The 280939-nt window shown below is 58.8% G+C and overlaps 5 protein-coding genes across 38 annotated transcripts; 2 read left to right on the forward strand and 3 right to left on the reverse strand.

Annotated features, from left to right (window-relative positions):
- Positions 1 to 13025: 13025 nt before the first annotated feature.
- Positions 13026 to 16798, forward strand: CHRAC1 (chromatin accessibility complex subunit 1). The gene is made up of 3 exons (XM_055127017.1): positions 13026 to 13258; positions 14752 to 14878; positions 15110 to 16798. The coding sequence occupies exons 1-3, from the start codon at positions 13112 to 13114 to the stop codon at positions 15208 to 15210; spliced, it is 375 nt and encodes a 124-aa protein (XP_054982992.1). The 5' UTR covers positions 13026 to 13111; the 3' UTR covers positions 15211 to 16798.
- Positions 16799 to 18540: 1742 nt separating this feature from the next.
- On the reverse strand, positions 18541 to 63382 carry AGO2 (argonaute RISC catalytic component 2). The gene is made up of 19 exons (XM_055125823.1): positions 63220 to 63382; positions 44314 to 44506; positions 35079 to 35199; positions 33074 to 33255; positions 32324 to 32460; positions 31838 to 31972; positions 31413 to 31500; positions 30949 to 31096; positions 30662 to 30781; positions 30463 to 30585; positions 29584 to 29717; positions 29312 to 29496; positions 28450 to 28609; positions 27829 to 27919; positions 27269 to 27463; positions 26726 to 26860; positions 26535 to 26636; positions 25635 to 25834; positions 18541 to 25541 (listed from the first exon to the last, which is right to left on the reverse strand). The coding sequence occupies exons 1-19, from the start codon at positions 63239 to 63241 to the stop codon at positions 25433 to 25435; spliced, it is 2580 nt and encodes an 859-aa protein (XP_054981798.1). The 5' UTR covers positions 63242 to 63382; the 3' UTR covers positions 18541 to 25432.
- Positions 63383 to 70706: 7324 nt separating this feature from the next.
- Positions 70707 to 183677, reverse strand: PTK2 (protein tyrosine kinase 2). 26 transcript variants are annotated; one of them, XM_055128299.1, is made up of 35 exons: positions 183536 to 183660; positions 163361 to 163445; positions 149135 to 149361; positions 145604 to 145770; positions 139423 to 139510; positions 130073 to 130152; positions 129049 to 129111; positions 126719 to 126773; positions 124952 to 125092; positions 124498 to 124575; positions 121917 to 122024; positions 120779 to 120896; positions 118253 to 118283; positions 116561 to 116613; positions 113433 to 113516; positions 112420 to 112437; positions 108424 to 108480; positions 106889 to 106909; positions 105798 to 105895; positions 103481 to 103565; positions 99490 to 99647; positions 97833 to 97948; positions 96946 to 97046; positions 94697 to 94786; positions 91714 to 91918; positions 83375 to 83486; positions 79191 to 79277; positions 77747 to 77884; positions 77227 to 77358; positions 76561 to 76626; positions 75844 to 75883; positions 75329 to 75435; positions 73336 to 73491; positions 72574 to 72654; positions 70707 to 71713 (listed from the first exon to the last, which is right to left on the reverse strand). In XM_055128299.1, the coding sequence occupies exons 3-35, from the start codon at positions 149327 to 149329 to the stop codon at positions 71501 to 71503; spliced, it is 3342 nt and encodes a 1113-aa protein (XP_054984274.1). In that variant the 5' UTR covers positions 149330 to 149361; positions 163361 to 163445; positions 183536 to 183660; the 3' UTR covers positions 70707 to 71500. The 26 variants fall into 26 exon arrangements, with proteins under 26 accessions (XP_054984274.1, XP_054984273.1, XP_054984265.1 ...); XM_055128296.1 differs by lacking the exons at positions 163361 to 163445; positions 183536 to 183660 and adding exons at positions 74416 to 74424; positions 157084 to 157098 and having other exon boundaries at positions 70708 to 71713; positions 76561 to 76623; positions 99490 to 99590; XM_055128298.1 differs by lacking the exon at positions 163361 to 163445 and having other exon boundaries at positions 183536 to 183677.
- Positions 183678 to 216502: 32825 nt separating this feature from the next.
- Positions 216503 to 243617, forward strand: DENND3 (DENN domain containing 3). Of its 8 annotated transcripts, none has more exons than XM_055128432.1 (23): positions 216503 to 216662; positions 220973 to 221243; positions 222215 to 222330; positions 222581 to 222723; positions 223536 to 223647; positions 226152 to 226271; positions 226354 to 226572; positions 228520 to 228632; positions 228828 to 228983; positions 230861 to 230957; positions 231637 to 231740; positions 232027 to 232223; positions 232812 to 233333; positions 235405 to 235664; positions 236377 to 236547; positions 237013 to 237142; positions 238259 to 238366; positions 239270 to 239409; positions 240078 to 240238; positions 240650 to 240783; positions 242531 to 242649; positions 242724 to 242861; positions 242933 to 243617. In XM_055128432.1, exons 1-23 carry the CDS (start codon positions 216561 to 216563, stop codon positions 243131 to 243133), a joined length of 3834 nt encoding a protein of 1277 aa, XP_054984407.1. In that variant the 5' UTR covers positions 216503 to 216560; the 3' UTR covers positions 243134 to 243617. The 8 variants fall into 8 exon arrangements, 6 of the variants coding, with proteins under 6 accessions (XP_054984407.1, XP_054984408.1, XP_054984409.1 ...); XM_055128433.1 differs by having other exon boundaries at positions 242727 to 242861; XR_008628629.1 differs by lacking the exons at positions 242724 to 242861; positions 242933 to 243617 and adding an exon at positions 241060 to 241236.
- Positions 243618 to 246814: 3197 nt separating this feature from the next.
- Positions 246815 to 276985, reverse strand: SLC45A4 (solute carrier family 45 member 4). Of its 2 annotated transcripts, XM_055128139.1 has the most exons (9): positions 276849 to 276985; positions 259495 to 259586; positions 257283 to 257817; positions 251837 to 252025; positions 250935 to 251114; positions 249837 to 250849; positions 249635 to 249734; positions 248972 to 249183; positions 246815 to 248212 (listed from the first exon to the last, which is right to left on the reverse strand). In XM_055128139.1, the coding sequence occupies exons 3-9, from the start codon at positions 257515 to 257517 to the stop codon at positions 247853 to 247855; spliced, it is 2289 nt and encodes a 762-aa protein (XP_054984114.1). In that variant the 5' UTR covers positions 257518 to 257817; positions 259495 to 259586; positions 276849 to 276985; the 3' UTR covers positions 246815 to 247852. The 2 variants fall into 2 exon arrangements, with proteins under 2 accessions (XP_054984114.1, XP_054984115.1); XM_055128140.1 differs by lacking the exon at positions 259495 to 259586 and having other exon boundaries at positions 276849 to 276936.
- Between the last annotated feature and the right edge of the window lie 3954 nt (positions 276986 to 280939).

Below are 280939 nucleotides of genomic sequence, written 5' to 3' on the forward strand. Positions count from 1 at the left end.
GCTCAGGGGTTACTCCTGGCTCTGTGCTCCGGAATCACTTCTGGCGGGCTCAGAGGACAGTGGTGCTGAGGACAGAACCTGGGTCATCCGTGTGCAAGGCAAATGCCCTACCTGGTAGACAATCTCGCCGGCCCTGTGCTCATTATTTCTGATCTCACGTTATATATTTACAATAACAGTATTTCATATGCAACGTAACATGCAACCTAGTGTCAAAGCTCCCATCAGTCTGGTGAATTAACCCCTTTGCCGCAGCGCGGTGTGGGTCTGTGACTGAGACCCGTCTAGGGGGTCGTCTGGGTCTGTTCAGGCACCCGCCCTCCCCGCGGCAGAGGCGTGCAGAGACCACACCTCTCAAACTCCAGGAGTGCAGAGCCCAGCCGAACCCCCAGCTCGGCACGCGCCAATGAATGGAGGAATGACGTGCCAGAGCCCGCCCCAGGACGCCGCGGAACTGACTGACTTTCCCACCGGCCAATCCGCAGCGCGCGCTCCCGGCCCCCGCCCCCACAGGCACGCCGGGTCGGTTGCGCGGAAAGCCCGGACTCGGAGCCGGCGGGGCCGCGGCGGCCGCGTGCGCATGCGCCAGGCGATATCGCCCGGGATCTCCTTTCCCCGCGGGAGCGCGGGCTCCCAGCCCCGCCCTCGGCTCCCGCACGCCCGGCAGGTCCGCCTGTCCCCATCCCGCCACCACAGCCCCGGACCGCAGCCCCGACGGGACTAGGTGGCAAGTGGGCGGGGTCAGCAGGCAGTAGCCGGAAGTGACGCGCAGAGCGCGCCGGAAGCACGGAGGCCGGCGCTCGTTGCCCTGGAGACCGAGTTGCGTCAGCGGCCCGGAAGTTCGCGCAGGTGCCGCGGACTGCGCCTGCGCGGAGTCTCCGCCGACCTCCTTGAGGCGGGCTGGGTTAGCGTGGCTCGGCGGCGGGGGCTGTCTCGGGGCTGGCTAGCGGGGTGGCCGCGTCAGTCTCTGGGAAGCTGCTGTTTGTCCATTGTGACTGATAACACGCTCGCTTTTTGTTTGGTTTGGGGGCCAAGCGATGCTGAGGCCTGCTCCCGGGTTCCCTCCAGACAGGCTGGGGCTTTCTCTGGGGTGCCGGGGGTCGAACCTGGCTCGGCCAGGTGCAGGGCAAGCGCCCTCCCTGCTGCACTACCGCTCGGGCCCCAACAAGTTAGTTTTTAAAAACAAAAAAATATATATTTAGATGATTCGTGTAAAAGGCCTGTTCTTGGGGCTGGAGCGATAGCACAGCAGGTAGGGCGTTTGCCTTGCACGCGGCTGACCCGGGTTCTAATCCCAGCATCCCATATGGTCCCCTGAGCACCGCCAGGGGTAATTCCTGAGTGAAGAGCCAGGAGTAACCCTTGTGCGTCGCCGGGTGTGACCCAAAAACAAACAAAAAAAAGAGAAATGTTGTGAGCTCACCTCGCAGACGGGCGCTGGGAAATGTCACGCTGGGTTCCCTTTCCTCAGGAGCTAAAGAGAGCTCCCTCTTCTGCTAACTTAACCCAAGACAACAAGATTAATTAGATGTCCAGGCACACCCAGAGATGCTCAGGGATCACTCCTAGCAGCGCTGGGGGACCCCGATGGGCTGCAGGGAATGGGACCCAGGTCTGATGCATGCAGAGCAAGTGCCCTACCCACAATACTACCCAGCCCCAGATTATGGGTATTTTTTTTTTCATATTAACTTCACTTGTATTACTTGTCATCCTGTTGATCTTCGATTTGCTCGAGCGGGCGCCAGTAACATCTCCATTTGTCCCTGTCGCGAGGTAGTGCAGCCCAATGATATCTGCTTGTTCCAGGAACAGGATGAGCCTCAAATCGTTCATTCAGGGATTTGACGAAGAAATCTGACCATCTAGTTGGTGGGCGGCCGTGAGGTCTTCTGATGTCCCTGGAATCCAGTCAGTAACAGCTCTAGTCCAGTGGTCATCTCTGAATCGCATTACATGTCCAGCCCATCCGATTTTTGATGCCTTGGCAAACGAGACAGCATCCCTGATTCTTGACCGTCGACGGAGGTCAGAACTCCGGATTCCTGGGGACTGGAGCGATAGCACAGAAGGGAGGGCGTTTGCCTTGCATGCAACCGACCCGGGTTCTATTACCAGCATCCCATATGGTCCCCTGAGCACTACCAGGGGTAATTCCTGAGTGCAGAGCCAGGAGTAACCCCTGTGCATCGCCGGGTGTGACCCAAAAGCCAAAAAACAAAAAAAAACAAAAAACAGAACTCCGGATTCCTTCTCTCACTTGAGTGAGACATGATACTCCAAGTACAACTCTTTCAATTCCTGTTTGGGATACCCTAATAGCATTCTCATCCTGTTTTTGTAGGGCCCAGGTCTCTGAGGCATATGTTAGTGCAGGAAGAACGGTGGAATCTAAAAGATGTGCCCAGAGCCAGAGGTTCTTCATTCTCTTAACCACTTCTTCGACGCTCTTGAAGGTGTTCCATGCTGCTCTCTTCCTCCTGCGCAGTTCTGGCACCAAGTCGTTCCTCATGTTAATTTCTCGACCCAGGTACACATAGCTGCTGCATTCGAAGATGTTCGTTCCATTGAGAGCAAATGGAGCTTCAGGGACCAGTTCATTTTTCATGAGCATTGGCTTGTTGAGATTCAGCTGCAATCTGACCTTTCCACACTCTAGTCGAAGTTGCGCAGCATTTGTGCCGCTTTGCTAATGTTTGGTGTTATGAGAGCGATGTCATCAGTGAAGCAGAGGTGCTGTAGTGCTGACCGTCTATCTTCATTCCCATTCCTTCCCATTCCAGTCATCGAATGATGTTCTCGAGGGTGGCACTGAAGAGTTTCGGTGAAATGGTATCACCCTGCCGCACCCCTCTCTTTACATCAATGATCAGTTCCCTGTAGAATGGTGAGATCCTGGTGGTGAATCCATAATACAGCTCGCGAAGGATTTTGATATACTGAGTTTGAACGCCCTGTTTCGCCAGGGCTTCGATGACCGCCTTAGTCTCAACAGAATCAAAGGCCTTCTTTAAGTCGATGAACGTTAGACAGAGTGGCATCTTGAGCTCTCTCGAGACTTCAATGAGCTTGGGTCACTGTGTGGATATGGTCGATTGTGCTGAATCCTTTTCGGGACCCTGCTTGCTCACATGGTTGTCCTTCGTCTAGTGTTCTGCCTATTCTATTCAGGATGACACGAGTGAACAACTTGTAGACAACAGACAGCAGTCAGATTCGGCAATAGTTGCCGATGTCGTGGATGTCTCCCTTGTACAACAGAACGGTCCTACTGGTTTTCCACTGAGACGGAACCTTGCATTCAGACAGCGTGTGAAAAGTTGAGCCAGTGTATTGATGAGTACTGGCGGCAGATTCTTCAGGTGTTCGGGTCTGACCTTGTCCGGACCAGGTACTGTTCACGTCTTTATCAACGAAATGGCGTGTCAGATTTCAGAAGGGAGAACGTTGGGAACGACATATCTATCCTTCGGAATTTGGTATGTGGGCAGGTGGACATATTAACATCTATCTAATATCTTGGCGGTAAAGTCTGAAATTACTGAAAGAATCACACACCCAAGGGCCCAGAGAGATTGTACAATGGGTAAGGTACTTACCTTGCAAGCAGCTGACCCGGGTTCCATCCCCAGCACCCCATAGGGTTTGTTTGCCCCATAGCACTGCCAGGAGTGATTTCTGAGCAGAGCCAGGAGTAACCCCTGAGCACCACCAGAAGCTTGGGGTCACCCTAAGCACCACCAGGGATGATCCCTGAGTGCACAACCCGAAGTAACAGATATGACCCAAAAACTTAGGAAAGAAAGTGTTTGCATTTCAAAGGCATCTTTAAATAAGGAAAAAAGTTTAAAAGGGAAAAGGCCTTCAGGGGCAGCTGCAGTTCCAAGTGTGACCACCAGATGTCAGAATGAGCCAAGGAGCTACACTCGGGAGACAACCCTCTCTGGGCCCCTACCCCGCACAACTTGGGGGAGAGGGGGTTCTCTGGTGAGGAGTGGGCCGTCTGTTCTGGGAAAGGCAGGGTAGAACGAAGCTCGGGGAAATTTCACAGGGAAGTTTAGTTGGCAGTAGCTTCATTCATAAAGGGGGTGGTCTGACAATTCAAATGATCTAGATTACATTTTATGTTAACACTGTATCACTGTCATCCCGTTGCTCATCAATTTGCTCCAGCGGGCACCAGTAATGTCTCCATTGTGAGACTTGTTACTATTTTTGGCATTTTGAATATGCCATGGGTAGCTTGCCAGGCTCTGCTGTGCAGGCTAGGTACTCTCGGTAGCTTGCTTGCCAGGCTCTCTGAGGTGGGTGGAGGAATCGAACCCGGGTCGGCTGCATGCAAGGCAAACACCCTATTCCCTGTGCTATCGCTCCAGCCCACATTTTATGTTACATATAAAATAATTTTATTGTAAGTATATATACATATAAAAGTGATATTAAAAATTATGAGTATGGGGCCAGCATGATAGTATAGCAGGTAAAATAGGATAGTACACACGGCTGACCCCAGTTCAGTCTTCCAAGCCACCAGGAAGGATCCCTGAGAACCACCAGGTGTGCCCCCCAAAAAAACACAAAATAATAATGAGCTATACGATTCATGGTATGAGTTCTGTATTTGTGATATACAAGGTTTTTTAAATTATTATTCTTTATGCCCTTTGTGTGTCTTAAGTATCAAGGAATTACGGATAATTTTTGTTTCCCTTTTGTGTGTGTCAGGAGCCAAGTCCTTTCCCGACAGTCTCGAGCTTGAGGATGTCACTGCTGCAGCCCCTTGTTTGGCGGGGGGGGGGGGGGGCATGGTTTTTATTTAATGTTTTGAATTTGGAGGAGTGGCTGCTGCCCAAGTGTGCCAGTGAGTCAAGTGCCCTCTGGCTAATCAGCTGGGCCGGGACTGCACAGGCAAAGTCAGAGCCCTGACCCGGGCCAGGCTCCAGCTCGGTGGGTAGGGCGTTGCCTTTCCAGAAACACCTGTCAGAATTCTCAGCCATACTATACCTCCTCAGATCCCAAGCATCAGCAAAGGTTTAATGAATATAAACCTTCAATTCAAATGCAAGGTATTGTGCAACTGAAAAGCAGTATTTCACCTAATAGCAAAGCCGCCAGTGTGGTTCCAGATGAAAGAAAATATTTAGGCATCCTGGAGAGGTACACATCGAGATGCCTGTATATATGCAACAATTTTTCAGTTTTTGGCTCCCAGTCCAGCAGTACTGGGCTTACTCCTGATTCTGTGCTCAGTGATCACTCCTGGTGGGGTTGGGGAAACCACATGTGGTGCCAGGGATCGAACCCAGGCTGGCCATATGCAAGGCCAGCAGTCTTGCCACTGTTCTATGTTCTATAAACATGTTCTATAAAATCATAATTTTTATTATGATCACTTGTATCACTTGTCATCCCATTGATCTTCGATTTGCTCAAGTGGACACCAGTAACGTCTCCATTTGTCCCTGTCACATGCTAGTATCGCCCAATGATATCTGTTCACTCCAGGAACAGGAAGAGCCTCAAATCGTTCATTCATGAAGCCTCAATCGTTCATGAAGAAGTCTGACCATCTCGTAGGTGGGCGACCACACAGTCTTTTGACGTCCCATGGAATCCAGTCGGTAACAGCTCTAGTCCAGCGGTCGTCTCTGAATCGCATTACGTGTCTGGCCCATCTGATTTTCGATGCCTTGGCAAATGAGACAGCGTCCCTGATTATTTACTTATTTTTTTATTTTTGGCTTTTTGGGTCACACCCGGCAATGCACAAGGGTTACTCCTGGTTCTGCACTCAGGAATCACCCCTGGCGGTGCTCAGGGGACCATATGGGATGCTGGGATTTGAACCCGGGTCGGCCGCGTGCAAGGCAAACGCCCTACCCGCTGTGCTATCGCTCCAGCCCCTGAGTCCCTGATTCTTGATCATCGATGGAGGTAGGAACTCCGGATTCCTTCTCTCACTTGAGTGAAACATGATACTCCTAGCATAGCTCTTTCGATTCCTCTTTGGGATACCCTAATAGTGTTCTCATTCTCATCCTGTTTGCATAGGGCCCAGGTCTCTGAGGCATATGTTAGTGCAGGAAGAACGGTGGAGTTGAAAAGATGTGCCCGGAGCCCACCACCGAGATGTGATCCTGGGGGCCGCACGCATGTGCGGCCTCTCCGCAGCTGCACAAGCGTGAATCCAGACCCAGCAAAACCTCTTTCGGCGTGGGCAACTCCTCGCAGAATGTCTCCAGCCTGAGAACTAAGCCTCGGCCCCGTGCCCGCCCAGGAGGGGAAAGGTATTTCTCTCTCTCGCCTCTTTCTCTCCGGGGATGAAGGGCGTGGTGGCTGCCATATTAAGACGACCACAGATTGGGTTTTCAAGCCTGCAATTATCTAATATCTGGAAGAAATCTCCCTGGACTTCTTGTTAAAGTACAGAAATTCAAAACCTTATTTGTCTTCACAGTAGGTCTGAATCTAGTGGGGTACTCCTAACAACAATAGTGAGGTTTGTGTTGAAATATTGAATGTAACCAAAGTAAACAGAATGTAAAATGAAACTTATCAGTTACAAGGTAGGGGGTGGGGGGGCGGGATGGGAGGTGTACTGTGTGGGTTTTTTTTTTTTTTTGGTGGTGGTATATGGGCACTGGTGAAGGGATGGTTGTTTCAGCATTGTATAACTGAGACCTAAGCCCGAAAGCATTGTAATCTTCCACACGGTGATTTAATAAAATAAAATTAAAAAAAAAAAAAGATGTGCCCAGAGCCGGATGTTCTTCGTCTTCTTAACCACGTCTTCAACGGTCTTGAAGGCACTCCACGCTGCTCTCTTCCTCCTGTACAGTTCTGGTGCAAAGTCATTCTTCATGTTTAGTTCTCGACCCAGGTACACATAGCTGCTGCACTCAGAGATGTTCGTTCCATTGAGAGCAAATGGAGCGGCAGGGACTAGTTCATTTTTCATAAATATCATTTTTATTATGATCAAAAACTACAAATTGTTTTAAAAAAGTACAGCAGAGGGCTCTGAGGACAGTCAGGTGTGGCCTGGACAAGCCCGAACAGTGACCTCGGGCGGAGAAAGAGTCGCACAATCATGCAGCAGACAAGAGCTGATAACTGAGGTCATTAAACAACTCAAGAAGCTCACAATCTGGGGATCAGGGCTGGGAATATTCAGGGGTATCAGCCACGCCTGGCATGGTGCGGTTTCATGCTCAGCCCCAACCCACAGGCCCTGATGGCCCCAAGTACCGTCTGTCCACACGCATGGCCACCTACAGCCTACACGTTGAGTTCCCTAGGGTAGCCAGCGTGGCCCTTATGTTAGGAAACCGGATTCTGTGTGAACCAGCGGTAATGCCTGAGCGCTAATTCCCAAAGCGCAAAGGGCAGGAGGAAACACTCCACATGAGACCCCCAAGACATGCACTGACCAGGAGTAGCCCTGGAGAACTAGCAGGTGTGACACAGAAACAAAACCAATGAGAGAGGGGCTGGAGCGATAGCACAGCAGGTAGGGTGTTTGCCTTGCATGCGGCTGACCCGGATTCGATTCCCAGCATCCCATATGGTTCCCTGAGCACTGCCGGGAGTAATTCCTGAGTGCAGAGCCAGGAGTGACCCCTGTGCATCACTGGGTGTGACCCAAAAAGCCAAAAAAATAAATTAAAAATAAAAAATGAGAGACCTGGACATGGTGTTCACTGCAGCTGGGTCCGACAGTCCAGATGTGGGAACACACCAGAACCCCAGGACAGAAAGGTGGTCACACACAGGAGGGAGAAGACAGGATGGTCGCCTATACATATGTGAAGATAAAGAAAGGGGCTGACAGAGAGAGGGGAGAGGGAGAGAGGGAGGGAGGGAGAGGGAGAGAGAGGGAGGGAAAGAGAGAGGAGGGAAGGAGGGAGGGAGGGAGGAAGAGAGCTGGAGCTCGTGCCTGGCTTGTGTCCGAGCCCCAGTACTGCACAGTCCCCAGACCCCAGGGGCCGGGTGATGGCTGCAGGCAGAGCAAGTGACTTAGCCCTTGTGCTGTGGCCCTGGCCCTTCCAAGCTGCCAAGAGACACAGGGAGACACAGTGATAAGGAGGGTCACGGTATGACAGGGCCGGGCGGGTTGCAGTACTGTGGCGCACAGATGGCCAGGCCTGTGCCGTGGGGACTACATGCAGTGTCTGCCCCGCAGGTTCCAGGTTGGAGCTAAGGGCTCAGGTCAACACCCGTGTGGGTGCACCAAGCTTGGCACCAGCCCTGGCCAGCACCTTGCCGGGACCTCTGGCTGTTCCCAAGCCCCTTGTCCCTTAGAATGTTCTTAGTATGCAGCAATAGCTAAGTAATGCTTACAGGGTCTGATGAGGGAAAGGAGCAAATCACGGAAAACCTTCACATACACACACCTGACACAGGACACCACAGTGGGACAGAGACATAGACTGGCCTCCACGAAGGAGGCAGGGCACCTGCAGAACACACGCGCATGCACACACGCACGTGCATCCACACATGTGCACACACATGCACATTCGCACTCATGTGCACATACACATGTGCAAGCACACACATGCATACACCTGCGCACACATGTGCTCGTGCATACACACACATCACTGTCTTTGCAGCCTGGCCATCAGGGGCAGTGGAGGCAGCGGGCGGTCAAGCGACTGCGTGCGCATGAGCCCAGGTCAGACCCACAGCCACGCGCATGAGTCTCCATCTTCAGGCCGGCCGGAAGATGGCGGAGGGTCAGCCCCATCATTGGTGTGGCCTGGCGGGCTCCCACTGTGGGGACGCCCCCGAAACAGTGAAAACTCCCCAGCCCTGCAGTCATGAGACAACAGCCGCTGAGTCCCTGGCGCCCCCACTCACCCCGTCCTTAACCACCATGTCCTCGTCCTCGTGTCCAACCAAGCTGGGCTCCTCTCAGAGGCCACCCCTGGCTCTGGGTCAGTGCCTTAACCCCAGTCGCGTCCCTGGCCCCCAAACTGAATGAAAGGGTGAGGGATGTCCCGGGCCTGTGCATGTGGTGCTTGCACTAAAACCAGTGACTTGTAAAGTGAGTGAACGTTTTGGAGTATAAACATGTCACTGGGTATTTGAACTTGTTATTTTGAGAGGTGCACAGTGGTGCTCAGGACTCACTCCTGGATCTGTACTTTGGGGTCACTCTTGGAGGGACTTTGGGGACAATATGTGGTCAGAGACCAAAGCAGGGTTGCCCACGTGAAATACTTCCAAAGGCTTCTTTGGAGTAGCACCCCGTCTGCAGTGGTAGGGGTCTGTCCCTGTGCAGGGTTGGGGGGCTGGTCCTGGCACTGCTCTGGCCTCTCAGCCTCTCCCAAGTCTCAGAGTTCATGGGGGGAGGGGTGCGGGTGTCCCGCTATACCAGGTGATGCTCAGAGCTGACTCGTGGCTCTGTGCTCAGGGCTGACTTACGGCTCGGTGCTCAGTGCTGACTCCGGGCGGGGCTCAGGTCCACAGGGAGTCGGGCGACGCAGGCACGGCAGGGCCCTCTCTGCATTATCTCTCCAGCCCCAGCTGACTGCATACGGTCTATAACAAGCCCCGTTACAAACCCTGGATGTCAGGAAGTCAGCAGACATCCCATCCTGGGCTGACTAAGGGACTGCCTTTTCCTTCCTTTCGTTTTGTTTCTGCCACTGTTCCATCGTGGGGCTGCCCCAGCAGCGTCTCGCCACCTCCTGGCCCTAATGTGCTTCCTTCGTGCTGGCCCTGCAGGCACAAAGCTCATGCTGAAGAGGCCCTGAAGGCCATCTCCCCGTGGAGGGGCTCCTGACAAGCCCGTCAGCGCCCGTAACCACAGCTGCAGGGCTGGGGCGCATGTAGACAGCAGGCAGACCCTCAACGGGTCTCAGCGGCCGACTCAGCCCCCCGGGCCTCCCAGTGCTCTTCAGGGAGAAGGGGAGGAACTAGGAGCTCGTGTCCTTGGAGCATTGGAGCTGGGGGACATGCAGCCATGAACCCCAAGTCACGGCAGGGGAGACACCGGCTCCTGGGAGGCCTCCGGGGAGAGGCTCCTGCAGAGCTGGCTGCTGGCTGGTGGCATCTCTCCCGCCCGGGGTGCCCAGCCCAGCGCGCAGCCCCCAGCCCAGGCCAACTGCGCTCGGCTCTCAGCTGCTCTCAGCTCCCAGGTGATGCCAGCCTGGGAACGGGGCAGACTGGAAATTCATTTCCTTCCAGAGGGCCGTGGCCGAGCCAGAGCTCACCGAGAGAGCGGGCAGCTCCACTCCCCCTTCACGAGCACACACGGGCTCAGAGGCTGCTTGGTCGGCCAGCCGGGCCCCGGGCCGCAGGCTTCCACATCTGCGGAGATGGGAGGGGCTCAGGCTCTCCAGCACATGGAGTGTGCCTGTCTGATGGAGGGGGCACACCTATCAGATGAGGGTGTGCGCCTGTGCGCCTGTCCAATGGAGGAGTGCGCCACTCTGATGGGGGATGAACCTATGTGACAGGAGAGTGTGCCTGCTTGCCCACACTGCCAGGTTCCTGACAAGCGGGATGTAGCCCCTCTCAGAGGTGCTGAGCCCCCCTTACCTGGGGGGACCATCAGGGCCAGGCCCGTAGCCTCCTCCCCTTCACCTCCAAAGCCGGCTGAGAGGGGAACCTCCGGCCACAATCCCTGAGAGTGCCCCACCTGTGCCCAGACAGACACAGGCCAGCAGTGGCCTCACCACACCACGGAAAAGCCGAGGGGACAGGGCAGAGGGCCCAGCCCAGGTACAGGTGACAGGGACGTGCAGACTGGGCAGCGCCCTGTGCAGGGACCACATGCGGGGGCGGAGTGCACAGGAGGCGGGAATGTGGAACAGGTCTGGGGGCCAGGGCAGGCACGAGGCCTGCACGGCGTGAGGCGCCCAGACCCACCGACCTTCAACGCACCCACAGGGAACCCGAGCAGCACCGGCCGAGGCCAGAGAACCAAACAGCACACAACCAACCTCTGAAGCACGAGTTTTGGTTGTGGGTCTCTCATATGCTCTTCAAAGACCCAGGCAGCCAGGAAAAAGCCCCTTGGTGGGGTAACACAAGGCTTCAGTCCCGTGGGCAGCGGCCTCCCTTCCTGTGCCCGGCCCGGGATGCTGGGGGCTGAGCGGGCTCGGGGCTCACGGCCGGTCTCTGGGCCGGACTCTGCCCACGCTGGCCCACAGGACGCCCACTTCCTGATACTTGTTTTTGGCTTTGGGGCCACACCCAGCAGTGCTCAGGGCTTACTCCTGACTCTATGCCCAGATATCCCTCCCGGTGAGGCTCAGGGGACCCTCTGGGTGCCGGGGATCAAACCTGGGTCAGCCACAAGCAGCCTCCCCACTGTCGCTCACTCCAGCCTGTTTCTGAGGTTTAAATGGTGTGTCCCAGGGCTGGAGAGATAGCACAGTGGGTAGGGCGTTTGCCCTGCACGAGGCTGACAGCATCCCATAGGGTCCCCTGAGCACCGCCAGGAGTAATTCCTGAGTGCAGAGTCAGGAGTAACCCCTGTGCACCGCCGGGTGTGACCCAAAAAGCAAAAATAATAGTAATAATAAAAATAAATGGTGTGTCCCCTCCTTGCTTCCATGAGATGAACTCAGTCTCCCCTGCCGCCTACTGAGCCATGAGACAAAAGCAGACCCCTCCCCCTCCCTTCCCGATGTCCTGGCTGGGCTGTGGGGACTCAAAACCCTGCCGGGGCCCATCCCAGGGGGTTCCTCCCTCTTGGCTTCGCACCCGGGAGCCGACTCACTGTACAGGTCAGCCCTGTGGCTGGACAGGCCCTCTGCCTCTGTGCAGCCACCCTGAGCTGTCCCCGCCACCCTGCGCACAGCCTGAGCTGGCCTGCAGTTCCTGCCGGGGCTGCCCCAGGCGCCCCGTCCTGCCCGGACCAGAAGGTTTTGCTCATTTATTTCTCAGATTTGGGGCCACACTGGTGGTGAGTTGGGGGCTACTTGGCGCCAGGACGGGAGCCGCTGCTCCAGTCTGTCCACACACGTGCCCACTTGGGACTTTGCTCAGCAGGTGCCAGCCAGCTTCCCGCAAAGGAGCTGCAACTGGCCTGGCTGCAGAGCGAGAGGTCCAGCAAGGCTGAGCCCACCTGAGCCCACCCGCGGGGAAGCACAGCCTAACGCAATTGGCTGGTCACAAACTGTCACCCAGCCAGTACAGCGGGGAGGGCATTTGCCTTGCACGTGGCCGGCTCAGGCTCGATCCTGGGTACCCCACATGGTCCCGAGCCCCGCCGGGAATGATGCCTGAGTGCAGTCAGGGGTGAGCCCTGAGTACTGCTGGGAGTGGACCCAAAACAAACAAGAGAAAACTAAGACTCAGCTTCTCCACAGAGGTCCAAAGGCTCCAGTTTCGGGGTCTCTAACTCATTCATTCCCCAGCCCTCGCCCAGTCCTGTCCGCAGGTGGAGGCAGGGCCCCGTGGGGGCAGGGGGCGCCCTCCCTCCACGGGCACATCAGCCACTGGCTCCTGCAGGGACCCCACAACCGCCCTACAAGGAAGCACACCCACCAGCAGTGCTCAGGAGTCACTGAGGGGGGCATGTAGGGGGCAGGGCTGGAACCCAGCACCCTGCTGCCGGTCTCGCTCTGCCCCCAGTGCTTCCTTCATAGTCTTAAAATGAACTGGCAGCAGGTAAAATGCTCCTCACTAACTGTTGCTGCTGGTGTTTCATTGCTTTGTCTTTGGGTCACACCCGGCTGTGCTCAGGGGCGACTCAAGGCTGGGTGTTTGGGAGGCCATTGAGGTGGGGGACCCTTGTAGGGTCCGCCCCCTACAAGGCCAGTACTCTGCCCACCGAGCACCCCCAGCCTGGAGCTTCACTGTCGGGGCAGGAAGCGGCGAGACGCCCCGAAACTCGCGGACAGGCCCTCCGGACACGGTGCACAGGAGCCCCCAGTCCCGGCCTCGCCGCCCGCCGCCTTCCGCCCACTTCCCTTTCCCTGCGGGCAGAGTCCACAGGTGTCTGCGCAGCCGCGGGGCTGCGCGGGGCATCACGGGACTTGTAGTCCGGCGTCCGGCGCGGCACTACAACTCCCACGGGGCAGCGGGGCGCCGCCCCGCACCGGCCCGAGCACCTCGAGGCGGGTCCCGCGCCGCCCGCGGGAGGGGCGTGAAGATGGCGGACACGGCCGTCGGCAAAGACAAGTGTGGGGACCAGCGGCTCGTGTCCCTACCCCTGTCCCGCATCCGCGTCATCATGAAGAGCTCCCCCGAGGTGTCCAGTATCAACCAGGAGGCGCTGGTGCTCACGGCCAAGGCCACGGTGAGGCGGGCCGCGAGCCGGGAGGAGTGCGGGGGGACGGGCGGGGGCGGGCGCCTCCTGGAACCGTCGCGGCCCGCCCCGCCCGCCGGACTCCGCCGCTTGGCCCGGTCCTCCAGGCCCGCGTTTCCCGGGCTCGCGCGCGCGCCCCCGCCGCCTGCCTCGGTGCCGCCGCCGCGCGCGCCGAAGCGCGCGCGCTCCCGCTCCTGGCCCCGCCCCCGCGATTCCGCTGCGCCACTCTCCTTGGCCCCGCCCCTCATCGGCTGGCCCCGCCCTAACCCAGCCTTGCCCCGCCCTGCCTGGTTCCAGCCCAACCCCGCTTCGCTCCGCCCACTCCCCACCCGCCCCGTCCCCTCCTCGCCTGGCCCCGCCTCTCTCCCGCCCTTCCCCGCGCGCGCCCTTCGCTTGGACCCGCCCCTCCCCGCGCGCGCCCGCGCCCGTGCCCGCGCCCGGCCCCTCTGCCTTTGGTTCCAGTATACTTTTCCTGGCGCGGGCCTTCTCTGCTCGGCCCTTCCCTTTCGATTTGTTTCGTGACTCGGGACCTGCACTCATTAGTGGACCTCTTGGCGCCCTGGAAAACGCGGGGCTTGCGGGGTTCCCGAGGGAGGTGCGGCCGCAACCCCCCCCCCTCCGCCCCAGTCTCTCCCCGCATTCAGCTGGGACTTGGACTTGGTGGTTCTCCTTGTTCTGATCGGAGGGGGGGGGTCCGGGAACCCCCCCCCGAGGTGTGCAAAGTTGGCACTTTAGAGCGAACTTGTGTTTGTGCCATAGCCGAGCCATCTCTGGCCTGCCGGACCGTCTGAGCCACCCGAACTGGCTTCCTCTGCTCGGTTGAGTGCAGAGGACTGGGGTACTCAGGAGCCAAAGTCAGGGACCAAAGTCAGACGGGAAGGGTCCAAGGTCAGCTGGGCAGGAGTACAGGCTTGGCGGGCACCACATCCCAAGCAAAGCAGGTGCCTTTCACTTTAAGGAAAGGTGAGGGGAGATGCCCGAGGGTCCCTTTGGCCAGACTTGCACGGGTGGGGCCCTGTCCCCAGTACCCCCAGCACTGCGGTCTGCCACACCCAGAAGGGAATTTGGTCCTGTTTGTCACAGCCGGGCAGTGTGTTGAGCATTGCAGCTGTCGCCCCGTACTTCCATTCTAAGTCCATTTTCCAGAGATTGGGCCTCATGAGTTACTGGGAATAACTTTCATAGACTTTCCCAAGTTCAAAATGCACTTTGTAAGGGAGTGCCTGCTTCCCACAGCTTTCTCACCTCATTTTCTCCCCTTTCTCAGGGATTCCCTAGGAAACTGGAGGCACCAAGATAGCCTGCAGTCATCTAAGCACTCTAATTGGAGAATTTAGTTCTGGTGCAGGGGGAGCGCATCTGCCTTCCATTCCCAACCCCCCGCAGGTCCCCTGAACCCCACTCAGGAGCTAAATCCCAAGTCCCCATCCCCGAGTTCTCTCCGAGTGCCCAGGACGCCTGTTGTCCTTGTACATTGCTTGCAGGAGTTGTTCGTGCAGTACCTGGCCACCTGCTCCTACAGGCACGGTGGGGGCAAGGAGAAGAAGGCGCTCACCTACAGCGACCTGTCCAGCACCGCTGAGGACTCCGACACCTTCCAGTTTCTGGCAGGTGACTGAGAGCCCTGATGGGATCTTGTGTGGAAGCCAGCTTGGCCTGTGGCTGGGACGTCACGGCGCACACCAGGATGCATGGCTGGCAGAGGGCAGGCTGACAGAGCTGTGTGGCAGCTGGAGGAGGCGGGCAGTGTGTCCTTTTGGGCTGGGAGGGGACTCTGGTGGGCTGGAAAGCCTCGGCGACATGGAGCACCATGCTGATGCCCCGTCGCCTCCTGTCTTTTAGATATATTACCGAAGAAGATTTTAGCGAGTAAGTATCTGAAAATGCTCAAGGAGAAGAGGGGCTCGGACGAGGAAGAGAATGCCGACGCCTCGGAATCCTAATCCCAAAGTCAGCTCCAGCCGCCATCCTGGGGGACCCGCCTTCCGCCCCACTGGCCGAGTGCCCGGAGCAGGGACCTGCACTGCCCCCGCAGACCCAGGAAATCGCCCCCTGGACCTGGCCCCCCTCTTCAGCTGCCCCAGCTTGTGTTCAGGGCACAGCGGTTTGCGGCGGCATTCTCCCTTACAGCTGTTGGTGCCAAGTGCCAGCTGTGTATGTTTATATGTGAATGTAGATTTTGAAATCAGTTCTAGTGAAAAACTAAACACATAGTAAATAGTTCTTGGAAACTAGTTTTAAAATGACAGTTTTTGGGCATAGTATATTACATTTGAATTTTGTATTTAAAAAAAAATTTGTACTCCAATAAATCACCCATTTTTATTTAAAAACTACATATTTTTTATAGTAAAATAAATGTGGAACTTGTTCTAGAGTCACATCCCTCTGAGATCTTTGTGCAATTAAAGAATAAGCATTTCTAACCCCCCAGAGGAAAATAAGCATTTGAATCCCCAAAAAAATAATACTCTTGGGGCTTGCAGCAATAGCACAGCGGGAAGGGCATTTGCCTTGCACACAGGCCGAGGTCAGTCCTGGCAACCCATCTGGTCCCCCGAGCACCGCCAGGAGTAATTCCTGAGTCAGAGCCAGGAGTAACCCCTGAAAATCACTGGATATGATCCGAAAAGAAAAAAAAATTACTCTTCATACTTTAATTAAAGACGACTTTAAAGCATAACAATAGCTCCCCGTATGTCGTACCTCTGGTTGACCGTAGGGGTTGGAGTCCAGGTGTGGATGCCGAGTGGCTGACTGCTGGGTGTGCACCCCTGAAAACCAGGAACAGTTGTTTCCACAGCATTCTCCCCAGCTCCCTACCCCAACACATGACATTTCTGGCACTTGTCTTTCTGATGTTGTAGAAACGGTTATGATTTGAATCTAGTAACATAAGAGTGTGTGTGTGGACAGTTCTGTCACCCCCACTTATGCTTACAGCCCCCTTCACTTAGCTGTTCACAGCATTAAGGTTTTCTGTTCTGGTATATTTTCAAGTTGATTTAAAAATACTTTTTGTTGTGTGTTTGGGCCACACCTGGCAACACTCGGGTTACTCCTGGCTCTGTGCTTAGGAATTATACCTGGTGGTGCTCAGAGGTTTCTATGGAGAGTTGGGGATCACACCCAGGTCAGCCGCATGCAAGGCAAGTGCTGTACCCACTGTACTATCACTCCGGCCCCTAAAATAAAAATGGTTTTTGGTCCACACCTGGCAGTGTTTAGGGGTTACTCTTGGCTCTGTCTCAGTAACTACTCCTGGTGGTGCTCAAAACATACGGGGTGCTCAATGCAAGGCAAATGCTCTACCCATTACATTATCACTCTGGTCCCTAAAATAAAATTTTTTCATTTTTGCTTTTCCGGTCACACCTTGCAATGCACAGGAATTACTCCTGGCTCATGCACTCAGGAATTACTCCTGGCGGTGCTGGGGGGGGGGGGGAAAACCATATGGGATGCTGGGAATCAAACTCAGGTTGGCCGCCTGCAAGGCAAACGCCCTACCCGCTGTGCTATCTCTCCAGCCCCCTAAAATAAAGTATTTTAAAACCAACTCGGCCCTACAGTTTTTCTTTTTTTTTGGGGGGGGAGGGGCAGTCACACTCAGCAATGCTCAGAGGTTACTCCTGGCTCTGCACTCAGGAATTACACCTGGCGGTGCTTGGGGGACCATAGAGGATGCTGGGGATTGAACCCAGGTCGGCCACATGCAAAGCAAATGGCTTATCTGCTATACTGTCGCTCCGGCCCCAGCCCTATAGTTCTGAGTCCTGCTGAATGTAGGACCGCGGGCCAGCCCAACATACAATCTGGCCCCTCATTACTCCAGCTGATACTATAAAAATCATCTATCGTATAATGCCTCATCTTTTCGTGGTCAGTGTTAGAAGTGCTTGCTTTGCATGTGGCTGAACTAGGTTCGATCCCCAGTATCTCATAATCTCCCGAGCTCTACCAGGAATGAGCCAGGAGTAAGCTCAAAACACTTCTGGGTGTGACCCCAAAACCAAAAATGAAAACAAAAATAGCTATTTGTGTGGCCCTGGATTCAATCTTCAGCACCTAAGAGGAAAAGAAAAAAGGAACTGGTAACAGAACAGTCATGAAGACGAGGCCGCTTGTATGAGTGGGTGTCCGAGTGGTTCACCTTGGAGCCTGCAGGCCCGCCACCTTGTCAGAGGGAATGAATGCTGACAGGCTGGGAAGGACCAGTCAGGCCCAGGAACAGCCAGGAAGAGGTGGGACTTGCCACAGGGCCACGCGCCAGGCCCCATGGTCTGTGGGCCGCGAGCTTGGCCGTGACCCTACCGCTTTCCACACCAACCTTCCATCCCACACGTGGAACACCTGATGCTCTATCCCCAGAATCCTGCCCCAAGTCAGAAGACCGGGCACCAAGTGCTTCTTTTCTGATGAGGTCTCGGCTGTGCTCGCCCTGCGGGGGCGGTGGGGGAGTGGGGGGGGGGCACAGGGCAGAGGTATGAAGGTGCATTGTGGTTCTGGAGCCAAGTACATGGCCCTGGAAACATTAAGGGGGAAACACATCTGGACTTCTTTCTTCCTGTGTGGAGAGGAGGGAAGCCTGCGACTCCAGGGCTCTCGCCTGGCAGCGCTGAACCCTGGTCTGCTGTGTACAAGGCAGGTGCTGTAACCCCTTCCTGCTTGCCTGCCCCACCTTGATATCGTTTCCGGCTGGAAAGCAGGCTGGGGAGAGGGCTCGGAGGCAGTGCCCACGGCCGCCACCACGCAGCACAGAAGCCACTCCTGAGCAGAGCTGGCTCTCCTCCTCCCTCAGGGCTCACTGTGTGTGGCTGCTCCAGGAGCCCGTTTCTCCATTTGGCCTGAGCTACGGGCCGGCCGAGGGGACCCGGTCTCCATGGAAGCTGCCGGTGCTCCACAGCAGATCTGCTGCGGGAACCACTTTTGGGCACCTCCATGCCTGTGCCTGGTGGCTTTCCTCACGCTGTTTCCTTCAGAGGTTCCAACATCTGGTGATGGTGTTACGAGCCCTCTGGGATGTCCTGGGGAGTTCGGTTTTCGGCTCTCGTCTCCATTGCCAGCAGAGAGAGATGTCAGCAGGTGGAGTGCAGGGCAGCCCCACACGGTCAGGTCACCCTGCCTCTGCCTTTCTCACAGCTGCTGGCGCAGACCAGCCGCCCCTGCCCCATCCTGAATTCTCTGGGCCTGTGGCACCTTCCCTGGGGCCTGCCCAAGCCCTGTGAGTTCACGCCCAGCTGCGCAAGAATGACTAGCTGGGGAGAGGCAGCTGTAAATACGAGAGGTTTTATTTTATTTTTTGCTGACATACTATGAGGCAAAACAAAACTGACACCATACAAAATAACTTTATAAAATATCATTCACATCATATTTGATCAGATTTACAGCATTCTGTGCATGTTAAGGTTTATGTAAGGAGGTGAAAAAACACTATGCCAAACTTTCAGTATTAGTTTATATACACACAGTAAGAAACAAAACAAGTAACTGTTAAGATTTCCATGAATTTATTGCAAAAATAGTGCAAACTACTTAACCTAGTAAGCTGTAAAACAAACTCGAAAGGACCCAGCTAAGCCTAAACACGACAATCGATGCTCGGGGTCCTGCCTTTAGCTTTTCACCAGTTCACTCAGTCTGAGACCAGCCCGGCCTGCCTGGCCGAGGGAGTGCTGGCCCAAGACAGGCGTGCCTGGCTGCCTGATGCCCACAGTACCGTTAGGGCCGTGCTACTCGGCGGCGGCAGCTCGGTGAGGTCTGTGTTGAAGCATTTAGATGCCGTGATGCTTAACGTCTAACCTTGTCAAGTCAGTTCTCCAACCTCGCGATGACATGGAGAAAGGTTCCCGGAAGCAGCACAGACAGAAGGGGCTGGGAGACACAGCGCCCTCCTGTGCAGGCGCACTAGGGAAGAGGGTCACTCTACTGGTGGGCAACCTTTGAATCAGATATTGTGGTCAGGGGAAAAAAAAAAGGTACTGTCTAGCTACAAGAGTAATTTCAACATTTCTTTCAACAGTCTAGTGGGGTCCAAAAGCATATGTCTAAACAAAGTAATAAGAGCAAAAACAAAATGCTACATATAAAAGCTAAAGAAACAAAATGCAGCATATTCAGGTTCTTTTTCTTGAGGTACCTATATAAATTTAATCACCTGCCCCAAAGTACTCTTGTCAGGTAAAAAACAAAATGTTTCCTGGTCAGCCAATCACAGGGCATATTATTATGGAGAAAGTGCAACAAGGCGGATCTTTGCAGCATACTAAAGGATGACTCCGTCCTGACAGAGCAGAGCTAAGGAGCGACTGGGAACAGTTCGCTAGACCATCCCACTGCTTCTGAGATCCTGCAGCAAAAGCCTCCCGTATCATCTTTCAAAGTTCTGCTACTAAGGAATGTTGGTTCCCTTGTAAAATTCAGAGATCTTTTGAAAATAGTAAAACTATAGACTACAGGAAAGATCCCTAATTTTTATTTATCGGTACAAAATCAAATTGTTAAGACTCCAAAATATTGTTTACTTCCAAAGAATTAAGTTAAAAAAGATCGCCATAGTAGGAAAAGTCTAGAATTGTAAACTGCCAAATAGAAAAGCATGGAAAGTCATCAAGCGCCTCATCTTTCCCGCCTGCCAGAGAGCCGGGGTGCTGGGAGTACACCCTTCACTGCACCCCTGCTGTCCGCTGACACCAGTGCCCCCAGGCCATGGCGTGATGGAACCGACAACAGTCCATGTGCTGCTGAGAGCTTGGCTGAGAGTTGGTGCCAGGGCTGGCCGTGATGGGAGGGCTGGGGGCTGCCTGTCACCCCTTCAGTGGCACAGAAAACGAAGGGAGAGAAAAAGAGGCGAGCACAGAAGGTTGGGGGTTTCTTGTTGGTAACATGAAATTTGCTCTGGGACATTTTTTCTTTTCACGAGAGGGCAGTTGGGGTTCCAAAGCACGTTAGTAGTTGGCTGAGGGGGATCTATTAAGTTTCACGGCCAATATAAAATAGTTCATTTTAAATGGGTTTCTCAATGCATTAGGATTCAACACAAAAGGCACAAAATAAATAAAAATATTAAATAAACGGAAAGATGGTTTCAAGCTTCGTGTGGAGTTATAGCTCACTGTTTGGTTACTTTTTCCAATTTAATTTGACAGACTAAGTAAATAGCACCCAACTGTTTAACTGAGGTAGATCCACATTGTAAAGAAAGCTGGGTCCCCTCCATTTTGTGTCTAGATTTAAGATGCTTTTGCAGAAACACAAACCCGTGGGATCAACATGGAGGCCGGGCCAGGAGTTGGCGCGTGGGGAGAAAGTGCGGAGCGCGGAGCGGCCAGGCCTGCAGCTGGTGGGTCATCTCAGAGCAGCGAGCCCCCCACTCAGCCGCACGGCCCTTTCCCTCCAGCAGAGGGGCAGGGCGGGCAGAGAGGGAGAGAGACGGGAAATTCTGTACCCAAGTTTCCCTTTATAACTCCAGAGATATGACTTGTTGGCTCTGACATAGCATCTTGATCTGAGCAGTTTCAACTCACTCTGCCGAATATTTTTGCATACTCTGAAACTCACAATTTAACATCTGATTAAGGCTTCATTTGAAGTGGCGTCACCAACTAGCATCATGCAAGCATGGGACATCCTCAAAAACACAGCATGGGGCTTGGCCGAGACGGAACAGCGAGTCTGGGAACTGGGTTCAGCAGGTTCTCAGATGCCATCATCGGCCTGACACTGCATGGAACAAACGCAAACTCCGACCGGCGAGGCCAGCACAGACATGCCAGCGACACGGGACTGCCGAGGCACACGCAGCACGAAACATGGCTGTACAGCACAGCCCACCCCGGAGGAAGGGGGCACAGACACACGGGGAGCAGCCCCCGGCACGGCCCTGCAGCTGCTCGGCTTCTTAGAAAAGTCAACTTTCAAAGGGCAGGTACAGTTCGATGCAAAATGTCTCCTAAAATGGTTCACAGAGGGGTGCACGCATGTGTGTGTGTGTGTGTGTGTGTGTGTGTGTGTGTGTGTGTGTGTGTGGGAGGGGCAGGGACTAAGAAGCGGCAAGACCAACCTATGGAACTTTTGAATTTGTTTTTGGTTGTTTTTCAATTATTTTATAAAAATAAAATGAAACTAGAAAAGCTGATAAAACACAGGGTTAAAACCCTCAATACATATTAGGTAAGTAATCTGAAGTGTACCAGAGGTAAGAAAAAACTGGATTCAGACACTACATTCTTCCTTGCACTTAGGGGCAGTGAGCCACTCTGCGTGAGGCTTACAATCATTCTCTGAAAATTCTCGACAAAGTAAAGACTCACTTGCCTCTACAAGATATAAAATACGAATTCACATCTTCAGCAACTACATAAATTCCACTATCAAATTCTGAAGTCCGCTCTGAACACATCGCTAGAGCAGAGGGCTGTGGACGCTGACCCGTGGGTGTCCGCCGCTCACCACGCAGACCATGTCCCGTTCGTCCCACTGAACCAGCGCGAGAGGGGGCTGGGGTCTTAGACCACCAGCCAAGAAAGCGTGCGTTCCAAAGCTCTGCCGACCTTTTTGGGGAGCTGGGCAGGGCCCCTCACCTAGGCAAGGGTCCCTGACACTCTGAGCTGCCCCAGGAGGTGTGAGGTGGCCACGTGCCTCACCTGAACGCCAGGCCTGACCCCGTGCTAGGCTGGTCACCTAGACCAGGCAACAGAGTGGCTTGATCCTGCGACCAGATGGATACAGCCCGGACTAGAAGGGCAGCAACAAGTGCCAAGAGCAGGGCCTGCCCATAGGCGCCCCCCCCCCGCCCCCCGCCGCTGTCTGGGTGTTCCCAGCTCTGAAAGCGCGTGTGGCCAGCTGGGGCGAGCGAGCATTTGGTGTAGCCCAAACTCGACCTAGTCCAAGAAGGTTGTAAATGAGAGAACATGCTTCCTACAGGCCCCCCAAAGTGGGCTGTGTGTGGGCAGGTGAGGACAAGAACGCTTCGGCCACCCACGCCTGACACATGACTCTCATCACCCAGAAGGGCAAGACCGTGCTCCCAGGCCTTGGTGTCAATTCTTCTACCTCACACGACCTGGATGGAGGGCAGTGGCAAGGGATACCCACCAGAGGGGCCAGCCAAGTAAGGCTCCGCCTGCCGCCAGCATCCTGGCAGGGCATAGCACAGAGCCCTCTGGTGAGAACCGGCTATGGGTGCTGGCATGACTGAGAGGGCGGAGGTAGCCTGGTCTGTGTCCGTTCCCGCACATGGAGAGCTGTGACGAGCAACCACGCGCAGGGAGGCCAGAAAGACCGAACAGAGCAGCAGGATGTGCTGAGGACACGCTGGGCCCGTCCAACAGTGACCTCACGGCCCCACAGAGCCACGAGCCACCTCCTCGCAGTGCTGGAGGTGGGCAGGACTGCGCACATCTAACACTGATCGGGTGGGCGACCTTCAGGACCCCGGTGTGCTCTGCCACCCTGCGTCCAGCTGGAGTAGGTGCTGGGGGCTCTGAAAGGGGGACGCGGATGTGGAGGTCCTTGTGAGTGGGGGCACAGCAGATGGAGGTCACTGAGAATGGCTATGGCTTGCAGGCCATGGGACTGTCCATTGGGTGCACCCATGGTTGTCGCTCCACTTAGGTGGGAACTGCTGCAGGGCCAGGAGAGGCCCAGGAAGCCCCGACTGAAGCCTGCACTGCCCCCGTCCCCATGCTGCCCCCACCGGGCGCTCTACCCTGAACCTATTATATCAAATATAGAATCTGACTGAAAATCTGCCTTGTAAAAATAAGACCCCATCACCCCACTGACCAATGCCAAAGTACATTGGCGCCTCTGTAAGAAAAACAATTCACCCCGAGAAACTATTGTGGCTTTCAAAAATAAATCATGCAGCAAACTCGAAGGTATGGACCGGGTGGTCTACAACAACTGGGAGCCAGTGCCTGTCACCTCCATCAGGCACCTCACACCTCAGATAAGCCACGCAGCCAAGCAAAGCGGGCAGGAAGGGAAATAAATAGCAACATTTGTATTTAATAACAATAAAAACACAGAACATAACTTCAGAGACAACCCCCGCCCTACTGAACGCCTCTAAGTGCCGTTTGGAAGGGGTTCCCCTCCCCCAAAAAAACATGCCAGAGAGCAGGGTAGTAGCCCCTTTGTAGAGGGGGCATACCCGAGCCCCCTGGCCACAACACCACATCACCTGGGTGAGCTGCCCCACAGCACAATGGCACGGCTCTGAGCCGAGAAGGACCACCCGGAGCCTCTGAGAGGCACCCACAGACTGGGGGATGGGGGTTGGGTGGGCACATAGGGGGACATGGAGACGCCTTCATCTTCCTATAGTGAATGCTCTGGGCACAGCCAGAGCGCCGAATTCTACACCCCAAGTTCACATTCAGTTTGCTTCAAGCAAGGCACACCTGACTTGACAGTGTGGGGAAAGGGGGGCCGAGCTGCGAGGGGGACAGCGGGGGATGGGCCGAGTCAGGGAGCCCCCTCGGGCTGGGCATCATGGTAGGGCAAGCAAGTGTGAAAGCAGGTGGACAGGGCGAGGCCCAAGCCTGCTGCACTGAGGTGTGACGCGTCTCAGGGTCGAGCCTAGTGACGGGACTGGTAGAAATTTGGGAAACAAGTATTTACCTGAGAAACTGTAACTACAGCCATTTGGATTCTGAACCACCAGACAGGTACGAAGGTGGGCAGCAAGCAGGCTCAGTCTGCATGTCCTGCCTCCTCCCCTTCTGAAGAAAACCTTTCCTACAAGACTTCGAGCTCAGCACCGGGCCAATCGGATGGAGCAGAGGGGGGAGGGGCCTCCTCAGCGAGCGCCTGGGGGCCGCAGGAGACGAGAAAAGGGGACAGCAAGACAGACCCGTGGGACCAACAGCCACTCTGCTGCCCACCTTCCCAGAGTGAGACAGCCTGGGTGGCGGGCAGGACGGGGGAGGGAGCTGCAAGTACGAAGCAGCACAGGAGGAGCCCCCGGGCCTGACGGTGTGCACAGAGCCGATGAACCAGCCACTCTCTTGGTGCAACTGCTTCCACAGAGGGCAGCCCCACGTCTGTCTCAGTGCATCGACCCTTCCACCGGGGAGGGGCGCCCCAAACGGAACCCCGGCCCAGGACGGGAGGGTCAGCACACCCATTTGTGCTTCGTCGGCTGGGGGTCCTATGGGGCGGGGTGAGGGTGGCGCCCTGGGAGGGAGGTACGGGCTGCAGCACCCCTGGAGACACACAGGCTCCCGCTCGCCAGCACCGGGGGCCACGGGACGGCACCATCCCCCGCCCCACTAATACTCTGATATGCTAAACAGGTAACAGGAAGAAGCACCCCGTAGTCCCAAAATGAAAAAGTTTCTACCTATCCCAGTAATACTGCAAACCAGGTACCTACTTTCTTTACGTCACAGACACACAGTGAGAGAGGATTATACTGTGTCCATCCCACAGACCCGTATTCTTCAGAAACTTTGGGAATAAACATCACAGTCCTAGAGGCGAGCCCATGATCAGACCGCCGGCATTCTGTCTTTGCTCTTTTTTTTTTTTAAGTTTTGTTTTACATAAATTTCTACTAAAATGGCACTTGCCTGCCAATCTCTCTGGGCCCACGAGTGTAAACGCATACCGCCCACCTCTGCTTGCTCCTGGCTCCTCGCCCAGAGCGGGCGGGGGGCGGCCGAAGGGCTGGGGCCAGCCCAGGAAGGAGCACGCTCGGTCACTTGGAACTGGAAGGCTCAAGGCTTTAAAACCACCCATGTGGCGAGTGGCTCCCTCTCAGAGTGCTCACGGCTAGTTCGAGCCCATCCCTTTCATAGAGAATCGTGTGTTAGAAACAAGTACATCGAATGACCAAATAAATTAAAAATGTTTTAAAGCCCTGAGTTCATAGACTGGTTCTGGGAGATGTTTGGGAACACGGGACTCTGTTTTAACAAGCAGCTTAGAGATTTTGGCAAACCATACTTCCTACGGCAGTGGGTCTCACACAGGCTGCAGTTCCAAATCCAAGTCTGAAATCGGGGACGGAAGGCAATCTGGAAATGGCGAATCTAGCGAAGCCGACGACGTCTCATGTTCCCCGCGGGCTGCACGGAAGGGGTGGGCCTCTGTTGGTCTGAGTGTAGCTGGTCTCATGTGAATCCAACTGGTACACAATCGTAAACATGTCAACAGTCAAGCGAAGTACATGGTGCGCAGCGTGTCCTGGTGGACCTGCACGGCCTTGGCCAGGGCCTGATGGTCTCGGCCGTTGCTCTGCCCAGAGGTATGGCTTCCTTCAGCACTGCAGGAACAAGCAGAGATGGCCCTGGAGTGAATGCAGTGCCCTTGGCCAGCAGTGAGGTCGGCCTGGGGCTTGGAGGAGCAGGTCACTCACCTATCGTGTTCTTTGTCCACCAGGTGGTACCTGGCCCGGAAGGCCACCAGGTGAGCGTAGTAGGCAGGTGCTGGGATGGACACCGAGCGCGTGCAGCGCACGTAGGTGTGACACAGCTGGTAGGTGAGGATCTGCAGCTCATCCGAAGAGAAGCGATTGTCGTCCCAGAGCACGTGGTAGTGGGAAGGCCTGCTGGTTCCCTGCGGGCAGGCAGAGCAGAGCAGAGCGGTTCAGCACGGCCTGCATGGCATGGGAGAGAGGGGGCAGCCGCCGCCGAGGGGACTGGACGGTCAGAGATGGTCATGCGGCGCTGCACGGACCAGCACAGAATCGACACAGGATGAGGGGAAGGCACTGGCTTGCCCTGCACGCAGCAGACCTGGGTTCCACCATGGGTACTGCAGATGGTCCCCGGGTCCACCAGGAGAGGCCCCCAGAGCAAAAACAAAGACCAAAAAAAAAGCCCACAAAACCCAGACTCAGAGTGCCTGAGGGCTCTGCTCCACACAGCAGGGAGGGGATGGTCTCAGCAGGGTCTCCTGACACAGCAGCAGGACAGCCACTGAGCATGGCAGTGTGGTCAAGAAGGCAAACACAGAAGCAGGCCTCATCTGAAAGCTGCCTCTGGCCATCCGCCAGAGGCACTGTTTCCTATGGAACTTTACAACTAGTGAGAGGTGAGAAATGGTCTCCAGCAGGATGGAACAGTTTTTTCTGTGGACTCACCAGGGGCCCTGACATGTAGTCTTTGCAGCTGCAGTGCAGCCCTGGGCCCCCGGGCCCTAGGAGGCTCACCACTCTCCCAGCACCTCCAGATCCCTTGTGTTCAGTGTCCCCATGTCCCCTGCATGCCCCACCCGCCATTCCCTGTGCCCGAGCGCCTGGGGAGGGCCCACTCACCTGGATGCCAGCGTGGCTGCACAGGTAGAAGTCAAACTCAGTGGGGTGGGTGATCTTCGTGTCCACAGTGGTGCCTGCTGGGATGTTCCCGCTTTTCCCCACCTGCAGCGACCAGACCAGGAATAGTCAGTGCCCACCGCCACCTCTGCTCCTGGTGGGGGCTGAGACTGAGAGCCCACTGTGTCACTCACCCGCTCATTCTTGTCGGTGCAGAAGAGCCGCGTGTGGTGCCTCTTCTGCACCACGATGAAGGTGATGCCCGGCTGGTAGTCTTTCTCCAGCTTGATGCATGCCTCTCGGATGGCCAGCAACTCATGGTGCAGCACCTGTGTGTGGGATGCCGGGCTCAGAGCCGCCTGCACCCCTCCAACCACCATGCTGACCACCAGACACGCCACAGACTCTGCAAAGAGCCTGTCAGTCCTGTGTGCTTTAAAGGGGACCCTTCCTTCCATGTAAGCCAGGGTGCTAGCAAAGCCCAGAGTCCACAGGCAGATGGCGGACACAAGCAGAGTCTGGAATGTTCTCCGTGGACACTGAGATCACACAGCCTCAACTGGGGCCTCAGGAGCTATCTGAGAGCATGCAGCAGGGAGTGCAGCCCAGGCTCCAACCTGCAATCACTCCTGGGGTCTGCCGGGTGCCTTATTCTACCCACTGGGACCCTCTGTGGTCCTATCTGCTGTCGGTCAGTCACGGGACCTGGCCACCCAGACTCGCACGGAGCAGCTGACCTGCTGGAACTGGCCCTCGGACACGCCATCGCGGTAGAAGATGATGCGAGTGGGCTTGAAGCGTGTGGACTTGTAGAACTGGATGAGCAGCTCCCGCACCATGGCCGCCAGGTCCTGAATGATTTCTTGCCGGTGCTGCTGCACCCGCACAGTGGCACAGTAGCGGTTGGGGTGGGCATCCATGCTGCCCACGACCTGCGGAACAGGCCCAGACATTCAGCAGGGGGTGACGGGCTCACAGAATCAGTTGTGCCCATAGTCACCCCTATGGTCAGAATCCCAAAATGCAGAGAGACACGAGTCTCAGGTCAGTGGCCCAAGGTCCAAGCTACCAGGTGGCCAGTGGACTGCCAGGGTTGGAGGGGGCAAGTGAGGCAGAGCCAGCAGCTGAGGCCACAGCCCTGAGCTGTCCCCGCCAGACTACATTTGGCTGCCCTGAGTGGTAATGTCCATGTACCGGTCACCCCAGTCTCCATGTGTGCAGCCATGAGGGACTGTCTGGCCACTGCCACCTGCAGAGTGGCCCTGGACCCGCCCCAGCCTGGAGGTGTGACACTCACAGCTGCGATGGAGGGCTTCTTGCCATCACCGGCAGGGGGGTGTGTGACGTCAGCCCCCAGGAAGATGACGGGCTGCTGGAAAACTGGAGGCCTGCAGGGACGAGGGGAGTGCCGTCAGCAGGGGCGCAGCCGGCTCAGAGATGCAGACATGTGTGCTGCACCCAGGGCACACGCCAGAGCCTGGAGCCCCACGGGAGGCCCGGGCTTGGCAAAGGCAGGGTGTTTGTGTGTGGGGAAGCCCAGGTCAGAGCCGCAGGGGATCACCCTCAAAGCCAAGGGTCCACGAATGACCTGTGCAGGGAGGCACAGCAAGAGCCCTGGTCCAGACCACCCTTCCACCACTGCACTCCTGAGGCAGATGCAGCTTCCGGCCCCCAATCAACAGTGGAGGTGGGGAAAGAGACGCTGAGATGACCCAGACCACCCCCATACAGACCAGCACAGACCTGGCTCAGAGCACCCATAACCCCAAGGGGCTGCTCTGCCCCGGCCCTCCTGCCACACTCCATCTCAGCACCCTCATGCTGGGCCCTCCTCCCTCAGACCCGTCCTTCGTCCTTCAGAGCAGAAGGCGTGGAGCGGCAGTCTCAGGAATTCACACCTCTGCCCCAACCCACACACCTGCCCTGGGGAAGCAGGATGTTGTTGACGCCGCCCAGCTTGACATTGATCTTCAGGCAGAGATTGGACAGCGTCTGGGGTGTGGTCCTCTGCACATTCTTCATCTGCACACACTGTGTGGCCATGCCCAGCACCGTGTCCCCCACACGTTTGACCTCAGCTGCAGGCACAGGGTGTGGCTGTCCTCACTGCTCGAACATGGCGGCTCTGGCCCGTCCACCCAGACCCACCACAGGGCCCACGGCAAGCAAGGAAGGGACAGGCAGGGATAGTCAAAAGGCGGGCTCGGGAGCACAGGGGTCAAAATACAGGAGACGCGAGTTGACAGAGTATCAAGAAACACGAGGTTCAGGGAGCATAGGAGACCAGGGAACACGGGGATCAGGGAGCAGGGGAGACCCGGGAACACGGGGATCAGGCAGCAGGGGAGACCGGGGAACATGGGGATCAAGGAGCAGGGGAGACCCGGGAACACGGGGATCAGGCAGCAGGGGAGACTGGGGAACATGGGGATCAGGGAGCAGGGGAGACCAAGGCACAGGGGTCAGGGTGTGGACAGGGTCAGTCAGCAGCACACAGGGGCTGGAGCGCAGGGAGGGACTTGGGGCCCTGCTGGGTAAGCACAGCAGTGCGGCTGCTGGCCAGAAATGGGATTTTAAGAACACACACTGGCACCCTCAATTGTGTGCAGGTGTGAGTCTAACCCGTGGCCCCCAAAAAGGAGCCCAGTACTGGAGGGGAAGGCCTGACCGCCCCCAGGGATGCTGTGCCATCACAACACACAGGGAACTGAGCCACTGTCCCAGATGGAGGCTGTCCGCCCATCTGCATCTCTTCTCTCTCTGCCGGGGCCGGGGCCTACCGTAGACGGGGGTCTTGCCCGGCAGGATGACCACCACCAGCTGCAGGCCGGCATAGGTGTTCTTCAGGTGCCGGAACATGGGCTCCACGCTGTCAGCGCCCTGGGCATACTTGCAGAAGCAAGGCTGCCCCTGGATGGGCATCCCCGCGTCCCTGGAGATCTTCCGGAGCTGCTCGGTGAAGGACCTGGGAGCAGAGGTACAGTGAGGGCGGGCGCCCCACAGCAGGCCCTGCCCCTCACCTCAGCTCGCTCTCCTTTAGCTGCTCCCTTACTTGAGGTGCACCTCCGTGCACTGGCGTTGGGGTGCAAAGCAGGCGATGGCCCACACCTTGATCTCGATGCCCGTGTGGAACTGTTTGTTGCGCATGTCCCAGACGCCCTGCACAGGTGTGGCGATCGCTTTGTTCTGCAGACGGATGAGAAGTGTAGCTCCAGACCATGTCCCTCTGACTCGGTTTCCCTCTTGGCAGGGACAGACCCAGATCAGAAGGGGCTGCTGACACTCTGCCAGCCCGGAGTGGCCAGACACCCAGGGAAGCAGGCAACAAGGTGGACAGCCAGAGGTGGGAGAGAGGCGGCAGCGATAGGTGCAGGGAGAGGAAGATGGAGGAGGAGGAAGGAAGGAAAAAGGGGTGTGGGTAGAGTGGGAGGAACTGACAGACGAAAGAGAGATCCCAGGGCCCCATAGCCCAGGGTAGCTGGGCTTTTAAGAACCCCAGGAAGAGAAGGTCCTTTGAAGTGACGGGAAAGCGTCTGCTGTAAAAAGCTCATCTACCTGCAATTTCACCCCTATTCCCCGTGAGGTATGTGTGTATATGTGCGTGCGTGCGCGCGCGCGCGTGTGTGTGTGCGCGCGCGCGCGCGCGTTGAGTTCAGGGGCAGGGCAGGTGGGGGCCACTGTCCTCCGCTCAGCCCGTCCCACTGCTGCCCGAGGCCCTATAGTCAGACCAGCCGAGGAGTGGCTGGGCAGGAGAGGACGCTAATGAGCTTCCGCTGGGCCCACGGCCAGGACCCAGGGACCTCTGAAAGAGGTGAAAGGGAAAAAGCAAACAGTGACCACTGCTGGGCCTGTCAGCCAATCTCTACAGAGCAGAGAGGAAAGCCGAGCTGTGTCTGGAAACGGCCCCTTGTCCCTGGGCCCTAGCACCTACCCGGCCCCCGTAGAGGATGGAAGGAGGCTGCAGGACGCGGCCAGTCACGTCGGTCATCTCATCCTTGACCATGATTCCAAACTCACGCACGTATGGGTCTGTGTTGAAGCTGGCGCTGCGCATCTAGGGCAGAGGAGGTGGTAGGGTCAGAGAAGCGATAAGGGTGCTGTTCGTGGGGACCCCGGGCCCTGGCACTCACCAGCTTGCTGATTTCCTCCTGGCGGTCGGGGGCAGAGCGAGCGGTTGCCCTGATCATGGTTGAGGTCTGATTGTCCGTCAGCTTCTTAATGCAGCGCTGCCCGGCCACAATGTTGCACACCTGTGGGCACAGGCCTCATCAGTTCCGAAGACTGAGTACGCACCCCCACTCACCTCTCCTGACCCCAGGCAAAGGCCAGGGGGTGGACCAGCCCCGGAGACCCTAAGGCTAAGTGCTGACAGGTCTGAGGGCCCTAGAGCAGGGCGGTGGGTGGTGCCGTGACTCGCCTCTAGGGGGAGGTAGGTGTGCTTCTGCTCCTGGCCGACCTGCAGACACGGGAGATGGGGGTAGCGCAGGACCAGCTTGTGTCTGTCCTTGAAGTACTGGGCCACGGTGCACTCCACGGTCTGCCCGCTCTCCTGCTGCAGCGGGAACCTGGGGACGGACATGGCTCAGCCTGGCCTAGGCCAGAACAGTAGGCGGGGCTGGGACCAGGGCAGGTGCACCCGCAAAGCCTGCAGTGGCTAAGACACAGGTATGCAGAGGCCACTTCTGGGCTCCAGGGCTCCTGAGCCCACCCATGTGGGCCCGCCCCCCCCCCCCGCAGCCCTGCTGCATGCTGGGGCAATTAATGTGCACTGGGGAAAGGAGCCGGGGTAAAAGTCACACCCCACCCAACAGCGGGGTCCCTGACTCCCCTTCTTAAGGTGTAGCCCGGGAGATGCCCCAGGAGCGATGTGGGGGGCCTTACGTCTGGTGGCTGGCGGGCCGCCGGGTCACGTTGCAAACGCGGTACTTCCTCTTCATCTGCCCACAGTGTGTGATCTCCACCTTCAGGCCTGAGACATGGCAGTCAGCCAGCCTGGCCTTCCCAGGGCCCCCCTTCTCCTCACCAGGGAGGCCTCCTGCAGTGCTGACAGCTGAGCCCACATGGCAGCTCAGAGGTAGGAGGCCACACTGAATGAGTACAGCCTCTCCAGGTATTCGGACACAGGCACCCAGTTCTAGAAAGTTCTGGGCATCGATACTGCCTAGGCTCTATCTTGGGTCCAATGGCCACAGCCTGCAGGTTGCTATCAACTCTCTCCCCAAGGGGATCACGAGAAGTGGGCTCAATTCTGCCAGGAATACTCCCACCCATTCCAGACCCCTAAGTGGGGGACGGAGACCCCGAACCTTTGATTTCTTTGGTAAACTTCACCCTTTGGGAATCTGTCAGAGGTTTCTGTTGCTCTTCGATACTTTTAAAATCCAAGACTTCACACACGAACTCGATTACTGGCTGGGCCTTGTAGAATGCGGTGGCAGAGACTGCAAGCGAGAAGAGACAAACGATGATATGTGACATGGGACAGCATGACAGAGATAACATGTGGAATGGGACAGTGATGAGGTGATGGGGTGGGGGGACAGTGTGACAGGAGGTGACATGTGGCATGGAGACTATGACAGGGAGGTGGCACATGATGCGGGAAGTGTGACAGGGAGGTGCCACGCAGTGTGGGGACAGCATGGTTGGTCCTGCTGGCCTGAGACTGAGCAGGTGCCGTGGGCCTTCACAGCCAGAGGCTTGAGAAAGAGCAAATGCCCTGGGCAGAGCAGAAGCGGCCAGTGCTGACCTGGTCCATCCGTCTGTCCATGCCCGCCCTCTCCCAGACTCACCGTCGATATTGAGCATCATCTTCCACAGGGACGGCCGCACCGACTGGTGGAAGCCGAACCAGACTTCTCGGCCCCCACCCAGCGGGTTGGAGCAGCCTTCGGAGGCGGTGAAGAAGGAGCGGCCCACGGGCGTGTACCTGCAAGGAGCCAGCGCTGCCTGGGCCTGGGAGCACACGCCTCGTGCCACCCCTGGGCTGCCACCACCTCCCCTTGCTCCACACCTGCGGGACCAACACCACTTTCTACTTCCCTCCCCAAGCGCGGGGAACCTGGGAAGGGCCAGCAGTTGCCACTGCAGGAAGGCAACTGGAGGGCTGGCGTGCATGCGGGAACCTGGGTCCCCTCAGACACTGCTGAGTCAGTCCAAAACAAAACCAGAGACCCCGACCTCCCAGCAGCCCTTTCTAGAAGGTCTGTATGCAGCGTCGCCCTCTATCAACAGCTCGGGCCAGGCCCAGGCCAGGGAGGGGAAATGGGCTGCAGGCCACCCACCCCCACCCAGCAGCCCTGGACTGGGACCAAGGCTGGGGTCTGTCCTGCTCCTTGAAGATCATGGTCCCACCGTGTGCCATCAGGGGAGAATCCCCTGGGTCCTCCCTTCCAGGGTTTGTGGATCCCAGCGAGTCCAGAAAGGAGCCCAAAGTCAGCCCTGGCTGCAGCCCGCACTGTGCCCGGGACGGGTGGGGAGGCCCTGTCCCCCAGGCCTTCTGGTCCTGAGGCAGTGGCCCCAACGCCCGGTGCGGGCCTCACCTCATGGATGGCAAATGCCTCATGACCACGTCCAGGGCCTGGATGGTCTCGAAGGGGACGCTGGGCAGCCGCCCCGAAAGTGCGTCGTGCAGCGCCTGCAGGCTCACGCAGGACACCCACTTGATGGACACCTTGAAGATGCGGTCCTTGCCCTCCCCCGGCAGCGTCACCTCCAGCTCCACCTGCGGGTCAGGCGCTCGGTCAGCTACCAGAACCCAGGCAGCAGCTACCTGCCCGCCCGCCCCCCTCCAACTCCTGCATAGCTCACTGCAGACAGCACAACGAAGCTGAGCTGCAGCCACGGCCCAACGCCCAGGAGAAACGAAGCTTCCAGAGAGAAGGGCACTGCACCTGCTGGGAGGCCGTGGGGCAAGGGTCGTTCTGCCCCTTCCTCTTGTCCGTGGTGCCCTGCTGTGACAGGGACTGCGGCCCAGAGGAACACGAGCCAAGCAGGTGGTCATGGGGTTGGCAGCGGGCACACTGTGCCTCTGCTCTGGCTCGCGATCATCAGCTGGCACTGGGCGCACTTCCAATGCCTGCATGCTGGCCATGGCCTCCTGTGCGGCGACTGTCCCCATTTCGAAAGCACACTTGGGACTAATTCACGCCCCCCCATTGGCAGCCTCTGTGTGGCGCTCAGCTCTCCCTACGCTCCCACCATCACATGGCTGCTGACTTCTGTGCCATGACCAACCCCCACACTGGTGCTTCAGAGCCTGCAGATCCCCGTGAGGGGACCTGTGGGGTGAGACCCAGGCTGCTCCACACTCCTCTTCCTGCTCCTGCACGGCCTCCCCTGTGCCCAGCGCCGCGCTGCAGTCAGCCCCCAGCTGCTCCATGCCGTCAGCAGGGGATGTGCCAGCCTCTCCGGGTGGCCACCTGCATGCTTGTGGCCAGGGTGACAGTGATCCTGGGGGGCAGTCACCACCCCATCCCTGTCCGGTTATGGCCCAACTGACCGCTGCCCTCGGGGGAGGACATGCAGAGCAACGCCCCCGCTACCAGCCCCGCAGACTCCTTCAAGTCACTTGACACAAAAGCAGCCTGTCGGGACAGGGAGAAGGACGTGGTCGGGGGACACAGGGCTAAGGGGACCCTGAAGGGCTGTCTCTTCCTGAACTCCAGGGCAGGTTCCTGGGTCAATAGGACGAGGCTCTGACCTCACCAGGTACCCCAGCAAGCAGGCAGAGGGCGATAGAGCCAGGCCACAAAACTGAGTGGGAGTGGCCATGTGTTGGTGGGATGAAGGACTCGAACCCTGGCCATACAGGTGTTGGTGACGGGCAGCGGGGATACCTGGCAGGCTGCTTCTGAGCACAGCCCCAGGGCCGGCGAAGGGAGGACCCTGAAGTGGAAAAACTGTTTCTGGGGTGAGCTCTCATTGTGTGGGCCCTAAGAGGAGGTTCTCACTGCCACTGTGCAGAGGGGAGTGAGGACACAGTGTGGCCCAAGCGTGAAGGACAATGGCGCCTGGCTCTCTAAAGAGCACACACTGCCCTAAACACACGCATGCAAGATCAACAGACGCTCCAGCTGGCCCAACTCGCACCCTAGTCACTCCCTGGACATTGCCTGTTGTGCCCACCCTTATCTCAAGTCCCTGAGAGTGGTGGGAGGGGCCCTTATCACACCCCAGCTCTAAGACCCATGCTATCAGCTGGGCACCCGGAGCCCCAATGCCTGGCAGTGGGCGCAGAGCGGCGGGAAACGAGCATTAGGTGGGTGGCTTCTGGCTCTCTGGAAAGCGCGGGCCGAGGCCTCTGTGGTATGAGCCCGTTATCAGCCGAGTGGCTGCTTGGGGCAAGAGTGTGCTACAAGTGACAAGTCTGGGCACAAAGAGGCACAATGGGAAACACCAGGAGCAATGGGCACTGCAGTCGCACCTCTCAGCCACTCACACTTGCGGGGTCCCACGTCCTCCCCTAAGGGAGGGAGGGGCGTGTGGGTGTGTCACGGGAAATACCAGCAGTGCCCCATGGGTCTGGGAGGTGCATGTGACCCTCACCTTATCTCTGCCGATGGGCAGCGGCATGGCCGTGTAGAGGTTCTTCCTTCCATCAAACACTGGCTTCCGATCCCCGAAGATCTGAGTTTTAAAGTGCTGGACCATATGCTCCACAATTTCCCTGAAATGAAGACAGGAATGGAGCAGAATATCAGCGAAGCCAGGCTCCTCACTGTGCCCTGCATGCCTAGCACCCTAAGACTGCTGTTCCTTTCGGCCACATCCCACCTTTCTCTCTTTCTCTCTAAGGAGCCAAACGGTCAGAAGAGTGTGGAGAACTTGGCGGGGCGGGGGGAGAGGGAGAGCTTCAGTCTGTCAGGGGAGCAGGAAAACACCCCACAATCCCACTACATGAGACTCAGTCTATCAGGAGAGCTGGACAATAATCCACACTACCATTACAAGGGATTCAGTCAGTCAGGAGAGTGTGGGGAAGGCACAGAGGCCCGAGATGGGGTCAGTCAGTCAGGAGAGTGTGGGGAAGGTACACATGCTCGCTATGTGGCTGAACCCTGGGTCCTTGCATGCAGAATCTGCGTTCGGCCTGTTGAGCTCGTTCCAACCCCAGGGATGGGACTTCATCTGTCCTTTCCTGCAATGAGGAAAGCTGGGGCCCCTCTCATGTGCCCTGCCTGACGACCCCCATGAATTGGTAGCTTGATGGCCCAGGATCTCTGGAGAGAAGCAGAAGACAGGAGTCCCTGGACAGACAGGCTATGCTGAGCTTTGAGACTAGTATTCCTCCCCGCCACACACACACAGCTAGAAGGACTCTGTCCTCAGATGGTTCCTCTGCTCTGGGTTCTGCATGTACCCACAGAACAATCACCCCCCCCTCCAAAGCAAGCTTAAGGGGGGCAGAGAGGGGTGCCCCAATTGACCACGTGAGTCTAGTGAAGCTCATCTCAAACCCCAGTATGTGAGGATGGCCAAGAAGCTGCAGATCATGGTGCCAGACAGGCCAGGGCATGAATGAGGCAGGACACAAGTGACGGACAGGAAACAGGCTTTGGGCTTTCTGAGACCTAAAGTCACAGTGATAACCTGAGCGAAGACAGAGAAACATTTTTTTGGAACACACAGTGGCTGCTATCTTATTCCTGGATACTGGAGCTGGCTGGCGGAGGGTTTACGGAAGTAGGAAGAAAAAAGGGAGGCTGAAAGTCAAAGAGAGGGGAACCTTTTGAGAAAAACTGTTTAAAACTTGAAGACTTAAATATCTGGAAAGCAGGGGTGCCTGGTTCACCACCAGAGCAGGCTGAGTTTCTGTCGCAACCCTGGGCGCAGCAGCTATCTTACCCGAGTAAAGATTTGCCTTCCTGCGGAAAAAAACAGAACAGGGAAGGGATGGCAAAAACCAACCAGCTGGAGTCCAGGCAAACTGAACTTTGATCTCTCAACTGTGCTATGCCACCTGTGAGTTTGTTGTTTGATTCTGGTGTCAGGGATGGAAGCCAGAGCTGCAGGGAGAAGGGCGTCCAGCTGAGCAGGGAAGAAAACGGTCCTTGCAGAGAACAGAGTATGGGGCACAGGGCAAGTATGCAAGCTAGGGGCCACACTCTAAGTGACACACACAGGCCCTTGACTTGGGCATTGAGGTGCCAAAAGAAGCGCCACATTGTCGAGGAGCAGACACTCAATTCTCTGCAGGTGAATCCTGCCCAAAGACTCAAGAGGACTTTGCTGCCTTGGACAGAATTAAGATATACCCCAACCAGCACCTCGCCGTACAGAGGCAGGCCGTTGAGCCCCATGAGGTGCAGTGAGCGAGAACAGAGCTCTCAGTCTCTGCAGAGGGGGGCCAAGGGCGCCAGGTGGGGCAATGCTGAGCCAGAGCCCCCAGGACTGCCAGAAGGGTCCAAAAGCAAAGAAAGATGAGTCTTCCATTAGCACACGGATTCCAAGTCCCAGCAAACCCTAACTGGGACTTGGAATCCCAATCCAACTTTTAACACTGTCTAAATTGCGACAAAATACAGACGACACAAGGCCACTCACCACTCTCAGTGCCCACTGTCATCTCCACAATGCTCTGGCCAGGGGCTGGATGGCACCTGGGGTTCCTGGGCCCAGTCTAGCCTCAGGAAGGGAAAGCAGCAAAGGCTGGGAGGCGAATTCCTAGTGAGCCCCTGGCTGCGCACGCACCGATGGCTTCACCTGACATGGTCCCCACCGTCACCTGGCATGGGCAGACCTACACCTGGCAAGGCAGCCGCTGACCTGACACAGGCAGACCCTCACCTGGCATCCAGTGTTCTCTGGTCTATCTGTAGCCCTGGCAGCACCTGGGAAGAGGGAAGGCACAGGGCACTGATGGCACCCAGAGTGCAGGGCGCTGGCCCCCCGTGTGGCACAGGTGAACCCACCCCCCACCCCCGTGTCTTTGCTATGCTGGTCTCTGGGTCATTCCCAGCCCACGCACTCCTGCCCGCTGACCATCTCTCCTGTCTGGTCCCAATCCCAGGATTCGCGATGTCACCATCTGTGGCCATCCACGCGCCTCTGCCCTTGCAGGGCTCCCCAGCGCTTTCTTACACAGGTGCGTGGGAAACTTGGGGACTGTGGGGTGTCGAGGTTTCCCCCGAGGGAGTTCAGTTCCTACCCAGCTGGGCTCAGAGTCTGCTCAGAGTGGGCTGTCTCTAGAGGACATGGGGTGTGTCTCTGGGGTGTCACATCAGCCTAGACTGCAGGCCAGGGATGGCATGAGTGGGCGTGAGCCTGTGAGGTGGGCACTGCCTTTCAGGCTTCTGCTCTGCGTTATCCCTTTTCGCCACAGGCAGGGCCCTCCCCAGGTGCTCTGGCCCCTGGAGGCACTCAGGAATGGGCTTGCTTGATGCGCAGGGATTTTGTGCTGGGCTCTGTGTGGCAGTGCGTGCGGCCCTTACGCTGGTCCTCCTTCACACACAGACTGGCTGCCGCCGCTGCCCCCACTCTACCAGGACCCTCAGAACTCCCAGCATCAGGCCACTGTCACATGCAGAGACTTGGGTCCTGACTCCTGCACGGCATCTCCCTGTGGAGGGCCCAGAACCCAGTCCCTGGGGCATTTGCCCTCAGGAAGCCAGGATGGGTCATAGTACCTGCCACACGGCATCCCCAGAAGTGAGCACACGTGCAGCCGGACAGATGGTCAGAGGGCAGGGTGCGCTGTCTTACGGGAAAAAATTAACTGATGGTTACACCGAGAGGGGTGCTCGGCAGGAAGCCTGCTGCAAGGAGGCAGCCACGAGCCCAGAGCTCAGTCATGGCCACCTGTTGGCCCCGTGCCACATGTGACGCCAGCCACACCGCAGCCACAATGCTGCTGAAGGGGTGCAGACCCAGCAAGCTCTGTAACCAAAAGCAGGGCAAGTGGGGTGGGGGGGGCCTTGGGGTTCCACTGTGACCAGTGTGTGAAAGCACTGTGGAATGGAGAGAGGTAGTCTGTGCCTGCATGTACGAGCACCATGGCTGAGGCAGCCCTCACTGCCCGGTCAGGAAAGAGGCTTCGTGGGAGAGGACACTGAGTGATCCGGGAGCTCAGGTGACACGTGCGACACCAGGCAGGTGGAAGGCAGCACCCAGGTGCTCGGGACCGGGCCTCGTCTCGATGCTACAACTAGTTAAAGGGCTTCTGACAGATGAGGGCTGAGTGCTGACCAGCAGAGGGCCTCAGGCCTTCTGAGCACTGTGTGGGAGACCATCACAAAGAAACAGCAAAAAGGAAAGAAGAGTGAGAAGGGAAGAAGCAGACTTTCCAAATGCTAACACAGGGCAGCAGCCAGGCGCTTCCCTTGCACACACCCAACCCAGGTTCCGAGATGATGCCCAGCACCCAGCTGGCTCCCCATGCACGCCAGGAGTCATTTCTGAGCATAAAGCCAGGAATCATTCCTGAGCCCTGCTGGGTATAGCCCCCAGCAAGGAACGTTGACAGACCCCATCACTGCTGGCGCAGACACAGTCGAGAGGCTGCAGCTGGCGCTGCTCAATGATTCAACACCCAGCACCGCTATGGGAAGAAGAAGGGAGCCGACAAGGGTGCGGTTGACAGAGCATCCCTCCACTTTTTCGAAAGGCAATGTCATGCCACAGGCTCACCGCACACGCACAGAAAGCAGGACTGAGTGACATGGGACTCGTGCAGGACGGGATCCCTCCCCTCATCTGAAGGCAAGCAGCAATGCCAGCCAGACTGTGCTAAACTAGAGGCACAGTTGGAAGTGTGGAGCAACCATCGAAAATCAGAGCTAGGATGACCCGGGGATACCATTCCCTAAAGAACATCGGATGGCCCAGGGGGGAAGGGACAGAAACCAGAACCGAAAACAAACACATCCATGGACAAGAAACAGCCAGCACCCAGAGAGGCGGCTCAGTGGGCAGACCCCAGGCTCTGCATGCAGGCAGCCCAAGGCTGGTCCCTGCAGGGCACTGCACGGTTCTCTAGCAGTACCAGGAACCACTTTTAAGCACAGAGCCGGGGGAAGACCCCCCCAATACCACTGGTTGTGGCCCCAAGTCAGAGAAAAATTCAACCACAGATTTTATTGCTTGGGGTTTGGGGCCATAGCTGGCAGTGTCTGGGGCCATCTAAGTTTGACTCGGGATCAAACCCAGGTCAGCCACGGGCAAGCTGGTGCCTTCTCCACGTTCCCTACCTCTCCAGCCCCACGGGTAATATTCTAAAGAAACCAACACTCCGGATAAAAAAAAAACTGGAGGTGGGGCCGGAGCAATAGCACAGCAGGTAGGGCGTTTGCTTTGCATGCGGCCGACCTGGGTTCGATCCCCAGCATCCCATATGGTCCCCCAAGCACCGCCAAGAGTACTTTCTGAGTGCAGAGCCAGGAGTAACCCCTGAACATCGCTGGGTGTGACCCAAAAAGAAAAAAAAAAACCATCGGAGGTGGGGGTTCAGTGAAGAGAACATGTCCTGTGTATGAAACCCTGCTTTCCATCCCCGACACTGAAAACAAAGACAAACTGTCAGGCTTGGTAAAATGCCAGTTTTATGATTCACCAGAGACACACATGAACTACTTACATGTAAGCATGGAAAACAAACGGGAAGAATGAAGCTATTTATCAGGCTTATTAATGATCTAAAAGCTCTGCACAGGGAGAACTACCAGATGGAGGTCACCTCCCAAGGATAACAGGTCCCACTTTTGGTGAAGACACAGCAAGTATAGACAGTGACACCTCGACAGAGCTCTGAGACCAGAGTCGAGAGGAAAGGCCAGCAGCAGGGAAATCCACATCACATCCGGGTCACAAAGGACTGAAGACAGGGTCACCCGATGCCCTGACTCTGAGATGCACGAATGAGAAATGGCCCATCGCCAGGTGCTGCTATGTCTCACACCTCAGAGCCACCTGGATGAGCGGCTACCTGCTAAGGGGGGAGGCCCCAAGTTGGACAGAGCACACGCTGGGCACACGCGGGGCTCCACCCCACACCACAGGAGCACCCCGGGAGAGGCCTGAAGCCCACAGCCCTGGTGGATCTGGGCTTTTCAAACAACCCTCAAAGACACAGGCGGCCGCTTCTTAGACAATGCACCTAAAACAGAATGAGGAAATATTTTAAGCTGCAAGGGACTTCAAATGTATCAGAATCTGTGAGACTGGTAAAGCCAGGCACAGAGGAAAAGTCACAGCCTTAAGAAAACAGGATCAAAAAACAAAGGTTTAAAATAAATGATCTAGGGGCTGGAGCGATAGCACAGCGGGTAGGGCGTTTGCCTTGCATGTGGCCGACCCGGGTTCTAATCCCAGCATCCCATATGGTCCCCTGAGCACTGCCAGGGGTAATTCCTGAGTGAAGAGCCAGGAATAACCCCTGTGCATCGTCGGGTGTGACCCAAAAACCAAAAACAAAACAAACAAACAAAAAAAAACCCAAAAATAAATGATCTAGGGTTGGAGAGAGAAACAGGGACGAAGGTGCATCCCACCCAGCCCGGTTCAAACTCCTAGCACAGCTGTATGGTCCTGAGCACCACCAGGGTCACTCCTGAGCACTCAGAAACAACCTGCGTACTGCCGGCCGTGACCCAAGCCCAGCAAAAATGAAAACTAAAGTAGATGATTTTGACTCAAAGTGGAAGAAGGAAAAAACAATTAAAAAAATTGAGGCAAAAATGAGGGGAGGGAGATCGACAAGGGAAACATCTCTATGGAAAGAGGAAGTAACTGGACGGCCCGAGGAGGAGAGCGAACACAGGGGTGTCTACTCCAAGGCTGCAGGCTGCTGGGGAGGGCAGGCACTCGGGCAGGTGTGGTGGGTGCAGGGTGACCGCAGCACTGACAACGGTCACAATGGCAAGGAAGGATGAACAGCACACACGTTCCCCGGTAAGCAGGAGGAGACAAACAGGGCTTTCCCTGTACAGAGGCAAACCGACGTTACAGAATAGCCTGAGGCTCCGTCGGAGACTGTACCCCACCATGCCCATTCGGACACGTGCAAGGGAGATGACGACACGAGCTCAACCTCCAGCAGGACCTTGGCAGACAGAGGAAGTGTCCTTGAGGTCACATCACACGCACACTGTTCGGACCCCACCCAGTGGCACTGACCATGGGGTGTGACTGAAGGACACGTCAGTCAGACTCAGTCTGAACTAACATCCAAAATAAAATTCAATGTGATACACCACAGGCTGGAGCGATAGCACAGCAGGGAGGGCGTTCACCTTGCACGTGGCCGACCTGGGTTCGACTCCTCTGTCCCTCTTGGAGAGCCCGGTAAGCTATTGAGAGTATCTTGCCCGCACGGCAGAACCTGGCAAGCTACCTGTGGCATATTCAATATGCCAAAAAACAGTAACAACAAATCTCACAATGGAGACATTACTGGTGCGCACTCAAGCAAATCGATGAGCAACGGGATGACAGTGACACAGCACAGGAATGGTGGGTAGATGCGGGGAGAGCAACTTTACCGCACCTCAATGAATGCAGAAAAGACATTTGCCAGAACTCAACACCCAACAGCAAGAATTCTCAGCACAAGGAGGGGAAAACGCCCTTGGCCTGCCACTGTCTGACAGTAGAGAGACGACCAATGAACACCAAGCGTGTCCGGCAACCAGGGACGAGGCGGCCAGGGTGCTCCTCCACCAAACGGTATTTACACCTCGCAAGCCAAGTGAAAACACGAAGTGGCACTAAGCACTGCATGCCAACACTGAGAAGCACATCCAGCTCAGACACAGCGCCCAGCTCAATGGTCCTGCCACAGAGCTTCAACATACCCTGACGGACAAAGAGCTCCTCCTCCTTGGCAGCCTGCGCCCCCTCCAGGAGGACACGAACAGAAACACTGCGCAGAGACCTGGACACAGAGGAGGAGCAGGCTCGGGGCTGCCGGTCTTGCCCAAACCCACACCAAAGCCAGCAGAGTTTCCTGCAAGAAAGTGCCAGTGACGGATGTGGGGAGAAAGGGACTCTCCTTCACTGCTGGTGGGAATACCGACTGGTTCAGCCCTTTTGGAAAACAGTATGGACACTTCTTAAAAAATTAGAAATTGAGTTCCCATTTGACCCAGCAATTTGACCAACTTCTGGGAATATATCCCAGAGATGTAAAAAATGTCGAAAAAATAGTCGAAATGACATCTGTACTTGTATGTTCGTTGCAGCACTATTTACAATAGCCAGAATCTGGAAACAACCCAAGTGCCCAAGAACAGATGACTGGTTAAAGAAACTCTGGTACATCTACACAATGGGATACTATGCAGCTCTTAGAAAGGATGAAGTTGGGGCTGGAGCGATAGCACAGTGGGTAGGGCGTTCACCTTGCACGCGGCCGACCTGGGTTTGATTCCCAGCATCCCATTGGGTCCCCTGAGCACCACCAGGGGTGATTCCTGAGTGCAGAGCCAGGAGTGACCCCTGTGCATCGCGAGGTGTGACCCAAAAAGCCAAAAAAAGAAAAAAAGAAAGGATGAAGTCATGAGATTTGCATATAGGTGGATCAACGTGGAAAGTATCATGTTAAGTGAAATGAGTCAGAAAGAGAGAGACAGACATAGAAAGACTACACTGATTTGTGGAATAAGTAACAGAATGGGAGACTTTCACCCAAGAGATCAGTACCAGGAGGATTGCTCCACGGCTTGGAAGCCAGCCTCACATGCTGGGGGAAAAGGCAGCTCAGATAGAGAAGGGACCACCAAGTAAAGGGTGCTTGGAGGGCCCGCTCAGGATGGGAGATGCGGGCTGAAAGTAGACTATAGACCGAACATGATGGTCACTAATACCTCTATTACAAACCACAACACCCAAAAGAGAGAGAGCAAAAGGGAATTCCCTGACACAGAGTCGGGGTGGGGTGGCGGGGACGGCATGGGGGCAGTGGGAGGGATACTGGGACCACTGGTGGTGGAAAATGGGCACTGGTGGAGGGATGGGTACTCGACTATTGTATGATCGAAATGCAAACACTAAAGTTTGTAAGTCGGTGATTCACTAATAAAAAAAAAAAGCGCCAGTGAAGCGCCAGAGGGGCCGAGAGCCGCAGGCAAAGAGACAAGGCCGGGGGCAGCTGGCCAGCCTGGGCTGTCTGAGGACAGGAGGCGAGCGTGGACGTGTGCGTGTATGCATGCCCGCGTATCCCGCAGGCAGAGGTTTCTGACGGTGCTCTGTGTGATGTTCTCAATTTCAGAGGTGGGATTTGAACAGGGGGTTTCTGTTTGGTTGGTTTGGGGCCACAGCTGGAACCCAGGTGGCCATATGCAATCTCTCTTACCTCTGTAATCTCTCCTGGGTCTGATTTCCACAACAGACCCCATTAAGGTAAGCCTTCAACATGGAGTGGGGAGTGCAGCCCAAGGAAAGAGAGGAAGACCCGCCAGCACACTGAAGCATCCGGGTCTGGACCCCACACCGGAAGGAAGGAGAGCCTCCGTTTGGTGGATGTGGCCCAGCGGGGACTTGCTGCAGACGTCTTAAGGACATATCAAGCTGGAGGCATCAGTCTAGGCCAGCAGAAACCAAAGCACGGAACCACACAGTTTCCGCAACCTTGTTCAGAATGGCAGAGCTGAGACAGCTCAGGGCCGACACATACAAATGGTGAAACACTCAGCTCAACAAATACGTTCCTGCCAGGAAGAGCAGCCCTGACACACACAAGGCCGCGGTCAGCGGGTAGACAGAGACAAGCCCGACAACTCGTGTCCTCTGGTCCCGGCAGAAAGACTCCTTAGCAGGAACCAGCATGGACAGGCCCCAGGCCACATACCTGTTCACTCTCCTTGGGCACTTCTCGGGCTTGATATCCAGTTCATAATGGTAGATGTCAATTTTGGGAATGTCCATTTCAAAGAAGTTGGCCTGCAGTTTGATTGTTCTCCCGGAGGTCCCGAAATCGGGTCTGGGCGGCGGCTTGAAGGCATATCCTTGGACGGGGGGCGGCGGCGCTGGAGGCGTGAGCACTGCAACAGCAGAGAGAGGCTGTCAGAGGGCCTGGATGTGGCCCCCAGAAAATAGAACCCACGCTGTTCTGACCTGCTCAGCCCACATGTGGGGGCAGGGGTCCATGTAGCCTCTCCTGCCCACCAGGACCCTGGAGCTCCTCATGGCCAGCCAAGTGCCTATCGCCCCTCAGAGCACCTGCCCCCCGCTCCGTGAAGCACTGCATTGCTCCTGAACACACAAACACGCGCATGCTACTCTCGCTCTTCCCCCGATAGGTGGGTCCCCAGCATCCATATACCTTAGAAGCCACCTTTGGACCCTGCCATTTCCGATGTACACCTGCCTACTGGTCCCCATGTAGCCGAATCAGGGTCCTTGTCCCTGATGTTCTCTTCCATAGGGAGATACATGAAAGTTTTGTTTGAGACCACCTAGTGCTCACTTCTGTGGCTCTTGGAAGCCACACCTAATGGTCCAGAAGGGGTTGTTAAGGCCCCCTGCCCTGCTCCAGACCCAATCTCCAACAAGGGCAGGGTGGTGGGGGACTGGAAGGGCCCCAATTATCCCCACAGCTGCCTCAGTGGAGCTGTCGCTTTCCCAGAGGCCGTGGAGCATGCATGCCAGCTTCCCTCACAGCAATCCCAACTGGTATCTGGAAACTCCTAACTGCTCCAGAAGATACCACGAAACGTTTTTCCCTAAGACTTCAATTTCGTACAAATGCTTTGGTTTCCCCTAAATCCTCCCCAATTTTGAAGTTCTGGGGGCTGGAGAGATAGTACAGAGGATAGAACGTTTGCTTTGCGCGCTACCACCCTGGGTTCGATCTTCACACTTTATGGGGTCGCCTAAGCAGCACGAACCCCGAGCACAGAGCAAAGAATGACCCCAGAGTATCCCTGGGTGTGGCCCCCCAAGCAAAGCAAGAACAGGAGGCGCCCTCTCACAACGCACAGTCCTGTTCTCAGGGACGCCCCTCCGATCCAGCAAGAGCAACCTCCTGGCTCTGGGGTCACGATAACCCAGGAAAAGGTGTCGGGGTCCCAGGAAATGCCCACTCCTGCCCCACGTAGGAGCAAGACCCTGAGGTGGCTCGCAGCCCTCTTGGGGGTCTCCAGGCAGCCTCTGGGGCTGGAGTACTGGGCCACTGCGAGCAAAAGTGCAGACCCCACAGCCCGCTTTCTCCAGTGACTGCCTGCTTCCCCCTACCCAGGAGCCTGGGCCGTTTCTCAGACTGTGTCTACTGCCGGTCAATTGCACACACCTGTTGGGAAGCTAGAGGTGCGCCCAGTCCCATCTCGAGTACAGGAGGGAAAGCCACGGAAACAAGCAAGGCCGAACTCAGGCACAACCACCTCTGCCGTGGAGAATGGCTTGGCCCAGATCACTTCTGGGATGTGGGACTGAAAACCACAGGCGCCTATGGGGCCAGGCAGGGCCCACACCGCGCGCATGCTCACGCGCAGGCTGAGTGTGTTCATGAATGAGTGTACACCTTTGTATGTACCTACGGGTGTGTGTGTATATGTACACACGTGTGTGCTAGTCTGTGTGCACGTGTGCTGGACTATGTGCACACCCTCAGGCTTGTGTATGTGTGTGTATGCTGGTCTGTATGTGCACCTGCAGGCTGTGTATGTATGTGTGCGCACACAGGTACAGGAGGCACAAGGGGGCGGAGCATCAGCCCATTAGAAGACAGGAGAGGCCAGCAGGGTCAGGCCCCCAATCCCTCCTGCTGCCCCGCCCCCTGCAGCTCTCCCCACTTCAAGGAAAAGTCCAGGTACTGCAATGCCTGGTGAGACACCTGCCCCACCTGGCCACTCTCCCATGCCTTCCACAGGGGGCAGAACAACCGCCATTCCAGTGCGGTCAGCCCTGTGGGGTTCGGCCCAGCACTCTGCTCAGGCAAGAACGGCAGCCACAATAGCTGTGGGGTTTCTCAGGCTGTGGAGGAAGGGCAGCCCCCCCTAAGGAAACCCAGTGTCAGCGGTGGGGGGGGTGGAGATGGAGGGTCAGTCCCAGGGGAAGGCTGTGTGATTCCTGCCCCCGACCCCAGCATGCAGACCAGGGTCCCCAAGCGGGTATGGTGGCAGTTGGTAGAGAAGGACAGACAGAAACACTGCAGACACAGCTTCCAGACGTGGGACACATAGGCCGAGGCTGCCTGAGCTCCATGGTGGTGGTGGTGAGCAGGAGGGCTGAGAGGGGTCCCCTCCCTCTCAGGAAGCAGCAGCAGACCATCCAGGGGGGCCCACAAGGCTCCTACTGGGTTCCTGAACAATTCAGACTGGGGCCCCTCAAAGATGCCCACCCCCTCCCCCCAGGAGCTGCACTGCTCAGAACACATGCGCATTTCATCTCCTCCCCCAACTCGCTCCTTCTTCCCTTCTCTCCCTCTTTCCCCTCTCCCCTCTTCCTGCCTCCCTCTCCCACTTGGGTTTCTCCTACTCAAGGCACAGAGCAGCAAAGATCCCCAGAGATGTCCCTGGCCCTGACTCCTGCACCCACGGGGCAGCAGCCGGTGTCCCCTGGAGGCCCCCACAGCCGCAGCTTGTGAGCACAGGGATAGTACAGAGACAGTAGGACAGATGAGAGGGATCCCAGCACCCCAGGAGCGACTCTCTCCTCTAGGCACCAACCCAGGCAGAGCCCCTAAGCACTACTAGGTGCCCCCTCCAAAAGGAAAAAATTGAAACAAAACTAGGACCAAGGTAAGGGCACTGCACAGGGTCCCTGGGCCCTGCCAGGAGCAGGGCCAGAGCACCGCCCAGGTGGCCCGAACCCCCTTTCTGTGGCCAGAGAGATCATGGGGTGGGCAGCCCTGGAGCTCGGCAGTAGGTTCCATGTTTCCTGGACATTGCTGAGGAATGAAGCTTGAGCCTCTGGAATTCCACAAAATGGCAAGCCAGTGATTAAAAAACATTTGAAATATGTCTTCTCGGGGAAATAAGTCTGTAGGAGGTGGAGGAGGTGCTCAGCGGGAAGGACAATCAACCCAGGGGGATCCCTTAGCCCAGAGCCAGGAGTGGGCCCCAAGTACAGCTGGGTGTGGCCCAAAATAGAAAGGAAGGGGGAGCCATCAGCAGAAGCCCAGGGACATAGGAGGCAGGAATGGGGTACCCAGTGGAGCCCACGCCCCAGATGGGCCAAGTTTTCCACTCCCGTCTGAAGCCCAGAGAGGCTAAGCTCTCACAGGCCCAGAGACGCCTGGATGTGTGTGGCTGGGCTGCTGTGGGCCCTATGTGGCAGCCGTGTTCCCCTCCCTCCCGCCCTCTGATCTGTCCTGAAACCCACTACTCCAGAAAGGGAGCCACCAGAGCCACAAAGGGGTCTGAAGCCCAGAGGGGGACCAGGGACAGAGAAGCTGTCCAGCTCTCCCACCTGCCCTGTACGCCCAGGCCCCAAGGGCGATCTCCAATGCTGCCCTTCGCCGCGGTCACGTGAGTGCACCATTTACCCGTTGCCATGACAACCGGTGCTCCAGGCTCGCAGGTCTCAGAGGCAGTCTAGCGAGCAGCCACCCGCAAGTTGGGGATCAGGAATCAGGCGCCCTGACAGCACTGGCAGCATTACCTCCACTCCAGGAGGCGAGTGAAGCGCGCCTGGGCCACAAAGCCCAGAGAGGCACCAGCAGCTCTACCTGGAGGCTCAGCTCAAGAGCAGCTTCCGCCCAGCCGGAGCCCCGGGTACAAGGAATTTCCTGCTACGTAACACTGGGCCTGCCCACCCTGGGCCCCCACCCACAGGGGGTGCACCGGGGCGTGTCCACGCAACAGGCGTCAGCTCACACCGTCAGCCCCACCACCCGCAGGAGATCGGTCGGAAATCACAGACTGGCAGCCACAAGTTGCCTTGGAAACGGAGGGGCCGAGGAACTGTGAGTCATCGCAGACGGAGCCAGCGGCAGCAGTGGGGGCTGGGGACACAGCCACCGCCACCGTAGTGTGGGGCTCCCTCTTGGGGAGCGTTGGGGGAGGATGGAAATAGCAGACTTCCCAGAAGGGAGGCTCTTCCGGCCAACCCCCCAGCCTGTCTGCGTGAGATGAGCGCCGGACCTTCCCACACTGGCACATGGTGGCGGAGCCGCAGGGCAGCAGGAAGGGCCCAGAAAGAGGCTCCCTGGCCTACTGGCTCCTGGTAGCGTGTGGACACGGGCGCTGGACCCTCTTGGGACCCAGACCAAGATGTGGAGGACACACACATACCCCTTCCAGAACCCAAGCACATCAACCCTCGGAGAAGCCATGTAGCCGAGTCCTGCTCCTGGAGCCAGAGGACAGAGGCCACGCCCAGGCTGCTCCTCTTGGATCCCATGCACAGGATGGGGAGCAGGGGACCCTCAATACACCCAGCTTGGGCTCAGAGCTGGGCTGCAGACATGACCCCCTCACGGCCCCTCCATTCCGCCTAACTGCTAGCAGATGCCTGGGAGCACCCCAAATTTCTAAGGATGGTGAGGAAGGAAAACTGAGCAGAGAGGGAACAGGAGCCCCTGAGGCCCCAGAGAAGCCGGGGACAGGAGAAAGGACAGACAGTCCAGCCTTGCCTCCCTGCCAGCAAAGCAGGGTCCCAGCAGTGCGAAACAGAGGGGCCCTGTTCAGGAGGTGACCCTGTTCTCCCAGAGTCAGATGGTAGAGGACACAGGCAAGCTAGTCCTAGGACATCCACTTCTTCCTTGTGGGCTCCTGGGGAGCAGGTCGGGACCCCGGGAAAGCGGGTTGCCCTGGGGATGGCTGCCACCACCTCATCCGCTTTGTGGCTGAGTGAGTCAGAGCCCCAAAATAGTGCAACTGATTTCAGGAGTTGAGCTGGGGCTCCCGTGAGGGCGGCAGCCCACACGCAGGTCTGCCTGGGTCTGCTGAGGCCAGGCACAGGCTCCCGGGCTGTGGCAAGCCCACGTGGGCCACAGCACCCAGCAACTGTGGGGACAGCGGGTTTCCCAGGGGCCAGAAGAGTTCCTTTAGAAGAGTGCTCCCTCACGCCGCACTCCACTTCCAGTCAGCACCAGCACGCACAGAGGTACATACCTGAGGACCACGTAAGACAGCCAAGATGCTTGCAGTCTGTCCAGCTGACAGCCGCTCCCTGTACACGCACGCCCCATACCTACCTGCCCGGCCCCGAAACCTGCCCCTCCCCCACCACACCTGGAACCCCGAACACACCTGCCCTCTCCTGCACTCCCTCCAGCACTGGCTGGCACCTGATTCACTACAGGAGTCCGGCCAAGCTGTGTCTGGGTTTGGGAGCATGCAGGGGTCAAAGAAGGCGGCGAGTGAGCAGGGGGCAGGTGCCCACAGACTCGAGGAACTCCCATGTGGGTGAGGCACAGTCGAGACCCATGGCACCTGCATGCAGCCTCCTGGCCCACGCGGGAGAGCACCTGGAATATGCTGCCGCTGTGGGGAAGGGATGCCCCTCCCCTCCAGCACCCTCGTTCCTGTGACCTTCCGCACTCGGGCTGGGAGAGCAGTTTGGGACATTGAGGCCAGGCCCTCTGGAGCCTACAGACTATAGCCTGACCCTGGAACCCTGACCCCCAGACCTCGGGAGAGGGAGGCCGAACTGGGAGCACGTGGGGTTTGGTGGCACAAAGGCTCAGCAGGATGGGGGGAGGCCCCAAGATGCCCAAGAGCAGGCTGCAGAGGGTCCTGTTGCCTTTCCTGGCACCAAGGCGAGGAGCAGAGCCATCCCATAGCACACCCGAGGGACACGGGCCCGGCCCCAGCACCTCTCCCTCGGGCCCTTCACAAAGGGCCAGAAGCCAGCTCAGCAAGTCCCACACGCAGCTCCTGGCTCGGCAAGGGCAGAGCTTCGCCCGCCACCTGCCAACGGAGCTCACTGTCCTGCCTACACCCAGGGGCAGTGTTAGCACCTGGCCTCCTCCTGACCCTGGAAGCCTGGCAGAGCAGAGGGACGGTGGGGCCGTCACTTGGAGGCTCCAAACCTCCCTCCACAGTGCTCCTCTGCTGCTGGGGGCGGGTTCATCGCCAGGTTTCCCAGGACCTTGGCTAAAAAGCTGTCCATGGAGCCAAGGCAGTGGGAAGGGACGTGTGGCACAGCAGCCCCAGGGGCCTTGCCCGGCTCACAACCACACACCCAAGGAAGAGACAAGTGGACAAATAGCGCTGCTCAGTCCTGCACGGACCAGCCCACTCCCTGGAAGCATCCCTAGGCACACAATCCCACGCTGACATGATAGCACAGAGCAGGGAAGAGTCCCCACTTCACACCACCTGATGGCTGAAATGTCACTTCCAAGTGGGGGTTCCTGCTGAAGGGCAGTTCCTTTGCAAGTCAGAATAATCAATTCGAACCCAATCTGTTGGAGACCAGCTATGAACTCCAGGCCACCTGGCCTCCTTCCTGAAGGGAGACAAGCTCATTGCCAAGGTGAAACAGGATGGCGCTGAATTCCTGGCTCTGAGCCGAGCCATAATACAGAGGGTAGGTTCATCCCCGGCACCACCGGCGTCATTCTGAGTGCAGAGGCAGGAGTAGTAATCCCTGAGTATCACCAGGTGTTGCCCCAAAACAAAACAACAAAAAATAGAATTAAAAAAAAAAGTATCTGAGGGCTGGAGAGAGGTGCAGCAGGGAAGGTGGTCACCCAGGAGTAAGCCCTGATCAAGGCCAGCCACGGGCACACGTATGGACATCATCAGATCTCGGGAGCGGTTGGGCAATGGAAAACCCTGTTTTGTGGGGAAGGGTTTGGGACATACCTATTCTCTGGGCTCTCTGGGGTACCATGATGGAGGGGTTCTCCCCGCTGCCCTGGCAGGAGGTCTGAACCCTTCTGTGGGTAGCAGATACCCCATGAGCATGCCAGGCAGACAGAGTGGCCTCAGACTGGACAAGGACCAGGACACCACCTCCTGGGAGGTGTTGCGGTGGACATGCTGGGATCCAGCGACTTGTGCCATGGCTCCTCTAGGGCATGCGTGGGCAGCCACGCCCCAGCTGCTCCAGAGCCACCCAGGGCACAAGGACTTTCAATCCCCAAAGCACAGGGTGGCGGGGAGGCCAGGGCCTGCAGGAAGCTGCGGGGCTGGGAGGAGCCAGGACAGCGCAGGCAGGGGAGGGCATGCAGGACCGAGATGACCATGGCTTAGCAGTGGACACAAAACGGTCATGCTCAGGGGGCAAACGCCCAGCACTATTTGTGGGGCGGTTCTCTCGCTCTCTCCCTCACACACCAACAGTCACTGCCCATTCTGCAGGTGAGCTTGGAACCCTCCAGGAGGACCTGAGCCACCTGCCTCCATATGCTGACATCCTTGGGACACAGTGAGGAAAGAGGAGCGCAGGACGGGCCCCTGGGCCCAGAAGCCTAAGCTCTCCCTCTGTAAGGGCAGCGTCCCGGGGCAGGTGAGGCACTTGCTCTACACGTGGTCCTTTTAGTCTCGACCGTGGTTCCACTCACAGCACATATAAGGACCCCCCAGGGCCCAAGAATCTCCCCTACAGCAGGGTCTAGAGCAGCCAGGGCACCACAACCCCGACCCCCACATCACAAAGGAACAAGAAAAGCAGCCAGACTGTCAACAGGCCCTAGCGACAGCATCCACATCTGAACAGGACACGCCAGCACAGACAGGGGGACCACAGGGCAGCATCCAGAGAGGAGGGGGCGGCTGAGCCCCGAAGAGTGACGTGGGGTGCACGGGGAGGTGGGAGAGGTGCCCCAGGAGAATGAAGTGAGGTGGGTGCAGGGTGGGGGGAGACCATAGTACAGACGCAAAGAGCACAGGCCTGTGCCGCCCTCTTGGTCTGCAGTGGGATGTGATCTGCACACAAGGGGGCCCTAGGGAGGAACTTGACAAAGGCTCAGCCTCGGTGTCCTGCTGGACTCTGCTGTGCTTGCTGTGGGCAGCCCTGAGCGTGTCCACCATGGAGCCACTCAGAAGCAGTGCGGACCCAGGCCACCTGTCCTGGCCCCAGTCATCAGTGTCCAGAGCCCTCTCCCTGAGTGCCACAAGCCAGCCCCATGGGCCATGCCATGCTGGGCCGAGCGAGGGGACAGACACACACCTAGCCCCGCGTTCAGGACCACGAGGAGCAGGAAAGAGAACAGGCCAGGAGTAGCCTGCTGCCCCCTGACCACAGGGACCCCATTAGCCGGAAGGAGGCGCAGGGCGGGTGTGGCTTCTATGAATAGCAGCAGCAGCTCCCAGGGGGCTGCAGAGCAAAACCAGTCCCCTCTGGCTGTGAGGACAGGCGCGGGGGTGTAGACGCAGCTCTACCCCTGGCACACAGGCCAGCTTCTCTGCTCGTCACGGGAGTAGACAGCACAACAGCATGGAACCTCTGACTTTCAAGGTGACCCTGAGCTGGCTGAGCGCCCAACGAGAGCTCACCTGCATGGCAGACCACCTTCCAAGACACCACCAGCAGGAGGTGCAGATCCCACCTACAAGGGTGCTACAGTAGCCCCAGAATAAACTGCCCATGCCAGAGGAGGTGCCCAAGGTGCGACTGGTGGGACAAACAAGGCTACTCTGTGTTCTGGGCCTTCTCAATAATCCGTGACACCCGGAACAACTCCTGGGGACACTCAGACAGGCAGTGCTGGCCCAGCTGCACTCAGGGGCCACCAGGTCACACCCTGTGATGTCGGGGACCCAGCTCCACACTTCATATGACTGAGAGAAGAGGGGCCGAAAGAGTACAGGGCTGAGGGGCCTGCTCTGCATGTGCTCAACCTGGGTTCAAGCCCTGCCACCACATATGACCCCCCAAGATCCACTCGGGAGTGATCCGGGAGCCAGAACTGAGCCCTGAGCAATACCAGGTGTGGCCCCCCGAGAGGGCGCATTCAGAACACCGAGACTCTCAGCACACTGCAATAAAGCTCACCCACAGCCTCTGCAGACACCCCAAAGCACCGCCCCTCCCCGGAATGGTGCCCAAGTTCCTGTTCTTTTATACCAGCAGTTCCCAAACCTGCCCCCAAAACCTGCACCCGCACGACTGCTGCCTTCTGCAGCTAAGGGCATCCCTGGCATCCAGCAGAGCAGCACACAAGGAAAGTGGGTTTCTGCTCTAACAGCTCTACAGAGTTCCATGGACTCCCGGCCTTCCACCAGCCCTCACAGGCTTCCCTGATGAAGCGGGCTGTCAGGGAGCCTCAACCCAGCAGAGTGCCGTGAACCCCAGACCTCCACAGCTCCCAGGGGCCCGGACAGCACCGTGACCCCTCAGCCCCCACCCTGTATCCATGAGGCAGGCTGCATGCACATAAGCTGTGCACCTTCACCCCGATTTACCTCTCCTCAGGGGCCAACACTCCCTGGCCTATGCCCAGAGAGTGACAAATGCCCCTTCCCATCCCAGTCAGTCACAGGGGACAGGCGGGCCCTGGAGCAGCAGTCCCTGGGTAACAGGGAAATTCGCTTTCTGAGGTTTACATTTAGCCCTAACCAGGCACTGCCAAGCAATCAGCTTTCCATGCACCCCAGGACTCACCACGCCGATGCTGGGGTGCCGGACCTCCAAACATTTCCAGGCTCCCTTGCCCAATCCCTGATCCCGCAGAAAAGGGGCTAAGCTGATGGAGGAACTGATACACGCAACAAGAAGCCTCATCCTCTGCCCTATCTGGACCACTGTCCTCATAAACGTGTGTGAGAGCCCCAGACCTGAGCTGTCAGTGAGGCTGGAAATCCCCAAAGTGTGGGTCCCGTGAGTGTGGCCTTACCACGACGCAGTCCCGGTGGCTACTCAGCCCCTCCCCCGCCATACTAGAAATCTAAGGTCTCAAAACGGTCAAGTCAGCGGTTCCTACTCAACAGCTGGGCTCAGCAGAGGGGCAGAAACAGGGGCATGGAACACAGGATGCCCAGGCCAGCCTGCAGGACCCAGAGATTTCTGCCCTGGGCCCCAAACCTCAGTGTTTTCCTGTCCCAAATGGGCCCAGCCAGAACCCTGCATGAACATGAAACCAGCACTTTGTAAGCCACCCCATGTGGCTGCATGCAAGCACATCAACCATGACCACCTTCCTACGTGTCCCCTCAGCGCCACAAGCTGCAAGTGTCTCTCTCCCAGTGGCCTGCGTCTGATCTGGCTCAAAGCCCCTGTGCTGCGGGGCATGGCCAAATTCCAGCACAGGAAACAGACCGGGGCAGGGAAAGTGCAGCAGGTGAGGCCTTGCACACAGCTGACCCTGGAGTGATTTTCCCAGCACCACCCCCCAAGCCTTCCCAGGAGTTACCCTCTCGCCCCAGCACCACCAGGTGTGCCCTTAACATACACCCTCCATGAATAAAACAGAGGCCTGGAGGGAATGGGGGGCAGGCGGGCTCAGGAACTCAAAGTTTACTTTGATAATTCCACCCCAGTGCTGCCCACATACTCAGGGTGTGTTCTCTGCAGCTCTGCTGTTGCGACCCTAGACACAAGTCCTAGCACACAGCAGGTGTGGCAACCGCAACTCACTCAAATATGCTTGACGGCAAGCACCACAACCACTGAAGGGGCATGCTCACCTAGCTCCAGCCACTGAAGGGGGAAGCTCACCTACCCGCCCCCCTCCCCCACAACCGCTGAAGGGGCACGCTCACCTACCCCCAGCCACTGAAGGTGGGTGTGGACTTAATTCCAGTCACTGAAGGTGGGCACATACTGATCCCCAACCACGAAAGGTGGGCACGCACCTAATCACAGCCACTGAAGGTGGGCACGCACCGAACCCCAACCACTGACAGTGGGCACGCACCTTCCCCTAACTAGAACATATGTGAACTCCACAACCACAGAGCACATACAGCAGCCATGGAAGCAAAGGTGCAGAGACAGCACACAGGTTGGGCACCCTCCATGCCCACACTGCCCTGGTACCCTTAGCATCCCTGGCACCCCCCACCCCTAGGCTCTCACAGCACTGAAATGCATCCTGGTTGGCTGAGTCACAGGAAGTGACAGTTTGGAGGGACCCCAAAACCAAGGCCCCTGCCCCCCAATCACCTGAGGGCTCTTCAGCGAGTAACAAGTCCGAAGGACAAAGTGTGCAGCAGACACTGTCCACATGTGTGCCAGAGAAACCAGGAGCAGACGGGCCATCCCCCAGTGTCCAGCTGTGAGTCCCGGCACCGAAGGGTCTCGGTGCTCTGGCAGCAAGCGAGGGGAAACTTCCTTTGGGAGAGGTGCGGAACGGATTCCTGGAACGCAGACAATGTGTGAGCCAGCGTCACCCCACTGCACAGAAACAAGACACAAGACAGGCCCCTTTCGGGGAGAGAAACCAAATGGAGGGGCTGGCTGCAGGGCACCCGCCCGCCCAGGCTGCTGCAGCTGCTGTGTCCCCTCCCCAGTTCACTACAGCCGCTCACTATGTCCAGCCACCTGGGGCCCACCACAGCTACTTGCAAACCCCTCCCTGCCACCGCCCCAGCTGCCTCCACACAGACCAGCCGGCACGACCCTAAAGCCCAAGGGGCAGGGTAGGCTCATGACCACTTTGGGACCTCAGCAGCAGCAGTCACAGGACCTGTGTGTTCAGGGAAAAACATGGTTCATGGGAAAGCCTGACACGACCAAAATCACTCTAAGCATGGCAGTGAGGACCTTTTCTGCCAGCTGGACACGCCTCTAGCAAACTAAATGAGCGTAGTCTGTTTCCAGCCTGCACCACACCTTGTTCTGGAGGAGGCTCCCTCAGCCTGTTTTGAATTAAAATGCACGTCCAGCTACAGTGCTCATGTGTCTGCTTTGTTTCTCCTGGGACTTTGTTTAAAAAACAACTTTAAGGTCGTCCAAGCAAATAAGCGAGACCGAAGGCAGGAGCAGCCGGGAGCACTTCCGGGAAAGGCCGAGGCCAGCAGCCACACGGGGCTGTCTGGGGTGCTCTACTAGGGGACCCATAAAGGGTTTGCCTGGAGCTTTCCACACCCAAGCCCTGCAAGCCTCCTGAGAATCACAGAACCCTGATCCCTGACTAGGCCAGGCAGCAGACCCCCATAGCCGAGAGCCCAGACTGCACCCGCTCAGGGGCCTGAGCCATCACCTTCATGCGCTAATCGGATCAACAGTTCTCACTGCTGATGTGCCAGCAAGTTTCTCGACTAAAGCGGGCCCTGACCATCCCCGTTTCCAAGCCAGGTTCAGGCAGGGACGCAGGAAAATGTTACTGCCCCTTCTCCTGGATACAGGCCTCTGAAACCAAGTGGCCAGTGTGTGTCACAAGGGCCCCTTCACACTCACACCCATGATACACCCATACACTCATACACCACACTCACACCTACCACACACGCACCCTTACACTCACACACCACACACATCCCATACATTCATACATGCGCCCCACTCACATGCCACACTCCCCATACAACACACACAATCACACACCCACACACACTCCACACACACTCCCTATACTCATAGGCCACTCACACCCCCACGCACTCATACATACACTCACACCCCACACTCAATACACAATACTCACAAACCCCATAAACTCAATACACCACTCTCATCCCAAACTCTCCAGACCCCATACACCACACAAAACCCTCCACCCTCCACCCCCCCATATATTCATACACCATACTCACACTCCCCATATATACTCATACACCCCAAACACGCTCCATACCCCATACACTCATATACCACTCCCACATCCCATACACCCCCAGTCATACACCACACTCACACACCCCACAAACTCCCACATCCCATACACTTACACACCACACTCACAAACCCCATGCTCATCCCATACATTACATACCACACCCCTTTCACACCCCTTCCACAAACACCCCTTCCACAAACACCTTACTCACCTGCCATACACACCCCCTACACAGGCTTGTATACACCCCCCACATACATCTCACTCAAATGCACACATACATACACATACCAAACACAAACACCTCCTTCACAAACACATGTACACACCCACACCCCCTATAAACACACCACTCACTATAAAAACACCACCCACACACACACACACTCATGTTCCCGGGACATGATTCCACGGGAGGGCCGCTGTCTAACATGAGTGAGCCCCTGGGATTAATCCCTGGAACCCCCCAAAAGAGGGGGGGTAGGGTTTCCTCAAGTCCAAAAGTCCCAGCCTGAGAGAAGCGCAGGCCGAGCAGGAGTGCACCCCGGCTCTGAAGTGACTTGGAAGAAGACACACTGGGAGAACACGTTCCTAAAAAGGCAGCAAAGGCAGAGCTGGGGTGCAGCTGCCACAGCCCCCGCCTCCCGAGCTCAGTGGCCCATAGGCACGTCCACCCGCGAAGCTGAGCCGAGCCCGACAGCAACTGTCCCCCCAGCGCCCAGCTCTGCCCGCCCACCTGGCAGCTGTGAGGAGCCTGGGGTTGACAGAGGCTCCCCAGGCCAAGTGCTGCCAGCATCCAGCACCAAATGCCACCGGGAGCTCCATTTCCCCAGACCAGAGACCTGGCCTGGCATACCGGGTGCCACAAGCATGCCAGGCCTCACCTGACACCTCAAGTGGCTTCGCAGGGCACATCTGCCCAGAGAGTGCCAGAAGCTTGCACAGAGACCCACAGGCTTCCAGCACCTGGCAGTCACTGATAAACTCATTCACTGACTCGTTCATCTCCCTGGACCCTCGCCCACCATCAGGGGACAGGAGCCAGTCCTGAAGCTCAGGTCAAGGGGGGGCCCCATAAGGAAAGCGGTGACCCCAGTGCACATCTCATGTAGGAACGGGTGAGTAGAACCTGAGTACAGATATGGAGCTGGGGCAGGGCCCTAAGAGGAGAAGGTCTCGGTGTGTGTTTCCTATTGGGAATGAGTGTGGAAACGTGTACATGCAGGCCAGAAACACACATGTGAAGGCCGGAGCCTCCCTCCCTCCTAACACAGGCCACAGGGCGACGCAGGAAGGAGTACTGGGGCTGAAGTGGCAGAGGCTGGCAGACACGACGCCTCTCCAGACCCTGCCAGTCCTGATTCCCGAGGGGACCAGAAGTAGGGGCGACCCAGGCAGGCAGGTCCCCAGGAAAAGCTCATGGCACCTGCCATTTTCAGGGACCTGTGACCATGCAGGCAGTGCTCACAGGGGCGGGCAGGGCTGGCCGCCTGTCCCCAGGCTGGGCACGACACCGAGCACATAGCTGGCATTCCAGACCCACGCCAGTGCGCTTCTGTGACATTCAACATGCAGCCTGGCTGGGTGCTGGGCCTCGAGCACTTTCTTCTGCCCTGTTTGCGGGGCTGCTTTGCCGAGCGTATTTGGGGTCCGAATGTACTGAGCCGTGGCACGCAGACACATGGTCCTCGCAGCCGTGAGGCACTGGCTGAGCGAGTCGATACCTAACACCTTCCCATTTCTCTACCTGACTGAAAATGCCAGTGCATCTGGCTCTCGCAAGGCCCCGGGTTTGACCCCTGGCTGCACCCCATGAACCAAATAACAACACGGTAGCAAAAAAAACCAGAATAAGCCAAAGCTAAATCCCGAAACGGCTGCTCAGGGCGAAGACCTTCAGCCTGAGGGCGTGAGGACAGCATGGGCTCTGGACAGCTCCGCCCCTTGAAGGTCAGGGCGTCACTTGGCACTTCCGCCTGGGTGTGATTCCAGGAGCATCGCTGCTTCCCCAGACATCCACACTGGGACGGGTACAGGCAGGCCACTGGGCCACGCTAAGGAGCACGACCACCAGCAAAGCACAGCCCTGGGTGCACAGACACCAGAGTGGTTCAAGAGGGGACGGAGGCACAGAGGGATGTCCACCCCCGGCCCCACTGCTGTGGGCTCTCAGAAATGTCTCTTCCCCATCTCGAAACGCCAGGGGCTAAGCTCTCCAGACAGAGGGACACAGGTGCTGACCTGCTGACGGGGGCAGAACCCTCTTTTGGGTTTCGGAGGAGGACATGCAGACCGGCCACCAAGGCACCCACTGCCATCCCACAGCAGCCTGAGGCGAGCCCCTAATTCTGGGCTTTTCCGTGGGTAGGCGCAAAGGACCAAACACAAGGCAGGACAGCCCCCAGCCCAGCACCGGTTTTTTGGTCAAGGAGGAGAAAAAGTCTCAAACTGAAGTACAGTAACAAGAGGTCTGTCTGAAGAACTCATACAAGGGGAGCGAGGGGGGTGCTACAGCTAGCCACCTTTTTAGCAGGCCAGCAGAACCCTGGTGCCCAGGCCTTCCAGTACCTTCTCCCAGAGTCAAGCCCAGCCAGCAAACGCGCATAGCCTAGAGGTGGGTCTCAGCTGCACCCACAGCTGCAAACCAGAGACAAGGAGACAGGGCAGGACAGAAGGGATTGGCACCAGCCCCCACGGAGACCCCAAATCCCCGTGCCCACAGAAGAGCAGCCAGGCCACTGCAGTGAGCTGCACACACATGGTGGACCCGAAGCACTCGAGAGGTCCAATGATGCTGTCCACTGACCGAGAGCCACAGTAATCCCAGAAACCCCCACAATGAGCTCCCCCTCAGTTTCAGACCGCAGGAGACGGGGAGGTGGGGTAGAGGGCTCGGGGAGGGAAGTCTGAAGATCCCAAGGAGTGGACACACACAGATGTGACTGTGGTGGGGGCACACTTAGACTCTCTAAAGTAAATATGAACCACGCCTTCCTGCTCGCTGCAGACTGATCTGCCCTGAGCACAGGGGCCGACACAGCACGTGAGCCAGAGACACTGCACAGTGGCTAGGGAGAACAGGTTCCCGGAGCCCGCCAGGAGCCCTGAGCAATAGTGCAGGTCAGGCACTGGCCTTGCACAGGGCCAATCTGGATTCTGTCCCTTCTGTCCCTGGCACCACACAGGGTTCCCTGAGCCCCGCCAGAAATGATCCCTGAGTAGCCAGCCAGGAGTAAATCCTGAGCACTGGTGGGTGTGACCCCCAAACGAAACAAACCACCAAAGTCAAAATAAGAACAAGAGAGGGGGGACAGACGACATTCATCACGGCCCCTCCCTCTGCCCCACCTCCAGCCCTTGCTGGTGCTTGGGGTACAACCCGCTCCCTGGGGCAAGAGAGCCTCTCAAGTCCATCGCCCTCCAGCCTGACTCCCGATGTCCACAGCTCAAGGCTCTGCAGTGAGGACACCCCCCCCCCCGCCCGTCCTGAAGAGGAAACCCAGCACCCCTGGCACTGTCCCTGCCCAAGGCCACAATGCATCTGGTCAGTGCAGGTGCACTGGCCTCCCCAGCCCAGGAGTTCTGAGTGGGTTCTGAAATCCGTCTTCCTCACAGCCTGCAAGGGAGGCTGGAGAGCCGCCTGGGGCCGGGGCAGACTAGAAGGCAGGCAAGCGGGGTGACAGCTGAGGGGACCAGGCAGGTGGAGAGGGAGGACTAGAGGGTGGCTGGCATTTCCGGGCCCAACACCAGGGCCAATGTGCCGCCAGCATCTCCGCTAAGCCACAGGCAGGGGCCACGTCTGAGGGGACTGAGGCCAGAGTGGGCAGCAGCTGGTCAGGGTCCAAGGCCGGGGTCACAGGGACTTCTCATCTCCCCAGTCTGGTGCTGTGGCAGTGACAGACGTGCAGCCAGGGCTGTGACCCAGCACCACAGCCAAGGGTCAAGCTCCATATTCCCTGTCATGGCTTTGCCCCCACAAAACATGAGGGCTGAAGGGGCTCCACCTCCCTCACAGCACAGCTGAGGGGCAGGGGACATGCACACAGTGTCTGGGACTGGAAGCTTCCACTCCCCAGCACCCAGTGGCTTTCCTATATATGCTGGAGGGGCCCCACTGCCTCAGCCCCTGACCATGTGTCACAACCCCCCCCACGTCTGTCCTGCCGGGGAGAAAGCATGAGACCAGATGACTGCAAGGGTACCCGCCCCCTCAGAGGCCCTAACGGGACCCAGTGCAGAGGCCAATCCACAGTAAGCACGGCATCCAAAGAACAAGAGAGGCTGCGCCAAAGGGGTCACCTGGGGCCCAGGCAGTGCTGGCCAGCAGCCAGGGCGACACCCATCCCAGCTGTCAGCCCACCTCTCCCCAACAAAGCTGCCCCCCATCACATCGAGAGGCTCAAGGGCAGTTTGGGGCTCTAATACCTAGGGAACAGTGGAGAAAAAGGAGACCCCAGAGAACGGAGATCTCTGGGATGAGAGCAAGCAGGAACAGAAATCGCAGTGGCACGAAGTGAGGGCGACCCTAGCAGGCCAGGAGGCACCGGAAGGAGAGCGGCCTGAGCCCCCTGGGTCCTCCGTACACCCTCACCACCAGGGAGTGTCCACGCAGCCGCAACACTTGCAGGGCAAGAGCTGCACAGGAGAGGGTCTGCGTCCCAGCCAGCTCACATGGCAAACCCAGGGTCTCCCAATCCCTCCTGACACACACATGCGCCAAGACCTGCGTGCGCGGGTCAGGGGTCAATCCTGAGGGGCTTCACACAGACAAGCACAGAAAGGAGGAGAAAGATGGGGAAGGTTCCAGACGTGCAGCCCAGCACCTCCGGGACGCAAGAGAAAGGTCCCTGTGAACCGGCTCCACCCGGGGCACTATGCACACATGTGGCGTGAAAACAGAAACAGCATTGGGGGCGCAGCCTGACTGACTTTATAAATAAAGGCAAATACCAACATTAAAGAACCAAATGCCATGCCCTAGAGGCTCAGGGCGTCCCCCAAATCACACTGCCAGACTGGCCGACGAGCTCTGACCCCAGGGTCTCCCCCTTCCCTTCCCGGCTGGCAGCAGAGCCCCCAATCGCTACGCTTCCAGCGGCCGGGGAGAAGTCAGTCACCTTCCCCGGGAGGGTCTTTGAAACGGAAGTTCACCTCCTGCCCACGACCTGGGTTCGATCCCCGGGCTCTCCAGGGTCTCCCGAATAACCACGGGTGTGGCCCCAAACAAAGCGAGTCTCCGAAGTCTGGGGCCGCGGAGACTCCCCCAATTCCGACCCAGCGCTAGGATGGGCAGACAGAGAACTCGGCTGGGAGAGGCGGCCGGACAGGCGGGGCCGGGAGGGGCCACACACGAGCGCCCGGTGACCCCCGGCCCGGGCGGGGACGTTGGCCCTGGACCCCGCGCCTGAGCAGAGCCCATCTGCCCACTACCCAGACCTTCCCACGCTTCCAAATAAGGCGCCACGCCACGAAGAAGCGTCTATTCCAGAAATTTCTCGCAGGCGGGAACAGCCTCCGAGCGGCGCGGGGCCCCCCGGGGGCGGGAGGGTGGGGGCGCCGGGCGTCCGGCGGGCGGCGGGCGGGGGGGGGGGGTCTCCGCTCGGGGCCGCCGGGGGACATTGGAGGCCGGGCCCCTCCCCTCGCCCTGGCCCCGGCCCCGGCCCGGAGCGCGGGCGACGGACCCGCGGAGCCGGCGGACAAAGGCGACGGGCGGCGCGAGCCCCGGTGACAGGCCCGCGGCCACGTGTCCGGCGGGCGGCAGGCGGCCGGTTCCCCGCGAGTCCGCCCGCGCCCGGCCCGGCCCGGGGGGCGCCGCCGAGTCCGGCAACTTTCCCGGGGCGGCGCGGCGCGGCGGGGGCGCCTCCGCCCGGCCGCCCGGCCGCCCCGCGCCCGCCCCGCGCCGGCCCTTCCAGACTTTTCCCTCAGGAGGCGGCGGCGCGCGGGCCTCGGGCCTAGCCTGGAACGCCGCACGCGCGGCCCGGCCCCGGGCAGGCCAGGCCGCGCGGGCACCGCCGCCGCCGGGGCCGCGCGGAGCGGGGCGGCCGCGACCCCCGGCCCGCCCCGAGGCCCGGCCCTCCCGCCGCCGCCGAGGCCCTGCCCGCCCGCCCGCCAACCCCCGCCGGAGGAGCGAGCGCGCGGACTCACCGGGGCCGGCTCCCGAGTACATGGTGGCGCCGCCGAGGGGCTCCGGGGCCGAGGGGCGGCAGTGCGCGCGCCAGGGGCCCCGACGCCGCGAGCCGCGAGGGAGCCGCGGGCCGCGCGATCCGCCCCGGCGCGGCCGCCTCGCCAAACAGGTTTACCCGACGCGGCCCGGGCGGCGGGCGGAGGCGGCGGGCGGGGGAGGGGAGGGGCGGGGCGGGGCGGGGCCGGGGCGGGGCCGAGGGCGGGGCGAGCGCTGGGGGGCGGGCGCGGCGGCAGGAGGCGGGGCCGCGCGGGGTGGGCGGGGCCGCGCGGGCGCGGGCGGCAGGCGCGGCTTGGCACCTGGAGCCCCGCCTCCTCTGCGCGGGCCGCACGGGGTGTGGACGGGGCGGGGGCGCTCCCGCGGGCCTCGAGCGCCGCAGCCGGGAAGCAAAGGAAGCGCAGCCCCGCGTTTGGCGGCCGCTGGGCGCGAAAATCGCCCTTCCTGGCCGCCCCCCGGCCCGCGCGACCGCAGCGCCCCCTCCCGGCGCGGCGGGGCTCGGGACCCTCCCGGTCTCTGTGGGCTCGGCGGCTTCTCTCCTCCCGCGACGGGAGGTTCCGGTCACCTGGGTCTCACTGTCGCGCACGCAGGACTCGGGACTCGCGGCCGGGAGCCGCGCGCTCTGCCTTCGGCGAGAAGAATCCTTGTTTGGTTTCTGGGTTCCTGGCTGCAGTGCTCAGGGCTTTCTCCTGCTCTGCACTCGAGGGTCACTCCTGGAGGACTTGGGGAACATCAGGGTGAGCCAGGGAATTGAACCCAGGTGTGCGTCGTGCCAGGCAAGGGCCCCACACGCTGTGCTCTCCCCACCACCACCCCAGTGCTTGCCTGAGCACGCTTCCAGCTCTGAAGGAACTTCTGAAATGGCTGTTTTTCATCAGGGAAGGTACAGCTGGTGGGGCACTTGTCTTGCCCGCAGTGCGCCACCTGGGGTCGATTCCCCAAGCTCCCGCAGTGATCCCTGAGCGCAATGCTAGGCGTAAGCCCTGATCACTGCCAGGTGTGGCCCCCAGACAGAAAGAAACAACCCCCCAAATATCTGAGCAGGTGGTGGTGAGCGGGTGTGTGCCTAGGCGTAGGCACAGCAGCTGACCTCTGAGCGTGCTCTTGGTCTGAAGGCTCGTCACCTTGTCATTCTGGGCAGGCAGGAGTGCAGGGACAAGTGCAGAGCACACTGGGGAAGGGGGCCAGCCCGCAGGCCAGGCGGCTGGCCAGGGCTCCAGGAATTCACTCCCACAAGATGCCCTTTCAGGAAACTCAAACCTCAAAACCAGAATTGTGTGGGGCCGCGCTGTACTAGACCTATACAGTGCCACAGTCCACACAAGGAAACGTCAGTGCTTTGGGCTTCGGGAAAGAACCATCAGACAGCCACTGGGAGATGCTCAGAGGCCGAGTGCAGGCTTTGCGTGACGGCTCCCCGAGTTCCATCCCCTGCCCCACATGGTTCCCTGAGTACTGCCAGGAGTCATAGCACAGCTGGGAGGGCATTTTCCTGGCATCTGGCCAACCTGGGTTCGATCCCCAGCACCCCAGAAGTGATTCCTGAGTGCAGAGCCAGGAATAACCCTGGAGCACCACCAGGTGTGGCACCAAAACAAAACCAGTCAGCATATGAAAATGCTCACCTTCACTGTTAGGGAATGTGAGAGCACTTCACTGCAGGGAGGACACAGCGGGGAGATGCACCTCGGGGAGGATATGGCCTCGCTGCAGGGAGGACCATCCATCACAGACTGATTGAGGGGGAAAGGGCCCTCACCCCCTTGGCGGGAATGTCAGCGGGTTCACCCTCTATGGAAAACAGCGCAGAGAGTCCTCAAAAGTAAGAACATAGGGGCTGGAGCGATAGCACAGCGGGTAAGGCATTTGCCTTGCACTCAGCCAACCCGGGTTCGATTCCCAGCATCCCATATGGTCCCCTGAGCACCGCCAGGGGTGATTCCTGAGTGAAGAGCCAGGAGTAACCCCTGTGCATCGCCGGGTGTGACCCAAAAACCAAAAAAATAAAATAAAAGTAAGAACATAACTTCCATGAGCCCTGGCAACTCCACTTCTTGGCCTCTCCCCTCAAACACAGATCTCTTCAGAGGGCTATCTCTTCATATATTCATTGCAGCGCTTGGTCCGACAGCCGGGATATGAGAACAGCCCAGATGACCAGTGATAGGCAAGTGAACCTAAAAGTTGTGGCAGATCCATGCAGTGGAACCCCGTGCAGGTGTGAGGAAGGGTGGCATCAGGTGGCTGCCACTGGGTGGATGTTACAGGAAGTAAGTCAGAGGGAGGAGACAGGTAGCAGATGCTGTGCCTGAGCTGTGTGATACACAGAACAAAGAGCAACAGCAAACCGGGGCCTTGGATCAGAAGCTTAGCCAAGGGCACGGCCTTGTGTGCCATCAGCACCACCAGACTGGGCACGACCATCGGGGGCCACCACTTTGCTTTGTGCAATTCTGGGAGGCCCCACATGGCCGTGCGTCCTTAGGTCAAGAGCCCATGTTTGTCTGGCACCCCGCCCCCGTGAAGGACAGGCAGAACCCAGAGACCCCGGGGCCACATGGGGGGCTGCCTCCCATGGGGGACCTTGGGCCAGGAGGGGAGAGCCTCACGTATTTCTGGAAAACAGGATGATGCAGCCACGAGTCCCACACTTCCCAGAGGTGCCCCATCCTCAGTCTGGCGTTGGTGGCTCTTTACTTGCTCATCTGTGCCTGGGAACTGAGGAAGCCAGAAGCAGAAGAGCGGGCTGGAACTCCCGCAGCTGCCCAGAAAAAGGCCATTCGGGGACGAGCGTCTGATAGTGGTGGGCGTGGGCTCCCATCGCCCTCCAGCAAGTGGCAATGTGACTTCCCCCTCACACATTAAGTTGACACCTCAAATATTTTTGTTTAAATAGTTACAAGAAATACAATTTCTGGCATGTTGTAAATATTGACACACAAAAATAAAACTGTCATATCATTTGTAAAACTGTAAGCAGATGGAAGATAAATACCATTATCAGTTGGTATCCAGCAGGAGCCACAAAGCCCCACGACCCTCTCAGACCGGAGCCCTGGGTCAGTTTGCTTCCATCAACCGCGCAGGGTGAGGACAAATGTGTGTGTGTCTGGGGGTTTCATGGTGGATCGAAACACAAGTGTGTGACCGAATTATTTTCTTTTTACTTTTATTGAATCACTGTGAGATAGCCCCTTACAAAGCCGTTCATGATTAGGTTTCAGTCATACAGTGCTCCAACACCCATCCCTCCACCAGTGCACATTTCCCAGCACCAGTGTCCCCTGGTTCCCTCCCATCATCCCTCCAGCCCCTGCCTGCCTCCATGGCAGGTGCTCTCTCTTTCTCTCTCTCTCTCTCTCTGTCTCCTTTTGGGCATTGTAGTTTGCAATATTGATACTGAAAGGTTATCAGGAATATCCCTTTATTTACTTTTAACCCTCGGATCCTCTGCAGTGCTCATTCCCAGCTGTTGTCATACTGGTCTCTTCTCTATCTTACCTACCCTCAGCCCCATACAAGTGTGTGATCGATTTGAAGTCCTGATTATTTCATTAGAAATACTGTTTGGATTTGGCGTGGCTCCAGGGGAGCACACACTCTGCATGCAGGAGCTCTGAGTTCCATTCCTGCCACCACATGGTCCCCGAGCACTGAGCTGGGAGTGGCCTCTCTGAACACTGCTGTGTGTGAATCAGGCCTAAACCAAGACAATATGGTCTTATTAGAAATCTCTCTCCCTCTCCCCATCCTCTCTCCCTCGTCTCTCTCCATCTCCCTCTCTCCTCCCTTCCTCACTGTCTCCTCCATCTTCTCTCTCACTTGACCTCTCTCCTCTCCCTTTGTCCACACTTGATAGTGTGTGTGCAGCTACTTCTGCTCAGTGGGGCTAGTGTGTGTGGGCCGCTCTCAGTGCCCTTGGAGGACCATCCACAGAGCAGGAGAGAACTTCTGAAGCCTTTTTGCAGGAACAGCAACTTAAGAGAAACCGGCTCTCTCTTTCCTGAGCTTCTGGGGTGTAGACTGGGCCCCCTTTTCTCCAGGGTTCTGGGGTGTAGATTGGGCCCCCTTCTTCCTGGCTTCTGGGATGGAGTACCAGCCAGGTCCCTTCACTCAGCACCTGTCCCCGCTTCCTGCAGAGGCCAGAGCAGGACGGGAGTAGGTAACAGCCCAGCTCTGAGGCCCCTTCCACCTCAGAGCCTTGATACTCACCAGAGTTCGCCCTCTTTAAGTGAAAAGAGCCGGAACTGGAAATCTCCTGGCGGGAAGGGGGCCAGGCAGGGGATATGGTTCCGGGGTGATGCATATGCCATGAATGTGGAGGTCAGGGTGGAACTTCCCTCCTCTGTCTCTGTGACTGTCAACAATAGTGATTATATCTGTGACTGTGTCTGCGACTATCTCTGTGTCTCTCTTTGTTGTATGACTGTCTCTCCCTCTCTCTCTCTCTCTCTCTCTCACACACACACACACACACACACACACACTTGCTGATTAAGGGTACCAGACTCAGGTGATGTCCACAGGTTCTTTCACAATCAATGGCCCCACTCCTACAGAGCTTCCCCAGATCCAAAAAGGTTTTGGGGGTGCCTTTGTGATCCCAGTATCAGCTGTGTGACCCCGGGCGTAAGCTATGTGACCCCGGGCGTCAGCTGTGTGACCCCAGGTGTTGGCTGTAGTAAGTGATCGGGATGTCAGCTGTAGTGACCCCAGGTGTCAGCTGTGATCCTGGGGTGTCAGCAGTAGTTACCAGTGTCAGCAGTAGTGAGTGACCCTGCGTGTCAGCTGTAGCGACCAGAGTGTCAGCAGCAGTGAGTGACCCCGAGTGTCAGCTGCAGTAAGTGGCTCCAGGTCAGGTGCCAGCTGCGTGTGACCCTGGCTAGGAAGCACCCCAGGCTGATGTCCCTCCTGGGAGTCCCGGCTGTTGCCCAGGCAGGGACGGCCTCTGGTGCTGTGTGTTCACCGAGTTGGGCAGTGGGTGTGGTGAACCCCGCAGACTCGCAGCCACGTTTTATAGTCATGTTCAACACCTTTCACGGCAGAGGTTTCCAAATGGTGTTGCCTGGAATCTTTTTGTTTTGTGATTTCTGAATTGGGAAACTTTTTCATTTTTCAGCCACACCCAGCAATGCTCGGGGACCACCTGGGGTGCCAGAGATCTAACCCAGGTTGGCCACTGCGCGGCATGCGCCCTACCCGCTGTCCTTTCTCCAGCCCCCCATAAACCTGGGTACTTCTCATAGGCTTCACTGGGCCCTGTGGTCCTGCTGCCTCCTTCCAGACTCTCTGAGGAGCATCCCAAGAGAGCATGAATTCAGGATTCCCACAGCTGTCCCGGCTCTGGCCACCAGATGGCAAGGTCACACAGACCTGGGTCCCAGGAACCCACCACCATCTGGGGGTCCCTGTGCTGCCATCTGAGCAAGCAAATGAGCAGGCAGGGTCAGAGCTGAGCAGCTCAATCTGCCACACGTGTGTAACAGGCAAGGGGCCCATTTCTCTGCTTCCCCAGACCATCAACACGAACACCTGGAGAGAGGAGTAAAGGGCTGGGACTTGGACTCTGGGGTTAGAGGTAGGGGTGCAGGGGTCAGGGCATCCAGGGGTTAGAGGAAGGGCTGACTTACTGCAGGAGTCAGGCACTTGTCTTGCATGCAGCCGGCCCTGGTCTCATCCCTGAGCACCACCAGGAATGATGTGAGAACTGCCGTGTGGCGCGCCAGCATCTCCAAATCACGACATTCAAACTCACTAGCCACAGGGGATAATCCCGACTTGGAGCACCTGCCTGGCGTGCACAGGCCAAGCTGGACCCCAGCCAGCAGGCCTGGTGGCCCCAGCAGCTGAGCATCAGGCTCAGCACAGGCAGCTGAACACTGAACACTGCTCCCCAGCATCGGGGAGACACCCACCCACAACATATACATCTAAACTTGGTTTAAAAATTCAATTTATAAGAAATCTGCATACAGTGAAAGTTCCAGATGCAGAGTTCCTTATAGATTCTTGCAAGCATTTTATTCCTTCCTTTTGGGTTTGGGGGCCACACCTGGCAGTGCTCAGGGACCACTCCTAGAGGGGCTCGGGGGATCCTATGGGGTGCTGGGGACTGAACCAGGGCAGTCACACGCAAGGCCAGCACTTTATGAATAATCTCTGTACTATTGCTCTAGCCATCTACGCCATCTACAAGCCTCTAAAGAACTCCCACCCGTCTACACACCTATAGGCTCTCACAGGAAATAAAGATCTTTCCTGTAGGGGCCGACATAACCCTGAGATCAGAACTGGACAGAAACAGCGTGAGAAGATCACAAACCTCCAGATTCTCAGTGCGACTATGGCACAGGCCAGGGACAGGCTTTCCCGGCCGACGGGGCCCTCTGCTCCGTTACAGCACAGGGCCTCTGGGTGACAGGATGGCCCAGCAGCCAAGAGGGCCAGAGTGTACACAGCAGACCCAGTTCTATCCTCGGCGTCCTATACGGTCCCCCAAGTGATCCCTGAGCAGACACAGGAATAACCCTGAGCACCAATGGGTGTGGCCCCAAACCAACAAGCAGGGGTGCAGGACCCTCCCCGGCACAGAACAGAGCGGTGGCACCCACAATAGACAGGACCCCACACCCCTTGCTCACAGTGCACCCATGGACCATCTAAAGAGACACACAGCGCTCGGGTTTCTGCGTTGGGGACCATGTGGCAGTACCAGGGGGATTGCTGCGCTCTGGCCTGTGAGATTAAACGCAGTGACAGTCCCATTGCAACTGGCCCTTTACTAGCCTGGAAGCACCTGGAGGGGCAGTTAAGCCAAGCGGTCTCCCCAGTCCAGGAGGAAACAGTGGGTGGACACCAGGTGCCCGGAGGGGACAAAGCAGCCCCCTCCACCTGCAGTATGAGGAAGCACCAACACCCACAGGCCAGGAAGCTGCTTTGGCCACATGGAATGTCCAGGCCCCCTGTCAGAGATGCGCTTACCTCAGATGCTGCCCGAGATGGAGCCACGCAGGGCCCTCTGGTCAGCCGCCCAGCGACAGTTCACCTGCCCCCTGCTGGCCCAGGTGAACTGCACGGGGCAGTCATGTTTCAGTCAGTGCAGCAGCAAAAGGTCATGGGGAAAGGCCAAATGTTATTCTGGGAGTGCAGATGGGAAGAATCTAGAAGGCAGTGAAGCTGAGTGTAGAGTATCAGCAGAGTCAGAGCAGCCAAGAGCATGGAACCAATGCAGGGCTGGGGGTGTCTAGGTGAGAGGTCTCAGGCAGCCCGTGGCCCCCACCCTCCAGACTGGGGGAAGAGCACCTCGGTTTCCCAGCAGCCCTATGGGGAGTCGGAGACAGGCTGGACCCGGGCCTGGCTGCTCCCAGTCTGCATCCCAGAGCTGTGTGCCCACCGTTTGCCCTGAGAGGGGACACTTCAGGGACAGGGCCTGAGCTGGGGGACAGAGCTACGAGGCAGCACACTGAGACCTTTACCGTAACACCTTTTTAATAGGTCAAAGTAACTGTACAGTTCATTATATTCTTCCTGAGAATAATTTATATCCCCCAACAAACTAAAGGGAGGGCATATTCTTCAAAATTATTTAACAGAATGAATGGTGTAACGGGACATCAAAAGGAAACTCGACTCACGGCACTCGTGGGACAGGCCACGTGAGCCGCGCCTGCCCCATGCTCGGAGTCGACATGGCTTTCATCTGGCTTTATAAATTATGTAAAAAAGGGGACGGGAGGTTCCGGAAGTTCTCAGTGCAGTGTGGAGGTGCTCTGGTACAAAGCATGTCTGCTTCCAAGAGAAACAACATTGCTACAAAAAACTGGCACGAGGTTCTGGTGAGAAAGACCAAGTCCGCAGAGTGCGTTGCCCACGGCCGGTTCTGGGCTTCTCGGCTCCCCTCTGCCACAGGGGTCCCAGCAGCACTTCCCAGTCTGGACAGCGCTGAGCCTCATGTCCTGGACCCTCCACTTCACCTCCCCCCCAGCACTTGGCGAGCTGTGCGGGGTGAAGGCGGCGCCGGCACTGCCGTGATGTGCGTCCCCAGGAGGGTCACATGCGCCGAGCCCTTCCAGATGCTTCTCCCATGGTCTCTGTCTCAGAAACATCACTCAGGCTGTCTCCAACACCGAGACCCCAGGGCCAATCAACAGGGGTCCAAGTGGTGAGCAAGGAGACACCGGCCCGCCACGATGGCTGAGGCCGTGCTGGTGGGACGGGCTAGGCGGGCGCTTGCAGGCGCGGGGCAGTTCAGCGTGGCCGCGGCTGTCCAAGCATCTTCAGTCTCGCCTGGTCAATGACATCGAGCAAGTTCTTGGCATCCACGGCCAAGGCATGAGCCGCGGTCAGCATCTGCTTCTTGTACTCCTGCTGGAGGCTGGTCAGGACATACTGCTGGGCCAGTTTCATCTTGTTGATGAGCTCACCCAGGTCCGAGTTCAGCAGTTTCTGGGCCATCTCAATCTGCAGGGACGAGGGGTCAGGAGATGCTGCCCACCAACTATTTGGGTCACCCGCCTTCCTAGTGAAAGGGAGCAGAAGCCCCCCCGCGCAGTGGCCCGTGCTCTGCATTCTCTCACCCCAGCCCCGGATGTACTTTTGTCGTCCTCAACAGGTACCCTGCCTGCAGGCCTGAGGGACCCCAGCCACATGGGAAACCTGCCAGCTACCCACTGTGGGCCAGGCCACCTCTGCAGTGCGGGACTCGGGACGGTCACAAGACACTCACACCGGGACAAACGTCAGAGCCGGCAGTGAGCGTGGCTGCATAGGGGTCTCTCCTGACAGACAGACTGGGCTGCCGTGGGCCCTGCTGGCTGCTCACTCGGGAGGGCAGAGTTGGACATGCACAAACTGACATACAGCATGCACACCCCAGGAACACACCATGCACACAGCATGCACAGGTGGCTCATCATGGGAAAATCCCAGTGAGAGGAGCGGCAGAGAGCACACACTCCCGGGAGCTGAGGGGCTTCAGCCTGCAGCGTCTATGTGGAGTCTCCCAGGCAGGGGACACGGGCTGCAGAGACTTCCAGAAAGACAGCCTCTGTGTGGGGAGGCCTGGGGCGAGGCAGCTGAGAGGTTGTGGGAACTTGGGTGCCATGCAGTGGGCAAAGGGGCGGGCTCTGAGGAGGTACCTCCCCTGACAAGTGAGAACCAGGTGGGAGGGTGACGCTTTGCACGCTGAGGGCCCTGTTCAACTGAGGTGAACCGAACACGGCCAAAGGTGGCCCCAAAAGCCAAGAAAAGGAGAAAGGAAGGAGGGTAGAAGCAGCATGCCCAAATGTCCCATGCCCCGCCGTGCACCCTCTGTGTCCTACCTCTCGATGAGTGCTGGCGGGCAGTGCAGGGATGGTCTCATCCACCGTCGCCAACAGCGTCCGCAGGGCCAGGCCCACCTCCTGCAGGGACAGACGCCAGCATCAGCGTAGCCAAGGACGGCAGCCCCAAAGCTGCCAGGGCAGGCCCGCTGCTCAGCACCCGCCAGAGCCGCCAGGCTCAAGGCCTCGGGGAAGTGCTCCCAAGACTGTCAGGAGGCACATGGAAGGACATGCGGCCTGACATTCGATGAGAAAAATCCAAATACCCGATTCTAAGAACGGGCTGTAGGTGCATTCAGCAGGGAGCACCCTCCTCAGACGAGGCCCAGCACTCGGTAGGCAGCACCCTCCTTGCACAAGGTCCTGCAGTACATGGCAGGGAGGACCCCTCCATGCACGAGGCACTGTGGCCATCCTTGGCAGCACAAAAAAATAAATCCATAAAAGGAGTGTGCTGGGATAGACAATTCTCGAAGAGGCGCCAAAGAAAGCTGCTCCGTGCCGACTCCCTCCAAGCGGCACCTGTGGGGCAGCAGGATGGCCAGCAGAGCCAGCGAGTGCCACTGGACACAAGGACGGCCCCTGAACCAAGTGTTGCAGTGCATTCCCAGAACCGTTCAGGGCTGGCCCAGCAGCAGTGTCCAGAGCCAGGGCCATGCACCCGGGGACACAGTGTGGCAGAGCACACTATTGGCCCCAGCCCTGACTTCGTCTTCTCCTCCTGCTCTGCACAGGCTCTGAACGTGACCACGAAGGACTCACCTTCACCATAGGCACATACTCCTCGGGCGGCGCAGGCTGGATCCTGCTGGACATCTCAATGACCGCTTTCACCAGCCCAGTCACGTTCTCATATACCTTGTCGCTGGACCGGTCCAGGTTGGCAGTGGGAGGGGGGCTGATCTCCTGGGGCTGCAGCTGCCAACAAAGAAGCTGTCACCTTCTGGCCCGTAGCAGGGCACAGGCCCTGCACTAAGCCTGACCGGGTGGTAGGAGACCCGGAGCCCGTGACCATGGACTGTCCCTTCCTTGCCCGAGGGCCTGATGGCAGGGCGGAGCAAATCCATGAGCAATTTTGCTAACTCTGGACTCAAAGGGGACAAGGTGGGATCACAATGGGCAGCCCCTGATTCGTTCCCAAACCAATCAGTGTGTCTCACAGTCACAGGGAGAGAGAGGATGCAGCCACTATGGAGATCTCTGGGGAACACTGGCTAAGGGGGGCCAGAGTGACAGGACAGCAGGGAGGCGTGCATGTGGCCGGCCCTGGTTTGATCCTTGGCACCCCATGTAGTCTGCAGAACACCACCAGGAGTGACCTCTGAGCATCGCTGGTGTGGCCTGGGGCCACACAAGGGCAGAGACCTTTCACTCCGCAGGAATCCAATGGCACTGACAGGAGGACATACCATGGCTGGATGGGGTGCCTGGCGCACAAGGTCAGCTCTGAGTGGCCAGCACCTGCCTGTGCCAACTGCAGGAGCGATGGGCCTGCTGCCCTCCCTCACCAGGGCCAGAGGCCCAAAAGTGAGGGGTGAAGAGAAAAGGAGGAGCATGTGAAAAGCACCCCCTGTGGTCAGCCTGGGGCATGAGCAGCACCGGCCATGGGCACAGTCAGTAGCCACAGACGGGACGGTGCAGCAGAATGTCCAAACCAACTCTGCCCCAGCGGGACACAGGAGATCCGCTGTTCTCCGCTCCCACGACCACGTTCAGGTCAAACCCTCCAAGGTGACACCAAGCTGCCTGGGGCTTGGGTGCTCCTGCCGGACACGGGAAGGGCTCGGCCACAGCACAGCGGGGGCAGGCAGGGTGGGGGACACACACACACGAGGTGCTTACCCGCCATGGCTAGTGTCGAGTGCAGGGTGAGGGGGAGAGATTTGTCAGAGGGAGGAAAGAAAAACAGTGTTAATACAGGCAGCAGACAATGCCCCCCGCACACACAACGCAGGCAGCGCCCGGCACCCCACGCCCGCATGCCGCCCTGTGAGGCCCAGCCGAGCTGACCCAGGGTCACATGCACCGCGGCCATGCTCAGGAGCAAGTGACACATGCAAAGCTCAGGGTGCCCGCAGTGTGCAGGGCTGAGAACTGGGGACCCCCAAGGGCAGCTGTGGGCTATCTGCCATGCCGAGGAGGACTGGGCCAGCCTGCTGAGCAACAGGTCAGGGACGGGGACAGGGAGGATCCCCAGGGCCCTCACAGGTGCACCCCAGAAACGAGGGCGGGCGGATCTGTCCCCACCCGCACCCCTCTCACAGCCAGGACAGGTTCTCCTGAAGTTCCCACAGATGAGGCTACTGGGGGCCTAAGCACTGGCCAGAGGCAGCGTTCTTGGGGTACTCCTGGGCAGCAGAGGGCAGCGCCCCCCACCATGCGTCTTCCCAGCTCACGGCGGGCTCCCTTCAGGAACCCCACTGGACGGAGACTCGTGGGCACAACACCACCTCACACACGGGCGCGGGCCCCAGATGCTGACAGCTCGTCGCTGCGCCCCATCCCAGGGCACTGGTGTGAAGGGCTGGACTTTCCCCGTGACTAGCCGCCCTGGAGCTGCACAGTGCAGAGACCTGATCCCCCAGCTAGTCAACATTCATGTCGAGGGGCCACTTCAAGGAAGGCTGGAGCTGTCCCCACCTGCCGGCAATCCCGGCCTCCCTCAGAGGCCCCAGCAGTCCCAGACTGTGCCCAGGGTGCCCTGTGGAGCCCGGAGGCCTGCCTGCAGTGGACAGGGCTAGGAGCGGACGCCCACCTTGACGCCCTCGTTGTAGCTGTCCCCAGGGCTGCTGAGGCTGGCGAGGCTGCCCAGGTGGCCAGGGGCACCAGGGCGCGGTGGCTTCTTTGGTGGAGCTGCAGGATCTGGAAAGAGCGAGGCAGTCAGGAGCGTGCGATGGCACAAGCCGTTCCCGCACCCAGCACGGCGTCCTGCACCCAAGCCGTGACATCTGCATCCCCCATTTTCCCCCAGCTATCCTGTCCTCTCCTACCCCTCCCCATGACTGGACTGCCCCCCCACCCCCGCCCAAGCCCTGCTGGCCTGCCCTCTCCTGCCCTCACTCTGGGTTGAATTCACTGGACACTAGCTGCATTCTGTGCTGGGTACAGTGGGCACCCAAGCTAAGAAACTACACTGAAAACCCTCACACCCCCAAATCCTACAGCATGTCCATGTACGCTCATGCCTGCCCTCAGCCGTCTCCACACGCACGGCCCATGCCCACCCTTACCCGGTGCCTACATGCACCATGTGCCCATGCTCACACTCACCCGGCTTCCCGACGGGCTGGTAGATGTGCTGGTTCCCGGTCTGTAGGAGAGGGAGGTTGTCACTCCAATAACACAAGACAGTAACAATGACCTCCTCCCTCCTACCTGCTCCCCAAGGGGCCAAGCTCCCGAGTGAGTCCAGGGGCTTAAGATGTGGCGAGGCAGTGGCATCTGAACTGTGTCTCACTGGGAGCACTTAGCACTGCACTCTCACTACCGGGCACCCTGTCCATCAGTACTCGGCACCCTTGGGTGTGCCACCCAGGCTGGGGGCCGGCCAGCTGGCAGAGTGTGAAGGTGCCTTCTGATCCAGCCACTCAACCGTGGCCTCCTCTGTCCAATGTCCCATCTGTCTCAGCAGTCACTCGCAAAATGGTGGGTCCCCCATATGCATCTGACACCAGCCTCTATAGGAAGGAGGGGTGGGGGCGGAGGCCGGCCTGGGACCCCTGCCCCAAGTGGGAGTCCTGCATGGGGCCCGCAGGCCTGTTCCCTGGTGCACAGGAGCTGCGTCCACACTGGGAACTGGTGCTCACAGCAACGGGCGTTGCAGGGAGCCCTGTGGCACAGCTTCACTCCCGGCAGAGCACCAGGAGTCTGCCCTGAGCCCCACATGGGGCCTGGGTGCAGGGTGTGCAGTGCCAGACAGATGGCCTGCGTGTCCTCAAGGCCACAAGGACATGTCCCTGGGGGCTACAGGCGGGGCCGGCAGCTTACCGAGCCCTGCAGACCGCCGTCCTCCCTGTCCATGCTGCCTCTCGAGAGCCTCACATCTGGTTTCTGCTGGGACAGACACAACCGGGTGTCAGCTGTGAGCAGCACTGACCCCTGCTGGACACTGGGCCGTCCTGCACAGCTTGGCATCCTGTCGTGATGGGGTGCAGCTAGGGTTGGTGCTTGGCACACAGTACTTGCCTCACACATGTGAGGCCTGGACTGCGTCCCCAGCACCACAAAAAAACAACAAGGAGGGCCAGAAATTCCTGTTTTAGAGAACTGCCAAGATTTTGTGGCCACAGGCCCAGCCCACATCAGACCCCTTGGCCACGCCAGGCTGAGGCTTCCTCCGGGAAGAATGGGGGTAGCACTGGGGCTGGGGGCTTCTGGGTAGGGCTACCATGGCTGCACTGTCAGGCCTGGGTTGGGTGGGGGTGAGGGGTGGACAGGTAGCAGGGCTGGGTGGGGCTGAGGCGTGGATAGGCAGCAGGGCCAGGTGGGGGTTAGGGTGGACAGGTGTCAGGGCTGGGCGAGGGTGGGCATGAACAGGTAGCAGGGCTGGGTGGGCGAGGTGTGGATGGGGCCAGGTGGGGGTGAGGCGTGGACAGGCGGCAGGGCCGGGTGGAGGTGAGGCGTGTTCAGGCGCAGGGCCAGGTGCCCCGTTACCAGGGAGCGCTCCTCCTTCTCCAGCCAGCGCTGGTCTTCCTCCATCTCCTGCTGCTGCCGGATCAGCCGCTCCTCCATGAGGTGCGCGGGCAGCACCTGCCCGATCCCGCGCAGGTCCAGGGCGGCAGAGTCCTGGGGACACACAGGTGGTGGCTCAGAGTTCTTGGGTATGGCGAGACGCTCTGCTTGAGCTGGATTGGGGGTCGCACCCGGGGGTGCCCAGGGCACTGATACAGGGTGCCGGGATGGAGCCTGGGCTGGCCACGTACGAGGCAACTCCCTGCTGTACTATGCTCTGGCCTGCTGGCTCACAGTGTCCCGTGGGGGTACGAGCCACGAGCAAAGGTGACACTGGTAGGTGCTGGCGTGAGGAAGCCGAAAGGAGGGCGGCACCCAGGGCCGCTCGGCCCTCCCCACCATGAGGCTGAGCTTAGGGGACGGGGGTGTGTCCCCTCTTCTGGGCACAGAGCCTGGCACGGAGGCGTGTGTCCTGACAGGCCGGGCAAGGACACCCACTCACCTCCACAGTGGGCCGCCACATGGACACCTCCTGAGCTCTGTGATTCCAAGTGTCTGTCTGGTCCAGGAGTGAAGCCTGGCCTGGGTAGATGCTGCCAGCTGTGGCTGTGACCCCGTGGGGGCCAGGGTAGGCGGACACCTGTGGGGGGGCCAGGGTCAGTCAGGGTAGGACCTGGGCATGGCACTTTCTGGACACCCGGAGACCACGTCCTCACAGGGTGCATGAGGGCCGAGAGGAAGTAGAGGGAGAGGGGTGAGCCAGAGCACTGGGCAGCACATGTCCTGGGCTGCAGCAGACACGAGGGACCCTGGCTGAGGAGTGGCTCAAGGCTGGGGATGGCCTGCACGGTGGCCTGGCCTGGGCACAGGGGACAACCCATAGCACAGCTGGGGAGGGCTCCTCCTTCAGTCACGCCGCAGGCTGCTCTTGGGCCTAGTTCTCCATTAACATTTTGGCCAGACGCACACATCCACGCTTCAGCGCCCTGGGCAGCATCTGTGTCACTCTAGGCACCGATGTGGACCCAAAGGCCCCAGTGACGAATTTTCAGACAAGAAGCACAAAGATGATTCTTGTTTGTTTGAATAAAGGGGCTTTATCAATGAAAAATCTTAGGGGTAAGACCCTGCCTCAATGTTTGCTTTTATTTTTAAATTAAAAAAATAACTGGGGCGGGGGTTGGGCCACACCTGGCGGTGCTCAGGGCTTACCTAGGGCTCTGTGCTCAGGGGTCACGCCCTGTGGGGCCTGTAAGATCATATGCTGTGCCAGCGACTGAACCCAGGCTGGCTGTGTGCAAAGAAGGTTTCTCCATGCTTGACCCTCGCTCCAGCCCCTCGACCACACCCCAGAGACCTCCGTCATGCTGCCAACTGCAGACACACGCATCCTTTCTGGGCAGCAGGTGGACGGACAGGCCACCAGCAGGCAGAATTCTCCAGATGACAAAAGTTGATTGTAACTTGTGCAGGAATGGGATGTCATGTACCCAGGGCCCAGCACCAAGCCTGAGATTCCCTAACAGTAAGTCCAGCCTGTGCACCTGCCCCCCATTGCCAGCCCAGCCCCGGTGTCTGTCCAACCCTGCCTCCAGGACTGTCCCTCATCCCCCCGCCAGCCCGGCCCTGGCGTCCGTCCACCCCCTGTCTCTGGGGTGTCCCCCGTCCTCTGCCAGCCCGGCCCTGGCATCCGTCCACACTTGGCCTCTGGGGTGTCCCCTGTCTTCCGGCAGGTGCTGTACTAACAGGACGTGCCATTCACAGGGCTGTGGGTCTTATCTGTCTCCCAGAAGTAGCCGAGTCTTGTGCCAGGCCCACATGGAGCCTGCCCTGGGCTTCCCAGCTGTGACAGGAACAGGAGGGAGGCAGGGTTTGAACAGCGGGGCCTAGGAGCCCGGACTGGGGAGTCAGTGCGGCCGCCAGCACTCCCGGGACACGTGACTCACCTGGTAGTGATTGGCCTGGACCATGTGCTGCGGGCTGGGGTAAAAGCCCTCGCTGGACCGGGGACTGGGGTAGCCGGGTCTGCTGGGCTGTGAACAGAGCGGACAAGAGCAAGTCAGCTGGGGCTGTGCTGAAGAGGCAGAAAGGCACAGGGCGGTGGGCTTTGGGAGAGAGGGTGTGAAGGGCCCTCCCGGGCCAGCTGAGGGAGATACTGAAGGCACAAATCCTCAGAAGCAACCACCCACAGCTGACACCCAAGGTTCAACAGAAACAGGAAAGGCCCAGGGCCGTCACCCATGTGGGTGAGGGACCAGACTCCAGGGGAAGATGAAAGGAGAGCACCGTCTCCTCGAGAGGCGTTAGGAGTCCCAGAAAAGACATCTAATTAAAACGTGAGCCCAGGCACCACACACACGGTCCAGCAGCCAGAAGAGATGTGCCACGACCGCAGGGCACTATAAGTGTCTCGGGCACGGCCCTGGGCCCTGGGGTACTGCGGGAGTCTCGGCACAGCCTCGCAGGCCATACCACTCTGAATAGGCGTTTGCGCGCTGCGTGCAGCAGCTGAGGGGCTCCTATGGAGCCAGCAGGGCCCTGGGGGGAAGCGGCTGTGCCTCCTTTCAACCCACTGTGGGTGTGCAGGCATAAGCTGTGTGCTGGGGCCAGGGGAACTTCCTATCCCTGGGTCCTCACCAGCTGCTGCTTTCTGGAGGGCTCCTGGCCCTTGCCTGTGCCTGCATCTCGGGGCCTGCTCCACTCAGCCCTGCCCCCGGGACAGGCATCCAGACAGCCTCCCAGTGCCTATCGCAGCAGATCTCAGGAGGCCTGACTGTCCGTCACCTATGGTCCACGGTGCTGCTGGGGCAGCTGGTGGCCGTGGCCCTGACAGGCCTCGTGTGGGTGGCATCTCTGGCAGTGGGCACGTGGGATGGGCCGCCCATCCAGCGTGAGAAAGGGAGTGCAGCTCAGTGACATTGCCCGGCCCTCACCGCAGCCACTGCCCGTGCTGTGGGGCAGCCGCACTCCCTTCTGGCTGAGCTGGCCAGAGACAAGGGGCTTCCTGTGACCTGGTGCCGCAAGCCGAGCCCCAGGGCAGCTGAGGGGCTGGGCAGGGCGAGTGGAGCTGCAGGACGAAACCCTGCAGCCTCAGGCCCTGCACCCCACCCCACCCCCACTTCCTAGAAAAGCCCAAGGACCCTGAGCTTTTGTTTATCTGGACTGTAACTGCTGCGATTTACACCACTGGAAATCAGACAGACGCGCAGTAACAGCAACAACCCCTCACTTCAAGCAGCCCCGCAGCCCCGGCACGGCGGGCACCCCCTTCCTGCCCCTGCTGCTTTTCTCCTTGTCTTGCTCTGTAGGCTCTCCCACCCTTGGGGCCGGGGAGGGGCTGTGGAGACAGACCCTCTCTTGTGGCGTCCAGAGTTCAAACCTGCCCTGTCCTGCCTGCAAGGGGGCTGATGTCACGGCACGTCCCAGGGCCACCCCAGGCTGGAGCACTGGAGCTAGGAACTGGAGCACTAAGGTGGCCATGTGGAGCACAGGCACGGCACGCAGTGGCCTCAAAGCCCATGATCCTGCAGTAGGACCCCCCACAGACAGGGCTCACGCCGTCTCTGCCTCCTCAGCTCCTCTTCTTGGGCACAGCTGGTCTCCCTGGTGTGAGTCTGAGGGGCCAGCGCCCACACTCCCCCCACCCCCACCCAAGCAGGGGACTGATGGGGTGACCTGGGGTCTTCATGAGCTCATGGGGCCCCTGCAGAGCCTCTGCCCACCCACTAGGCCAGGGCCCAGGCTTCCTGGGCCACTGCTGAGGGCCAGGGCTGTTTAGAGGACTCCACAGGCCCAGCTGGGACTCACAGGGTCCCCAAAGCTGCAAGCGCCTCTGGACAGACTCATCACTGCCCCGGTGGGTTACTGTCAAACAGATACATTGCAGCCTTATGGAGCTGAGGGTGGGCACCAGAGACCCCGTGCCCTGCCCAACTGTGTCCCTACCACACTGAGCACGTCAGAAGAGGTCAAGGCATGTTCCAGCCACTGGGCATAGCAGACTGAGTCAGGGTTGGGCAAGTGTGCCTTCAATCTGTGACATAGCTCCAGCCCCATTCAAGGTCCTTCTTGGGCGTTGGGGGCACGGACTTACCTGGGAACCTGGGAGCAACATGTGTACTGGACATGGGGTGACGGAAGCAGGGCAGACAGACCTCTCAGCTCAGCAGCTCCAAAAACCATCCCTCATGAGTAAACTGAGCTCTGGGCCTGCAAAGTGGCCAGTGCCACACGGCCAGCACACAGCATGGTGGGGACTGTCCACACTGGCGTGAAGCCCAAAAGCCTGGATCTGACCCTCATTGTTCCGAGAGCTTTGGTCACCGAGCTGGGAGCAACCTGGCTGGCACTGAGCTGGCAGAGGCCCTGAGTGCCTGTGGGGAGGCTCCCAAACTGAGACCAGAAAACCAAAATGAAACAAAAAGGCACCAACAGAACCTCTGAGCTGTGTGGATCAGATGTGCTTGTGGTGAGCTCGCTCAACTCTGACAGGGGATGAGAAATATTTCCCTTCGCAGGGACGCTACACGCAAGGTAGCTATCAGCAGACAGGATCTCCTTATAAAACCCCGGGAGCCCACTGCAGCGGGGGGTACCCAAGACCCCCAAGGCAGGGGCCCTCACAAAGGAGCAGGCCTGCTGGTTGACTCTGAAGCCCAGGAGGAGGAGGGGGGAAGCCCCATGGTCAGGGACGGAGTGCAGTGTGTACTTCAGAGTGCAAATCTGACCATCCACCACCCCAGGCTCTCGTAGGGTAAAGTTGCCAATGAGCCCATGTCCTGCACAGGCACCCACAGAGCACCTCAGTCAATACAGCAGAGAGAGGGGGAGCAACAGGGGTCCCCAGGGAACGCCCCCTGCATGCACTCTCCCAGCACACTGGGGCCCGCAGAGCCCGCCCTTTGCTCAGCCTTCAGCCAGACAGTTGTTGGTGGCCGGGGTTTGCCCTCTAAGTGCCAGGGTGCTCACACCACCAGTTTGCTGTGCCAGAGACCCCCAGAACTGGCATCCCATCTCCTCACTCGGCAAGCCCCTGGCGGCCTGCCTTCTTTGAGGGAGAGAGCAAACACCTCCACAAAGATGATACCCCAGGCCACTATCGACTCCCCTGAATAGATGCAGGCAGGCAGCATCACCACTGTGGTGCCAGGAAACCTGGGGAGAGGTCAGAGACGGAACACATGGTCACACCGTCTCTTTCCGCATTGCCCCCATCCGGGCACCAGCGACAGAAGGCGCGGGAAGGGCCCAGAGCACCCCAGCAGCAGGGGCCAACTGACCCCTACCACCCAACAGCCTGAGCCGACAGCCCACCAGCTGGAATGCGGCAGCCCTGAGCACTGCAGCATGCCCCCTCGAGGGTGGCCTGGCCCGAGAGACAGGGCCTGTGGTGACAGCAGCGGCAGCTCGCTTGCCTACATCCACATGGTACTGCTGAGCCGAGAAGCCACCGGGGCCTCAGATGGCACGACAGGGACTCACCCGAGGACATTACACTGCGGTGAGCTGTCCCAATGGGCGCCTAGACAGCCCTGGGCACCCCCACCTCGGTTGTTAGAGGTGCCGGAAGACAGAATTCCACCCGTGCCCCCTTTAAATGCACCCTGACATTAATGGCTGGGTAGCTAAAAAACATTGACCCGGACAGGAGAAGCTTTCAGGCATCAAGATTGGGGAAAAAAACACAAAACTGGGGACGCCACTTAAAACAGCAATTGGTGAGAAGAGAGCTGCAAGGTTCCTCTCTCGGCGGCTACGCCAATGCCCAGTGGCAGCAAGCCACAAACAGCCCATCGTCTACTTCCTGCCCTGAAAAGGAGCAGAGCCCGGTCACTCCCGCCAGCGTGGAAGAAGCCCGGGAAAGAAGCCGCGCCCGGGCTCTCAGGAGAGCACTGGGGACAAAGCAACAGGAGGGGCTCAGCAAACGGGCGGGTGCAGCCCCCCTCTTCCCTGCACACAGCGTCAGAAGGGCAGGGAACAGCGCCTGCCAGCCTGCCAATGCAAAGCAGCAGGAGCCTGGGACAGCCCCACCCAGCCCCACCGGATGCCCGGAGGGGCGGGGAGAGGAGAGGGAGGAGCTGAGTCACACCTGGCCCTACCTTGGGGTCGCCCCCACACCCGGGACAGCTACCTTGGGTGGCGCTTCATCGGGGCCTGCCGAGTCCCAGGACACCGTGACTTGCCGCCGGGACTCCATCCTCAGCCGCTCCTCCTGCTGCACCTTCTCCTCCTCCAGGATGGCACTGGGGAGACAAAGAGCCATCAGGGGCGACCCCGACAGGGCCTGCACCCCACCTCTCCACACCCGAGACAGGCGGCCCCTGACCTCCCCGTGCTCGCCCTCTGAGCTAGCCGCAGGGCCACATGCTCCTCACAGCCCCCCAGTAGTCAGTGCAGACCCAGCTCGCCCGCCCGCCACCCCAGTCCAGGCCATACTACACCCGGAGCCGCCCGTACTCAGCCTGGCTCATTCACAGTTTCGGCCTCCTGCCGGGCGGGCGCAGTAAACAAGCCTGATTACTCATGGGAGTGAGGTCAGCGCTGCAGACTCTAATCTGGGAATGGCCTCTGCAGAAAGCCCTTCCCACCACCTACCCCCAACCCAAACCCGGAAGCCGGCCGATGGGGGAGGGGGGCTGTCACTGAAGAGACCCACACACAGGGAAGGACTCTTTCCCCCACTGCCCTGCTGGAAAGAAGACGCCCCGTCCAGCGCCGGCACCCAACAAAGAGCCTGGGTTCTCCTCCCTCAGAACATCCCAGACAGCGCTGCTCAGCAGCCAGGCTGGCCCCCTCACCTCTACTGCCTATTCTGTGAGCCCCTCAGTCCTCCTCTGCCCAGACAGATAGTAAAGGGGCCACCTGCTCCTGCACCCTGAGGCCATGGGCAGCTGTCCCCAGGAGGGCCAGGACAGACTGGGAGGGGTTGAAGCTTGGCCCCAGAAACCCCAGCGTTTTAAACAACGGGAGTGCTAGGGTAAACCTTGACCCCACTCCCAAGAGGGCCAGTGGAGCCCCTGCCACAGCAGCCTCCATTCCCCTGGGGGTCCCTGCCCACCCCCCCTGCCAGCATGACACCTGCACTTCATTCTGGGGCTTCTACCGGCAAGCCACAGGGTTTGAGTGGGAGTCAGGGGTAGGGGCTGTTCTGAAGGGCCTGTGTTCCCGCTGCCGAGGGGCCCAGAGCAGTGAGCTGTGACGGATGGTGTCAGGGAGGTCAAACTTGGACATAGTTTCCCAAACGACACATATTTTTAGCAGCAGAGCATTCCACAGAGCTGGGTGCTGATGGGAATTGGCGCGGCCCTGTGCATTCCGGGACTTGGGGCGTCGGGGATGGGGCCACTGAGAAGGACGCCCCCACCCTAGGCCCCCTCCACACTCATCCCACTGCGAAGGATGCACGTCAGGGAAAGGCAGGCGCAGGGGCCTCTCTCCACTCCCCTGCTGCGAGAAAGGGTGAGCTCGGTGGCTGGAGTAATACACATAGCACGCAAGCAATGCCCAGAACAGTCTCCGCCACGGCAGGTCCACACAGAGAAGGCCCTGGGCCCTGCGTGGCCGATGCCCAGGACGAGGAGCCTCGGGAAGGGGCTGACCCTGAGTAAGAGGGTCACTACAAGTAGTTGACCGGGCAGCGCCGAGTGTACTTCATGACTGTTACTTCCCAGTTCAGAGCTGCACCAGGGCACTCGTAGCGTGTTCCCTTCTCTGCACCCAGAGAGTAAAACAGCCTGGACACGGGGTGTTCCAGAATACAGGTAACTCGTTTTTCCTAAAGAACTCCAAGAGCTAATTTCGCCCTTTGAAAAATTTTCTGCTTATCCAAATCATATGAAGCACTTTAGTCTGTGCTCAAGCTGCTTTAAAACATACTGACTTCTTTCTCGAGGCAGACCTAAACTCTTAAAAAAGTTTTCCTTCGTTCATTTTCTGAGGTTCTTGGGTGCCACTCCTGGCAGTGCCCAGGGACCATCTGTGGGACTACTGCACCAGGGTGGCCACATGCAGGCAAGTGCCTGACCTGCTGTGCTACTTCTCCAGTCCCCTCCAGCAACGGTTCTGAGAAAGACCGTGCTCTGATCACCTAAACGTGACCCTTCTGGGACGACTCTGCAGGGTCTTCTTCGGACACAGACTTGGTCTGGATTCACAGCTACTCTAGCACATCTGGGACACAGCCAGAGAGAGGAGTAGAAAGAGGAGGAGAGTGCAGACAAGGGGCTGGTGCCGGCAAGCCCGTGGGAATGCCAGCTCGGAATCGCCCCAACATTGCCTCATCACTGAGGAATGGACCTGCCCTTTTACCAGACCCATATCTTCATATCTTCACAGAAAACCAGCCTGCGGGTTGCAGAGGGGGGGAGGGATGGGAGTAGCTGGGCCGAGGCTGGGGGCTCTGCTCTGAGCCACAGGCAGGGCAGACCGGACAGCTGGCCTTGGGGTCCTCCCAGCCTACAGGGAGCAGAGGCTGGCACTCGGTGGCAGGAAGTTTCGCTCTTGCCAAGCGTGGACTTCCCGGGGCAGCCAGGCTCACAGGCAGGAGCGCCCAGGGGCAGGACTTAGCCCTGGGCAAGCCCAGGCTGAGTTCCTGGCCACTGTCCAGGAAGCTGGCCTGACCTGGTGGAGACTGAGTGAGGGGGGCAAGGAAGACGCGCCGGACACTTCACATTCTCAGTGTAACTACCTCTGCTCTAAGCGACCCTTGAAGGGGCGCCTGCAGACAGGATCCCAGTGAGCCCGTTCAGGGTCTGTTCCAACAGGCAGACAGCTAACAGGCTCAAAGACAGTCTCTTGGCATCTGGGGGTGGGGGTCTGAAATGAGCTTCTTTCCCAGAGGACACCAAGGGAGCGTCGAGTCGGGGAAGAGCCAAGCACAGGGGACCATGGGCCACAGCAGCTGTCGAGGGTGGGCAAGCGGCTGTGTTCAAGGATGCTGGCAAGGATGGTGGGGTCAGCAGAGAAACCCAGGGCCCCAAAAAAGTGCCTGGGAGAAGCAGGTGGGGAGGAAGAGGAAGGCCAGGGCAGCATGAGGTCCCAGCCCCATCTGTGGCGCAGCAGGGAAGGAAGGGGAGCAGAGACATTTGCTTCCCCACAGCAGAGAGGAGGGTGTGTCCCATAGACAGGAGAAGGGGCAGGTGGAGCCTGCAGTGCAGCGAGGAAGGCAGAGAGGCCAGTCAGACCAGAGCCCTTGCAGCGGGGAGGCCCACCTGAAAGAACCACTGCTGGGTCAGCCCTGATGACCCACACACAGGCCCTGACTGACAGATTCACTGTTGATCACCCTGAGGGCCCCAGCACAGAAGCATCTGGCGGGGGGTGGGCAGGGGGTGGCTGTCCGTGGCCAGAGGCCACAGGCTGAGGCGTGAAGGAGAGACATCGTAGGGAGCTGCACAGCTAGCGCTGAACCCTGGCACAGCAAAACCAATCCTAATTTTCTCCAAACTCTCATCCAGTGGGCAGCACCTTGTCAGGAGCCCCAACCAGGGCATGGGCCTGTCAGGGTGACCAGACTCAGAGCAGAGGACCTCACTGGACAGCCAAGGCACAGGAAGGCTGACAGTGGTACAGGGACACAGGAAGCTTCCAGCACATTCCTTCAGTGCTGCTTCTGATTTCCCCTTACTGGAGGATTAAACAACCCTCTCCCCCAAATACACTTTGAAGTTGAGATGCTGCAGATATTAGGATGCTTATAGGTAACTCGAAAAAGACTTGTCTTCTAGATGATTCTAGACCGTGGAGAACAGCCAGAGAAAAAAAGCGTGAAGAATGTGGACTCCACCTGTGTGAGGAATTTTGGAAGCAAACACAAAACCACTTAAAAAAAAATAAAACCAAACAAAAAGCACATCCCACTGGTCAGGGAGGCTGTTAGCCAGAAACGAGGGTCGGTAAGAGCCCAAGTACGGTGCTGCTCACAGGACAGAAAGACGTTGGGCTGGTCTCCGTGAGCCACTTTTGAAGTGTGAAGAGGCACGAGCTTCCTGGTGTCCGGGCAACAAAAGCTGCCACCTGACTCGGGGCCACTGTTTGCTGCTCCCGCAGGGCCTCCCCACAGCACAGACGGCGCAGGCCGGGCGGCCTTGAACCCCACCTGACAGGCCTTATGAGGGATGCTTTTTTTTTTTTCTTCTGCCACCACTGGTGGTGCTCAGGAATCAGTGCTGGTGGGTTCGGGGGACCACATGGGGTGCCGGGGAATGAGGTAGGTGCCCTCCCGCCCAGCTCTGCCGTGCGTGGGGGCCCCTGGGGAATGCTGCCCTTAATGGTTGCTGAGGTGCTCACCTAAAGTCACACAGCGCAGAGCAGGCTCCTGGCACCCAACCAGCCTCCCACTGACCCTGTGTGCTCTGCGCCTGGACTCTCACAAATGACCCCTTCCTTGGGGACTCCTGAAGCCATCTGGGTCTGAGACGGCTGGCTCCCTCACATGAGCACGATACTTAGATGCAGCATGGGAAAGGGACACAGGCGTGAACACAGCGCCTCTGAGCAGACTGACGGTCCCATAAGGCGACTCTGGGCCCAGCACAGGGTGTCGTAAGGCAGAGCAGGAGTGTTCTGGCTTCTGCGCAGCCCCGGGCTGCCTCAGCAGGGAACAGCTACAAAGTGACTGGGCAATGCATGGGAAGCACCCTGCCCCTCATGCTCACCTCACAGAGGCCCTCACACTGTTCCCCACTCCTGCTGCTACAGGGGCTGGGGCACAGGCTCTGCCTGCAGGACCCTGGCTTCCACGCCTGGCACAGTCCCCTGAGCATGGCCAGGGTCTCCCCAGCAGACATGACAAACAGCTGGCAGCAAATCAGCTGCAGACACTTCTCCTTTCCCTTCTCTGCTAAACCATGTCACCAGCTGCTCAAAGCTGGGCAGAGTTGAGCAGCATGCTGGCGTGCAGCCAGGCTGAGGTGGAGGGCAAGCTGCCCTCATGGTTCCACACTACCCACCGCATACAGGTGTATGGGGGGGATAGTGCTTGCCATAGCACACCCCAGGGACAGAGGACACCTGACAGTACTCAAGGGACAGTGCCACCACAAAAGGAATGAGATTTTGTTTTTTGAAATAGGAGTCCAACAAGGGGTGTGTGTGGGGGGAGGGCCGTGGTGCTGGGGATAGATCTTTGGGCTCTTGTCACTGCAGGCCCCAGCTGGTGACACACTGGTGCTCTGATGCCCCTCCCAGCGTGGCGGTCTCGGTGGCTCCTGGCAGTGCCTGAGGGCTCCGCGGTGTCCCGCATGTGAAGCCTGTGCTCCCGCCAAAGTTCTCCCAGCCACTTCATAGGCTCTTGGTGTTGTGACTGGCTGCCCAGACAGAGGGAGGAGGCCATCTGTCCGCGAACACACCACAGGCTCCACCTGTCTGAAAGCACGCTGTCAGGCAGAGCCCTCAGCGGCCACTCAGATCACAGATGCTGGGGAGGATGGGGAGGGGTCAGCACGTGGGAGGGGAGGGTCATGGTAACACGGGGATGTCTCCCTTGGCCTTTAGCATTCTCGAGCTGTAGGCATCACAAGGCCAGTCTCTCGGAAAGCCGGGCCGGGGCAGGTTCGGGGTTGGATAACCACACAGGGCTGAGATATGGAACATGCCAGCACCTGCCAGGAGGTGGGAGGACGCTGGGCTAAGCAGGCGAGATGTTGGGGTGGGAAAGAGCATTTTCACAACCCATAGCACTGTGTCCTGTGGGCAGGCATGCCAACAGATCTGTTACCTTTCACACCAACAAAGAGTTAAAGATGACAGGGGACAGGATATGAAGCCTCGAGCTGTAATCACGTAGACACCTGCCCCTCTGTCTGGAAGAGGCTTCCAGAACCTGCAGTGACCCCCAGAGGGAGACAGGAAAGGGTCCCGGCGACACTGCTGCAAGCTGCCCTGAGTGTGAGACCCAGGCCTGATCAGGGACAGATGGAGAGAGAAGGCAGGGCACTCGGGAGCACTCAGGCAGGCCCATCCCCAGGCTCTCCCGAAACCAGCCCCTCCTACAGAGCGGAAGTTACAGGCCTGACTGACTCAGAGGCCGGGTGAGGCCCAGGACCAACGGAAAGTGACTTTCCCCAGCTGGCTAAGGCACGGGCGTGGCAGGCAGCCTGAGTGATCCCAGTTAGCTAGCACCGCTTCCTCTTGGGCAGATAAGCAGGAGACGAGGCACAGCTGGACTGTCATGGGGAAGCACGATCAAATCTCTCCCCTCTGCAAACCTTGGGTGTAAGAGATTTTAAAGATCCTGGCCAATGGACCTGAATCACCAGGATCCACTGCTGCCCAGCAGTCAGGCTATTAAAATGTTAATGGATGGGGGCTGGAGTGATAGCACAGTGGGTAGGGTGTTTGCCTTGCACGCGGCCGACCCGGGTTCAAATCCCAACATCCCATATGGTCCCCTGAGCACCGCCAGGAGTAATTCCTGAGTGCAGAGCCAGGAGTAACCCCTGTGCATCGCCAGGTGTGACCCCAAAAAAATATATAAATAAAAATAAAATAAAATAAAATAAAATAAATAAAATAAAATAAAATAAAATGGAGGTGCAGAAGGCTCCTCAAGCAGTGCTCAGGGGACCACAGGGATATCTGCAAGCCTGGCCCTACAGCTAGAGCCACAGGACTACCCCGGCAGACTGAAGTATTCAGGGGCCCTCACAGAGGCTCAGGAGGTTGCATAGTGCTGGGCCTCAGCTCAGGTGAAGCACATGAGCTGCATCCTGCACCTGCCCATAGGCAATATGCGTTGTCCACTGGAGCCAGCCTGGCAAGCCTGCCTCAGAATTAGGGAAACCCTGGCTGCCAGGGCTCACATATGGGGGGGGTGTGGTGTGGGGTGTGTGTGTGTGGGGTGTGTGTGTGTGTGTGTGTGTGTGTGTGTGTGTGTGTGTGTGTGTGTGTGTTAGTCAGAGTCTGGCTGCTGGGCTCATGTATAAAGGGCTGTGTGTGTGTGTGTGTGTGTGTGTCTATGTGTATTCTGGACGACCTGTGGCAGCTCAGCCCTGACTGCAGGGACCCTGAGGTGAGTAGGACGATCCCTGTCCTCAAGGAGCTTCAGTCTAGTAGGGGATGAGACGTACTAGACTGTGAGCTCCTCGAGGGCAAGGAAAGTGCTCTGATCATCCTGCCCCTGGCGGCACCATGCCCGGCTCCCAGGCTCGGCGATGCGGCGCTGGGCTGAACGCAAGCAGCTGAGAACTCGCACTGGGCTTGGGTGGGACCCAGCAGCTGGGTGCCCAGAGCCACTGCAGAAGCTGAGAGCCATGAGCAGATGCAAGCAGGTGAAAGGAGGGGACAGCATGGCCCATGTGACAGTGGGATGAATGGGTCACTGCGGGGTTGCAGGAGCCTCTTGTGCCAGTGGCTGCCTGCTCAGGGCCACGAAGAGGTGGGACGAGGAAATGGCTGGAGGCCTAGCAGAGAGGAAGGCACAAGAGAAAAGCCCAGGAGGAAGAGGATGAAGATGAGGGGGAGGGCACCTGGCTTCCCGGAGGGGCTGAGTGGACGGGAAGGCCCGGCACAGAGAGATAAAACCCAAGTATGGCACCTGAGGGAGAGGGAGCTAGGAGTGGCGGCCGCAGGAACAGCTGAGAGTAGGGACCAGGGGTGGGAAGAAGCAGGACAGAGGCTGCGCGAGAAGGAAAGTGCACGTGTGTATGGAGCCATGGAAGAAATGCCACGCCTATCACTGGGCAAGGGGTCCAGGGAAGAGCCCAAGCCACAATGCTCTCGAGGGACTTCACTACTGAGCACCCCCTCTCCACCCCGGGGCCAGGACTTGGTGTTGGCCCATTGGACCCAAGCTTGCTGTGTCCAGCAGACGGCTGACTGGGCAGCCTTCCTACTGCTCCCGTCGGCAGGAGCATTCCCCAACACTCTCCTCGTTCAGCAAGCACCCCAGCAGAAACCTGTGACAAAGCCCCCAGTAGGCTGCTCGGCGGTCCGCACACAGGGACGAAATTCAAACACACCTACTCAAGTGTATATTCTCAATCTGGACACACCCAGTCTACAAGTGCCCCTGGAGCACCCACTTCATGCTGGGACCGGCGGGTTTCAAGGGCCACTCAGAAATTCCTGCCCAGAGCCTGGCACCCAGCTTTGGGCAGGCACACAGCAGAGGTCCAGGCCAGGTGGCAGAGGGCCTGAAATCTAACACCTAACAGATCCCCACTGCATGCAGGGGAGGCTGGCAGGAGCTGCCTCCTGGCTGCAGGAAGGCCGTGGGGCGTGTTCTGTAGCACAAGGAAAGCACCAGGGCGGCAGCATGTGGGCAGAAAACACGAAGAGAGTGGGAACCACCACAGGATGGGCAGACGAGGACGGAAGGGGAGGAGGAGGGGCAGGAGGAGGAGGAGGAGAAGGTCACTGCAGCCAAGTGCCCACACTCAGGACACCAGCAAGGCAGAAAGCAGTGAGTGTGTGTGGGCCTGAGCTGCGCTGCGTGCCCCAACCCCAGCCCGGCCCACTCCCCGCTCCTACCTGAGCTGAGCTTTGAGCTCAGTGAACCGGGGCCGCCTGCTGGGGTCATAGGCCCAGCATTTCGTCATAAGGCTGTAGAGGGTGGGAGGGCAATTTGGAGGCATTGGTAATCTTTCCCCATTCTCAATCCGCCCGATCACATCATTGTTCTTCACTCCTTGAAAAGGCTTCACACCATGCATGAGAATCTCCCACATACACACACCTGTGAGGTGGGATGAAAACAGTGAATCAGCACAAGGGATGCTCCTGGGGCAAGGCACATGGGCAGAGCTGGCACAAGAGCACCGGTGTTGGGACTCGATGCAAGCCAGCAAATGAAGCAGCATGCAGTATACACTGCTCCAGTGGGAGAGCCCTGCCCACAGGGGGGACAGCCCCACCCACACAGGGATAGATATGCCCACAGAGAGCACCGCCCACAATACAACATTTCTGCTCACGGTAGGTCAGGAACCTCTGCCCACAGCAGGAAAGCTCCGCCCATAATGGGGTCGAGAAGCCCCACCCATACTGGGAAAGCTGGGCCTGCAGTTGGAGAGCTCCACTCACAACAGAAAAGCCCCGGTCACAATAGGACAGCTCCACCCACAGTGGGTCCACTCTGTCCATCTAATGTAATTTCCCATGCCTGGAATGGACCCGGCAGCTGCCATAGGTCCAATGAAGCAGCTCACAAAACACTGGACTCGAAGGTGTCTTTCACTCCCCTCATCTGTTCATCCCTCCAAGGCAGGGCGAGCCCAGGGGCAGCTCCCCAACACCTGCAGGCAGCACTGCCCTGCACACCACCTGTGCATCACATGGCGGCTGGCAAATCAGTGGTTTCAACCTTTCTATGTCAATACTAGAGGTCGAGGAATGCTGCTCCAGGCAATCCCTGACTAGGCTGGCTAGCAATGCAAGGACCAGACATGGTACTGTCTTGAGATTCTCTGGGGGGGCTGCAATTGTGTCCAGTCTTCACAGCCAACCTCAGCAGCTCGTGGCTCTGAGGAAGCCCACCTTCTCAGCCTCACTCGGCTTTACTATGTACAGGCAAACAGTCTGCAGCGGACCAGGAAGACAGGGCCACAGGAGCATAGGAAGACACCTCTCCAGGGCAACCTGGTGGCCACCGCAGCGGCCTCTGAGGACCAGGACACCATGACAATCCTGCTGCCAACAGTGTGTCCAAGCACCTTTTCCCTGACATTCAAGGGCCTCTGAAACACAAGTTCTTCCCTAACATTCTTCCTGACTCTGGGGAAAATTCCCTCTCCACTTCCTCCATGAAACGTTTATCGGATGTAATTGGCACTGCGCCGCGAGTAGGACCTGTGACTTAATTTGCATCTTCAGGACCTAGGATAATATCTGCCTAAAAGGAAGAAAGGCATTTCAGCAAATTTATGTGAGTTAGATCCTGAAATCAGCCAGAACTCCAGCAGTTATAAAGGAAAGCTTGTTTGACCAAGGCAGCCCCACCCACAGCTTGCCACTTCTCCCCCAATTAGGAGCAGGGTGTGCAGAACTGATCCCAAGGGCTGAATATACACTTAACATTAGGGCAGAGTTCAATCCCTGTACCACATGGACCCCTGAGCACTGGATTGGCAATACCTCCTGAGCACTGCTAGGTGTGGCCCAAAAACAGAAAACCCACACCAAGTCAAAATGAAATGGAAATTATACCCATATTATCAATAATAGAAGCATCAGATGTAATTTTAAATATGTCTGGCCCGTGGAATTTACATCTATCACCTATCAGTAAAAACTAAACGTTTAACACTCATCCAATACTGTCATCCAAGATGTCACTTACTATAAAAAGGATCTTTATGACTTACTGGGTGTCTTTGGGACATATCTGGTGGTGCTCAAGGGACTGTGCAGTGTTGGGGACTGAATACCTGAGTAGTCTGAGTAAACTCCCAGACCTCAAACATATTATTTTTTAAAAGACCAAGAAATGGGTGGATGCCAATGAAATTACAACATATTCCTTTGTCACTCTTGAACTCGTTTGCTCTGACTGAACAGCTATTAAACATCACTGATTAATAAGAGAGTAACACACCAAGGTCAGGGAGATGGTTCAGGGGTCTGACACAGGCCCTGGCAGCTACGACCCAGGCAGCACCAGTGGGCACGGCCCCATCAAAAACCAACAAAGGAGCACTGACGGGACCGAAGGCCTGGTTCCCCGGGGGGCAGCCCTGTGAGGAGACAAGGGCTCCCTTTAGCGGGCACCTACTCTGTGGCCCATCCAGCACACAAGCTCCGTGGCCTCAGGGCCAAGACTTCCTGGGCCAAGTTCCTGCCTCCTGTTCTACTGGAAAGTTCTTAACCCAGCAGCAACCAGGGCAAGAAACAGGGAACCCCACAACTGTGGGCAGGAAATAAGACAGATGTGGCTGGTGGCGGCTGAGAGGCAGCGACACCAAGTCTGCACCCCAGCACAGAGGCCTGCTCACAAGACCCACGCCGGGGAGCGCGGGCGGGCGAGGGCAGCCTCCCCAGGGCACCCCCATATGGAGAAGAGGAAGACGGGGGAAGAGAGTGAGGAAGGGAGCTCAGGGCAAGGGGCTGCAGTGGGCGAGCTGGAGGATTGTGGCCCGGAGCAGGCCCAGAGCAGGAAAAGGGACAGACAGGGAGACATCAGAGCAGTGATAGAAGACGATGATGACCAAGGGTCAGTCGTGGAACTCTGAGACAAGTAAGAAGGGGCTTCGAGAGATGCAGGTCAGAGCGACACTCGGAGCTGGGGCTGCTGGGAGGAGGGGGCAGGGCGCTCTCCAGGAGCACCAGAGGACTGTCTTCCCACAAGAAACAGGAACAAGAACAGCGACAGTCGGAACCTTCCAGAAGGTTCTGTGCCCAGCCTGGAGGCATCCTTGCACTGACATCAAGGAACAAGAGCACCAGGAAAGGCACAGCCCCGCTCTGTGCAGAGACAATGAAGAGCGGGAAGACACCACAGAAAGTCCCGGATACTTACCAAACATCCACACATCACTGGCCGAGGTGAAGCGCCGGAAGTTGATGGACTCGGGAGCCATCCATTTAATAGGCAGTTTCCCCTTGGAAGCTATAAGAATGGTGGGAGAAAGTCAATCTACCTGTCCTGTCAGAGGCCCACAATCGGGTGAAATCCACAGTTGGGTGAGACCCACACTGCCATTGTCCTTGGGGAGAGAGCCCTGTTACATAGGGCCTGGGCAGTGCTTCCCGGAGCCCCCTTTTCTGCAGGGTCAGGCCCTGGGCCCTGTTTCCCCATGGGCTGCACAGAGTTGGGTCGGACCAGACCCTACTCGGGCAGGCAGTTCCGCAGAGTGAAGACATGGGCGGGGCCCAGAGGGAGGGACTGCAGAGTCCCAGGGATGTGGCTGCCAAGGCTTTGCGGGTGTGTGTGTGGGGGGAGGGGGGGTGGAGGGGAGTAGCATGGGTGGCAGGGATGCCCATGATCATGAACTCAAGCATGCCAACAGCCCCAGTCCCACACAAGCAAGCTCTCAGAAGACCCTCACCATGGGCCACCTGCCCCACGCCATGGGCCCATGAGGGAGAGCACCTCGGCGGCCTTCCGCCGCCCCGCTGGACCCCAAATGCTGAGTGCATTTGGGACCCTCACACTTCAGCTTCTTCCTGGACCCCCAGGACTTGAACTGGTGAGACCCACAGTCGGAGCAGCAGATTCAGCGTGGCCCCCAGCCTAATACTGACACAACAAACAGCAGAAAACACTGCCTTGTTCGCTCTGAAAAGAAACAACTAATCAAGCAAACTAAGGCGCAGTCTTGAGGGTCCCCGACACGGGCCACCAGCAGAGGCGCTCTGGTCATAGCCTGCACAATCTGAGAGCCATGCCCTGAGTTACAGCAGAACACACACAGAAACGAGCTCTGTCCGTAACCTGCACTCACGCAGGTGCAAAGAAGAGCAGGCAGAGCTGTGGCTGGCCCCCAGGAGGGGCAGCCACACAGCAACTACGCCTCCAGCGCCTGTCCTGGATCATGCAGCCTGTTTGCAGCCCCAGGAGAGGACGATGGACTGATAAAGGCTCCAGTCATGCTCTGAGGGGCAATGTGGCCTGACGCCAACATGACTGGGCTGGCAAAAAGAAGAGACTGGGGGAGAGATCTCAGTCCTCAGAAACACAGATCCCAGACAAAGTCAGCCAACGGGACTTGGGTGAAACTCTTCATTTGGTTTTTGGGGCCACACCTGGTGGGGCTCAGCAGACCATACGGGGTGCCAGGATCAAACCTGGGCTGGCCATGTGCAAGGCAAGCTCCCTACCCAGTGAAGCATCTCTTTGGGCCCCTCAAGTTGAGTTCTCACACTGACCCATGGAGCAGAAACCCCAGGAAGGCCGCTCGGACTGTCCACCTGTCTCATGGCCAAAGACGCCCACTAAGCAGCGCGTGCAGGCTGAGGGACACACTTTCCTGCTCTGAGAAGAGACAAAGATACGGCTGCCGGGGGTGGGAAGTGACAACAGCTGCAGGCTCAGATTTTTCACGATCTACAAAACGCTGTTTGTTTTTTTCCCTGGCTTCTGGGCCACACCGGGTGGTTCTCAGGACTTACTCCTGTCTCTGTACTTAGATGACTCCTGGCAGGGCTTGGGGATCGAACCAAGGAGGGCTGCGTGCAAGGCCAGTGCTACCCCACTGTACCATGGCTCTGGCCCGGTCTTGCTTTCTGGTGGCGGGGGTGCAACTCAGGGCCTCCTACCCCAGCCGTCTCTGCTCTCAAGCTGCCGTGCCCAATGGCTAGAGCTGTGAAGAGCTTCTGTGCATATCTGCATGTGTGGCCCGCCTCAGTGGGGTGCCTCTTGGTATCTGCCAGCTGGGTAACAATTCTCAGAGTCTGGAGATTTCTTCTGCAGTGCGAATACTAGTTCTTTGCTAGGTATGCTATAGCTTATGCTGTTTCCTTCTTTTATCAGGGTCTCTTACAAAACAAATGATTTCAACTTCAGTGCAGCTCAACTTTAATTCCCACCCTTTTAAAGACCAGATTCTGATGTCAAGTTCAAGGATTATGCTGCCTCCTTCCCTGTTAGCCTTGTATCTGTGCCAGCTCTGGAGAGATTGCCAGCCCGGACAGATGCCGCCTTTTAAGGAGACGATTTTTGACTGCAGAGGTGACACTGTACCTCTACCTTGAGAGACACAAGCATCTCAGCACATTCCTCAAGAACTCGAGCCCACCTGAGCCCCCAAGACCCATCTGGCTTCTGACCTTTGTAGTACGTGCTGTCTTCCATGTAGCGGGACAAGCCAAAGTCTCCTAATTTCACACAGTCATTGGAGGACACCAGAACATTCCGAGCAGCAATGTCCCTGTGAGGAGGAATTTGGGATGACAGACTTGAAGGTGAAGAAGACAGATCCAAACTCTACTGTGAAGGCACACACGAGCAGACTGCAGAACCCACGCGTGATGCCAGGGAGCTGACCCCGCAGGAGAGCCTGTGTGATGTTCCCAGGGGGGCTGACCCTGCAGAAGAGCCTGTGTGATGTTCCCAGGGGGGCTGACCCTGCAGAAGAGCCTGTGTGATGCCTGAGGGGCTGACCCCACAGGAGTGCCTGTGTGTGATGCCCGTGGGGCTGACTTTCCCTAAAAACAACCCACTGCTTTTCATTCATAAGTGCTGCACCTCTGTGCAGGCATTAACTCAGTAACTTGGAGATGCCACATTTGGCCGGCAAGTGTGTTCTGTGGTAACGGGACAGTTACATGTGTGTCCAAGCATCACGTCACCATCTCTGAGACGAGACAGACATGGCGGGGGCCTACAGCCCTGCAGGAAGCCAGGTCTGAACACCTGTATTTGAGACTGCTGGGGCAGCAGGGCTGTGCAGGGGACATGCAGACACACAGGGGCCAGCACAGGCAGCTGGGGCCTGAACCTCCATACACACGAGCCCCACTTCCACTGGGAATTAGCAGGAAGCACGAGGTCCTGGCAAGGCCTGGCAGCCTGTCTCAGACGCCGCACACGAGCTCACAGCCTCTGCAGCAGGACGCACAGGCTGCCTCTGGCCGCATGTGCAGGGGTAGGCGGGGGGAGCTGGCAGCACGCGGGGGGGCAGTCTGTCTGCCTCCTGTCCAGCATGTGTGCTCACCTGTGCACGAATCTCTTGCTCTCCAAGTAGGCGAGAGCTGTGCTCAGCTGGTAGGCATACAGGATCAGAGAGGCCAGGGCCAGGCTGTGCTTCCTCACTTGCAGGAATGACCTCAGCTTTCGGAACAGCGCCCAAGACAAAACAGGGGAAACGATTTAGCAACAGTTTCCAAGCATATTTTTATGAAAATGGCTTCAATCTTCACTCAGCAAAGCAACAGAACACACTAGCTCGGGTTACGGTTAGTTGGCATCTTTCGTCCTACTGTAGGACTAAAATCCTCATGATTTTCTAGCAAGTGTGCAAAGAACAACAGAAAAGATGTGCTTAAATCAAGACACTGAGGGCCGGAGCGATAGCACAGCAGGTAGGGCGTTTGCCTTGCACACGGCCGACCCGGGTTCGATCCCCGGCATCCCATATGGTCCCCCAAGCACTGCCAGGAGTAATTCCTAAGTGCAAAGCCAGGAGTAACCCCTGAGCATCGCTGGGTGTGACCCAAAAAGAAAAAAAAAATCAAAAAATCAAGACACTGAGTAGAGCATCGCAGACTAGCAGGTGGACAGACAGACGTGTCTGTCCTAATAGTGCACCCCAAGGACCGGGCACTGTGAGTGAAGGATGGGAGTTGGGGAACGGGAGATGGGGAGGCATACCCCAATGCCCATAGATGAAAGGCTTCGGGCTGGCATTCAGGCCACTCTCCAGCTGAACTGACCATTGGTCAGGCTGAAGCAGCTCAGTGCAGAGAGAGCAGAGGGAAGTAACAGGGACTCGACAGCATTGGCCCCGGAGCTTTGCAGAGCCAGAAAAATAAGCAGCTTCCTTGGTTGGGAACAGGCTCACAGGACGGGTGCATGCTGGACAGGCTGGAATCTTGGGGAGCCCTGGCCCTACAGGAGCAACCCCCAGACAACGAGCCCCACGTGGGTGAAAGGCTGAAAATAAGTAAATAAATAAATGATCAGCAAAGTTTCCAAAAGTAAATGCAGAAGAGAGCTGGGGATAAAAAAATACATGTGGAGCCCATGCGGTCAGAAGTGGGCCAGAGGGCCCCCCCCCCCCAGACTCCAGCACCCAGGGCAGAGGAGAGTGCAATGGGGGTGTGCACACGTGTGTGTGTGTGTGTGTGTGTACATGCGTGTGTGTGTGTGCATGCATGTGTATGGAGGAGGAGGGGGGTGTCCTGCAAAGGAGGGTGGGGCAGTGCTTCCCTGAAGGAAAAGGACCCCAACTGCAGAAATTCTCCCGCTTGGAAAGAGCCAAGCAGTGTTGGGTGCTCTTAAAGAAGGGAGGAAGGTGCAAAATGTGTCAACTGCTTCAGAAGGCCAAACAGTCAAGTGCAGACCCTGGAAATGAGGCCAGGATGGAGGGAGGGGAAGGAGAGAGCAGCACCAGCCCTATGGATGAGGGAGAAGATGCACGTACAGAGGACCACGGGCTCTCTCAGTCTCTCAGCACAATGCAGGGGCTCTTGGGCCATGGGCCATAGTGCCAGGGCTCGGCTTGGCTCTAGGCTGAATGCCCCGCACCGTCTCTACAGCCCACTCACACGCGTCTGTCACTGATCCCACAGACGCAGGAACCAGCAGCTAGTGCAGCATCCCCAGGCAGCAGCCAGAAGAGGGGATCGGTGTGGCGGCTGGTGGGTGTGTACCTCTCCAAGCGTGCAGAGCTCCATGATGATCCACACAGGGTTCTCAGTGATAACGCCGATCAGCTTCACGATGTGAGGGTGGTCGAACTGCCGCATGGTCACTGCAGGCAAATGGGGCGCACAGTCGCATCGGGGAACTCGCTGGAGATGCTCCCCGGCTAGAGACCAGGTAGGGGGCAGCACTTGAGGGAGCTGCAGCCACTGCCCAGGGAAAAGGCACCAGCAAGCAAGGGGCACCAGGTCCCTGGTTCTCGGGACTCTCCCAAGAAGCCCAGCAGTGCTGGACGGCAGGTCCTTCCAGAGATACGGCCTTGGGGAGAATCGCCCCAGGACAGGCAGCCCGGAGCAAGCACTGCCTGAGTACAGAGCGCGAGTTGGTGTGGGAGGCCCTCTGGGGGCTGGATCCTGAGCAGGACTGACATTGGCGCCTCCCTGTGAGTCCCAGTCCCCTGCCTATACCACGGAGTCCAGGTTCTGGTTAAAGGTACCCACTGACTTGGCAGTGAGGTGGCAACGGCCCACAGCCAGTGACTGGGAGAGTGTGGGAATGACGCCTCATGCTGCTTGGGGGACGTGCCTGCTCAGCCTCCAGAGACAATGGTGAGTGACATCTCAGATAGAAAAACACATTGCCCACAGGAGCAGTGACCCAACGTTTTTGCCTCAGCTCCCAAATGCAAAATGTGGAGTCAGAAAGCCGCCACACCTATGCCACTGCAGCTTGGAGTGTGACACATGACAAAGAGGCAGGACAGACACATGTCCTGGAGCGCCCCCCACCCCAAAACTGGGCAGGGACACGCCCCCGAGTCCCACACACAGAGCTGGGAAGGGACAAGCACCCAAGTCCCAAACATAGAGCTTGGAAGGGACACACCCCAAGTCTTACACGCAGAGCTGGGCAGGGACACGCCCTGAGTCCCACACACAGAGATGGCCAGGGACATGCCCCCATATCCCACATGCAGAGCTGGCCAGGGACACGCCTGGGGACCCACACACAGAGCTGGCCAGGGACAGGCCCCGAGCCCACATGGCAGGATAGGCCAAGTATAGTCAGAGAGTGGAGGGCACAGACACAGAATGGGGGTAGTAGGGAGGACAGATCCTCAGACTGTTAGAGAGGATGAGAGATGGCTGGCCTTGACACGGGACAGCGAGGAAGGTGGGGGCACATTAGTGGTGGTGATGGCACAGTGATGTCAAGCAACAGAACCATAATCAGTAACAGGCAGGTCCCTGCCCTGCTCACACGGACAGCTGCCCCAAGTGTGATCATCACCTGTGCCAGGACAATCCAGAGGGCCGACCCCTCACACCTGCCCCACACGTGCTGATATGTGCATGTCATTTCTAACACCAGTGCTAAGGGACCCCTTACACAATGCCTGGATTATCAAGGCACAGGGCAGCTGCCAAGAATTCCCAACTCAGGAATGAATTGACAGAACTGACCAGCAGGATTGCAGGCCTCAGCACATGCTCAGCCAAGAGCAGTCCAAACACCAAAGCGACGGCAAGACCAAGGTGTCTGATGTCATGCTATTAAAATGGATTTCTTCTTTCTTTTCTTTTTTTGGTTTTTGGACCACCAACAGTGGTGCTTCTGTGCTCAGGGATCACTCCTGGTGGGCCCAGGGGACCACCTGGAATGCCAAGGATTGAACCCAGGTCAGCCACAAGCAAGGCAAACATGCTACCCGCTGTACTGTCACTCCAACCCCTCTCTTTTTCTTTTTTTTTGGAGGTGCAGCACATTCAGTGGTGCTCAAGGCTTATTCGTGTCTCTGTGCTGATGGGGCACATCAAGCCTGATGGGGCTCAGGGGCAGTGGAAGGTGCGGGTCACACAGTGTGCCAGAGACAAAAGCCTGTGTGCACGACAAGCACCTACTCACTATACCGTGCCTCCTAGGTAAGCACCTACTCGTTGTACCGTATCTCCAGCCCTAGGATTTGTTTTTTAATTTAGGGGACTGGTAAAGAGTTGACCTTATGCAAACCAAGAACATTAAAATAATTCCACCGAGTCTTTTAACATCACTAACATGTTATAAAACCATGTATCTAAATGCTGCCAGTAAAAGCTGGGCAAGACTTAGAAAGGGGCAGAGACCTCACTGCGTGCCTCCGTCTCTAATCTTCACTGGGCCATCTGATCCTTTTCACCGTTTCCGAAATATTTTGTAACTTCCAAGTTCTGAGAACTACTAATTGCTAGCTATGAAACTGTCACTGTCGGGAACACAATCCACGTACTAATTGTTTTCGGGGCTGAGGCTGACGGGCAGGTGCTCCAGTCCCGGCTCCGATAGGGCTTTCCACGGTTCTCTCTTTCCACGGGGCTCCCTGGCTCACTCTCTGATACCTACTCATGGTCGCCTGGGCCTTCTGCAGCACACACTGTCATAACTGTTTACAACATCTGCTTCTGTGTCGGCCCTTTAAAGAGCGCTCACTGTTTTTTTCTGATTGGCACGCCTCCTCGAGACTAAACAACTCCAAATAGTCCTCAGCTTCTTTAGTCCTGAGGAGATATCCCATGGGATGGCATGCGCCGGTCTACACTGTGTCCGGGGCAGGCGTGGGGGTGCCACCGCCTGTCAGCCACCAACACCTAAACAGCGCACTCCACTTTGGCGCAGCTGCCTCACCCGCTCCTGAGTCACCTCAACCCTGGGTTTCCTTCCTGCACTTTCCATCCCACTCACCAAGAACAGGACACAGGACCTAATGGCATTCCTTCTCTGGTGTCCCACGGAGGCAACATAGGGCCGTGGCTATGGGCGTGCCCGCTCCTGGCTCGCAGGAGAGAGCCACAGCATGCACCTTGCTGAAAAGTGAACGGGTGAGGGGAGGCAGCCTCGCAGCGTGGTGCTCAGAGGCCCACGTCTCACAGCACCCGCCCCTGCAGCCAGGTTGGCGTCAACAAGGTCCAGCGCTGCAGAGCTGGGCTCCACGAAGACAGTGGGGTGGCCCTTGAGGGCAGCCTCCCCTCATCTGCACATGGAGAAAAGGCCCTGTGGAACCTGGGTGGAATCACGGTGTCCCTGCCAGAGAGGTGCCCTGATAGGGAGGAGGAGGGTTCTTGGGGCTGCTTCTGTGAGTGCACAGGTACCACGGAAGCAGAGGAAATAACTAGGCAGTCAGGCTTGGAGGTATCTGAAATGTGGGTGTGTCAACAAGACACAGCAGCCGCCCGCGAGAGGCCCAAGGAGCGGGCAGGATGGCTGTGGGCTGTAGAACCCACCACACCAACTCTTGGCCCTGTGTGCTGCTGGGGAGAGCAAAGAGTCACCCAGCATACCTGGTACCAGGAAGACCAAGATTAATGACCAGCACCCATGAGCACCTTTCAAGAGCAAGGCCCGGGGCTGGCCCTGGGCTGTGAGCAGGAAGCAAACAGACATGTTGGACGCTGGATGAAGAGCCCAGAATAACTTCTTTGCAGACTCCTCCATGGGGCCTAAGGAGGGTGAGGGCTGCACCCATGTGTTGCCCGGGCCCCGTGTGCCTGTGAAGGACACAAGCTGCCACCTGGACAGCTTGTGGAACCATGACGGGTGCCAGGAAGACAGGCCCACGATCGAGTCCCCTTCAACTACAGGGTCAGCAACGGCTTCTCTGACGGGTAGATGAGGGGGGATGCTGAAGCAAGAGCAGGAGGGGGAGAACATATGGGTAGACCAGACCCCGAGTCAACATCAGGGGGAGGATGGGTAGCTTGCACAGCCATGGGGGGAGCGCGTGGGCACCAAGAGAGAAGGGCCAGCACTGCCCGACCTTGCTCCTTCACTGGACCTGCAGCGCCAGGCCGGAATCACGTACCCAAGGACGCCAGCCCAGCACACAAGTGCCTACAGGTCACGGGTGCAGGGGAAAGGGAAGAGTCATGCTGTCATGCTGCTGCCCATGTCAGCAAGCACAATACACTGCCCCACACAGTTCTGACTCCCGCACAGCAAACTCCATAGACACATCTGGGAACTTACAGGCTTCCTGCAGGAACTTCTCTCTGACGCTGTCCGAAGTACAGTTTTTACATGTCTTTATAGCGACCGCGAGCGCTGGGTTCTCCTGGAGAGGGAAAGGACAGACTCACACACAAAGAAAGAGGTTCTCCCCGGGGGGGAGGGGCAGCGGGCATGCATGTGAGGGGCACACATGCACACACTGAGCGGCGGGGGTGGCCAGGAAGGGGCAGGCCAGTGTATGTGTGGTGTATGTCTGTTTATGTATGGACTGTATCTGTATATATGTGGTACATGTGGGCGGTGTGGCGTGTATGTGAGAAGCAGAAGTGGAAGACCAGGCTTGAGCGCAGGGGTCAGTCGGGGACAGAGACTAATAGGCATGCCTAGAAGGACTCTTTCCTGTCACCCCAGGCAGTAAGTGACGCCAGGGACTAAACCCTGGGCTCCTTCATGCAAAAATATGCTCCTGCTGCTCAGGCTGGCTCATGGGTTTGGAAAAGAGAGGGGTACTTTCCGGGGCACCCGCAAAGGAAAGTCACCTGAGCCCTGAGCTCCACCGTGGGTGAAACAGCAAAAGCAACAGCAGAAGCAGAAAGTATCTGCCTGGTTTCTCATGCAGCCTGCTTTGAATCCCGGCGCCATATATGGTCCCTAGAGCATGACCAGGAACGACCCCTATGCAGAGTCGGTCAGGTGTGCCCCAAGCACAAAACTCCAAACTCCCAAAACCTAAAGGGTCTGGAGAGACAGCATGGGGATTAAGCAGGCACCCAGCCCTGGTCCAGTGTCCCCAGCACCACATGCGGCTCCCAGAGTACTGCCTGGGCCACCACTGGGTGAAGAGGTCTCAGCACTGTCAGGTGTGTCCCGGACACCTGTCCCCAACACACGGTGAGGGCCCTGGCTTCACTCTCGGGGCCACAGGATAAGGCCGTGGGGAAATGCGTGTATCACTCTACAACGGCATTTGAACCAGCTGCTCCAGGAGCTGGTGGGGACAAGACGTGCGCGGCACCACGGCCACTAGGAACATCTGACCTCCTTTCCCGGAAGGCAGCCAGCCAGGGCTCCTGGCTCAGCAATTCCACCCACAGGCGACCCCTCGGAAGGGCTGCTCAGAGAAGCCTGTGGTGTCTGTGGCAGTACTAGCTGTCCAGGGCCACCAGCACATGGACCTGAACTGGGAACGGAGGTGAGAGGCCCTGGGCCCAAAGGGACCCTGTGACTGAGAGCAGCAGGGCTGAGGGCATGTCCACCTGCAAATGTGACACGAAGTGAGGCAGGGGTGTGCCAAGCGCTAAAGGCAGGATTTTTCTCTGCTCCCCTGTGCCAGGCCTCACCAGAGTTTGTGTGTGTGTGGGCGGGGGGGGGGGGGGGGAAGGGTGGGAGCAGCAGCTCTGGGATAGACCCTGCCAGGCACATGCTCGAGCTCTAGCAGCATTTCCCGGGCCTGGGGTCTTTCTGAGGTGCAGAGACTGTTCTCTTATGTTTGGGGCCCTGGAGACGGTGCCCAGGGGTCACTCCTGGGAGCACTCGGGGACCAGGCTGTGCAGAAGTGGGATGGAATCAGCGTCTACCCCATTCCCCCGAGAGAAATCACACAGCTCAGTAATGGAACTGAGCGCATCTAGAGGCTGATGGGGGAATATCTGCTTTCCCCGTGAAAGGCAGGAGGCAGGGATGGGGCTGCTCTCTCCTCGTTTGGAGCAGCTATCGCTCTATTTCTTGTCCGGTTTTGGCTTTTTGATTTTGAGGTCACACCTGGTAGTGCCCAGGGCTCACTCCTGGCTCTGCACTCAGGGGTCACTTCTGGCAATACTCAGGGGCCATACAGGGTGTCTGGTATCAAACTGGGATCAGCTGTGTGCAAGGCAGACGCCCTCCCCACTGTCCTGTCTCTCCAGCCCCTGGTGTCTGTTCATTTCTGCTTGGGAACTCTGACATATGGAAGAAACTGATCAAGAGCATGGGCAGACCAGCCCTCTAGGAGCGAGCCGGGCTACTCTTTGGATTCTGAATGTACCAAGTACAGTGATATCTGTAACGAGTTTTATAAAGGTCAACTGCAAAATACCTCAGGAATGTCAAACCTGTGAGGATAAACGAGAGGCAATTTACACTGAGATGGTCAGAGTCCAGATGTCTGATTCTCGGTTTCTGTAGGGTGGCACTGCCCAGCAGTGCGGGGGCTCCTGAAGGATGACAGATTGAGTGCAGTTCTGCAAGTGAGTTCTGTGTCGGGGTGTGTCAGGGGCTCACCCTGGGTCTCCACAGTCAGACGGGGGCTCCACCAGCTGGCCTTTCGCCCCAACCCCCATGGTCTCGCAGGACTTACTGGACTCATATAAACGCCTTGGTGGACATCTCCAAACTGGCCTTCTCCAATACACCGTCCAAGTTCTATTCTTTCTCTCTGAATCTCATAATCCCTGGCTGCGAAACAGGACCCACACATCAAAAACACTGAAGGCGAACATTCCAGACGAACAAGCATTCAACACTTTTCCTTTCATTACCACCCACAGGAGAACATTTCATCGGAGTCATGGCACTCGACACAATGTCGGGACAGAGTGGGACCCTCTCAAACAGTCTCAGACTAACGTTACTGTTAAGTGCTGCTTGAACTATGAAGAGGAAGTATTTTACCAGAGGCAAAGCTTCCCATGTGTTTGAATGTTTAAGTTTTTATCTGCTTGTTGTTTTTCTAAATAAGTTCTCCAAATATTAAAGTACATGCTAATTAATAAATGCTATTAGTTCAAGTATTAATACATGGAGGTGAAAACCAGCCATCTGTCAAAGGGCAACAGCAGGCCATGTCCGGAGACGCCGTGCCGCACAGTCCAGTTTCCACTCCTCCATCGCGGTCTTAGTCTCTGGATTATTTATGGTGCTAAAAGAGTTTAAAGAGGGCAGATCCCAAACACTCATTCTAAAATCAGAGGACTGGCAGTCAAGGCCGACCAGATCACAATTCATTACGAACATTTTTCATTCTTGAAAGCATATGCCTCAAATTAATTACTGTTTTCATTAGTGGTGATTGTAGAAAACCAATTGTTCCATCCGCTGGTGAGGCATAAGGCAACAAAACATCCCCTAGGAAATAGACTGAATTCTGAGCCGATCAGCCCCACCCCCACCCTCAGCCCATGCCAGCTGCGCTCACCAGGGAAGGGAAGAGCTGGGACGGACCCTCCTTCCCGGGTTCTCACCCTATGCAAGGACAGAGATGCCAGTCCCAGTGTGCACGGTGATTTTCCTCTTTAAAATCACTTTAGCCAGTAAGTTCCATTGATTTAACAACATGAGTAAACCAATGAAAATAGTTTAAAAATAAAATTAACTGAAAACAGAAACACCCCATATCATTCCACAGGTTGCAATGCAAGCAAATGCAGTATTTTAAAGGAGTCCTGTTACCTTCATCTATTCCATAGCTTTCTGTATTGCAATTAAAAGAGAAAAAAATTGAAGACCTCTCTTAGAATAGCTGGAAGCAAGTAAGTAAACAGCAACAAACTTGGAAAGCACATTTCTATGTTTACTTTGTTAATATTTTAACCATAAACATGGATTCAGACAAGGACTAAACATGGAAAAATCAAACATTGCCATATGAATTCAAAGTTCAAACAAACAATGCTTTGTAATTTCTATTTCATAAACCCCCAAACAATAACCTATTTTTGTGGTTCTACAAACCACAAAAGTCAGCCATGTTGGACATTTACTAATCAACTGTAAATAATAAATACACACACGATTTTCTGCAGGCATGTAGAAAAGGCTAAGCAAAATGCACATCTGAATAGACACATTTCCCTAATTGCTACCAAAAGTCTCACATAAGAACACACACACACACACACACACACACACACACACACGCAGCGCACGCACATGCACGCGCACCACGCACATACAGACACATAAGCTAAGCACAGGCGGTCTCAGCTCCTGCGGCTGATCCTTCCACACCGAGTCACAGCCACACAGACAGATCAGAACTCGGACATCACATCACATGTATGTTCACCTCAGGAAAGGAACGTGAATTATCCTCTCATTCATTTTAGAAATCATCTTGTTTCCTCCTTTGGGCCTCCCAAGTGGTACTGGGGGGGTGCCAGGTCCCCTCCTGCCCAGAGGCTCGGCTCAATGCGAGGCCCAAGGACAAGGGCCTGTGCTGCTCTGCGGTGCCATGGGGTGCTCGAACTCCCTGGGGCTGACCAAGCTGACGTACCAGTGGTACTCGTACAAGTGGTGCTCAGAGCCCAGGGGGCAAGGATCAAACTCAGGGCCTCATTCTGGTACATTTTACAGCACTGTCTCCCATGAGTGCTTTCTCGTTTCAAGAATGAAAGGACTGGGGCTAGAGTAACAGTACAGTGGGAAGGACACTTGTCTTGCATGCAGCGGACCTGGGCTCGATCCCCAGCATCCCATAGGGTCCCCTAAGCACCACCAGGAGTAATTCCTGAGTGCAGAGCCAGGAGTAACCCCTGAGCATTGCCACATGTGGGCCAAAAAATAAAAAAGAATGAAAGGACTTCTCTGATTCAAGTGGGCACAGTCCATTCCACCAGGCAATTGGGGTGTCCAAGCTTCTGCAGATGCTGAGCCTGCAGGGCAGCTTCTTCCACACTCACCCCAGGGCACAGGGAGGTCTCCTCAGTGGCAGTAAAGAACAACCCGTTTAGGGGGAAATGAAGTCAGTGACTGCACACCCCATGGACTATCTGTGTGTTCAGAACACTGATTTCGAACACTGCCAAAGCGTTAAGCACATTATCACAGAGCTAGAAACACTTGGTTGCAAGAGATGATGGAAGCTCTAGGCTCTAATACAGAATTCTAAAGAAGGAAAAGAGCATTTCTGTTGTGCACACAACACACTGAAAGCAGTTTTAAGAGGCCAGAAGCACCCACAGCGGTGGGCGAGCAGAGGCTCTTACTTGAGGGCATGGTGTATGTCTCCTCTTCGTCTATGATCTCGGCATAATCGTCCGTTTCTGGAGGAAAGGAGCAGATTGTGTTGGGAGAGGTTAAATACTTCACCCCCGGCCTCTAAGGTATCTTGAAAAGGCAAAACGACCTTTGTTAAATGCCTACTAAATGCCTGTCTCAGGCAGACAGTCCTGAGACACCGCCACTCCGTCTCTGCCCAGCGTGATCCAGAAGGAGCCTGACATCCTGCGGGAGTGCTAACACGAGCCCGACAGCCCCTCAGACCAGAGCGCCCCACCCACCACACCTGACTCCAACCCAAGCCTCCCCCCGACCCGCAGCCCACGTGTCTGCCCTCCGCGGGCCCGGCACCACCTTGGCTCAGATTCTATTCAGGATCGGACTCGGCAGCACAGCTGAGACCGGTCACCGCAGATCTTTGAGATAATCCACTAGGACCCCAGGCCAAGTACCTCCTATAACTTTATGTATTTGAAGAGGGAATGTGACAGCTACCAAAGCGAGTAAAATAACAACAAAAACCAGATCAAAACAAGTTCCACTAGCCCCTCTGGCAACAGAACTGACCCCCGCCCAGGTCCAGTGCTGCTTGCCTGGCTTTGGGCTTACGCTAAGGTCTGCAGGCAGGGATGCACTCAGCTGTAGAGAGGCAAATCTGACAGGGAAGAACAGCACTGCCATTCTTGCCACCATCGGGCTCCAAGGATGAGAGCCAGACATCGGGGCGCATGCCATGGCACACTGAAGTCCCACTATTGGCCCACCCCATCCAACTCATGTCTGTGCACTGCGGGCGTGTCTGGGTGACAGAAAGTGCAATTCCATGCCTGCTCGCCCTGCAGTACTGCTTCCTGGGTCGGAGGGTCATGGGAGCTCTGTGAATGGCACATTGGACAGAAGGGAACCACGGAGGGCAGTGATGAGGGAAGGACACAACAGGGTCCTGTTTGAGACCAACATCCAAGGTACAGTCGGAGCATTAAGTGGGTGGAAAGAGCAGGGCCTCACCAGGGATGAAGCTGCTGCTGCCCAGGTGCAGCCATATACCCCAAGCCCCTTCCCGGGACGAGCACCCACCCATCCACCACTTCAACATCGCCCGGGCCCTTTGTTGCCCGTACACCGTGACAAGTCTGTTCTCCACACCGGAGCAGAGTGCAGGAGACCCTGATGGCACATGGTGGGGACTGCACCCCAGCACAGACTGCCTTCCTAGAGCAGCTACACCCACGCTGGAACTTGAAGGTCCCCCGAGGAGCCGAGAGGTGGCTGCCTTTGGTCAGGCCTCTCCAGGAAAGAAACAGCACCTGGTGTAAAGTCTCAGCCCAGGGGAGAGGATCCAGGGATCTTCCGATGGTCCTGGATAGAGGATCTGGAATATTGTGATGGTCCTAGGTAGAGGATCCGAAATCTCTCCTGACAGTACTGGGTAGAGGATCCAGGAATCTCCTGATGGTCCTGGGTAGAGGATCCAGGAATCCCTCCTTTGGTCCTGGGTAGAGGACCCGGGAATCTCCCGATGGTCCTAGGTAGAGGACTCAGGAATCCCTCCTGTGGTCCTGGATAGAGGGCCCAAGAATCTCCTGATGGTTCTGGATAGAGGACCCAGGAATCTCCTGATGGTTCTGAGATAGATTCTGGATGTCTGAGAGAAATTCTGTTGCAGATGACGGGCTTGTGGATTGTTCTTACAGAGCATGATCCATAGTGTGGAGTCCACAGACCTTGGATCTGGGCACCTCACATATAATGCTTTAACACATTTTCCCACGCATTCTTGAAACATATTTGTTCCTACATTTTCCCTAACTTTCAGATTACAGACTAACACAGCATGGCCATGACAAGCAGTTTGCCTCCACAAAGCCCCTGGAACATTCAAGCCCAGCCTGAGACAGTGGGCAGCTGGTCACAGTCCTGGAGAGCAAGTCCAAAGGATGGGTGGCAGGTCCTAGGAGTGAGTCCAGCACGGAAGCTGTCCTAGATGCAGCAGATGCTAATGGTGCTGCAAGGGGCCAAGGGCCTCGTGCAGGTGTCAGGTGGCACGAGACCCGGGTGGTTTAATGGCCCCAACAAAAGCTATGTGACACGGTAACGACGTGAGCGACCAGACCCTATCAGAACAATGATGTTGATGGATGACCACATGGGATAGAACAATGAGTGACATGTAGCAAGACAGCAACAGAGTGACAGCTTTGCCGATGACACGTGACAGCTCTATTAACAGTGACAATTCTAGGGGCCAGAGTGATACAACACAGTGGGCAGGGTGTTTGTCTGGCATGCAGCCAACCCGGTTTCGATCCCCGGCATCCCATAAGGTCCCCTGAGCCACCAGGACTCATTCCTGAGTACAGAGCCAGAAGTAACCCTGAACACTGCTGGGTGTGGCACAAAAGCCAAAACAAACAACAAAACCAGTGTCAGTTCTATAAGTGACAGTTCAGACAATGACTCATGTGACCTACTGTATCACTGATGCAGGTAGGCACGTGATATGGTCACAAGGTCAGGGAGGGCCCTGGGAGACACTGGCATGAGATGCATAAAATGGGCAAATGACTGCTGATACACATCACAGGCTGAGGATGAGGCTCTGGGTGACACACGGCTGCCCGGCTGGCACTGAGCTTCCCCCTTGGTTCTCTCCCACCGAGTGTGTGGGGTTCTAACACGGGATACATGCTCCCCTGGACGCAGCTGCATGTGGAGCTGAGGAGATGCCACAGCCAGAGTGGTCATGGAGCCTGGAGCCCTGCCGAGTCCACTAGCGCCATGTGAGACTTGGCCTGGGGGTCTCCCCGTGAGGCAGCACCCCGATAGGAAGGGCAGTGAGGAGAGAAAAGCCTGGGTCCCCTCCGCCAGAGTGGGGTGTGGGCCTCTCACTAGGCTGTGATCCCGGACAACCCTGGGTGCTGGGCCCTGAGATCCCACGGCTGCTGCCAGCTCCCCACTGCTCGGACAGGTCTCAAGGCCCGATGCTGTGTGACCTTGGAGGGGATCACAGGCTGTGAGGAGGAGCAAGAGGGCACCTCACAGCCCTTCCCCAGCCTTGACAATAAACCCCAGCGTACGGCAAGCACTGTTTGCGTCTTCTCGGACAGGCCAGGAAGGCAGCACGGCTCATCACTGCTGACTGCCGGGGCTGGCCTGGAGAAGCCGCCCTGGTCCTGAGGCTCTACTGGTCCCAGAGTCCCAGAGCACCCCATCCTTAGCCCCGGGCCTTGTTTGTTGATGTCTGAGTTCAAGCAAGAGGTTCCGCCCGGGGGTGCTGCTTAGGCCTCATGTGGGACCATAGCATGCGTCCTGTCGAATTCCGGGTACAAACATGAGGAAAATGCACCTTCACAGGACAGTCATAGGAAAGCCTCATCCGCAATGGCCTGGACTGTCTTCCACCTTGCGGGGAATGAAGGTGAGGGCTGAGAGGCCAACCCCAGTCCAACCATGCCAGCAGCCTTGGAACAGCCTCTACACTCCTGCTGGCCTGTGAGGGGCCTCTGGGAGCCCTTCCACCAACACCAGCACTGCCAGGGAATGCCCCCTGGTGCTCAGTTCCACTCGGAGGACAGAGTCCCTGCGTCCATCACCGCAACAGAGATTCCAGTGCGACACCTGTGATCTCACGCTTGTCCTCAGCAGCACCGTGACAGCCCGGAGACAGCCCCAAGACCCGTCAGAAATCATGGGCGGGCTCACTCTCCTGCTCCACAGCCCGGCCAGGGACTCCCACCCTGGGCCAGACGCCACCCCACTGCTACCATCACAGGGACTGGCCTCACCAAGGGACACTTGGGGCCACCTCCTAGGAGACGGTTGCTTTCCTAACATGGCCAGAAAGCCCCGGGCTGTGTGGGACACCAGCTCTTTCTCTTGTCACACTGGTGAGACCTAACTGTATTTTGCCTTTGGTGAAAAGCTGCACTGTAGTCACATGAACAAACAACTCATCATAACACAAAGGTGAAAATAAATATTACCGTCCCCACTAATTTCATCTGCAGATCCAGGAGGCATGCAAAGAGAGGGGGACAGAGGGAGAGGGAAGGAGAGAGGAAAAACACTATTAGAATGACAGGAACAGAGGCTCACCCCCCACTAGAGTTCCCGGGGCACAGCTGCAGGGCGAGCTTGCACTATGCTCCAAGCTGCCTGTGTGCCTGTGTGTGTGTGTGTGTTTGTGCGTGTGTGCGCGCGCGCACGCTCTGCCCCAGGGTGCCTGTGTGTGTGCACATGTGCACCCTGATTCAAGATATCTGTGTGCATTGAGTGTGCATGCATATGTGTGTGTGTGCATGCTGCCCCAGGGTGCTTCTGTGTGTGTGCCCTGCCCAAAGTGCCTGTGTGTGTGCCCTGCCCCGGTGTGCCTGCGTGTGTGTGCTCTGCCTCAGAGTGCCTGTGTGTGTGTGTGTGTGTGTGTGTGTGTGTGTCTGCTCTGCTGCAGGGTCCCCGTGCATGTGCGCGCTCTGCTCGAGGGTGTCTCATGTATGTGTGTGTGTGTGTGTGTGTGCGCGCGCGCGCGCACTCTGCTCCAGGGTGTGTGTGTGTATGTGCGTCCACGTGCGTGTGCATGCTCACGCACTCTGTCCCAGGTGTCTGGGAGCCTGCTAGGCCAGTCACCTGCATTCAGCAAAGCCCTGGCTCAACACACATTCCCAAGGAAGGTGGACACAGCCAGGGGGTAGACACACCCTCACCAATCTTCTCTCACTAAGTGGCTCTGGATGGGGACAGGGTCTCTGTGCTTTCCCAGGGGCTCCCCAAAAGCCCCAACTGCCTCCTCTGCTCCGCGGCATCCCAGATTCCCTCCCCCATTACTGCGTGCTGCATGGGGAGTGCGGGAAGCCACCGCCAGGCCCCATCATGCACCCGCAAACAGGCCGACGGGCAGCAGGAGCGAGGCCCCGAGGGGCATCAGCCAGGCAGCGGGCGGGCAGGCGGCAGGAGCCGGGGTACAGCCTGGCCAGTAAGCCTGTGCAGAAAGGAGCAGTACCGGCGGAAGGAGGCTCGTGGGAGCAGAACACCAGGGGGAAGAAGCGCCTAGCCCTCTTAGCTCTGTGCTGGCAGTGAGTGATTCCTTCACAGAGACGCAGGAGGGGAGAGAGAAACAGAGACATTATTTCAGTAGGAAAGAAAACGTCTGCAACATTTTAAAGGTACAGCCACGAACATACACACACCACTACAAGGCTTTTACCTGTCAGTGTTGCCCTGCATTACCATGCTTTTGGCCTGGATTGTCCAAAACCACAGGTATTTTAAAGGGTCATGTCCTCTTTCCGCAGAAATAATCACAGGATAGCGACAATTTCAGCAAGAGAGAATAGGGCCAGTGACACAAGGCAACCACTGATTTTACAGAGTGAAAAGGAGGCCCAGGAAGTGACCCAAATGTCTGTGATGGTCAGCACGTACCAGGTGGCAGCCTGTGGCTCATGGGAGCTGCCTGAGCTGCCCTTGGGGAACTTGGGTCCAGGCATGCTTGGGGCTCTGCTGGGTCCCAGGAGCAGAGACACAGCTCAGGCAGGGACGGCCACGGCAGATCCACGGGTGTGAGGCTCCCAAACCTCGCACACAGGTCCTGCCGTGAACCCACAGGACAGCATTTGACACCAGTGTAGTCTGGGGCAGGGGCATGAGTGCCTGAGAGGTGGCCAGCATGGGGCAACGAATGACCGGGCACTGCCCAGGGTTCTGTGAGTGGCCAGGCTGGAGTGTGCGGGTCCTCAGCGGGACTGGGAAGCAATTTCCATGAGCACTAACAGAGCTCACTGGGCAGTGGCCCCTGCCACAGTGGACGCCTCACTTTCCACTGACTCCAGCCCAAGCACCTCACTGAGACGTGGCCCAGCAAAGGCCCACCAAGCCTGCAGCTCGCTTTCCAAGGATCTGGGAAGGATGGAGATGGAAGCGGACTGTGGGCAGAGGGAGCAGACGGGCCCCACGCTCACAGCCACGCACGCTCAACTCTGACGCCACAGGACAGTGTAGCCCTCCCCCGAAGCAGGAGTTTCCAGAGGGCGTGGGAGAGCGTTGGGCCAGCCAAACCCCCGCAGCTCAGAGCCGTCGACCTCTCCTCCGTTCCCACGGCCCAGACCCCATCAAGCCAGCTCACCCTCCTGCTTTGCTTAGGCATCCAGCAGCTCTGTGGAGAGCTATCACTGAGTGCTTAGTCCCAGGCCAGATATAGCACATGGGCTGGTGGACAAGGGTCTCTACAGTCCTTCTCTACCATCTAAGGTGAGAGTCACAGAGGAGAGCAGGAGTGGTCAGGGAAGACTTCCAGGAGGTGGCAGCACCTGCCCTGTCCAGAATATCAGGGAAGCACTTGGCAGGCATGAAAGGAAATGGGGTCGGCCTGGGGCCCCTGCACTGCCAAAGTGCTGCTCCACATCTTGGGGTGCAGGGGAAGGCTCCCGGCCCCACGGTCAGGGCAGCCCTAGAGCTGCATGCCCAGGGAGGTCGCTCCCAAGGCTCTTCCTGCACATGTGCTATGGGGAGGAGCCTTACAGGGCTGTGGGATTCACCCAGGGCCCTAACTAATGCGCAGTTTCCTGTAGATGCTGGGCCTGCCTTGGACATGAATCCTGAACCCACTGCCCACACACTGCCAAAGCACCCCTGACCCCTGCCCTTCTATCAGTCCGGCAGCTGCTGACTGGATTCTGCCATGTGGTCGCTGTCCTAGGGGTGGGGGGACTTCTGCAGAGTTCTGAGGTGGGTGGCCACACAGCTGGTGAGCACCACACTGGGGATTCAGGTGCACCCAGAGGCAGGTGGTTAGGGACAGTCTAGGGACCTGTAGGAATGCCAGCAGCTATCCACAGTCCCCAGCAAACTGCTAGCCACTGCTGACGTGGGGGGTCAAATGTGGAGGAGGGGAGGCGACGAAGGCTTGGGGGCAAAGACCAGCACTGGACAGAAGGCCACCTCAGGCTCTTGCCCGGAGGGCTGTCCACACCTTAAGTAAGGGCTCTGGGCTCACAGAGCGGGGAGCGCCCTAGAGCCCGCAGGGGATGTGGCTGGGAGGGGGGCAGTGTGGATCAGAGGATGGGCTCTACGGGGTACAACCCAGGTCTGTGGGGGTGGGGGCAGAAGCAGCCTACACATGTCCCAGAGTGCCCTGGAACACTCTCGAACACCCTACTGAGACCTTCGTCGACAACCCCCACCCGTGGTCTCACGTGGGTGCTCAGTGACCTTCTCTTCACCAAGTGAGCCGTCCCTGCAGGACCGCCCGTGTCCCCAGCACGGAGCGGCCAGGGGACGAGGGAGAGGCTGAGCCTTGTTCGGCGCGCAGCATGCACCAGGCCAGGCTGGCTGGGCATGAGGGAAGGCTGGAAGCAGCTCGGTCACGGACTGTCCATTCAAGCATAGCAGTCCGAACTGACCTGGTGTCCCAAGCCCTTCTCAGTAGAAACCGCTCAGCGTCCTCCAGGAAACCTGTCCCCTGCCAGGGGCTGCTGCCACGGGGTCTCACTCACTCAGGAAACACGGCAGGGTGGTGCTACCCGGGGAACTCAGAGACTCCCGCAACCATGCCTGTACACGCCCAGCCCCCCGGCCGGCCGCCACGAGCATGGTTCTGCCGAGGTGACTCCTCAGAGTGTCAGAGGTGAGGAGAGAGACAGCCATTTCGACAAAGGGAGACGGAAGCTGGACACAGGGAGGTGTTGGCTGGGCAAGGGTCAGGGCTGGAGCCCAGGGCTGGCACATGGGGACATAGCCCCAGCCCCGATGTCCCACCGCGTTTCCATGGGAAAACACAGGGGCAGAGAGCAGCACCCGCACCCACCAAAGCATTAACCGTGAGCACAGCAATGCTGGCGGGGACAGACGCCTGGGGGCCTTATTCCCGAGAACACTGGGTGCATGGTGGCTCTGGACAGTTGGAGGCACATGACACTGGGAGCTGGAGAGGACCAACACTCTACAGCCAACTGACAGGACATTAAGACGGAGTGACCGGGACTCCGGAACCATACAGACATATGCCACACACCTGGACAGGGCCACAGCCAAGGACTGACAGAGGGTCACGCAGACTCAGGGGCAGAGGGCTGGACTCACACACCAGAAGCAGCCACAGTGCTCTTCCTTGGGGAGGCGGGTGGGCCTTACCTGACACGGAGACGGCGTGTGCCCGCACACCCTGCTTCTCGCTGTTGGCCAACCTGCAACAGAGGTACAGGCTGTGGAGGCGTGCCTGGACGCGGGATGTCACGAGAGAGCCTGCTGGCGTTCCAGAGGTAAACCAGCAAACAAAGACTCTCCCAGGCATGGACTCTCCCAGGCATGGACCACCAGGAAGCGCTAACTCAGACAAGCTAGGGGCGAGGGCAGGAACGTCAGAGGAAACCCAAGAGCCAATGTCTATGCTGGTCAGGGGCCGAGCTGGCCTTGTCCCAAGTTTAGCTCCCCAGGACCCCATACAGTTCCCTCACCGCTGCCAGGAGTGACCCAAGAGCAGAGCCTGGAGCAGCCCCTGAGCACTATCAGGTGCCATGGATCCAACTAAACATCTCAGCTGCCTCCCCGGGAAGCAGGACGAGGCCACGTGCTCCCTGCGCCCAGTGGAGACGCACAGAGCAGACGCGGTCACTGGCCTAGGGTTTTAAGGACACTGGAAACAGTGTGGGGACACCAGTCATGTGGGTGCTTCTGATGCCAGAACACCCATCCAGACACTCGGTGTTTCCCTGGGAGCACTAAGAGCAGTTTCACTCCAAGGCCCCCAGCAGGGCTGACGGAGCTGAGGAAGTCAGCCTGCCTCCTGCGGCCAGTACCCTGAACACCACCTGAGGCTTCAGGCACACACTCCATAGCTGGGTGAAGCCCAGTGTCCCTGCCCCACAGCCTGCCCATCCACCCGTCACCCCTAGGGACAGGGGGTAGAAGGCGCCAAGCCAGGCCTGCAGGCCCCCAAGACTCCCCGGCTTACCCTGAGCAGGGTCTGTGTTTACCCCCCAGGCCAGGACCACAGGGAGCAGTGTCTGGAGGGAAATGACAAGGCTTGCCGGGTGGGGGTGGGGGAAGCTCTGTGCTCCCAGCATGCAACTGTCCAAGCCCCCTGGGTAGCCGGGCACTAGTGTTGCGACGTCACAAGCATCCTGAGACTGACTCTCCAGCGGTTTCTGGAGAGAAGGACCTTCTAAGCGATGAGGGCCACCCCTTCCTTCCCCCGGGGCAGCTAGAGGCACCAGCTGGCCATAAGGGGAGACTCTGCCCGGGTATGGCTGAGGAGTATGAGGAGTAGGAGGTGGCCAACTGGCTAGGATTGTGCAGGAGAGGATGTGGCTGGCAATGGAGTCAGGGCGTACAGGACAGGAGGGGCCGTGCAAGGGTCCTGAGAGACGACACCGCCCTGCCAGTGCTTCTACCGCCTGCTGGACTCTGACAGTCCCACTGGGCTTATGCAGGGTCTCATCACTGTGACTGCGTGCTCAGCTTGCTGATGTGACCGAAGACTTACCTGCCTCTTCCAGGAAACATGTGCTAGGCAGTTCCCTGACATATCTCTAGCACATGGGATGTAGGTAGCAGAACACTCCCGATAGCTGCCAATGGGAAACCCCTCACAGACAGACACACAGAAACACAGATATATACACACAGAGGCATAGATACACACACAAAGAGACAAACACACAAATAGACACACACACAGACAAACACAAACAGCATACACAGAGACACAGAAATACACAGACAGACACACAGGCACAGACAAGAGACACACGTACACACAGATTCACACACACACACACACAGACACAAACAGACACACAGATACAGACACACAGCGGCACTTACTTTGGTATGGATGGCAAAGCCCGTTCACCTTCTGTGGGGAGGAAGAGACTGAGGTTCAGTGGCTTGCTCTATCAAGACTGAGCCAGGGCCAGCCGGGCCAGCTCCACTCTCGGCAGAAGCTCGGAGGGACATTCATCACCCGGGGCCTCAGGGTGCCGACCCCTTCCCACCACACAAACACAGTATGCAGGTGTGCGTGTTCAGCAGCGCACCCTGACACACATGGCTGGGGGGCGGGGAGGGTGTCTCCAGGAGCAGACTACATTCCCACCCACAGCACTGACCACTGAGCATCAGGAACAGACATGGACCAGCGACCTCATGGGGAACAGGGACATGGGCCTGTACAGGGTAGGAGTTGGCGGTGACAGAGATGGGGCACAGGGCAGGAGCTGGCAGGGACAGAGACAGGTACAGGGTGGAAGCTGGTGGGGACAGAGACTGGGGCACGGGGTGGGGGCTGGCAGGGACAGAGACAGATACAGGGCAGGGGCTGGCAGGGACAGAGACACCGGCACAGGGCAGGAGCTGGCGGGGACAGAGACAGGTACAGGGCGGAAGCTGGTGGGGACAGAGACTGGGACACGGGGCGGGAGCTGGAGGGGACAGACAGGTACAGGGCAGGGGCTGGCAGGAACAGAGACACAGGCACGGGGGGGGGGGGGGGGCTGGAGGGGACAGAGACAGGTACAGGGCAGGGGCTGGCGGGGACAGAGACACGGGCACAGGGCGGGAGCTGGCGGGGATGCAACAGCAGGAGGCTAGGGCACATGACACCCACCAGGGTTCAGCTGTCCCCTGCCCCCGTCTAGCTGGCTATTCCTGAGGACAGATGAACCTGCTGCAGCTCTCCCTGACCATGCAGGGGGTCCCCAGAGGGCGGGTGATTGGTCACCCCCCCCCCCACCGCCAGGCTCCAGTGATCCAGCAATTACCCAGCAGCAAACCATCACCAGCTGATGCCAGGCTTGGGCCTTGTCTGCCACACCCACCCAGGAGCCAGTGCCCCAACAGGAGGGTGAACAGGACCGTCCTGGTAGGTCCTGACCCGGCAGGGCAGAGGGGCCTCCAGGGAAGGGAAAGACACACCTGACTCTCTCCTCCTCGGTCTTAGGACAGATACGTGCCCAATCCGCCCCACCCAACTCCAGGGGCCTGTGGTGCAGGCCAGGACAGGTCTCCAGGAGCCTTTATTGCCACACTGTGATGGACTATGCTTGCCACATCTCCTGGTCATGTTGTTGGTTGTGTGTGCCACATCTCCCAATCACAGGTCACACTGTTGGCTGCGCATGCCACATCTCCTGGTCACACTGTTGGCTGTGCATGCTGCATCTCCTAGTCACACTGTCAGCTGCGCATGCTGCATATTTGGTTACACCACTGGCTGTGCGTGCCGCATCCCCTAGTCACACCGTCAGCTGTGCATGCCGTATGCATGTCCCAGTCACACCGTCAGCTGTGCGTGCCACATTTCCCGGTCACACTGTCGGCCGTGTGTGCCGCATCTCCCGGTCACACCATCAATTGTGTGTGCCACACCTCCCAGTCACACCATTGGCTGCATGTGCCACACCTCCTGGTCAAATCGTCGGCTGTGCGTGCCGCATCTCCTGGGTGTGCCCGCATCTCTCAGAGGTATGTGCCCAGAACAACCCAGTCACTCTGCGTCCCTTTCTCCCCGGAGAACTGGGCTGATGCGGAAAAGCTGATGCTGTTTTGTGGGCCCATGAGGTAACATCATGGTCCCCAAGTCACTTGGGTAGACCCAGCTGGGAATTCTGCAAGGCTCTGCCATGTCCCCCTTGCAGGCACCACCCCCAAAGCTTGTCATCGCGGGATTAGGGTCGAGAGAAACAAAGCAATGGGTAGGTACCCAAAGGGCTCCAGGAGAGCCTGCTGTGAGGATAGACAGGCATCACCTGCCATGGGGACAGACAGAGGTGTTGCCTGACGTGAGGACAGAGGTGCCTCTGTGCTGGGAGCTCCCAAAGGGCCTGACAAACATTCAAGGACACAAGTCCATGGCCCAGTGTCCCCACACCCAACGGGCCAATACCCTGTGGGCACAGGCCCAGGATGGTCCCCGACAGCCCCCATGAGAGTGCTCTGGCTGCCAGGCCAGGAGTCCCCCACCAAAGACTGCCACGATTCCTGACACTTCCCTTTCCTGCGGCTCTAACCTTCGAGCTGGCAAGGAGGAAATAGGGGCTACTTCAGGATCACAAGGGACGCCTAAGAAAATGGTGACCACAGGGCCAGGGCGATAGGACAGTGGGGAGGGCATCTGCCCTGTACACAGCCATCCCGGGCCCAATCCCCGGCACCCCACACAGTCCCTGAGCCCACCCCCAGGAGGGAGCCCTGAGCATCACCAGGTGTGGCCCCCAAATTTAAAAAAAGCAAGCAGTGACACTCATTTGCTCACTGACGAGAACCAAGAAAACACTGTCAGAGAATGTGGGGAATACTGGACAGGGCACCGCCCAGAGCCGCCAACACCCTCAGCACCCATGAGTGACTCACCCTTCTGAGGCCGGACGATGAAGGACTGCGAGGCCCCACTCACCAGCCGGCAGTAGCCGTCGATCAGGTCAGCCATATTCTCTGCGATGGTGAGGGACGGTGCGGTCACTGTGAGGGGCTGCACAGGGCAGAGAGGCTGTCAGTCACCGGCACAAACAGCTGCTCCGGGACATTAAGAGCTTGCTCCAGGCATGGCCATGGGAAGGACCCCAAGGAAAAGAGGGAGCCAACCAGAACAAAAAGGTGGGCCACTCCCCGCAGAAGCCCAGCCCCGCGGGCACCTGATTAAGGGAGGCGCCGAGCTCACGCGTCAAGAATGGCTCATTTTAGAAAGTAGGCTACCAGCGGCTCCTGGTAACAATACCTGTTACACATTTTCAACGCGAAAAACAAAGAATGGACGATGGCCACCATTCCCCAGCACGCCCGGCCCTCAGGGCCAGGAGCCCAGGTGTCAGCAGAGACATATACGTGGTGTCCTTCCCGGAGCAGCAGCCACAGGGACAGCCCTTCCCGGAGTGAGAGCTGGCCTGGGTCACAGCAGCCCGCCCCTCAGCAGCACTGCCCCACATTCCATTTGGGGACAGTGAAAAGGAGGCCAGCGGGAGACGCAGGCGGGCCGTCTCCACCTGCAGGTCTCAGAGCCACAAGGCACCACAGCCTTAAGCCTGAGACCTACCGTGTCTCCCAGGAGGGGCCCGGGCCAGGGGAGCAGACACCCTTCTAGCCCATGCTGGACCCATGCACCAAGCCACGCGTGGGGGCTCAGAGACTCCCCTGCAGAGGACATGGTCAGCTCACATGCATGTGTCAAATGATGGTGGCCCATGCCTCACTGGCCCTCACAGCACCCCACATCCAGGCCAACTGTGGGGTACACCCGTCTCATCTCCCCCAAGAATAAGTTTTTCCACTGGGTCCTAGAGCACTCTTGGTCTCCTGGCTGCTGTTTGTGGCTCGAGAAGAGGAGGGCACGTGGCAGCACGTACGAGTGCCACCAGAGCATGGCACAGACGGCTCTGCCAGGGAAGCAGCTGCTCAGACACGCAAGGATCGGCCACATGCCCTCAGGACAGGTGAGGGGGGTCCCGAGGAGGGTGGCTGAGGAGCAGAGGGTGGGTGAGGGGCGGTGCCTTACCTCAGGGGCGCCCGCTATTTTCAGCTGCAGCGTTCCTTTTCGGTCCTTGTCCTCGCTGTGCGAATACTGAATGGTCTGCACTTGGTTGAAGTCGGCCAGGTGTGTGGGCTAGGGAGAGAGGGGACAGCCTGTGGAAACCAGGCCGGCAGCCCCGCCAGCACATCCTGCACTGCAGCCCAGGTGCTGGCCCCAGCCCTGGCCCCAAGGCCAGTGCAGTGGACAGGAGCAAATGCAAGCACAGGGGATGACCTGCCCACAGCTGTCCAGGGAGGTCACACTGCCTGCCACGCTCTTGGCGACTGGGAAGGACAGCCACTGAAGCAGTCAGACAAGTCAGCTACTGAGCCGTGGCAGGGGCCAAGCAGCAGGGCCTGGAGGCCAGTGGGCCAGGCAAGGCCAGGAGCACGCGAACGGGCACCCCGACCTACAAGGGGGTGCCAGGGCAGGTGGATGAGGATCAGCACACTGTCCAGGGCTGTCTGGCCATCCAACGGCCCCCTGCAGCTTCTAGTCACTCACTCCCCAGGGTCTAGAGTTGTATGCCCTCCATAAGAGAGAACGCTCCTGCAGGCCACATTTAGACAAGTCAACCCTACCCACTGCTATCAAGACCCAATGCATCTAGCATGTCTGGGAAACCGTCTTCTCGGGTAAGACAGCAACATAAGAATGAAAACTGAGACCAGCTCACAGAACAACTTAAAAACAAGAATTCAGACCTACGTAGAAGTACAAGGAAAAGGCAATCCTACCACCTACGAAAAGTGGTGAGACGAAGTAAAGGACACCCCAGGCAACAGGCTGGGGTTGAGGCACCCACATGGGCACCCAGGAGCTCTGGGTCCGAGTTCCACTACCTCCTGGTACTCCTGACACAACCAGTGGTCTGGGTAAGAATAAAAATATTTTTAACAAAAAATGGCCTCTACTGCAAACATGATCAGATCTTGTCTTGTTTTTTGGGTCACACCAGGCATGCTCAGGGCTTCCTCCTGGCTATGTACTCAGGAATCAATCACTCCTGACGGTGCTCGGGAGATCACAGCAGGTGGCGGGACTGAACCTGGGCAGGTGTGGGCAAGGCTATCTCTCCGCCTCCAACACGATTAGATTTTAATAGAAAGTAGTGCATAAAGAACAACCCAGCCCCCTCTGCCAACGCCTGTCTTGCTCTCCTCCTGTTGGAAGTGAGTCAGGATTTCCTGTCAGAGCTGGCATCTTAAGTCCCATCAGACCAATCCTGCCAAGATCTCAGCTGATCCTGATTTCTGTGAAACTCGACTCAGCTTGCTGTTCCCGTGTATAGTCCCCTGTGTGGAATAAAGGGGAGTTGTGACCTGTGATGCGGGTAACGCTCATCTACTGTCCCCCTGATGCTCCACTCACGCAGCACCGCTGACTGGGAAGCTCATCAGGGCTGCCAGAGGCCAGCACAGAGACACACAGGGGCTCTCATGGCACCTGCCATGCACCGTACACAGCCCACCTTAATTCAGTTCCCCAGCACTGCCTACTGGGTCCCCTGCACAGAGCCAGGCGTGCCCCCCCCACACACACCGAAACACAGCAGCCTATATCTACATGCAGGGGCTTCAGAGAAGACCCACAGGCTCCGGTGTTGTCTGCTCTAAGCAGACAGCCAACCAGTGACTTGTGAAAGCAACGGATAGAAACCAGACAGGAAAGATGTGTGGCAGGCACCTGCGGATATCCTCCAATCCCACTGTGGATGGAGTAGCTCTAAGAATCAAGTATCTTGGGGCTGGAGTGATAGCACAGCAGGTAGGGCGTTTGCCTTGCACGTGGCCGACCCAGGTTCAATTCCCAGCATCCCATATGGTCCCATGAGCACTGCCAGGAGTAATTCCTGAGTGCATGAGCCAGGAATAACCCCTGTGCATCGCCGGGTGTGACCCAAAAAGAAAAAAAAAAGAAAACTAAAGAAAGAATCAAGTCTCGGGGGCACACAGCAGGCAGGGCGCTGGCCTGGCACGTGGCCAACCCAGTTTCATCCCCAGCACTGACAGGTCCCCCAAGACTGGAGTGACCACTGAGCACAAAGCCAGGAGTAAGCCGCATGCACCGCCCAGGAGAGCCACAAAAATGAATACAGGGGCTGGAGTGATAGCATAGCGGGTAGGGCGTTTGCCTTGCACGCGGCCAACCTGGGTTCGATTCCCAGCATCCCATATGGTCCCCTGAGCACTGCCAGGAGTAATTCCTGAGTGCAGACCCAGGAGTAACCCCTGTGCATCACCGGGTGTGACCCAAAGAGCAAAGAAAAAAAAATGAATACAAAAAAAATTTTTTTTCTTTGGGATTGGCCAGCCACGGCTGCAGTGTCTGAGGCAGCTCGGCCCCCAATCTCTGGCTCTGACCAAACCCCCTAAGACATGAGGGGCCTGACAGAACCCAGCAGGCCTGCGCTACCTTGGGCCCCACACATGGCAGACGGTATCTGTGTTCCCCAGAGACCAGAACCTCCCCCGCCACACCCCGGCCAGGGACCCCCCACAACTCAGCCAGCACCGGCTTTCGTCCAGGACCGCCTGCCTGTTCCCTCAGCCCCGAGGACACTCACGTTGCAGCCCTTGTCCGTGAGGTAACTGATGCCTTCTTCAGGACCGATGGCCAGTTCCACCGAAATAATCCAGCTTGACTTAAAGAGGAAACAGGACAGAGAAGCAGAAGGAAAAAGGATGATTTTAGACAGACTCAAGGACAGGTGGGCCGGAGTTTAGGCTGACAGGCAATACAGCTGGGGGCCTGCTCAGACACATGCAGGGCGCTGGGGGCAGTTCGGAAGATTCTCTGAAGAAGGAAAAACAGGTTGCTCAGTCAGCCTTGGAAGACCAGCAGGGTCTGAAAGGTGGGACTGGGGCCGCCCGCCGGCGATCAGTGTGGCAGGTCCTACTCTAATTCGGGCAGCTTTCCTCACTGAGAGGACAGAAAGCGGAGTCCCAGCAGGGTCCTGTCAGTGTGACAAGTACCCCCAGGGCACACATGCCCCCAGGCCCCAGGGCGCCCCCACTCACCCCCAGGGCACACTTGAAGCATTCCTTGTCAAATCTGTACACCGGGGAGAGGATCTCGAAGAACTTGAGGATACTTTCTTCCCGGTTCAGGTTGGCAAACTGGCGGAACGTCTGCTGGATGAGCTTCCTTAGTGTTTTGGCCTATGGGTGAAACCATGAGCCCGGCTCAGTCAACATGGAGCCAAGACCAGGGCAGTGACCACTGACACCAGGGCAGGACCATGACACCACTTCTTCCCGTCCACGCCACTCAAATGCTGCTGTCAAAGTCGGGACTGTGCAGCGTCCATCAATGCCGGGCAGTGGACACCAGACCCCTGACCCTTCACTGGCTGGGGCAGAGCCTCACATGCAGCGCGGCCCCGGCCCCTCAGTGGCTGCGAAGTCAATGTTGAGTGGTTCTGGGCTGTGACCATTCAGTTCCGTTTGGAAAGGCACCTCCCAAGCATGCTCAGGGCCCGAGGCCACACCACCAGGCGCTGCTCAGCCCGGGGCTCCAGGCCACAGAGCATGTGAGGCACGCGCCCTGTTCAGCATGACCTTCACTCCTGAAACAGGAAGCTAGAAGGCCGCCAGCCTCGTGCAGACTGGACCCTCCTCCTCAGGATGTCCAACAGGGGCCTCCTACTGGCCCCAAGTGGGCCCCAGGCCCTCAACATGGGCTGGGCCATCCCCAAGTAGCCGGTCTGCCCCTTTCCTGCCCCAAATGCAGCTGGGGGAAAGGACTCAGGCAGAGCCACATAAGCTGCAGTGACCAGCAAACACCGCAGAGCTGACCACTGACCACAGCTCTGGTCTTACTGGAGTGTCTTTCCCGATGAGCCAGGGATGACGTCTGCTCCCTGCAGGGTCCTGGTGCCTGCCCCGTGCACAAGCACTGTTCCCTGGTATCTGGGCACCGGGCAGGAGCAGATGATCTCATACCACCTCCAGCCCCACAAGCAGGCCGCCCAGGCCAGCCCCTGAGGAGAAATGGTGCCAGGCCTGGGGCAGAGGTAATCTTGGCTGCACGGGACAATGTCTGAGAGCTGCATTGCTGGTGTCACTGGACAGGAGGGTGGAAACACCCAACACAAAACGCATCATGCTTGGGAGTCAGGTACACATGGCCGTGGTGCTGTCTGGCTACCGATGTTTACTTCGGATGATTCATTTCCATCCTTGGAGTTGAGACCAGGCCCGCGCGTTGGGAGTGGTCTTATTCCACCAGAGAGGCGGACCCAAAGCACCGAGACAAGTGGCTTGGTCAGAGTTCTATAATCCCGGGAAGGGGCAGGAAGGAGCCAGTCATCCAAAGTGTCTCAGCTGGCCACAGTCCCTCATGTGGCAACTCTGGTACACAGACTGCAACATTCTAACATTCTAACATTCTTCCAGGAGCCGGAGGGCCCAGGAAGCGCCCATCCCCATGCAGAAGCAGGCACACAGGATAGCCATGCAGGGCCTGGGGAGCGATCTGCCCATGGAGATGCTCCTCTTCCTCACCCTGGCACCGGCCTCGGTGCTGGGAGGGAACATGAGCTGTGGCACACCCAGAGACCTCCCGTGGGCTAAGCCCAGGCAGGGCACCCCAGGGCCTGCACGCCACAAAGGGCAGCCAAGGTAAGCACAACGACAGGAACCAGATGGGGACAGCCACCAGTTTCCTACAGACCTCTCTGAGGGTGAAACCCAGGGCCCCCACTGTGGATCAAGCCTCAGCCACTGACCCCAGTGGTGCCTATGCATCACAAGGCCATCTGGTCCCGGCCATGCACATTTACTCACCTTGACAGAATCCAGTAAGCTCCGAGGGAAAAACCGCTTCAACCCAACGTCTTTCCTGAAACATAGAAGCGTGTTAACGAGCGCTAGGGTCCACCCAGAGTGATGAATGTCACTGAAGCACAGAGGCACCTTAAGTCACTTCTTCCACAAGCTACTCAGGCAAGAGGGCAGTCAGGCTGAGCTCCGCTGCTGTGGGCACCTGGGATGGACAGGACACGGTTCCCGAACCCTCCAGATATGCAGTACAAGCTGGTGCAGAAAGGAAGCCTCAGCACCTCAAACTCACCACCAAGGCACCCCAAGAGCCCCGTCTCTGCTGACTGACTGCCTGGTGCCTCTGCTTCAAGCCAAGACTGAGAAACATTAGTCCCACCTGGGTGATGCATTGAGGATATATGTCACTGAAGTATTTTTTTCAAATCCTTTAGATTAATGCAAGAAAACCTATTTTTTAAATGAAACTATTTTGTTTTGGGGTCACACCCGGCAATGTTCAGGTGACTCCTGGCTCTGCACTCAGGAATGGCAGTGCTCAGGGGACCACATGGGATGCCGGGGATCGAGCCTGGGTCAGATGTGTACAAAGCAAGTGCATTCCTCACTGTACTCTCTCAGGCCCCCAGTGGAACATTTTGATTAAGAGATTCCTTTCTTAATCAAGATTCTGTCGTCTCAGTTACAGAGACCGCGAGTGAAAGCTGTGTAAATGGGACACAGTGGCTGTCCTTAGCGTGCAAAATGCATCTGGATTATTAAGGTACCGCCAGACTCCGAGTTCCAGCACAGGATCCAGCTCCACTATTCCCACCTCCCACCTCCGCTGCTAACTCAGGGACCTGCATGCAGTGACCACTAGATGGCAGCCACGTGCTCTGAAGGGCCACAGGACACCTCTGCAAGGGACACCAAGACTGAGGGGCACAGAGGCACAGGGAAACTTGCACAGGGATGCACGCCGGGAGGAATGGCAGTGGGTGTTTCAGAGAATAGCCTGGAATCCCCACGGGGCCCCTAGGCCAGGCAGGGTGGCGTCCCTCCTCCCCAGCACCTGCTGGTGGACCCCAGTTCTAGAGTCCCGTGGCCAGGAAGACGCTCTCTCGAGAACTCATCAGGAAGCAAGCCGACATCTGGGCATCGAGGCCGTGGCAGTCTCTGTACTCAGAGACAGGTCCCTCATGTGACCCATGACAGTGAGGGGTGAACATGGGGCTACTTTCCACGGGACGCCGCACCATGAGCCCCTAAGCGGGGAAGGCAGACAGGGGGTGGCATTCAGCAGCATGAAATGACACATACACAGCCACCAAAGGCAAGCAGGGACATCAGGTGACCTCCACAGGGACCTGCCCTGGAGTCAAAAGGCATCAGCTCCGAGCTGGACTCAGAGAACACAAATGAGGTGACCAGAGGCAGGAGCAGCCAAAAGCACCACCACAGGCTTGCACGGCCCCAGCCACCCGCAGGGCACAGGAAGGTGTGTGGCAGGCAAAGGGCAGGCCCAGGGGAGCTGAGGACATAGGGGCAGGAGAATGCAGTCTGTCTCAGGGGAGAGGAGTGTCCAGTGTCAGGGCTGGGGGACAAGGGGCGCTACTTGGAGCTGGACTCAGGGAACAGGGTCGACCTGAGGCCTAAGATGGTAGGGTGGGGGATGGGGGCACAGATAAGACCTGATCTCTATGCAGTTCAATAGGTACCAGTCACTGACTACAAGGGTTATCCCCAAATTTTAATTTTTTTTTTTTTTTTTTTTGCTTTTTGGGTCACACACGGCGATGCACAGGGGTCATTCCTGGCTCTGCACTCAGGAATTACCCCTGGCGGTGCTCAGGGGACCATATGGGATGCATATGGGATGCTGGGAATTGAACCCGGGTCAGTGGCATGCAAGGCAAACGCCCTACCCGCTGTGCTATCTCTCCAGCCCCCTAAATTTTTAAATCTTTAAAGAAGAAAAACTAAGAAAACCAACCAAGAATTTAACAGCAAAAACCAGGGCACCACAAACAGAAAACCCAAAAATAAGGAGAAAAAAGTATAGGACGAGAAAGGACAGAAGGAATAAAGACAAAGGAGCCGGCCCAGGCCAGCCCCTGGAAGGGAACGTGCTGAGCCTGCCCTAAGACCCGGCTAGATCTAAATGCCAGACTTGGCATCACTCTGAGACATGCCTGAGAAAGTGCGTGCGCAAAGAAACACAGCGTAAAAACAAAAAATAAAATTTAACCAAAGGCAGGTAAAACGGACTTGAGGAAAAAAAACAACAGAAAAGTCATTGCTAAGCACTAAAGAAGAAAATGAAGTATTCTGAGCAGACGGAGGCAGGGACTCACTCTAACACCTCGTAGTTGGACTTCTTCTCCAGCGCGTTGCCCCGCATCTCCCAGTAGGATCGCCTGTGACCAGGGATGACAGAGAGTTTCAGACAGGAGGAGGGAATGTCTGCAACACCGAACCACAAGCCAGGCTCTGCGCCGCTTCCGTGTTCACAGGCCTGCAGCAGGAGCACTGTCTCAGCTGTGGGCACTGAGCAGTGTCGCCACTGCACCTGGGCAGCAGAGCAGCGACAGGACCGCGGACCACAGTGCTGGGTCCAGGTAACGAAGGGTGAGGGGTGCGGGTGGCACCAGGCAGTGTCCATGGCACAAGCTCCCAAGGGTACACAGGGCACCCGCCAGGGCCTCTCGGAGGATGACTTCAGAACTGCAGAAACTATTGTATCAAGTTCTAGTCGACGGGAACTTAAACTTCTCACAGGCACACACTCGCTCCTAGGGGGCTCAGCCAGCTATGCAGCAGGGGAAGCACTGACACTGCCAAGCCCCCGAGGAACGTGTGGTGAGCTGGACAGCACAGGCCTCACCTGCTGCATCTCATTATTTTCCTATGGTCTCCTTAAAACGGAAGGGCTGGATTACAGGGAAAATGAAATCGGGCACAAAGGGGGTGTGAGCTGGCTTCTATGAACAGGGGGTCTCTTCTTTCTTACGGGGTGGGGGGCACACGCGAGAGTGTGGCAGGGCTGGGTGCTGAGCTGGGTCACAACACACAAGCCGTCATCCTCGTACTATCTCTCAGCACCACTGGGGGTTTTCCGGAGGGGACACTCCTTTGTCCAGCTCATGACACCAAAAGGGCCGGGCAGCGAGGCGGCACAGCGGGAGGAGGATGGGGGGGGGCTGGGGCAGCTCTCTGGGGAGCACAACGCTGCCATAAACCACCCACGTCAAACTGAAAGCAAAAATGAAAGGTTCTCTTGGCTAAAAGTGGGAGCAAGGTGTCTCCTCTGCTGCCCAGGTGGCGGGAGGAACTGCTGGGCCAGCCCACACCGTGCTGTGGACGGAGGCCCCTCCTTACCGAATCTCGAGGCAACCCAGCTTCAGGGCGATTTCCTGGTCCACTTGGTCAGCAACCTCTGACATGTAGTCACTCTTCACCTACAAAGGGAGGACAGGGCAGGCTGCGGTCACAGGCCGACCTCATTGGCCCCTCTGCTCACGCCCTGCCCGCCCTTTCCTTGACTGTAACCATAAGGAAGAGCAAGGAACAGGGAATAACAGAAGCTTCTCCCACCAGGAAGCATACTGTACTGTTGGCCTGAGAAGGGCTGCTGAGAAGCAGCCGACTCGTTCGAACCCCAGCCACATCCAGCTGCTTCATGCCCTGCCCAGGGGGGATACAGACACCTGGACCTTCTCCCAGCCAGCCCCAGTGTCCACATCAGAGCTACCCCATGTGCTCTGTGTCTCCCCAACACTCAGCAACAGTGCAGGCCTGAGGCCCGGCAAACCCTGGAAATCACCCGAGGCCATGCCCAAGGGAAAGAAAGTGCAGCCAAGCTGGGCCTGCAGGGACCAGCTCAGGGGGCACCTTCAAAGGTCAAGTGGGTACTGCAAGGGCCTCAGAGGCATGGCTGGAGCGACAGTACAGAAGGGAGGGTGCTGGCCTCCCATGCGCCATCCAGGGTTCAATCCCCAACACCTCATCTGGTCCCCAGAGCACAGAGCCAGGAGTGAGCCCTGAGCACCGCTGGGTGTGCCAAAAACCAAGAACTGGGAGTTCCTGACCAATACAGCAGATCAGCAGCCATAACCTGTAGCATACTGATGACAGATGTTCAGGGCTCCCTCCTGGCTCTGTGCTCAAGGGTCACTGTGTGTGGTGGAGGAATCGGAAGAGAACACTCATTCTGAGCCTCAGTTAAGTTTAATGTTCCTCCTCACTTGGGAAGGAACCCCACTGGCACTCAAGTGTCCTTATGTTGATTTGGGATCACTTCTGGTGGCAGTCAAGGGACCGTGCAGGGCAGAGATCTCACAAAGCAAGGGCTTGGTCCTTAGATTTACCTCTCTGGCCTGCACATGTTTTTATATTATGAGTTATATCAACATAAGATCTGCATCTGCCCTGACTCATTATTTCATAAATCCCTCCATTTTGCTCAGGGTCTTCAACTCTAGAATATTTACTCCCTGGAGCTTGATAGAAAATGTGGAGGCCAGGGTGGTAAAGGGGGGGTATACCCAGGATATCAGTGGTGGGGAATGTGCACTGGTGGAGGGATGGGTGTTTAATCATTTTGAGATTGTAACCCAAAATGAAAGCTTGTAACTATCTTATGGTGATTCAATAAAATTTAAAATAATAATAATAATAAAAATGGACTGGAGCAATAGCACAGCGGTAGGGCGTTCACCTTTCACGCGGCTGACCCATGTTCGACTCCTCTGCCCCTCTCGGAGAGCCCAGCAAGCTACCGAGAGTATCGCGCCCTCACGGCAGAGCCTGGCAAGCTACCCGTGGCGTATTGGATATGCCAAAAACAGTAACAATAAGTCTCACAATGGGAGACATTACTGGTGCTCACTCAAGCAAATCGATGAGTAACAGGATGACAGTGACAGTGACAATAATAAAAATTTTAAAAATTTAAAATTAAAAAAAAAAAAGAAGGAAAGAAAACGCGGAGGCCTCAGCTGCAGACAAATCTCCAAAGACCTTTGTCTTCCTGGCCCTAGTCCCCAGCCTGCCTGCTCGTCTGCTCACAAAAGACATACACCCCCAGCTGACTATGTCCACCTTCTGCACTCTTCTGCTGTCCACCAAGCTGCCTCCGACTCCTTGGGAACTAGCCCAGACTGCCCCTCAGGCCCCCACAATTCAAGCCGTGGAGCTGGAGTACCAGCCCCAGGTTCACAGACATGGGACTGAGACCTCACAGGGCTATGGGACTCAATGTGGGGCGGGAAGAATGTGGCAGCAGAAGGTGGTCACTGAGCACACAATGACTAAGAATTAACTCGAGGGGCCGAAGCGACAGTACAGCAGGTAGGGCATTTGCCTTGCTCAAGGCTGACCCAGGTTTGATTTCCATAGGGTCCCAGAGGCCTGCCAGGAAGAAGCCCTCAGCACTGTACAGCATGAAAACCCAAAAGAAGGAGAAAAAGGGAAGAAATAGAGATCAAACCCACCATGAATCTGTGGTGTTTCTGGAGCCCTTGCCCACGTAAAGCGGTCACAGGTCAAACAAGTGAGACCCTACTGGAAACCACAGACAAGCCCTGGCAGAGCCCGGCTGCCAGCTCGCCCGGGCCTGGTGCTACCTGCAGGGCCCGCAGGGCACCCACCTCCACCTTCCCCAGAGGCCCCTGTCTTGCAGAGCCAGCTGCCACTGAGCCCTCCCTGGGCATAGCAGACCATCAGCGAGCTCCGGGCATTAGGTACACCCTCCTCAGTGCCCTGGGGACTCGCACTCACAGGGATAATTGACACTGACCAAGCAAGTGTCCAGCCAACTGCCCTCTGGGCAACAACAGGTATGATTTTCGTGAAGATCTAAAGCAACACTCGCTTACTTGATTTTTACTCATTTTATCTGCAGGGGCTTCCCACCTGGAGCCTAGGAAACCTGGGAGGTCAGGCATGCAGTTATCCTCTGGCCTATGCCCCTACCCCAAGTCAGACTCGAGAGGACGAGGAACAGCTCAGTCCACCAAGTAGCAGATTCACTTCTGGCATCATGTTGTCCACACTTCCAACTGGCTCTCAGGAAACACAGGTGCGGCGAACCTAGCTTTGAACTGTGTGTTAAGAACTCAAAACTCGGGCTGGAGCAAGAGCACAGCAGGGAGGGCGTTTGCCCTGCATGCAGCCGATCCGGGTTTGATTCCCAGCATCCCATATGGTACCCTGAGCACCGCCAAGAGTAATTCCTGAGTGCAAAGTCAGGAGTAACCCCTGTGCATCACCGGGTGTGACCCAAAGAGCTAAAATTAAATAAAATAAATAGAACTCAAAACTCAAAATGCAGGCGATGAGGCAGGAGGACCTAAGCCGGAGCTGTGAACTCAGGAGCTCTGCAGAGTCTCAGAGACACACTGAGAAAACAGTCCCTGCACAGCTGTCCCCAACACCATCATCACAGTCTTCGACACTATCCACAGGGGGGAGGAGGCAAAGATCCATCGGCATCAAACTCAGGCAGCTGCACAAGTGGAAGGGGAGCGAAGACCCCTCTCCGCAGGGCAGGCCTGTCCCAGGGAGCCATCTTGCTCCTAACCTCCATCTGCAGAGGGCCCCAAGGGGCGGTGGCCCGTTTTCCCCCTGTGGCTGGCCTCAGGCATAACCTGAGATTCAAGCTCGCCTCTGGCTGTTACAGTCTGAGACAGACATGGCCTGCAGACGTGCACACGGCCCCGGGTCGGCTGACTTTCATGGAATGTCCTCGAGGACTCTCACAGCATCACCGTCATCACTCCCTGATTCCCGGGCCTGAGCGCAGTGAGGACAGAAGCAGGAAGTCTGTGTCCCGACCCCGGACCCAGCACTCCCTCTGCAACAGTCCCCATCTTTGCAAAACTCCAGGCAGGCTTGAGCTGTCAGGAAGATCAGAAGCCTCGTCTGCCTGAGGTGACACAGCAGGTGTTAAGAGCCAAGACTCGAGGACCAGAGCGACAGTAGCAGGGAGGGCACTGGCCTTGCATAAGGCCACCCCCAGCATCCCACATGGTCCCTCAAGCACTGCCAGGAGTGATCCCTGAGTGCAGAGCCAGGAGTAAGCCCTGAGCATCGCCAGGTGTGGCCCCCAAACAAACATTAATAAACAAAAAGCAAAGCCAGGACTCAGCAGAGGAGCAGTAGAAGCCTGGTGTGACCGAGGTCCAGGTGCACAGCAAGGATGGCAGAGCTGGCCCTCACTTCCCGGTCCATCCGGCCACCACCCCTGCTGGCTCTTATTCCCCCAACATAGCTGCTCTCCTGCTCCCGGCTGGCCCCACAAGGCTGCATGGTTCTTTCCAGTAAAAACGTCTGAGAGTTGTTTTTGGATTTTTTGTGTGTTTTGTGCTGGCTTCTGGGCCGTGTGGTGCCCAGGGATCACCCCCCCCCAAGCAAAGCCCACTCTCCGGTCTTGACTGGTCTCTCGACCCTGTCCCACCCAAGGTTGACAAGTGGACCTGATCACAATCTTGTCTGTCAAATGGCGAAGACGTAGAAGAAACTCTGCACCTACCTCTGCTGTCCATCTTCCTGCTGATCCTTCAAACACACCTGCCACTGCGTCCTGTAGGTCCTCCTGACAATCAACTGAGCACACAGGGGCCTTGGGCCCCCGGACAGACTAGAGTTTTCCTTCCAAGCAAGATCCCCGGCACAAAGGCAAATTTAAAATATATGCAGGTGGGGCCGGAGCGATAGGACAGCAGGGAGGGTGTCTGCCTTGCATGTGGCTGGCCTGGGTTCAATCTCTGGCATCCCATATGGTCCCCCAAGCACCACCAGGAGTAATTCCTGAGTGCAAAGACAGGCAGAACCACCGAGCAGCAGGTGTGACCCAAAAAGCCAGAAAGTAAATAAATAAAATCAGTATCTGCAGGACCTCCATGGAAGAGAAACAGGCAAGGAAATTATCAGCAGGGGAAAGAACAGAATGGGGGACAGGATGAAGCAGGGACAGGGAGAGAGCAGGGTAGAGGGATGGAGTAGGGGACAGGACAGAGTAGGGACAGGGATGGAGTGAGGGACAGGGATGGAGTGGGGACAGGGATGGAGTGAGGGACAGGACAGTGGGGACAGGGATAGAGTGGGTGACAGGGATGGAGTGAGGGACAGGGATGGAGTGGGTGACAGGGATGGAGTACGGGACAGGACAGAGTGGAGACAGGGATGGAGTGAGGGACAGGACAGAGTGGGGACAGGGATGGAGTTGGGGACAGGGATGGAGTGGGTGACAGGGATGGAGTGAGGGACAGGACAGAATGGGGACAAGGATGGAGTGGGGACAGGGATGGAGTGAGGGACAGGACAGAATGGGGACAGGGATGGAGTGGGGACAGGGATGGAGTGAGGGACAGGGACAGAGTGGGGGACAGGACAGAGTGGGGGACAGGACAGAGTGGGGACAGGGATAGAGTGGGTGACAGGGATGGAGTGAGGGACAGGGATGGAGTGGGTGACAGGGATGGAGTACAGGACAGGACAGAGTGGGGACAGGGATGGAGTGAGGGACAGGACAGAGTGGGGACAGGGTTGGAGTGAGGGACAGGACAGAGTGGGGACAGGGATGGAGTGGGGGACAGGACAGAATGGGGACCGGGATGGAGTGGGTGACAGGGATGGAGTGAGGGACAGGACAGAGTGGGGACAGGGATGGAGTGAGGGACAGGACAGAGTGGGGAACAGGACAGAGTGGGGGACAGGACAGAGTGGGGACAGGGATGGAGTGGGGGACAGGAGGGAGAGCAAGTGCCTGTTTCTGTCTGGAGATATCTATGCAGAAGGGAGGAGGTGGTGGGGTTTCCCCAAGACCCCAGACACAGGGCACAGCTCCCAGAAGTCACTGTGGGTTCAAGAGAGAGACTACCAGGGCGTCAGCCTTGGACCCATGCTAACTTCATCTGCTTCCCAGAAAGACCGGGGTGACTCCCCTACAGAAACACCAGGCTCTGACCTCGGTTTCCTGTGTAGGGCTGCCGGCTCAACACACACGGACAGACAGGAAGCACTGAGGCACTAAAAGATCTCTGATGAGCGTGGCGGTCGCAGGATAGTATAGTCGTCAGCGTGTGTGTTCTGCATGTGTCCGACTCTCCCTCTATTCCTGGAACAGCTCTAGGTGCACCCAACATCACGTCCTCCAGCCCACCTGGCTGAGTATCGTTGGTGGAGGCCCCTCACCCCTGCATAGCACTTGGAGACTCAGAAAACTCACTTCTGTGGGCTAGGAAAGGGCTCAGCCCAGGGTTGAATCTCCCACGGCAGACCGGGCATTCGATTCCCGGCAACCCAGATGGACCCCCAATCCCTGCCAGGAGTGATCCCTGAGCACAGAATCAGTAGTAAGCTCTAAGCACCTCCAGATGTGGCTCCCAAACCAAACCCAAAACAAAAACTACAGGTATTCTACATTTAACTTACAGAACTACCAATGTCTGTGGGGCCACAATGAACTGCAAGGTAAAAACATTTAAGGATTGTGTCACCTTGCTATTCTGAACCAATGTCCTTAGCCCGGTCTGGCCTCCCTCCTGGCACAAGGCCATCTCAGGAGCACGCAGGCACAGCGCTCAGTGGGGAGGAGAGCATGTGAGCGGTGGCTGAGGATGTGTCCGGGCTCTCCAACGTGCACTGAGGTGGCGGGTGAAGCATACGCAGGGCACACATTCACCCAGGTTGGGTCCCAGGCACACAGTGGGCCCCAAGCTCTGTGGCACAACCCTGGAGGCCCCAGGGTGGCCCAAGGCCTATGCAGTGCCACACCCTCGCTCGAGAGGGACGCTGGGCACTGGGGGACGGGATGAGCTCAGAGACAGAGCACTTGCCTTGCCGGTGAGGCCGTGCTCAGTGACTGGCACTGCACGCAGATCAATGGAATCCCATCTGGAAAAGGTGAGCGGAATCTCATCAGGGGAGGCGCACAGGGTCCAGGGCAGACACAGCAAGGGCACCACACCCCACCTGTCACTCCTGAGAGGGCACACTAGGCTCAGAGGCAGACACAGCGGCAATGGCTTGCTGAGAGCAAACCTGGAACAGCGTCAAGTCCCCCAGCACAGGGAAGTCTCGGGGAGGGAAGCAGGGGCAATCATCGTGGGACACCCAAAGCCTCGCCAGCTGGTCAGCCTGGACGGCACCCAGAACCATGCCAGCCCCACAGTCCCAAGATGGGCTGGCCAGAGAATTTCAAGGTGACCACTGAGAGGAGGAGGTCAGGAGTGTAAGATCACAGTTCCAAGAATTTTAGGGTTAACATTGGGTTGTCCTTTCTCCTGCAGGGAGCTTAGGTTAACTGAGTTGCACCCACCACAGTACCCCAATTCCATCAGGCACTCCCAATCTTCTGCTTGTCTCAAACCTCTCCTTTTGTGCTTTGCTTTCCCTGTTAGTCACAAATATCTCCTAATCAGAGTCTGTGACTTGTAAAATCAAATCTTCTGATGGTTCTGGATTTTGTATATATAAGTAAAATATTGCTTTCTCTCTTTTCCTTTGTGCTTTGCATATTTTTATTTTAGAGCAATGTCCTTTTGTATAGACACAGGAAGACAGTTAATGCTATGCTTTTGTAATTGACTCAAAATACTATTTTCTCCCGGGCATCCATCATACTGACTTGACTTAAGCCTCAGTTGCCCTTAGATTGACCTTAATTCCTTACACCCCAAAAGGTGGGTCATGCTGAGGGACTTGAGTAGACCCGGGGCAAGCCGTAAGCTACCCTGGCTTCGACATGGGGACACAGGACAGCCTAAGCACCGTAAGAATAATAGGCTCAGAACACAGTCACAGAACAAACTGACATGGCTCAAAAAGAAGTAACTGAATAAGGACACTGTTGGGGTTAGGAAAAAAGTAACCTGGCCTGAGGACTGTGGTCTGTCCCCAGGAAAAGCCATCCTCTACCATGAGTACAGAGAGACCATGAAGCTTAATCTAGGACATAGATAAGTCTCTGTCTCTTCCTCTGTTCATACAAAATGACTAGAAATATTATTAAGAAGCAAATTTAACGAGTGTTTAAATGGACTGCCAGTAAAGGAGAAAGCAATATGCCCTTAGATGGAATTCCATCCTTGACAGATCTCCTGGAAGAATCTAGAATGCTGGAGCCCCTAGGTCATACTCCTATCCCATCCTTGGGTGGATCTCCCAGCAGGGCTGTCCCTGAAGGAGGGGCTTTCCTTCTGTCCACTGTTTATGCTAACGTTCAACCACTCCTATGTGTAACTGCTGCCCCCCAGTCCTTCTCAATTCCTATATAATGGCACTGAGAGGTCTGAATAAACCACCACTGATTACCAGTTTGTGGGCCCATTCCTTTCATCTATCAGTCACAGAGACAGTCATCGGCCCCTAACACACCAGGGGACCCCAGGTCACCGTGGGACGGTGACAAACACATCTCTCCACCTCCGGACAACCCAACAGCTCTGCCATACACCAAAGGCTGGGGTTGGGTGGAGGGCTCCCTGGCATATGGCACCAGGTACCTGAGCAGGCCTCTGTTCTTCACCCCCACAGGCCCCCATTTCACACTGTCTCTTTTAGGCCTCACCTCACCTCAACCCCCAAGCATATTAACCTGATAACCTCACCCCAGGAATACCCAGCACTCAGCCTCTCTCACATACATGCATACAGCTGCCCCTTTACACACGCACACATGGGTGCCTGGGGCTTTCTCCCACTGTGCTGTGCCTTGGGGGCAAAGGGGCCGGGCATTACCCACGTCCCCTCCACAACGCAGTTTCTGGAGTCCTTGTTTGTCTGAATGGCTGACGGGACCCTGACTCACTGCAATCTCTGAAAAGCCTGAACAACTCCAGCAGCACCATCTCAGAAGGCAGTTTCACTCAAGACAAAACAGTCTGAGTGGGCATTCACTAATGGAATTCTATATTCTGGACTGTACTGGTGTTTGTGGTGCTGTGGTGACCCAGGCTGGCTCACGGGAGGTGGCGCCTGCGCTTGGGCTGTACCCTGATGGATCAAACCTTGTCAATGGCCCCAGTCATCTGTGGGAGAAAGCACCCATATCTTCTCGCCATGGACACGATCCCTCATCCCTCAGGCCATGACAGCTCAGGTTTCAATGCACCTCATCCCCTCCTCCCCAATGTGGTCTGGACTGTACACCTCCTTAAGGGGCATTCAGGAGCAAAATGGCATGTGCCCATGTGCCTATGACATGCAGCAGACCCGTGGCAGTGCTGCCTGATACTGAAAGTGACATCTAGTCGGTCTTAGACCTGCACGGTGCTTTACCCCACGTACACCTACCTAATGCCTGACCAAACCCTGCTGCTTAAAGCCGCTAGGACAAAGTTGTGTGCTTGTCTGGCCTCACCATGAAAACTGCTTTCGAGAGTTTGTGTGTGAAGCAGGTTCTGACAGTTACAAACACAGAGGCCAATCTGCGGGCGTTCACAGTAATCCTCCCACTTAAATAAATGAAAGACAGACAAAGGCCTTGTCACTTAGAGTTCAAGGCAGCCAGAGAGGTCTCTTTCAGATGTGTTCACACAGAGGAAACTCCACAGAGCATCAGAGACTCACGGAGTACTTCTCCCAAGCACCAGGATTCTCACGGCCATGCAGAGACAGGCTGCTCTTCTCCCAAATGTTAGATTACACTCACTCCACAATGGGCACACACCCTGGCAGGACTCAGACAGAGGAAACTGCTATGTTAATCAAGCACCCCTTGATACCTGTTGATAGAAGAAATTCAGAGTTGGCTTGTCTTCAGTAAACTGGTTTAGAAATCCTTTTGGCAAATAACGAATTCTCAATTCATACCTAAAAATTAATTCAGAAAAACAGAACAATTAGATTAAGTTACTTCTCAATTCATCGCTCACAATAACAATAATATTGTACGGCAACAGCCAATTATTCTGAAATATGACAAATAAACTGAACGTGAATGTTCCATTTTACACACAGATGGAGCAGGCTGCAGCGTGACAATGGCCCACAAGCCTGAGAAATGTGAGAGGTCCTCACACCCTGCTTGTCACATTTGGCTGTACCCAGTGCCAACTGAGACTCATGTGGACCTTGCCACTGGGCTGTGCAGTTCTGAGAGAGCACGGGGTTGAGAAGCCACGGTGACCAACCACAGGAGCATAAAGGCACTGACTTGCTTCCAGTCTTTATCTCTCAGAAACGATGCTGAGGTCACTAACTCCATCCCTCCTCTTAACAGAAACAGTGACTTAATGACCTTCATGGAAACAGAACAAGCTCACTAGAAGGTCCTCCCTTGTGAGAGGGGTCTGTGCATTGGGTGGTGTGTATGTAGTATGTTTATGAACTGTGTGGATGGTGTGTACGTGATATGTATGCACCAAGTATGCTATAGGTACAATATGAACATATGGTACGCAGTGCATGTGTGTACTGTGGTATGTCCTATCTGATGTGTGGTGTGTATGCAGTTTGTGTATACTGTGGTATGTACTGTCTGGTGAGTGTATGTGACGTGTGCATTCCGTATGCAGTATGTGTGTGTACACTGTGGTGTGTACTGTCTGGCGAGTGTATGTGGTATGTGTGATGTGTACTATTTGGTGAATGTGTGTGGCATATGTGGTATGTATGTAGTATGTGTGTATCTACTGTGATGACTATATGTGGCTTATGTGGTGTGTATGCAGTATGTGTGTGTATACTGTGGTGACTATATGTGGCTTGTGTGGTGTGTATGCAGTATGTGTGTGTATACTGTGGAGTGTACAGTTTGGTGAGTGTGTGTGGCATGAATGCAGTATGTGTGCATTCTGTGGTGTGCATGTAGTGTGTATTCTGTAGTATGTGTACTGTCTGGAGTGTACGTGGCATGTGTATGTCGGTATATGAACACTCTCCCACACAGCTTTTACAGAATCTTCATGCTCAGGCCTGCTGGGGCTGGGAGCAGGGGTGTGACAATAAGCACATCTTCTGAGACACCCAGTCACAGGTGCCTCCTGCCAGCAGCCTTGTCTCCCTGCACCCACTGTCTCCTCCTCACAACAGCACAGAGCGGTGTGAGGAAGCATGTCGTCACAGGTGCTGGCGCCTCAGTTCCCTCCTTGCGAACCGTGCTCCATCTCAGCAGCCTGCTCCAGCAGGGCACACTGGGCAGCCAGACTCGGGGAACGTCCGATGCCCTCCCTGAGTTTATAATGTTTATGCAGTCCTATTTATTAATTTCTTTTACTGTTTATTTAAAAACTATTTGTCCACCCAAAGGTTATAACAAGTTCTATTTTTTTCAAAGTTTTACTAACAGACTGTTTTAAAATGCAATAAGTTTACCAAAACGCAAACAAAGTGACTAATGCAATTACTTTGGTTTGGTTAAGGGTGGAAAGATACAATATCACACACAACTTTCATGAAGATTTTTGTCTGTTTTGTAACACACCTGGGCCAAAGAACTCAATTCCATGATGCAGTGCACATAGGGAAGAAACTGACCCACTGCAGAGCAGAGACATTCACTGATACCTGAGACATTGTTACTAGAGAGACAAATATCATTTATATTTAATTTGGGGTTGATTTAGAGGAATTTCTCTATCCAAGGTCAAAATCAGAGAAGAAAAATTATTTACCAGGAAACAGAACTGTCGACTAGGAAAATACTCAGTAAAAATCAGCAATCGGAATGCGGGAGGTCCAGGGCTGCAGGCTGACAGCATTCACACTGGACTCTGGGCAGCATGGCCGCATGTCCCACAAAGGGAGGGGCACCCCAGGGACTGTCACAGCTGGGACAGAACCTGCTCCAACAACGTTCATCACAATCAGTGCACTTATGGGAACCGAGGAACAGGGCTGCCAAGGTCACCCTGGGCCTCAGTTTCCTCAGAAGGAATGCTGAGAGGGACAGATGAGCCGATCAATAGACACACAGCTGCCACTCGTACGGACCCACCTCGGGGTTGTTAAGGGTGCTGGTCAGGACCCCAGGCACCGACCTACTCAAGGTCAGCCACGACCCCACACAGTGACCCATCACAGCGCTTGTTGAGGGTGTCTGCCAGGACCCCACACATGCTTCAGCGGCAACTGTGCTGAAACACCCCGACAAGACCACGGGGGCAATGAAGGGAGGCAAAGTGCTGGCCGCCATCATCCTTTCCATTTCTGTAGGAGAGTCGGTCAGGACCAGTAACAGGGAAGATGAGGCTCCTAGCCCCGACCATGGTGTGAGACGGAGTGAGGCCCAGAGACAGCCCCAGCCCCAGCCATGGTGTGGTGGCACTTTCTCCCCACAGACAGCCCCATTCCCGAGAGCAGGGTGGCCAGAGGGAGGCAGCAGGCGTTCAGCGAAGATCACAAAAGCGTGAGTAGCTCGTCAGGGGCTGGGGCATAGGCTGGCCGCCAATGGAGCCCTGAGCTGGGCCAGGTACAGGCTCCCCAAAACCCCCAAACTAATCTGTTCCTGGGCCAGGCTGAGGTCGGTGGGCCTGGGAGGCAGAGTCGGGGACAGAGTCCAGCCAAGTATCTGCGCACAGGAATGCCGGCCCTCAACCCCTCGGCCCCCTCAGTCCCCTCAGCCCCCAGCACAACCCCTGGAGACGGTATGTTGCGCTCCATGCAAGGAGGCCCAAAGCTGAGCCCAAGGCATGGCCGAGTGACCCGAGCACTGTCTGACGCTGGACTCTGTGGCCCTTTCCTACACACGGGACTCATTTTCCTGATCTCCCAGAGGTCACGCGTGTCCTGCCACCCTGGGCCCTCCCTGCCCCATGTCCTTCCGCCTTTCTGCCCTGGGGTCTCTCTAGGCACCCCCAGCCTTGTGTCCTTCCGCCCTGGGGTGTCCCTGCCCCCGGGGCCTGCTGCCCTGGGTCTCTCTGGCCCAAGCTCCTTCAGAGCCCCGCCCCTTTACTGAGCATTTGTGATTTTCTCACTGGCCAGCAGACAAGCCCCCCACCACCAAGCAGCCCATGCCAAAGTCCTTGTGAGCACCCCAGGGTGGCCCTACAAAGAAAACAGCAACAACGCATCTGAGCCCATCTCTGTGTCTCAGGTACACCTTTATCTCACGCTGCGACGGCTCCAGACCTGGTGCAGGACTGAGCACAGGGCCCGGCACACGATGAGTTAACTCACCCCTGAGCCCCATGTCCGCCCCTCAAACAATCCTTCAGACACCGGGAATGTGACCTCAGGAAGGCGACTGTGCTGTCCTTTGGTCATCAGGGAACTGTGGTGGCAGGGCACTTCCTGGGGTCACAGTCTGCCCACCCCAGAGACTCCCCGCTTCTGTTCCCTCGGCTGGGGCCATCCCTGAGGCCCCGCTACTGGCCCACACCCCAACTCCACCTCACAAAGCACGCGCACTAAAGGAGCAGGTGTCCACACAGTCCCCCGGTCTCTGCCCCCCCAGGGCCCACTCCAGCTTTCTGAGAGGCAGCCTGGCCTCACCCGGCTCTCGGAAAGCCACAGTCTCAATGGGGACCTCACTGCGGGAGCCCGGCCCCAGTGACCATCTGACAGAAACAGCCACGGTGGGAGAGGGTCAGATACAAGCGACTGCTTCCTCAGTCATGCGCAACTATCTCACAATGTCACCCATACTGCTTCACTTTCCGCTTGACATTTTTGTTTGGGGCCACACTGTAGGGGCCTCTGTTCTGGGACGAGGAATCCTTTCTCTTTCTCTTTCTCTTTCTCTCTCTCTCTCTCTCTCTCTCTCTCTCTCTCTCTCTCTCTCTCTCTCTCTCTCTCTCTCTCTCTCTCTCTCCCCCATTCCCTCCCTCCCTCTCTCCCTCCTTCCTTCCCTCCCTCTCTCCTCTCTCTCATTCCCTCTCTCTCATTCCCTCCCTCCCTCCTTCTCTCTCCTCTCTGTCTCTCTCCTCTCTCTCTCATTCCCTCCCTCCCTCCCTCTCCCTCCCTTCCTCTCTCCCTCTTTCATTCCCTCCCTCCCTCCCTCTCCCCCACCCCCTCTCTCTCTCATCTGGCATCCACAGGTCAGACCTGAGGAGTGTTATAACACACAAACACACAGGTCAGACCCGAGGGCATCTGTGTGTGTGTCTCTCTCTCTCCTCTTCTTTTCTCCCCTCCCTCCCTCCCTCCCTCCCTCTCTCTCTCATTCACACGCACACAGTGAAAACTGGACTTCAATGTCCAAGACAGGTAGGGAAGTACTGGGAAGGTACTGGAATGTACTGGGAAGGTTATGGAAAGGTACTGGGACATACTGGGAAGACACTGGGACGTACTGCAAAGGCACTGGGATGTACTGGGAAGATATTGGGATATATTGGGAAGGTACTGAAATGTACTTGAAAGGCACTGGGACATACTGGGAAGGCTACTTTTCAGTTCCCTGTTCCTTACCACACTTTAAATCACCCCAACTCGCACCAGATCCCAAGAACAACTTAACAAACCATCACTCCCGAGGATTCCAGGCAGGAATAATTCTCTTTTGCTCCCATCACCCCACCACCACCCAGGGACCCTTCACTGGCTGCCTAAACCTGTAAGACAGCACCGTCCCTACTGCAACAGGCCGGCCACAGCACCCTCTGCGAATACAGCCGAGGCCAATGCTATGGGTCTCTGCTTTATCTGTGGGAAAGGGCCGGTGGACAGTGGCCCTCAGGCCTGGGCAGAACCAAGTGGAACAGATAAATGCCATCAGTTCACAGCTGCTGCCCAGCTCGCTCACACCACATGGACCAGGCGATGCTAACCCTGCTCTTGCAGATACCCGCGCTGCTGACTCAGTGCCTCCTCAGTTTGACTTGAAGTAAAAGTAAAAACTTGGAGCAGTAGTGCATATCTTGCACATGACCAACCTGGGGGTAACCCCTGAGCTCAGAGCCAGGAGTAAATCCTGAGCACCTTGAGTAAATCTTAATCTGTCAGGACAGATCAAGACGGAACAGGAGTGTGCCAGAAAAAAATCCCCACGGGAACTTTTCATTTCGAGATCTTAGTCTTTGTCTGTAGGGAGGGGTGACCACTGACCCCTCCCCCTGCACTTATGACATCCCAGCCCCCTCCCTGGGCTATCTAGTTTCTTAACAGCAACCTGATGAAATGATTCAGAGTCAGAAGTCAAAACTTTTAATTCAACTGCACGGATGTTCATGAAACTTTTTCTTAGCCCAACTCTGGGGATTTGATAAACTTGAAGACAGAAGGCATTTTTAAATAAATTCTGTAATGGGGAGTTTATCCAACTGAGTCTTATTGTCCCAAACACTTTTGCCTTCCAGCCAAAAAAAAAAAACCAAAGTCACTGTTTTTAGGATATAGCCAGCAGCACTCAGGGGTCACTCCTGGTGTTGCTGGGGGTGGGGGAACAGGGGACCATACAGGGCACCAAGGGTCAAACCTGAGCTGGCCACATATAAGGTGTACGCAATGCTGTACTATCCTCCAGCCCCTGGCACTAAGACCAACTAGCCTTACTTGTACAGCAAACTCGATGCAAACCAGCACTATTTGTCCAGGGGGGCTCAGACAAGAAGGCACTTAAGGTGTCTGCTTCTACCTCCTCCTCACGCATGTGTAGGGCCATGACGGCTGCATCCTCTGGGACTACAGCGTACACTGGCCAGCCCTGTGCCCCTAAGAGGCCAAGATACTGGGCGGTGGGCCCCTAGAAACCCAGCCAGTCCCTCTGCCCCAGGAGATGCCACCGGCATAAACAGCGGCAAGGACATGGGTTGGAATTCTCCTGGGGGCAGAGGTGGGCATGGAAATGTGGTCAGCAAAGGTTACCAGGGCCTCACCAGGGTGTCCTGGAAGCGAAAAACCGCTCTGGAGAATGGTGCCCAGACCTCCTCACTTAGTGCCAAGACGAGCAGGGGAGAAGCCACAGCAGGCATAGTGTCATGTGCGTGTCGTGTGCATGTCATGTGCGTGTATGCGCCTTCTTACTTCCACTCCTCAGGCGGGTGTGCCAGCTCGTACTTCTCCCGCACACTGGAGACGCCCATATCCAGATGCAGCCAGTGAACCTCCTCTGAGTGCAGGTGACTCAGGCGGAATCCGTAGCAAGCCACATGCTTGACCTTGTGACTGTCCACTATCTTCTGGATGATGCCCTGAAACACAGCCCCACAAAATGACTGTCAGAAAAGCAGGCAATTCTGCTCCTTTAGTAGATTCTCAAACCCTGATAGAGAACTGAGAATAAATAACAAGTTTTACCTAGGACTCTCCTCTTTTATTGAATAGCATTTTTCTGAACAAGGAGAAAAATTTGGAAAGAACACAGATGAATAAACAAGGCAGGGAAACTTGAAATATATTCCCGCAAACTCACTGGACACCACCTCCCAAACTTGCTGGCCTTACTTGTACAACTAGCCTTACTTGTACAGCAAACTCGATGAACAAAGAAGGGAGAGCCATGGCAAGTGGTCACTTGCTGCGGCCTGTGTGTCATTTTGGGAGACACATTCAAAGCCTTCTTCCCAATACTGCTGGTGCACCTGAGACAGCTCTGAAGCTGCGTCTAATGAGTCTCGGGCAGTGGCTGATTGGAGCCCTCAATCTCGTGCTTCAACCACCTGGGCCCGCATTCAGAAAAGGGAAGTTCCCAAAGCATGGAAAATTGGCCCTAGGGCTGCAGAAGGGCTGAAACTGGGAGCCCTGGGTCAGACAGTTTGTAAGAGCAAGTGATTTATGGGTAATCTGGTGACCTATGGGTAATCTGTGGGGATCTATGGGTGACTGCGGGGATGTGTGGATGACTGGGGATATATGGGGTGATCTATGGGGATCTGTGGTTGGTCTGTGGTATCTATGATCTGTGTGATCTACTGGCAATCTGTGGGAATCTGGGGACAGGACAGACCCAGCCATGCCTCCCTCATCCTCCACACCTCTCAGGCCCTTGGTAAGATTCTCTGCATGAAGCCAGTAATAACATCCCGTAGTAGAGAAAATTATCCCTGAGTTCTAAGACCAGCAATTCTCAGATCATGGGGGCTGGGGCAAAGCACAGTGGGGAGGGGATCTGCCTTGCACGTGGCCAACCCCAGTTTGATTCCCGACATCCCATCTGGTCCCCGAGCCTGCCAGGAGTGACCCCTGAGTGTAGAGCCAGGAGTGTAGAGCCCTGAGCATCGCCAAGTATGTCCCCAAAACAAAACAAACCCCAGAACGCCTGTCTTCACAGTTCCAGCTGCACCAAGTATTTCATGGCACAAAGTCGTGTATCTGAGATGAGGACACATACCAGTCCAGCCCCTGGCAAATGGTCCAGACCAGAGCCCAGAGCCCCATACCCAACCTGACACTAAGTGCTCCCACACCCTGGCAGCCCCTGGACACAAACAGAACAGGCCCAACAGTGGCAAAATTCTGACCAAGTCCACTGGCCCAGTGTGTGCAGCAGGACAAGGGCCCCCTCGCCCCCCAGGCCACTGGGCTCCAGCAGAGCAGCAGCGAAGGGAGGAAGCAACGTGGCCACAAGAAGCAGGAGCAACGGGGCTGCACAGCTCCCCAGAAGGTACGCCCACTCCCGCCAGAAGGCATGCCCACCCCCCAGGGCTTTGGGCCTAAGGCGGGCACTGGGCCCATGGTGCAATGAGACCCAGAGTGTCCGCCAGCACCCTATGAATGGCCATGGCAGCCAGCCAGGCCTGCAGGAGCCCAGACAGGCCAAGGAAGGTTGTCCACTGAACACAGCCCAGCGGGAGGGCCACTGCTTCCCGTAATTCTTTCAAAGGCAATCCAGCAAGTTCCCTTGGCCAATACACAAACCCCTGAGCGGTGAGCCCAGACTCTGGCGCCGCTTTCAAATACCCACAGAGAGCCTTTGTCCCCAGCCACTGCCCGTGGGTCTGCCAGCTCAGGGCAGTGCCTGACACCCTGATGACACAGGCTTACCCCTCACAGTGCCACCTCCCACAGTGCTCATTCCTCACAGCGCTCAACCCTCACAGTGCTCACCCCTCACTTACACCATCCCCCCCCCCATGCTCACTCCTCACAATAGCTCCCACACAGGCCTGGTCTCCAAGCGCCCTTCTCCCCAGGACACTGTGTTCCTCAGAAGCCCCCATGGCGTTCCGTCCCACATCCTGTCAGTGCAGGGTGAGCTCCACAGGCCCATGACGTGCGCTAGCCAGGAAGGCAACTGGCCAGGGCTGGGGAGAGCTGGCTGGTGTTCCTGCACCTACCCAAGCTGCTGACCCCAGAGAGGGCCCCAACATGGAATCTGGGATGCCTCCACCACACACAGACCTGCAGTGTCACGCCCCATATCCAGAGGACAGAGCTAATCCATCCTGGCTCTGAGGGACTGACCCAAACGCTATCACCCAGAGCTGGGCACAGCTGCGTGCAGCCGGCCCTGGTTCCCTCCCAGCACCACACACAATCCCCTGGAGCACCTCCAGAAATGCTAGTCAGTACACCCTCCTGAGGAGAGAAGTGGGAGAGGTCCTGAGCACCACACTGGGTGTGGCCTGACATCCCACGCACAAAGATGGAATAATCAGTGTCATGCTCACAGTAGATAACAATCCAGCTACACTCTTATGCCTCGTTATGCCACTCCTTCCTTTTTCTTGCTTATTTTGGGGCCAGACCCGGTGGTGCTCAGGGTCACTCCTGGTGGGCTCGGGGAACTAAACAGGGTGCCGGGGGTCCAATTCACATCAGCCACACACAAGGCCAGTGCCCTCCCCACTGTCCTCTCACTCAGCCCCATTCTGCTACTTTCAAAGTCGTCGGGCCCAGGGACAAAGAGGAGCAGATGGATGAGGCCGAGTGGAGGGGCAGTCCCACAGGGGTCCAGCCATCACCCTGCGTTCCTCCACCATGAACATGGACAGAGAAATGCGTCTCAACAGACAGACAGACAGACCCTTCATGTCTCAGCGCCACTTCCTCCCTGCTCTTTCTCAGAAACTCGGCCTCGAGGCACATCTGTGCCAACTGCTGACCACACACGGGCATTCACTGGGCACCCAGAGCAACCCTGCCCAGCTCAGTGCATGTAGGGGGCGCAGGAAGCCCACTGGAGTGTCTCCCGCAGCGCCCACAGGGCCAGCAAGGAGCTCAGAAGAACTGCACAGAGCAGAGACTGTGAGAGCAGGAACTTTCTCTCCCTGGCGCCTGGAGGATATCGGCAGATATTCGCCGTTACCAAAGGAATGGTCTTACGGAAGGGACACACCTACTTCAAAAGGACACTTTCGAGAACAGAATCTCACTGTATAAGCATCAGAGGCTGATCTGTTTGCTCTTCTCGCATCACTCAAGGAGCAGAGAAGAAAAAGAGGGACAAGTCAGGAACAGCACGAGCATGTCACGTGACTAACAGGATGCAGCTGTTTTTCCCCCAGGAAACGAAGCATGATGCCGGCATCACCAAGGAGTGAAACGTCCTAGCATGGCCACCTCTCGCAGGCCCATGCAGACCCAAGGAGCACCGCACCCAGGGGAAGCACTCACCCTGACATCTGTGGCGTCTCCATGCCTGATGATACTGGCCCACGTGGTCGGCTCACTATTGCTCTCGAAATAATGGAAGACCTTCAAGAGCCGCTCCATGGCCCCAGGGGAGCGTTCTGCACCCGTGCTCAGTGGGACTTTGGTGCCAGAGCTGGGTGTGTGGTTCAGGTTCGGGTCGAGGTAAGCGGCTGCCATCGTTCTCCGAGGTGCTGGGTATCTGTCATACTCTGCGGGAGAAAGGAAGAAGGGATCAGTGCACGGCTCCACCCTGCAGGCAGACCACGCTGGGCTGGACCCCCAGGCACACTTGCCTCTTCATTCAAGAACCCAGAGCTGGGGCCAGGGAGACATTTCCAAGGGAGGCCAAGGGTGGCTACAGGTTCTCTGTGCGCACTGCGTGAGTGCCCTTTTCACAAACGCTGCGCTGACCTGAGATCAGGGTTCCTCCTCCCCTGAGCAGCCCCGGCCCAGCCCACGTGCCCAGTGCAAGCCCAGGGCAGAGCCACCGGTGCCAACACAGCTCCACTCAAATCCTCAGCAACACAGATGATCCCCCAGCACTGCCTGAGCACTGCAGGTGTGGCCCCCAAACCCACCGACCCCACCTCCAAAACCCAGCAACCAAAATCCCTACAGGCACTGCTGACCAATGCAGAATAACCTGAATAAAGGGGGCGGGGCAGGGGACACAAGACACAGCCAGGGTTGCAGTGAGGAGTCCTCTACAGCTCCCCCTGCCCAGACCACCTGCCTGCCTGCCCCCATCCTTGTGTCTCTGCCGGCCCGTGTGTGTGCACAGACGGGCATCTGCAGATTCTTTGCCATCGCCGCCACAAGTATAGTTCTGCTCTTAAGCTTCTTGTGTCTAAATCCCCTGAAAAAACTCTGCTGCTCTTTCTTCCAGACACAAAATCTTCCCTCTGACCTCACCCTGGGCTTCCGGCTCACCTGGTTTCTGCCTGTGGCGGTCCCAGGGCCTAGGAACTTGGGGCAGTGTCAGAACCAGTCATTCCAGTGGCCGGTCCACTCTCCTGTCGAACTAGGCTCACTACGGACAGGGACGGGGCACCCAGGAGAACCAAGATGGCCTGATTCCCTGTCCCTGTGTGGGCACAGAGTGGGGTCAGGAATCAGCCCTGAGTACGGCCTGCCTGCACACACCCATCCCCAAAATCTCCAAACACAAAGATCATTTCAAACAAAAGCTTTTATGAAAAGAATCTAAACATACAAGTATAACTTTTAGCATGCGAGAATCCCCTAGAGTTTGAGAGCAAAGTGTCAGCAAATTAATTTCTTGCATAAAAACCCTAAGCTCTTAAGTACACACAGACATTACTCTCAAAAGCAAGAATGCCAACAAAGCTCCTTTTCAAACTACCTCCCAAAAGCATCTAGGACAAGCAGGTCAGGCCCTGAGCACCTCCCATCCCCCACCGCCCGACCCCAGGCCTCTCCATCTGCAGCACCCAGGGACCCACCCTGCCCAGGGTCTCTCCACCCACAGCCGCACACCACCTCGTGCCAAGTCTGCCTCCCATTTTTAGGAGCCACGTTTGAAGCCTGATTACTCCGTCACACAAGCCCTTCTCCCACTACTGACTGTCTCCACTGTCAGGTGGTGAAGAAACAACACCTTAAACCTCACACACACTTCAGTTTTCTCTCTGGGCTAGTCACTGGGTTTGGATGCCTGATGTGTACTTAAGGTTCTTTTTCCAAAAACAGAACAATGCCTTGTTTCCAGAAATGCAGCAGGAAGTCAGATCTGCTTCGACTGCGCACATGCCACAGTGTGGTCTGTGGAGAGTGAACAGACCTCGGGCAAATCAGTCGATGACTTTTCCCAGCTGTGTCCCCTGCTAGTCCTGGACCAAAGGCCTGAGCGTGTCCCTCACTGCTCCCAAGCACCAACCCACCATCACTCTCACTACAAACTGGTGTATTGTTCTGGTTTTTTTTTTTTGCGGGGGGGGGGGGGCGGTGGGGGATGGGGGGGTGTCACACCGGTGATGCTCAGGGGCTGCTCCTTGCTCTACACTCAGGAGTTACTCCTGGTGTCCTGGTGGTGCTCGGGGAACCATACGGGATGCCAGGGATCAAATCCAGGTCGGCCACAAGCAAGGCAAATGCCCTCCCCACTGTACTATCGCTCTGACCCCCAAACTGGTGTTTTTTTGTTTTGTTTTGTTTTGTTTTGTTTTTCTTTTTGGGTCACACCTGGCGATGCACAGGGGTTACTCCTGGCTCTGCACTCAGGAATTACCCCTGGCCATGCTCAGGGGACCATATGGGATGCTGGGATTTGAACCCGGGTCGGCCGCATGCAAGGCAAACGCCCTACCTGCTGTGCTATCACTCCAGCCCCAAAACTGGTGTTTTTTTAAATCTTACCTAAATTTGTCATTTTAATGGAAACACAAAGAAAAAAAAATTTTTTTTTGGGGGGGGGCAGTGTTTGCTTTTAACAGCAGTAGCTAACAAATGTGAAATCCTGAGGAAAAAAAAAAGCCCACAAGAAAAGAAAATGCAGACTGGCATTCCCTCATGAATACAGACACAGATCTCCTTAAGAAAATACTTAAGGAACCTGGGAAGACAGGAACACAATCCCAATCAGGTGGGACTTCTCTCAGGAACCAAAGGCTACTTAACAGCCAAAAGGTAATTCCTCACATTTCAAAACAAAAACTTAATGATCAAGTCCATAGAAAAAGAGCTTAGCAGGAACCAGGGAGCACTGCAGTAGGGCGCTTGCCTTGCACGTGTCCAACCTGGATTCAATTCCCAGCATCACGGGCACTTCCAGGAGGGAGTCCTGAGTGCAGAGCCAGGAGTAAGTCCTGAGCACCATCAAGTGTGCCACCCCATTAAAAAAGAAAAAATGCCTAACAAAAGATTTACATGCTTTTAGCATAAAATGAAAACCCTAGGGCAGAAGAAATAGTACAGAGATTGATGCACTTGCCTTGTGCATAGCCGACCCAAATTTGATTCCTGGCACAGCATACAGGGTTCCCAGAGAACCGCCAAGCATGATCCCTGAGCACAGAGCCAGGAGTAAGACCAAGCACAGTAGGGTATGGCCCAAAATGAAAAGAAAATCCTCTAAGAAAAGCAGAAATTTATAGCAAAGCCTCAGAATAAGAGAACATACCAACAGAGACGAAACTCAGGCAAACCTTATTTAACACAGACTTCGCCCTCTGCATTCAAGAAGTAAGGGCCTCCATGGATGCACAAAGGCAGAACAAAAAGATAAAAGCCTGAAAGATCATAGAGTGAAAAGGAGATTCTATTTGTAGATTACACAATCACAGATTTACAGGGCATCCTGCTTGCTCAAACAAAACAGCAGAAATAACAAATACATGGGTAATAAGATGCAGGACAGGCTAACACGTCTATGTGTTTCTGCACACTCAGTCACGAAAGGTAAAGTTCAACAGAAATAAAAGACAGGCCAGGGATGCGGCTTAGCAGCATGAGTGCATGAGACCTGCGTTAGAGTTCCAGCATCCGCTGCCCTCCCCACACACGCACTCACTAACACACACTCATACTAGCATCCTCTCACACATTCACTCACACCCCCCAATCACACACATACACATACCCCAGACCAGCACCCTGTGCCAGAGAGCCGGCAGGCCCACGGCAGCCTCAGCACTGTCCACAGCTCGTCCGCACTACTCTATGCACTTAACAGTCTCATCAGAACAGAACCAAAACAACTTAAATCAGCTCCAGAACCCGCTGCCGCTGGCCAGACTCCCATCTACAGTCTGTAAAATTCACTCAATATGTCAACAGCTGACACCCCATTCCCACCAACATCTCAGAGAACAAGAATACAGAAAATAGGCCAAAACCACAGGAACCACGAAAATGTGCCAAAGGTTTGATCGTCTCACCACTCGATGAAAAAAATGAAAAAACAGCACCAAGCCTGTACCTGAGTCCTGACATCTGACTCAGGAGAAACACCAAACACAGCTGAGTATGCAGGGAAGGCCCCGGCAGGCAGAGGCTGAGTCTGTCTCTGGGCACCAGCCCCCATGCCAAGGTCACCCACACGTCAGCACATCCCCACAGGTGCCAAAGCAAGAGTGGAACCCACGTCCATTAAGACTGTTACCCTGAAGATGCCACTGCAGTACAGATCGGAAACAAGTGAGCTGCATGTCCCTGAGAGTAAGACACGGACATCACTTGAATGCAGAGACAAAATAGGTTGTGGGGACTGTTTTAAAGCTAGATCTTCTCTTTATCTGAAAACTGACAGTTAATAAATCAGAAAAAGACAAAATTTACAGTTTCAGCAAATACACTCATTGAGTGTGAAATCAAAGGTATGTGTGTTTGGGGAAGGTTTTGTTTTGTCCTTTTGGGCCACACCTGGTGGTGCTCAGAGATCACTCCTGCAGGGCTCAGGGGACCCTATGTGATGTCAGGAATGAAACCCAGGTTGGCTGCATGCAAGGCAAGCACCTTATCTGCTGTACTATCTCTCCAGTGTCTCGTATCAAAGGTTCGTGATCAGCGATTCTAAAACTACCAACTCAGGGCCAGGAAGACAGCCTGGAAAAGTAGACAGCCAGGAAGACTGCACGGAACTCTGGTCCCATCCCTGACGAGGAGCAGAGATGCAGAGATGGCCCTGCAGGGTCCCTTAAGCCTCAAGGCTTCCCACAGCACCATGGCCGCAAGAGGCCCAGGCCCCGAGCACAGCCCGAGGCCTGAGTCTCTCTCAGCACAGGCCCCCTGATCTGCCATGGTGGCAGCAGCTCTGGGACCCTGGGAGGGAGCAGAGAGGGAGGCAGCAGTGAGGAGAGGAAAGCCGGCCAGTGTGGGGATGAGAAGACAGGGAGCCTGAGGGATCAATGCACACGCCCAGGAAGGGCCCCTCCAGCAAAGCAGGGAGACAAGACAGCCTGGGGGAGCAGATGTCCCCCACCTGCGGGAACAGGGCCTGCACTTCCTGATTTGGCCGTCCCCAGCAGCAGAGTGCCAGCCCTGAGTGGTGGACAGCCACAGACTCTCAGCGCATCAGCGTGGGGCATATGCTCATGGGATCAGCAACTCCCAGGGGGGACCGGGCAGGACACAGGAGCAGAACCATCTGCTGCCAGGGGACTTGCCACAGCCGCTCACAGGGCTGCCGGGAACCAGGGCATGGAGGGACTCCAGTGGCAGAGAAGACAGCGGCGCCCATCGCCAGGCCCAGCAGTTCCACCGTGAGGTCCCTGACGGAGCCAAAAGGTGCAACAGCAAAGCAGCAGTTGGGTTCTGAGACTTACCACAGAGAGAAGGGGGGGCAAAAAAGGCGGGGAGAAGAGGTGCTCGGCTCTGCAAGCTGAACAGAACCCACACAGAGGGGTCACAGGTGGAAGGGCAGCTGGGATGTTGGGGGAGAAGCCTGGAGAGGTCTCAGGGAGAAAGTAGCTGAGGTGCTGAGGAAGGGGCCTGGAGGTGGGGGAGGGAGCTGGGGTGCTGGGAGAGGAGCTTGGAGGGACTGGAGGGGAGGGAGGGAGCTGGGGTGCTGGGGAGCAGCTGGAGGACACAGGGTCCTGCTGACATTCTATCCAGGGAGAAGTCTCCAGGGAGTTTTCAGACAGAAGGTGGATTTATAGTTTGAGTCGGGGCTGGGGCGCACAGGCCCTGGGTTTGAGCCCCAGCATCACATGACCTCCCGAGCACTGTGGGGAAACCACCCCCTCCCTGTACACCCCCGCCTCAAATTAAGGATACTGAAGAATCAGGAGAGTCACAGGGAAGAGTGACGGTGTGACACCAGCCAGGAAGTGGCTTCAGATGAAAAAGCAGAGGGTCCCAGAGCAGAGGGAGCAGGAAAGGGCCATGGCGGACCAGCCAGAGCGTGGTGGGGTCCAGCAGTGAGGAGAGGCGCTGAGGCTGAGCCTGCAGGTCACGCTCAGGCGCTGGGTCTCCTCTGCAGCCGGGCACTGGCATCTGAGGACCCTGGAGACGAGCTGGCCACTGGCCACACTGCTGGGAGGGCTGGCGTAGACACTGCAAGGGACAAAGCCCCCACACCATCTCTGAGCCCCGTCCCCCTCCCTGACTCCCAGAACCGAAAGGAGGGGAGCAGCCGGTGTAGCACAGCCCAGCCCCTGGCTCCCATTCTGTCTGAAAGTGGGCCAGGGTGGGAGGGCGCGCAGCTGATAAAATCAAAAGAGGTTTAGAATGTCTCACTGAAAACACAGATTGGTGTGTTCTGCAGATCTGAGCTTTTCACTTTGCCTTCAACTAAAAATAGTTACTTCTACACTTGAAAATAACCAATTCCACCACTCCTGCATACCAGCCCCCTCACCACAGCAGCACAAGCACCCAGAGCTTGGGAACAACCAGGGTGCCCTATCCTGAGAGGCTGCCCACCCCAACTCTGTCAATGCACTTTTCAGATGCTGTTGGCAAATGGAATAAAATCGCACGGATCAACAAGACATAAAACCACTCCCATCTTGCTTTCCTCTCAAAATTCCAATTCAAAAGTTACTTCAAATCCTTTGGTTGTTGTTTTTTACTGACTCACTGGTGATCTCTAAGAGGTCACTAATGATGGAGCGCCAGGCTCAGAGCAGGCAGACGCTGGCCTTGCATGTGGCCGACTGGGTTCAATCACAGGCACCCACAGGGTTCCCGAGTCCCACCAGCAGTGATCCTGGAGTATACAGAACCAGGAGAGAGCCCCGAGCACTCCGGGGTGCACACACACTTCGACTGAAAACCCCAAATACCAGGCTGTTGGATTCTGGGATCTGGATTAATCGGTGACTTTCCCTCTCTGCCTGGTCACAAAGTTCCCTTACACTGGACAAAGGAAGCCTGAAGCCAAGTCACAGTCCCCTGACAGCACTGGAAACAAAGTGTCAGATGCTTTGTTGCCAGGCTCCTTGCAAGTCTGGGTGGCACTGGCGCCAGGAAAGTTGGGCCTGAGGTCTGTCCCCAGCAGCCAAACCCAGAGGGTCTGAGGCTACCAGGGGCTGCTCCTTGAAAACCCTCTTCTGCAGGGATCAGTATGGCAGAAAGCCAAGACTAAAGACCTGGTCCCTAGGTCACAGGGCTCAAGTCTCATCTTCCTGTTTGTTTTCATTTGGGGGTGACATCTGGAGGTGCTGGAAGCTACTCCTAGTGCAGGCATGGAAATGGCAAGAGGGCGCTCTCTCTCTCTCTCTCTCTCTCTCTCTCTCTCTCTCTCTCTCTCCTTCCCCCACCCCACAGTATGCGGGATGGAAGGGACACTGCAGCATCATCGGGGGTGGGGGCTGACCCTGGGGCTCCATGTGCACAGAACTATACTCCAGTTTCCCTGTCATCCTCCAGGCTAAACTTACTCCTATCTTATTCACACAAGAATTATACAGCACTCGAGCTTCCAGGCCAAATACTATCTTAGTGATCACAATAAAAAAGTGAAATTCTGTATTTGTTTTATAGAAAGAAAAAAAACACCTAACAACAAAGCCAAGGGCTGCCAGTGTGGCAGAACCGAGTATGTGTCTCTCAGTAAGGGCCCTCAGGGCTAGCAGACAATCTCCACAGACCAAGAACGCCGACCTCAAAGCAAGAACACCAGGCTGACTTGTTTTCCGAATCCAATTGAAGCTTAAATCATCTCTTTATCCCTTAAAAATCTCACGGAGATAGGTCAGTGTAAGCCACTGTCTGCATGCAGCGAACCCAGGTTCAATCCCTGGTACAACGGCATTCCCGAGCACAGCTGGGTGTGGCCCAAGGATCAAAACATAATATAAAAATTGCACAAAATGAACCCTGATTACAGTGTGAAGCACAACATAGCACATCATGAAATGCAGCCAGAAAACTGCCAGCTCATGCACAGTGCCATACTACGTCACTAGTGAAAGGACTCCCCAAACCTCAGCTCCGCCTCCAAGGCACCCTGACGGGGGAGTGCTCTGTACCTCTGGCCCAGCACACGGGGAACGGGCTGCATCTGCTCCTCTCCATGGGGCGCCTGCGGGCTCGGTGGCCTCTCGCCCCTCATCGAGTCGGCCTGGCCCAGCGCAGCTCCTGGCCTGCCTGCCTGCCCCCTGTCCGGCTGCGTTTCCGAGCACCCCAGCTTTCCCCGGAGCCCGACACGGGGCCTGCTCAACCTCCTCCCGGCGGCGGATCCAGAAGGTGCGGCAGGAAAAGAGGCCGCAAGTGACCAGGGTCTGTGTTCCTCGAGTCATTCCGAGGGCGAGCCGGGGCGGGCCGGAGGCGGAGAAAGGGGCCAGCGAGGCGCCTTATTAATATGCTAATGTAACCCTGGGGTTCCATTCACGGCAGGCTCCATTCTCACAGAGCAGCGGCAAATCCAGCCTGACCCACATCAGGGCTCAGCGGGCTCCTCAACCTGCCCTGCTCTTCAACCCCTGCTCAGACCTTGGAGCCAAAATCATGACTCTGATGAAAACCTAATCTCGTGCCCAGTGGAGGAGGGGGACGATCAACAGAAAACCAGGTCTGTGAAAATGACATCACAGGAGCCCCACCAGGCAACCACTTTCCCAGTTGCCACTGTCATGGAAAGCTGATGAACTTGTAAAACTACCCAGAAAACAGGCACAGAAGAGACCAGACAGCTCCTCCACGGCGTCAACAAAGGCTGTTCTGGGGAAATTGAAGACACTGAGGCAGGCACCGGGATGCCAGTGACATGCCACAGAGCCTGGTTTTGTCTGTGGACAGACTCCCCAGGCACGCAGAAGCCGACTGCTTGTCTGGCAGAGGAGACTACACCACGTGGGCCTAAGCCACACCGTGTGGTGTCTACACCGTGTGATATGTACATTGTGTGATATGTACACTGTGTAATATCTATGCCACGTGGTGCCTAGACCATGTGGCATCTACACCGTGTTGTGTCTACACTGTGCAGCATCTACACAGTATGAACGCTGTGTGGCACAGTGACTACACACTAACCTCCGGATGCGGAGAGCCCCAAGGGTGCGGGTGTCCCACCTGCTCCAGCCAGCACGCAGCTGCATATGGGTCCCACAACAGTTGGCCGCCCCTCGGTGCCCCCCCAGACTACCACTGAGCCTGGACACACTTGCAGCCACCGCCGCAGCCCCAAGGCAGACAAGCCCAGTACTGGCATCTTGGCAGGTGGGCAAGGGTGATCTAGCACCTGGGCCTCCAAGGGTGCTAGATCACAGGGTGGCATCAAGGGCAGAGTATGGAGAGACTCCATGGACAGCCACCAGCCCAGCAGACCTGTGCCCATCCTCTTGCTGGCACAGCCTGCCTGTGTTCAGGTCAAAGAGATGTCTGGAACCAGGAGAGTGTGTTATCACAGAGACAAGCAATGGCGACATAGGGAAATCAGGGCAAACACAACTCTGAAAGAGCCGAGCCTGGTGCCAGGGAAAGAACAAGGAGCCACAGCAACCCCACAGGCACTGATAAGAGCATCTACTGAGCTTGGCGCCAGAGGCCAGGGTTAAAGATGATCAGGAAGTTCACCATCAGGAAAGTCAGAAAGAAGACGCCCCTAGAATCCGTCCTGGCAGTTGTGCACAGAAAGGCCTGCCTGGACTCATCGAGAACCAGGTGACCGTGTCGCAGTTCCTTAGTCCCACTCTGGCACTGACAGATACACATGCAGCCCACGCTCTCTCAGCCCCAGGAACACTTTCATCAGTAAGCCATATTTCCATAGTCTGACCAGTACCTGCCAAGGCTGGCCCAGGGGGCAGGAACCGGGGCCATGAGGAGGGACCCCCACATGGTGCCCCGCCAGTCAGTGTGAGTTTCCCATGACCTGCCTGAGACATCCCCTGTTCCAGCAGCACCCCCAGCATTCAGCACCCAGCCCCCTCCTCCAGGTGCCCAGGGTCTGAGCTGCCCCCCAAGCCCGGCCACCTTACCAAGAAAGCAGAGTCCTCCCTGACCATCATGGCACTTTAAGGTCGACCTCACACCTACACAGATGCCACAGCTTTGAAAAACAACAGAAAGCAGCAGTGGCTGAAAGAAGGACGCCTGAGGCCGCAACACCAGGAACTGCATGCTGTGCTACAGGCCGGCAGGCAGGTGGAGCAGAGGGCAGGAGGTGCTCAGCGGGCACCAAGGGACACAGGGCCCACCCCCAATCCCGCTGCGCCTGGCCAGGAAGGAGAGGTCTGCAGAGGCAGACCCCTTCCCAGGGTGAGCCAGCAACCCTACATCTCCCGCAGCCAGAGAACAGCTGGGTGGGCGGGCGAGCAGCACAGCACACTCACAAGTCCCTGCAAGGAGCAGGCAAGTAATGCTGCGGGCGGACGGGCAGATATCTGTTCCCTGAAGCCCCACCAGGAGTGATCCCTGAGCACCGCCAGGTGCAGCCAACACCACTAATAGTAATTCCAAAGAAGGAGCCCAGAAAGCACAAAGGGGTTAGGCACCTGCCATCCAGACTCAATCCCTGGCCCCCAGACAGTCCCCTGAGTCCCATGAGGGTTGATCCCAAGCACACAGCCATGAGTCAGCCCTGAGCACTGGTGTGGCCCCAAACAATTCCTAGGAAGATCCTCCTTCAGGGAAAAGTGTCTTGTACTGAGACAAGCGTCACCATGTCCACTGTCTCTGGGCTGGTCTTCCAGGCAGCTCAGCAGCTAAGGAGAGTGCTCATTCAAGAACAAATATCGAAAACAAAATAAACAGCGAATGATGGACAACGCTCCAACACAGGAATCACGATGAACTATGGAGATCCAACTTAACTTGCACATTGAAAAATAAGAACTATTTTACTTCCAGTAAACTGCAGTGAGAGGGGGAAAGGAACTGCATGTATTTAAATTCTCTTTTCTGGAACCATCATCAGACTCACTCCCCGGAAATCAGATCTCCAGCCACACGCTCGTCCCACACCTGACTTGCTGAGAACAGCCACGACCGGGTCAGGTGCCATGAAACGCACGTCAACCAGCCCCGAGTGTGTGCTTACTTTCTGCTCCAATGGCACCGAAAGTGGGAATAGAACCACGTAAGGCCCTGGCAGTGTGGGCCCCGGTTAACCCCAGGCGCCACATGGTTCCAAGCACCTCCAGGAGTGGCCCTGAGAGCGGACACACAGGCACCAGTCACAGATGCTTCGTGCATCTCCCTCACAGCACCTAGAATATGAGCATGTAGAATTGCCTGTTGTATTACTTACAAGATTTCTATGAAAATCAACTATTACCTTTATACAACAGAAATGTGAATTTATCTAACAAGAAAAAGCCAAAAAGCAACAGCACTGCCCCAAACGCCTCGGAACATGCACGGCTCTTTAGGAATGCCTCCCGGGCACCAGTGGCCCCCACTGCTGACTCTCCCCTTTCTCTGTGGTGAGCACCCACCCGCTGAGGGAAATGACATGCCCTCCCCTCATGCCTGCTCTCTCCCCTCATGCCCGGCAAGTCTCAGTTGCTGTGATGGAGCAGACACACCCGCCTCTTTAAGCAACCTGCACAGCAAGACACACAGAAACTGGGGCTGGAGCAATAGCACAGCGGGTAGGGTGTTTGCCTTGCACGCGGCTGACCCAGTTCGATTCCCAGCATCCCATATGGTCCCCTGAGCACTGCCAGGAGTAATTCCTGACTGCAGACCCAGGAGTAACCCCTGTGCATTGCCGGGTGTGACACAAAAGGAAAAAAAAAAAAAAACAGACACAGAAACTGAGGCAAGGGCCTCATCTGCTGACACCGAGCCTGATGTGGGGAGTGGAAGGCTCCGAGTCCACCAGCACAGGAAGGCGCACTCACTCAGTGCTGCTCTCTGGGCAAGGTCTGAAGGCGGCGCTGCGCCAGCACGCACCCTCACTCCTCTCCGGACGCAGCACGGAGAAGCGGCTCGTGGCGGGGATCCGAGCAGCCCTGCTCCAGGCCACGCGCCGCCGTCTGCTGCCTGACAAACATCCTGCCCTTTGGACCAGACGGCTCGGCCTGGAGCCAGACAGTGTTTCTATCAATGTTTAAAGGCCATTTATGGATTCACCAATTCAAAATTTTTCTTTCAAGGAAATAGAACAGAAACTATGACAATGAAACTAAGTGTGCGCTCGACCCAAGTACCCCAGGTACCTTGCAGCAGCCGGGACGCTGCTCAGGCAGTCCACCCTGGGGCCGGGGTCCAGCGTCCACTCAGGTAGGAGGCCTGAACACGACCCGGCACACAAGAGCCAGATCTTCGCAGGCTAAGTGCCCAGCGCTTGTGGGGTCATGGGATTACAAGTATCCTTCAGTCCCTCACTCAGGTCTGCCCTGACCCATGGCACACACGGACTGGGACAAAGACCACACAAAGGTACAAGCGCTTGCCCAGCAGGTGGCAATGGCTGGGAGGTGCCTGAGAACCATGGGGCATGGCCCCCAAACACAGTCTCCAAATGCCACTGCCCTTGCAGCTCCCACCAGCAGCTAGGATCTACACAATCTACATGTCCACAGCGCGTTGTTCAGTGACAGGCCACGTTCTAGGAAGTTATTCTGACTGATACAATTTTAATTTCACAAATTAATACAGGTATTTAAGACTAAAATTCATGGCGACCCGGAGCAGAGTCAAAACACTCTTTCTGTTCTACTCTGTGCCTCTGCAGATGGGCAACAAGGCACGCTGTGACCGTTTGGGACCTTTCACTTCTCACAGAGCCTTAGCTCAGTGCTTGCTGGCGTGTGAGGTGCTGGTTCTCCATGACGGCACAAAGGGCCACAAGCAAGCATGGACTGACCATCCTGCAACTCCACCAGCACAAGTTCTGGGAAGACCCTTACTCAAGACAAACCGAGCCACACAGGGCAACATGACCTGTGCAGTGCCGCGGCCACAAGACAGAGCCAAACAGCATGACTGAAGGTACAGGGCTAAGTTCGTACCTTAGTACATCAATGTCAGAGAGAGCATTTTTTGTCTTTTGTTTTCAGATGATTTTTTTCTGGGGGGGAGGCGGGTAGTTTGGTTTTAGTCCTTGGACCATATGGTGCTCTGGGGTTACTCTCCACTCTGTGCTCGGAAGTGACCTCAGGCAGAGCCCAGCAGACCACAGATGGTATTGGGAATTCCAACCAGGGTCAAAGTGGTGGCAGCCACTTTCAAGGAAAATATCTCATGGCCTGTGATCTCTCAACCCCCTGAAAGCACTGCAGATTTACTTCAGATGTTGGCAAAATTATTTTCTTAAGAATGAGAGCTTATGGGGCTGGAGCGATAGTGCAGAGGGTAGGGCGTTTGCCTTGCATGCGACCGACCCGGGTTCAATTCCCAGCATCCCACATGGTCCCCTGAGCACCGCCAGGAGTGATTCCTGAGTGCAAAGCCAGGAGTAACCCCTGAGCATCGCCGGGTGTGACCCAAAAAGAAAAAAAAAAAATGAGAGCTTAGACAATGTGGGGAAGAATCCCGAAACCATTTTCTAAGCATTTCTGATTTGCACTAATTACATGCCACCTATGCTACATGACGTTGTCAAAGAGAAACACTAAGTAAAGGGGGCTGCAGAGAGAACTCAGTGCAGAAGGCAGATGCCCTGCACACGGCCAGCCTGGGTTCCAACCTCGGAGCCCCACCAGGAGTGGCCCCACAACCAAAACAGCAAACAAACAAAAACTATCATGAGTAGACAGAAGGCTCTCAACTATTTCCTGGTCATCCACATACTCCACTCACCGCAGCCCTGCTAATTTCAGCGGGTACACACAGGCCCCCCGCACCCCTTCTGCCACAGCACGGGCAGGCAGCAGGGAGTCCACGGGAGCACTGCCGGTCCAGGGGTCCACGGAGCCCCGAGTGAGCACAGCAAGGTGGGGGCTTGAGAGCTCCTGAGTTCTGGCTGATGCCCAGCAGCACGGCGGCCCCTCCCATGCCAAGGGGCCACTGACAGAGGGAGCACGAGGTCTAGCATGGCGTAGGGGACAGGCGTCTCAACCCCCAAAGCCTGGGTCACTGCGCTTCTCTCCTGGACATCACACACACACCACCCACTGCCCACAGCTGACCCCGGTCCCCAACCCGGACAGGACTCCTGGAATAAAAACCGCTTCGAGTCCAAGTTTCTGCCTGCCGGACCCGTCGCTGGGTCCGAGAGCAACTGCCCAGATGAAATCACTGGCCTGACAGTGAGAACAGGCAGTATGAGGCCCCGGGAGCACAGACTCAGCAGGCTCCGGAGAGTAACAGGGAGATGGTGACTCGAACCCAAGAAAACAGGAGAAAGAGGCTTACCATGAAGGACAGGAGGGCCAGCACGAATAGTCACAGGAACAGTCACTCAGCTGGGCACAGGAGTTGGGCAAAGTGTGCTGGGATCCTGCCAGGAAGAAGGGAGAGGGGCAGCTGCTCACACCCAGGGGACGCCTGACACGGGTCACAGAAGCATGACCTTATACAGCAGGATGACGGGAGCAGGAGGGCAGCGCCAGCTCCCCGGGCCCTCCAGGAGAGGGCAGCAGAGGACCAGCCAGGGAAGGGGAGTAGCTGGGCTGAGCTTGGCCCCGGCACACAGCCAGCTGCTCCCACGGTGGGCACGTGTCCGGCATCCAGTGCCCACAGCAGCCTGAAGTCCACGGTGACTCCCGCCTCCTGCACAGCTGCAGGCAACATGGGTCCACACCTCCCTAACCCTGCAGACCACCCCCCCACGCCTGCATTCTTCCCTCGGTCACCATGCTGCTGACCCTCTGCTGACCGCAGCCCCAGTGAGAGATGGTAACACGGGACAAGTCCCTCCTCCCACATCCTTTCATGGCCCCTCTATGAATACTCAGAGGGAGAACAGGGGACCAGGCTTTGGGGTCCCCTCCACCCACTCCCCGTCAGTGACCCACAGTCGCCCAGCTTTCTCTCCTGGGAGTCTGGTAGCTCAAAGCCCAGAGTGCAACCACTGATCTCCTGGCTGTGACCATCCCCCAAGAAACCCTCAGGCCAAGCCTCCTGATGCTCCGAGCGGCTACTCACGGCTCCTCCACCAGCCCCATCTGCCCCTCACACTCACTCAAACATACACACACACATTCTCACACAGAACCACACACACAAACACTGACACACATTCTCATAGAGAAATATACACATTCTCACACACACACATTTCACACTGACAGTCACATACATACACACATTCTCACACTCACACTGACACATTCTCACACACACATACACACTCATACACTGACATTCTCACAGAGAAACACACGCACATTCTCACACATATTCTCACACACTGACACACATTTTCACACACTCACACACACAAAACACTCACTCTCAGACTCTCACTCACATATACACACACACACAAACATTTACACACTCTCCCAATACCGCAGCATCCTACCACTCAGTCCCACAGCTCCACACAGGGTCTTCTTGCGTCTATGGGATGGAGCTCCCCCACTGCCTGACCACTGCTCCTGGCCCATCACCTGCTCTGCTCTTACCACCCGCCACTCGCCCCTGACCACCTGGCCTCCTTCCCACTCTTCTTGGCAATGACCACCCCTCCTGAGGACAGAGCTCTTGGCCAGGGAACCTTCCTCTGACACAGAGTAATAAACATTACATACAGGGCAGGAGCAACAGCACAACTGGAAAGCCACTTGCCTTGGACGCAATGGCCCGAGTTCAATCCCCAGTTCAATCCCCGGCATCCTGTATGGTCCCCTGAGCCCACTGGAGTGATCCCTGAGCACAGGGCCAGGGTAAGCCCTGAGCACCTCTGGATGTGGCGCCAAAACAAAAAAAAAAAAAAAAAGAAGTTCCATACATAGAATAAGAAATTGGACTTGGGCGAGACAGCATGAGAGAGCATCTTCCTGGCAGGTTTAGGCCGAGTTCAAGCCCCAGCACAGCACCCACACATGCGTGAGCACCACAACTCCTAGACCCATGACCAAGAAGAGCGTGAGGAGCAGCCATGGCACATGGAAGGGGCCATGGACTGACTGTGAGGTGCAGTGGGCCAGGTAGATGCAATGTGTGCAGGAGGCTCAGGGCCAGGCCGGGAGCGGAACCAGGAGCAACAACCCCTGGGCACAGCACGGGGAGGAGCCCTCGAGCACCGCCCAAAAACAACAGCCACCAATGATCCAAGCAGGAAACAGAAACAGAAGCGCTTCTGAGTGCTGCTCCCGGCCATACACTACGGGTCACAGGGTGAGGCTCTGCTCCACCCCGAGGCACTGCCGTTCACACTGCCAGGGTGGCAGTTATTAAAAGACTAGTCATTGGGGCTGGAGAGATAGCACAGCGGGTAGGGCGTTTGCCTTGCACGCGGCCGACCCGGGTTCAAATCCCAGCATCCCATATGGTCCCCTGAGCACGGCCAGGGGTAATTCCTAAGTGCAGAGCCAGGAGTAACCCTGTGCATCGCCAGGTGTGACCCAAAAAAAAAAAAAAAAAGCAAAAAAAAAAAAAAAAAAGACTAGTCAGGCAAAGATTAGAGGTAACAGAAGCATCTAAGCTCATGGAAGAAAACAGGGGCCCACGCAGACATAACTCCCAGTCAGAGGTCAGCTAGGGCCTTCACACGCTCCTTTGTGAAACGAAGCCCCACGCTTAAAGAGCACTAGGCAAAGGCCCTATCAAAATATAATCAGACACATGAAACACAACAGATGAGGCACCCAGAGGACCTGAGCTAACGGAAGTCTGCAGGGTGGGGCAGTGGTGAAAGAAGATTCCAGAAAATGACGTGCATGGGAGGAGAGATCTGGCTGCAGCAGTGTGGTCCCATGGGAGGGGGTGCAGAAGGCTCTGTCTGCCCAGAGCAAAAGTGTGGGACCATCCTTTTCAAGTCTGAACCTGGGTCCGAAGAGAGATTCAAAGGGCTGAAACACAGACTCTGCCTGCAAGAGCCCCGAGTTTAATCCTCAGCACCGCCTGCTGTAGCCAGAAAACACAGTCAAGTGATGGGCCTCTGGGCAGAAGAATGAGTCGGGATAGAGAAGAAAGGCTGGAGACAGAGAACAGGGAAGCAGAGAAGGCCCCACGGCCTGCCAGGAAGACTCCTGAGCACAGAGCCAGGAGCAAGCCCCAAGCAGTAAGATGTTATTTCTCGTTAACAAAAAAAAAATTTTTTTTTTTAAAGACAAGGATGAGAGATAGCACATGACCCCATCTCTGGAGGAAAGGTCAAGGGCAATGGCAGACAAGCAGGGAGGGCAGTGGCCAAGCCTAAGGATAGCAGACTGGACGGTGGGCAGGGCAGAGACCTGTCAGATCTGACCCAGGAAGCATCTGACAGAAACTGAATGCTTAGGTCCAGGAAGCCAAGGCAGACAGATTCCAAAACGGCTTTAGCAGCCAGTGCCCACCCTGGCTGGCTTGTCACAATGAGACAGGGTCCACCATCCAGAAGTGGCCCTCCTGACAATGACCACCCTCGAGGCCGGGCTCACCCACAGCAGGCCACTGACCGCACGCCAGGCCGTGCTCACCCACAGCAGGCCACTGACCACACGTGAGGCCGGGCTCACCCACAGCAGGCGATGACTGAGCCACGGGACTTGTCATCACAACTGCTGTGTCCATGCAGGAGGACCCACTGGGCCACTCCAGACCAAACTCTAAGAGCCATGTCTCGTACAAGGTGTCAACCAGTCAGCACTGAGCACTCATGCGTAGATGTGGGTGCAGCCTCTTGGTGGCCCGGAAGCTGGTCCACACTGTGTGGGAGTGGGCCCAAGGGTCTCTGAGCCAGCATACTGGCTTCCTACTGGGCAGGGACCATGGGACACTGACAGCAACTGCGCACTGGAGTCCACAAACACCCTGGCAGGGGAACCCAGCTGCACTCCAGGAGCAACTCGGGACAGGGGCTGCAGAGCTGGGGCCCCGATGAGCTCCCGAGGTCCCCCCGCGCACTCACTCTCCACCTGCAGAGCGCACAGGGTCTCCCCGTCCACTGCAGCCACCAGGGTCTTCTCAGGCTGCCCATCCAGGCAACCCTGCCTGCCTGCACGTGCTTTCCACTGCCCGCTGGGCTGCTCCCAGCACTCCCAGGGCCAGGTGAGCCAGCGCCTCCTGGACACAGCCAGCTCTCTGGACAGACCCTCACCTCTCCTCAACAGCGCAGAGCAACCCCAGGCCACATCCTTGCAGAGGCTTCTCACCATCCGCTGGGAAGGACAGCCTGGCCACAGGAAGCCCCCAGTGCCTGCCCTGGAGGAAGCTGGTGCCAACAGGCCCAGCTCTGCCATCTGATCAGCAAAGGGCGCTCCTGACTCAAGTGGCCACAGTTGGCTCCTGAAACTGCCAACCAAGCCAAGGAAGCAGACACCAGCCACACTAAGATCAGCCTGGGGACTGGAGCAATAGCACAGTGGGGAGGGTGCTTGCCTTACACGCAGCCAACCTGGGTTCGATCCCCGGCATCCCACAGGGCCCCCTGAGTACCACCAGGAGTGATTCCTGCATGCAGAGCCAGGAGTAATCCCTGAGCACCACTGGGTGTGGCACAAAACCAAAAAAGGAAAACCCACACAATCAGGGAGGTCTGACCCCCCCACCCCAAGCAGGCCCTCCCCAAGAACAGCAGCTTGCAGGAGCCCTCCCACCTCTTGCCCACATTGAAGACCCCCAGGAGTTGGCCTCCGGCCACCTGTCACTGCCATGGTTAAAGTTCAGGTATCAGGGAGCCACTGTCCATGCCCACACCTGTGTTAAGAGCCACACCAGGCACCATGATTGCAGCCTCCAGCTCAACCCTGCAAGAGCAGACCCTGATTCCACGACCCCTCAGCCCCACCCTCCCAGCCCCACCCCACTGAAGTTCCCCAGCTCAAATCCCACCCTTCCCGTAAGGCTCCAAGGCACCGCCAGGCTCCAGCACAGCGTGGGGGACTCGTCCCCAGGCTGCAAGCGCCATGTGGGCAGCAGCACGCACCCTCCTCCCCACCACACCTCATACAACCCACTCCAACCAGGACAGATGCAGGGGAGAGGGGTGGGGGGCACACCAGGGCAGAGGTAGAAAGGAAGGCATGAGCAACAGGGAATGGGGAAAGAACAGACCCAGACGCTAGTGTCCGCTTGCTGCCACGCACCAGTGCCCCCTGTAGCCCCTGTGGTCGGGGCTCCAAATGGAGCCCGTCTCGACCAGGCCGAGCTTCCAACCCTCCATCCTGTCCCACCAACCTGAACAGGTCACACTCCACTCTCAGTAACACGAGCTTCCGGAGGGCTGTTCCCAGGACTCCCACCTGGGTCTTCACTAAAACACTGTGCTCAAGGCACACCTTCTCCAGATGGAGCCCTGGCGACACTGAGCAGCAACTAACACGGCTCCGGGTTGCGGGACTGGAACACATCCGAGCCTCGAGGCCGCATTAGTGGCCGCGCGACCTTTTCTAAAAACTGAAAACATACAATCTCTTAATGGAAAACCAATTATCAAATGCTTCCTTAGTAGGGCTGTCTTTCTTGGGGGGAAACTCCAACAACTATAGTGATTTTTGTTTTGCAATATGGAACGTAATCAAGGTAAAGAGAAAATGAAGTGAAATTCATCAGTTATACAGTTGGGGGTGCGGGGCGGGGGCGGGCGTATACTGGGGATTTTGGTGGTGGAATATGGGCACTGGTGAAGGGGTGGTTTGAATATAACTGAAACATAAACCTGAAAACTTTGTAACTTTCCACATGGTGATATAATAAAAATTAAGAAAAATAAATAAATAAAACACTGTGCTCACCCCTGCCTGCCCATCACATCGCACGCTCAAATGCCCATCGCATTTCACCTCCATATACCCGTCACACCTCACCTCTGTCTGCCCATCACAGCTCACCCGTGTCCCCAACACATCTCCCCCGTGTCCGTAATGGCTCATACCTCACATGCCCGTCCCAACTCACCCCTGTATTACTACAGGCCCTGGCTCACCCCCACATGTTCTGAAGGGCATCACTCACCAGCTGTGCCTTTCGGAATCCAGCCTGGTGCCCATGACAAGAGTACCCAAGGCAAAGGCTGCTACCTGAGCTGTGCACAGACCCTGTGTCTTCAGTCCCCCAGAGTGAGAGGCACTCACGGATGGGGGTCACAGGCCTGAGACACCTCTGACAGTACAGGCAGTAGGGACGGGGAGGAATGCAACCCTCACCCAGGCACCAGGATACTTGCCTCCTGTCCTCAAAACTGCTCCTCTGTCCCAAAGGAGACCCAAACCACAGCGAGCAGCCCTGCCCACCTTGCCCTTCACAGAGGTGATATTGACTGGTGTCATGAACACTCCAGGCCCTCTCAGGAGCCACACCCGCCTCAGGCCCTCCAGGCCACCTGCATTCCCGACTCCACACGAGGATTTGTGGGCAGACTGGCACACACCACCACCACATTAGGCAGGCCTCTCCTGGGAGTGACGTTGTCCCCCGAGCAGACGGAAATGGCTCCCGTTCCTTTTCCCAAGGAAGAGACAAGGGCGGGCGCCCCACGTAGCTCTGCAGGCACAGGCCTTCCCTACCAGTCCGCAACCCGATGAGATGGAACCCAGAGGCCAGAGCCACAGTACAACACACAGGGCATATGGCCAACCTGGGTCCGACCCCCAGGACCACAAGCCCTACGAGGAGTGATTCCTGAGCACAGAGCCCCTGAGCATCACTGAGTAAGGCCAAAAACAGAGAAGGAAAAAAAAAAGGCCCTAAAGCCTCAGCAGTGACCTTACAGGAAGATCACCTCCTGAAGCCTTCACCACGTGGGAGAGCCCGAGAAACTGTTCCTCACTGACGCTCATGATCTGGGCTGAGAACGCTCCACGTCTGGCAGTACCACACTGAACCCCAGAGCGCAGTGCTCACCCATGCCAGTGCCCAGCTCAGGCTGGCCTTACAGACACGCCCTGATAGACCTGGTAAAGGAGAGATGGATCCAGCAGTAGGATTCCGCTTTACCCGCATGTGCCCAAGGGGACATGTACATCACAACAACACGTGGGCCATGCATCTGGCCATGTTAGCAGAAAGCAACTTATCACCAAGTGCCACAAGCCGACTTATCCACCTTGCCCCCAATTCTCACCTGTCTTCTCCAGGACTGTGCGCCTGTGTGTCCACACCAGGAAGCTGGCCGGATCAGCAAACGCGGGAGCAGCAGCAGCCACTCAAGGAGAGCAGGAAACAAGGCCCTGCCCAGACACCACCACTGAAATGCCCCCGAGTCCTGCTGCAAGTGAACAGAGAGGAGTCACACTTGCCCTCCGGGCAGGGCCGGCAGGCAAGTGTGGAACAGATGCCCTGAGGCCCTGCCCACCAGCCGCACATCCCACACTGTGCCCCTCACACAAGGGCCACTTCCTGCCCCTGCCACATGCCCAGTGGGGACAGCTTCCAGCCAACGGCAATGGAAAAGACAGTCGGAAGCCCGAGCTCAGTGGTTCCAAAGCAGGAGGGAGCAGCACCAGCTGACCTCTCCGCAAACGAGACCCAAGAACGGCTAAGTGTTTCCAAGGCGCAATTGCATACAGGGAGAGATCAGAGTCCACCGGGGGACGCTGATTCCAGTCTGGCTCCCCACATCCATCACCGAGAACCCAGGGCATGCAGTGAGCAAAGCCAAGGCTTACTGAAGGAGGAAGGCACTTTCTGAAGCCCAGGGGCCTTCCCCAGGTCAGAGAGGCAGAGCCCCCTTGAGCTGGCAGGCCTGGCCGTGAACCGAGATGCCCACTCCACAGCCCCTCTGTCCACTCCCACACACCCAGCCTCGGCTCCCCTGCCCTGCCCTCTGTGCCCGAAGTTTCTCTTATTCGGGCAGCACCCCAGGCCCAGGCTACACCAGCCTCACAAATGGCTCCCCCGGCCGGAACCTGCATGCTCAGGACCCCAGTCAGAGGAGCTGACTGAAGACCAGGAACACATACGAAGAATGTCAGTGTCATCACAAAAATCATCCGGGCACACAAAGCTTCTTTATGCTCTAAGGCCACATTCTAGCCAAGACAGCTCTGGCCCCAGACTGTGGTACGGCCCAGAGGTGGGGACACTGGCTCATTCATGCCGAGTTCGGAGCGTGGTACCCGGCTGTCGTCCAGCTGCAGAGCGAGCGCCCTGCTACGGGGCTGCAGGGGGAGAGGAGCTGAGCGTGCTGAAAGTACATGCTGACGCCCGGCCCCTGACGAACCACTCCCACCGACCACACCAGCGGGCCCAGGGGCCACAGCAGGCAGTCACACAGGCACAGTGCAGGGAGAATGTGTGGAGACGCTGCCAGTTCAGGCAGCCGAAGCCCAGGGACTCTGCCAAGAACCCTCCCGCAGGACCCACAACCCCTGAGTGCCCTCCCGTGAGCCCTGGGCAGCAGACCCTGACCAACCGCTCCCTCAACCACCCACGGCGGTGGCAGGACATGCAGCACCTCCCAGCCTGTGCTCCCACCCACACTCAGGACATGGAGACTCCTGGGAAGGGATGGCCAGACCCCGTGAAAAGCACCTGCCACGACCGAGGATGGTGACCCCCAAGTCCCCACCGTGCCCCCGTGTGCTCCCCATGACAGCGACTCCCTACTACTCACATTGCCCTGCGTCCTCCTCCTGTGAGGGCTGCCTCCCAGTGCCACAGCCCCCACGCCCTCCTACCCGAGGCATGGTCACTCATTCGGTGGCTGTGCGATGCGGTGGTCGGGGGACAGCGCCAGGGGGCCTTGTTCCCACCCAGAGCCACGATGTGCCCTAGTCTTAGGGTCTGAGCTGGGTCTCAGTGGCACTCTGGAGCCCCGGCTCTGTGGATCCCTGGCACTGGCAAGAAAACCAACTTCCTGCACCTCACAGCAAGAACCCACCTGGCCACCTCTCCAACTGGAAGCACAAACTGGCCCCCCAAGCCACTGCAAAACGTGTTCGTGGGACAGCCAGAGCCACACACATCCACAGCACCTCAGTTTCCTGAGTTCAGTCAGACCATTCCAGTGGCCTGCAGGAACCCTCACAGAGCACCATGAAAAGTAACATCATCCAAACCCTTGTCCATAAGCGACTGTGTCTGACCACCTATGGAGATGATTCAACTATTATGGAATGATACAATGAGAAAGCAAAAGTTGGGCCTGAGGTCCTAACAGAGAGGAGAGCACTTACCTTTGACGCAGGGGCCTAGATTTTGATCCCCAGCATCCCACATGGTTCCCCAAGCCCCGCCAGGAGTGATCCCTGAATAGTCAGGAGGTGCTCAAGGTACTCAAGACTTGAGCACCATGTGGCACAGACATGCACAGGCACGCACACATAATGCGCACATGCACCGACACATGCACACATACATGCCCATGCACACACACATGAACACATGCATAATACACACGCACGCGCATACACACACATACACACACACAGAGGCAATTATCAGAGCACATCTAAGAATTTCGCTGGCCTGCTGGGCAGCGGCTGTGCTGATTAACACATCCAGGGCCAGAAAGCCCAGGGCACACTGAGCATGGGTCCGATCCTGCTTCAGTTCCTCCCAGCACTGGGATCTGCGCAGCATCGCACCCTTAGGTCCTTAAACTGAGCCACCAGCCCATCAGCCAAGAACTGCCTCCTGATGACCGAATGAGAGGCACAAAAAGAAAAGGCTCAATCTGGGCATAGAATTGTCTACAGCCTCAGAGCAGAGCGCTGCAAACCCAGGCCCTGGGCAGGAGGTGCCCTCAGCTCGGCGGGCAGGAACCATCTCAGCGGGGCGCAGGGCGCACACCTGTTCAGTCAGGGACATGCATTCCCCTGCTGCATCTCTGCCCAGCCCGTCTCCGCCTCCGAGGCCTGGCTCGCCCGGCTCAGTGGGCCTTCGTGGACTAACGTCTGCCAGTCCACATCCATCCCTGAGATGTCTCACCTTCTGACGTTAGCACTTCATCAGGATTTGTCCGAATATTTTTTAATTCTGGTTCTGAAAATAAGCACCTGCTCCGCAGCCTAACTCTTGAGCTTCACTCAAACTCCCAACGAAAATGCCGGCCGGTGTGAGGTCCAACACCCTGCTGGAGGGCAGCCACGGGAAGGGCCTGCAACACTCTTCCACCTTGACAGTGATCTGCGGACCTTGCAGGCCTGAGGAGTGGGCCTTCAGGAAGGAGAGGACACGCCATGCCCAGAGGAAGGTGTGACCCTCAGCCTTCACTGGAGGTCATCGGATCTTGGGACTATCCAGCTGACATACGCTCACTCTCCACTCACCTCCATCTGGGCAGGGTCCCCGAAGCCCTTCCCCATGCCGGGGTCTGGCCCACTGCTCTCTGATCCCTCTTGCTGAAGTAGTTCTAATGGCCTTGGCGACCCACAGCCAATCTCACCAACAGTGTGTGGCATTTGTCCACACAAATGCCAGGGGGTCACCAGTGGCCCCAGGGGGTCACCAGTGGCCCCAGGGCCCCAGGAGGGCAGGGTCTGTCTGTAACTGGCCATCACCGATATCCACCCACCACACAGAGTGTGTCCAAAGCGGCTCTGGAAGGCACGCAGACAGCTGGGCAGAGCAGTCCCCTTCCCCTATTCAGAAGGCAGCAAGCTCCGCTGAACACGGAGCTCCCTGAAACACTGGTCTCGCTGCTTCTCTCCCTGTTTCTTTGCTTATTTCCAGTCTGGAGAAGCCTGTGTTCTCTCTCTTGAACACACACTTCTGCCTTTTTCTCCCCTCACGTCTTTTTAAATAATTTTCAGTAAAAGCTTTCTTCCCTTTTTTTACCAAAAAAATAATAAATTGGAATATAAGAATATTCAAAATGTGTTTGTAATTCCTTAAGTAGCAAAGGTGATGTGGGGAAAACAAGGGAAAGGAAGCAACAAGCCACTTGCAAAGTGTGGTCAAGCACTCACAAATTCACAAAGGCGTCTCTTAAACCAACGCATCAGTGACATGAGCCGTTTCAACCTCTATACCAATGAACAAAGAAGTTGGGGGTTTGTGTTGTATATATACATATATATATTTTTTTTTAATTTTTTTGCTTTTTGGGTCACACCCAGCGATGCTCAAGGATTACTCCTGGCTTTGCACTCAGGAATTGCTCCTGGCAGTGCTTGGGGGACCATATGGGATGCCGGGGATCGAACCCAGGTCAGCCGCATGCAAGGCAAACTCCCTACCCGCTGTGCTATCGCTCCGGCCCCATGTGTTGTATATTTTTGAGGAGGTCGCTCCCGGCATTGCTGAGGGGATCGTTGGTCCTGGTGCTCAGCCCCTGCCAAGTCTTTCCCACTGTCCTCACATCCCACATGTGAACCTTGAGTGGCCGCAGCCCAACATCACTCACCCGCTCTGGCTTCTTTCCTCATTTCTGGGCCAGGTGACCCCTCAATTCAACCCACCTCTGCAGGTCTAAATCACCTTTCAGACTTTTAGGACAAACAGGACTAGGAAGTCTGTGGGCAAGTATGGATCAGAGTACAAGAATCAGACCTGCAGATGCCCTGCTGCTGGCCGTCAGGACCTTGTCCATCCTACCAGCTACAGGCCACTGACCCCCGCAGACCCACCTAGAGCCTGGAAGGGACCGTGTGGGATGCAATTTTAGACCAACCCCATCATGAATTCTTTTTCTGGGGGGAAAGAGGGTTTGGGACCACACCCGCTATGCTCAGGGATTACTCCATCTGACTGCACTCAGGAATCACTCCTGGCGATGCTCAGGGCACCATATGGGATGCTGGGGATCGAACCCTGGTCAGCCATATGCAAGGCAAGTGCCCAAGCCCAGCACTATCACTCCAGCCCACACCATGAATTCTGCACGGCCTGCCCGATGGCCTCTCAGCAGTGAGCACCATCGCTGACGGCAGTGACAGCAGCATTCAGAGATGAGCCTGTTTCTAACACACCCCAGCTAGGTCACAGAATTCCTACATGGCCTCCAATGACGCCCATTTCAAACACAACAGTATCCAGCTGTGACTCCAGAGCCGACCCATCTGCTGAATGGGCCTATGGCCACTGTAGGGCACTGGCTGCCCTATCTGAAGCACTGTCCATAGGCACCGCAAAACAATACCAAGTCCCTGATACACGCTCTTTTTTTTTTTTTTTTGGTTTTTGGGTCACACCTGGCGATGCACAGGGATTACTCCTGGCTCTGCACTCAGGAATCACTCCTGGCGGTGCTCAGGAGACCATATGGGATGCTGGGAATTGAACCCGGGTCGACCTCGTGCAAGGCAAACGCCCCACCCGCTGTGCTATCGCTCCAGCCCCTGACACACGCTCTTAACCAGCAGGATAAACCAGCCTCGTTCTGGGGGTTGGGTGTCACTGAGACCCATGTTAGGTGCACAGGTCGGTGACACGTTGCACGCCAGACCACCCCCAAGAGTCCCCCCTGAGGAGGGGGAGCAACTGGGAAGTATCTGGCAGCTCCTGCGGCACAGCTGCATCCCAGCACCCGCATGACGGTGCGATAGACTAGACTAGACGGTGCGATAGACTAGACGGTGCGATAGACTAATCCCCAACAGTGCGATACACTAGAATCCCCAAGGCTGAAGTCACAGAGACTCGGAGGGGAGACGGGCTGCTGAAAGGCCAGTGTCCTGGACACTGCTCCTCTGGGAGGACAGCTCTGCACCCAGACCACAGGGCTGTGGACAGCCAGGGTTGGGGCCGACCCTCAGATGACAGTTGGGGCTGTGCAATGTCCTTTCTGACCCGTCTTACCTAAGGTGCCCATCAGTTAATGCTGCCTTTTAAAACCAACCCGGGAGACCCGAAACTCCAGAGAGCGGGCATCAGAGCCCCACTCCACACTTGCCACTGCCCTCTGCCAGGCCCAGGAGGCGGCTCACCAGCAGAGCCAGCCTGGGGCTGTAGTGTGAGGACACTGGGGGGAGGCCCCAGCAGTGCCCCAGCAACTCCTCATGAGGTTAAGCTGAGTGCCCCGAAATTCTACCTTCAGCAAGCGACTCCAGGGGCAGGAAACAGCACAGAAGGTGAGGAGGCGGCCAGTCAGGTCCACAGCACGGATAGAGCAGCCCCACAGCAGCAGTAAGCAGGATATGGGGCCCCAAAACAAGACTCCTCGAAAGAGCAAAGCCACCACTCTGGAAAGGCCCCTAAAGCTGATGAGAACAGAACCAACAATTTCAGTTTCGAGATGCCACAAAAGCAGGAAGACGAACCTCGACACAAAGACCCTGGTAACAGTCACAAAGACCAGGACTGTGACCCACACGGAAGGGCAGCGACAGGTCACTGAGACGTAGAGAGGCAAAGTCGGCCACGGACTTCACAGTCAGAAAATCCTGTCCAACATGTCCACAGCGACTCGCTCCACTAGTAGGAAAGGACACACAGTGTGCAGCCGCGAGTACCAGTCCCCCCCCCCGCCCCAACAGGCACATCCAGAGAAACTGCCAGCGGGATGTGCCACCAGGACCCAGTCAGTGGGAAGTGGGTTGGCACCAAGCTCTGGAAAGGAGCTCAGCTCGACAGGAAGCAGTCGGGCAGTGACCAGCCAACCTGGTTTAAAATAAAACTGCAGGGGTGTGGGGAGGCGCACAGCGGCACAGTGCACGCCTCACCTAGAAGGCCCTGGGCTCCAGCCCAGCACCAGGACAAGAAATCAAATAAAATTGAAGAAAATTAAGTTAACTTTATTCCCCATGAAGGAGAAACTCTTCTGCAGCTTTCAAAATACTAAACACAAAACAGTTTTTCATTGTGTTTACCAATGGCTAACAAAAACTCAATAAATACTGCTTAGGTAAAAAGCTTGCCTGCTCCCTCTGACCCAGCAGAACAGGAAATCACTGTCCGGTGACCTGCGAGCCCAAGAAAGGGAAAGGGCAAACCAGTCCCAGCACCCAGGGGAATGACCACCAGGTAATACCCACTGCTCTCCGCAGGCCGACAAAAGTCTGCGAGAGCTGGACAAGGTGCAGGATGGCAGGACAGGCAGGGGCGAGAGAAGAAGGCACAGGCCCTGAAGGGCAGGAAGGAAATGCCCAATTTCCCTGGAGAAGCAGTTTGACACACAGCCGCTGGGGAAGGCTGAGGATGCTGAAGGCGGCAGAGTCTAACTGTAAACACTTTTCTAATTGCTGCCTGTAGTGAACCATGTCATTAGGCCAGGCCCTGTCAGCACCCAGATGCCAGGTGCTGTTTCTTCACTGCCGCCCACGGCTGTGGCTATTAACTGACAATAGCTGACAGTAGCTATAACGCCCACTGACAAGGAACAGGATCAGGAGAAGTGACTAACCATGCCAGACCCCAACCCGTGGGTCCACTGCCCCCAGCACTGCACCCCACAGGAACCTGCCAGATACAGGTCCGGTGCCCCACCCCCAGCAGACTGAACCAGAACCTACAATTTGTGGAGATGGTGGGTTGGGGGAGAAGAGGGGCACCGTGAAGCTGGGGAACCCCAAGGGAACTGAGCTTTTTCTTTCTGAGGTCTGCTCCCCTGAATTCCACACGTGGGCAAAGGCGAGCAGACCTGCCCTCTGTGGCCAGACCCACCCCACGCAGCTACAGCCCCACTTCCTGCCACACCTGCTCCTTCCTGGGCACGGACATGCTGTGCCCAACTCTTGGAAATGCACCGTGACTGCGGGGCCTCCAGTTTCCAGGCAGCAGCACTGACAGCCCGAGGCGCATGAGCCCACCTGCACCTCCCCGCACAGGCTCGCTTCTGTCAGGACGAACTTGGGAACACCTGAGAGTCACACATGGTGACAGACACCCAGTGCCATAGCCCCCATGCCCTCCTCTGGGCCCGCCCACGTGGCCGCTGCCGGGCGCTATGGGCACTCGGCACTGGTGCTTGGCACCTGGCTGGTCCTGGGTCCCGCCTCTCCCTCGAAAAGGCAAAGAAGCAGAGAGGCTTCCAGAGATGCCCGAAGAGTCAGGAATGCAAGCTCAGGCCAGTCACAGTGGACTCGGGCACCCAGACACACACGCCCAGGGGCTGGCTCTGCCCAAGCCCCCTGCAAGCCCTCAAGCCCCCCGAAGGGCAGGCTGACAGGCACAGGGCGGGCGGGGCATACACCATCCTCACAGCCCCATCAAAGACTGCAGGGAGGAAACCAGCAACCAAGCCCGGCCCCACTCCCTAATACCAAAGCAGCAGCAAGTCCCCGTCTCTGGAAGTGCAGGAACCACGGGGAACACGGCCACTCGGGCCCAGCCCAGAGCTGAGCCCAGGACCAGCAGGAACCCCTGGGCACTGCCGGGTTTGCCCAGGAACCAAAAAAATAGAAAGAAAAAGCTGCACTCTGATTCACACAACAAAACACCACAGAGTCAGCAAAACTGCACCCGAGTGGGAGAAAGGCGGCCACAAAGGACCTGTGTTCTGTGCGCATAAAGAGGTTCAGACAGGAGGGCCGACCATGAGGGGATGGAGATGTGCAACCTCACCGCCACCGGGAAAGGCTATTTAAAACCCAAGCATCAGCCCACAGGTGCCCAGCAAGGCCGGAGGTCCAGCCCCACGTGCCATCATCAGAGCTGCGACCACGGATCATCTCCCCAAAGGTCCAGATGGTCCCACCACAGCGGGGTCCCCAGAGCTGTTTCACCAGGAAAGTTCCTACTCTGGGTATAGAGGTGACCTCACACCCGATCCCGTCTATCTGCTTCGTCAGTTCGGGACCCGTGCCCAATGGCCATCCACAAAGGACTAAGTGAGTCTTCAGAACCCCCGTCACAGCTAGGGAACATCCAGGAGCTGGGACCTCGAACCCGCCCAGGGAAAGAAACTGTCCCTGAGAGAGCCCAAGACACGGAAGTCTCGGCAGCTTTATTCAGCCCTTTCCCTACAAACAAGGAAAAAGCAAGATGAAACACACTGTGGAGAGGGCACCCCCGGCAGTGCTCAGGTGCTGGTCCTGCAGGGCTCTACACTCGGGAGCACCCTTGGGTTCTTAGGGATTCGTGTGCTTCCAAGGACAGAACCAGGGCCAGCAGCAGGCAAGGCGCACCATCTGCTTTTGCTACCTTCCAGGCCCCAAAACATGAATTTAGTGATAAGCATCTGCTGGGCACCAATGGCACATAGCCCTGCCGCTGCCATGAGGCACACCCCCTTCTCAAACCCCAGCCGAGCCCCTAAACACAGCGGGTACAGACATCCCGAAACGGCTCCTGTATGAAAGGACATCTTATCGGCAGAGCTCAGTAGTTACAACAAAGCCACACACAGATGTGCCGCCTCTGTCACAGCCCATAAGCCCATGCCTGTGGTGCCCTCACATGCCCGCACACACCCTCTGAGCCAGGGGCCAGAGGGAGCCAGGAGCCCCTCACAGCACGGACGTCTGTCATGAGTTTCTGTCAGTCAGCTTACAGCACAGCATCGCCACCTCTGCTCCGGCCTGACGTCCTTTACCTGGACCCGGGCATCTGTTTCTCCCCCAGCCAGGGAGTTCTCTGTCGCAAACCCAGAGCACTGCATGGCACTGCAGACCATGGGCGCACCAGGGATCCAAGGAACACAGAGCTCCACAGGAACCCCTCATCTTCGCCTCCTAGGCCCACATTCGTCTCCTGAAGCCAGGATGAGTCTGAAGGAACACGAGAACAATTCCTAGGGAAAAAAAGAACATTTCTTCCTGGCCCAGCCTGACAACAGGAATGAGCGGGCAGGCAGGGATCGAGCACTGTGTGCAGCCGACGCACAGCCAGCAGAGGGAAAGCTGCTCAGACCTTCCCTGGTGTCTGGGACCAGGAGCTTCCTGTGCTCCAGGGACATTAAATGTTCCCAAGAAGACACACAACCCATGAAAAGGCCATGGAGTGTGTGAGCTCCCACTGAGTACAGGAAAACTCCCGTGGGCCTGCAGCCACAAGGGGACAAGAGGCAGAGCCCCAGAGGTCCCCAGACACCTGGGGATTCCTCTGGGCCCTGGTTCAGGTGCAGAGCGCCCAAGTACCAAGCAGAGAGTGGGCCAACTCCACACACTGGAGTCTGGTTCAAACCCTGACAAACTAAAACAAAATCTGAAACACTAGCGGGTGAGCTGATGTTCCAAGGCGGAGGAAAGACTTCAGAAGGGCGTCTGTGAAAAGGAAGGATCCTCCGCCACACGCAACAACAGGATGACCACTGGGGCTCTGTCGGCATGGAACAGTGGAATCCTGGTTCCCGTAAGTTACTCCTTGCCTGCCACAAAACTACTCATATGCAACATCAGCCCCAACAAGTCACTGCCACACGCAGCAAACATAGTTACTCAAGCTTGTCCGTGAAAAATCAAAATGCGCTCATGTCCCGTGCCGCGGCCACACGCACTGGTGATTGACCCTCAAATAACTCCCACTCGTTCAGCAGTTTTAGTACATTCACTATTAACATGGGGTCTCACTGGCCAAACACAAACCTCCTGAACGCAAAACCCAAGTTTAGAGACAGACACAAAACACCACTAAGGGGCTGGAGAGAGCTCAACGGGCAGGAACACTTGCATCTGAACCTTAGCACTGTGTGGTCCCAAGCAGAGTTAGGAGGTGAGCCCCAGGAGCAACAACCACACACACAAACACACACACACACACACACACACACACACACACGGCAGATATGGCGATTCATACTCAGCTACATAGCTCTGCTGCAGAAGCCCAAAGAGTTGAAAGATCTTAATCTCCCAACCAGGTTAGTCACTGGCTTTTCCAGGCCCTCAGGGCCAGCAGGGCACTGGGGGAGCGAGGCGTGAGAGCTGAGAGCAGTCACGCTGCTCCACCCCTAAACTTTCAGGGTTCCAGGAGGCTATAAATAGCGCTTCAACTAACAGTTCCCAGAGGAAAGGAGCAGGAGCACCAGTGTAGCTTGAGATGGGCAACCGTCCCCAGGAGTCAGCATCGCAAAGGGGGCCTCTCCCAGATTCCCACCACACCTGCCACCACCTCTGGGGCCCAGAGGGACTGGGATCACCACTTTTCCTCCCCATTACTGGATGCAATCGCATCTGTCATTCTTTTACTGAATAAGCCTTAGGAGGGATTATTTTAGTGGCAAGTGAGCGTTTTGTTTAGGAGAGATGAGAGGGGAGGAGAGCAGAGAGATCTGAGCCATCCTAGGGAGGATTATTTTAACAGGGAGTCTAGAGACCACGTGAGGCTTCTGTCCACAACAGTGCACAGGCCTGCTGAGGACTCAGACCCTCTAGCTGGAAATCTTCCCCTGAGTGTACGCAGAGACCCACAGAACCTTCTGAATAACCCAGGCACTGAACACAAGACTGCACGTGCTTCTGAGCTTCATTTCCATCCTAGAGCCCAGGCGCAAGCCAACAGTGGCCTGGCTACAGCAGAGGTGCTTCCTCCAAGCCCTGGCATCAGGGATGCTAAGGGAACGCTGCAGAGATGCGCTGAGATTCCTAGAAACTGATGCTCAAAAGGACAGAAACGGCCTTCGTTTCCCTCTACTCGAGGTTGGCGATCATGAAGACAAAAACTGTCCCCAAATGTTGGGAGAGAGGAAAAGCAATAGAGGGCTCCAGGAAGCCACCCAAAACTCAGTATAATTATAGAAGACAAGCAGAGTGGATCAGGGATGAGCTGCCGGCCTCCTCCCTCCCCTCCCTGGGGGGCTCCAGGAGCAGGGTGGGGGGTTCCCAAGCCCCACCCAGCCACTGAGGGCAGCCATACACTCTGTCACAGGCCCAAATTACAATGCTCTCACTTTTAATAATTCATACAGGCATCAGTTAAAACTTCTCAAGGACCCTTCCAGCAATTATTTTATTATTTAAATTATTAAATGGAAATAGTAACAAAATATTTTCTTAAGCTGAGCTTTAAAAAAAACTTTCCTGGGGTTTTTTGTTTGGGGGGACTTTTGTTGGGAGGAAGCCACATCCATCGATGCTCAGGGATTCCTCCTGGTGGCGCTCGGGGGACCTCGGGATGCAGGGGATCAGACCCAGGTCTGCTGCATGCAAGGAAAACGCCCCACCCGCTGCACAATCTGTCTGGACCCTAAGGGAGAATTTCTAAAGTACTAGTAAAATGAAACCGCTCAGATTTACTAGCAAAAATATTCACTCCACAAATAACAAAATTTTTCAATGCTATTAAAATTTAAAACAAGAATTATTCTCATTGAAAACTAAGAGGGGCAGGAGAATATTCAAGTATACAAGTTAAAGATTTACGTGCTTGTACTTTGAATTGCTTTTTTTGTTACCTGTGAGACAATTCTTAATTATTTTCTCAAAAACAAAACACCCTGGGCAGGGGACAGAGCTCAAAGGGCGGAGCACAGCAGCGAGCCCTGCCACCGCACTGTCAGCCCCTCAACACCACTGGGCACGGTGTTGAAATTCAAAAATTCAAACACCAAGCCCGCTGCTGGCCGGAGCACTTGCCTTCCATGCGGCTGACCCAGGTTCAATCCCAGGAATCACTCAAGGGCCCCAGAGCCCTGCCAGGGAGTAAGGCCCGACCACTACCAGGTGTGGCCCCAAATCCAGACACGCACAAGAAAAAAGACACCTAAATACCCGGGCAAACGCGGTTTCCACAAAGCCTTGGAGATGCCAACTCTACCCTACTCCTAGGACTCAGGCCGATCCCCGGGTCCTGCCGCCCCAGTGCTCTTCCCACCGCGGGAGTCAAGCAACTTCTGAGGGGAGCTACTCAACTACTCCAGGAGGCGGTGGCCGTTCTGAGGAGCCAGGGCGGGTCCCAGGACCCTCGTGCAGGTACCTGGTTGGCCGGCCGGCCGGTTCCGCACCACCGGGAGGGCGAGTGCGGGAGGCAGGATGGGGTCACACAAACTGCGCGCTCGGGCCAGCAAGGACACACGACTTCCTCCCGAAGTTGCATGTGCTTAAGCGCTGCGGGGCGGCCAGACCGGTCCGCCCCGCCGGACCACCGGACGGGAACGCTTCCCGTGCGCTGGACCCGGGCAGGGCGAGGGCCGGGCGGACTGCCCGCTCGCCCCCTCCTCAGCTCTCCTCCGAGGTGCGGGGCGGCGCGGCCAGGCCGCTCCCCTCGGCGGCGCCCTCCGGGAAGGAGCTTCTCCCGAGCCCCCACGGCACCCCCGAGGCGGGCGCGGTCCTTCCCTCTCCGTCCCCGCAAACGCCCGCGGCGGGCGGCGGCCTGGAGTGGGCACCCCGGGGTGCGCCCCCCGGCGCGAGCCTCGCAGTCCCGACGCCCGGCGCCCAGCCGCGGGCAACCGCGCGAGACGCGGTGGAAACGCCTCAAATAAAAGAGAGAAACGGCCCGAGCGCATCTGCCGGCCCGCGCCGAGGGGCGGCGGGGGCGCACGGGCGCGCGGAGCCCGGGGCGCGGGGCGTTGGGCGACCCCCGGGGGGGCGCGGGCCGGCGGGGCGGGGGTCCCAGAACTCGGGCGCCGGCCCCCGCGCCGGGATCCCCCGCGGCCCCCTTTGTCTGGGAGGGGCCCGGTCCGCGCCCCCCACCGCCCTCGCGGCCCGGCCCCCGCCCCGCGCGCCCCCGCGCGCCCGTACTCACCGGCCGGCGCCCTCCGCGGGCGGCACAGTCGACGGGGCCCGGCGGGCGCGGCCGCGCTTCCTCCCACGCTCACGCCGCTCGGGGCGCACGGCGGCGGCGGTCGCGGCGGTCGCGGCGCTCCCGGCGCTCCCGGCGCTCCCGGCGGCGGCGGCGGCGGCGGCGGCGGCGGCGGCGGCGGCGGGCGCGCGCCTCGGGGGCCGTGCGCGTGCGCGGCGGCCGACTCGGGCGCGCGCCCGGCCGCGACCCCGCCCCGAGCTTCCGCCTCCCGGAAGCGCGCGCCCGCGCATGCGCAGCCCCCCGGCCCGGTGGAGCCGCTGGGGGCGGGGGTTGCCGCTGCGCACGCGCGAGACAACGGACTCCGGGACGGGCTGCGCGCCGGGCGGGTCCCGGGCCCGGGAAGGGCCTGTGGGGCGCGGACTCAGGGGCCCTGGGCCCGGCGGCCCGCCCACGAGGGGCCCGGGCGCGAGCAGGAAGTGACAGCTGATTGGTGTTAGAAATAAAGCCCAGCCTGCCGGCGGCCTGCGGCAGGAGCGAAACCGGAAGCGGGCAACTTTCCTTTTCTGCGGGCTGCGGTGACCCTCACCGCAAGACTGCGGGCGCGCCGGGCCCTGCGCTCCGCGAGCACAGAGCAGGCCAGGAGACACTTTTCCTTACCCATTGTACTGGTGAAGGATTTTTTTTTAATTTAATTTATTTACTTATTGCTTTTTTGGGTCACACCCAGCGATGCTCAGGGCTTACTCCTGGCTCTGCACTCAGGACTCAGTCCTGGCGGTGCTCGGGGGACCCTATGATATGCCAGGGATTGAACCCGGGTCAGCCGCGTGCAAGGCAAACGCCCTCCCCGCTGTACGATCGTTCTGGCCCTTTTAATTTGTTTTTGAGCCATACCCGGTCGTGCTCGGGGCTTAATCCTGGCGCTGCGCTCATAAGTCACACCTGGGGGATTCCAGGGACCCTCTGCTGTGCGGGGGGGCGGGGGGGGCAGCCTGGGTGAGCTCCGTGCATGGCCCTGCCCGCTGTGCTCTCTGGCCCTCTAGGAAGTCTGGTTGCTGGGGTTGTTGAGATTGTCTCTACAGGGCTGGGGCCCACGCTCTGCCGGCTGCACCTTCTTGCTCCTCCCCTGCTTAGCTGCCTCCACGGGGGCCCCCCCACCCCCGCCCCTCCTTTACCGCTGTTCTCCAGAGCTCCCATTGTCCCCACCGCCCAACCGTGTGCCTGCTAGGGTCATCAGCGCCCTCCCATCCCTGCCTGAGTCACTAACACAGGGCTGTGCTGCTCACTTCTGGGGCCCTAGCACATAATGAAATATTTGTTGGGTGAGTGAATGAAGCTTTGGGTGATGTGACAGAAGGAAACATTATAAAAGTGTAAGGGGGGTAGATAGAGGGACAAAAGGGATTGTCTTCAGGCCCCATTGCAGAAGGCTGCGTTTAAGGGTCCTGCACCCTCAGATCCATCTCTGAATCTTGACTTCAACTGTTAGTCCTAATGTCACTGGGCTGTCCGGTGCCTTCTAACACTCCAGAGGCTGTTTGCCTGCTTTCTGCCCTCCTAAAGCAACTACCCCACACGCTCGCCACTCTTGGCCCCTGGGTTTGGGGCTGGTGTCCCCGGGTCCTGGTCACAGGGTGCACACTGTCCACTCTCCTGATAGGGTGACGCTGACACTTCAAGCTAGCAGCTCTGACTGCCTTTTACAAGTGGAGAGAGCAGGAGAAGGACAGACAGGAGAAAAGACGGGTACTCTACACTAGACTTCTGTCTACCACCCCGGGGTTTGGGGAGTTGACAGGGACATTATTACAAATCATACATGCGCGAGTATGCAGACTTAATCCCCCGTCCATGCCTTCACCCCACTCCACACTGTCACGTCCTGGTGATTGTCACGGGGCTGCTGTCATCCGTGCCCTGATCTGGGGCATCTTTGTATTGCGGAGGTGGAGTCTCTGCATCTGTGACGTTAACTGTTCATCACTCCTGGCGGGAATGCTCACACCATGGCCTCAGCAGGGCTGAGAGTCGGGGCCAGCCTCCGGCCCAGCCAGGGTCCCTGCCCAGGGCTTGTGCCTTCCTGGCTGAGGGACAGGGGTCAGAATCTAGAACCAAACAAGACAGGAGTCCTGAGAGCAAAGCTCCACGGTGGTGAGAAAACCAAGGGCCCTCTGACTACCCATCATTCTGTGTCTCTGTCCCTGCTCTTGCTTCCTCTCAGCAACACAGACGCCCTCCCTGATTGCCACTGCGCTGTAGGGCATCTGGTAGACCCCGACATGCAGCTTCATGCCCACCCTGGCTTTCCAGTTGATGGGGCCCTCTCCCATTCCTGGGACGAGCATGAGGGGCACAGGTGCCCCAGGGCCCCCCTGTTGTTGGTCTTCATGGATTGGGAAGCAGAAACTTAGGATGACCCCATGCACCCTGTGAGTGCTACCTCCACCTGTGAGCACAGATGAGCCCTGGCTCTCCAGGTGCCTCTGCACTCCCCACCCCATTCCTGCCAATGAACAGAGCCAGTTCCAAGCTCATCAGCACCTACTATGTACAAAGTCGAGAACTTGACAGATGGTATCACTGCAGAATAGACGAGGCAACCCAAAGATCAGGGACCAGGATGTGGGAGGGTCAAGGCCAAGGTCCCCAAGCAGATCTCCTATTCTCCAAGGCCACCTTGCACCCAGGACCCCACACATGGTTCTACTGGGGGGAGTGGGACTGTTCCCGGCTTAGTTGTGGGGGGACCATGCAGTGGCAGGGATTCACCCAGGGCTCCCACATGTAGAGCTGGTGCTCAGCACCCTGAGCTGCCTCCTTGACCAGGACCCACATCTGACCTCGGGTAGGTGCTGCCCAGAGTCCCAGACCTGGGTCCAACAGGAGCTTCAAGTTCAGTACACCCTGAAGGGAAGCCCCCGCCAACTGCCGTCCACCTCCTCCAACTCCAGATCGCCCCTAGCTGTTCCACTCCTGTCTGCTTGGGAGGGACACAGGAGAGACAACAGTTCGGGTAGAGGCCAGGTGTGGCACCCGAGCAACCCCCAAAATAAACAAGCACCTTGGGGAGTGGAAGGTGATCAACAGGATGATGCTGCAGCATTCAGGGGGTGCTTCTGGCAGTCCTGGTGCTGTGCAGTGCCGGGGAATCAGACTGGGCCTGCATGCCAAGATGTGCTCACCGCTGGGCCGTCTCCCCAGCCCATTCCTGTGGCTGCGTCTCGCGCCCACGGGTGATTCTCCAAAGCTCTCACACCAGCTCTCTCCTCCTCTGTCCCAGGGAGCAGCCTCTTCTCCACGAGGCAGAGTCTGCTCCTTCAAGATGTGCAGAAGCGGGCCTGGAGCAATAGCACAGCGGGTAGGGCGTTTACCTTGCACGTGGCCAACCCGGGTTCTAATCCCAGCATCCCATATGGTCCCCTGAGCACCACCAGGGGTAATTCTTGAGTGAAGAGCCAGGAATAACCCCTGTGCATCACCGGGTGTGACCCAAAAACCAAAAAAAAAAAAGATGTGCAGAAGCCCGGATGGGCCCCCTGGCAACCCCACCCATCCCCGCCTGTGTGTCCTGCGGGCTCGGACAGATCTACCTGTACCAGACCTTCCAAAGGAGGCGGCCGGCATCCCTCTCCGTGGCTGGTACCCTCTGTCCTGCCGCGGGGAACCGCAGTACCTTACCACGCACCAGGCATGGTCAGTGTGTCCAGGTGGGTCACAGTCACTCCGTGTCCAGGTGACAGACATTTCACATCTCGGTCACAGTCACTCTGTATCCAGGTCATAGCATGTCCGGGTCATAGTCACTCCATGTCCGGGTCACAGTCAGTGTATCCAGGTGGGTCACAGTCACTTTGTGTCCAGTCACAGTCAGTGTGTCCAGGTGGGTCACTGTCACTCCGTGTCCAGGTCACAGTCAGCCATGTCCAGTCTCTGAGGCATATGGGCCTAAGATGGCAGTGAGGGGTCCTGGCCCTTTTTGTCTGGGGCCACAGGGTGAGCTCTGCAGGACACGCTTCCAGCCTGCACTCCAACAAATATGGGGGGGGACTCCCAGCACCCCACCCAGCAAAGGGGCAGCGAAGGGCTGAGAGCTTGCACTCAGCTCATCTGGTTCCACGGCGGCCCCAGCCTGCCGGTAGTGGCACCCTGTGAACAGAGCCAGGAACTGGCCCTGGGCAGCACCAGGGCCACTCGAATCCCCACACTCAGGAGAGCAGGAGAGAAGAGCAAGTGAAGGGCCGGTGCTCCCGGCCTCTCCGACCCAGCTGCCCACACCCAGACAGGCTCTGGGGTCCCAGCAGAGGGCACAGGCGTCAGAAGGGTCCTTGCGTGATCAGGACAGACCTGGCAGGTGTGAGGGACAGTGGCCTCCGGAGGGGCTCCCGAGCAGGACCCCAAGTTCCTCTCAGCCGCAGCCCCACCACACACATGGACTCCCCTTGCCGGCTATTCTCTCCGGGGGCTCTGAGGGGAGCGCCCAGCCTTTCACGCTTGCCTCGCCCACAGAGCTGCCTTGTAGAGTTCTGGGGTGTCCCCTCGTCTGCTCTGGAGCCTGCTGGGGGCCTCTCAGCAGATGCCAGCACGCCCAGCATTTTCCCTCTTGGCCAGTCCTGACCTCTGTTCGCTTCAGACGGCCGCTTTCAGATGAGGTCCTGGACCCAGAGAGTCAGACCCCAGGGCTTGTTTGCGTCAGACACAGGTCGGAACTCAGGGGCCCCACCTGGCCCTGCTGGGCCCCGCAGCTTTGGGTTCTCCAGCGCTGCAGCCAGCACTGAGCCGGGCACTGGGGCCAGGTGACGTGTCCATCATCCCGTGTCCCTGTGACAATGCACAGGAAGGATAAGGAGGCGCTTCCTCGGGCGCTGGGTCTCACAGGGCCCCCACAGCAGGGACAGGGACGGGCTCGGGGAGGCCCTGAACGAGGGCCTGATGCACTTGGGGCCAAGGAACATATGAGCGTGCATCCTCCTGGGGACGTCGGGGAGAGGTGGGAGCGCGCCGGAAGCCCGGGCAGCCTGGCTCCTGGCAGGCACGAGCTGCTGCTTCTCCTAAATAATCCCTGGCATTGAGTGAGCCGTGCACGTGGCCAGGAAGTCGCGGTCAGGAAGAGGGGGCAGCTGGCGGGAGCACAGGTACGGGTGTGACAGCATGGCCATGAGCTCCCAAGCCCTTCTCCCCTGGGGTGAGGGCCCTGCTGGTGGCACCGGGCAGCTCCAGTCACCCCTGCAGTGCCGAGAGCTGGCATGGGGGTGGGCAGGTGGCTGGCATGTCTCACCCAGCTCAGGTCTCCCTAGTGAATCTCTTGGGTCCAGCACAGCCCAAGGACACTGGCTGTCTGGAACATGCAGGACAAGAGACTATACACACATCTCCAGGTCCCAGTCTGGCCGGTAGCCACCACCCTGGTGGGCAGGACCACGCTACAGGTCAGAGTATGGTCAGAAGGTGGCTTCCTGGGCAGGGGCCAGGGCCACGGGAAGGGGGTACCCAGCTCAGAAGGGAGCTTCCCATTGGGGTTCTGTGCTCTGCAGACACCAGTCTGAAGTTCTGACCCATCGCTGAGCCTGCAATTTGCAAAGGAAGTCCAAGGACAGGAGAGCGTGCTCAGGGCAGGGCTGGAACACAGTGTCACTCCTACGACACCCCGGCATCCCTCAGGGGGCATTTCTCATTTGGTCAGGGCACCAGCCCACGGGAAGGAGAGACAGACTTCAGGCCCTGGACACAGGCACAGTCTCAGTTTCACTAGCCCGGCAATGACAGCCCGCCCCTCAGAGACACAGTGACAGAGCCCGCCCTGCAGTCGGGGCTGTACAGACAAGCTGAGGCCTGACACTGTCACCTGTCACCTTGTGTGCAGCACTGCCCGCCCCCTCTCCCCCCTGCAGGAGGGGACCTGTCCTGGGGCCTCGGCTCAGGGCTATCAGATTAGAGATCCAGCTGGTGCCCCACCCTGTCCCATGAAGGAGTTTTGTGGGAGGTACTGGGGCTAAGCCTGCAGCCTGTGAGCAGGGAATGGGGGCGGGGGGCAGAGGAGGGCTCGGAAGCAGATTTTCCAGGACTGGAGGAAGAAAGGCCTGTGTGGGGTGGAGGTGAGCCCTGTGCCCTCCAAGCTGCTTTAGGGGAGGGTGGCGAGCTCGCGATTGATGGGTCGGAATCTGAGTTCTGGGCATGGTCACGATCGTCTGTTACCACAAACACACATGCTGGCGTGCGGAGACACGAGAGCGCCATTGCAGACCAGCTGAGACCCTGAGATCTGGAGAGGCGCCCGCGGCTCACTGTCCTCTGTGGCTGGAGGCAGCACAGGGTCCCTGCCCACAGGCAGGGCTCAGGGGCTAATGTGAGGTCCCAGGGCCCTGGAGCCAATGAGGTGCCAAAAGCGTGTGCCTTGGGGAGAGTACAGGCCGGGCTCACGCTAATCCCAGCAGCCTGGCCTTCCCGAGGTCCCAGTGTCCTTCCTGCAGGAAGGACCCGGCCCACAGGGCCCAAGGCCAGGTGTGGGCCGCCCTGGGTTGTAGTTCTGTCTCCTGACTATGATCGTGGGCAGTGCACTGGGGGGGGGGAGGGTGCTCTTTCCCTGCACCTTTGTGGCCCTGGGTTCTGTTTCCAGCCACACACACAGAAAGAAATCAGAGTGGGATGAAGAGCGGAGGTGTTGTTCAAGTGTGGGGGTAGGACAGCGTTCGGGAGGTCACCAGGAGCTGAGTGGGGATCCTCCCGGCAGAGGTCAACACAGGGACAGAGGTGACCGGGCCAGTGGGAGCAGAGGGAAGTGGGGTCTGCAGGTCTGTCTGTCCCCAGGGAAGCTGGGATGGCGGCCCTGACCTCAGGGAAGCCCCTGGCGGGGAAGTGACCTGCCCTTGGGGGTGAGGGTGACCTTGGGGCCCCGCCAGATGCAGGCCCAGACCTGGCTCTGCTGACCTGGCCCCAGAACATGGAGGTGGAGCAGGAGGAGGGAGAGAAGCCAGGCCGGCGCTCCAGCAGAGGGGGACGCGCAGGGCGGAAGCGTGAGTAAGGCAGGAAGAGGAAGCCAGGGAGGACAGCAGCCCCTGCCTGAGCCTGACCCGAGCGCTGGCGGGCAGCCCTGGGGCTGAGGCTCAGGGCAGAGCCCGGGTGGGGGTAGGGGAGGGTGGCTGTGCTGCACGTGGCCAGGGCTGCGGGACTCCTCTCCCCCACCCCCCACTGCAGAGCAGTCGCCCTCCTGAGTGGCCAGAAGGACCGGGAGCTCCAGGCCTGGCGCTTTTGGGAAAACCTGGAACTGCCTTCTCAGAGACTCGTCTCTGTCCACTTTCGGGAACAGGAAGCCAGCAGGGAGCACTCCCAGGCCGGCAGGGCTCTGAGGTGGAGTGTGTGTATCCATGACACACCAGCCCCACCCAGAGGAGCAGGAGACAGACAGACAGACAGATGCCCCTGGAGGGAAGGGTGCCTGGGGCCAGGAAGGAAGCTGAACCAGCAGGCAGCTCCAGGGCAAGTGCGGCAGTGGCCGCTCAGGATGGAGGCCACGGCATCAGTGGGGTGGGACGGCACTGCCTGCCCGGAGCATCTTCATAAAGCAAAGATGGTGCGTGGATCAGGAATCAACCACGAACCAGCCCTCGGGGTGGGCCTGCGCATGCTGACCCCACTCGGGAGACCCCCAGAGTCCCCTGGAATCGGATTCTGCTCCCCGGGCTCCGCCCACCCACACCCCTCCTCTGACCACGCAGAAAGCCCCTGACAGGCTGCCCAGGGTCAGGTGAGGGCAGAGGAGAAAGACAAGGGATGTCAGGCGGGGCGGGGCCTGGGGCCGGGGGCCGGGATCCACGCTTCCATTCCACATGGTCACAGCACTGGGAAAGGACTTGGACAGACAGAAAGTGCCAGGGGACGCCGAACAGTCTCCACCAGGACACCACTCGGGAGCACCCTGCTAGGTACACTGCTGGCTCAGCCTGCAGTCTGCAGTGTAGACGCCTCCTACCTGTGGTGTAGACTCTTCCTTTCTGTGGTGTAGATACTGCCTATCTGTGGTAGAGATGCTTCCTATCTGTGGTGTAGATGCTTCCTATCTGTGGTGTAGACACTTCCTGTCTGTGGTGTAGACACTTCCTGTCTGTGGTGTAGACACTTCCTGTCTGTGGTATAGACACTTTCTGTCTGTGATGTAGATATCTCCTGTCTGTGGTGTAGGTGCCTCCTCTGCGGTATAAACACTTCCTGTCTATGGTGTAGACACTTTCTGTCTGCAGTGTAGACACTTCCTGTCTGCGGTGTAGGTACCTGCTCTGCGGTATAAACATTTCCTGTCTGTGGTATAGACACTTCCTGTCTGTGGTGTAGACACTTTCTGTCTGCGGTGTAGACACTTCCTGTCTGTGGTGTAGACACCTCCTGTCTGCGGTGTAGGTGCCTGCTCTGCAGTGTAGACACTTCCTGTCTATGATATAGGTACTTCCTGTCTGTGGTATAGACACCTCCTGGCTCAGCTCTCCAGCCCCTCAATATCTTTGGGGGGTCCCAAGCAGTGCTCAGGAAGTCCAAGGATCCACCAGCGGTTCTCAGTCCATCAGGCAGCAGTTTAAAACCAAAGCTCAAGGATATGGTGCTGGGGCGATCCAGGTCACCCCAGAGATGCTGAGGGTATGCAGAGCCACACCCAGCAGCTCTTGGGGGACCATACGGTGCCAGGAATCAAACCCAGGACCTTGCAGGCATCAGCCCTAACCACTGCACTCTCCTGCCAGCCCCCATCATTTCTTTTTGAGGGTGTAATAATAACTCTTAACTATTACAGACAGAAAAGCACTCAGGAGTGTGTCCTCCCCCCCACATCTGACAGACCCTGATACCAGTGAGTAATTTGAAAATCTATTCTTGGGGGGGTTTGTTTTATTTTAATATGGGGGCCACTGCTGGCTCTGAGCTCAGGGATCACTCCTGGCAGTGCTGGGCACTGAACCCAGGTCAGCCACAGTCAAGACAAGCACCTACCGCCCCCCCTCATTCTGAGACTCCAGCCCCGATGGCTCCTGGCCCTGCTCTCAGCAATCAGCCCTGGGGGGCTGGGACGGGACCTGTCGGCTCTGTTCAAGACCCGCCCGCTCCCTGCGTGCCAGCCCTCCACCCTCCCTGCGCCCACCATTTGTTTTGGATGGGCAAGCTGGACCTGAACTGGATTGGATGCTGGTGACCGCGGGACCCAGGCACGGGCTTCCTTTGGGCTGTCCTGCCCCAGGGCCAGGTGGCCATGCTCCCAGCAGGCCCGCTGTAACTCGGAGCTGTGCCACTCCTGAGCTTTGAGCTCTACCACGTCTCCCCCGCACCCCGTTCCAGGGCTGGGGTGCAGCACATGGACGCCATGGCAACAGCAGCGACAGACGGTGCCAGCCCGCACCCACCGGCTGCCTGGCGTGTGTGTGTGTGTGTGTGTGTGTGTGTGTGTGTGTGTGTGTGTGTGTGAAGGCACGGGCTCCTGAGGGGGTTCAGGGTGAGGGGAGACCTGGCCCCCTCCAGTGGATTCTCTGGGGCGGGGCTCGGCACCCCAGGGCCCCTCCTTCGGCCAGAGGTGTGTGGAGGCACAGGGCTATGTGGTTCCGAACCGGAGAGTTGTCCCAGCCCCAGTCGGGCCCAGTCTACAGACAGGGACGAGCCTGGCACTGTCGCACTGCCTGGAGGCGCCTCAGCCATCCTGCTTGGGGGCTGTGTCACATCTGGAGGGGCACAGGGGACCACGTGCTGCCCAGGTGTAAGTGGGGCTCCTGCATGCTATGCGCCTGCCCCTGGCTGGAGGGGTGCTGCTCTCTCTGCACCCCAACATCCTCTTCAGCAAGATGATCCTCGTGCCTGGGGCTAACCCTCAGGAGGAGAAGGGTGGAAAATTGGCAGGGGTGCAGCGGGGTGTGGCAGGGGTGCAGTAAGGAGGGACTGGGGTGCAGTGGGGAGGGACTGGGGTGCCGCAGGGAGGGACAGGTGCAGCAGGGAGGGACAGGAGTGTAGCGGAGAGGGGCAGGGTGCAGCGGGGAGGGACAGGGATGCAGCGGGGAGGGACAGAGGTACAATGGGGAGGAACTGGGGTGCAGCAGGGAGGGACAAGGGTATAGTGGGGAGGAGCAGGGGTGCAGCGGGGACAGCCCTCGTGTGTGGGACCATGTCAGTCCTCATGGTATCACTCCAATTTTAGTGTTCACGCTGCCAGAAGCCCCTGCATGGAGGGACGTGTGACACCCACACTGTCTGAGCAGGCCTGAGGAGGTGTCATGGGATCACAGGAACAGAAATCAAGGGGTTGGCCCGGTCCTCACCTTCTCACCCCTACATGCCCTGGTGATTCAGAGGCACCAGGGGCACTCCCCAGCCCTTTCTCCTCACCCCCTCATGCTGAGGACCTCTACTTGCAGGGGTGAGGGAGGGAGCACTCCCCTGTTTTATAGGGTAGGCGCATGGACGAGGTGGGGCTAGGGGCTTCACCAGAAAGCCAAGGAGTGGTTCGGGTGCTATGAGGTGGACTCCAGCCAGCTGGTGCCTGACCCCCGGTATCAGAGGCCACTTCTGAGCCCTACTTCCTCCCGGCCCTGACCGCTGACCGCAGACAGCCTTTCCCTGGGAGATCACTTCCCCTTGGCCGCCCAGTCACCTCCAAGCTGCTTGCACCCTCTCAGGGCCCCCAGCTGTCCCTCTGCCCAGATGTGGGGCACAGTGCTCAGAGGCCATTGCGTGTTGTCCATCCTGTGCAGACCTCAGCGTCCAGGCCTATGCCAGAATCACTGAGCCCCAGGAGCCTCTGGCTGGGCTTTCTCTGGGCCTCAGGAGCCCTCGACCTGCCCCAGCGGGGACAGGGGTTCAGGTGACATCTCGGGCTTGGGCTTCTGCCGGCCTGTGACGGTGCTGCTGGCTTGCACCCCAGGACCCCCCTAGGGTGGGGTGGGGGATATTGCAGCTGGGTCTGGAGGCCGGTTCCTACCAGAGCAACCCTCAGGGTCTTGCTGCCCGTGTGAAGGTCAAGGTCATAGTTTGATGCCCTGAGCCCCTCTCCCTCCCACTCAGCACAGTCTCCCTTCCTGGTCAGCACCCCGACTGCCCTCAGGCCTCAGCAGCCCCCGCCGGCTCCTCTGTCCCTGTCATAATGCAGACCCCACAGTGGCAGCAGATGTCCTGAGGTGACCCTCTCAGCGGGAGGTCAGAGGTCAGGGGTCGCCTAGAGCAGTGCCCACTCCGGTCCTGAGTGGGCACTAGGGGGAGGTTGGCCAGCAGCAGTGGGTGTGGTTTTGGGGGTGAGAGGCACAGGCCCAATGAGGGCCCTTTGTAGAGGTGCGGGGGTGGGGTACAGGGCTCAGCCTGCTGCCCACAGGAAGCCCTCCCGGGTATCGCTTCCTGCAGCGGAAGCAGAGCTGGCCCGGACAAGGCTGGCCTCTGGGGGGCTATTGTTGGCCACTTCCTTCTTGGCCCCAGGGCCCGGCTCTGCTGTCCCCCCACTCCCCCGCCCCCAAGGAAGTACAGGAAGCAGCCGCCCCCCCTCTCCCAGCCCAAAGGCCAGGACCCTGAAACCCTGCCATTGCTTCCGTCCATTCCTTGTCCCCCGCAGGGTGGGCGGTGAGGCAGGGGACACGGGTCCAGCTGCAGAGCTCAGCTTCTGAGTCCATCCGGGCTGTCCACAGGGCCCCAAGTAGGGTGGCCCCAGCTGCTCCCCCTCTGACAGCCCCGGAACCTGGGCCAGCTCTGCCCCGTCCCCAGAAGGGGTCGTGGGATCTGGGGAGAGATGGACAGTGGCACGCACAGGTGCGAGTGATGCAGGCGATGACGAAGAAGAGCGGGGCCTCAGCGTCAGAACCACTCACAAGGGGACAGTCCCACTGTGGAACCCAGATAGAGAGGAAAGAGATTGCGGGGTGCAGGGGTGAGGGGAGACTGGGAGAAAGGGAAAGAGAGAAAGGAGTGTGAGATCGCCAGCAGGAGACAGAGAGGGAGAAAGAGAGAGAGGGGGAGACAGAGGGAGAGAGAGATGCCTGAGAGAAAGGAAAGGAGAGCAGGGAGAGGGGAGCGGGGGAGGGGGTGGAGCCGGTGGAGAGAGGGAAGGAGGGGCAGGGAGAGGGCCGGTGGCCACTGCCCCTTGTCCAGCCTCCAGAAGCTCATTCATCCCAGCCCTCCTGCTTCCCTAACCCAGGGGCACAGTGGGGTCCCAGGGCCCCTAGATCCTGCTGACACAGGCCACAGAACTCCAGAGCACTGAACTCGGCAGGAGCCTGGGACTGGGCTGCCAAGGGTCACAAGTAGCCTGGACCACAGAGACTATCACATGCCCACTGCCGAGTGGCGTGTGCACATCTGTGCATGTGAGGCCTGTGAGCATGGTGTGTGCTGTGTGTAGTGCATCTGCTATATATGCAAAGTCCATGTTGTGTGTGGAGGATGTGTGTTGTCTGTGAATATAGCACATACATTGTGAGTCAGGGTGGATAGCGCATGCACGTGTGAGTCTGTGTGGATATAGCATGTAGGTATGTGCAGCTGTGTGTGGATATAACATGTGCACATCTGTGTCTGTGTGGATACAGCATGTACACATGTGCGTGTGTGGATATACATGTGCACGTGTGCATCTGTGCGTAGATATAGCGTGTGCACATGTGCAAGCGTATGGCTATGGCATGTCTGTAGAGACTCTGGGTGCTGGTATAGAGGCATGATGCGGAAGGAAGAGCACACCATGCATGTGCTTTTCTTCCACATCATGCAGAAATGTCCTGCTTGGTCACGCTGAGTCTGTGCCTCCCTGTGGGTGAGGCCAGAGCAGCTCTCTGGAGAAACCGTGCAGCTGCTGCCAGAGGAAACAGTTAGCCCTGTGGAGGACGCAACCCAGGAAGGCTGTGGGAGGCAGTGACTCTGACAGGAGTCAGTTACTTCCCAACAGAGATGCTGGGGGCAGGGCGGAGGGGAGGTAGCCCAGGCTGGCACCCGCCTGAGACAGTGGCCAGTGCCAGAGGGGGAGGGTCGTCCTTGCTCTGCCATCTGTCCTTAAGGCAAGTGGCATCAGGAGGGCCCCACTGGAGGCTGGGTGCCCCCGGGTGAAGGCAGCCCTGTGCTCCCCACCAGCAACGGCCCAGTCGGCTTTGCTGAGGGGGGTTTCCTTGTCCCCCTGCCCCAGTGATGAAGAGCCTGCCGTGCTTTCGACTAACTCGGGGACAAAGCGGGCAGCCGAATTGGCTTCCGGACTGTCTGCAAGGATGCCCGGGACAGTTACCGGGGGTGTGGACTCACCAGGCGGGTGACACGCATCCTGCCAGCCCAGCACTCCCACTGCCAGCCGGTGGCGGCAGAAGCAGTCGCAGGCAGGCCTAAGGAGGGAGCATTCGGGCGCCTGGACCCCAGCGTGGCCAGGGTGGACGTGATGGCCCTGGCGTCTCAGGGCTGTGGCTGATGGCACCCCGGAGCCTTAGAACCAAACCACTGGCCCCACAGATGGCGAGTCCCCCGGGGCCCCCGAGCGCCACACAGGGAACACCCCCCAAATAAAAACAAGACAAGAGAAAGTCTATACAGGCACGAACCAGAAAACTGGGGCTCTCAGGGGCACGAGAGTGGAATCGAGTCGCTCACCAAATATTTGGATTGCAAGAAGCTCTGCCAGTTAATTGCCCCCTCTCCCCCACCTCTGGGTTGACTTTACTTGAGGGGGGTCCTGCATAGCTGTGCAGTGCTGGAGGGTCACGGGGCTGGGGACTGAACTCAGGGCCTCCCCGACTCCAGCTCCGTGCTGCCTCCCTGCTGACCCAAGGGGTCACATCCTTTGATTTCCAAAGTCAGTGGTTAACTTCCCAAAATTCAAAATATTACGTTACAAATGCCGGGACACCATAATCTCAGGACTGGGCTTCCAGAATTCATTCTGGTCTGTGATGTCATGTTTCCTCCCAATCCTTCTCTTAAGAAATGCCCATCTTTAAGAGCAATACAAGCAGGCTGGAGCGATAGCACAGCGGGTAGGGCGTTTGCCTTGCACACTGCAGACCTGGGGTTGATTCCCAGCATCCCATATAGTCCCCCGAGCACCGCCAGGAGTAATTCCTGAGTGCAGAGCCAGGAGTAACCCCTGTGCACCGCCAGATGTGACCCAAAAAGCAAAAATAGAAGAAGAAGAAGAAGAAGAAGAAGAAGAAGAAGAAGAAGAAGAAGAAGAAGAAGGAGGAGGAGGAGGAGGAGGAGGAGGAGGAGGAGGAGGAGGAGGAGGAGGAGGAGGAGGAGGAGGAGGAGGAGGAGGAGGAGGAGGAGGAAGAGGAGGAGGAGGAGGAGGAGGAGGAGGAGGAGGAGGAGGAGGAGGAGAAGAAGAAGAAGAAGAAGAAGAAGAAGAAGAAGAAGAAGAAGAAGAAGAAGAAGAAGAAGAAGAAGAAGAAGAAAGCAAAAAAAAAGGAGAAGCAAAAAAAGAAGAGGAAGGAGAAGAAGAGAAGAAGGAGAAGAAGAGGAAGAGGAAGAAGAGGAAGAGGAGGAGGAAGAGGAGGAGGAAGAGGAGGAGGAGGAAGAAGAGGAGGAAACAGGAGGAGGAAGAGGAGGAGGAGGAGCAGAAGAAGAAGGAGAAGAAGAGGAAGAAAAGAAGTAGAAGAAGAAGAAGAAGAAGGAGAAGGAGAAGGAGGAGAAGAAGAAAAGAAGAAGGAGAAGGAGAAGAAGAAAAGAAAGAAGAGGAAGAAGAAGAAGAAGAAGAAGAAGAAGAAGAAGAAGAAGAGGAGGAGGAGGAGGAAGAGGAAGAGGAAGAGGAAGAGGAAGAGGAAGAGGAAGAAGGAGAAGGAGAAGGAGATGGAGAAGGAGAAGAGCAACACAAGGGATCCTTGCATGGCTGTCTGCTCCCTGGACAGAAGCTGTCAACTGTCTCAGCGCTCTGAGAGGGAGACCTGGCCTCTCACCCGAGCACACCAGGGCGGACCCTGCACGGGCGCTATCAGAGAGATGAAAGGTGGCAGAGCCCCCGCAGCGGGTGACGGTCCTTGAGTCCCTCGTGAAACAGAGGCTGACGGAAGTTGGGTCCCCTCTACAGAGCCAGAATGCGGGTCAGCCCATTGAGATAGGCCGTGACTTGAATTTGACCCACAGGAACAAGCGACCTTGCTGAGGTGAGTAAGGTCACAAGAGTCTTCCCACGTGTGGCTCTGGAGTGCCAGGAGCACAGTGGGGGAGTGTTGGGGAGTCGGAGGCGGGCAGTGGGTTCCTCAAGGACACCCCAGTTTACACAGACTGGCGGGGAACTGTGGGGCTGAGGTGTGGGTGCCCTGTGGAGCTGCCCAGTGGACAGGCTGGCACTGGGCACTCTCCTCCCCCATCTCGCTGCCACGGCCACCCCATTCCCTTGGGACCAGAGTCCAGCTCTGCTGAGCCAGGCCAGCACTGTCTCAGTAGCACAGAGGGGACAGGGCTGGGCACCGCAGCTCGGGGGACCCGCAGCCCTGGCAACCTCTGCTCATCCCTGGGAGCGCCAGGTTGGGGGGCGTGGGCGCATGTAGCTGCAGCACCTGGGACTCACTGGAGGGCTACGTGCCACAAGCATTAGGGGTCTACGTGCATTGGAGGGCCATGTGCACTGGGGGTCAATGGATATTGGGGTCCACCTGCATTGAGAGGTCACATCCATTGGGGGCCCATGTGTATTGGGAGGCCACATTCATTGGGGGGCCACAGCACTGGGGGCCATAGGCAGGCAGCCACAGTGACAGCCGTGGCAGCAGACAGGCCTGCCGGGCAGGCTGGGCTCCAAGAATCCCACGCCTGAGGAGGGGCCTCGGGAGCCCAGGGGTGCATGCCAGCGTGTGCATGCGTGTGCAAGTATGTATGCGCATGTGCATGTGGGCACTGGTGCATATGTGCATGTCGGAGCTCCGTGAATGTCCACGTGTGGGTGTGTGCACTGGCGCGCGTGTGAACCCTGTGGTGCCTCTGTGTGTGTCCAGATAGATCATCAGAATAGAGTTGCTTCTCCTCTCCCCCCCTGCTGCTTCCCAGCCCACACTCAGAACTTTTTTTCTTTTTTGGGGGGGCACCCCCAGCTCTGCATCAGGAACACTTCTCGCAGCACTGGGGGGCTGTATGGGATGCTGGGGATCGAACCTGGGTCGGCCATGGTGTGCAGGGCGTATGCTCTGCTCGCTGTGCTGTTGCTCCGGCCCCCACACACAGATTTTACTGGCCCTACCTTCCTCCGGTCATGGTTCTGTGCTCCACCGAGCTCATACTTTGTGGCAGCCAACTGGGGCTTGCCCCCAGCCACACCCCCTAAAAAACTCCTGCTTTTTCTCCAAGGCCCCTCTCACAGGTCACCACCTCCAGAGAGTCCTCCTGTCTGCCCCATATCTGAGTGCTGACTCTTGTGCCCTAGTGCCTGACTCCCCTGTCGAGGGCAGCTGTGCAGGGGGAAGATATGACCCCACTCAGGAAGAAGCATGAGCAAGTGGAGGGATGTATGTCCACCTCAGCATGGGGACAGGCTTGTGGCGCATGAGGGTGTTGGGGATGGTGTTGGGCCAGAGCCCTAGGCTCCGCTGCCATGTGGACGCCTTTGGCATCTGCATCCAGCAGTCAGGACGCTTGCTCTGCATGTGGTCGAGCCCAGCTAGATCCCCGGCATCACATTTGGTCCCCCAAGCTCTATCAGGAGTGAGCCGTGAGCACAGAGACAGGAGTCATCCCTGAGCACAGATGTAGGAGTCACCCCTGAGCACTGAGACAGGAGTCAGTCCTGAGCAGAGAGCCAGGAGTGGTCCATGAGCACCGAGACAGGAGTGGGCCCTGAGACCTAGACAGGAGTGAGCCCTGAGCCCTAGATAGGAGTGAGCCCTGAGCACAGAGGCAGGAGCCAGCCCTGAGCAGATACAGGAGTAAGCCCTGAGCACAGAGGCAAGAGTCAGCCTTGAGCACCAAGATAGGAGTGAACCCGAGCACAGAGGCAGGAGTCAGCCCTGATCACTGTCCGGTGTGGCTGAAGAGATGATCACTGTGTTGTGGCCTGGTGTCCAGGAGGCCCAGGGGTTCCCCAGGCACTCTGGGAGTCGCTGCAGAGGACCTGCATCTGGGCTGAGTGAGACGCGGAGGGGCGTACCCTCACAGGCTTCAGGCTGGCTTGGTTCCTGAGCCACACACCTGGGCCAAAGCACCTCTCTGGGCTGCCGGCCCTGCCCCGCACCCGCAGTGGAAAGTCTGGGGAGCCCGACGAGTCTGGCTGGTTTTTCCTTCCTGGAGCTGCCCCCTGTCCTCCCGCTGCCCTCTGAGTCCAGTGACTCTCTTAGCTCTGTCTGCGGACAGGGCTGGAGCTGGGCCAGCGCAGGGCCCGGGACAAGGGACATACACCGTCTGTCGCCGCCTCCCTCAGGACACAGTGGAGGGCTTCAAGCAGGGCACAGAGAATCTGACCGTCGTGAAGGCTCGAGAGGCCAGAGCGCAGGGGGAGGCGCTGGCCTGGCAGTGGCGACCAGCTGGGGCTCCTAGCACTGCCAGGAGAGACCCCTGGGCACCGCAGGGTGTGGCCTCACCCAGGAGAGCCTGGGTCCTCCCTCCCTCTGCCCCATCCCAGGCTGGGTCTTTTCTTACCCTGTCACCTCCTTACCCCGCCCCTCCCCCTCCCAGCCAATGAAGGGCATTCCAGGTGCAGGATATGGGAAGAAGCAGGAAGAGCTCCCCCAGGAAGCTGCCCACAGAAGCTTTCCTTGGGCAGGGGATGGGGGGGAGTACTGCGGATTTCAGGACCCCTGTGGTCTGGGCTAGTGACCCTGATTCATTTCTGGCCCCTTTGTCTCCTGCATCTCACTTGCTACCCACCTACCCGTACCCCCACCCCAACTCTTTGGGAAGTGAACTCACAAAAGGCAACTCTGAGTGGCAGGGGTGAGGAGGAGGAGTCTGCAAAGGAGTGATGAGGACTGGGCATGGAGCAGGGGTGACTGTCAACAGGGGTGAGGAGGAGGGGTGGGTGTGGAGCAGGGATGAGAAGGAGAGGTAGGTGTGAACAGGGGTGAGGAGGGGTGGGTGTGGAGCAGGGATGAGAAGGAGAGGTAGGTGTGAACAGGGTTGAGGAGGAGGGGTTGGTATGGAGCAGGGATGAGAAGGAGAGGTAGGTGTGAACAGGGGTGAGGAGGAGGGGTGGGCGTGCAGCAGGGGTGAGGTGCCAGTGTTCCTGGGAGTGGGCTGCGGAGGGGCCATGGGACACAGTCTCTGAAGTATGAGGTGGCAGATGGGGTGCCGCCTTAGCCTGGGGGCCCAGAGCAGGGTGAAGGGAGACAGTGCGAGCTCCCCGGCCAGGTGCAGGGATGTCCTTGAACCAGGGTCCCTTGCTGGTCACTGCTGGGAACGCCGTGAGTACTGCAGCTTCGGAGTGGGCAGTGCCCCCAGCCCCACGGTTCAGCGCCCCACATGAAGCAGTTACTGATAGGGCGAGGGGGAAGGGGACAGCCTTTGCCTAAGTCCTGGGGTGCCCTGTGACAGGACCCCCCAAGAAACCTAAGCCAAAACCAGGACACTCCCCCTCAGAGACCTGCCTGTCCCACAGGGACTCCACCCACACGGGGCAGGGTGGGGGGCACGGCACACGGGGGACTGGTCCCGGCACTTGAGAGAGGGGTCCCGGCAAAGGGGGTTGAGGGGGACCTGGAGCCTGGACTGGCTTGCGGCCCAGAGAGGATCCTGGCTGGAAAGTTCTGGGGGACACACTGGGCTGTCCCCAGAGCCTAGAGCACTGTCCAGGAGCTCTTCTTGGGAAAGCTGTGGCAGAGCAGCAGCTTGGGCACCCCCGCCACTCCCCCCCCCGCGAGTGCGCGCACGCACACACACCCCACACACACAACACCACCACCACCACCACCACCACCACCACCACCACCCCAGGCAGAGAGGCTGTGGCTGAGCAGCAGCTTGGGCACACCCCCCCCCCCACCCCCCACACAGAGGCCCAGATCGCTGCGCCCCCTGGTGGCGCTGCTCCTCACTGCAGGAGTTTCTGGTTTCAGCTGGGGGCTGAGCCATGGGAGCATTCTGCCCACACCCCATTCTCTGACCCAGGAGGCTGAGCCCCCCACCCGCCCCGCTCCAACCACTCCATCCCTCGCCACGCCCAGCCACAAACCTCTGCAAAAAACAGAACTGCTGGGAGTTCCTGGGGCCCCCTCCCGGCCTGCACTGCGTGGGAGACGGTTTGGCTCGGACGCAACGTAGAGTCGGACGCTCTACTCCCCGTGCAAGCCAGCAATGGTTCGTGTGAAAACTTCCTCTGGAGGGCACTGGCCTGCACTTCCTGACCTGGATTTGATCCCTGGCACCATATAAGGTTCCCTGAGCCCGACCAGGAGTGATCCCTGAGCACTACTCAGTGAAGCCCAACACCCCTCCCCCAAATGCCCATGTAGGGGTCACTCATCCAGGAAGGAAGCCTCTTCTGCACCCAGGGAGTCAGGGGAGCGGCTGACCTCGTGAAGAGGTGGGTGTCCCATGGCGCAGCTTGGCACCCAGAGGCCACTTGCTGCTCGGGGCTGTTGAAGACCCGGAAAGCCCCCGGGGGGGACACAGCTATCCACTGCATCTGGGGTGCTGCGCCAGCATTGGCTGCTCAGGGCAGTTGTGCAGGGATGGATGCTGGCTGGATATGTACCCTCAGACTCCTCCTTGTGAATGTCACCCTCTGGCATCCGCTGTGCCCACTGCTTCGGGGGTCGCTTGCTGACTGGTGCGAAGGGCACTCATCACCCGCTCCGTGGGCATCAGCCAGGTGGGCCCTGCGCTCTGCGGCTCACAGGAACCTCTCCAGCCCCGCGGTGGACAGGCCATCCAGTGGCAGGGACACCAGGTCCAGCTAGAGCCAAGTCTGAGCTCTTGGCCTGCCCCCCTGCAGGCACTGGCCAGAAAACGGCCCCTGGACAGGTGTACAGGGCCAGTGCCTCCCCATGACGCCCAGGCCCTTGGGCTTCTCCCTGGAAAACCTGACAGTGGTCCTGAGACACCACAGGCAGTGACCACATGGCAGATTACCATGATTCCAGGGGTCCCCCAAGGGGCCGGAAGCTGAGACTCAGAGACATTTGTTCACCATGTCTGCAACTTGGTCACTCAGAGCAGACAGAAGGTGGAGTCGCCCAAATGTCCTCTGGGGTGGACGGTGCCTGTGGGGGCTGAGAGCTCGGACTTGGCTCCACTCAGTCCTGGTGTTTCTGCTGCTTGACAGTCTGTCCACGGCGGGGCCAGGGGAGGCTCTCGTGAACCACTGGGCACAGGGCCCGCCTGGCTGATGCCCGACCCCCAAAGCAGGGGCACAGCAAATGCTAGAGGGTGACAGTCACATGGAGGGGTCAGAGGGTATAAGAAGAAGGAGGCCACTGTGTCCAGCCAATGTCCAGCTCTGCACAACTGCCCTGTGCAGCCAGTTCTCGCGGGGGAGGAGATGTGGACGGACAGACAGATTTGCTGTGCTGTTTGTGACCATGATGCTGGAGTTAGAACGCTGCTCGTCCTCAGGCCCCTGCCAGTCTGACTGTGAGGACACAGGGACAGAGGAGGATGTGGCAGGTCAGGGCTACCAGAGAGAGTGGCCCTGGCACTGCTGGACGGCAGTGACCCATGTATGTGCAGCTGTCCTTGACGCCCTGAGCTGCAGCAGCCAGAGAGCATGTTTTCTGGGTAGCAGGGATAGGCGTCCAGGAAGCAGGGCTGGGGCACAGGGTTTGGGGTCTGGGTGCCCCCTTGCTCCCTTGTGCTCCGGCCAACCTTAGGGGCCGACCCCAAGCAGGTTGAAGAGACAAAGGGATTCTTAAAGCCAGGGACATCCCCCAGGGGGCGCTCACACAACGCTGCACGTCTGGGAAGGGGGGCTCAGCCCAGGGATGCTGTGCTGATTGGGAGTGCAGCTAGAGGTGGTGAGGGGTGGAAAGACCAGGCCCTGGAGGGGAAGTGGCGGAAGTCTGGGCCGGTTGGACCCTCGCCAGCCTGCTACGGACAACAGTTGAGTAGGTGACTTAAACTCTCACTCATCCACTCTACCTGGCCATCTGCCCCAAATCCACCCATTAGCCATCCTCCTGTGCCTCAGTCCACTTAGCTTTCCACCACTAATCCAACCTTCTGTCCATCCAGCATAAGCCACCCACCATCCATCCACCATCCATCTATCCTATCCATTCACGATCCACCCGCCCATCCACCCATCCACCCACCCAACCACCCATCTATCCATCATCCACCCATCCACTTATCCACCCATCCATCTATCCATTCACCCACTCACGCATCCACCTATCCATCCATCCCTCCCTTCATCTCCCCATCCATCCATCCACCCACCCATCATCTTATCCATTCACTATCCATCCATCCACACACTTATCCACCCACCTATTCGTCCACTCCTCCATTCATCCATCCATCCATTCATCCATCCACCCCTCCATCCATCCACCCACCCACCCATCTACCCATCCACCTGTCCGTCCATCCCTCTGTCTGTCTCCCCATGCTTCCAGTCATGCATCCATCACCCACTCATGCAACCATGCGTCCATTCTTCCACCCAACGAGAATGTTTAACGCCTGGCGCTGGTAGCCAGGTGCCGTGTCTGCCCCCTTCTGTGAGACAAGAGTGACTCCTTTGTACAGATGCCACAGCAAGAGTGTATTTGTGAGGAATGCGACACGGGGCTGGCCCAGATTGGGGTTTAACACACAAATGGGTCCTGACTCAGTTGAAATCCTGCGTTGATTTGGCCTTTCCTCTGCGATTATTAAGAGATGCCCAGAGGGGGCCCTGACTCGTCTCCCGCAGCCTTTCCAGAGCAGGGCAGCAGCCATCCTGGCCAGGGCCAGCTCCTGCAGATGCAGGGCAGAGGCGGGAGGGAAGGCTGCACCGCTGAGGCGGGGGCAGGTGCAGCCCCGTGCCAGGGGCGCAGAGCAGAGCACATACCGATCCTGGGGTGTAGACCCTGACAGGCAGGGCTCTGCCACCCTGTCCATACGGGCTGCGGTGCCCACTATGAAAGCCAAGTGGGGCCCGCGCGCAGCCCGGTCTTGGCTGACACTTGCTCGCCCCAACAGCTTAGCTGGTTGTGGCTCTGAACATGGCTGCGCGGCACCAGTGCTACGGCTCCGAGCCTATAGTTGGCAGGGGGTGGGCTGTGACTCAACAGACGGGGGAGCAGGGAAGGAAGGGGCTGCCCAGGCTCCGTGCCATGCCCTGCGCACAGGTGGGAAACCCGAGCCCCTTTGGGGAAGGAGCTCCTACCCCCTGGCCAGCACTTGGGGAGCAGCGGCATGACCTGTGGGCGCCACCTGCCTTTTGCCCGACCCGGATTGTTCTGCCAAGTGCGAAACCGAGAGCAGGCAGAAGGGCCTCCCGAGCAGCAGCCCGGCTGCAGGCGGCTGTCACATCAGTGCCACCAGGGAGTCACAGGACTGCTCGTGACCAAAAGCCCCTTCATGGCCCTGGGCACATGGACCAGGTTTTGAAATAACTCTCTTTCACATAGAAAGTTAAGTATAGTTCATGCAAAACCATGTAAAACTAGGGAAAAGGAAGGGCAGAGGCGGGTGGCATTCAGCCGCAGCCCCAGCGCCGTGGTGTTCAGCCTCTGGCCACCCTTGCAGGCCTGTCCTGTACCTGCTGAGTCGGCTAATGGGTAGGACAACCAGAGCCACTCAGAATGCGCCTCTGCCAGGCAGCCGCACCTCTGCAGCCCTGCAGCCCCCGGCCCTGCAATCCCCCGGCCCCTCAGCCCCGCAACCCCCCAGCCCATCAGCCCCCAGCCCCGCAGCCCCCAGCCCAGCCCACAGTCCAAGAGCCCTGCCAATGGTGCGGGGTGAGAGAGAAGGGAAGAAGGCCACCCCAGGCCTGAGAGGAGCGCAGCCATGGTCTGTGTGTTGCACCGGAAGGAGGGAGTACACTTGACCGAGGGGACCCGGGCCCCAGGACACATTCCAGGGAGGCACTTCAGTCCTTCGCTTCACAGAGGCAGAAGCAAGCTGTGACCCAAGTCCCTGAGAAAGCCTCTTCCCTCTGGGTTGGCCACCTGTGCCCCAGCTGCCTTGTGCGGGAGGGCGCTGACTGAAAGAGCGAATGAAGGGATGAATGAGTGAGTGACTGGCTGACTGAGTGAGTGACCAAAGGGATGAATGAGTGACTGGCTGAAGGAATGGATGAATTATTAAAAGGATGACTGAAGGAAGGAAGGATGATGGACTGGCTGCATGGCTGAGGAATGACTGGCTCTGGCTTCCTCAGCCCGGGCCACAGAAGAAGGGTCCCTGGTCTCCGGGGCCTTCAGATCCCCCTCCAGCTCTGGGGGTGGGGGCGGTGGGCACAGCCAGGGGCCTGGTGATGTTGGAGTCCTCATCTGCCAAGTGAGTATGATGTGAGATGCTTCTAACAAGAGCCTGGCATGCAGTTGGTGCTCCATAAATGCTCCCTACCACAACCTAGTCCCAGTCAGCTCCTCCTCCATGAAGGAGCTGGATATCACAGTTCTGATGGCAGCACAGGTTCCTGCCGTCAGGGGAGTGGGAGAAGGGCTAGGGGACACTCAGAAAAGCAATGCCAAGGAGGAATTTTCACCAGAACGCCAGACCAGCAAACACCTTCCCTGCATTCACACACAAACACAGACACATGCTCCAGTCACACACTTGCACATGCACCAATCACACAGAGAAACGTGCATGCATATGCATCAATCACACACATAAACATGCACATACATGCACATGTACATTCACACACAAACACAGACACACGCTCCAGTCACACACTTGCACATGCACCAATCACACCAGAAACATGCATACATGCACACATAGAAATGTACACACACGTGCATCAATCAGCCACAGAAACATGCGTACATGCATGCACTCATGCACCAATCACACAGAAACATGTGCAAAGACACATATGTACAGAAACATATGCAGAACCACACCCTGTTTTGTTGCTGGCATTGCTTTTATCTCCTGTTCTGTGTCCTGTACTGCAGCCGGGAGACAAACGTCCCCATTGTCCTCCTCCTGGCTGACCACTTTCCCCGGGTTTCCTTCTGCTCGCTGCAGAGACCAGGGGTTCTACTCCAGGAGCAAGTGCCCAAGCCCGGATCTGGAGGGCCTGCGATCATGGAGCAAAGGATTATGAGAGAAACAGAACCTTCCCTAAGGTCCTGGGCCAGACGAAAAGGGGGTAGCGGGTGGCCCTCAGGAGCAGGGCAGCAGGCCTGGCCCGCAAGGCCAGGGGCGGAGTCTGCACCGCCTGGGGAGTTGGGGTCTCCTGGCTACTGCAGGCCCCTGTGTGGGCCATCGGGCTGGGACAGAGCCGAGCCGAGAGAGGGGAAGGACAGAGGGGGCGCTGCAGGGCAGCCTCCTCCCCCTCCGTCCTTTCCTCCTCCCCTTCTTCCACCCCTCCTCCTTCCCCTCCCTTTCCTTCCCTTCCTCCTCCTCCTCCTTCTTCCCCCTCTTCTCCTCCTCTTCCTCTTCCTCCTTTTTACCCTCCTCCCTCCCCCACCCCTCCCCTCCACTTCCTCTTCCACCTCTCCTTCCCACTCCCCTCCTCCCCCTCCTCTTCCTTTCCTCCTCTCCCCCTCTTTCTTCCCCTCCCCCTCCTCCTCTCCCTCTGCCCTCCCCTTCTCCCCCTGCTCCTCCTCTTCCCCTTGCTGCCTGTTCTGTCCATCCAGTGCCTGTGGCCCCTCTTCTTCCATCCAGAACCCGACCGAGTTTGTGTGGCTGGCAGGAGGCGGCCGGGCCCCCACACAGGGCTGTGGGCCTTCCTGTTTGGTGGGGGCACCCCACACACCCCAGCAGCACTGGAAGGGGCAGTGGGGAGGGGCCTCCCCAGGATCTTGCAGGCCAGCACTGACCCTGACCCTTCAGCAGCGCCTGGGCCTGTCCGAGCCTTCCTCCAGCGCCGCCTTCCATGGGACACCCTCGGGACAGGCTGGCCGGGAGCAGAGCTTGGGACTGGCACAGGCTGCAGGGCTGCCTGGGCCACCATGCGTGCAGTCATGCATGCAGCCATGCGTGCAGCGGCCCTGCGCACCCTTCCTGAGAGCGGCTGAGGGGGGCTGGGGGCAGGAGATGGGCAGAGATGGGCAGGTCTGCCCATGGCCTCTGCACAAAGCAAGGAAGTGTGACGTCACACACCAGCTCCTCTATCGGCCCACTCCAGAAGATTCCAGAAGTTTCTGGAGAGTCAGGAGGTGCCACCCCTCCTGGGCAGGGGTGCAGTAGCTGAATAGGGAGGGGCACATCCCCAGGTCTCCCTCCAGGCTGGGGCAGACAGAGGTGGGGAGGGGGGTGTATCGCCACTGTAGTTCAGTACTCCATCCTAGGCTCGGAGGGCAGTGCTCACTGTTCCTGACTGTGCACATGTCCATGCTCTGGCCCCAGCAGCCTGGCCCAGAGGGGCAGCCCACCACAAACCCCCAATCATCGAGGCTCTGCCAGAGCAGTCTGGAGCCCGCCCACATCCAGCAGACAGGTGTGGCCCCCGAAGACTCGGCTTCTGAAGGCCAGAGGAGGAGCTGAGGCCACGGGCAGGGCCGGGCGGGCGGGTGCCCTCTCAGCATCAGAATTTCTTTTCCTTTTTCTTTTTTTGCGCAGGGTGGTTTCAGGCCGCCTGACCGAACCTGCTGGGGTGGGCAGGGGTCAGGTGGGAAGTCAGCAGGGCAGGTTTGAGGGGCTGGGAGCTGAGGGTGCGGGCTCCAGCCTTGCTGTCGGGAGGGACGGATTAGCAGGAGGGAGAGCTCTGGGGGCTCTGGCTCTCCCGGCCCAGGTGCCCAAGGCTGTGGGAGTGGACCCTCCTTCTGGGAAACGTGTGTGTGCTCCTGGCTTGGGGCCAGCCTTCCCAGACACCACCCCCCCAGCACACACATGCACATACAAGGCACATACAAGGCACACATGCTCATGCACCTGACACCTGTGACATGGTGTGGATGACTCGGAGGGAGGGAGGGAGGGGTCTAGCGCTGATCAGAGGGTGGCAGGCCAGGCCATGGTCTGGCCAGCCTTGAGCTGCTTGGGGTCTGTGACCCTGCTGGGGGAGGGGCGTGGCCTGGCCATCTAGGAAGTCTAGAAGGTTCTGGCAGCTGGAGGAGCAGCTTTGGAGGACCCCTCGCCCATAGCCTCTGGCCCACTGCTGTGCTCTGGGTTTCAGTGCACACCTGGCCCGGCACAGGTCACACCTGACAAATGGGGCAGCAGAGGGGTCACTCTGGGCGGTCACTCTGCATGCACAGGAGCTCCAAGTCCTGTCTAGGCCCTGTCCTGCACCGCCCCTGGGGCCTGGCCGGCCTGCCTGTGCCTGCAGCTCATCCTCCCCCTGGCCAGCCCCTCCACCCTGAAGAGCCCATGTCCCACCCGGCCAGCCCCACCTTCACGGAGCCTATGTCCTACCTGGCCTGCCCCAGCCCCACAGAGCCAGTGTCCACACGGGTGACGCTGCTCTGGCTGCATGAGGCACTGTACAACAAACAGAAGCTGCAGGGCTCTGCCCAGCCATAAGGGCTTGAGCACTGAAGCGAATCCCAGGGCCAGGTGGCCTGGGCCTCTCCCGACCAGCTTCTGGGAGACGGATGCCCTGGTTGCGAGATCCCAGGTGTGAGGCTCCCCGGGGCAGGCTCATTTCTGCTCTGTGTGTGTGTGTGTGTGTGTGTGTGTGTGTGTGTGTGTGTGTGTGTGTCTGCGTGCGTGTGGCCCTCTCGCCAGCACGAGGTCTGAGACAGGGTCAGTGGAGCCCTGTGCAGTCAGGGGACTGTGTGCTCTGTTCCCCTGCCAGGCTGAGGCAGGAACCTGGGGAGGGGGCTCAGGGCAGGAACAGGGGTGCGTAAGAGGGAATGTGCCTGCCACAGAGGCTGGGGGGGTATGGGGTGGGGGTGGCGGGAGGGATTCTGGATCATTGGTGGTGGAGAATGGGCACTGGTGGAGGGATGGGTACTTGACATTGTATGACTGAAACAGAATCAACGAAAGTTTGTAAGTCTGTAACTGTATCTCATGGTGAGTCATTAAAAAAAAAAGAAAATATTATATTATAGATAATGCTCAAGTTTCTGCATTCATAGGTAAAAGATTGTAGCAATAAAAATCTCTAGAAGATGCAATAAAATTACCTGGATAGACATACAAAATATAAAGGCAAGAACAGGGTGCTTGGCATTGAGTGCACCCTCCTGCCCCCGCCGCCCCACTTGCAGAGCTCCCTAGCTGTGGAGCGTGTTGTGCAAGGCAAAGCCTGGGGCACCCACCCGTGCTGCGCAGGGCCTGCCCGAGGGTCTGGCTCCTTTCCGAGCTGAGCCGTTGTTCTCACTGGAGCTTGGAAAGTTCTCTGTGTCCTGGGCACGGACAGCAAGCACAGTCCTTCCCGTGCTTCCTCCGCGCGTTGCTCCGTGCGCAGCCTCCGGGGACGCGACTCCGAGGTCCCCTGAAGCCCGCCTGTGTCCTCCCTCGCTGCACCGGCTGCCCCAGCTCATGGCACCTCTGCTCTGCCTCTCTGAGAACTGGGCAGGAGGGCAGGTGGAGGTCGGCTTGGGTGAGCACTGCTTCTGGCTGCGGCATTCTTTGCCCTGAGCCAGGGCACGAAGAACTGCTCCTTCCTCGCACCCGGCAGCCTGCTTGTGCCGAGGGCGCAGGGAGGAGAGGGCCTTGCTGTCTGCGCCCTGTTCTTTTTTTTTTTTTTTTTCTTTTTGGGTCACACCCAGCGATGCTCAGGGGTTACTCCTGGCTTTGCACTCAGGAATTACTCCTGGCGGTGCTTGGGGGACCATATGGGATGCCGGGGATCGAACCCGGGTCGGCCGCGTGCAAGGCAAAGGCCCTACCCGCTGTGCTATCGCTCCGGCCCCTGCGCCCTGTTCTGTGCCCTTGCCCCCGCTCCCCGCCGCTCTGCCTTAGGACGGCCAGAGCTTTGCAGTTGCTTTTGGGGGGTGGAAGTGAACTGAGGGTACCGCTGGGTCTCTGCATGGGACAGCAGAGGGCCCCTGAAGCTGCTGCTATTCTTTCTCCCCAGTCTGCCTGAGCCTTGGGGGTTGTGGGGGGCAGGGAGGGCAGCTGGGGACCCACAGGCAGCTGGGGAGTTCTTGGTTCCAAGGAGCAGTTGGCCTTCAAAACCACGAGCGGACACGCTGTTTGTCAGTCGCAAAACGGAAGTGGTGGGGCTTCTGCTCTAAATAAAAAGAGTTCCCTCTGCCCAAGGGCAGCCTGGCCTGCAGTCCAGCACCTGGGTCGGCCCCGGTGCCCGGTGCAGTGTCCCACAGGTCCCTCAGGCCTGTCTGGGCAGCAGGAGACTGACTCAAAGTAGGAATGAAGCCTCGGGAAAGGCCCATGTGCAGGGCCACCCAGGGCACAAGGGGCGAGGCAGGGCGGCTGGGCAGCCCTACCGCTGGCCTGCAGGTTCGCTGGCCGAGGACTCGCTCTGTAAATACGTGTTATCTCATCGCAGCAGAGCCCGGAGTCTATTTCTGGATGGCTATTGTGCGGAGAACAATGCTTTGCTCTGAAGACACTTCCCCAGCGTCTGATGCCAGCCACCGCCGGCCTGGTCCCCGAGAACTGTCTGGAAGGCAGCAGGAGAGGATGCCAGTGGGGAGGGCTACATGGTGTCCACAGCGAACCCCCAGTTCCTCCTAGGACTGGGGGTGGGGAGTCTGCCTGGCCCCTAGGATGCATGTCACATGTTGCTCAGAGGAAGTTTGGGGTGGGAGCAGCGCACGGCTGCTGGGTCCTGGGGAGACCACAGGCTCAGGGCGGTGACAGGAAGCTGTGGTTTGGTGGCTGTGAGGGCAGATGTGAGAAGGCTCCGACCCGTGCCATGGGACAGAACCGTGAACACAGCAGCTGACAGTAAACTGGTGGGAGAGAGGAAGTTCTGGGTGGCCTCCCAAGAGGGCCCAAGGTTACTCAAAGTCTCTGCACCCTCCCCACCCCCCACAGGGCCCCTCCAATAACCACTTACCTTTCACTGGTTCCCATACCACCTCCTCCAGGAAGACTTCCTTCACATGCCTCCTGGCTGCCTGGCCCCCACCTGGGGGGACCCACTCACTGCCTCTGTGCTCCTGTGCCCTCATTGTTCTCTTGGACTCTGGGGCCCATGCTATTCTCCTTCGCCTGAAGCCTGTGGACAGGTGGACACTGCCAGGGATTGAGCCGGTCACAGAGCACAGACGGGATGTGGCCCCGCGGGTGGGAGGTCCCCGCTGGAAGTGGGCGGTGTGGGGGTTGGGGGTGCAGATTGCAAAAGGTGGAGGCTGGCCAGGGATTCTAGTTTATTTTTATTTTATGCTTTGCTTTTTGGGTCACACCCGGTGATGCTCAGGGGTTACTTCTGGCTCTGCAGTCAGGAATTACTCCTGGTGGTGTTTGGGGGACCATCTGGAATGCCAGGGACTGAACTCGGGTCAAGTGCAAGGCAAAGGCCCTCCCCGCTGTGCTGTTGCTCCAGCCTAGATCAGGAAATTTTACTGGAGTCGGGTGGAGCTGGAACTCACGGTCTCCCTGGACATGAGGCCGGAGAGTGCCAAGGCTGAGTTCAGTCACCATTTTGCTGTGGCCAGTGGGTTCATGGGTCCCAAGAGCTAAGTCCCCTATCAACACCTGCTGCAGCTGGGGGAGGCTGGGCTGGGGGAGTGCGGGGGCTGGAGGGAGCATCTGGGAGTGGCATGAGGGTCCCGGAGGTGGGCTGAAGAGGGTGGCCTGGGAGGCAGCACCTTCGAGAATTAAGAAAGGGAAGTTCAGCTGGGGTGACCACTGAGGTGACCAGAGGCTCATGGCTCTCTGCCTCCGGAACAGGCAGCGTCCTGGCTAGCCAGTGGGAGGGGTGTGGAAGCACAGCAACAGCAGACAGGGCGGGGCTGGGGCTGAGCGGGCACCCCGCCAAGGGGATGCACAGGGTCTGGGAGCTCAGAGCTCCCCCCCACTACAAAGATGTCTCCCCGAGGGTGACCTGGGCACCCGCTCCTGACGAGGAGCACCTGAAAATGCAGCCGCCAGGGACACTGGGGGCTCAGTCATTCTGTATGACTTCTTCCATTTTCAATTTTTCTGATAACTGACAAATTTAATTTTTTTTAGTCCAAGCACCAGGATTTCCAGAGTCACTCATACTTGAACGTTAGATGCACAAAGTTCTAGCACCAAGGGCAGAGTCCTACTATAGCAGGCAGGCGCTGGCCTTGCACACAGCCAACTAGGGTATGATCCCTGATATTCCACATGGTGCCCTGAGCCGCCAGGAGTGATCCCTGAGCACAGAGCCTGGAGCAAGCCCTGAGGACAGTGGGTGTGGTCCCTGAAAGACCAACCACCCAGAGTTTCAGCTTGATCCCATGGCCAGCGCCAGCTTCCCTCCACGTGTCCCTCGGGTCCCTTGGGTCCCTCCTGACTGGGAGTGACTCCGTGACTCCATTTAGGCTGAAGCTTCCCCCTGTCGTACCAAGACTGGAGGCTGTCCCTGGGCGAGGTGTAAGAAGGCATCTCCCCACTCCGGCCCCCCCCGCCACTCCCCACACTTGGCAGTGCCCCACCTTCTGTGTGGCGGCACTTGGCCGGGACCACATTCTGGGTGGTGCCGAGCAGCTGCTCCAGCCCCCACCCGGCTGACCATGCCACTCAACATTCCTGCTGGCGCTGCCCAGGGCTCCGATTTCCCCACCTGCTCCGAGTCCATCCGCCAGCCCCACACACTGGCCTTCCGTTCCCTGGTGCCCCGGTGCTAGTGCCCCGCAGGGTTACTTCCGGGCCCGCTTCCCTCTATCCCTGCTGCCAGCCCAAACTCTGTGTATGTGTATGTGTGTGTGTGTGTGTGTGTGTGTGTGTGTGTGTGTGTGTGTGTGTGTGTGTGTGCGCATGTGTGTGCTCACACACTCTTGGTGGGGGCATGCTGAGAGGGATGCTGCCTCGGGGGTGCTGGGATCACAGGTCCCACAGCGGGCAGCAAGGATGGCCATGTCCAGGCCCCTCTCTTCTCATGATGCCAATGGACATGGTCACCAGTGTTTCTCCTTTGAAGAAATGTCTATTTTATCCTTGCCCCCCTACCCCCCACTTTGGTGAGCTACCTGTGGTGGAGCTGTTCCTCATACACTCCACACGCTAAGTCTTCAGTGGCTAAGGACTCGCAGACATTCTCTCTCATATGCGAGTGCCTTTCCAGCATCTTGTGGATGCCCTTGGATGCACCTAAGACATCTGTTTGAATGGATTTGTCCACTTTTTCTTAAATAACCTGGAAGTTTGCAGTTCCTGTCAAACCTAGAAGCACCAGGCTCTCCACCCTGGCCCCATATCTCTTAAAAAGAATTTTACTTAAGACCTAGAGATTGTGTCTTTACCGGGCTTGGAGGCCACACTTCTCAGAAACTGCATTAAGGATAGTTTCTGAGTGGGAGAGACAGCGTGAGGCAGGGCACAGGCCTGGCACCTCCGAGGATCCCCCAAGCCCAGTGAGGAGCGATTTCTGAATATAATACAGAGTCAGAAGTAACCCCTGGGCACAGCTAGGGTGTGGCTCCCAAAGAAAAAAAAAGTCTCAAGGCTCAATTCTGTCCCCCTCTCCTGAACCCTCGTGTCCAGGGTGAGAGTTTGGCCCAGGGGACAACTGTGCCACTCTATTGGCTTCACGTGTGTGGCTGTTGTGGGTACCAGTGGGTACCACTTCTTACAGTGCCAGGGACAGAGCCGCTGTGCAGGGCTGTGCTGCCACCCAGCCCCCTCCCTGGTCCCTGCACTGGTTTAAGGGTGAGGAAAGTCAGGCATGGAAGTGGGGCCATTTACCCCAGCACAGTGGGGCAGGGCCTCCTCCTGGTACAGGAGGTCTCTTCCCTGCACCTTCCCACCTTTGGGGGGCAGGATCCCTTGTTCCTGCTTTAGGCTTTCTCCCAGACCCTGCCCCTGCAGGGCTGGAACAAACAGGAAGGGACCTCTGGGGGTGGGAGAGGGCATGGGGGTATCCAGACTCTCTCCCATTCTGGCCCCCTGGTGACCACCCCAGCACCCAGGGGACGCCCAGCCCTGCCCTGTCCTGAGGGCTCCGAGAGTGACTAGGCTGTGTGACAGTGCTGTCCTTTGTTGCAGACCTCTCCCAGGCCAGGGGCTGAAGGTGGGGGCTGTGCAAAGGGGTCAAGCCTTTGTGTTTAGCCACCGTGACTCAGGCTCTGTCAGAGCAGATTGAGGGAGCCAGTTGGGGTTCTGCGGGGGCCCAGCAGGCTGGACAGGAGGAAGGAGCTGTGGCCGGCTCTGAAGCATTCTGGGCTTTTAAACTTTGGAACCAGCGAGTGGAGCTAGAAAAGACTCTCTGGGACCTCCTGGGTGTTGGTGATCCCGCGCCAGGGCACTTTGGGCCGGGCGGAATCAGGGGTGACTGAGTGCGGGAGTCCGCCTGGCCGGGCCAGGATGGGGGGGGCCCTGCCCTTGTCCTGCTGACAAATGGGCGGCGTTAGCAAGCAACACCGCAACTTTCCACCAGGACCGGTGCCATCGTGGGGTGCGGATCGTCGCCCTTCCGGGACCGGCGATATCGGGGGTGTGGATCGCCGGCCTCCGTCCCACCCCGCACTCCAGGGCGGGCCCAGGCGCTCGTGGAACGGAACGTCCCAGCGCCCGATCTGCGCGGCCACGCGGCGACCTTCGACCGCCTTGAATTGGGGAAGCCGCACCTGCCGGGCCACGGGGCCGGGCGAGCGAGCTGCGCGCGCATACGCCGTGCCCCCTTAGGAAAGGACTAGCCAATCCCGCCCCGGCACGCCCACCTCCGGGCCCCGCCCTCGGCCCCGCCCCGCCGACGCGAAACCCAGTTCCAGCCTTTCATCGGCAGGCCCCGCCCACGAGGCACAGCCCTCCAACAAGGACCCGCCCCTTCAGGCCCCGCCTTCCAACCCAGAGCCGTCCTCCGACCCGGCCCCTCCCCCTCCCGCCCCGGCCCCGCCCCGGCCCCGCCCGCGGCCCGCCCCGGCCCGCCGAAGGCGCTAGCGGGCCGCGCTCCCGGCGGACGCTCGGGTGCGGGACGGCTGCGGCGCGGCGGGGACGCGGGGCCCGAGCGGGCGGCCGGGGGCGCCGAGCTGCCATGGCGGGGGCCGCGCCGCAGCCCCTGTCGCCGCCGTCGGGGCTGCTGGAGCTGTGCGCGCTGCTGGGCCCGGCCCGCGACAGCCTCCGCCGCCTGGAGCAGGTGAGGGCAGGCTGGGGAAACCGAGGCGGGCGGCGGGAGGGACGCGGGCGGGGCCGGCGCGGCCGCGGGGGCCGGCACCGGGCGCGCCGGGCGGAGCGCGCCCGAGCCCATCCCGCCCGCCGTCCAGCGCGCCCAGCCGGGGCGGCCAGCGGCCGGCCCATCGCTGCCCCCGGCGCCCCCGACCCCGTGCGCGCGCAGCCCTGGCCGCCTGCGGCCGCCTGACAGCGCCCAGCGGGTGTCCGCCGCTGCCCCGCCTCCGGACAAAGAGGTCGGGACGCCAGAGGAAGCTGTGGGGGCGTTTCCTCTCCGGGCAGGGATTTATTATTTTTTAATTTTATTTTTTGCATTTTGGGCCACACCCCGCGAGGCTCACGGGTGCCTCCTGGGCCTGCACTCAGGAATCGCCCCCGGCGGTGCTGCGGGACGGAACCGACGGCCACGTGCAGGCCAGGGCCCTCCCCGCCCCACTCGGTAACTCCTGCCCTGCCCTGCACGCTCGCCCGCGCCCCTCACCCCGTGGCCGCTTTTGCCCCCTGGCCCGACTCCCTTCTCCCCCGCCCGTTTCCTCCTGCCAGTTTCAGTTGCGGCCGGCCGCATCTCCGATGCTTGGGCGGTTCCGGCATGCTCACGGTGACCTCACTGGTGGTGAGCCGGATGAATCAATGGGAATATTTATAGTGGTGCTTTCCTGGAGGCCAGACGGCCGCTCTGCGGGTGGCCACCAGTGTCCTCTTTCTCCTGCCCTCCAGGCTGGCCCGGGGACAGAAAGCCTGGAAGGAGTAGGAAAAGCTCCTGGGGTGGGGGGCTGCAGAGATGCCTCTGAGGGACACACCCCAGACCCCATCCCTGGCACCACCGGTGCCCCGCTGGGGAGGCCCAGGGAGCAGAGCGAAACAAAATAGTCACCAGAGAGATTGAGTTTTCTGCAGGGATCCTGCTTTTATTTTTAATTGTTTTTTAGTTTTTAGGCCACTCAGCAGTGCTCAGGGCTGACTCCTGGCTCTGCTGCTCAGGGTTTCCTCCTGGCAGGGCTCAGGGATGCTGTGCCAGGGATGAAGCCAGGGTCAGCTGCATGCCAGTCAGGCACCCTACCCACAGTACTGTGGTCCAGAAGCTTGCTTTTAAAATACCCACCTTGGGGCTGGAGTGATAGCACAGCAGGTAGGACGCTTGCCTTGCATGCGGCTGACCCGGGTTCGATTCTCAGCATCCCATATGGTCCCCTGAGCACCGCCAGGAGTCATTCCTGAGTGCAGAGCCAGGAGTAACCCCTGTGCATCGCCAGGTGTGACCCAAAAAGCAAAAAAAAAAAAAAAAAAAAAACCCACCTTTAAAAAGTGAGCTATGGGGGCTGGAGAAATAGCACAGCGGGTAGGGCGTTTGCCTTGCATGCGGCTGATCCAGGTTCGATTCCCAGCATCCCATATGGTCCCCTGAGCACCGCCAGGGGTAATTCCTGAGTGCAGAGCCAGGAGTAACCCCTGTGCATTGCCAGGTGTGACCCATAAAGCAAAAAATAAATAAATAAATAAATAAATAAATAAAAAGTGAGCTAAATGCACTTTTTTGTTTGTTGTTTGGTTTGGGGGCCACATCGAGCAGGAATCACGCCTGGAGGGCTCAGGGACCCAGACCCAGCTCATGCTTGGCAAGTTCCCTACCCTCTGTCCTTTCTCTCTGACCCCCTAGACACACTTAAAAAATTATTTTCCCTCTCCTTTCTCTTTCTTCCTCAGGCGTCGTGATTTTTAGGTCCATTAGTGATCCTTCATGGATGCATCATCCAGCTCCTGCCCGCACCACGCACCCATCTCTCTGGTTATGTGTAGCAGTTTTGTTTTGACTATCCCAAAGCTGCTTAAATACATTTAATTTTGTTTTTTATTTAAAAAAATTTGAGGGTTTGGGGGCCACACCCCGCAGTGGTCTGTCCTCAGAGGGACTTACTCCTGGCAGTGCCCAGGACTGTGTGTGCTTGGGGGACCTGGGGATAGAATTGGGGCCTGCTGCCCCTGTCTATCCTGCCTCCTGTTTATTTATTTCAAGATTTTTTATTTATTTTTATTTATTTTTTTTTTTGCTTTTTGGGTCACACCTGGCGATGCTCAGGGGTTATTCCTGGCTCATGCACTCAGGAATTACTCCTGGCGGTGCTCGGGGGACCATATGGGATGCTGGGAATCGAACCTGGGTCGGCCGCGTGCAAGGCAAACGTCCTACCCGCTGTGCTATTGCTCCGGCCCCTATTTCAAGATTTATGTTCTCAATTTTACACTTTCTATAGCTCTGGTTTACAAAGCTCTAACAGGCACTCAGTATTCTGAGCCCAGCCCCCCCCCCCCACTGCACCTTCCCTCCACCATTGTCTCCAATTTTCCCAGCTCCCCTGGAGTCTGCTCCCACGGCCTCCTGTTTTAAAGATGGGTTTTATTTCGGGGGCACCCCCAGAGGCCCGGGCTGCTGGCGAGCCCTGCGGGGACTGCTGGACTGAGCTCCCGCCCCCAGTGTGTCCCCAGAGCTGACGCCGCTTTCTAAAATCACCGCCCCTGCCACACAACGTGGTTTGGGCATCCCGGTTTGGTGGCAGCTGGGACGAGCAGCCCAGAGCACATGGCAGCCCCAGGTCACCTCAGGCTGCCCGCTGGGCAGAGAACACGAGAGCTGGAATCCAGGAACCACGTCCCCCGTGGCCAGGTTACATTCCCGCCTCTCCTCGGTTGCTATGGGGATAGGGGACAGGCAGTGACAGGCGGCTTCCCTCTGGTCGGCACCCAGGGGTGTGGCTGCTCCCTCAGGCAGAGCTCTGGTCCGTGCTGAAGGCCCGTTTTGGGGGTTGTGGTGGAGTGTCCTGGCTGGGAGAACTTTCTGGGAAAGCTGGGAAGATGCCGCCAGGTAGGGGTGTGCTCTGGTTCAGGAATGGTGGGGAGGGTTGCTGTTTCCATTATCACATCTCTGGTCACACCCGGCCCTGCTGGTGACTCCTCCGGCTCAGTGCTCACTCAGCAGTGCTTGGGGGTCAAACCTGGGATGCTTCCTCCTCTGAGCCTTTTCCCAACCCTGAACCTGCATCATAACTTTAATTTATTTCAGTTCTGGGAGAGTCAGGTTGGGCAGTGCTGGAGGTTGCTCCTGGCCCAGTGCTTGGGGTCACTCTTGGCGGCGCTTGGGGGACTGTGTGATAGGGGGGATCCAATCCGGGGCTCCCCCACACAGCGCCTGTGCTCGGCCTCTGAACCCCCTCCTGGGCCTGTGGATACTCAGAGCAGGTGTGGGGCACAGGTGGGCCAGTGGCAAATGAGGAGTGACAGGATGCGGTGGGCTGAGCACCTGCCACCAGCCGAGGGCCAACCACAGCTGCTCAGAGCCAGCGTAGAATGCGGGATCCTAGAAAGCCCCTCCTCCTCGCCTCAGCTCTGATGGCTGCAGTGCCCTGCAGGGGGAAGTGAAGGTGCGAGGGGTGCTATGGGAGGAGGTGACCCAGGAAGGGAGGCTGAGGAGGTGATGAGGAAGGGAGGCTGAGGAGGTGATGGGGAAGGGAGGCTGAGGAGGTGATGGGGAAGGGAGGCTGAGGAGGTGATGGGGAAGGGAGGCTGAGGAGGTGATGGGGAAGGGAGGCTGAGGAGGTGATAAAGGAGGGAGGCTGAGGAGGTGACGAGGAAGGGAGGCTGAGGAGGTGATAAAGGAGGGAGGCTGAGGAGGTGACGAGGAAGGGAGGCTGAGGAGGTGATGAGGAAGGGAGGCTGAGGAGGTGATGAGGAAGGGAGGCTGAGGAGGTGATGAGGAAGGGAGGCTGAGGAGGTGATGAGGAAGGGAGGCTGAGGAGGTGAAGACACGGGCCTGCAGACTGCTCTTGGGTTAGGGACCTCATTCCCGACTGTCCTTGCGGTCTGTGGGGCTAGTCAGAACCGCAGGCCTATGACTGTGACTCAGAGACCCGGGCTCCAGGCTCACGTGGGCAGCAGTGCTGTGACCGCTCTCTCCATTGCTCTGCCCTCTGGCCTGCTGCCTGTCACCGCTTCTCTCCCCCTCTCAGCCTCCCACCGGGTTAGCGGTCACAGTGTGGGGCTCCTGCCTGGGACCCGGCTTTGCTGCTTGAGGGTCTGCCCACGCTGCACCGTGTCCTTCCCGGCCAGTGCCAGCCGCGCTGTGGGCTCTGAGCTGTGGGGTGGCAGCCCCAGGGCCTGGACACGTGAGGGGCCACCCCTGTGGGGTGTGTGGGTGCAGAGGGGCTCGGGAGGTGCAGGAAGAATCGCCACCTCAGAAGCAGAGTACCTGGAGGAGCCTCGCTCAGCACTCGTCTCTGCCCCCAGGTTGCCCAGAAGAAGGGGGCGCGGGCCACCCCGCTGGACCCTGAGGTGCTGTCGGTGTTCGTGCCCCCGTTTTTCTGCAAGGAGGACGGCCCCGAGGCCAGCAGTGCCCGCGGGACACTGGCCAAGACCCGGAGACGCTCATTCCGCAAGAGGAGAGACAAACCCAAGGTGGAAGGTGGGCACCCAGGGGGACATCTGGGGCCGGACCCTGAGGACGTCAGCATCCCTGACGGTGTGGACCTACTCGCCCTGCCGCAGCTCTGTTTCCCAGGTACCTGGCCTGCCCCAGCACAGTGCCCGCCCCCTCGGCACAAGTCCCTGGCAGACTGTAGGGGGCAGGAGAGGGGGCTTCTGCTCCTAAGGACGAGGCTGGGTGGGGCCAGAGGACCTTGACCAGCCTGCCAGGTCTTCCCTGGAGGAGGCTGGGGTTCAGGGTGGAAAGGCTTGACAGCGTCACCTCCCAAGGCCCACACAGACCTACGTCACCTCCCAAGGCCCACACACACCTGTGTCACCCCAATAACACACATCCTGTGTCACCCCAGCAACACACATCCTGTGTCACCCCCAGTAACAAACAGACCTGCTTAACGCCCTCCCATGGGCCCACAGACCTGTGTCACTCTCAGTACCACACACACCTGCATCACCTCCTGATATCACACAGACCTATGTCACACACCCCGCCCCCTGCCACAGTACCATCGTTGTCTGTCCCCTGTGTTGGTACCCATTACCTCGGTGTTTTTTTTTTCTTTTTGGGTCACACCTGGTGATGCTCAGGGGGTCACTCCTGGCCCTGCACTCAGGAATTACTCCTGGTGGTGCCCAGGAGACCATATGGGATGCCGGGGATTGAACCCAGGTTGGACCGTGTGTAAGGCAGACGCCCTCCCTGCTGTGCTATTAGTTTTGGTCTGACACGGTAAGGCTGCCAGACAACCTGTGTCTCGGTGGGGTTTAGCTGGTGCGGCCCCTCCTGTCTGGCTCCAAGGTGGCCCCAGGCCCAGGCTTCTTGAGAGTTCGGGCGAGGGCACTGTACCCCTCTCCCCGCACTGCCCCCGGACCGGACACAGGCAGGAACTGGCCCAGCCTAGACACTCATGTGCCCCTGGGGTGGCAGAGCCACAGCCAAGGGTCTCTCTAGGTGCCTCCTGCGTGGTGGTCATTGGTGCACAGGTCACCCAGGCCTGAGGTGGACACAGTGGGCCTGATAAGCCTCCTCTCCGCTCTGGTCTCCAGGTGGCCTGTATGTGTCTGTCGAACCCCAGCAGGACCGCATGCACTTCCTGGTGCTGACCGACGTGTGTGGAAACAGGACTTATGGCGTGGTGGCTCAGTACCACCGGGCCCCACAGGTGAGCGCGGGGCAGTGCCCCAGAGGAGGCCCGACCCAGCCCTGGCCCAGCCCTGGCCCTCCGGCCCACTTGGCCCCTCCTGCGTCCGTGAGCTGCACCAGCGGCTGCTCTGCTCCGGCCATGTCCGTGCTGTCTGGTGGAGCGGCCCGGGTCCCCCCGCTGTGCCTGAGGCCTCGGGGAGTGTGAGGGGGGTCCCGTGGGTGGCTCTGCATCCTCTGTGGGCTGCGGGCTGACGGTGCGGCCTCCCCAGGACGAGTCCTGCTTCTACAGTGGCAAAGCACACGGGGACGCGGCCCGGCCCAGCGCCTGCGCCAGCGGCTGCTTCGTGCCCTTCGCCGTGTGCGTGATCTCCCGGTTCCCGTACTACACGGCGCTCAAGGACTGTCTCTCCTGGTGAGCACCCGGGCCCTGGCCCACGCCCTGACCCACAGCCGTGACCCCGCAGGTCCTCCCGCTGTGCCTGACCCCGCAGCCCCCTCGGCTGACCCCACAGCCCCCTCGCCTGACTCATACTCCCTCCTCACTTGCCTGACCACGTGGTCCCCCCACTGCATATGACCTGCCGGGGCCGTTCTGGCCTGGTCCAGGGCCCCGGGATGCCCAGATCCTTTGGACAGGGGTGCTGCTGGCTGTGGAGCAGTGATGAAGGGAGGATAAAGCCAGTTTTGTGGTGGGGACTAAGTATTGGCCGGGGAGATGTGCAAAGGGCCAGGCGCCTTCTGTGCGGGCAGCCCTGGGTGTATGGTAGCAGTAGCCCAGTGTCCCCCGAGAGCCTCCAGCTCTGGCGGTCACCCCCGGGCACCCCTGGTAAGGCCCCAAACCAAATGGCTAGCATGAAGAGAAAGACGCTGGGGTTGTGAGATGTGTGTGTGTGGGAGGCACCTTCTGGGCTCTATGAGCCTTTAGCCGTGGGTGCTGACAGGTGTGAAGGTCCAAGGGTGCGGGCCTGTGCCGGGGAGAAGCCCCCGACATGGACATGCCAGTCCCTCTGGGCCCCTCCCTGTTCACAGTTTTACCCGGGCCCCTCTGGAGCTCCAGGCCGGGTCCCAGGGCATCTCCTTGCAGCTGCTTTTCTGGTTTGGGGTCACACCCGGTCAGGGGTCACACCTGGAAATGCTCGGGCATGCTCTGGGGTGCTGGGGATGGAACCACATGCCAGGCCGGTGCCCTCCCCGCTGTACAATCGCTCCGGCCCTTTCTTGCAGCCTCCTAACACACCTGAAGCTCTGTAAAGACTTCGAAGTCGACAACCACATCAAAGATTTCGCTGCCAAACTGGCCCTGATCCCAAACCCGCCGCCGGGCCCACTGCACCTGGTAATTCAGTCTCGGGTTTGTCTGGGTCTTGTGGCTGCCAAGAACTGGTGAGGATGGCTGCCGGTTCTGCCTCTGAGCCACGTTCTCCAGCTCCCCCCAGAAGTGTCTGCCGAGGTGCAGGCTAGCAGTCAATAGATTAGAGGAGGGTCATCTCCCATGGTCAAATTGAAAACGTTTTTGATCTAAGTCGAGTCTGAGGCCAGGCAGCTGCCGGGATGCGCTGAGTGAGTGACGTCTCTGAGTCATTGGCGCGAGCTCGCTGCTTGCTGGGCTGAGACTGTAGAGCTTGGTTAAACTTCCTTCTTGTTTCTGACCCTCCCAAGTGCTGCTCATGGACCCTGGGCCTCTCTGGCAGCTCTTGGCCAGCCAGGCATCGGGTTTAATGCCCAGGTCCGAGACTGGGTGCTGCTCGGGCTTTGGTGCCCGGGACCCCCAGGGCCACCCTCCAGGGCTCTGTCCAGAGGTGCTCAGAGGACCATGTGGTACCAGACGAGACTGGGTCAGCGCGTGCGAGGTGGCGCACCTTCGCACCCTCTCTCCCTCCCTCAACTTCATTTTCATGTGCTTGTCTGGAGTGGGGGCTTGGAGCGATAGCACAGTGGTTGGGCGTTTGCCTTTCACGCGGCCGACCCGTGTTCGATTCCTCCGCCCCTCTCGGAGAGCCCGGCAAGCTACCGAGAGTATGGAGTCCGCACGCCAGAGCCTGGCGAGCTACCCGTGCGTATTGGATATGCCAAAAACAGTAACAATAAGTCTCTCAATGAGAGACGTTACTGGTGCCCGCTCGAACAAATCGATGAGCAACGGGATGACAGTGACAGTGTCTGGAGTGATGGGTTTTAGATTTAATTTCCTTACATTTTCTCCTCTCTGCTGTGATGAATGAAAAAGAACCATTTTTATATGTCACCATTCACCGAGCCGTGGGGCTTGTTCCTTGGTTAGAGGCATGTTTCCCAGGCCGGACACAAATGAGACATCAGTGGTGTTTAGTGACCCGAGTGTTTCTGGGCGGCGGGGGTTGAGCGCCCCCATTCCCCGGCCGGGAGCAGGCTCGGGATGCTGAGCTCCTCGAGGAAATGCATCCGCGTGTTTCACTCCGGCTTCCAGACTGTGCCCATAGGCCAGCTTCCTTCGCATGGCGCCTCGCACTCACTCAGCTGTGACTTAGACACAGATGGCGGAGCTGGTGTCAGCGTGCACAGACTGAACCCCACAGTGAGCGCCTTGGACTGTGCCGTGGGCCCCAGGGAGCCTCGTGCTCTGAGCCTGGTTCTCTGCTGTTTGTCCATCACTGACTGCTGAGGGGTCAGCCTCACCGTCAGGAGATAGGGCGGACCCTGTGGGGACAGTTAGGACTACTGATGATTTGAACAAAAAAAAGTTTTGGGGGCTAGGACTACTGATGATTTGAACAAAAAAAGTTTTGGCGGCCACACCTGGCAGTTCTCAGGACTTACTCCTGGCTCTGTGCTCAGGGACCACTCCTGATGGGCTCAGGGACCATATAGGGTGCCAGGGATCGAACCCGGGTCAGCCACAGGCAAGGTCAGTTGCCCCAGCCATTGGACTATCTCTCTGGCCCCTTGAAATTTTTTGTTTGGTTGGTTTTGGGGTCACACCTGGTGGTGCTCAGGGCTCACTCCCGGCTCTGTGCTTAGGGGACTGTATGTGACTGGGATGGAACCCGGCTTGGCCCTGTGCCTTCCCTGCTGGTTCTCACAGCAGAGGTGGGGAAGGGCTCTGGGTCGCTGCTTCGGGCTGTGGCTCGAGGCCTGCTATGGGCACGGCCCTGACGGGCTGTTTATGCTGCTCCAGGCCAGGTGACATCCAAAAGTCTTCACAGCCCTGCATTTGCTGGGTTCCTGCCTCTGGCCCCCCAGGCAAAGCAGCTGGCCATGACCTTGGTCCTCTGAGATGCGCCCAGTAGGGCCGCCTGCCCCCGTATTCTGGTCGCTGGCAGCCTGCTCCACTCACTGGCCCAGGGGTCTCGAGACACTCAGACCCTCCACCCACTCTGTCCCTTGGCTGCACTGACCAGCCTGTTTCCAGCCTTTACCCCCAGTCTCCCTGCTGCTGGCATTGGGGACCCCCTCTGCCTGCTTCTCTTGGCTGGGAGCCAAGAGCCAACACGCCTGCCACCTCTGTGGCTGCCGTGGGGGGGGCCTTAGCGTGGTCGTGTCCCACCCGTCAGATGCAGGGTCCTTCTTAGCCTCTAGAGAGCTTTCCTGTGACCAGACCCCCAAGACACACAGGGGACTGTCACAGGTGGAGCGTGAGGCCAGCTGGCTCGGGGTCCCTCTCCCGGACGCACCGGGGGCAGCTGGTGTCACTGCCCGTGAGGCTGATTGTGGTGTCTTGGGAGTCAGGTGGAGCAGGCGCCGCCCCTGATCCCAGGGGCCGTTGGGGCAGTTCTGCGGGAGCGTGGGCTCTGGCGTGCACATGTCCTGCGGCCAGCGGCCAGGTTGCGGCCCTCTGCAGTCACGGCACCCCTTGCCCCCCAGGTCTTCAACATGAAGCCCCTCCAGATCGTGTTCCCGTCCCAGGCGGACCCCGAGAGCCCCGTGGTGGACCTGGACCTTCACCTGCCCTTCCTGTGCTTCACGCCTGAGAAGGTGCTGCAGGTGCGAGTCTGGCACGGGCTCGGTGGGGGGGCCGGGGGCCGTGCGGGGGGCTCATGCGTGCCGGCCTCCGCCTCGCCTGCAGATCCTGGCCAGCCTCCTGACGGAGCAGCGGCTCGTGTTCTTCTCCTCCAGCTGGGCGCTGCTGACGCTGCTGGCCGAGTGCTTCCTGGCCCTGCTGCGCCCGCTGCAGTGGCCGCACACCTTCGTGCCCGTGCTCTCCGCCCAGATGCTCGACTTCCTCATGGCGCCCACCGCTTTCCTCATGGGCTGTCACCTCGACCACCTTGGGCAGGTCAGCAAGGTGAGCGCACATCCGTCTGTCTGTCTGTCTCCCTGTGCCGCCAAGTTCTCGGGAGCCTGGTCTGTTCTCTATAAATGCGCACACACAGTGACAGAAACACACACACACACACACACACATGTACACGTGTGCACGATTCTCTCACTGTGATCCCACCTCCGCTGGCCTCTCTTCACTGTGCTCCTGGCCCCCGCTGTGCTCCCTTCACTGTGCTCCTGGCCCCCGCTGGCCTCCCTTCACTGTGCTCTTGGCCTCTGCTCTGCTCCTTTCACTGTGTTCCTGGCCTCTGCTGTGCTCCCTCCACTGTGCTTCTGGCCTCCACTGAGCTCCTGGCTTCACTGTACTCCTAGTCTCCGCTGTGTTCCCGGCCTCTGCTGTGCTCCCTTTATTGTGCTCCTGGCCTCCGCTGTGCTCCCAACCTCTGCTGTGCTCTCTCCACTGTACTCCCGGCTTCACTGTGCTCAGGGCTGTGTGTGTTCACATTCATGCCAGGGTCAGAGCCCCATATTCCCCAACTCAGGTGGGTCAGGTGAAAGCTGAGTGCCGAGGTGAGGCCGGGAGCCTGGAGCCCCATGGCGTCCGGCCTCTGCTGCTCATTGACCTGCTTCCTGGAGCCTCTGTCTGTCCTCCCCTGCCACAGGCTAGGGGAGAGTCTCACAAATGAAGTTCTGGCTATAGACACATACAAACACATAGGAAATACATGTACAATCACAGACATAAACACATGTGTAATACATATGCACAAGGAAAAACATACACACATCATGGATATGTGCACACATACTACACACATGTACAAAACATACATGTATATGAGGTAATACAGTATATAAAGCCACAACGCACACATATAGAATATAATAAGGCAGTGTACATGTATGCACACATACGTGTACACACAACATAGAGACAAGGAAATACATGTACACAATACTAAGGTACATGGTAATGTATCTACACATGACACATGTCGCATACACAAGGCAGTACATGTGCACGTGGCACACATGCAGATGTGCACATACTCATATCACTAGGTGATACATGCACACACAGCACAATACATGCCCTTATGCAGAATAATAACACATAGCGATATATACACACACATACGGAATACACAGGGTGTTGCATACACACATGCACACACTGCAGGCATACATATACATACTGGATATCTATACATAGAACACACGTGCACAAATACACACAGACACATGCATGTAACACAGAGCACAGCGCAGTGAGCGTCTTTCCCTGGACCCCTGGGTGGGCAGGTGTGAAGGTGTGCAGCTGTGCAGGCAGTGGGTGGGTGGGCATTTAGGTGGCCAGGCCGACAGGCACACAGTCTCGCAGGACCCCTTTTGGCGACAGACATGTTAAAGCTCAGGACAGTCACGGGTGTAGCTGAACATTCCTGGGTGTCTCTGATGGTGGGGCAGAGGCTGTGGAGGTGACCCCAAACCAGTGCTCAGGCACCATGTAGGCTGCTGGCTCCCAGGGGCCGCGCTGGCCGCCGGCGGGCTTGTCCCTGCCTGTGCTGGTCACGGGATGTGCAGGCGGAGGTGTGGACAGTGGCCCGAAGCGTCTGTCCCGCAGAGCACGCAGACGTCCTCCCTGTGCTTCAGGAATTCCAAGTGCGAGCCCCAGCCTGGCCCTCTGGCTGCAGTGCGCAGACGCTGGGCAAAGCTGCTGGGCAAAGCTGCTGGGCGCTGGCAGACAGGTCGAGTGTGGGGTGTCGGCGGTGCTTCACAGGTTCTGGAATGTTCTCTCCAGCCTCCTTGAAGCCGTACGAGCAGTGTTTGCACCTGGGTGGAGAGCCCTGGGAGGCACTGGAACGTGGCCTCCAAGACGAGCATCCCCGAGCTTGCGTGGCTCGCGGCCGTGCGCCGTGGGCGGTGGCTGTGCAGAGGCCTGCACTCAGCGCTTCGGGCTGCCTTGCAGGAAGCCGAGGGCTTGGTTCTCGTCAACATCGACAGCGGGAGTGTCACCCACTGCAGTGACGACGCGGCCATCCCTGACATCCCCCTGCTGGCGGCACAGACCTTCATCCAGAGGTGGGCCCCTGCAGGGCTGCAGCCCTCTCCCTCCCGCCCACTTGCTGGGGGAGGATGGGTGTGGCCCCACGAGCCGAGCCACAGTCACTCCCCCGGCTGTCTGAGTTACTGTGGTCCCTTTCCTGCTCCTGCTGAGGCCCAGCCAGCTCCTGCCGGCCCCTGCAGGCTGCGCTCAGCCTGTGTCTGTCCCCACAGGGTCCAGAGGCTCCAGCTGCACCGAGAACTCGACGAGGCCCACCTGGGTGCCAGCACAGACCTGAACGAGGCCCGCGCCCGCCGCCGGGCCTGGCAGCAGACGCTCAACAGCCAGGTACAGCACCTGGCGCTGCAGCTGCTCGTCAGCGTCTTCAGGTGGGTGAGGCGCAGCCTCTGGGCTTGTGCCCGAATCCCCGTCTCTCCTCCGTGGACCCTGGAGCACATAGGCGGGCGCTGGCTGGGGTCTGGGGTCTCTCTTGGGCAGGGGCGGGGGAGGGCAGGCGGGTCATTCCAGGTGAAGGAGAGGGCCCGGGGAAGGCACCTTCCTTCTTCCCCTTCCAGTAATTTCCACCATTTTGTGTCCTGCCTCTGCTGGGAGCTGGTGTGTGAGTGGGACTGGCTGTGAGACAGCACAGGTTGTTGATTTGGGGTGAGCGACACAGGGTGGCAGGCATGACGGGATGTGACATGGGAGAGAGGAGACAATAGATCTGACACGATATACAAATGACGTGATATAGACTGGATATCACGTAATGTGGTACGTGCTGTAACATGACATACATGGTACGATTCAACAGACACAGCATGGCGTGTAATTATGCGATATGATTGATGGTACATGACATGATAGAGATAGTATGTGGTCTGATGGGGTAGACACGTCATAACATGATGGGGATGCTATATGGGATGATACACAGGTACAACAGCATGATGGAATATGTGGAATGAGATGAGATTCACGTGGTGGGCTGGTACGGGGTCTGAGGTGGTAGAGACCACGTGGTGGGGTGATATGGGGTCTGAGGTGATAGAGACCACGTGATAGGGTGATGTGTGGTCTGAGGCGATAGCTTCACATGATGGGTGATATATAGTAATAGATACCATGTGACCTGATATGTGGTGTGAGGTGATAGAGCACTCATGGTGGGGTAGTGTGTGGCGTGAGCTGATGGTTCTAGCATAGTCGGGACAGTGTGTAGTATGAGGGACATATATGACAAGTGATAAACCATGTGGCAACACGTAATAGGCAGTAGGCATAGTTCTGCCGCCCTCTCTTGCACGTTCTCGTTCTGTCTCTGTCCTTTCCTCCATCTCCTGTTCTCTCACCTTCCCTTTGTCTCTGCTTCCTCCAAGTCTCAGAAGTGGTCACACACACGTCCCCCCTGTGCTGGAAGGCGCCACTCCAAGAGTCAGACCAGGCCTGTTGGCATGGCAGAACTGTCTGTTCCTCAGATCGCCAGTTAGTGGCATGTTCTGTGGGGAATGTACCTCAGGACCCAGGTGGTGTGTCGGAGTCTGCGTGAGCTCTGGCCAGGCAGCCTCTGTGTGGAGCTGCGGCCTGAGTGCACAGGCCGCCCGTCAGCCTCTATTCCTCGTTCTGTGGCTCAGGGTTCTAACTCGAGCACCAGTGGGTGTGGACCTGGGCCAAGCGTTGCTGAGCCCCCCACAGGACTGCAGACCTGCGTAGCTGGACGGCCTGAGCACTGCTGAGAGTCCTCTGCAAGACAGTTTATTTACTTCATGGTTTTTGGGCCACACCCAGTGATGCTCAGGGCTCACTCGTGCTGGGGCCTGGGGACCAAATGGGGTGCTGGGGATTGAACCCCGGCCAGCCACATGCAAGACAGACACCCTCCCCACTCTCCTTTCACCTGGCTCTGGACAGTTTTAATCTAGATTATTTTCATTCGTTCTTTTGAAACAAACCCGCTCATGCTGCCTGTGTCTCCGCTCACTCAGTTCACCGGAGCAGAGGGTGAGGACCAGGGAGCGCTTTTCTGCCCCCTGGAGGCCACAGAAGGTTCTGCAGTGGCTGGGCCTTGATGTGGGGAGCAGACCAGCCCTCCTGCTTTAGAGCAAGCAGCAGGGACCCCGGGCCGACTGGCACTGAGCTGCTAAGCACTCAAGAGTGCTGAGTGCTGTGTGCAGTACGGACTGCTGCATGTGCCGTGTAGGCCGCTTTGCCGGATGCTGTGTGGAGTGTGTGGCCTGCCTGTCTCTGACACCACCTGTCTCCTCAGGGACGTGAAGACTCACCTGAGCTACGAGCATCGGGTGTTCCACAGCGAGGAGTTCCTCAGGACGCGTGCGCCAGGGGACCAGCGCTTCTACGGGCAGGTGAGAGGCACCGAGGAGCGCATTTGCCCAGGGTGCCGCCCTCTGAGACCCTGAGACCCTGTGTGCGGGTGTGTGCTCACCAGCCCGGGCAGCTGCTGCTCACCCAGCCGCCTTCTCCCATCTCCCCAGAGGGTCTCCGGGTGCAGCCACAGGGTCCTTCCCCTCAGCTGCTCCATGCCCAGCCCCTGTGAGGCTCTGGGCTCTGGGCCTCTGCAGGACTCAGGCTCAGCCTGGCGGGTGGCTCACTGTCAGCCCCTGTCTACTTTGGAGGCGGGTCAGCCTTTCCCCTGGGGTGGGCTCTGGCCGGAGCGGGACCACATGTGCTGACGTCCTGTGGTTGCATGTGCTGATGTCCCGTGGTTGCCATGTGCCAACATCCCATGGCTGCCATGTGCCAACATCCCATGGCTGCCATGTGCCAACATCCCATGTTTGCTGAGTGCCAACGTCCCGTGGTTGCCATGTGCCAACATCCCATGGCTGCTGTGTGCCAATGTCCTGTGGTTGCTATGTCCCAACGTCCCGTGGCTGCCATGTGCCAACATCCCATGTTTGCTGACTGCCAACGTTCCGTGGTTGCCATGTGCCAATATCCCATGACTGCTGTGTGCTAGCGTCCTGTGGTTGCTATGTCCCAACGTCCCATGGCTGCCGAGTGCTGACGTCCCGTGCATTGCAGGTTCTAGACACCTACATGTTTCACTCCTTCCTGAAAGCCCGGCTTAGTAGGAAGATGGACGCCTTCGCCCAGATGGACCTGGACACGCAGCCCGAGGAGGACAGGTACCTGCATGGCTTTGGGGGTACAGGGCCCCCCGGTCCTCTCGTCTGCACCAACAGGGCACCCTCCTGTGTATCCACTCCTGGGGCATCCTTAGCCACTGACCAACGCTGGCCTTCTCCCTGGCCCTGGCGCCGGGTCTCTGCCCCTCCCCAGCCTCACCCCCAGCTCCCACAGCCCCCCGCAGCCAGCATCTGCCTCGTCCTTGGCCATGGGCTGACCCTCGCCGCAGAGAGACTCGAGGAGGGGGGCCCGGCCGTGCCATCTCTGAGGTGTGGCTCTGCCCAGGCTTCCCGGCATGCTGATCAGCCCTCGGCGGCCGACTGCGGGGAAGCTGGCCTCCCGCAAGCCCTCGCCGCTGCGCGCGGCCCACCGGCGCATGGTGGTCAGCATGCCCAACCTGCAGGACCTCGTCACCCCTGAGCTGCAGCCCCGGAATGCATCGCTGCGCAAGGCAGAGCCCGGGGACTGGGACTGTGGCCCAGGTGAGGCCCCACGATAGCACCGACCCACACACCACAGCAAGGGCCCCTGGGTCAGGACCAGGAAGAGGAGGGTCTCCGTGTGCAAGGCCACACGGTGGGAGTGATTCCAGCCAGGTGTGCCCTGAGGAGTTCTCGGGCCCCAGCGCCCGCCCTGAGGAACAGAAGGCACCTTGCGGCCCCGGGGGGACGTCAGTGGCAGTAGCAGGCTGACACAGCTGGTCCCGGCTGGCTCTAGCCCCAGGGCTGTCTGGGATGTGGGCCAAGTGTAGGCCCAGACCTGTTTCCATGTCCATAAGGTGGGAGCCCATCAGCCTGTTGGTCACGGTCACTTGGAGGGAACTGTCACCTCACACTGCATGCTCGTGTGATTAGCTTAGCCCCCACCCAGTTCCCACCCCGACTCCTGCTTCCATTTGTACCCAAAGATAACATCACCCCGTAGTCTCAGGTGTCTTGTGAGCACACAGAGGGTCCCCTCATTCTGCCTAGGGTACGTGGAACCTTCCAGAAATTTCTGGAAAGATGCTGGTGGGGCCCCTATGTTTATTCCAAGGTCCTTGTGCCTAGCTGCATGCTTTCCCTTCTCAGCCCTGAAGGTGGCCCCGAAGTCCACGTACATCTTCAAGATCCCGGAGATCCACTTCCCGCTGGTGAGCCAGTGCGTGCAGGCTTACCACGCGGAGCTAGTGGCACTGCTGAGCAAGGCCATGGGGCTGCTGGGCCCTGAGCACGCGGCCCTGCACGCCCGCTACCTGTACCTGCGCGGCCTCGTGCACCTGCGCCAGGGCCAGCTGCTGGCCGCCCTCCTGGACTTCCAGAGCCTCTACAAGACGGACGTGCACATCTTCCCCGCCGACCTGGTCAAGCAGACTGTGGAGTCCCTGCCGGCGGCTACGCTTGCCCAGGCCGAGTGCATGCCCGAGCTGCGCAGGCTTATCAGTGAGGTCACAGAGCAGCCCCGGGATGCCACCAAGGCCGACGAGCGTGTCAAGAACTTCGAGCTGCCCAAGAAGCACCTGCCACTGGACGATTTTGTGAAGACAGTGCAGGAGTCGGGCATCGTGAAGGACGCCAGCACCATCGGCCGCCTGTTTGAGGCGCTGACCGTGGGTGAGGCCCTAGGCGAGGGCCGCCCGGCCCCTCACAGTTCCTTCTGTGCCCGTGTGGGACGTGGGTTAGGCAGGAAGGGGATATCCGCTCCGGAGATCAGATGCCCACCGCTCTGTACTGACTACAGGGGCACAGGGCTGCGTGGTGTGGGTATGACACTGGTGTGTGTGCTTACCGGTGTGTGTGCATGCTGTTGTGTGTGTTACACCTGTTTGTGTGCTTGCTGGTGTGTGGGTATGACACTGGTGTGTGTGCATGCAATTTGTGTGCTTACAATTGTGTGTGTGTTGGTGTGTGTGTTACATCGGTATGTGTGCGTGCTGGTGTGTTACACTGGTGTATGTGCATGCTGGTGTGTGTGTTACACTGTGTGTGTGCGTGCTGGTACGTGGGTATTACACTGGTGTGCATGTTAAACTCATGCATGTGTATTACACTGGTATGTGTGCATTTTGTTGCGTGTGTGTTACACCGGTGCGTATGTAATTCTGGTGTGTGTGCATGCTGGTACATGTGTTACACTGATGTGTGTTACACTGGTGTGTATGCATACTGGTGTGTGCATGCTGGTGTGTGTGTTACTTTGGTGTGTGTTCATACTGGTGTGTATAACAGTGATGTGTGTGCATACTGGTATGTTACACTGGTGTGTGTGCATACTGGTGCATGTGTGTTGCACTGGTGTGTATGTATGCTGGTGTGTTACCCTGGTTTGTGTTGGGTGTGTACACTGGTTTATAGTGATCCTGGACGTGTGGTGGCCTGGGTGTGTTCTGTGCGGCCCTCTTAGGCTTCAGGTTGGCTGCTGATTGGGGGCAGCTCTGCTTCCACTGTGGGTGCTTGTGTCCCCGTCCCTGGCCAGAGCTTTCTGGTTCTCTTTGTCCCATCTCCAGAGCCCATGAGCCTGCCTGGAGTGTGTGTGCATTTGTGCATGTACATGTGCACACACATGTACATGGGTGAATGTGCATGCTTGTGTGTGCATACATGTATGTGTGAGTATACCTATATGTGTGTACGTGTGTGCAGGAAGTGGTCTCGGGCTCTGAAAGAGGTGCTGCCAGCCCAGTTGCTGTGAGATCCAGCCAGTGGAGCCTGTCCACCCTCTGTGGGGGAGAATGACCAGGGTGCCTAGCTCAGCCAGGGCCTGTGCGGGGCATGGGGCCCAGCAAAGTTGGTTCAGAGGGTGGTGCCAGGGGACCACTGCAGCAGGATGGAACATTTCCTGCGGGTGTAGAAGGATAAAGAGGACTATTTCGGGCTCATCAGGACGGCCCAGGCACGTCAGGAATCCCCCAGTCTGCTTTGGGGCACGTGTGGTCTCGGGAGCAGGGGCTGTGAAGAACCGGGTTCCTGGTGTGGGTGAGCCGGCCGCCTTCGCTGGGGGCTGGGAATGCCAAGGAGGGATGCCAGAGTCCTTGTACTGGGTGGAGCAGGAGACAGTGGCACAGAAGGGCCCACGGGGCAGAGGTGGGCAGCCTGAGGGCCCCATCCCTGAGCCCTGAGGGCACAGGAATTGAGCACTGAGGGGACGGCACCTCTAAGGTTGCTGTGGCTGCAGAGTCAAAGCCCTGTCCTGTGGGTCTACCCGAGGGCAGGCGAGGGCAAGAACAGCAGACAGGCACAGCAGGTGGGCACAAGTGGGCAGTCACAGATGGGCAGACAGGAGGTGGGCACGAGATGGGCACAGGCAGGGAATGGGCACAAGCAGGGGGCGGGCACAGGGGATAGTCACAGGCAGAGGATGGGTGTGGGCAGGGGGTGGGCACAGGGGATGGGCGCGGGCAGGGGGCAGGCACGGGATGGGCAGAAGCAGGAGATAGGTACAGGAGATGGTGCAGGCAGGGGATGGGCGCAGGCAAGTACAGCAGGTGGCGCAGGTGGGTGGGCACAGGGGAGCTCTGTCAGTCTGCGGGAGGGTCCCAAGGCGTCCTTATCCCAGAGCTCTCACCCAGAGGCCCAGTCAGCGGTGGCTATCACTGACCTTGGAGGGATGGGCTTCCCTGGGTCTGTGGGTCCCGCTAAGGCGATGTGCCGCGGCAGCCCCGGGTTCTCTCCCTACGCCGCGCAGGGCACCAGAAGCTGATCGACCCTGACACCTTCCGAGACTTCTACATGTGCTGGAAGGAGGCAGAGGCCGAGGTGCAGGAGGTGAGCCTGCCGCCAGCGGTGGCCGAGTACCTGGACAAGAACGAGTGTGTGTACAAGCTGTCAAGCTCCATCAAGACCAACCGAGGCGTGGGCAAGATCGCCATGACACAGAAGCGCCTGTTTCTCCTCACCGACGGCCGGCCTGGCTACGTGGACATCACCACCTTCAGGGACATTGAGGTGGGCTGGTGAGGGGGAGGCAGGAGGGGGCCGAGCCCTGGGGTTCGCCTGGCCTCACTCTCTGAAACACTGGGGCCCCTTCTCTGGGATTGCCCAGGAGGCGCATGGCCAGTCTTCCCTCTGAAGGAGGGACGCGGCTGTCTCTGGGCCTCTGTGCCGTCCCCTCTGATCACAGCCATGGCAGGGCACACTGGCCCTGATGGTCACACACCAACCCCTGGACCCTGCTGCCTGCAGGCAGAGAGCCTGGGAGACCCCCCAGGTGGAGGAGGTCTCCCCCGTCCCCACCCTGCTTTACCTGGTTCTCAGACCAGACTCTGGAGGCTGCCCCCTTCCCTCCCCAGCCAACCTCTGGGGTACTTTCGGTTCTGACCCCAGCCTGCGGGGCTCGCCCCCACCCGCTTCCCAAGGGACCGGGCTGGTAGGGCCACAGGGCTGACTGTCTAGGCTCCGCCCTCTCCCATCCAGCCACGCCCTTTCTAGCCAGGCCACATTTGTAGCCACTCCCCTTCTAGCCCCGCCCACCCTCGCTCAGCTCCCGATCTCACTTGAACTGTGGTCCCATCCCTGACCAAAGTTCTGTCCTTGACCTTGTCCCCCTGACCTCACCCTGCTCTTGCCCTGCCGTGACCTTACCCCATCCTACCTTACCCTATCCCTACCCAATTCGCCCCGCCCCCTGACCCGCCCGCCCTGACCTGCCCCGTGGCAGGAAGTGCGGCTGGGCACCTCGGCCTTCCTGCTGCTGCGGGTCCCTTCCCTGAAGATCCGGACTCAGTCCCGGAGGGACGTGTTCGAGGCCAACCTGAAGGGCGAGTGCGACCTGTGGCACCTGATGGTGAAGGAGATGTGGGCCGGGAAGAAGCTGGCAGAAGACCACAAGGTGGGACCCTGGAGCCCTCAAGTGTTGCAGGCCCGTAGGGTTGGGTGCCGCCGGGTAGGGGCTCTGGGTGAGCTCACAGGAGGAGTCCCCAGGGGTTGGGGGCAGCCCAGGGACAAATCCAGTTGGATGGCCAGGGGGGTTCAGGGACTGAGGGGGCAGTCCAGCATGAGGCAGGACCCCAGGGGCCAGGGGGACCCCGAGGCTGCACCACCCACACTGCCCAGGGCCTCCGTCTGGGACTTCACAACAAGTGGGAGGGAGGCCAGGTCCACCAGTCTGGTGTCCTGCAGGATCCCGCACCCCTTGTGCCACTACCCTGACGCCCACCCATGTGGTCTCTGGAGGGCAGTGATTGGGGAGGGAGTGACCGGAACCCACACCAGCCTCACCCGAGGCGCCAGTGTCCCAGGCGGGGCCCTGGGAAGTGGCCACGGGGCATGTGCTGAAGTGGCTGTTTCTGCCCAGGACCCCCAGTACATCCAGCAGGCTCTCACCCACGTGCTGCTGATGGACGCCGTGGTGGGCACGCTGCAGTCCCCGGGCGCCGTGTACGCCGCCTCCAAACTCTCCTACCTCGACAGGCTGCAGCAGGAGGGTAAGGGACACCGAGGCCTGTGGGGGTGTGTCCTTGGTGGCTGCCCAGGGATATTTGGGTCCAGCAGGAGGCAGGCCCCCCCAACACACACACACACACAGATACACACACAATGACACACACTGATAGACACACACACTAATACATACCAACACACAGACACACACCCTTAACACACACTGACACGTACCAGCACACACACCAACACACTGACACAGACTGACATGCACTAACACACATACTGACACATACCGACACACACACCAACACACTGACACAGACTGACATGCACTAACACACATACTGACACATACCGACACACACACCAACACACTCTGACTCACAGACTGACATGCACTAATACATATACTGACACATACCTACACAGATACCAACACACTGACACATAGCGACACACACACCAACACACTCTGACACAGACTGACACACACAGACATACACACTAACACACACAGACACTAACACACTAACACATACTGACACACACACAGACTCAACACTGACATACTGATAGACACCAACACACACTCTGGCACACAGACACACACAGACACAGACACTCTAACTTCACTGACACATTGACAGAGACACACACAGACGCACACACTGATACACATACTGACACGCACTCATACGCAGTGACATGCACACTGACACACAGACACACACTAACACATACACACACTGACACACAGAGACACACTGACGTAGAGACACAGGGATGCACACACCAACACACATGCACTCACACACAGGGCGCCAGGCCAGCTGTCAGGGACACGGCTGCCCCTGCAGGGCCCCTGGGCTGCTGGGGCCTCTTCCCTGCACGGGAGCAGAACCTCACACTGGTCCACACCCGTTGCAGACCTGAGCGCAGCTGTTGGGGTCACCGTCCCTTCTGCCCCATCCCCACTGCCTCCACTCTGGGGCGCCCAGCCCCAGCACGTGACGGGAGGGGCAGAGGCCAAGCCCCCCACAGACACGGAAGCCGCTCACACGGCAGGGCGCCTCTCCCCAGCGCCCACCCCTACCATTCTAAGGGGCGCTGGGAGGGGTGGGACGAGGGGGTAGGCCCACTGGCTCCTGTGTTCTCAGCGCCCATGGCTGTCCCCAAGACCACCTCGGAGACACTGAAGCACAAGATCAACCCGTCAGCCGGGGAGCCGCTGCCACAGGCAGTGGATGTGCTGCTCTACACGCCAGGTACCCCCGCCCCCACACCTGCAGCCACCCCAGGTAGACCCCCGCCCCCTGTACCTGCAGCCACCCTGGTCACCCCTGCCCCCCACACCTGCAGCCACCCCAGGTAGCCCCCTGCCCCCCCTCCCCGCACCTGCACCCTGGGAGAGGGCAGGCAGTGAGGGGGTGAACGCAGGTCTGGTCACTTGAACACTGGGTGCTGGGACAATCCCGCCTTAGAAGTCGGTGGGGGCCGGGGAGATAGTACAGTAGGGTGGGTACTGGCCTTGCACGCAGCCAACCTGGGTTCCATCCCTGGCACCCCATACGGTCCCCTGAGCCCACCAGGGGTGGACCCCTGGGCACAGAGCCACGAGTAACCCTGAGCACGGCCGGCTGGCTGTGGCTCAAGAAACAGAAACAAGCAGCAGGAGTCCAGTGACAGGAGGAACAGGAAGCCGAGGCTCGGGACGTGCCTGGTCCCTTGGAGCTTTAGGCTGAGCAGGGGGCGGGGGGCGGGACATGGGGCTTCTAGGCAGAGGCAGCCGAGGGTGGCCAGAGCATCACACGGGCTCTCAGGCTGTCCCCAGAGTCCTTGTCCCCACAGTGTCCCCAGGAGGGAATGGGCCCCACAGGAACAGTCATCTGCACCCCAGCCCTGCATGAAGCCGGGCTGGATGCACCTGCTGTGCTTGAGGGGGGTTGCCTCGTCTTGGGGACCCTCTTCCCACCAGTCACAGAGCCTGGGCTGGGGGGTTGGACCCCCAGACCACATCCTTCCTGGCCCAGCTCTGGGGGCCCCACCCTCCGGGCGGCAGCCCCCCACCTGCCCTGGGACCTGGCCCCTGCGCCCCCACGCCCTGGGCCATGCCCCACCTGACTCCACAGCCAGGGGGCCCGGGGTGACGTGTGCGGCTGCTCCCCCAGGGCACCTGGACCCCGCAGAAAAGGCTGAGGACGCACACCCGAAGCTGTGGTGTGCACTGGGCGCCGGCAGGGTGCTGGTGTTCGACGCGTCCTCCTGGGCTGTGCACCAGCACTGCGTCCGCGTGGGCACTGCCAGGCTGGTGAGTCCCGCCGGGCCTCCGTTGGCAGGAGGGGACCTTCCCCGCAGTGCCCGGGGACTCAGACCCCCTCAGAGCCATCTCCGCCCCTGGGCTGTGCTTACGGGAAGCTGCCGGCTGGCTCGTCCCCCCAGCCCCCTACCCCAGGCCCCAGAGGCGCTCGGCCCGCTCTGTGTCTCATGGATGTGTGGGCCTGGAGCTCTGAGATCTGGGGCCTGGCGGGGGGGGGGGGCAGGGGCAACCCCTCGGCTTCCTTCCTGCCGGTCACTGCCACCCTGTGGCTCTTCCCCTGCCTGGGGCTCGTGCTGGAGAGCCTGAGAGAGCACAGGGGCAGGGCCCTCACTTTGCACACGCCAACCCTGCTTTGCACACAGCCCCCAGTGTCCCACAGGCAGTGATCCCTGAGCACAGAGCCAGGAGTCAGGCCCGAGCACCAAACCAACGAAGCAAATTGCAAGGTGGCCGGGAGGCTCCCGTGGGAGCACGGGCCGGGCCGTGGGATTGCACGTCCCTGTGCCCGCAGGTTCCAGGGTGCTGCCCTGCCCTGCAGGAGCGTGGGCACGTCACTGTCTGCCCCAGACACGCCCAGCGCGTGCCCGAGGGTGGTGGGGCCTGCGGGGTGGCGTGGCTGGGCAGTGGCAGCGGCGAGCGGCTCTGCCGTGTCTGCGCAGAACTGCATGGTGATGGCGGAGCAGAGCCAGGTGTGGGTGGGCTCCGAGGACTCAGTCATCTACATCCTCAACGTGCACAGCATGTCCTGCAGCAAGCAGCTCACCGACCACCGCCACAGCGTCACGGGCCTGGTGCTGCAGGATAGCTCGCAGGGGGCCAGGTGCGGGTGCGGGTGTGCACGTGTGTGTGTGTACACATGGGGTGTGGACAGCGCGGGGGGCCAGGTGCATGCTCTGGGGAAGGGAGGGCTGTGGGGTGTGTATGTACCTGCACGTGTGCATTCGTGTGTGTGTGTGCGCGCGCGCAAGCGCGTGCGTGGGGACTGGGTGCAGGATGGCAGGAGGTGGCCGGGGCGCTGCCCGCTCCAGACCTGGCCGTGCCTCCTGCTCCCCTCGGACAGCGCTGTGACCGGCACTGCAGGAACCTGCCTCAGGAGCCACACAGTGGGGCCCGTCCACCCCCTAGAAGGACCCCGGAGACCTTTCCCCGCTCTGTAGCCCAGACCCCTCTGCATGTCTCATGGGAGCGCCCCAAGACAGAGTGGGAACTCAGTGCCTTCTGGTCCCCGCAGCGAGGCGTACTCCTGCAGCGTGGACGGGACAGTCCTGGCCTGGAACGTGCGCTCCCTGCGGGTGACCAGACGCTTCCAGCTACCCTGCGGCGGCCTGTCGTCCATTGTGCCCTACTGGGAACACCTCTGGTGCTGTAAGTGGGGCCGAGCCCAGCAGGGCCCTCTCTGCCCCTCCTGGCAGCCTGCTCTCTGCCTTCCCCCCTGCAGGCCCCTCTCTGCCCCTCCCCTGCAGGCCTGCTCTCCGCCTCACCCCTGCAGGCCCCTCTCTGCCCCTCCCCTGCAGGCCTGCTCTCCACCTCACCCCTGCAGGCCCCTCTCTGCCCCTCCCCTGCAGGCCTGCTCTCCACCTCACCCCTGCAGGCCCTTCTCTGCCCCACCCCTTGCAGGTCTGCTCTCCCCCACTTTTGCAGGCAGCTTCCTGCCCCAGCCCTGCAGGCCCTCTGCTCTGTGCACCCCACCCTGCTCCTTCAGCTCTGGTTCCTTCCTGGCCTCAGCTGCAGCCCTGCCTTCCTCCTGAGCTGCTCTTCACCTGCCCTGGTACGCGGACGCCTACCCTGCGCGGCTGCTGGGATGCCTGTCTCTGTGCGGTGGGTCACAGCTCCCAGGGATGGCGAGCTTAAGGGGGGGGATTGGCGGGGGAGCCTAGCGGCAGGTTCTGTTCCTGGTACTTCTCTGTGCTGTGCTCAGTGGGGTGACAGGGCTGCGTGCTGCGCTGGCCCGTCCAACCCCTCAGACCTGCACTGTCTCTCCTGGCCGCTGCCCCGCACACGGGCTCCCAGCTGGGCCAGGGGACCTCCTGTTTTTGTCTTCTCAGAACGTTAGACCACCTTAGAATGGCGTGTGCTGTGTTCGTTGGGCCTGAGCCCGCGGCCCCCTCCACGCCTGTGTTTGCTGGGTCCAGCACAGCCTGCCCCGTCCCCCCGCAGCCCTCCCACCTCCTGTCCTGCCTTTCTTCCCCAATAGCCCCTCGTTGGCCTTAGATGTGATTAGAAATGCGGTCCTGTTCTCTTTCGGGGGAGGGGCACTCCGACAGTGCTCAGGACTGACTCCTGGCTCTGTGCTCAGGGATCACTCCTGCCAGGCTCAGAAGACCCTTTAGGGTACGGGGATGGAACCCAAGTTGACCACGTGCAAGGCACACACCTGCCCCCACCCCCACTGTTTCTTGGGGCCCTCAGTGCAGGATCCCAGGTACTCGGCCTTGGCGAGGTGGCGTCATGTCGGCCGCCTGCATACGGCTGGCCACACTTGCTTCAAGGGCTCCCCTCGATGTGGGGGGGCCTGCCGAGATCCCACTGTGGGTATCCACACTGTGGCCCCAGAAACAGCAGAGGAGCCCAACGTCTGTGGCTGCCACTGTTCTGAGGAGACACCTCACCCCCTGCCCCGAATCTGCCCTTTAAAGAAGCCCAGGCGGGTGCCCATCCTCGGGGGCAGCCCTGTCTGCTGTGCGCTCCCCGCCCTCCCCGCAGCTATTCCTGCTCTCCCTCCCCCAGGGCCAGAGGCTGGTGACTGTCACAGTGTCTTCTTGGGGGTCACGTGTGGTTGTGTGGTCAGCCAGGGCCTCACCCTTCTGACTGGCCATCAGCACCAGCTTCACTCTCCCTATCCGGCCCTGCCCAGCCCTGCCCGACCTTTCCCATCCCCATCCAGCCCTCCCTGGCCCTTCTCGTCCCTTCCCCTCCCTGCCCCCCGCCCATCCCCGCTGTCCCTGTGCCCGTCTCTGCTCTGTTCTTCGTCTCATGCCGCCTCTCAGTACCGCCCGCTGCTCCCCCACAGAGGGTGCTGGTGGGGTTTGCCAGCGGGGTCACACCCTGGGAGCAGCAGGGACCCCAGCTGCTCCTCTGGGGGCTTCCCTCACACCAGCGCCTGCGTTCGCAGGCACCTCCAGCAGCATCCTGGTCGTGACCGTGAGGGGCCACCTGCGCAAGGAGCTGAGGATCGATGAGACCTTCCGAGAGACCAGCACCTGCTTCCTGGCCTTCCAGCTGCTCCCCGAGGTAGACCCGGCTGGCGTGGCGGGCACCCTGCTGTCCTGGCCCGCGTGCCGGCACCACCCTCACCGTCTTCTCAGCAGGAGCAGCTGTGGGCCGTGTGCTCGGGCTATGCCTGCGTCTACATCTGGAGCCTCCGGGACATGAGCCAGCCCCCCGAGCGCGTCCCCCTGCAGGACTGCACCGAGATCCGGTGTATGATCCGCGTGAAGAAGCAGGTGAGCCATGGGCTGTCCTCGGGCTCGGGCACCCGTCCCTGGGCCGCCACCTCAGACCCTCCTCCTTGCAGATCTGGGTGGGCGGCACAGGGCTCTCGCAGGGCCAGACCAAGGGGAAAATCTACGTGATCGATACGGACAGAAGGACGGTGGACAAGGAGCTGGTGGCGCACGCCGACGCCGTGCAGACGCTGTGCTCGGCCGAGGACAGATACGTGCTGAGCGGCTCTGGCGCACGGGAGGGGAAGATCGCCATCTGGAAGGTGGAGTGAGGAACTGGGGCAGAGACCCCCACCGTGCCCAGCCAGCCCCCTGCGCTGAGTCTGAAACGTTCTGGAATCCACCACCAGGGGCCACACCAGAGCCAGTTACCCCACTGGCTGCACTCCTGCCCCCGTTCACTCAATCACTCCTGCAGCTACTAACAAGGCCAGACACGCTTCATCCCAGGAGGATGGTCACTTTGTGCTTGGCACCAGTGGGACCCAGGGTCCCAGGGACCAGGGGAGGCTTCACAGCCGGGTCCTCACGGCCAGGCAAGGCCTGCCGAGCCAGTGCCGGTCAGCGGCCAACTGCCAGTCACAGGCCAGAGGCCCCGTGGGCCAGCCGGAGGGAGCCCAGCGGCTGTGCCGCAGCGCGCCACAGTGGCGGTGTGGATGCGCGCTCTGTGGATATGTAGATGGTGCTTGATTATTTAACTGGAGATCTTAGCAAAAAACATGTTTGTAATAAAAAAAAAAAAACTTTTGCACAGTTTGACGAGACTGTTGGCATTTCCAGGCTGGGGTACAGCTCAGGGGCTCACATCTTGTCAGGGGAGGCCCTGAGGTGGAGCCCCAGTGTCATGAGGCCCTCAGAGCACGTTTGGAGATAGAGCCCACAGCGGAGAGTAAATGCCTCCCAGTGCCAGGGAAGGCATGGCGGGTGCGTGGGGACAGCTGCCTGGCCTGTCCACGGTGCTGCAGAGTGGGCCGTTCACAGGACATTTCAAGGGGACGATGATGATGTGAAGGGCTCAGAGGAACAGTCACCTGCCTGCCTGGCGAGCAGGAGCTGCAGAGTTCAGTCCAGCTCTTCCCACATGCCCAAGAGGTCCCGGGGTGCAGGAAGAGGGAGTCCTTGGTCATTGCAACCGCGGAGTGCGGAGACAGGGATTCAGCTCAAACCAACTGAGGGCCTGGGGCCAGAGTACAGCGGGAGGGCATCCGCTTTGCCGGCGCCTGCCCCAGGTTCAATCCCTGGCACCACTTACGGTCCCCAGAGCCCACCAGGCGTGATCCTTGAGTAGGGAGCCAGGGGTAAGCCCTGAGCACTGCCGGGTTACCCCAAAAACTAAGGGAAAAAAAGACAGCTATCAGGGAGGCTGAGGCAGTGAGAGCTGTGTCGTCATGGTCCATAACGTGGACGTTGGACATGCTCTGGTGTCGGGGTGGGGGGGGGAGTCACTCCTGAGCAGCGATCTGATTGGCCCTGACTGCCCAGCCGCCCGCACATCGGGGAAAGAGCCGGTGCCGGACTCTTGAGGAGGCCCCTTCCCGCACGAGGCAACCAGAATGGTGTCGTGCTGGGGGCGCAAGACCCGGTTTCCGAGACTGGGGCTGTGCAGGTGGGCCACCTGCTTGTGCTGCGGGGCGCCGTGAAGGTGGGAGCAGCGCCCGTGGCCCCAGGCGGTCAGAGGGCAGGGATGGGCATGGCAGGGGGGCAGCAAGTGGCTAAATTCAGGGGCACCTGCACCAGGCTAGGGACGGTCCCCAGGGCAGCTGCTCCTGGCCACAGATGGAGGCGTGCATCCCGGAAACCTGCACCCGGAGTTGCTGCACCCCGGGCTGGAAGCTAGTGCCTGTGGGGGCGGGGCCTCAGGGCGCTGGTGCCTCTGGGGGGCGGGGCTGGTGCCTCTGGGGGCGGGGCCTCGGGAGATGGTGCCACTGGTGGGCAGGATATCCACCTCTGGGCCTCAAACAGCCCAGAACATTCCAGTCAGCCCTGGCCACCTGCTGGACTTCCTGATGAAAAGGCTGTGCTTCCGTGACATCGTGACATGGGCCCAGCAGTGACAGGTGTGACGGTCGATGCTGGTGGTGCAAGGGATCCAACTTGGGCCTCACACAGGGAGGGTGGCTGCTCCGTTCTTGTGACCCATCTCCCGGTTCCCTGATGAAAAGATGAGGGAGAGCAAACAGGTCTTGGAGACCCGCTCAAAGACCCAGGGCACAGGTTTTAATTGCTGGAGAACCAAGTTTGACCTCAGCATCACATGATCGCCCGAGCACTTCCAGGAGCAACCCCTGAGCACAGAGCCAGCCGAGAGCAACACCTGATTACGGAGCCAGGAGAAGTCCTGAGTAGCACAGGGCATGGCCCCTACTGGGTCCCTCCCCTAAAGAAGCCATCTGCAGGGGGCCGGACAGGGCCTCACAGCGGTCTTCACTTGGTTCATTAATTTGTTTGGGGCTGTGTCTGGCAGTGCTCGGGCCGCTGTTGCCTCTGTGCTCAGAGGTCGCTCAGAAGTCACTCCCAGCAGTGCTCGGGAATCAGGCAGGGGCAGAGACCGACCCTGGCCCCCTGAGCAGAGGGACCTCCCCAAGGATGTTTCAGGGCCATGCTTGCCTGCTCTAGCTGGAGACCAGGGAGTGTCACTGCTTGGCTTACGGGAAGCACGCCTGAGCACTGCTTGGTGTGAGCACTGGGCGATCCAATGGGGCCTGGGTGGGCCGACTGTAGGTGGCCCCTATCAGGCCCCTCACAGGGAAGCCTCCTGAGGGGCATGTTTAACAAGCCCGGGGTATGAGAGCAACAAAGGCTTTCCTGCTTCCTGTCCCTGTGGGGGCCACAGCTGGCGGTGCAAAGGGCTCATTCCTGGTACGGCTCAGGTGGGGGTCCCTCTGAGTTCCAGGACTCAGATGTGGGTTGGCCGCGGGCAAGGCAAGCACCCTGCCTGCTGCACCTGCTCTGGTCCTGTACCTCCTGCATCTGTCTAGCGCGACAGCGGCACAACGGAGACGCAGTCAGAACAGCGGCAGACGCACCGGCTCTGAGTCTCCCTGGTCTGCACGCATATCCAGGGCTCCTGTGTCCAGGACAGCAAGGGTGACGAGGTGATGCCAGATGAGTGAAGTGGACAAGGTTCATGATGGGACTTTCTCCGGATGTCGCTGTCCTGCCATGGGGGCCCGTGGTGAGGAAGATGAGCGACATTCCCCTCTGGGCTCATCCAGGGTGAGCACCCCCAGGCCTTCCCTGGTCGGCTATGGCTGGGACCAGACACCAGGGGGCGCTGCCGGATATCTTTGCAGGGGCAGGACCCAGCCTGCAGGTCTGTGCTGGGATGCAGGCAGGGCCCTGAAGGGGGTGCTAGGTGCCAGGCAGCCAGGATCCAGGCATTGGGTGCGGGAGGTGGGGTTCCAAAGGTGCAGGCCTGCAAGCAGCAGGAGAAACAGACCTCCAGGTGAAGGGCTCACTTGGGGACCAAGTGACGGTGTGCTGCCCCAGCCCAGCCTCCTGGCACCCCCTCATCCCCACTTCTTTCCAGGGCCCTTCCGTGGATGGGAAAAGTCCCAGCCCCTACATCTGTTCTCATTCTCTTTGGGGGGGCCAGCCCCTGCCCAGCTCCCACCCACCTGCACCCCCTGGGGCAGGGCACCTCCATTACCCCCAACAGGCCTCACACTGGCCTCCTGCTGGCTCCCCCAGGCAGAGAGAACCCAGGAGGGGCCAGGGACAGAGCCAGGCTGCCCAGTCTGCAGGTTGAGAGGGTGCCCCCCCTTCCAAAAGCGGTGGGGCGTGGGGAGGACAATCTACCCCGCACCTCTGATTGCACGCAGACCCTATGCCTGCTGTGCCCTTCACCCCCTACGATGCCATAGGGCTAATTCCCGGGGGTGCTCCTCTCCTGTGGGAACCCCCCTGCTCCAGCAGCCCCTAAGGCCATACCAGGACCGGGTCACCGCAGGAAGTACACAGAAAATTCAAGTAATTTATTTAAAAATGGTTGGTTTCATCCTGAAATATATATTTGTGTCTGTACATTTGCTCGGACGGTCACACTGCAGCATGATTCTCCGCCCTCCCAGCTCACTCTGAGGGCGCCGACCCTGCAGCGGGCGGGACCCTCGGGCTCTCCGTGATGGGGGCCCAGCGGAGAAAGGGGGGCCTGGGAGCGGGCACTGGGCAGCGGGACAGTGCATGGCGTGGGGGCAGCAGCTCCCTGCGCCCCCCGCCGTCCCCGCCTTTGCTCCAGTGTCCAATGGTAGGCAGGCGAGAGGTCAGATGCATCCAGGGGGTGCCAGCGGGGGCTCCGAGGTAGGCCTGGTGGCAGGATGGGGACAGGGACGGGGGCGCTGCTCTCCTGAGGCCCCCAGAGGCGGTGGAAGAGGCTCAAAGTGCAAAAACAGAATCAGCTGTTGGTGAGCCTAGGGCTGAGGGCAGGTAGCCCGACCCGACACTCACGGGGGTCTCAGCCAGTCCCCAAAGCTGCCTGCTCCCCGAGACCCAGGGGCACTGCTCCCCAGCTTTGGTGCAAGGCACACGGCCAATCTCACGCGTGCCTAAAACAGGAGCTGCCAGGCTCCAGAAGAAAATCTGTCGAAAGGTCAAGAAAACTAGTCTCTGCAGACAGCACCCCAAAAAGTGTGGGCGCTAGTCACGCGCGGCGGGCAACGGCCCGGGAAGGGCCCTGAGGCTCATGCGGGGGGGCGGGCTTACAAGAGGGCAGACTCGGGCTCTGCCCCACGGCCGCCCTGCAGACCTGGCTCACAACGGAAAAACATGCAGAAGGAGACCCGCCAATAAGAGGCCTGAAGTGAAAAGATCTTTCTCAAAAAAAAAAAAATTCAAATTGATTAATTGCAGAAAAAGTAATTAGTGTGGTTCTTCTGCCTACTGCTGGAGGGGGGGGCGCCGGGAGACAGGCGGGGAGGCCTGCGCGCGCCCCCTGCCCCGCCTCTCCCTGTGCAGCTCCTGCTTTGCGCCCCTCGCCTGCGAACCCCTGGCGCTCACACCATGGACTCCGTCTCCACCAGCCCTGCCCGGGCTGCGCCCTCCTTGCCGGCCAGCCGCAGCACCATGGGCTTCTCGCCACTGCTGTCGCCCCCCGCTAGGCCAGAGAGGCCCTTCTGCTCGTCCTTGGTCTCTTCCGACGTGTCGGGGTAAATCACAAGGAACGTGGCTGTGAGGAAGCCCAGGAAGGAGCCCACGGAGGCCACCAAGGGGATGACACGCACGGTCCCCACGGCGTCCACCACGCCTCCAAGGGCCGAGGCTACGAGGATCTGCGAGATGTAGACTTGGCAGGAGAGGATGGCGCAGTCAATGCCGAAGCCACGCTTGGAGTTCCCAGGGCTGTGGTGCACGTACTGCAGGGGAAGACGACGGGCGGCAACATGAGGGGCGGCAAAGGTGGCGGCAGCGTCTGAGCCCTTGCGGCCAAGCCCTCTGTGATGCACCGCGCCCTGCCCACCACGCGGAGCCCCGCCCCCCAACCCCGCCCCTGCTGAATTCCCCCCTCCCAATGGCCCCGCCCACATTGAGCCACACCTCTTAGGTCTCCTCCAGCTGAACCCCCACCCACCAATCGGAGCCACGCCTCCCGGGCCCCGCCCCTGCTCAGCCCCCACCCACCACGTAGAGCCCGCCCCCAGGATAGACACGTGCTGGGTCACGAATCTGGAAGCGCTCCGTGTCCCACCACCACTGCTCAGAAGGGCCCTAGGCACAGGACACAGGCCAGTAACTTCCTAACCTCCCAACCCGCCAATAAACCAGACGGGTTTCGGGGTCTTGGTGACAAAGGAGAGTCCGGAGCTAAGTGGGGAGCCCCAGGGCAGAGTCCAGGGTCAGGCGTCCCTGCAGCCTGCTGGCCCGGTGCCCTCCCACATGCGCAGGGCCAACAGCCACCATGGCCCAGGGGCGGGCGGGAGGATCCGCAGAGCACACACCTGGGCACTGTCTGCTCGTCCCTGGGGGCTCCTGCCCACCAGGACAACAGGTTCCAGCCTCGGGAGGGGCAGTGAGCCTCTGGGCAGCGCCAGGGGCAGCAGCAAGAGCTGGTGGCCAGTCCTGACCTGCAGGTGCTCCCCGCCTGCCCGGAGCCCATCCCACCCGCCCATACGCACCTCCTTGATGTCGTGGTACTGTCCCAGCAGGGCGTAGGGGCAGTAGGAGATGCTCATGGACACAATGCCCATGGTGCTGATCATGACCATGGCCACGTAGACGTTGGCGAACATGGCCATGACGGCTGTGCCGATGGAGAAGCCCAGGGTGCCCAGCACGTAGATGACGCGGATGCTCAGCTCGTAGTTGTCCAGGTACTTCTGCAGCAGCGCTGGGGGGATGAGGCCAGTGGGCATACCCAGGGCCTTGGCCACCTGCTCGCCACCTCCACATACCGGCCCTGCATGTGCCGTGGCTTGCTAGCACCCCCCACCATGGCTTCCGGGGCCAGCAGTGCACTGCACCCTTCCTGGCCCGGGGCCAGTCCAGCCTGCGGAAGCTGGGCCTTCCCCGGAGCCCTCGTAGCCATTCCTAGTGTGGACAGCTGAGCACTGGCCCTCCCTGGCCAGTGGCCGAGCCGGAGATCTTCTCCTATCATGGCATCTGCCCACACCACCTGACCGCCCTCCTGGCTAGACCGCTGTGTGGGTGCCCACCTCTACCCCATCCACGGGGTCAGTCAGGTCAGTCAGGTCCATGCTAGCCCCGAGGCTCGACTGGGAGATGTCGGGGTCCCTCGTGTCTGTCCCCACAAGTTCGCCCACTGGGTCAGGCCCACTTACCCGAGCAGATGGCTCCGGTGGCCGCATAGATGACCAGGCCCCAGCAGCCCATCTTGACCCCGTCATTGTAGGCTTGCCAAGCAGTGGAGTTGGAGGGTGCCTGTTGCAGAAGCAAACGAGTTCAGGAGGATGGGGTGGGGGGCACTGGCCCCGGAAGGGCGGGCTCCATGGCACCGCCTGCGAGCTGCGAGGGGTGGCTCACCTTGGGGTCCCCCTCGAAGATGACCTGGCCCATGAAGTCGGTGTAGAACACGGCCTCGGCGATGACGGAGAACCAGGTGAGCAGGTGGCAGAGGCACAGGCGCGTCAGCTCGCGTGGCATCTTCAGCATGGACAGCCACAGCAGCCGCACCGTCGTCTCGCCCTCGCCCTCCTCGCTCTCCGTGTCGCCACTGGATGTGGTGGCGCCACTCTGGTGCCGGCGGCGGCAGCGCTGGCGCTGGCGCTTCTGCAGGTCGTAGAGGTCGCTCATGCTGCGAGACGGCTTGATGAGCACCACGGCGTTGGCCCGCCGGAAGCGGTAGCGGTGTGAGCCGAGCTTGCCGTAGTAGGAGAAGGTGCTGGACGCCTGGCGGCGGAAGGCGTGCCGGCGCCGCCGCATGGAGCCTGGTGCAGCCGTGGGCTTGGCGTCGATGCGCGCATAGTCCCCTAGGCCGTCCCAGGCCGGGGTGCCGCCCCCATTGGGCACCTTGGCGTCATCCGGGTGGCCCTCCAGCAGCGTCTCGTCCTCTGTGGCGCTGTCCCCGGGAGGGGGTCGCCGGCGGGGCGGCCGGGCCAGGGCCAGCTCCCGGCTGGTGCTACGGGGTGTGCCGGGGCGGGAGGCGTCATGGAAGATGGACGGCTCGATGCCGTGCAGGAAGAGCGGCTCGGGCTCCAGGGCCAGCGCCGCGTCCGGCACGTGTAGCACCGAGTCGCTCTTGCTGCGCACCAGGTCGGTGTCCGAGAAGTCCAGGCCCAGCTCGTGCTCTGACTGCACCTCATCAGGGAAGGGCGCGGGCAGGCGCGGGGTAGCCGGGCCTTCGGGCTCGGCTCGGCGCTCCTGCGGGGGGCTGTACTGCTCCTCTTCGATGCTGAACAGGTGCAGGGTCACCGACACAGAGAACACGATGGCCGCGAAGAAGAACAACACCTGGTTCTGCGTCCGGAACCAGGCGCCAAGGAAGGTCTGCGTCCAGTCCAGGCCGCCCAGCACGTAGCCAATGGCCCCCCCGAGGCCTGCGGGTGGGAGGGAGGGCTCAGAGCGGGGGCGGGGGTGGGGAGCAGGACCCCCCTGACTCGGTGGGCCGGGGCGCGGGCTCACCGGCCGAGAAGGCGTGGATGTTCAGCGCCATGTCCTGCTCCTCACTGTCCACCACGTCCAGCAGGTATGCGCGGATGGGCCCCTCAGTGGCATCGGCGTTGAAGTCCATGACCACCACCCCCAGCACAGTGAGGACGATGCCGATGGGCTGCTGGTTGGGGGCATCACCGAGGGCCAGGCCTGGTGAGCACAGTGAGGGTCAGGGGAGACGCCCGTGCATCCCAGGGGTTCTCCTCCACTCCACCCAAAGGACTGGGGATCCCGCCTGCAGTCTCTGCCCGCAGGGACTCAACACGCGTCCAGGGCCAACACAGAGCAAGAGGACAAGCACCCAGGCCAGAGGAGGCCACGCTGGGCAGGTACCTGCAGCCCGTGCTCCCTCAGGCCAGGCCTCCACAGCCCCAGGTCTGGGGGCTGCCACCCACCGGGACAAAGCTGGACCAAATGACGTCACCTCTGGGTCAGTGGGAATGGCCTGCAGGGAGCAGGGACAGGAGCCCTCCCCAGGAGGCCCTCACGGGCAGGCTTTGTTCCCAGCCTGCTGACGGGCACCGTCGGGGCAAACACAGGTGTCCCACGAGAACTCTGCTATTCCCAACACCCCAAACACAGAACAAACATGAGAAGTGGCAGCAGCGGGTGCTGGGCGTGGGGGTGTTTCAATACGGAGCCTGAGAAGACGGGCAGAGCGAGGGGACGCCCGGCAGGACGCGGGGAACAGGCAGGAAGGCACAGCCACAACAGGAAGCGTTTCCCTGTGAATAGGGTCCTGCGCAGTTCCCACAGGGGCTGGCGGCGCACCAAGCAAGACCCCGAGCCGGGGCCGCGCCAGGCAGCAACTCAGCAGGCCCCCCTCACCGAGCGGAAAGCTACCCCCACCGGGACGTCTCGGGGTCACTCACCGATGGCAGAACCGTTCAGGAAAAGCGCGACGCCAAACAGCACGCCCACACACAGAGCGAGGATGAAGGGCCGCCGGCGGCCCCAGCGCAGCGTGCAGCGGTCACTGGCGGAACCGATGAGCGGCGTGAAGATGAGGCCGAGAATGGGGCTCAGGAACCACGTCAGGCTGTAGTACTGCTCCGGGAGGCCTGCGGGGACACAGTGTCAGCCAGCAGCACGCACAGGCACACACACACACACACACACACACACACACACACACACACACACACACACTCACAGACACACAGACACATGCACAGGCACACACACACTCAGACTCGTAGTCACACACACGCACAGGCGCACGCACATACACACAGATACATGCATGGGCACACACGCACACACAGACACACACATGGGCTCACTCAGACACACGCACGGGCACATGGACACAAAGGCACACATTTACACACACAAACACATGGAAACACACACATATAAACATAAGTGCAGACAGGCACACTCCCAGATATACACGTACATAGACACAAATGCAGAAAGGAACAGTCACACATGTGCAGATGAGCACACAGACATGCACCCTCACAGCTGCTATCAGACGCCCCCTGAGGTCAGCTGACACCGGGGCCAGTGCTGGGGGCAGTGGAGTGTGGGTGCCTGGCCTACCTGCTGGCACTGAGCAGGGCCCAGGTCTCGGGACAGCTCAGTACCACCCTGGGCACACCAGGCACTGAGCCAGGTAGGCCACAAATAGCCCCCCCACCCCCAAGGACACCATGGCCCATGGCAGTCATGCTGGAGCCAGTGGAAACCCAGGGCCAGGGAGGCTGGGACAGCTGTGGCCACGCTGAGGCGGGGCTACCTCATCTGCAGCGGCACAAGCGCGGCAGCCCCTGTGCCACACGGGGTGGGCAACAGTCGGGACGGCTCCAGGGGCGGCTGCCACCCGTGCACCAAGCCCTGCGTTCTGCGCCAATGCCAACTGCACTTTCTGGATCCCAGGTGCCGGGCCCCAGGCATGGGCAGTGCGGGCAGCTCCCCCCTCCCAGGCGGGCCGGCCCTGCCCTCAGCAGAGGAAGCAGGAGCTCGCAAGCGGGTTCCGGGAGTGGAGCGAACACATCAGTTCCTCATCCGTCACCCCAGCCTGCCTGCAGGCCACAGCCGGGCCTACACAGCAGGGCACCCGGGAGAGCCCCCAAGGGACGCCCAGACAGAGCCAGGAAGGGCCACGTGTGGTTTCAGGGAGCACCACCAGGTGCACAAGCATGCAGTGCTCACATGCATGCACACACATGCATTCACAGGTGCAAACACGCACATAGTGAGGACGCACACACACTTGCGCTCAAACAGGCACGCACGTGCAGCACACACACTCGCGCACACACACTTGCACACAGAAGTGCTCTGCTGCCTTCCTAGGGTCCACCTTCCCCTTGGAATCCTAGAGAACTCCGGGGGCCCGGCGCACCTGGTGCATTTCCAGGGAGCACGGCTCCCTGTGGGGTGACCGGGCAGCCGCACGCTGGGCCCAGACCCTGGAACACACCGCTCCCGAGCTCAGGCCAAGATCGGCTGCAGACCTCCAGGCTGCCAGCCCTGGGTCCCCTTTCAGCACCCTGCACCCGCCCCAGGAGGGCAGAGGTGCCTCCCGCCTGGCATGCTGGGTGCCCTCACATGTGCACACACACAGGACACACGTGGCACAGCCTCCCCTCCCCCAGCCAGCCCTGCACTGAACACGTGCGTGGGACCCCGTTCCTATCCCCGTGCCTCCTACCCACGCAGTCAGGGCAACTCTGGGTGTGGGCACGGTCACTGGTGAGGACATGGAAGGGTAGTGCCTGACCAGGCAGATGCTGCCTCGTGCCCACACCCTGGGAAGGGGTGACATCAGAGCCCAGGGCGGCCCCCAAGGCGGAGAGGACACTTGGGATCTGGGGCTCCTGCCGGACAGACGCCACCAAGGCTGCTGCTATCCTCTGGCAGGGGCCAAGGTCACAGAGGAGTGGACAGCTGAGAAGTGACTGCCAGGGCAAATGACTTCCACACGGCCATGCTTGGTACCATGTGTCCGGCCTCGTCAGCTGACCAACTGCAGCCCAGGAAGCTCAGGGGAGGGGGTGTTGGACTCTGCAGCCTGCAGCCCCCACCTGTCCAAGCAGGGGGGCAGGAAGCTCCCGTGGCCCCCGGGAGGCTCATTGGGGCCCCTAGAGGCTCAGGATGGAGCTGCTGTCCAGTCACCAGGGGCGAGTTTGGGCATCTGTGTCCAAGGTCCCCAGAGAAGTGACACAGAGTGTAACCCCCGGTCACCACAACAGCCAGGAACGGGGAACAAGGGGAACCCGCCACCCCTGGTCCCGTGGAACCCAGAAACCAGCTGCCTCCAGGGACAGAAGGCGTGGGGGGGGTGCCGGGCCCGGCCCCGTGACGGCACCAGAGCTGCTTCGCTCAGCACAGAGCACGGGGCGGGGGCCTCTGCCCAGCACAGCACCCTCGGGGCTGGAGCCTGGGACTGGGGGCCGCCCCTCCTGCCGTGCCACCAGCCCAGCCCCAGGCCACCATTCCGCCAGCCCAGACACTCCCCTGGGCCACCACGAGAGCCAGGTCAGGTCCGGAGCCTGCCCCAGTGGTGCCCCCTACGTGGCCCCCAGCCTGGTCCTTTGCGCGCTCTCGGGGAGTCCTTCCCTCCCCCTCACCCCCCGGCCCAGAGCGGGAATGGCCATCCCCCGCGGGACAAGGACAGCCGAGACCTCGGCAGGGGCACTGCTCCAGAGCAGCCAGCCCCCCAGAGAGGGGCAGGGGCCACTGGTCACGACGGCGCCCAGAGCCGGGGCCCCAGCACTGGGGAGGTCTTGGCACCAGGCGAAGCTGCTTCCCCTCGCGCCCTCCGAGGCAGGGCGGCCAGGCTGGCGGTGCTGGCTCGCGGGCCGCGCGTTTCCCAGCCGTAAATACGGTTTGTTTTCTTCCAGCGACAGCCGGACAACAATGGTGGGAGCCTCAGCCACAGGAAACGTGCTGGTGTCACGCCGGCGGGGGCGGGGGGAGGTCATGGGCCACGCGGCCCTGCCGTCACGCCGTGGCTCCCGTCCAGCCCCGCGTCTCTGGGCCCGGACAAAGGGCCCTGGCTGGGAATTGGGCTCACACGCTCGTGCTCAGACAAAGCGTCCGCAGCCAGACGGCTCAGCCCGAGGCTCCTCCCGTGAGAACCGGGCTGCGAGGACCCTCACATCCAGCGCAGGAAACAGTCCCTCAGGGACGCCAGGCTCCAGCCTAAGGACGGGCACGAAGCCGCAGGGAACATTCCAGAACCTGCCCCCTAGGGAGACTCATGTCAGAGAGAGGAGGACAGGGCAGTGTGGGGCCTGGGGTAGGAGGCAGCACTGCGGATGGGGGTCAAGGCCATGGCCTCCTCACGCATCACAGGACTGTCTCTGGCCACTGCAGGTGTCCACCTTGCTGCTGTGAAGGACAGGCGGGAGGGTCGCAACCTGCGCACAGAGCCACGAGAGCCGAAGGCCTCCAGACCACGCAGCCCCTGGGGACCACAGTGCGGCATGCGGAGTGCCCATCGGGAAGGGTGTCTCCTGGTCGGCCCCGGCCCACCTGCTATCACCCACCGCCTGGCCCTGGCGCTCCCAACAAGCTGCTGCCACAGTCTCCTTGCCAGAACAGCACGCGCACAACCAAAAATGAAACGTCCCCACGATGCTGCCCCTGCCCCGTGCCCAGCGGCCCCTCAAGGCCATCGGCTCCACCCATCTCTGGCCAAAGGGCGGCCAGGGGTGATCCATCCCCAGAGGCAGGGCTCCCCAGGGCTCCCAGCACCTCAGGGAGCAATGCTGAGACACAGGCGGTGCAGGTGCCAGACACGTGGCCCAACCTGAGGGGCGACAGTGGGCAGAGCAGCCGAGCCCCGCAATCCCGAGCCCCAGCCAAGAGGCAGAGCCTGACCCCACTCAGGGTGCCCACTCTCAGGTGGCCTCTGCCACAGGAGATGACGGGCAGGGACACGCCCCAGCTCCTGGCTTGGTGGCAGTGACGGGGTTCAGGGCCCCACCTCCTCCTGCCAGAGCCGAGATCCTCACAGCCCACCTAAGGGGAAGCCAGGCAGGCCCTGAGATCCCACGGAAGGTCAGGTCTGCTTCTGCAAGGCCACAGGAGGGGGGGAGGGAGGGAGAGAGAAGGGGTGAGAGGAGGAAGGCGGAGGAAGGGGAGGAGAGAAGAAAGAGGAAGGGAGGGGAAAGGGGAAGAGGGGAGAAAAGAGGAAGGGGAGTAGAGAAGGGGAAGAGAGAAGAGATGGGCCGGGAGGGAATGAGAGAGGGGAGGAGGGAGAGAGCAAGGCAGGACCAGGAGGAGGAGGGGCTGGCTCCAGCAGGGACAGGAGGGCCCAGCCCCAGGTCAGTACCCAGAGGTCCTGGCCGGACACATGGGCCAGAGAACGTGGAGGTGGGTGCTGGGCGCTGAGGGGCCTGTGGTGCAACGTGGGCCGTGCCCGTGATGCCCACTCTCTCAGACTTCCTGGCTGGAGCCATGGGGCCAGTGGTCTGCAGGAGGCAGCGGGGAGCCAGCCGGGCCTCGGGGCACTCCCCTGGGCCTCCCTCAGCCCAGACTGCATGGCCCCCAACCCCAACTATGCTGGCATGGGGACTGTCTCTGAATTCCAATGTCAGTGCACCCAAGGGTGCAGGTAGCCCAGTCTTGGAGCAGAGGCATACTGGAGGGGGCTGGTGGCAGTGGGGGTCCGGGGCTGAAGGTGAGGGGGCCTTCAGACACTAACCAACACCTGGAACCCCAATGTGGGACAGGCCCTCGGTGCCTGGGGACAGGTGCAGGGCACAGCCACTGAAGCAGAGAGGCACGGGAACCCTAGGTACAGGGCATGGGAGCCCCAGGTACAGAGGGGCATGGAGCGTGGGGGACCCCAGGTATGGGGGTGCAGGGGCATAGGGACCTCAGGTATGGAGGGTATGTGTGGGCACGAGAACACAGTGACCCTGAACTATAGGGAGTGCCATGTGAGGAGCATTCTAGAAACCCAGCGTGGTGGGCCTCAGGTGCATGCCTGCCCCCTGATGGGGGTGTCCACCCATACCCAAGGCTGAAGAAGCTGCTAGCATCTCAGGCCCCAGACCAGGTCATGTCCAAGGCAGGTGCTGGCCCAGCCCCAGGTGGGACCATGCCCACCGACGACCCCATCCCGAGAGACCACTCCCGGATAGCCCCGCCCACAGATGGCCCCACCCCGTGGCCACGCCCACCAATGCACGCTCCGGACGCACACACGCACGCACGCACGCACGCACGCACGCACGCGGGCTCCGGACACGGGCGGCTTCGGACCTGCAGCGCTGCGCGGGCGGGAAGGTCCTCAAGGCGGCCCGAGTTCCCGAGAAGCCCCGTCTCGGACCCACGCGCGCGTCCCAGCCCCGCACTCACCGATCTGCAGCAGGATGGGCGTGACCAGGGCCGTCTCCATGGCGTAGCAGAACTCCCGGCCAAACATCACGGCGCCGTGCATCACCCAGAGCCGCACGGGGATACGGTCGATGGAGCCCTCGCTGGCCGCGTCCTCGCGGGCCTCGGCGCCCGCAGCCTTGTGCACGGGCAGGCCCACGGGCAGCTCATGCACGTGCATGGACTCGGAGTCGGCATTCTGCGGGGCCATTCTCATCACCGGCCGCCCCGGCACACGACGCTCCTCGGCCTCGGCGCTCCCGCCTCTCGCACGCACGGGCCCGGCACGAGGCCCACACCTCTAGCACGGCAGAACGAGGCGGTTCTGGTTGGGCTGTGAGCATGTGGTGCTGGTTACTGAGCGTCAGAGTTAAAAATCCATGAGTGCCATTCAGTTAATACCAGTTTCATCATTACTACTGAGCAGGTGCGGAAGCAGCGGCTCTGGCTACACAGAGGCGGGAAGGTGACACCAAGAGGGGGTCCACGGTTGCTCCCCATCGAGTGACTGGTGGGTCTGTGTGAGGAAAACAAGCAGCAGAGTCAGGGGTGGCCACCAGCCCCCACCCAACCCGGGCTAAAGAAAGGGGATGGGGAGGAGAGAGGTACCGAGGGGTACTTGGTCCCCGCAGTCGTCCTGGGTCACGGGCGGGGGGCAGGTAGGGGGGCAGGCAGGAAAGGTGAAGGCTGGACACGAGGCTGCATTCACGTGCCCCCAGACAGCTCTGGCAGGGACAGAGGCACAGCCCCTCTCTGGAAAAACCACCCCAGGCCAGACTTCAGAGGCCCCTTCTTGGGGCTCAGAGACACCCCCCCCCCCGGCCCCCTGAGTCCTGTGGCCTTCCTGGACTGGCTGTGGTGGCCAGGTCACAAGTCCCCACCTGGATGCACACAGGAAGCCAGAGGGCACTGTGGAGCTCAGAGCACCCCGCGCCCCGAGGGCGGGCCCCGCAGTCAGCGCTGTGACTCGTCCTGCCCAGGAGCCCGCGGGGAGCCGGCAACCAAGTCCCACTCCCCAAGAGCGGACCCGGAGATGCTCCACAGAAAGGCCCCAAGACCTGGAGGAGCCCCCAAGGCTGTGGAGGGCCCTGCTGCAGCTCCACCTCCCTGGGTGACCCTGAGACCTCGAAGCCCAGCCGTAGGTGACAGCAGCGGCCCGTCAGCCTTGGGAGCTGGCTCCTCTGTAATGGATGGCAAGGGTGGACAGCAAGGGTCCTGGGGCCTTACATCAGCCTTCCCCCACCCCACAGCCACTTCCGGGGGAGACATGCCCTCAGCTGTGGGCACATCCACCCCCCTCGGTCACCGCTGGAGCGCCTGTGGACGCGTACACATGTGCGTGCATGTGCATTTATGTGAATGTATGCATGTGTGCCACTGCGTGTGCATGAGTGCAGGCATTTGGAGAGCCTGGGAGGGGACAGCTGGCAGGGACGGTTTCTGCCAGAACCTGAGGGGTCTGGCCTCGTCCTAGCTGCCACAGCACTGGCTCTTTCCGGTCGTCTGATGGTGCGACTGACACACACCGTGGGGTGGGGGTGGGGGTGCTGCCAGCCTTCCAAAGGTCACGGTGTCGAAAGGGAAGCGTCTTCTCCGGGAGGGCGAGGGTCTGGGATGCTGTGCAGTCAGCCCAGAAAGGGGCAGTACCCGGCGGGACTCGGGTGCCCCCCACTCCCGGGAAGTGTCTGTTGTTCCCTTCTGAAAAGGCAAAAACTGTTCTGGACAAATCCAGGCGCCGCGCCCAGGTCAGGGGGTCCCTAGGGAGTGAGTGCGAGCCCAGGGCTGACGGAGTGGGGACCGCTGTGCTCACACCCCCATTCGTCTTCACTCCGAGTGAACATCCGTAACCTGGCAGAAGCAGAGATGGCAGGTGAATGGGGCAGACGTCTGAGAAGGCGGGCTGCAGGCCAGGAGGACTGGGGGGCAGTGCGGGGGGCACTGCCCAGAAGCTGCAAGGACACCACGGCCTCCCAGTGTCCACTCAGCCAGGGCATTTGAAGCCAGAGGCTGGCCCGAGGGGGCACCCATCTCAGCGCGGCACTGCCCACTGAGGCTGGCCTTGGGGAGGGAGTGAGGAGGAGGGCATGCGGCGGCGGGTTCAGGCGGCCAGGCCCTCCCCAGCTCCCATCAGGGGCTGCCCGGGGCGGGGGGAGGCCTGGCTCCGTCAGGACACGAGAGGCTGCCGGCGGGTTACCTGTTATCCGAGTCGTGCAGGCATGGACACAGCCACGTCCCTCCTCCAGCCAGGCAGGGCCGCACGAGCTACTCGGCGGGCGGCCCTCTCATCTACGGACGGAAAGCAGCCAGTCAGCACCGCCGGCAACGGGCAGAGCTGCTCCGGCACGGCCCAGGGGCCCCCTTGGGCCTCCCGGTGATGGCTCTGGGGCCAGGTCCGCGAGACAAGGGTCAGATGGGAATGCCCGCCAGAGCCAGGAACGGTGAGCACAGGAGCCAGAGCCTGCGGCGGCTGCGTGTGGGATGCAAGGGGTGGGGGTCCCTTTGCCCTGGGGGTCTGCTCACAGGGAGGGGTAGGCTGGCAGGGACCCCCGGGCCCGGCACCCTGCACTCAGCCGGCCGGTGGCTCCCTGTCCCGGGAAGGCTCTGTGCGGGCCCCGGGGCTCCGCTCACTCCTCTGCGCACTTACTCGCAGGCCCTCATCCTCTCCCCTGCTGATGCTGCGCTCACAGTACATGCCCAGCCGGTGCAGGGGACAGGGCCCCGTCCAAACTGACCACCTCGGCCTTTAGCTGAGTGAGGAGAGACTCCAGATAAACTACCCGCATGCTGACCCTGTCCACCCTCTCGCTGCCCCCCAAAACCTCCTGCAGGAGGCCGCTGCATGGGGTCACTAAGAGGGCACTGAGAGGAGCAGGCGCTTGCAGGGGTGAAGCCACGGCTCCCCACCCCGCATCATTAGGCAAGCACCCCAACTCCTGCATGTCCTCAGTCGGGGTCCCACCGCATAAACATGCTCCAGAACATGACGCAGGGCCTAGCAGGAGCCCTGGCCCAGGGGTAAGGCCCAAGAACCCCCAATCTTCACACTCGGGGCCCAGCGGGCGGCCCTGGCCTGGGGTGAGGCCCGGGAAGCTCCGCTCACAGCACAGACCGTGTCCCCAGGCTCCGAGGATGCGAGGATGCATCCCACGGATCCCTCCTAGCGGGAAGGACCCTCCCTCCCCCCACAGCAGAATGTGCTGAGGGCCAGAGGGGTCTGAGCCTCTCTGGAGCCTGTCCCCCGCCTAGGCCGGGCTTCCAGAGTGACAGCACTCTGGTCAGGATTTGAGATTTACCGAGATAAGTGAAACCACAATTGTCCCAATCAACGACTTCCTCTATTGTCCTGTTTCTAATTTAAGGGTGGCCCAGGCCAGAACACGTGACTTCCGGCCATTCGCCATGTGGGAAAGCTGCTGGAAGCGGACATCCCAAAGGGCACTGCAGAGCGTCCACCTCAGCTCGGCTGCACACCGCAGCCGACCCCTTTCCCCCCTGCGAGATGGAAAGGGGTCCCACAGGCCCCCGCAGATGCTGCCTAGGGACATGCCAGGGGCAATGGTGCTCACAGCCTCCCCATCTCAAGACACATGCCAGCACTGCGGCCTCTGGCCTCTCTCTGCAGGGAGGAGCCACCGCCAAGGCCATGCCGCAGGGGACCCGGAGCAGAACAAGGTGTCAAACCCTGTCAGCAAGTTCAGGGGTGCAGACAAGGAGGAAGAGCTCTGGCAAATGCTGACCTTGCAGAGGGCAGGGGGAAGCCCATTTCCGGTGTTACCAACAGACAAGCGGGGCAGGCTGTGGCCAGACACGAGACTCCAGATGCAGAGCAGGAGTCACCGCTCTGCACATAAGCACTGTGGCAGGGGCAGCCGAGGGGCACTGGGAGTGGTCTCTCTAGGTGTCAGATCCCAGGACACAGGACCGAGACACAGCCTGGGCCGTGGGGCTGCCACAGGCACCGCGTGGTGCTCCTCACACACGGACTCATCACTGCGGGGTGTTCCCCACAGACGGGCACATTAGCCACCGTGGGGTGTTCCTCACAGACAGACACAGCACAGCAAGGTGTTCCTCACACATGCACCACACTTGTCACTGCTGGGTGTTCCTTACACCAGACACACCGCGGCGGATTGCGGTTGCTCCTCACACACCGGCACCTTCTCCACAGCCTCCCACGGAGTCAGTAACCACCTTCCCCGCCAAGAGGGACAGGAGAGGACCTGCTGCTCTCCACAGCCTGCTGGAGCAAATACTCCATTTCTCTCCTGGCCTGGCTACATCCCCCCTGCTGCTCCCCAAGAGGGCTGCACTCCCAAGGTCAAAGGTCCTCTAGGCTCCCAGCTGAAAGCACCTCGGATATCTTGCAGGCTCATTCAACAGTCGCTGACTTCTCAGGCCTCAGTGCTGCCCTTTGGTATAGGGTCACAGTCCACGGTCTGCACTCAGCACCAAAACACAGCCAGAACCAGTCAGAATACAGCCAGGACAGAGTGAGAAAACAACCAGAACACAGTCAGAACACAACTGAAAACAGCACCACATAGCAGGAAGCCAGGCACAAACTGCAGAGCACCGCCAGAACACAGCTGCAAAAAGCCTGGGCCAGAGAGTGAGGGGGTAGTCAGAACACAGTCCTAAACAGTCGCAAAACAGTCAGGGCACAGCCCCAGACCACCACGACATGGATGGAATACAGTCAAAATGCAGTCCAAAACAGTGGGAGAACAGAGCCCCAACAGCCCGGACAGCCAGGACAAAGGAAAATGCTAGCAAGGAGCACGGCTGGTACGCAGCCTGAGTATAGTCAGAGACAGCCAGAAGCACAGCCAGCATACACCTGGAAAAAAGTCAGAACGAGGGGCTGGAGTGATAGCACAGCGGGGAGGACGTTTGCCTTGCACGCGGCCGACTCGGGTTTGATTCCCAGCATCCCATATGGTCCCCTGAGCACCGCCAGGGTTGATTCCTGAGTGCATGAGCCAGGAGTGACCCCTGTGCATCGCTGGGTGTGACCCAAAAAGCAAAAAAAAAAAAGTCAGAACGAACCAGAACACAACCGAACCACAGCAGAACAACTGAGAGCCCGGCAGACAGAGCTGGCACACAGCAGGAGACACAGCTGGATCCCAGTGAGAGCCACACCGGAACAGCCCAAACACAGTCAGAACAAACTGGAATACAGCCAAAACTACAGCCAGGATACAGCCCTAAATGGCTAGAATTCAGCCAAACATACCCCAGACGTCAAGGGAACAGAGAGAGCCCGATCACAGCCAGAACACAGTTGGGGGTAAAAAAAACCCAACCAAACCCATCAGGAAACGGCTCAAACCTAACAGAAAACACTGAAAACAGAGATGAGCCTCTCGGGTATGCGGTGGAAACACCTACCGCACACCGGTGGGCAGAGAGCCCAGGACTCCAGGCACCTAGCAGAGAGGACAGCGTGCGCTGGACTGCAGCGGGGACCACCGCCCATCCCCCTGCCCAGGACACAGGCTCCTCCAGAGCCCAAGGGGACACGGGAGGTGCAAAGGCTCAGGGCCCCGCAAGGCCCTCTGCAAGAACCCGGCCAGCAAAGCCTTGCCCTAAAGCCAGACAGTGCGAAACTGCAGGGGCACCTCCAAGCCACCACACTCCTCCCAGCCTGCTGATGGCCACAACAGCCGTGCACACCTCCACATGCACCACAGTCACACGCCTCCACACACAGCACTCACACTTCCACACACACCAGTCACACACCTCCACACACAGCAGTCATACACACACAACAGTCACACATTTACACATACTCCACTCACCTCCCCACCCACCAGTCACACACCTCCACACCCACCAGTCACACACCTCCATACCCACCAGTCACACATCTCCACACCCACCAGTCACACACCTCCCCACACACCAGTCACACACCTCCACACACACCAGTCATACACACACAAGTCACACATTTACACACACTCCACTTACCTCCCCACTCACCAGTCACACACCTCCCCACACACCAGTCACACACCTCCACACCCACCAGTCACACACCTCCATACCCACCAGTCACACACCTCCACACCCACCAGTCACACACCTCCACACCCACCAGTCACACACCTCCACACCCACCAGTCACACACCTCCATACCCACCAGTCACACATCTCCACACCCACCAGTCACACACCTCCCCACACACCAGTCACACACCTCCACACACACCAGTCATACACACAAGTCACACATTTACACACACTCCACTCACCTCCCCACTCACCAGTCACACACCTCCCCACACACCAGTCACACACCTCCATACCCACCAGTCACACACCTCCACACCCACCAGTCACACACCTCCACACCCACCAGTCACACACTTCCATACCCACCAGTCACACATCTCCACACCCACCAGTCACACACCTCCCCACACACCAGTCACACACCTCCCCACATACCAGTCACACACTTCCACATACACCAGTCACACACTTCCCCACACACATCACACACCTCCCCATACACCAGTCACAGACCTCCACACACACACCAGTCACACACCTCTACACATACCAGTCACACATTTCCACACACACCACACACTTTCACACATACCAACCAGTCACACACCTCCAACACACCAGTCACATACTTCCACATAGCAGTCACACACATCTCTACACACACCACCCTCATGGGCACAGCTCCACACTCGACACCCACACAGGCACACCTCCCATGCTCAGTGCCTGTAAGGATGCCCACACACCTCCACATGTCCAGGCAGTGGCTCAACAACTGACAGTGACCAGGAAGCACTGACCAGGGGACCCTCCAACTGGGACAACTATTCAGACATACTGAAAATGTTTGGGAAGATGAGCACGTTCAGGAGGACAATGTGGTGACCGCCCAGCAGCGAGCCCTTCACGCTGCGGACACGCATGCGCAAAGTGGTCACGACAGGGCTGAGGGTGGCAGGTCTGTTCACCAGGAAAGTCGGGAAATCTCTGCTCAGGAACAGAGAGGGAGCACCCTGCGAGGCGAGTGGGCAGAGGCGAGGCAGCCCGGGCTCCCCGCACCCCTGGCAATCTGGCCATCTCCTGGGCAGTGTGAGGAGAGCAGAGAGGGGGCACCCCAGCACAGCACCAGGTGGCGGGCGCAAGGGGCCTCAGGGCAGCCAGCAGACAGGCAAACAGACAGACACAGGCAGAGGCAGACAGAAGAACAGCACATGCTGAGACAGAGACTGAGAGACAGGGGAGAGAGAGGGAGAGGCCGAGTCCAGGGGGCTGGTGCCACCAGCCCTTCGGGCCCCCCAGCAAGCATGAGGTGCCACCCAGCCTTGCAGCCTGACCTGCTGCCCTGGGCAGTTCCTGCGCTCCAACCACACCGTCTCTGGGCCTGCAGGTGCTGTTTCACACCCCCGCCCCGCTGGCTGGCGGACCCCAGGCTGGGTGAAGACAGGCCATGGCCCCCCACCCCGTGTGACGGGGGAGGGAGCGCGCCTGAGAAGGGCACCTTAGGGAAGGCACCCCCCGCCCTCCCACTGCATCCTCTGCCTTGCTCGGGTGGGCTTCCCCGCACACAAGTAAGACCCGGGGGGGGGGGGCAGCCTGCCTGGAAGGAGGCAGCACAGCCAGCGGCCAGCGGTTCCGCTTCCTGGAAAGCCACCAGGAATGAGCCACAGAGCGAGCAAGAACACCTGGAGGGCTGCTGGGGCAGGCACCGCCCCTCCGGAAACCCCGGGCTCTGGGCGGGAGGCGGAGACAAAGCGCTCTTCACGGGAGCTGGCCCGCCTGCACGAGAGCGCGGGGTCAGGCACAACGTGGTCAGTGGGGACAGTGCCTCAGTTTATCACCCCAACAACAGTTCTCTGTCAGAGGCCGAGGGAGCCCTCCGCAAACACGCACGCTGGCATTCTTAGGCTACTCGCAGGATAAATATTAGCTCGGGGCCTGCCCACACCCCGGGAAGCTGCCACAGCAGCAACTTCAGAACAAAAATGAGGCAGCTGGGGGAGGGGGACAGCTGGCCATCCGTCCCCACTCTGGGGGCCTGTATCCTGCAGGGAACACCACCGGCCTCCCGCCTCCCACCGCCAAAGTCCCGGCCTCAGGAAACGGTGATGTGTGTCGCCTCGAGGGCAAGGACACACCTGGCCATGTGCAGGGACTCCTGGCTCTGTGCTCAGGAATCGCTCCTGACCGGGCTTGGGGCCCCTATGGGTGCTGCTCCCCACTGCTCTGGCCCCAGGTGAGGTGAGGTTTGAAGTCACTGCCTTGAGGGCAGTGGACAGGGCAGGGAAGAAGCATCCACAGGCTGAGCAGGGACCCACCACCGCCCATTGCCTGCCACCCCTTCCAGGCCTGGCTCGGGAGCAGCAGGCGGCCCAAAGGCCCCAGCACCCAACACAGATGGGGAGTCAGGCAGACTCCCTGGACACGGCCCCTCAGACAAAATGGGCAGAAGGGAGAGCCACGTCCGGCCAGCTCAGTGGCACCCAGGCGGGGAGGCGGGGAGGCGGGGGCCCGAGTCCCGAGCCCAGCGCCCCAGGTCCCCGCCCTTCACTGCTGGGCAGAGCACGTGGGGAGCAGGGAGGGGCCAAGCCGGGCAGGGCGGACAGGAACAGGGCACGGCAGGATACAGGGTGGCTCGCGAGGATGGTGGCTGGCCAGGACACAGCAACAACGTCCGGTCCTGGGGCTGCGATTGGCAGGTCCCACCCACACACGCTCCTCGGGGATACCCACGTCCACCTACCCACGTCCATGGACAGTGTCACAAGGCCCAAAGCATCATGCCTGGATGAATGAGGGGCCCGAGACGAGCAGTTGATGTGGTGTCTCCATCTGTAACGGGCTCTGGGGGGCTGCAGGGGCCCCACCTGACATGGGCGCTGGGCACCACACAGGGTGCATGCGAGCTGGACCAGGCTCTCGGGGCATCCCTGGAAATAGGTCTGAGGCTCCAGGCCAAAGGAGGACCAGGAAGGGGCCCTAAGGTCCTCCTCAGAGCCGGGCACCCTGTCCTGAGGGTGGCTCAGGGCTGGACATTCTCCTGCCCTGAGGTGACACAGCGGCCACCATGGCCAGGGGTCATCACTGCTGAGGTAGCCGGGAGCAAACACAGGGCCAAGCACGAGCCGACCCTTCAGCCACGCCCCAGCTGCCCCTGGTTGACCCGGAGGAGGCTCCTCGCCACATGCCCAGCCACGGGCACCCCCACCCATTCAGACTTCGAACCCCACTCCAGGGTGCCCCTCCCACCCCAGCAGTGCCCTCTGCCCTCGAGGCTTGTCCCTGCAGCCTGCTGAGACCAGAGGGGCCCTTCAGGTCACTGCCCTGGGTTAGATAGGCAATGCCTGGGACAGAAGGTCAGTGCCAGGGCACAGCAGGCAGTGGACAGCCTGAAGGCTGGGATGGACGGTGAGGTCCAGGGATGGGTGGTCAGTGCTGGGGATGCATGGTCAGTGTGGGACAGCAGGGGTGCACAGGGCACTGGAAGCCAGGGTTGAGTGGTCAGCACCAGAGATGGGTAGTCAGTGCTGTGCCAAGAGGTGCCCTGGCACAGTGGCACCGTCTCCCTGGCTCTAACCTTCCTGGAACTCAGTGCCGTGGCCTCCCTCCAGGCAGCTATGGGGGGTTCGAGGAGGTAGGAACATCTCAGCGAGCCAAGGGCATACTGGGGATATGTGAGGGGTGTGCCCGGCAGGTGCGGGCTGGGGTCCCACAGGGGGCGGGTGGGGGTGGCTGACGCGAACCCAGATGCTGGGGTGGGAAGTTGGCGAGCACACGAGGGCGCCTGGTGTGCACAAGCACGGCCTGCGAGGCTCTGGAAGCAGACCCACCCTCTCATTCTTCTCCCTTATTTGCCATGGCTCAGCTGAGCCGAGGGAGCCACACAGGCCAGCTGGGCCCGCCCTCTGGGCTGCAGCTCCAGGCCCGCCACCGGCCTCCTGGCCATGGCTCTCAGGGCAGGGCTGCGCACACAATCCTGTCTAGGCCCACGTGGCCCACACTCCCGTCCTTCCCGATGGCCAGCAGGGAACCCGGGGAGGAGTTACCCGCAGAGAGCCACACAGCACCAGCACCCACGGCACACGCAATATACACAGTACACTCTGCACAGCACACACAGTATACACAGTGCACACAGCATACAGCACACATAGCATACACAGTAAGCAGTATACCCAGTACATGCAGCACAGCACACACAGTACATACAGTATACTATATACAGTACACAGCACACAGTATACACAGAGCACAGCATACATCATACGCAGTATACACAGCATACACGGTACACACAGCACACAGAGCTCCCATACAGCACAGTACAGGCTGCCACACTCGGACCTCCAGCATCTGCAAAGGCTCTTCCGCCCTCTGCCCTGTACAAGAGGGGCTGGCACTGGGCTCAGATGGGCAGGGGGTGGGGAGAGGAACACCCCCCAAGTTCTGACCCCCACAGACAGCTCCAGGACCCCATGGGGGGAGCAGACAGCCGGGGCCCAGCCTCTGCTCAGCGCAGCAGTGGAACTGGCAGGAAGTCCGAGAGGGACGCCGTGCCCACACTTCGGGCCCAGGAAGCCTGCACCCACAGCTCAACCCAGGGCTCACGACAGGAGTCCCTGCTTGGTGCCTCAGTGGGCTGCACCGGAAGACCGGGCACCCCCAGCCGTGGGAGTGCAGGGGTAACACCCCAGCGGTCTCCTCGCCTCCCACCAGGCCTGGCACCCTGTGACCCCTCCATGGCACATGGACACGTCCAGAGGATCTGGAGCAGTCTTGTGTACCCATCCGACACCCAACATGGAGCAGACCTGACACAGACAGTATCCCCCCTTGCCCCCCGCCACAGACACACACACACACACACACACACACACACACACACACAGACACCGCAGATACATGCACAGACGCACAGAGACTCAAACATAAACACACACACTACACACACACATACGGACACTGCAGATACACGCAGACACACAGACGCACAAAGACTCAAACACACACACACACACGGACACACATGGACACTGCAGATACACACACAGATACACCAAGACTCATAAACACACACAGACATTATGGATACATGCAGACACACAGACATACAAAGACCCACGAACATACACACAGACACTGCGGATACACGCACAGACGCACAGAGACTCAAACACACACACAGACACACAGACACACACACATAGACACAGACACACATGCACACAGGCTCATACACAGACACACACAGACACACACACACACACTTCCAGGCCTCCCAGGAAACCCCCAGAAGGCGATGGGGGCGGGGGGGTTTGCAGGACCCAGATTACAGTGGGAGTCACACAGCTTCCACACCCCCCCTCTGGCCCCGCACTTCTACCACGCAGCTACAGGACCCAGCCTGGCCCCGGACCACACACTGGGGACATGGATGACAGGTACATGAGGAGTCCCCGCAGCGGGCACCCCTGGAATCGCCCTGCAGCCCTGCTCACAACCCTCTCGTGTGCCAGTCCCCGGCCCACTCACAGCGACAGGGGACCCCCCAGCACAGGACAGAGCTAACACCCCCCCGCCCAGGGCCAATTCTGATACAGAACAGATGCCGAAGCCCAGCAAGGGAGAGGAGGTATTGGGAGAACAGACCCTGGGGCCGGAGAGGGGACAGCGGACAGGGTGCTGGCCCTGCAAGCCAATCCAATCTCATTCCTGCACCCCAGACGGTCCCTTCAGCCTCGCCAGGAGTAAGCCCTGAGCACAGCTGGATGTGACCCCCCCAAACAAACACAGACCAAAAAAAACAGACCAGATAGTGACACTTGACATGGGAGTGTATCCCAACACAGAACTGATCTCAATGTCCAATATGGAATAGATCCCAACACATCACCGACTCCTGATACAGGAGCAGATCTCGACAGAATAGATCCCAACCCTGACACAGGAGCAGATCCCGACAGAATAGATCCTGACCCTGACACAGGAGCAGATCCCGACAGAATAGATCCCAACCCTGACACAGGAGCAGATCCTGACAGAATAGATCCCGACCCTGACACAGGAGCAGATCCCGATAGAGAATAGATCCCAACACAGAACCGACTCCTGACACAGGAGTAGATCCCGACAGAATTGATCCCAACACAGAACAGGTCCCGACCTGACCCGGGAGTAGGTCCCGACAGAATAGATCCTTACCCTGACATAGGAGCAGATCCCGACAGAAGAGATCCCGACCTGACCCGGGAGCAAATCCAAGCAGAACAGATCCCAACCTGACACAGGAGCAGATCCCGACAGAATAGATCCCGACCCTGACACAGGAGCAGATCCCGACAGAGAACAGATCCCAACACAGAACAGGTCCCGACCTGACAAGGGAGCAGATCCCAACACCCAAACAGACCTGGGTCCCCAAACCAAGCCCCCAGTGGATGCCAACACTCACGATGGCGGGAGGTGGGGGTGTCCTTTCAACACGCAGTGGATCCCAACACCCAAGCTCAGGGACCACTCCAGAAAGTCCGCGCCCTTATGGGTGGACATGGTCACCAGTGGCTCTATTGGGCACGCAGTCGGCCAGCCTCAGGGCTTCCTCGGAGCCAGTCCCTGTCCAGACTCTCCTCATGACCCTGCCACGTGTCATCAGCCTTGGGGGGAGCGTCCCCTTCCTGAGATACATGGACAGGCAGGGACACAGGTGGGCAACATGGCCAGGCCTGTGGGGAAGGTGGTGGCAGTGCCCGAGGCACCTTCACATCGGGGGGCACTGTCTCTGTGGGAAGATGGATGGGGCCAGCTCGGGACAGCACCACTGGCTTCCCTGGCTGCCACGAGGGCTGGCTAGGGGTCCCGGGCAATGGACATGAGCCCTGGGCCTCTGCCCACCCAGGGGCTCCAACTGAAAAGGAAAGCCCAGTGTTAACATAACTGAGGGTAGCAGAGCCCTGAGGGCCACCGCTGTCCTGTGAAGCAGGCGGTCCATGTGTCCGCTGCCATCGTGGATGAAGATGGCACTGTGTTCCCACTAAGGAGGCGCCCAGCAGCAGCTGGACACTGTCTGTCCCGGGCCAGGTCCAGTCACAGCTGGCCCGCAGCCGGCTCCTGGTCTGGGCCCGGGCAGTGGTCCCGCCTGGTGGCCTCTCGGGGACAGCTCCTACCAGGACTGGCTTCCACCGGCCAGTGCCCAGCCTGACTTTGCCTGCTCTTGGCCAACCTTGACTGCCGTAGCTCCAGCTAATTTTAGCCTCCCTCCATGTCCCCACAGCGGAAGAGGGCACCGCCAGGCCCGTCCCACAGACAGAGCCAAACCCACGGCTCACACCAGGGGCAGGCCCGTGCCCCGACACCCCCAACCTCTGGCCTCCCCCTTGGTGCCGCCCGGGCCACGGGCTCCAGCCTAAAGGGTCTCCAGGACCAGGCGCAGACACAAGTCTGACCCCGGCGCTGCCCACAGGCCAAGCACATCAGTGGCCTCGGCATGACCTCTGGCGCCTGGCCACAGTCGGGGAGAGTCCCACAGGGCACGCTGGCCGCTAGGCTGGGCTGGGGGTCCAGCATCACCTGCTCCTGGATGGTCAGGGAAATTGAGGCGCAGCTGAGTCTCGTGGGCAGAAGGGGTGGGGGCACCTAGGCTGCGGGGCGTTCCCGCGGGAGAACTTTCCGGAGCGCCAGCACTGAGTGATGTCAGAGCGTCCTGCCCGGTCGCCGCCCCTGCAGGGTGGTCGAGGTGGGGCCAGAGGCAGAGGGGCGGGTCCGGTGAGCGGGCGCATGCTGGCCCCGACCAGGCCCGGCTGGGTAATGAGCTTGTTTGGAACCTCCGTGCGTGGGATTAGCTCATTCATCTGAAAGCGGCCCAGGACTGCCGAGCGAGGGAAGTCCGAGGGAGGAAAACAGGTCAGCAAAACATGGTCTCACGTTTCATAAGCCAGCGCCAGCCGGGCCCGGCTGAGCCCCCGCCTGCCCGCACTGCCGGCCCCTCCAGAGGGCCAGGGAGCTGGAGGACAAGCAGACAGCCGGCCCGGCCCTCCCGATAAGTCTGAGGTCTGCTGCAGCAGCGCTGGAGGGTCCGGGCTGCACGGGGCGTGCCCCCCTCCTGGCTGCTCCCAGCTTAGGACTTCCAACCCCACTGACCACCTCTCTGCCACCCAGAGCTGGAGGCGGCCACCAGCCAGGGAACCCCAGTGGCTCCAAGAGGCTGCCCCTGGACTGTCACGTCCTTAGGTGGCCCCCGTGCTTCCTCCACGCAGACGCGCAATCCCCGGCCCCGAGCCCTCAGGCAGGCGTGCGGGAGGGATGAGGCCTGCCCAGAAGGGCTCCCCATGCAGGAGTGCGGGGAGCAGGAGGTATGCTCTGGGGCACCCTGCCAGGCCCCCAGACAGACTGGCTCACCGCACCCACAGCATCTGCCAGCCTTGGGGGTCACGAAGGCCTGAAGCCTTCTCACCACGGCCACAATGGAACAGGCCCGCACATGCACACGCGTCACTCACGCCCCACGCCGCACAGCTGCCCTGCGGGGTCTGGTCCCAGAGAGTGCGGGAGGGCTGGCCTGCTTGCCATGGGTCAGAGGCCACTGTACGGTCACTCCCCGGGCCCAGGGCTGGCTCTAGCAGGGGCTGTGAAGGTGCCCCCCCACCCAGTATTCACAGGGCACAGAGGGGACACGGACAGGCAGGGTGAGGAGTCGTGGCCTAACTGGCCAGGGCCGGTGTCTCCCAGCAGGACAAGTGGCACCCCCCGCCCTGGGGCTGCACTCCAAGTGTGAAGCTGGGAGGGCCTCTGCAGACCCCCGGGGCCTCTCAGGAGCAGCCAGCCCCACCCTGGCCCACGAGGGCAGCAGACAATACAGGTGCCCAGCTCTGAGCTGCCCTGGCCGCCAGCCACAAGACTCGGTCAGTCCCTCTGCCCGTTCCAGAGCATTGAGGCAGCTCAGGAAGGGGCCTGGGTGTGTGTGTGGGGGGGGGGTCTGGCCTCTCCCTGACCCCAGGCATGCTGGAGGGTGGGCAGCCCTTCCACGAGGCCTGTTTGCAGCTGTGGCACAGCTGAAGGGGTCCAGGGTGACCCCAGAGTTGGGGAGCCCCACAGGGTCCTGATGCAGCTCAGCAGCCAGGCCAGGGTCCTCCAGCACCACACTCCAAGGTCTGCCTGCCCTGTGTGCCTGTCGCTTGGGTGTGCCCGCTATGACAAGACCAATCCAGCCAGCCAAGAGGTGACCCGCCACACCCAGCTGACTGTCCCCTCCGCTCCCTCCGCAGCCTGTCTCTGAGCCTCCTCCTCCAGAAAGTCCTCCTGGACTGCCTCGGCGACTCCCTCGAGGCATTACTTTCTAACAGACATGCCCCCTCCCCATCCACACACACAGGGCCCGGCCCAGAGAGAGCTCACCTGGCACAGACCCAAAGCAAGGTTAAGTTGCGAGCCAGAACACCTCACAGAGGCCTGGGCAAGGGGAGGGGGCAGCCAGGGCCCCCTGATGACTCCAGGAGTGGGCTCAGCACCCATCCCCAGGGAGAGCCCAGAACCTGCTCCCCCGCCCCACCCCCGCCCATGTGTCTCCTGCCTATCTGCACGCAGGCAGCCCAAGGCCACAGGGGGGCTCACCCGCCCGCTGGGCACGAGCCAGGGAGTCAGTGGGTGTTCACCTGCCCCAGCTGAGCCCCCGAGACCACGTGTGGAGGCGTCACGGTGCCCGTGTCACCCACGAGCGCCCTCGACACACCAGTACCCGTGCTGCAGGCAGAGGCACTGACACCAGGTCTGTCTGCGAGAGTCCCAAAACTCTGGCCAGTCCCCCCGGCCCCATCTCAGCCCTGCCGGGGCCCAGGCCCGCACCCCCGACACCCCACAACACACCCCCCACCACACTGTCCCCTCTCCAGGAGATGCTCATTCCTACTTGTGCTTTAAAGTTCACCTTGAAGATGAACGGAATGCCAGTGGCTGCTGGGAGGGGGGCCAGGGCCCGGCGCGATGTTCCAAGGCTCTCAGCCCACCCTTGCCCCTGGGGACCCTGCTGGCCGAGGCCGGAACAGGGGTTTCCTGCTCACAAAGCCCATCCTCACAGGTGGTGCCACCCACACCCCAGCTCAGGTGGGCACCAAGAGCTGCCCAGAGAGAAACGAGGGCAGGGGACCCAGCCCAGATGGGAGTGTGGCAGGAAGTGGGCGCTTGGGACAGCTCACCTAGCAGTGGGCGCTGGCGGGACACAGGCCCAGGGCTTCGAGCACTGTCCCCGAGGAGCACTGCCCACACCCAGGGACACAGCCGGGGGCAGCCTCCTATGTGCAGTTTGGGGTAGTGACTGAGCTGCCCCAGGCCTCCCGAGTGGCTGCCAGGCTTGTCGCAGGCGAGGCCAGCACCGGCCGTGGGCCAGCCTACGCCTGTGCCCGGCGTAGCCCAGGCTCCGGCGGCAGAGGCGCGGCCCCTCTCTCGAGTGCAGGCACTTTCAGTCCTGAATAATTCAGGGCCCCCGGCTCTCCCTGGGCAGGCGCGGCACAGGGGCTCTGGGACCTCGGACAGCCTCCTGCGCGGCGCGGCTCCCCGCCCCCCACCCGGAGCGCAGAGAAGGGTCTGTGCTTCTGGCAGTTGGGCAGGGCGGGCCGCAGCCTCCCGCCCAGATAAAACGCTCTTGGCCGGCGCCTATCTCCCAGGGCCCACGGAACAAAGGCTCGCCTCGTCCCACCACCAACAATCCAGACCCCGGGCTGGCTCCCCGGCCCGCAGCCCCAGAGCAGAGTACCTGCCCCCACAGCCGAGGCCAAAGGCGGGGACGAGACCCGTGTCCTGCAATGCCAACAGTCAGAGGCCCACAGCTGAGCCCGACAGCTGGGCACGGACTCTGACTCAGTTTCTCTCAAGCTGCTGCAGGATGGCAACGATGCCCAAGCCCCTTTGGCTCGGCCACAAGGCTGGCACGGAGCGGTGTGCACCTGAGCAGGTGCCCGGGGTCCAGGGTAGGCCCAGGGGCGCAGACCTGCCAGCGGCACCCCGCCGGGCCCCCACAGACGCCTTCCTCTTCCCAGGCTACCTTTCCAGCACATTAACATTTAACTCCAAAGCACAATTCCACAGGCTTAAATTTTAACCTGGCCAAATAAAAACAGACGCACACCCGCTCGTGTCTCTGCAACGCGCCCTTGCCCTCCGGGGCCTGCTCAGTGTCCAAGTCTGCAGGGGCACGCCGGGGAGAAGGACCGGCATCCCCGAGGGGGAGCGGCCCCAGGGGACCAGCATGGGAGGGGCCTTAAGCCAAGTCACAGGCTGGACCTGCCACAGTGGGGACCCTGCCTACACCGCCTACACCACCCGGGGGATGTTCCAGCACCCAGGGCGTATCTGGCACAGCACAGCACTGCCCACCCAGCCCCAGGCCCACCTGCCGGCAGCCAGTCACTGGGGCCATGGGGCTGGGCAGCCATACCACAGGAGATGAGCAGGAAAGGCGGCGGGGCCCGAGACTCTGCAGTCTGTGCTCAGCCAGTGTGGGCCCAGGAGAGGGGGGCACTTGCAGGGACCAGGGCACCACACGACTCCCCCACAGCCCCCGAACATCAATTCAGCTACTCAGTGGCAAAAAGGCTTCATGGGGCAGCTGGGCGGAGGAGTGGGACATGGAGCCCCGCTCACAGCGGCCTGTCAGGGTCACTCCCAGCACGCGGCACGATTACGAGTAGATACATCCACGAATGTCAAGGTCGTCCCACAAAGCCGGTGCAGAAAAGCTACAAGACAGGGGTGAATGCAGCGGCCGGCCCCCCCTCCCCCATGCCTCCCCCACCCAGGCCCGACCCAGGGTGCGAGCAGGACCGAGGCGCTGGCCTTCCCCATGCCCGGGGGCAGTGCCCAGCCGGAGCTGGGAGCTAAGAAGGTGCTTTCCCTGCACGAAATGCGAGGCGCTCGGGCGCGGGCTCAGGAATGCAGCTCCCCTCTGCCAGCAAAATCCTTCAACAGGTTTGGGAGGATAAAAACACCAACAAACGAGGCCTGAACAATGCCTCTACCTGGGCCCCGGGCCAAGCAGCAGGGGGCATGGGCCCTGCACCCCACCTCTGGCCAGGCGGCACCCGCTGCAGCAGGGCCCGTGGCAGCCCAGAAGGTGGCTCTGGGCAGCACGAACCCTGGGTTTAACAGGCAAGATCCCCCTCCCTCTAGCCAGATCGCCCTGCCCCCAGCCCCAGGTCTCAGAGCTGGGGCCCAGCGGCTGCCTCTGCTCTGAGTGGCAAAGGTGGGGTGCAGCGCTGCCCGGGGCCCTGTGGGAACCGGGGTGTGAGGAAAACTCTGGCAACGGGGAAACAGTAAGTGGATTAGGCCGAGCCCTGCAGTCGAGGCCAGGCTGTAATCTCCTTGGCTGCCCTCCTCCGAAAGTTACCAGCAAGGAGGGTTCAGGGGCCCTGCAGCCCACTCCTCCCCCAATGCCCAGGGCGACAGTCTGTCGGCGGAGACGGAGTGTCCCGCTGGGGGAGGCCCACCTGGTAAGGGGTCCCCAAGCCCCTCGTTCTCTGGAAGTGCCACATCACAAAGCCTTCCACATTCAAGAACTTTTTAAAAAGGAAAGAAAAAGCCACTCAAAGCCCATTTTGAAAGTTCTTACTCAAAAAGATCCTTGTTCATTGATTTGGGTGAACAAGTCTAACGGGGGGACCCTGGGCCCCACACCCTGGGCCGCCCTTCCGGAGGGTGCTGTGTGTCTGGCCAGGGTGGGGAGTCGGGAAGTGACCGCTTAAGGGTGGGCTGGGGGGCAGAGCACCGGCAGTGCAGTGGTGACCACCAGCAGGACATGGGCACGGGCTGGGAGAGGCCCTGGCGCAAAGCAGCAGGCAGCCAGGCTCCTGCCTGGGGGCCACTTCCCCTGCCATCAGCCAGGTTGGTCATCAGCGCTCCCCAGCCCCCAAGATGGACCCATCTCTGCTACGGCGACGACCGCAGCATCCTCCTCCGTGAGGAGAGCTGACCCCAGAGGCCTCCCCAGGGGCTGCCCCCACACACAGCCCGCATTAGACACCCGATCTGCTTCTCGCATGCAGGCCCAAGGTGGCCACTGCATCCCATACAGCCGCAGCCCGGGAAGGCAATCAGCCCCCGAGCGGCCGGCCACCCCCGGACACACGCGCCCAGCCTGTCCACACGGGCCCCGGCTCCCACCCGCCCCAGCACCGCGCGGGGCAGACCGCACCTGGGACGGGCCGGGGGCCGCGGCGGGCGGGCGGGCGTCCGTCCACCTGCCCAGCCCTGTCCCCGGGTCGGTGCGGCCAGCGGGGTGGGGCGTGCGGGAAGCAAAGGGCACGGCGGCCACTGACTCACCGCTCCCGGCGCGTCCTCCGTGCCCGGTCCACGGGGCCCGGGGGCCCGCAGACACCTGCCCGGGGACGCGGCCGTGCGCCCGCGCTGGCCGGCGCGGCGGGGCCGTGCGGGGGGCGGCGGGGGGCGCGGGGGACGGCGGGGGGCGCGTGGCCGCGGGGCCGGGGGGGGGGGGCCGCGGGGCGCGGCAGGTGCGGCGCCAGGTGCAGGCCGGGGCCGCTCACCTGCGAGTGTCCGCGGCCGGCGGCGGCGGCTGCTCCTCGGCCGGGCCGGCCGGCGGGGCGCGGGGGCGGGGGCCGAGCGGGCGCGGACGGAGCGCGGCGAGGCTGCGGGCGGCGCGCGGGGACAACGCCGCTTTATCGGGTCGGAAACAGCCGCTGCGCGCCGCTTCCGCTGACGCAGCGCCGGCCCCGCGCTCGGGCTCTGCAGCAGCCGCGCGCGGGGGGCGGGGCGGGGCGGCGGCGCGCGAGCCCATTGGCCCGCTGCGGCTCCGCCCCCGGCGCCCCGCCCCGATGCCACGCCCGCCCTCCGAGGCCACGCCCAATACACAAACCACGCCCTTCTCATCGAGGCCACGCCCCTTCGGGGAGGGGCCGCCTTGCGCCCCCCGCGGCCCGCTCCGCTCGCTCGCGGCTGCGGCACTGGCGGCCCCTCGCGGCTCCCTGACTCAGTCTCTTCTTTCCCCGCTCCTAAATCTCTCTGTCTCTCTCTGTGTGTGTCTCTCTCTCCCCCCCTCTCCAGGCAAACACCTTCCCGCGTCTTCTCTTCCGCCCCGCCCCCAAGCCCGGGTTGCTGGCGAGTCAGGGTCCCCTCCCTCGCACCTCTAGTCCCGCCTCCCGCAGCCTGGGAGCGGCCGGGGGCGCTGTTAGGTGCCCCCTGAGAGGGACAGTGTGGCGCAGCTGGCGAGGCACGGAGGGCTCAGACAGAGAGCTGGGCTGCTTGAAGCTGCTCAGATACCTCCCCGCTCTTCACCTGTTTCAGAGGGGGTTTGAGGGTCTGCAGCGTGAGATCTGGGCTTGGTGCCGCCTGGAGGTTCAGCAGTGAGGCTACAGGGGAAGAGCTGACGATGGCAACTGTTGCAAGAGAGTGGAGCGACTGGAACTCTCACGCCTAGCTTTAAGGGAAGGGGCTGCTGCATGCCTGCCCTGTGACCTCACACTTCCCCCACTCTCTGTGCGACCTCCATGACCCCATCTCTGTTCATAGCTGTGCTGTTGGTAGCAGCCCAAAGCTAGGAGTTCTTCATGCCTGTCAACCCTAGAACGGGTGAGCACTGAGGAATGACAGCAGTGAAGAACAGCACACAATGTATTATGTTGTATGTATGCATGTGTTCTATATCCGTCCACATGCAACAGCCATAATGCTCGTAGTGAGAGGGAATCGCATGCAACCACACGCCGCAGTGACCTCCACGTAGTTTGGGTGGGTTTGGTTTTGCTCAGGGGGAGCTCAGATACACATTGGCTGGGCGGGGGACAGGCTCAGGGTACTCAGACGCTTGGCGTGTGCCACTCAAGTCGTGTACCTGCCCCCCAGAAAAATTTTTTTATTTTTGCTTTTTGGGTCACACCCAGCGTTGCTCAGGGGTTACTCCTGGCTCTGCACTCAGGAATTACTCCTGGCGGTGCTTTGGGGACCATATAGGATGCCGGGAATTGAACCCAGGTCGGCCGAGTGCAAGGCAAACATCCTACCTGCTGTACTATCACTCCGGGCCCTCTCAGGAAAATATTTGAGGAAAAAAAGGCAGCTGTAAAGCATGCAGTTTTCACACCTATAAAGTGGTCAGTGGTCATGTCTCGGGCTTAAACTTGCAGGGAGAGGGGTCTCGGAGGGAGAGTGGGGGTCCGGAAGGGTCTGTTTGTTGATTGGGAAGGTGCTAGTTCCAGATGATGACCATGTCCCAAATTTTGCACACAGGTAGCCAGTGCACAACAGGCTGGACAGACACACGGTACAGTCGCACAGGCGCACGGAGAACACGCCACACTCGGCCTCCTCCACCGCGGCGTCTTGGCTTCAGGGGCCAGAGGAGGCCATGAGCCTCCTGCCACCCAGCCTGTGCCGTGACCTTGCACCTCCCCCGCAATCTGTAGATGAGCCCAGGCTCTAGGCAAAGTGTCCACGAGCCAGTGGCCCACACTCACCCAAGACATGCAGAGAGGCATCCACTGCCTTTAATGCCCTCAGCACTGGGACCTGCGTGTACTGAGACTTCATTCTCATCTGTTCTTCTCTGCAGCAGATTCTGGACGTCCGCCGGGAACAGATCCACCCTTCCCTGCGGGCTCGGGGGTGGACTGGAAAGCTGCTCAGCCCAGGCCTGTGCAGAATCTGGGCGAGAACTCCGCTCAGGGAGGATGGACACGCGTGTGGAAAGGGTCACAGAGTTTCACGGACACGGAACTGCAAAGCACTTTCTAAGCCTTCAGAAACAGTTTGATTTCCTCAAGCAAGCTGGAGCTGGGGACAGCAGATCACAAGGTCCCGGGTACACATGCTCGGCACTCATATGCATGCACATGTATGCACACATGTGCTGTGCAGGCACTGTGCATGCACACATACATACACATGTGCTATGTGGACACTGCATGCTCACGTGTATACACATGTGCTATGTAGGTGCTGTACAAGTACAGTCAGAGCGGTCAGAAGAGCAGACCCTCTGTCCTCCCACTCCCCGCCCGCTCTCCTCCCCACCTTTACCTTCTCCCTTCCCCCGCCCCTCCCTCCTCATTCTGTGTGTCCCCACAGGACTGAGAGCTGAGGACTGCCCTGCAAGAGGCCTTCAGAACGGCCAGCCTGGTGAGCTAGTGCCCGGCTGGGACTGTGAGAAATAAGGCCCCAGAGCGAAAACAGGGCAAGCAGGCTTCGGCCCCACCACCCGCCACCAGGGCCCCCACGCAGCCCCTCATGCACCCCGCCCTGAGGACAGAGCCCGGCAGGGCAACCCCAAGCGGGTGAACTCTATCCTGCTGCACAGGGTGTGGCAGGACTTTCCTGGGCTCGGCCCTCCCTGCCCTTCAGAGCCTCCTGGTCCTGGCGCTGATCTCTCTGCTCTTTGGGGAGCACTGAGCAGGAGTCTGCTGTCATCCTTTAAGCACTTTACCTTCTCCCTCCCCTGTGCACTCGGAGCAGGGCGGTCCCTCACATCTCAGATTACCAGAGCCTCAAAATTGCTAAGGAGTGAAACTGTTTAACCTGATCATTTCTGGAGAGTTGCCAGGAATCTCCTCCTCCAGGAAGTCCGCGTGGGTGTCTAGTCTCAAAGAAATGAGTAGCCCCTTCCCATGAGTGCTGAGGCACTGTGCCCTTCATAGATCACCCCTGATTACAACTGACCATTCTGTGCCAAGGTGGCTTTGCCAGCCCATGCCAGTGTCTGGTACCAGGCCAGGATCACTGCTGCATTGCAGAGTCAGCCCATGTGGACTTGTAGGTGGAACAAGAGAGAGAAAAGGAGATTCTTAAAGAGGGTGCAGGGGTGGGCCTGGTAAACATGGTGTAAGGACCCAGGGAGTGATCCGAGTTAACTCAGTGTGTTTGCCCACTGAGCCCACCAGGTCATGAGGCCAGTGCTGGCTGCGGGGCGTGGGGGGCGACGGCGGCAGGGAGGGGATGTTTGGCATGGCCCCATGCTCTCAGGGGGGGTGTGGGGGGGAGCACATCCCCTTGGTCTCACTTCGGAGGAGTCCTCTGCATTGTTTGCAAATCTCCTTCGCTCGCTGTTTAAGCAACACATGCTTTTTGCTTCTTGGGTCACACCTGGCTGTGCTCAGGGCTGACTCCTGGGTCTGCACTGAGGATTTTTTTTTTTTTAATTGAATCACCATGAGATACAGTTACAAAGCTTTCCTGATTGAGTTTCAGCCATACAATGATCAAACACCCATCCCTCCACCAGTGTATTCCCCACCACCAATGTCCCCAGATCCCCCCCCAACACTTTCCAACCCTCTCCCTGCCTCCATGGCAGAAAATTTCCCCCATACTCTCTCTCTACTTTGGGGCATTATGGTTTGCAATACAGATACTGAGAGGCTATCACATTTGGTCCTTTATCTGCTTTCAGCACACATCGCCCATCCCGAGTGATCCCTCTAACCATCATTGACTTAGTGATCCCTTCTCTCTCCCGGCTGCCTTCTCCCCAGCTCACGGGGCAGGCTGCCAACTATAGAGCAATATTCCTGACCCTTGTCTCCACTGTCCTTGGGTGTCAGTCTCATATTATGTTATTTTATATTCCACAAATGTGCACTCAGGAATTACTCCTGGCAGTGCTCAGGGATTATATGGGACTCCAGGG

Source organism: Sorex araneus, chromosome 2 (assembly GCF_027595985.1).
Source record: "Sorex araneus isolate mSorAra2 chromosome 2, mSorAra2.pri, whole genome shotgun sequence".
In the NCBI taxonomy this organism is placed as follows: Eukaryota; Metazoa; Chordata; class Mammalia; order Eulipotyphla; family Soricidae; genus Sorex; species Sorex araneus.

Bases quoted from the DNA above. Each gene is read 5' to 3' on its own strand.
- DENND3 (XM_055128432.1), top strand. From the start codon at position 216,561: ATGGCGGGGGCCGCGCCGCAGCCCCTGTCGCCGCCGTCGGGGCTGCTG. The intron at 228,633-228,827 runs GTGGGCCCCTGC...CTGTCCCCACAG, and splicing joins GCACAGACCTTCATCCAGAG to GGTCCAGAGGCTCCAGCTGC. The intron at 239,410-240,077 runs GTGAGTCCCGCC...GTGTCTGCGCAG, and splicing joins GCGTGGGCACTGCCAGGCTG to AACTGCATGGTGATGGCGGA.
- CHRAC1 (XM_055127017.1), top strand. From the start codon at position 13,112: ATGGCGGACACGGCCGTCGGCAAAGACAAGTGTGGGGACCAGCGGCTC. The intron at 13,259-14,751 runs GTGAGGCGGGCC...CATTGCTTGCAG, and splicing joins TGCTCACGGCCAAGGCCACG to GAGTTGTTCGTGCAGTACCT. The intron at 14,879-15,109 runs GTGACTGAGAGC...CCTGTCTTTTAG, and splicing joins CACCTTCCAGTTTCTGGCAG to ATATATTACCGAAGAAGATT.
- PTK2 (XM_055128298.1), bottom strand. From the start codon at position 149,329: ATGGCAGCCGCTTACCTCGACCCGAACCTGAACCACACACCCAGCTCT. The intron at 97,047-97,832 runs GTGAGCACACAT...TCCTCCTCACAG, and splicing joins AGCAAGAGATTCGTGCACAG to GGACATTGCTGCTCGGAATG. The intron at 91,919-94,696 runs GTAAGTATCCGG...CCCACCTCACAG, and splicing joins CAGTGATGTGTGGATGTTTG to GTGTGTGTATGTGGGAGATT.
- SLC45A4 (XM_055128139.1), bottom strand. From the start codon at position 257,517: ATGAGAATGGCCCCGCAGAATGCCGACTCCGAGTCCATGCACGTGCAT. The intron at 250,850-250,934 runs GTGAGCCCGCGC...TCCCACCCGCAG, and splicing joins CATCCACGCCTTCTCGGCCG to GCCTCGGGGGGGCCATTGGC. The intron at 248,213-248,971 runs GTGCGTATGGGC...CTTCCCCTGCAG, and splicing joins AGTACCACGACATCAAGGAG to TACGTGCACCACAGCCCTGG.
- AGO2 (XM_055125823.1), bottom strand. From the start codon at position 63,241: ATGTACTCGGGAGCCGGCCCCG. The intron at 32,461-33,073 runs GTGAGGCCCGCA...GGCTCCTTGCAG, and splicing joins AGGCATTTGCCATCCATGAG to GTACACGCCCGTGGGCCGCT. The intron at 31,973-32,323 runs GTGAGTCTGGGA...TCTCGCTTGCAG, and splicing joins GATGATGCTCAATATCGACG to TCTCTGCCACCGCATTCTAC.